The 288,358-nt window shown below is 39.3% G+C and overlaps 1 protein-coding gene and 1 long non-coding RNA gene across 4 annotated transcripts; both read left to right on the top strand.

The window, feature by feature from the left end:
* The first annotated feature begins 68,439 nt into the window (after window positions 1–68,439).
* Window positions 68,440–79,970, top strand: LOC118920628 (uncharacterized). 3 transcript variants are annotated; one of them, XR_008994883.1, is made up of 5 exons: window positions 68,440–68,704; window positions 68,806–69,053; window positions 71,722–71,799; window positions 74,684–74,751; window positions 77,139–79,970. It is a non-coding gene; the product is annotated as an uncharacterized LOC118920628 (long non-coding RNA). The 3 variants fall into 3 exon arrangements; XR_008994882.1 differs by having other exon boundaries at window positions 68,440–69,053; XR_008994889.1 differs by lacking the exon at window positions 74,684–74,751 and having other exon boundaries at window positions 68,440–69,053.
* A 5,989-nt stretch (window positions 79,971–85,959) lies between these two features.
* On the top strand, window positions 85,960–284,192 carry ZSWIM6 (zinc finger SWIM-type containing 6). Its single transcript, XM_057494931.1, has 14 exons — window positions 85,960–86,765; window positions 215,436–215,792; window positions 232,639–232,787; window positions 235,809–235,959; window positions 260,060–260,239; window positions 264,528–264,716; window positions 264,953–265,099; window positions 268,800–268,946; window positions 270,185–270,445; window positions 274,105–274,240; window positions 277,093–277,250; window positions 277,885–278,048; window positions 279,808–279,889; window positions 281,476–284,192. Exons 1-14 carry the CDS (start codon window positions 86,015–86,017, stop codon window positions 282,336–282,338), a joined length of 3,735 nt encoding a protein of 1,244 aa, XP_057350914.1. The 5' UTR covers window positions 85,960–86,014; the 3' UTR covers window positions 282,339–284,192.
* The last annotated feature ends 4,166 nt before the right edge of the window (window positions 284,193–288,358 follow it).

Below are 288,358 nucleotides of genomic sequence, written 5' to 3'. Positions count from 1 at the left end.
CATGTTTGTATTTCTTTCTTCTAGCCACATTTACTGCCCAGGTGCAGGGGTAGGTAGAGGGAGTTCTACCTCTACCTGCAACATGGTTCATCACATTTATGGGGAATAGGACCATCTTCAGAAGAACCCAAAGCAACCTATATACGAGATACTGAGGTTAATAAGAGAGATTTTCAGACTGGTTGGATAATGTATTAAATCAATCAATACAAATATATTAAAGCCAGTTTTATTTGTATACTGTAGCAACAAACAGGTGGAAAACATATTATTTTTAAAAGATTTTCTTTTATAAAAAAACTAGAAATTAACCTAAGAACTTCCCAGGCCAGTATGGAAAAACTTAACAAACTTGTTTGAAATTCTTACCCCGCTTATATTCCCTGGCCACTAACTGTAATCATTAAAAATTATATGCATAGCCTCAACTCCCTTGCATTTTCATTGCCTGCTGGCTTGCCTAACCAAAATCACAGTTATATCTAACACTCCCTCTACCTATACCTGCACCTGTGCAACTGAATGTGGCTAGAAGAAAGAAATACAAACATGCTGGCTGGCTTTCCTTTAAATTCAGGATTGCTAATCTCATCTGGACCCTATTGCTTTCCTGAAATTTATTTCTTTGGTCCATTCCTCCTCCCAATCTCCCAGACCAAGTTCTGTAAATTGGATACATGAACATAGAATTAACATATAATCCAGCACTTCCACTCCTGGTTAGATACTCAAAAAAGTTAAAAATGGACTCAAACAGATATTTTTACACTAGTATTCAGAGCAGCAGTATTCACAGCTGTCAAAAAGTAGAAACGACCTAAATGTCCACTGATGGATGAATAGATAAATAGAATGTGGTATTTACATACAATGAAATGGAATTTTGCTTTAAAAAGGAGTAAAAATTTGACACATGCTACAACATGGATAAACTTGGATACATTATGCTAAGTGAAAAAAGGCAGTCACAAAAGGATAAATGTGAGATTCTACTTGTATGAGGTAACTAAAGTAGTCAAACTGACAGAGACAAAGTAAAATGGTGGTTGCCCGAAGAATAGGACTTGTTTAATAGATACAGAATTTGAGTTTGGGAAGATGAAAATGTTCTGGAGATGGAGAGTAGAGATGGTTGCACAACAATGTAAATATACTTAATGTCACTGATTTTATACTTTAAAATGGTTACAGTGGTATATTTTATGTTATGTATATTTCACCACTGTTTTTTTAAATGGGCAGATGATGACTTCCTAAGAGGTATGTGCTCAAAGGAGTAACTGCATATATACTCTTTACCAAAACTAATTTGCCTGAGAGAATCTGGGATTCAGGAGTCTCCTTTCACATTTGCCCTCCTCTTCTTCATAAAAAAAAAAAAATTAAATCATGCATCTCATCTATTATGAATCTTACTATGGTGAATGGCCCTAGTACATAAGAAATCTGATAAAGAATAATTTGAAATATTGTGTATGTTGACACAATGAGTGGCTCATTGTTGGGTAATATTTATTGTTGTAGCTCAGTTAATTTCCAGCTCTTTGCTTTTTATTAAACTGAACAAGGACTAATTGAGTTGTTAGCTTTAAAAATCATTTTTGATAATCTATATAAAATATTTATGAAAATAATTTTTTATCACAATCTTTGTGATTTTGATAAATAACTTGGAAGTTTCAAAAATTTCATAACTTTAACAAAACTCTCCAAGTAGTTATATATGTGAATTTATATCTTTGGCAATGACTGAAGCATATGATGATAATGTTAGATGTCACCTTAGAATGTACAAAGAGACCATTTTTACAAAATTATTTTAGGAACTCTGCAAGCAAAAAATTGTCATGATTACTAAATTAGTTGAATATTTGATATTTTTCCTTTCTTGTCAAAATGCCAACTTTCTAATTCTATCAGCAGATGACCATATTTCTATTGCACTGAGAAAATGGGAGCAATCAAAAGGAAACCTCCACGAACCATCCTCTGCATCTACACCCATATACTATATACCATCCCCCATTCCTACAGGATTCCCAAACTTTTAACTAAACCCTACCCTCTCTTTATCCACCAGACCCCATCCCTTCAGTTTGCCACTGGCTTGTATCAGCCACTGTTCCCCTCTATATTGGGTCACTCCACTTAGTATACAGATATGCTAATTCCTCTCATCTTACAAGCAGAAGTAAAAACCTAAAAACCTATCTTGATCCACTTTCCCTTCTAGAAACCACCCATTTCCCCTCAACCCTTTTCTATATAATTTTATAATTTATAGCAAACTCCTTAAGACTTATATTTTTCAATTCTTTGATTTCTCTCTGGTTATTCTGTCTTAGATCTTCTTCTATGGAGTTCCCATCTCATTCCCAGTGCTATTGTCAAGGTCACAGTGGCCTCTGCTTTGTCATGTCTAGTGGTTAGTACTCAGGCCTCATCTTACTGGACCTATCAGCATGTAACACTCTCTCCTTGAGGGGTTTCTTCACTTAACTTCTATGACCCCATACTCTCCAAAAGTTCCTTTCTAGTTGCTCTTTTCAGGCCCCCTTGCCAACTGCTCCTTGTCTATGCAACTTCTTGGACTTCCCTTTCCTGTCTGCGTGCATTCCCTAGCCATCTCATTCAATCTCGTAGTTTTAAACACCATCTTATCTGTTTGGTCCAGGTGTCTTCTATTTACCTCCAGATCTGTTCTGCAGTTTCCAGCACCCTGGTCTCTGCCTCAGGAGGTTAGCTTGTGTGTACTTTGTCAACAGGCCTCTGTGCTTTCTGCCTCCTTTTGGTCGTGACCATGAGTTAGTGGTGGCAGGGTATTAAAGGGAGAGAGAATGATGGGGCATTTGACCCCTCCTGCAGCCAACTCTCCCTTCCCAAAGCCCTATCAGCCCTACCTCCTCTTTTCTTTTGGTGTTTGGAACACTGAGGGTGTTCAACTATTCTTTGTGTTTACCTATATGTTCACCTCTAAAAATAGTCCCTTTAGAAATAAATCCTCCTTAAAGATTTCTACTTTGGGTATGCCACTGTTTTCTATTGGAATCCTGACGAGTAAGATGCAGATGACTTCCAAATTTATAACCTCATTCAGGTCTCCCTTCAGAACTTGTCTTCTCTATCTAGCAGGCTACAGAGCACCTCCTTGGAGCAAGCTTAAAGAAATCGCAAACTTCTCGTGTCCATTATTGAGCCCCTGATATTCCCCCTCCAGCCCATCCCTGCCTTCTTTCCCATTTTGGTGCATGGCGACGGCATCCTTCCTGCTGCTCGGGCACCTCGCAGTCTCATCAGTCCTTGCTTCCTTGCCCACCTCACATCTGGCTTGGCAGCAAATCCTCCTGGTGCTCCTTTTCACTGGCCACTTCTCATCACCCCATTGCCACTACTCTAGCCCAAGCCACCATCACATCTCATCTGGATCATTGTAGGAGCCTCATAGATGGCCTCCCTGCTTCCTTCCTTCCTGCTTCATCGGCTCCCAACACAGCAGCCAGGGCAGACCTATTTATTTCCGTGGTCAGATCATGTCCCTCTGTGCTCATCAGCCCAGCCTCACTCTGACATACGTGATGGGTCTCTGTCACCTTTCTGACCTCACCTCCTGTGACTCCTGTCTTTGTTGTCTCCACTCCAGCCATCCTGGACCCCTCAGAGTTCTTCCAACAGGCCAGATAAACCCATCTAAACTGGTCATCTCTCTGCCTGCGATGCTCTTTCTCCCAGATAGGCTGGTTTCCTCACTTCCTTCTAACCTTTCACTTATTCATTACTTATTTATTATTTTACTTATGTATTTTGTTTATCATCTTCTCCCTATCAGAATGTATGTTACATGAAGGCAGGGATCTTTGCACCTTGAAGTAGAGTCTGGTACAGAGAAGTTGAATTTTGAATGAATGAAACATTAAAAAGACCTAAATAAATAAAGATACACTATTTTAGTGAATAAGAAAACTCAATATCATGAAGATGTCAATTCTCCTCAACTTATTTATAAATTCAGGGCAATCACAATGGAGTAGTTCGGGATCAATGACAAATTAATTCTAAACATATATTGATTAGCATGGCCTAAGACAAGCTAAGCATTCTTGAAGAAGAATAAGGTGGGAAATTTGCCCTTTCAGATATCAATCCTTTTTAATAAAATTATGGTAATTCAGACTAGGTGGTATTAGGTCAAGTCTAGACAATAGAAAACCCAGAAACAGATCTATGCATATGGAAACTTCATATATGACAGAGGGAGCATTGCAATCATTGGAGAAAGAAAGGATAATTTAATAAATTGCCCTGGAACAATTGGTTTTTCTTATGCAAAAAAAGTAAAATTGCATCCCTCTCTCACACTATTTACATGATTAATGCCAGGTGAATTACACTTAAGTGTGTATGGCAAAACTTTCACATTTTTAGCAGAAAATAAGAGACTGTAACTTTATGGCTTTGGGGTGGAGGGATTACTTTAAAAAGGTAAAAATAGTACTAACAATGAAGATAATATTGATAAATCTGTCTACAGGAAAACGAGGAGCATTTGTTTATTAAGAGACACTACAAAGAAAGTGAAATTATGCATTATACAATAAAACAAGATATCTGAAACAAGTGTAACTGACATGATTATTATTCAGAATACACACAGAACTAAAAATTCATTAGAGAAATACAATTATCGGAAAATGAAAGTCAGTAAAAGGCTTGAACAAAACAGGAGAAACACAAATGACCAATATTCATAGTGATATGTTAATCTCATTGGTAATCAGAAAAATTCAAATCAAATTTACACTAAAAATCACTGGATTGTTTTTAAATTAAAAAGTATAGAACAAAGTGTGAGTGAGGATATAGAGCAAATGCAACACTTACGCATTGCTTGTGGGAATGTCAGCTGGTGCCATCACAGGGAAAACAATTCACATTAGCCTCTAACAGTGAATATGAACATGTGTACCATGAGACCTGTATAGGAAAGTTTATAACAATGTTGTTTAATAAAAAACAACTCCCCTCAAAGAATCACAATTTTAAGAGACTAGAGACAGCCCAGATGTCTATTAACTGTATGAATAAATAAACTGTAGTATATTCATATGATATTTTAAAACAGTGAAAATGGATGAACCATAACGAAACACTGGCTCTCTTTCCAGTCTTACTGGCCTGTGTTGCTCCTGTGCTGGCAGTCATGCAGCTCAGCTCCAGGATGGGACAGCCAGTCCTTCCAGTAACAGCATGGACTTTCAGTCTGGGCCCTTCTCCCTTCCCCTGAAATTTGGCTTCTGATTCATTCTTTTCCTGGCTTTACAATCCTTGAACCCCACCCGCAAAGCAGGCTGTGTGTGTGTGTGTGTGTGTGTCCACTACAGATCTTCCTCGACTTACAATGGGGTCACATCCCTACAAACTCATCGTAAATAGAAAATAGAAGTTGAAAAGCATTTAATACACCTAACCTATTGAACATTATAGCTTAGCCTTGCCTACCTTAAATGTGCTTGGAACACTTAGAGTGGGGCAAAATTACCTAAAATCAGCTAATTCTAAGCCTATTTTATACTAAAGTGTTACGTATCTCATGTCCTTTATGGACAGTGCAAAGCCAAATGGCCGTGTGGGAGCAGAGCGGCCCGTGTAGGGACTGTTTGCCCTTGTAGTGGTGTGGCCGGCTGGGAGCTGCAGCTGCCACTGCCCAGCATCACGAGAGGGTCCCACTGCATATGGCTAACCCAGGAGAAGAGCCAACTTCAAACTCCAAGTACAGTTTCTGCTGAATGTGTATCACTTTTGCACCATCATAAAGTCAAAAAATGGTTCAGCTGAACCATGTAAGTAGGTTAGTGTCTGTAGTGTGGGTTGGCACCTCTAGCCTCCTAGCAGGCTGCAGTCTCCTGGAGGGGACAGACCATGTTATTACCATCTCAGCATTCCCACTGCCCAGGCCTGCACATCCCTAACCTTCAAGAACACAGAACAAAAGATCAGCCTGAGAGAGACCTAACTGGTCCCACCTAACTGAAACAGAAATCAGGTCAAAAGCTTCTTGCCAGAACCAACACCCTCACTGCAAAAGCTGGTGTCTACAGATAAGGAAATGGACAGATGACAAATTAGGAAGTAGAGGCATTGTAAGGGCTTCCTTTGACTAGCAAAACAAAAGCTTACTAGTTAGAAGCACCAGCCTCCCCTGGGGCAGCCAGGCATTTAGAAGACGGTTGCTTTTTGATGCGAGCATCCTGCGATCTTCAGCAGTAACTCTTACAAGAGGTGGTGCTTCCTGGTCTTGAAGGGAGCATAGCGGAAGCTTTTTCCTCCAGTCACCAGGGAATGGAACGTGGCTTACCCATCAGATGGAACCATATAATTGGCAGTGGTGCCTTAGAGCAACTTTTCTCAGCTTGTCCCCTGCACACGCCAGCCACTTACTGGACAGGCTGGGTGAGCCCCACAGTGCTTCGGCACCTGGCATCCGGGGCCCACCCATGGGCCCCCTTTTTCCCAATCAGCCCAGTGTTCATGTTCTGTATCCCTCTGGTGGTGACTAATTTATCATCCCTGTGACTGAGGAGCTGCAGCGAACACAGAGAAACCAAAAATTTTCCTAACTTACGGTAAAAAACTAAAAAGCCAAAATCTAGCCAGTGTATTCCACCATTCAGAACAAAAGCTGGCTCTCATTCCTGCCTCCACACCAGGGTCACCTCATGTGGTAATGTACTCTATGCTTTGCACCAAGGCTCTGTTGAGGGGCAGGGCAAATCCAGACCGCACTGGGCTCACTCACCATGCCTGGGGGTGGGGACTGCATCTCGTGTGTGCCCGCAGGAAGAAGCCCTTTCTTCTCTTAACCACGTTTACTGCTTGCCAGAGGCTGGTATTCCCTTCCCACCCTGTCGCTAGGACAGATCCACAAGGAAGCCTTGGGCTGATTTGTGATAGTTTCCTGCCCCAGCTTCTGCTGGGAACAAGCCCATCTGTAGAATGGCCCTGCTCCCAGAGATCTGTGCCTTCCTGATGGGTGAGCATCCTCTGGCCCGGGGAGTGTCCTGCACCCTGGGGGCCATGACTGCCCAGCCTGCTCTTGGCCTGCCCTCTGGGTTTTTGCTGGGCTGGTTCCTGGTTTCCATGTGTCCCCGGCCTCTGCCTGGTTGCTGACGTCATCCCTGGATGCTGCTGATCCCAGCTTTCAGTCCTGACTCTGGGCTTCAAAACTTAAAGGCTTAGCACTGACAGCAGCCCTGGAGCTGGGCAAGAAGGGATTGTTTTCCATGGGGTGGGGTGTTTCCGTCCAGCCCAATGAGATCTTTGAGCAGCCAGGCTTGACCCACTAGGGTGCCCTGCACATACCCCTGTTTACAGGTGGCCTCAGGCGCTTCTGTTTCAGCACTCCATTCCTTTGGCCCATGGCTACAGAGTTCATTCCGTGGTTATCTCTCATCCTATGCATCGGATTATAGATGATCTTTCTCAGTATTGTTTTCAGCAATGTACTAAGACTTTCAATAACATCCTTCACAGCCTGACTCAGTTCCCAAGGTCCTACCAACTTTATGCCTCCCCCAGAAGTCACCCCTTTACACAACACGCGTGCGCGCGCGCACACACACACACACACACACACACACACACGGAGCCTGCTTTCGGGCAGGGTCCAGAGACTGGTTGCTGAAGCCCTATGCAAGATGAATCAGAAGCCTGCGCCAAAAGTCTGTGTTGTCACTGGGAGTGCTGTTTGTCCCATCCCGAGGCTGAGCTGCATGGCTTGTGGGGATAGGAGTGACACAGGTAAATAGGACAAAGAGAAAGTCAGGATTGTTGAGGAATAAAAGGTGATGGGAATGATCCTATCAATAGCCTGGGAGAAAAGATCACACTTTGAATAATGGGCTTGGGAGCTGTCATGCCTCTTGTTCCCTTGCTTGGCCCCCGGCCCCATTTCTGGCCAGAAACTGAGCAGTCCAGCTCCCTTTCCCCCATAATTCATTCAGGCTACCTACTCATCCCAACATACCTTTTGGCCTGATTCCTATAGCTCAGCTCCAGGTGCTGCCTCAGTCTCCTGGCTGCTCAGCCCTGCTTTGTGCGCCCCATTCCCCCTACCTGGCCCTCTCCCACAGGTGCATCCTGGCACGCAAGCTCCACTCCCTTGCAGCCTGGTCCCAGTGGCGTGTGAGGGCTTCGGGGCTGGGACCCCTTCTATATGTTGCTTTTTTACACTCCATGACACTGAACATGATTCTGAGCACTTACCACATGATTGATTAGTCAATGTTTGTTCATTGACTGATGAACAAATTGTTTATAAACATACTTTCCATCACATAAAGTGGCTTTTTTCAAGGGGTGCTGTTGAGGATCCTTTACACCATAATTTTATTGAGCATTTTCTAAAATTCATATTCTTGAACACCACCATATATCTACTAAATCAGAATTTCTGGGAGTAGAACTCCTGCATTTACACTATAGTGGATAAAGAATGGCCACAAATTCTTTGACATTTCTCCCACTGAGAAGTGGGGGCTGTTTCTTCTCTTGAAATTGGCCTGCAGCTGCTCTGAACAATGAAATGGTGCTCCGCCAGCTCCAGACCTAGCCTGAGTCTCCGGGAGCCCTGCAGCTCGTGGAGAGACCCTGAGACCCCCTGGAGAAGGAGGAGAGCCCAGCTGACCTGGCTCTGCACCCATCCTCTCCAGGAGCATGGGTGAAGCTGTCCTGGATCCCCCAGATGAGATGGCACAGTGACTGAAAACCAGCCGGCGACCCCAGTCAGTCATGGGGCAGAAGTCACCCAGCTGAGCCTTGCCACAATTCCTGACCCACTAAACTGCAAAAGAGAGTAAGATGGTTGTTGCTTTGAGCCTCTAAGTTTGGGAACAGTTTGGTGTATAGTGATAGATAACAAGATAATGCAGATGTCACAAATTCTCCAGATTATTCTTGTGCGTCCTAGAATTTGAGTCATTATTGTAAAGGGATCTGGCATTTAATGAGTAAAATTTTATATTAAAGGGTGGAAAATATAATTCACTTCATAATATGTTATCTACATATTCTGGGGTAAGGAGAAAATGGTAAAACAAAATCTCATCATCTGTGTTGCTGACATTTGTTTATCCAACAGTAGGCCAGTTCTGTCCAGAGCACCAACAAGAGAGGGCCTCCCAGCTCTCCTGAACTTTTCTAGACAATCCAAGTGCCACAGGCAGTGTTAATAAACATTTTCACCCCCATGGAATAAAATTCAGCTTTGGATTTAAAATGTAGTGAGTCCTAACAACATTTGGTTTGGACATGTTTCCTTAGTCAATGCTTCCAGGCCAAAACTGAGAATATTTTCTTTTTTTCTTTTCATTTTTTAAATTTGATTTGGACTCTTGGGAGTGTATTTTAAGTCTGAAACTTGTGGGTTTCCTTCAGGTCTCATAATGAAAACTTTAGGCTTGTAAATCACATGACTGACCACTGCTTTTGCCATATTTTGGGTGGAAACCACAGGATCTTACAAACCCCACTGGGATTAGTGATTTTTGTTTTGGTTTCCCAACAAAGCAGTTTGGATAAATCTGAGACGTTTTTACAGATTCAGCAGTGATTGGTGTGAAACTCCATGTCTTGCTTGGATGCCTCAGCTTAGCTTCAGTGGGTTTGGACGGGTCCAGGTCTTAAAAATGGAACTCTTAGAGCATAAAACCACACAAGCCAAAAATATTTTCCTAAGTGAGTTTAACTAAGCTGGAGCTGCTGGGATCTGTGCCCTCTCTGTGCAAACAAGCAAATGTGCCCCTTCCAACTCGGTTCCCAACCTGCCATCAAGCTCACTGGGTCTGTGTGTCACATGCCAAGCAGAGCTGTCCCTTTAGAACCAAAGTCTGTCCTCCATAGATGCTCTTCAGAGGAGGCAAAAACTCAGTAATTCAAAGTCTGGGAAGAAATTGATTTCACCATTTATTTTTATTTTGTTCATCTGAAAAACAAAGTGTCCAAATGATGGTATCACTTGAGGACAGCTGACAAATAAATATAATCATCCTTAAAGCCAGTGGTTCCAGACAACAAGTCTGGTCCCTGGCAGGGCCGCATCAAGATTGCTTGAGGTGCTGGTTAAAAATACAGATTTCCAGGCAGCCTCACGATTCAGAATGTCTGTGTGGAAGCCCAGGGATCTGTACTTTTAATGAGTTGTTCAAATGAAGGTATGCGTGCAAGTTTAGGAAATATCGGTGTTTAAAGAATATGACACTTCTGCTTTGGGCCAAGATGGAGTCTTAGGGCTTGGGGTCAGCCTCCTGCCTGAAACAACTGAGAAACTAAAAGTATTGGAAAGAGCAGTTTTCAGAGCCTGAGCATCAGGCAGCACAGGACGGGGATCAGTGAGAACAGAACCATGAATTTCCGATGTCCAGGAAAGGAGCCAGACAGCATTTGGTGCATGACACATACATTTACAAAAAGAAGTTATTAAGAAGTGATTTTATTCAACTCTACAAAGAATTCTTACTTGCTTCACAGAAGAGTCATCATACAGGAGAGGTTTGGCTAAATAACCTGAGGTCCTGCCTTCTAGTGGGATAGTCGGCAGTGTAAGTGTGCATATGCTGGTACAGATTAAGGCCAAATAAGTAACGGGTTTACAACATGCTTTTATTTGTGTTTAAAAATAGAGATGTTTACACATTATAATATGCAGAATATTTCTGTAGGAAGCATAAGAGAGTGTGTGGTATGTTGTTTATCTCTCAGGAATAGGCTTGGCAAACTGAGATGGATGGAAGGGAGATTAGTTTAATTGTACACCTTTGGTACTGTTAAAATATCTTTAAATGTTCATATATTTCATTTTAAATAAAAAAGCAAAATAAATGAGTCATCTTAAGGATGTCTTTAATCAGATTGTATTTGATTTTCACAAACTCACCTATTATATATAACTCCAGGAAAACATCAACCTTGTTAAGCAGTTGTTATAATATGCACCAACACAATAATGTATTCTATATGTCATTCACAATTTACTTCATCTTTTATTCATCTGGCATACACACCAAAAAATAACAACAAATTACATCATTATTGTGTTTAAACTTGTCTGAAAAGCAGGTTGTTGTAATTGCCTGTTTATTTGCAAAATATGAGTTTAAAATGATTTGTTTTTAGGATCTGGCACAGTGCCACACACAATGCCCAGCATCAGTTATTTTGTGACATATGAATTCTTGCGGTTGTTTTTAAAATCTACAAAACTGTCCTATTTTAGATTCCTGCGTGTTAGAAGAATACGATGTTTCTAAGGCCCTCATTTTCTGTATGTATGAGTGTATATAAGATAAAGAAAAGCTTCTGGTTCAGAATAAATGTTCTTCCTTTTGGCCATGGCCGAATTCCCCCTGGATGTCCGTATACAGACCTCAGAGTAGAGGGGAGCCCTTCTTAAGGCAAAAGAATAGAGCTACAATGCATTATCTAAAACTGGTATGCAGACAATAAGAATTTTGGAAGTTTGAAGAATTAAGAGGCCCAAAGGATTGATTTAACCAGAGAACCAAAGTAAAAAAAAAAAGTGATTCTGGGACTCAAAATAACTGAGAAATCATTTCCATACTTACAGGCTTCTGCTATCCCATTGTGCTTTCTGACCACAGGACAAACACGGTGAGTTCCTTCTCAAATTCCTGCTCAAAAACATGGGGAATGGAGTTAACTATGGATATGTTTGTGTTTGCTTTTCTTGGCATAAGCCCCACGGAGATACATGGGAAACCAACAGTGTGCCTAGCTGTAAGGTGGGGGGCTGTGAAGAGGGCCCAGAGTGGATGTGGACAGACCGCACAACACCTACACTGTATGGTTATTTCGTATCAGACCATGTGACTGCATTACCCATTTTTTAAATTAAAAAATATTTCTTAAAGTTGATGTTTTCTGTAAACCTTTATGTAACATGCCTATGCCCAGACTGAAGGGATGGAAGTTGCATAAGCTCAGTAAAAACAACAGGAAGCTGAGGCCTAAACCCCACTCCTTCCTCCACTCGTCAGTTTGGGTAAAGAGAGAGCTCAAGAAATTGTCTAAGTGATTTCCTTCTAGCTGCCATTTTCCATGGCTTATGTCACATGAGTCTATAGGTTCTTAGAACATTTTGAAAAGTAAGAGGCAGAATTCTACTTTGGTAATGTTTCCTTTTGGAAGTATTTTGGGCACCTCACTATAGGATCACCTCACTATACATGTTAGGACAACAGAGAAGAGCAAAACAAAGAGGATCTTGGGAGAAAAAGAGATTGTGTGCATGTGTGTGTGCATGTGCATGCACATGTGTGCAGGGAGCTAGGGGAGATGGCAGAGAAGGACTGGAGGTATTTCCCAATGTAAACATCTGAGGGTTAATTCTTGCAAAGCAGCTTTTCTGGTGAAATGTTGCTGACTGTATTTGCAAGTTGATAATATAATTCAATTCTCCTCTGGGCGTTGTGGGTATACTATGATTTTCTTGGTTAAAATGCCTCCCTTCCCATCCCAGAATAGTAGAGTGAATAATTTCATATTGGATACTTTCCCTTTTGGGGAATAATTTAAGCACTACCATATGTCTTATTTTGTCCTTTTACTGTCTCTGTGAACTGCTGGGCTTTGAAAATGCAAAAAGAAAATAAAACAAACACGGAGGAACGCACTGGAAAAGTGTGTGTGCATGTGTGTGTGTTCAGAATCAGTGGTGATTGCCCAATCACTGGGCCACGGCAATTATCCAGGAAGGTCTGAAGATATGCTCCACTGAAGGAGAGTGATAACAACCTTCAGGAACTGTTTAATCCCCAGGAACTAAGATCAGTCTGACGGCAGCTGCACCAGACGGGAAGGAATAGTGATTGAAATTAGACCCCAGGAAGAGTGTGCGAAGTGTGCTTGCTCTCCGCCCCCAGCATCGGGACAGCTCAGGTCGGGCAGTGTTTGCGGTACCTGAGATGGACTCTGGAGTCTTTTCCCTCCCTCAGAGCTTTCTCCGTGGCCCTCCGGGTGAACTGGCGTCTCTTTCCCTCACATTGTGTGGCATTACTGTCCCATGTTCACAGCAAGCTGTCAAATTCCCTGGAGCAGAGGCCTATTTCTGAAGCATCTAAATCAGCCTAGAAGTAATAGCCTGGTTACTTGATTTTTCACAGCTTCTGGCCTTTCCCTTGCACCGAGGAGTTAGGTAGCTAGCTGTATCCACCTCAGACTGTGGAGGTTAAGTACATTACCTCTAACTGGGAGCCACGGGGTTTACCTGAAAGGCACAATGATTCTGTAAGTACACTCGCTTCCGCAAGCCCGACTGTTCAGGAAGCCTCTTTCTGCAGAAGGCTGATGAAATTGCATAAATTATCAAGACATTTATTTCAGAGGCACTGTGAAAAATCAGAGCATTCTTGTCAGGTACCTGTGGCACTTTCAAAACTTGACATAACACTCATTAACATAATCCTGCCAAGGGCAGGTGTCCCCTTCCCTTCCCTTGAATTGGGATGGGCTGGTGAACTGCTTTGACCAATAAAGTATGTAACAGCTTTGGGGTGTGATTTCTAAGGCCAGACCAGGAAAGGCCCTGGTGCCTCGGCTCTCCTCTCAGGATGCTTGCGCTGGGAGGAGCCGGCCGCCGTGGAAGGAGTCTGCCTTTCCCGAGGGTCATGCTGGACAGGCCTCCTGGTCCAGCCCGGCCAAGCTCCCAGCACCAGCCAGTCTCCGCTGCCTGCCATGTGGACAGGCCCTCGTGCATGGGCAGCCCGGCTGAGCCTTCAGAGGGTTGCTTTATCTGACTGCAATGTCCTGACATGTGACTGACTACAAGGTAGCCAAGCCCTCCTGAATCCATAACCCATGAAATCATTAAAAAAATTTTTAACAAATTGGTTTTTGGTTTACACAGAGTTAGGGGTAATTTGCTATTCAGTGCCCATGGGGAAGAACTTTCTCTTCTTTGGCACACCTCCTCATTGTTCCAGCTGCTTATTTTCACCTTAGAGTTTTATACTGTGATTGCTTTCATCCATTTTCCCTTGGGTTTACTTCTTCATACTCCGCACATACACATGTACACAGCCCCATATGCACGGCTACCCACATGCATGCAAACGCAATCACTTGGCTCAGTTTCACTCCCCTATGTGTCTTGGTTCAAACCTAATTTTTTAGCTGATGAAACTTGGATCTGCAAGGATTAAGTTTCTTGCCCAAGGTCACATGGCTAAGCAATGGCCCAGCCGGAGGTAAACCCAAGTCTTCTAACGCCTAGTCCAAGTCCTTTTTCCTCTAATTACTTAAATTTTTCACTGACCTCATAAAATAAAGTGAGTAAATCCTTTTCTAGTCCAGAGGCCATAAACTCTGAAAGTGGCAAACAGACCCTTGGGCCCAGCGCCTTGATTGGCAGTCTGGGGTGACTGGGGGCACGTGGAAGTGCTGCCCTCAGCCGGACTGCCTGATGGGAGGAGAGGAAGAAGGGGAATGTCCAGAAGGCCTGGCCTAGGCTTGCCTTCATCCTCCTCGGCCTACATTCTGAAGGCCACATGCAAACTGTGGTCAGAGTAGGGGCGGGATTCCCGAATATGCTGGAAAAGTGCCACACTCCCCTCTGAAGCTTCTGTTAGACACTTCCTACAAAATCAAAAGTAGTTTAAAATGGTGTCTTGCTTATTTCTGGATTAGATTTAACAGAGATGAGTGACTGGAACACAAGACTGTTAGACAGGACTGGGGCTGGTTAAACATGGGGAATGTGTATCTGTGTGTTTTATCTGCCACACAAAGGCCAGGGCAGGCTGTCATTAAAGCATTGTTGGCCACCCACTGCCGCAGAGTTGCCCCAATTTTTCTAAGCCCTACAGCCTTGTCATTTCATTTGCCTGGTGAAGGAATTAGAGCCAACGAATAAGAAGGCCACTGTCCTCTTGATAGTGGTATGTTTCCAGCCCCTTCGGCTGTCTTGCCAACAACCAGCTTTCCCTCCTCCACCCACCACTACCGCCATTCTACACCAAAGAGTAAAGGATGATTAGAAGTCTTTGACATGAGGTATGGTTTAGTTCAATATGTACTGTTGGTTCTGCAAATATGCTGGTGGGAGGTTGGCTATGCATGTTATATGCCATATGCCACTCTGTTGGCTGGCCTACAGTGGGGAGCCTGAAAAACAAGGGAGGGGAAATGGATAATCTTTCTGCTTTTGAAGCACAGGCTTTAATTTTTAAAAAAAATTGTAATTACAGATTTGATAATCCTTCTTGAATTCCTTACACTGTACACAATTTACCTCTCAAAAAGCAGCAGCAGATTCTATTCACCTCCTCTAATTCATAAAATCACATTCAAATAAATGTACCTCACTCTGTGTGCTTGACATAGTCTGGAAAAGTTATGTGTAAATCGAATTTTTGCAAATTCAGTCATATTTCAAATATCCCCAAGGTGCTTTCCATTTAAACTGGTACAATTTTGTAAAGCAAATAATAATTTTGTAATGCAAATAGTCACTCCCTAACTTTTTTTTCTAAAACATTTTTTTCTAAAAGCAAGATACATCTATAAATAATGGCAGGTGATTAGACTTTATAAGTAATACAATGCAAAATTTTTTTTTGCTATATAACATTAAAAAAAATTAAGGTATCATTGATATACAGTTTCACATAAGAAATATTGTGGTTTCAATATTCACCCATATCATCAAGTCCCCCCCTACGCCCCATTGCAGTCACTGTCCATCAGCATAGTAAGATTCTATAGAGTCAATACAACACAAAATTTTTAAATGTAGATGAAAGTGTTTAGTTTTAGAAATTTAATATAGAAATTTAAAATTTTTAAAGAAGTTTTATCTAAAGTAAAAACTTGTGCCAATTCCGAAGTAAGGCAGATCTAGCCACATGTAGCAAAATATTGAATTTAACCTAAGGATGTAAGAGGACAATTGTGCAAAAATGTAGTACCAAAAAAGCTGATGGCAGCATTGCTTATAATAACAAATAATTGGAAGGAACTTGAAACACCATCAATAGAGAAGTCATTTAAATACAAGCAGGTCATTTACTTCCATGCAATATTATATTCTGCTGTCCAAAGGGGTACAGGTGAGACACCATTTTCACCTACCATGTAGGTGACAGTTTGAAGGTTTGAAATGCCCCTGTTCCTGAGGCAGGAGTTGGGGGTGGGGGAACCACTTGCCCACTGGGTGGTTTTTGCAGGGAGTGTTGATGGTTTGGGTGTCTTCAGGTCGGCCAGTCCACAAATATTCAGGTGACTGAGATGCTATAATCAGTGTTACATCAACTTGAGTTATTTACTTAAGAAATACTCTAAAGGCATTTTCTTAATATATGGCAGATTTGAAAAGAGAGTTTAAAGAACTATACTATTTAATGAGCAAGCATTAAAGTTTAACTTTCCTAAGTTGCTTTTACTGGAAATATCACTTGCTCTTTTTAGGGGAAAATGTATATCCAGCTTGTTTAGAACAAGTTCTACATAAGGCCATTTTATGTATCTTAAAGTTGAGCAATGGTTTTGCTACATTTAGTAATACTCAGTGTTATCTACTTCTTGGGTCTTTTTCAAGGGGAAGGTATGCTTGCTTTCAAATTTTATGTAAGTAAGATAAATTAAGAATAACGTGGCAATTCAGTTTATGGAAATGGACCGTTATTTAAAATATGGCCCTACAGACTTTCATTTGGTTACCAACTTTAATTTTTGTGTGTGTGCACAGCACAGAAAAGTGGAGGTAGGGAATACTCATCAATAATCTCATCATCCAAACTTAATACTTACTCAACATAAACTTAACACTTCTTTTAGCCTATTTCCTTCCAAGAATTTTTCTTAAATTCTAATTTTCTCAGAATTTCTTAGAATTTAAATACGAAATACTACAAACACTTAGAATGTTACAGGTAATAAAATAGGACTCCTGTTTGCTTCAGTACAGCAAATTAGATACCCTGAATACCCTCCACTGAAAACTACTCAAAATAATATCAAAATTAAAAATTCTTTTTAAATGCATCATATAAATGGTGAGAGAGTAAGAAATATTCAGAGGCAAATAAAGTGAAAGCAGAAATCCTGAAAGGAAAGAGTGCTCCGAATGTAACCATCCATGGAGGTGTCTGTAGAGCCCTGCTGGCATTAACCTTAGGGCTTGATGCTGGCATGGGGTAAGGCAGACAGGAGACTGAGCCCAGAGCCCAGCCAAGGTGAGTCTAACAGGAGACCCCATACACAAAGCTAGGACCCCAGTGGGCAGCACCTTCCGTATACAGGTGAACTAGATATAAAACCACCCCACAGATGGGGATTGCAAGGAAACTTGCTTCTCTTGATCATTGTGCTGGATAGAGGAAGAAAAAATAAATCTCTTGAAAATTCTGCACAGGGTTTGTGGTCCAAAATCCATATTATCTGAGGACCAAAAAAACTTCAAACTGAAAATTTGTATTTTAAAGTGGTTTCAGGTTTTAGTTGCTTCTAGGCACTTGGGCAGAAATAAAAGCAATATTCTCTGGAGGAACCCACCTTCAAATCAGGCCTGAAAAAACTCCCACAATTAAACACCAGAGAATCTGATCTGTTTGTCAAAACTCACAAAACACACAAGCAATCAAGACACCATGGGGAATATCCAAGATAAAATACAAGAATTAGACTCCAAATAACATTGGATATTATATCATCAATCAAACATAAAATAAGTATGTGTATGTTTAATTGACAAAAAGTAATAATAGAGGTGATTAAAATATAAAGGAAGAAACTTTAATGATCTTGCAAATTTGTAAAACAGAGAGTTTCTAAAAATGAAAAATATTTTAATTGAAATAAAAACTACAACAGACTGGTAAAACAGAAGATTAAGCACATTAAAAAATAAGCAAACTGGAAGGAATTATTCACAAGGTAAAGAAGGGTGATAAAGGGATGAAAAGGAAGCCAAGAGACTGGGAGGGCAGGTGAAATCCTCGTAGATCTAATGGGCGTTACAGAGGACAGACTCACCTTCACCAGTAATCAGGGAAATGCTAAGTGAAACCCTAGTAGGATGCCATCTTACCTTTTTCATCTTGGTGAAATTCATGATACCAAGTTCTGGCAAAGATATAGACAAACAGAACTATCATACTACCCTGGTAGTGGGGTGTAAGTGGCTTTAACTGCTTCAGAAAGAAACTCAGTAGTATCTAGAAAAACTGAGGATTAATCTGGATGCCTACCCTAGAAACATTCTCATTCATATGCCCAAGAAAATATGTATAAAGATGTTCATCATCATCATACTGCTTTTACTAGCAAAGTAGGGAGAACAACCTAACCATTACACATTGTTTTTTGCAAATCACTGCATAACCTCATTCTGCAGGAAAGGAACACATAACTAGAATCTAGTCATTCAGAAAGTCCCAGAACAAGTCCTGCCTTGCTCACTTTGCAAGGCTGCAAAGGCACCCAGGAAGAGTGAAAGGTAGGACTGGGGGAGCTCTTCTGGGGATCATTAGTTATTCACTCATTCACTCATTCAGTAATTACTGCAGGTCTTTTCTTTAGCAGGTGCTAATAGTTTAAAGGACTCACCTCCCCAAGCTAGAGTCAGTTCTAACTTTTGGGGTGTGATGATACTCAATCTGTGCATCCTCAAACCTGCTATTTCTCCCTCTGAATCTCAGCATTTTGGTGATTGTACTGCACTTCAGACCTCCCACTACGGAGAGTCCGAGTCAATGCAGGAAGAGCACAGCTCATTCTACTTTTTTGCTGTGAAGGAAAGGTGGAAGCCATTTGAGACCCTCCCTTCCACCCAGAGCAGGCTCCACTCAGCTCTGGTACTGCCTGATGACTCTGGCTAGTCTGTCTGTCTCAGCTCCCAGGTCTCATGTTCAATAGCAGCCGCTTGGTTATTAATAATACACATGTAATGAAATGAAATTCTTTGCAATGGTGTTTAAATTGAGAGAGAAATTCCTCACAGCCCAACCATGAATTTTAGTTGGTTAATGGCCAGAATGACTCTCTACACCTTCTCAGGTACACAGCACCCACACAATGTACTACTAGTTAATAGTAAAGATTTCTTGAAAATGAATAAATATATGTGAATGGATATCTTACAGAAAATTTTGGGAATTACTTTTAAATTTTATTTACCAGTGTGTTCCCTTGTTGTTGTAAGATGCTAATTCTGAGGTCATTTCATGGGACAGATAGCTCTAACTGGAAATCTACAGAGAGGAATTGGGTAGGTGGAACAAAAGATATGCTATACATGGTCGAAGCCTAGGTGGAGATACTGAGAAGCACTTTGTCCTATAGCAATAAAGCTTGGTATTTATCTTTATGATTCTATATAATTAGCCGCCTCTAGCAAAATAAGATACAGTATCTCCTGAATCGATGTATCCATATACTTGAATGTACTCTCAAATAGGCCCATTCAAAGCATTTTTAAAACTTTAATTTTCTGATATTAGATCTCATTTTTAATTAAAGCTTAACTTCCACTCTTCCTTGTATCTCCACAGAAGGATTAGGCCAGGCCACATCACATCTGGCTGGGTTTGTGACATCTCAGGGATCCATGAATGACAAGCTATATTAGAACTGGGGTTGTGTGCAGTCATCCTGAAATTAGAAGCTGAATGTTCCCTTCCCAGTGGCGTGGGGTCAGGGTAAACAGGTCATCAAACACAGCACCATTTCTGCTTTCTTCTTTTCCCAGAATCTGCTTCACAAAAATTCAGAACCAGAATCTAGTGGCATTCTCTAATAAGTAACGTGTAATTGAAGCAAAGCTATTTCTCTTAACATTGGTTATGAAAAGGGCAAGGGAAGAGTCTGGAATGGGTGTGAGGGAGAATCAGAGACAGAGGGCACTGGGAGTTCACCAACGGGAGTAGTGGCCTCATGCCCTGCCGGACAGATCCACGGAAAGGCAAGGTCATGGGCCTTGTCTATTGGAGTTCCACTAATAAGCTGAAAAACATGCACACTAGTGAGTTCACACAGAAGTTCAGACATTCTTGGGGCATTACGGAAATGTATTTTGAAAACATACAATAAGATCATTAAGGAGCTGGTTTGTCAGTAAGCAGCAGCCTAGGCCCTGGGACCGTGGGAGCCTTTCTGGAAACCACAGTTGTGACTGCGGGTCGTGGAGGGATGCTTGCCCCCTGTGAACACGGCTGTCTGTGTCGGATCCGTGAAACCAGCCAGGCATCTCAGGGCTGTCTTCTTTTCCATTGAGACTGCTGCCAAGAGGGCTGTGTCCAGCAAGAACCCCTGGGGTCATATTTGGGCTCCTGGAATCCCTGGGCTTCTGCCTCTTTCAGGGACAAGGTGCTGGAAAATGGTAAGGAGAAAAACAGACATCCCAAAAGATTTAGTTGCAGGAGACAGAGACCTACAGATAGACACTAAATGGCACCATGAGATAATACAAGTGGAAAAGTTTGTAAACATTTGAAGTGCTACAACAGTAAAAGCTAATACAATTGCCATATTATAGCATGGCTTAGTGGACCCACCAACTAGCCGTGGATAAGCTGGTCCTTAAAAAGAGCACTAAGAGTACCATCTTTTCTTAGCATTCCTGATCCATAATTCAGCCTTGGGGAAATTCAGCTAGACTTTGTGATGCACAATGGTTGGTAATGTGCAAATGGAATCAGAGACCTTTATTTCTTGACATTGGTTATGGTCAGATAAGAAACAAGAGAATAGAAAGTGGCACCTAATAATTCACATTAGTACGCATCACTTTATACTTTCCAAAACATTTTCGCCTTGTAGCCTCAGAACTGTGGGAATATGTAGGGATTTTTACTTCCATTTTCAAGGCAAGGAAACCAAGGCTCAGAGAGGTGGCGTGGCTCATCTCCAGGTCTCACAGGTCTGATAAGCCAATGTATCATGGCTGCGAAGTAAGCGGCCTCTAGGAAACTGCAGAAACATGGCAGGATTTAGTTCTAAGCCCAGAAAGTTAAACAGTTGAAATGCAGCAGCATAGAGGCCAAAGTCCTTTCTATATTTGCAGTTCCTGACATCCTGAAAAGTGTGCCTGGGGATTGGGTGGGTTTGATTTTGCCTTGCCCACATTTAAGTCTCACCTGCTGTACCTTCTCTTTCAGAACCACATGCTCTTGAATAATCTGCACAAAGGAGAACTTCCTCCAGTATCAGTGTAGCTGCAACATGTTAATATTTAGCACACTCAGCACTTTCCACCTAGATGTTATCTCATTAACCTTCCATGTTCCAGCCAGGCATGTGCTACATGCAATGTTGCTATAGCCTCCATTGCTCTAGGAAAACAGTCAGTTCTTCTCTGGGCCCCCGGGGATGAGGTCCTTTGGCTCCATAGCTGAGTTGTAGGCCTGAGGCTGGGGGTTCCTTTTAAAGGCAATGACTATAGTACAGGGGCATATACCAGCTACCACTATATCCTGGGTGTGGTATTTAGAAGGTCTCTTATTGCTATAAAAAGGAGTATTTGCTTCTCTATAATAATACTGAGTAATATATAAATACCTGTTACTTATCTTTACAACAATATTGGAAAAAGATATTATTATCCTGTTTTTATAGGAAACGGAGACTCTGAGAGATGAAACAGCTTGCCCAAAGACACGCTGCTGTCAGGTGGCCCAGTTGGCTGCATGCCCATGTCTGGGTGGCTCACAGCCAAGATGCAAGGTGGTGGCATCCCATGTGGGGGCTTGTTCCATGCTTTGAGCTCATGAGCTAAAGGGAAGAGTGGGGACCCAAACAGCACAGTCTTCTAGGCACCACTCCTTCCCTCCATTGACAGCAAGCCCCAGGTGGGAGCAGAGGGAAGGTGTAAAGGGAAGGGGATAAGGCAGCAGCATCCATACAGCTCCTTGCAGCTTGCAGAGCTCACCTGACATCAGGAAGGTCTTGCAAAGACCAGAGGCTGTTTCCAGGGTTCCATGCACTGTCAGAGAGCATGTGGCCCCACACAGCAGAGAATCAGGTGGGGGGTGAAGGAAACCTCAAAAGCCAGATGAAAGGTAGAGAGAGGAGAGGAGTTGGGCATCCATGCAAAGAGGATAGCGGGGCTCGAGAGAACCTGCTTCACTCCTGCTGCCCACGCCTGTCAGCTCATGCTGTTTCAGATCTCAGTAGAAATGCCTCCTATGACCAGAAGAGTACTTGTTTATTTGTGAAAAAATGAGCATTTGAAAATCTTTCCTACCAAATTTATAAGGAAAAGAAGTGCCCCCACACAACTTCAATAAAATGAGGTGGTAATGTGCACATAATCAAGTCAATAAGAACAAACCTTCTGAAACTGATTTTAATATACCTTTATTACATTTACATTAGCTCCTGGGGTTAATGTGAGAGTCTTGCTAATAACAGTTTTTATATAAAATCAGTTGTAAGGGAAGAGGTAGTTATTGTCTCAGGTTAATTATGATTCATGCCATAATTTCAAAGCTAGTAAGTCAACTAGTAATATCATTTGTTTGAATAGTTCCCATAACCCAGGCCTTGGACTCAGGAATGGGAGACTCTAAGTGGAGCTGCTCCACACCCAGCTGCCTGGTGACTTGCATACTTAGTGTTGACATGGTCAGAGGAACTGATCAAATCCAATACTCATTTGTACATTCTTCCATGGAAAAGTGAATTCAGATTAGGATCAGACTTTCTAATAAACACCTTCCCTGGGGCTACATTTCTCATGCAATGTCCTCATTCTGGGCTTGTGAATAATTAGAGAGCTCTGATAAGTATATGTGTTCACTGTAAATTATAAACCGGATGTCACCCTCACATTTTGGCCTGATAGTGCTGGAACAGGTATTTCCAGCCTTGTTGGATCAAACTTACAACCTAATGAATACTTTTGGAGGTCTGGTACTAATTCTTCATCTGCTTAAATTTAGTAGCTTTCCTTCTGTAGATTACCATAAAATTACCAACTTCACATAGTCGTTCGGTTATTCCATTGCCTTAAGGAAGTGAATAATAAACTGCTTAAAGACTCATGTTTTCCATTTTTGTCTCATTCCAAAGGGACAGACTCTCATCCTCAGTAGCTTATGTCAGGGTTTTATCATCCCAAAAGGCAAATTCCTCCTTAAAGCCAGGCCAAAGTTGCTCCTGGTTTAATCCAATTTCCTTTTCCAGTTCGGACTTCAAAAATCATGGGGGATAACTGATATCCCACCCATAAAACCCTCCATAAACTTGAAAACTGCAACCAGGTTTACTCGTAGGGTTCTCTTCCATGAGAAAAAACTTAATTCCTTTTTACTTTCCATTTCAACTCTATTTCCCTCAGCAGAGGGCTTCTAAATCCCCTCTGGCTTCTTGCCATTTTTACTGAGCATGATGATATACTGATAGGATGCATTCAGAGGTGGATTCTCTCTCAGTGAAAGTCTGCAGGCAGGGCTACTCCAGCCCGCCCACACGGTGAAGGTGGCTCTGCGATCTTTTGCATGTTGGGGACATCCCCCTTTTGTTGCAAGATGTCTGTAACAGTCCCAGATATCCCATGTGATACGATAATGCCTGGTGAAAAGAGATGTTTCCTCTCACAGTCTCTACATGCTACAAGAAAAGCCTTCTCCTGAATCTCCCCAGATGACTGACTGTCAGATCTCAGTGGCTAGAATTGGACTACAGGCCAGGGGAACGGGACTCCCAAGATTGCCCAGACAGGCCCCCATTCCTGCCCCAGTCCAGTCCAGCAAGAGGACTTACTTCTTCAGAATGTAGCTTTGCAGAAAATGAAGCTTCAAACAAAATTAAGGCTCCACCAACAAGGATAAATTGGGAAGGTGTATAAAGGATAAAATCTTCTTGGATTCATCACTGGAGCTCTATAGGCATGGTTTTATATGGGAATACAATCCTCCTCTTATAAACCAATAAGAAAAAGATAAATATTCCAATAAACACCCAGGCAAGAGTCATGAATAAGCAATTCAGGGCAATAAATCATATAAAATAGGGTGAGATTCTTTAACAATCAAAGAAAGAATAAAGGCTGTTAGGTGGGTCATCAACTGTTTGCCACAGGTGAGCAAAAATGGGGAGAGAACTATTCTCCACATAGTTCACAAACTTAACAGTAACACCACAAAACAAGTGATTATTCAGAGCTCACTAAATGACAGGTCCCATGAGAACTAGGAAGCTCCCAAAGAGGAACACCACAGGTCTGTGACCTGCAGAACTAGCAAGCAGATGGGGAGAAGACACATGTCATATCATCTCAAAATTGTACGGCAAGTATTTTGGTAAGAGAGAGGCACACAGTTCTGGAAGCACAGAGAAGGATCTCTTAGCTCAACCGAGGGGTACGATTCCTGGGGAGAGGCCAGGAGGGCTGGCTGCAAGTACTCAGAATGAATTAGGCAAAGAAAACGAGACTCGGAAGGAACTATGAGGTCTGTGACTCTTGATTTTCTAATCTTTGTAGAGTATTTTATGTGTTATTATTATGGCTCATCTAAAGTTGATGAAATAGAAAGTCCTTTCAAGACTCGAGGGTGGTGTGCATTTCAAGGGTCATTTCCCATAAGTTCATTTTTTCATATTTTGTATCTAGATGAAATCCATTTTATGATCAGTGAATTCCATTTTTAAACAAGGAAGCCACTCATCCAGTAGGAAAAATGTGTGAGGGAGTGAAAAATGAATGCTGTTCTGATGTCACTGGCTCTGCAAATGTGCTTGTTTTCAAGTATTACAACTTCAGTAATTTGGACTGAGGGAGAATCAGTCAGAATGAGTTGAAGTCTGTCAGAATTTTTTCATTAATTTTACTTACGTGTATCTTAAGATAGCAAAGAGTTGCTTATGAGGAATGTGTGTTCAACAGATGAGAATGATTTTCTTAGCATACTTACTGCCTCCCTAAAAGTGCTCATCAAATGGCAAGAGACAATGCAAAGCAAGCTATTCTTTCCTCCTGTATGTCTTTTTTTTAACATAGTTTACAATTTAGAAAAAGTTTGCTTTAGCAGATGTAAAGTTTAGCCTGGTCTCTGTTGGATTTATTAGAGAATTATGGATCTATAAATAATCATTGCTTTTTAAAATCTTCTTAGATCCATCACTGGAGATCTTTAGGCATGCTTCCATATGAGAATACAATCCTCCTCTTACAAACCCATAATAAAAAACAAATATTCCAATAAACACCCAGGCAAAAGTCATGAGCAGTCAATTCAGGGCAATAAATCATATAAAATAGGATGAGATTATTTAACAATCAGAGAAATTAAAGTTACAGCAAGATATCACCAAATAAGCAAAATTTTATGTAAAAAGATTATCAATAAAGTGCTAATGCCCAGGGCTGCTGAGGGTGTGAAGAAATGAGCATTAATATCTTATTCTCTATACAAAGATGTATGTATAAGGATGTTCATTCTAGCACTGTTTTAGTACAAAATTTCAAAACAGTTTAAATGCCCATCAGTAGAGAATAGAATTAAATAACTATATAGTCATCCAATGAAATATTATACATCTGCTGAAAAGAATGAGGTATATATGTATATACTTATTCTTTAAAATCTGAAGATGTATGACATAAATAAAACAAGATACAGTACAGAATAAAAGTCACCTACATGTACATATATGGAGATATTAGTAATTACATTTTCTAGAAGGACATATGGGAAACTGTTATAGTAGTTAGAATGGTTCCCTTTGGAGAAAAGGACTAGAAGTAAAGGATGGATGACTTTTCACTTTATACCTTTCTGTATGGTTTGAATCTGTGTAAGAATTGACTTATTTTAAAACATGAAATTTTTTTTTTTAAGTAGAGGCTATATCTTCATAGTTTGACATAGAAAAATATCTGCACTATAATAAGAAAAAGAACAGGTATAGAATAATCAGAATGCTATGAGCCTGTTAATGATTCATTTACATACAAATACAGATGTAGACCTATATGGTGTTTGTATTAAAAAGTTTGGAGGGAAAAACCCTTAACTATTTTCATTGTGGTTACCTCCTCAGCAGAATAAAGTGTTGAGATTGCAGAAACCTTCACTTTCTCTGTACTGTTTAATTTTGCACAGTGCTATTGAATTATCAGAGGAAAAACAACAATAAATTTTCCAACTTGGGGGAAAAGTAAAAAAGGAAAGACACCCAGTTGGCCTCCTTTTGCATGAAGTGCCTCCTGTCGGCTCTATGCAAAAAAACAAGCATTTGGCTTGATCTCTCACCTGGCTCTCCTAAGCTTACTCTCACTTATTTGACTTGTAGTCAGAGTGAGATAGGTGAGAAATTTCACCTCTGATCCAACTTATCTACCCAGTCTTACCCAACTAGAAAAACTGGAAAATAAAAATAAAAAACAGAACATTCAAACAAGATGCTGAAAACTAGCCCAACCTACAAATGAAATCGACGTGTTTTAGTGTACCACAGGCTTGTGCAAGGAGCAAGCAGCCCCCTGAAAGGAAGGCTCTGGAAATGAAAGGCAACTAACCATCATGGGTCTGTGATGAATACCGCTTAGAAAATTGGGAGACCCCAAGATGTTTGTTAACTCAAATTTGCTCTGATTTTATTAAGAAAATGCTATGAAAATCCAATCCCAGCCATTGCTCCTTTCAATTACTCATCTCAGGATCTCAAAACACTTAAATGTCACTGTCTTACATCATGACTGTACAATAATGGGTGTGAATTGCTGTGGGAGACCAATAGTACCTGTGTTGACACATTTGTCCAGCACTTCTCCCTACCCCTCCTGGGTCTCTGACAAAGAGGATACGATTCTTGTCACTGGTGAGAATCACTATTAGGACTATTAGGGTAAGGAAAGGCGGCTTAGATGCATCCCAGTGCTGGAGGACAGTTTAGTAAAGAGGAACACCAGTTGAAATCAGAAATCAGGTTCCCACTCCATTCAGGCAAACAGGAAGAGGAGACTGATCAGATCCACACATAGGGAAGGGCCCCAGAAGAGGCTTCCAGAGCCAAGGCAACAATTTAACCTACAGAGCAGCAGTTCTTTGCCATTTGGTTGAATTTCCTTATTACTCTAGTTACAGGCCATTCCATATGCTGGCCCACAAAACAAGAGCAGTTCTCCTTATAAGTGAAGAAAACTGTGTCCTCCCGAAGAGAAATGCTGAGGTGCTCACCCCCAAACCTCAGAACGTGTCCTTATTTGGAAATAAGATCTTCACAGTTTCATCAAGTTAAAATAAGGCCCTTGGGGCCCTAATCCCATAAAAGGGTGTCCTTTATAAAATGAGGAAATTTGGATACAGAGACACACACACACACACAGAGGGGAGAAGACGTGAAGACAGGGAGAACATGTGAGAAGACTGGACGGGGTGAGGTGTCCACAGCCCAGAACCACCCAAGACCACCAGAAGCTAGCAGAGCAGCCGGCACCAGATCCTTCCCCTGTGCCCTCCGAGGGAGCAAGGCCCTGCTAGCACTGTAATTTTGGACTTAGGGCCTCCAAAACTGCAACACAGTAAATTCTTATCTATCATCTAGATATCCACCCAGTTTATATACTTTGTTACGGCCACTTTAGGAAACGAATACATTTACTCAAGTCACATGTCCTTCCTTAACAATGGTCAGGAAAATGAAGGGCGAAACCTCAGCCTCTTTCAGCCTGGGATGTTTGCATGTCAGAGTAGGTACCAGGAGTCCATGGCTTTTCCAGTGTGGTGGGTTTTTCTGGGAACACTCAGCCGGGAGGTAGTTCTTCTCTTGGGGGATGCAGACAGCCAGGAAAGCCCACTGTCTGCGGCAGGGCAGGGGAGGGGCACAGAGCCCCGCCAGGCTGGCAGGGAGCACACCAGCCCAGTGTGGAGCATGGCGGGGCTCTGCGCAGGAGCCAACGCTGTACCCAGCTGTTGCAGTCCCCCCTCTGCCCAAATGGAGGCAGGGACAGTGATCCAGCTCCCAAAAGGGCATAAAGCCCTGAAACCAGGCAGCGACCTTCTAGTGCCAAGCATGGAGATAGGAACCAGGAGCAAGAGGGTTCAGGAGAAAACAGAACCTGAAAATCTCAAGAATACCAGGAACTAAACCCTATCTGGTCAAGGAAGTTTTGTTCTTAACTTTTTGTTTCTTGTTTCTTTTTATTTACTTTTAAGCTTTCTTAGAGGGGAAAAATTAGCACTAAAATGGGAACCTCACTACATAATTTTCGTATGTATTTTTGTGAGAATATAATATGCCTGTCTATGTGTGTCATTCATTCTGTTATATGGATTCAGTTCTCACCTCATCCTTTGGTTGTCTCTTTGAAGCCGAGAAATAGAAACAAAAATCCTCAGATGTCATTAAGGAGACGGCTGGACCAAGCAGCCCCCACGTGCCGGCAGCCCTGAGAGAGCAGACCGGCCTGACGCTGCCTCGGCGAGAAGGGCTCCTGGCCGCCTGGGACTGCCGCTCAGGCCCGCCCCGTGACACAGAGGCCTGGCCCCAGCCTGTGTTTTCATTCATCCTAAAGCCCAGCTCTTCCCCTCTTTGTCTTAATAGCAGGCCAGGGCAGGCAGGGAGGGGGCTGACATCATAGGATCCTAGCGGACAGGGTTACAAAGTTAGGGTAATCCCCCTATTTACCTCACCGTAAAAAAGGCTTCTTTTGTAAAAAAAAAAAAAAAGAAAAGTGAAAAGTGCAGGTTACTTGTTTTGAAGAATTTGAACAGCCGCAGTGTTTTTCTGGGGACTCAGTTTCAAAATCAACACGCTTGACACCTGTCTGAGAAAGGAAGCATGGCGTCAGCTTTGTCATCAGCCTTCCTAGCAGCGCCAAGGTGACGTGGAAAATTCTCCTGGCCCTGCCGTTCCCACAGCCCTGCCTGTCCCCTGCCGTCCCCACCTCGGTCCCTGCCGTCCCCACGCCCTCGCCGCCCCCTGCTCCAGGCCCCACCTGGTCCGGCACCCCAGATGTTGGGAGGGAAGGAAGGAAGGTCACCTTGTTTGTACATTTGGTTGTCTTACTGCTGCCAGGCTGGTAAAATTGTTTTTCTGAGAACTTCTTGTTTATCTGGGTTTTAAATACTTATTATGCTTTTTTTTTTTCTGAGGGGTGAGAGAGAAGCAAACTTTCCACAGTGTTCACTGTCACGGATTTTTCCTTTGCCGTACAATCGCGCGGCACCAAGGCGGTCCTAAAAGGCGTGATTTATTTATAAACATAGCTGGAAATATTTTAAAAATAAAAAATGCCAAGGGTGGGGCTGGGTCCTGGCCAAGCCCTGAGCAGAAGCTGTTGACTCTGGAGGCCGGGGAGCCTGCGAGGGAGCTGGGGCCGCTCGGACCACTCGGAGGACAGGCCCCCGCGCGGCCTCCACCCTGGGCGCGCTGACCCCGGCCGCCGGCGCGGGCGAGGCGCTCCAGGCCCCAACTGCGGGGCCCACCCGGCGGCCGCCCCCACCTCCCCGGGCTTCTCTTGGGCCTCCCGCCGCGCCGCCTCGGCCCGGGGGGCCGCAGAGGGAGACGCGCCGGGCGCCGCCGCACCGGGGAGGCGCTACCCGGACCCCGCGCGCCGCGGCCCGCCGCCCTCCCCTCTCTGCTCGTCCTCGCGCCTGCGTCCCCGTCCGAGCGCTTCGCAGGTGCCTCGGGAGCGGGCAAGGAGAGGGTCCGGGCAAAGGGCACCGACGTGGGAACGGAGAACCGGGGAGACGAAGCGAGGGGCAGAGGGCAAGCGGGAAGAGCTCGGAGAGGCGCTGAGCAGAAGCAAAGGTGATGCCTAGCGCCAGGCACAGCACACACAGCGGGCAAAGTGGGGAGGGTGAGACGCGGGCATGTCCTCCGCAGAGGAGCAATTCAAAACACGGAGAACCGTGAGAAACCTGAAAACAAACAAACTTAGAAGCCCGAACAGGAAAGGAAAGAGCCAAATGGAAGAAATAGAACCCTGAACCGGAAGGACGTCTGAACGAGAAACGCGATTGAGGGAAGGAACAGAGGAGCCTTTGTGGGGTGTCTGTAGACTAAAGGGAAAACGACAGAACGTAGGGAATCCAGGGGTGTTTATTCCATGCACCTGGCAAACAAAAAATTCATTATTTTTTAATCATGGAGGAAATACCACTAAGAACGCTGGGCCTTTCATGCTATCAGCCTGTCTCTCATTTTAATCCCTTTGGACTCTTTCAAAAAAGCATAAGGAAACTAGCATGACGAAAACCACATTTCCACCCAGATGACTGGTATATAAAGTTTTATTTTAGAGAGAGAAGTTCTCATATCCCTTAGAGTTCAAGCTGGGTTACCTGTCCGGGATGATGTATGATCCCACACTTTTTAGTCCTTATAAATGCCAGGGTAAATGACAAAATATTTTGGTCCCTGAAAAATATAGATAAAAAAATGAAATAATTATTTGCATCACTCCCATTTCAGAAGGCTGCCTTACTATTAGTGAGTTAGGGGTTGCCTTGTAAGTTTAAATAATTTAACAGATTGAATAATAAAAAGAATGTAAGTAAAGCATAAACTAATCATCACAACACATCCCCAAGAGGAGTAAAGATAAGTTATTTCATTACTGCAAATTGCTGTTACTAAACATCATGATAAATTACCAAAAAGATGCCTCTCCGCCCTCTTCTATAATTTCAGGTTATTAATTTTATTCACATACAAGTAATTCTTCCTTAATGAGGAAACAGGAAAAAAAAAATGCAGTAGATAAAATGCTCAAATTGAGGCTGAAGTAAATGAAAAAAGATAACAGAAACAAATAACATTCGCAGCTTTTAGCCCCATAATAAGCTCTTATTTATTTAGACCCTATTAATTTGGCATTTATAATAACTTGATTGGGATTTGGACAGAAATGTTCCTTCATTTAGCAAACCCTGTCCTGCTAAGAGGTGCAGAAGAATGATGTAAATAAGATTATAAGTAGACTGAAATACATCTTTGAGCACTTCAGGCAATCTCATATATATTAATAATTAATATAAGAATACATATCATTCCTATCCAATAATTATCTGGTAATTCAGAAGGAATTTGTTAGGTCACCCTGAAGAGTAGGGAGGGATGAGTTTATCACTAAATAGCTCCATGACCATAGGCAAGGCACTTAACATTTTTCCACCCTAATTTTTCTTACCTGTAAAATTAGGTTGATGATATGAACTCTGCCAGTTCTGAGAGGTTGTTATAAGCATGAAATGAGAGAATAGGTTGGAATCCATTCTGAAATTCATAAGGTATCAAGAAAATCCATTTTATTTAAAATGAATTTAAAATTCATCATTTTCACTAATTCAGTCTGGCCTTCTCTTCAGCTGTCTACACCAGTGAGGTTTCTATGCTATATTCAGCTTTAGTGAAAGGAAATTCCCTAATGGATTGGCATGTGTGAGTGTGAGTGTGTGTGTGTGTGTGTGTGTGTGTGTGTGTGTGTGTCTATATGTGAGACACACACACATATATATACATACACATATGGATATAAACATTTGTCTATCTTTCCACTCCTCCTATCCCCAATGATCTTTGGAGCCATTCTTGGTATTCTGAGTACACTAAATATATTTAGCATGACATAACTGAAGAAAGTTATTACGTGTACATGAAAGAGTCTAGGTGTTGGAGACTGACAGGTTTGAGTTCAAATTCACAATCTTCAAAAACAGATGACTTAGCCTAAACAATGATCACTGAGCCCCAGGTTTCTGGTGTGTAAAAACAGATAATAATACCAATTATACTGGACTTTTAACATGCTATTTCAGGAAAGCTAATATACACAGCAGTGCTTAGCACAGAGTAGGCACACCACAGTGATAATGATTAGTAATATGAAAGATAAGTTGTCTTGAAGTGATATTTGCATTGGAGAAATTACTCAAGACTCCTCAATTTAAATCTGACTCCTGTTAAAATTTAGCTCCTAAATATGAAACCAAATAGAGAGTCATAATTACAGTGTCCTGTATGGCTTCTTGTTTTGTTTTGTTTTTTTTACACAAAGACAACCTATATTGCTTTTGGTGAAATGAATGTTGCAAAATATTAAAATAATGCTTTCTCAATTCTAAGACTCCTGCTTTCTCACATTTGAATGTTTCGGAAGTCAGAATGAGCATTACAGTAATTGTCAAAATAAACATGCCAACTGTTAGGTAAAGAAGTTGCTAAGAGGAATTGTCATTTGCTTGTTATGGGTAAATTTAGCCAAATCGTTCAGAGTGAAGAATTTTCAAAGCGAGGAGATACTGGTGTTTATGCTTTAGTCACATGCAAAACATCTGTCTGTCAAGCTCTTTCAAGGGAAGTTGCTGAACTTCCTGCAAGATGTAATCAATTAAAGAAAAAAAATGTAAGATTCTAAATCAGGGGTGTTACAGAGATCAAACTCACAGGCACTTTAATGAAAGTGTCATCTCTGCTTGGAAACAACTTTCAATGTTCTAGTGAAGACAAGGACTCTTTAGAATATGAGTGAAGATAGTGGGGAATTGGGGAATTATATGAATAAAATAGGTGCTATTTGCTGGTAAAAAAAATTGTATATATTTAATGTTGCATTCCTTTTTTCTCTCTCTGAATAAAACTATATTTTAATTAGATTAATCTCCTCCCTTCCATCTGACAGCAGGGAAAGCATCTAGTTTTTAAAATCACTTAAAAACAGGGTTAAATATAATTAAATGTACACTTAAGATGTCTGTACTTTACTGTATGTATGTTATACTTCAATAAGACATTTAAAAATTACAGATATATGTGCCTATGCATTTAGCTTGAATAATTAAAGATTTATCAAAATATAAAGTTGCAGCTTTCGAACTAGTAAGTATAACCATTTATAGAACATGCTTTTCAGCTAAGTGGTGCTTTATAAATGACATATAATAATAATAATAATAGCTAGCATTGATTAAACATTTACTATGTGCCAGATACTTTCAAAGGGTGTACAAACTATCTCATTGACTCTTTTAAAGATCTTAAAAGGTGGGTATTACTATCCTGACGATATGAGGTGGGTGCTATTATCTTTACAAATGAGGAAACTCATATAATAAGGCACATTTAAGTAAGTTACTTTCATGAGGTGACACAGCCAGAAAGTAGTCAGGAAAAAATGACAATCTGATTCCAAAGGCTTGCTGTTATGTACCTCTACAGTATCCCTCAAAAAATGCACACAGTAGGTTCTGTTGTCCTTATTTCCCAGATGGGTACCCTAAAACTCAGAGAGGTCAGGTAGCTTGCTGTAACCTAACCTCACACAGTTGTGGGGGGCAGAGCCGGGGTTCCTACCTGGGCCTGTCTCCAAAGGTCCTGCTGGCTCCTCTACAGCAGACAGTGTGATGCCCGTCTTGGGGAGGCCAGGTTCTTCAGACATGGTGTTCTTAACGCCACATTGCTGTATAGTCTAAGAGTGAGGACAGGGGTGGGGGAAATGGGGCAGAGAAGGAAACCAAAGGAGCAGCTCTTAGAAGTTTAATGGAGTTGCCATCTTCAATCCTAGCACTCCAGAAATTGGAATTTTCCTCCTCAAGTGACTTGTACTTACTCGGACTGAGAGCTGTTTTCAATGAAATTTAGTTCACACCCATTGGGATATTATGCCATCAAGTTTCTCTAAATTGGAAATGCATTTTCCTTTCTCCCCATCACCTTCCTAGCTGCCCATGTACACCTACCCTCCTTGAGAGAAAAGACAACAGAAAAACAACACAGCATTTTAAGAACTACATATATTCTTCAAACATAGGGACTCTACAGGGGCAGTCACTGCTGTCTTATTCAAAGAGGGACTGACTGGGGGTCCCAAGCTGTGCTCCTGGGTGCCAGTCTGGAAGCTTAGGCCTATTTAGCTTCTTCTATGACTTGCCATTCATAAATCAGCCATTTATGCCATTTAGAAATTTTAAATTTCAACTATACCAAATAAAAAAATGTTGGTTTCAACAATAATTTGGGGATTGCCATTTCAGTTGGCTGCCCTTTTTGTTATTAGGAACTTGAAATAATGATTGGGGCCACCTCCACTGCCTGGGAATTAAAACTTCCTTTCCCACCTGAAGACATTCACGATAATGTCCTAGGAACTTACAAGGGAAAGTAAGGTCTCTTTTGGCCTTCTTAGCATTTCAGAAACCATGTACTACTTGTAGCTTGAGATATTTTTAAACAATTCTCTAAGTGTTGGGTTCTAGAGATGAGGTGGAAACATACTGGAACAGATTTACAAAATTGCCGATCTTTCGGAGGGGTAAAGAAACGCCAATTAATGTCCCTGATAATGGTGCATGTTATAAAGACAGGTAGTACTTTCAGGTCAACATTGACCTAAATAATTCAAAACCTTCTTTTTTATTTCAGTGAGACCTTGCATTAATAACCTTTATGAAGAAAAAGATTAAAAAAAAAAAAAGACTTCCACAGTCCACATGTTTAGAATGTTTGTCTTTTTAACTAGTGGGTTAAGGGGTGTGTCATTTTTTTCTTTGTGTTCAATTTCCTTTTCAGCTGAGACAACAAGTGACTTGTTTAGCACCTTCAGCCATCAAGAGGGTTGAAACAGAAAATAATTTACCCCTCTGGATTCTAGTTATGGGTCTGCATCCCACCACCTGTTAACTCAAAGTCCAAGGTCATTGTATGCCAGGATTCCAAGCTTAAACCTCCACTCCTAAGTGAAGGGTTTGGATAGGAGGTGAGGACAAGAAATCAATTTTAATTAAAAAAGTAGCCTCTAAAAGCAATGGTTCTACAAGTTTAGTGGAAAATGCTAGACTGCCCAGTGTAATCAGACGTGAGGGGCTGTAGTGTGAACACCCTTTTCATGACTATTTCAGCAGTGTAAGCAATCATCTGCCCAATGCAAGTCCTTCAACCAGTCACTAGATGGGAGAGGCTCAGGTGGACTGACATAAAGAGTAAGTCGGGTCTGTTGTGATAACCCGTGATGGGTGTACTTACGCTGGGGCAGGCCTGTTAGGCAGGAAAACAGGCATCTGCAGAGCCCTGAGAAACATGAAGTACTTGCCAGTCAGGGCCTCCCTGGCCACAGCTACACTGATGGCGGAGCAGGAGGGAGAGCCCAGAGCAATATTCTAACACTGTGATTACAAATTTCCCATTAGACAGCATTCAGTTCAAATGCCTGCCTTGCCACTTACTAGCCCTGTGATTTAGGGAAAGTTTCTTAACTGCCCTAAGCCTCACTTTGCCATCTGATTGAAATGGGGATATTAATAGTCAGTACCTTATAGAATTGTTGTAAAGGCCATGTCTATATAGCCCTTTCACAGCTTCTGGCACATCACATGTGCTAATAGATGATTGCAATGTGTTTCTGTCTTTTTATTACTTATGTCATTTTTAACTATAATTTGTATATTGTGATAGGACAATTTATAAAACAATGCAGAACACTTTGAGGTTTCATGCGTAGCAGGATGCTCCTAGCTGTGCCTTGGGAAAGCCACTTTCTCGGCTTCCCATTGAGGAGTTTAGGTAGTGTCTTGGCTTGTCACACACTCCAGGCCCTGAGCCCTATCTGTGGTACTCTGAGAATGCAAAAGGGCAAGAGGAAGCAGCTATCTGCTGAGGACAAGGCAGCTCCAGCCCTGCCCTGTATAGCTGGCCTCCTCAGTGCCCTGCCTCTGGCCTTTTGGGCGTAGGACTGGCTGTGGACAAGGAGAGTGGCTGGCAGCCAAGGTGACTGCCTGTGTGTGGGAGCATCCAGCGTGGGGCGGGCTGCATCCAGAAGGTTGGTGTCCAGCAGAGCTGACATGGGGGAGGGTTCCTTCCAGGTCTGGAAAGCTACATCCTTTAGATCAAATACGGGAAACTGGTTCACAGAGTAAACACCAAGACCCAGCAAGGAGGCCCTAGATCCCTTCCCTGGGGCCAACTCAGGGATTCAGCAGCTTCTCCCCCTCCCACTCACTAGCCCACAATAGGAACTCAAAGAATGGGGCCTTCCTTCCTTCCTATTTTGACTGCAGGCCAGTTGGTCAGCAATGGCCTCAGGGAATTGTAAACCTTTGGGAGAAAGAAATCTTGGGCTAGGGCTGCAAACAGACAATTCAATGAAACTCTATTCAATTTAAGGAGCACCTGCTGAGCTGGGTACTTAGCCCCAGAGCAGACAGGGAGGAGCCGGGTTCCTGCCCTGGACCTCAGCCCTCTTCTGTCCTTTCCTCTTGCCCAGGGAGCCTATTTGAAACCTTCTCCATTTTTAAAAATCAACAGGAAAAATACTCAAAAACCAATAGAAAAGTGGGCAAGGACACTGTATTAGTCAGTGTTCTCCAGAGAAACAGAACTCATAGGATATGTATAGATGTATAGAAAGAGATTTATCATGATTCAGAAATGGCTTACAGAATTATGGAAGCTGAGAAGTCCTACCATCTGCTGTCTACAAGCTGGAGACCCAGAAGAGCCAGTGGCGTAATTCAGTCCATATCTGAAGTCCTGAGAACCAGGGGAGCCGATGGTGTAAGTCTCAGTCCTCAGGCAGGAGATGACTGAAGTAGCTAACTACACACTGGTCATGGCCTTTAGGTGCTCTAGAGGCCCCTCAACCCAACACCCGAGACCCCGTCTCCCCTCCGGGGTTCCCTCAGTGGACTGCTGGGTCAGCCATCCAGTTGGCCAAGTCAGAGACTTGAGAGATGCCCTGTCACCTTCCACCCATGCTCTCCTCTAGCCAGCCTCTCAGCCACCTTTTGGGTCTGCTCCTCAGCCACTCTCCCAGGCAGGCCACCATTCCCTCTGTGTCATTACCACAGCGTCTCCTCAATCAGCTCTCCTGGGATTACTTGCTGCTGTAGCCCTTTCAGTGGCTTCCTCTACCCTCAGGATATATTCCAAATTCCTTTACTTGGTTACAAGACCCTTCATGACCTGGTCTCAGTATACAGTCCAGCCCTACTAAACTTCTTGGAGTTTTTTAATGACCTGTGTTCTTGCTCACCTCTGAGTCTTTGAATATGCTTCTTCCTCTGCGTAGAAGTCTCTTTTCTTCTTCTCTTCTCCAGGATAACTTCTATTCTTCCTGAAGGTCTTGGCTCACAGCCTCTTCCTCCAGCAGCTCTGTAAGGCAATTTGTTTCTCTATTTCTGACTCTTCTAACATAAAAGATGGAGCTCATGGCCTCCTGGAACACCTCTGTGCCCCCTGCCACAGCCTCTGGCACCAAGTAAGTGCCAAATAATCATTGCACGGACTGATGAATGCATGACCAACCCCCACTTCACAAGGTGTTTTAACAAAGAAGCGTAAGCAGAGTCTTGCTGCTTTCATAGAATCATTAGGGGGAAATAGCTCAGCCAGAGGTACCCTACAAGTTAGGACTATAATTCCGCCTCATTTGTTAGAGCTCTCCCTCTGGTGATATAGTTTAGAATTTAAAGAAATTTTGCAGTTGTACGTGCCTTCACCTTCCTTTCTAAAACTCGTGTGTATGTGTGTGCGCGCGCACATGTGTGTGTGTGTGTGTGCGTGCGCGCATGCACGCACCTGGTGTGTCATAGAATAGCTCTGCCAGATTGGTTTTTGTAGTCCGATATAGCTTAAACTAGAAATCTGTGATAAGACTTCTTTAGCAAGTTTTCCAAAAAATTATCTTGAGGCAAGAATGTAGTAACTGTGTATTTTAAAATGTATTTTAGTGGCAGCTATAGACAAGTACAGTTTGTATTGCTTAAGAAATGTTAACATGTAGATACCTAAAGTGCATTGTTGAAATAAAAAGATATATACATTCCAAGCTCAAGGCTGGCCAGTGTCAGAATTAAGAATGTCCATTGTTGGTAGCGGACAAAGTGTTTGGAAGCTGGAGATCATGGCTATTTGCTCAAATTAATGCTGAGGACTGGGGTCTAAAATCAGTGAGCATGTGCATCCAAGCAATCTTCAGACAGAAATTCTAGGAATGCAGACAGAGTAAAAGCAAAACTTTTAGAAACTAAAAGAATTAAACATCCAGTTGAATAAATAAATAAAATAGAAAAAGAAATGGCACAGGTCTGGTTTTTAAAAGTAGACTGAAGTAGTTCGTTCTTAGCAAATTGATGGAATTCCCAGGAAGCAGAGACAAAACACCAAGACATGAATGCTCACCCTGGATTTCAAAGCCTGTTTTCTTTTCCTCAGACCCAGAGCTGCAGGGAAGTACCCACAGCCAGACTGCGCTGTCCACCTTCAACCTGGTGGCTCTCAACTCTCTAGGACCCTCTTCTGTAGCCCCTACCACCTTCTTACCACACAGAAACCTGGGCTGTCCCTTGCCCCAGCCACCGCTCTGAGTCTCACCAGTTCCTATCACTTAATAGTTCGGGTCTGTTCCCAGCCACTAGCCTGGCCTCCCGTGCTGTCATGGTTAGGCACTGTGCTCCAGAGGCCCACTGCCTGGGTCAAGGCCGGTTTCAGCACTTACTAGCCACCAACCTTGGCTGAATTATTCTGAATCTCAGTCTCCTTTTCTTTGAGAAGAGGGGATAATAGCATCTGGCCCTTAGGGCTGTGTGAGGAGTGAATGAGGTCAAGTGTATAAAGTTCAAAGAACAATACTTGGTCCATAGTAACATGTTCCATAAACATTAGCTACCAGTGTTCTTTATTATTCTTTGCTTCCTTTCTTACTTGATTTGAATCCATTTTCCTGGAGCAATCATTTCCAAATAACTCTGATCCTTCACCTTCCTGCTGAAGCACTTGCAGGAGTTTCAGGTGGTGTTTAGAAAAACCCTACATCTTTGAAGAGGCCCACAGGGCTGGGTGTAGTCTGGGCCCTAGCTCCTGTCTAGCCCCAGCCTGCACCCTCTCCTCCTGCTCTCAGAGATCCAGACACCCTGACCTTTCAGTTCTTCAAACCCACCAAGCTTCCTCTCACCTCAGGGCTTTACACAAACTGCTTCCTCTGCCGGGAATGCCTACTCATCCTTCCTGTCTTGGCAAGAGCGTCATCACTTCCTTTGGGAGACCTTGTCCGGCCTCCCTAACTAGGTCAAACCTCCCTATGGCACCGTGTATTTCTCCTCCATGGCACTCCTCAAAGTCCTGATCTGACTCTTCTGTGTGGTTACTAGATGACATCTCTCACCGCTATAATGGAAGCTCGACGAAGGCAGAGGACCTCAGAACCTAGCATATTTCCTGATATAATGCAGTAGGTGCTCAATTAATATCTCTGAAATAAGGGAGAGAGGAAGGAGGAAAGAAAAGACATGTTCTTGCCTGTCCCAGACGCCACATTGCCATGAGGATTCGTGGTCACAAGGAACCGTCTCACACCATAAGCCTTGCGTGCTTTTCCCACCTTCCGCTGCCTTTGATTCATTAAGGGACTTAATTCCCAGTTGAATCCCAGTGTTTATTCTTAGGAAAAACAATGGTCCTTATGTTGGTATTATAGAGTAACCTCTGAAGGCAGTTTGTACAGTATTTTTCCTTGTACAGACATTTTGTGGTCCCAAGAAAGGACAAGGTAAGAGGCATGAAGTTGCAGGGGAAAAATTCCACCCAGCCAGATCTAAACAGAATTTCTTGTCCAGAACTTGCTTCTAGTTTTTCTGCCCCAAATTGAGGAGCAATCCACAGAAGAGCCCCAGTACAAGCAAAAGGCAATGGAAAGAAGGAAATGGAGGAGAGAAAAGTCTCCCCACATCCATCATTTTCAGCATAGAGAAAACACTGCAGAAGGACCCATTTCTCTGAACTCAGAGCAGAGGAGGGGGCATTCCTCTTGCTGGATGCGGTGAATGTGGATGAAATCCAGAGGAACCAGAGAAGAACGTATGTCGATGTGGAAGGTGATGTTTTGCCCTAAGTCCAACCCCACTGTTATGACTGAGTGACCGGGGGCCAGAGAGGAGAAGGGGTGTTTGCCTGAGGTTACACAGAGGCCTGGATTCTGGAAGGAGGCTTGGAAGGAAACTGAGGCTGACTAGGTGTCTAGCACTTTGAGCTCCTCTCCAGAGTTCAGGTACTTCACCCTGATTAAATCTTTACATAACCGGACGAAGTGGTTTCATTACAGAGAAAACACTGATGCTCAGGGAGCCCCGGCACAAAGATGAAAGCTGTTCGGTGGAAACATTCTGAGGCCCACACTGCAAAGTCTCCTTGATCTTGACTCTGCACCTGCACTCCCTTTTCTGTAGGGCTGACCGCAGGCTCTGGTTCACCCAAGTCGGTCTTGGTTTACACCTGCTGTACCAGAGGCATTAGTAATAGCAGCTCCTGACTTTCTCAAAAGTGCCCCAGTTGGGATAACAAAGTTATTGTAATGATCACTCTACTATCTACAAAATGCAGATACTAATATTATCTGCTCATGGAGTGGTCGCAAGGAATCAATGGGATTTTCCACATAAAATGCATGACACCTGGCACATAGCACTCAATAGATATTAGCTGTTATTATTATAATTAGGACGACATTTGATGAGGGGCAGCAAGGAGTGAAGCCAAGCTTTTCCACTTGGCATTCCCATCACGGTCTCTGTGAACGTCATTTCTTAGAGTTATGCAGCGCCCGCTTCAGGGTGCTGAGCCCTCAGTGTTGGCTCCAGCCACTCCAGACTAGAGGCCATATGGAGGCACCAAGCATGCCTCTTCCACCTCTGCGCCAATCAGATCCACTGCCTGGGCCTTCTTGGGTCACGTAGTGGAAACCGATTATTATTATTTTTTAATCTAAAGTCTGGAGCCAGATTTCTTAAAGAGGAAGAGTCAAGTGGAGAATCCTATAGCGTATATCCCTTCCCCCAGCCCTGGTCCATGCTAATTAAGTGAGTGGTTTAAGGGACTTGCCTCCTCTTCAAGATTAAGAGGTGGGTGTGAATATTTTCTTCTGGCCCCCTTAAATGTTCTTGATTACAGTAATAAAAATGCTAAGCTCTATTGCCTCTCTGTGGAGTAAAGGCAGCTGAATACTCCTCATTCCCTAAAGAACCTAATTTTTTATTCTAGTGCATCTAAACAGGTGTCCTTTAGATTGCTTTTTCTAATGCTATTCACTGGAAAGATCAATTTAAGTGTTGCTTTGAGATAATTAGTGATTCCTTCTGCGTTATCCAAATTTATATCTTTGATTCTCTGTGCTAGGTGAGACATTCCCTTCCAAGTCTATGAACTTAAAGTCTATGAAATTAAATAAGGTGGGTGATTTTAATTTAGCTTTTCATCTTCTTCTGTCTTCCATATTTTAAGCAAGTTATGCATATACTTCTTTTATAATTTAAGAGCCTAGTTTAAACCTATATTTGAACTTCCAAAGTCATCTTTGGATGTTCTATTACACCAAGAATGGTGTGTCTTACAGAGTGGGTGTTCAATAAATATTTGTGGACAAGATAAATTCATACCTTAACCTAGATTGCAAACAAATTAGGTATGTTGTCTCTACTGGGTTCAGGAATCCTTTAAATATTGTCTGAACTTCCTTGCGTCTGCATCTCTGTTTATTCTGTTCTCTCTGCCTAGAATTACCTCCATTTCATCTCTCTCTTTGGATCTCTTGTGTTCATGTAAGGTTCTCGTTAAATGTCAGTTCCTCCGTGGAACGCTGATCAGTCGCCAACCAGATATCACAGAGTCAGAATCTTAGAACAAAGGACCTGGTTAGGTCACCTGTGGTTTCCCAAACCGACAGTATTCGGGACCTCTGTTCCTTGTCTGGTGGGTATTTGTGCCCTGACTTCATTCACCCATTTTGAGCATTTAACTTCTTAAGATGAGTCAGAGTGTATACTTTGCTGAACCATGTATGTAGATAAAAAGCAGTAACTGCTGAATGGATAGTAAGTGTACAGTGTTAAAGAATGACTGTTTACTGTAATTGTAGATTAATGATACCCCCCCCAAAAAAAAAAGAATGACTGTTTAAGAGTAGGGTGTACCTCAACACGGAAATGATTAATGTGGCTCTTCAAGTCTTCAAGACATGGAGCTGTAGGCCTTAGAAGTCGAAGACTGGGACTGTCTCTTTCACACATGAAGATCCTCCGGTTCACAGAGTGCTGGGTCTTGCTTAAGTTCACCACACCTTGCTGGGAAGACCAGAGTTCAGATTCCTGAGTGTTCTTCCAGACATTTCTTCAGGCGCAATTTAACATGTATCAGTTTATTCTTGAGTGTAAAGTACACTTCATGATTGAATGTGGTGGCTGGCTAACTATTCATAGTTCCCCCTCTGCCTCCCTTTTAGTGCCTGTTTCTAAGCAGCAAAGTTGTGGTTCGGTGACATCTGTCTGGATAATATGAAAACAGGGCTCCTAGCCAATTTTGATGAGCTAACTATTTCCCTAAATTATCATGCCTAAGCAAAGGGCCCTAAACCTGCTGTTCAACACTTATCATCAGATCTGGGGGATGGGCCATACACAGGCAGATCATCAAATAGCTGGAATTTCATATTTCAGATTGTCATGCCGTGAAAATTGTCATCTTTAGAAATGACTGACAGTTCCCTTGCCTCATTTCTACTACATTGAGTTAGGTAAAGGAAAAAAATCTCCTTCAGTCTTTTTAGATTTCTTACTGAAGACACATGTGACAGGACTATAAATTTTCACCAGAAATTGATGGGAGAATGGACACTTCAAAGTGCCTGAAAGACTTTGCAAAAGGTCCCAATTAACAGGCTGTGGCTAACACCTCGGAAAATAAAATAGGATAAATGTTGCAGTGGGAATGAATCTAGCTTGGAGTGTCGGTTGTTGGACGATTGCCTGGGGAAAGTGGTGGCCAGGGCTTGCCAGCTGGCTGATCCACCCTCCTGTAAAGGATGCGGTCAGCTTATACCTTGGCAAACTATGATTTTGATGGAAATCTTAGAGGTCAGGAGAAGGAAACCTTCTCCCCAGGAAAGTACATTAGATCAGGTCACTGCTTTCATTTGAGTGGCCAGGATTAGTAGGACTGTGGGCTCCAAAGGAGGGCTTATTACTGGATCAGAATAGATATATATATCCTAAAGGAGACACAGGCTGTACCTGGAGGTGGCATATTGGGCTAATCAATCCCCAGGTTAAACCAGCTGGCTTACCAAAAGTGCCTATCTTCCCAGAAATTCCACTCAACAACCATTTTTTCAAGCTCTGTACTCCAAAGCTGCTGCTGATCTGTCCTCATGTTCACTCATGTTCAACCACGGGTAGTTGTGTCTTTGTTTTACAAAGATCTGAAGGGGGGGTGTCAGGAGTAAACATCCTAGAACCCCTGCAGTGGCTAGCCTAGTGCTTTTCACAAAGAGAACAGCAAACAGAGCTTCTGTACTGCAGTCCATATTGAAAATTGTAGCCATTTAAATACTATTTTTAAAAAATTGACAAAATCCCCATCATTCTCCCAAGTGGATTTATTTTTTTGAAATTTGTTAAAAATTGATTCTAATTATTTTTTTACAAACCAGCATGCAAAAATATCCAGAAAAAATACTGTGAACTAATTTAAAAGATAAATACAGACTGGAAAACCATTTGTCAGACCTCATATTTAACTAACAAAGGGTCAATATCCTGACTATATAAAAGTGGACAAAGAATGTGATCTGGGAATTTACAAAAAAAGAAATGACTATTTAACATACGAAAGCATTTTCAACCTTACGAGTAACCAAAGAATACAAATGGCTGCCAGATCCCTCTTTTCATTTATCAGATAAAGAAAAGCCGGAGCTGTCCTGGATGTGGGTTATTTGACACTTTCATACACCACCCACAGCAATGCAAAATAAAACCATCTTTCTGGAGGGCAAATTGTCAATATGTATTTAAAAGTTTAGACATATCACCTGCAGAAATTCATCCCAAGGAAACAATCAGATAGGTATGTCAAGATATATGCATAAACAAGCTGGATGGGTCTAAATGTTGAACTACAGGGGATTAGTCAAATGAGGTGACTACATCCATACTATTATGCAGCCATTAAGTTGGTAAAATGGACATCTATTCATTGGACTAGAAAGATATTTACAACATAGTAAGATAAAAAGCAGGCCACAGAAAAGTATGATTAAGTTTTTGAAAAACATATACATATCTTTATATGTATATGAACACAAACATACACACAACTATATACACACATATGTTTCCATCTGCCTGACAGCCATGATTTATGACTTCCTTGGAGTTGTTTTCCTATGAGCAGATTGATTGAGCTTAGCTCTCTGATAATGAATATGAGGGTTTTATTCAAACACACAGTTTAAAAAGGCAAAGATTTAAATGAGATGACAAAGGTTTGGACATACAGAAGAGTAGACCAGAGGAACTTAAAGAGAACTTTTACTGATGCTTCCATGATTCATGGTAAATGTACTGACTGTTTTCTCCTTGCCAGAGATCATACTGGGTTAGGTTTTTAGACTTAAATATTGGTGAATTTGAAATATGGATATACATACATATTCACATAGGAATGGGGAGGTTGGATTAGATAAAATCTAACAAGTCTTCCATGCTTTAGATTTACTTTATTACAAGCATATATGTACAGGTAACCCTTGACTTATACTTAATTGGATACTGGAGGATAATAATAAGTCTACAGTTGATTTTACAGTTTTAGATATATGGAGGAGGGGAACTGATAAGGAAGTGAAGGATAGAAAGAGCAGGTGAGAAAAAAATTTTTTAATTAAAAAAAAGCGAATATTTTAATGCCGTAGAAAATCAGTTGGTAGAGAATAGTTTAAAATGACTGAAGTTCAATATAGTAAATCAAATTAGCACTCATATTTGTGTGTATGAGATTGAAAAGATGGGCTAAATGACTAGCTAACTGTCTTTTTAAGACTATTGGTAATAGAATCAATTATGGTTTATTATTAACTATATTAACAGAAAATTAGCCTTCACTGGCTCCTAAAAATATAAGGCTGCTGTAATAGACTGTGGTCCCTTATCAACATATGTAAAAATTGAATGTTCATAAACCAGCTCCCTTCCCAGAACCAAACTAGACTAGATGATCAATTAATAGCTAGAATGTTATTTTATCTCCTTTTAATATCTCTTGTCAAAAACTTAAATATTCTGGATTCAACTTGTGTTTCTATTTGTGTAATGTAATTTGGTCATAATTGGTTTCATTTCAATTGTCTTTACATTTTGGGTTCTTATTATCTCTTCTCTCATCCACTGGGAATGCCAAGTACCAATTTCTGCCATTTAGCAAGTCAGTGAGGAGCTTCGCACTGAGTGCCTTAATTATTGTTAATTGAATATTGTAAATGGTTTTGCGGGACCACCATCTTGATAATCCACATAGCATTTTTTTTAAGTTAATAAACGTTAAAGCACAAAGAATCCCTTCCATCCCTTTCCATGTAGTCCTCAAATCAAGTAGGAGCAGTAACTTGTTCCTATCAAAACCAGTCTCCTCTTTTCAAATGTCACAGCACATGTATACTTCATAGGGCACTTAGAACATGGTGGCTGCTCACTGACAATTAAAGGACAATTGTCCTTTTAAACTGAATGGTTCACAGTTCCAGTCTGACAGGGAGCATCTCGTTTGACTTTCCAAAGCTCCCATGGGGTGTCTCCTCTAGCACGGTGGTCCTGATGCTCTAGTATAGCTCTTCTATCGCCACACACCAGGCCCAAGCTTTGTAGGGTTTTTTGCCATATGTAATCAAAAGAAAGGGAAAAGGATAAGTAAATAAAGAGCCTCAGAAGAGCTGAGAATGTCAGAAATGGTACAGGCAAAAAAAATGGAGAGTGGAAAAAATCCCTCAGCCAGGCTTCCTATGTATTTGCTATGTATACCTTATAATGCACAATGAAAGAGAAATGAGAAATCTGTAATCTGCCTTTTCAGCTTTCAAACTGTGTGTCTGTATTGGAGGGGGTTGGGGGTGAAGGCTTCAATGGAATGAAGTTGTGTTGGAGGTTGGTTTTAGCTACATAAAATCTTGCCTTCTTAATGGTATTTTTCTTGCTTGGTCAATGAAATCTCAACTATCATAAAATCAGGACAAGAAGAAGCCTTGAGATGTCATCTAGAGTCTCCTTCTCCTTCAAGGTGGCCCATAAGCTATCAAAAAAAATAAAAAGAAGAAGAAGAGAATATGTCTCTTTGGAGGGACAGGCTTCCACAGGCTTGCCTAGTAACCTGTTCAAACAGAAAAATGACATTTTCTGCCAGGACTTTTGCCTTGTATCTAGGCACTTGCTATTAAGTTGGGCAGGTCTCAGGTTTAGAGACAAATTCAAGGCCCACGTCTGGCAATTTTCCAATGTTGAGTGTTATGTACTATGTAGTGATAATTTTGCCTCTGGCTTTTATTTGCCTATTCTTTGAAAAATAAGAATTTGCTTACAATTCTCAACTATTTATTCCTTGTATATTGTATATAGATTTGTAAGTCACCTCAAATATTTTATGATAGGAGACAGGTCAGTATGAATGAATACAATAATAAAAATGCCTTCAAGTTCAAGAGCACTTTTGCTAGTTTTGAAGAGGAGCTGGTTATCATTCCTCTTTAACAGAGACAGCAGTCAGAGCCTGCCCATGCTCCAGCCCTTTCTGATGAGAAACTCCTTGATCACACTCTTTTACCTCCCACTGCTCATTGTCCCAAGGAATTGGAGCAAGGATGAACACCTGACTTGAAGGCGCCATTGCATTGGGAATATAATGTGAGTTGGCACCAACAGGTGAACAAGGCCAACCAGATTCAGTCTCCCAAGAACTTAAAGCGCTTCAAGAATGTGCTAGTTAGTAGGGGGGACCTGAAACTGAAGGGTCTTGATTAGAAAGGGCCTGAGAAGCCATGAGGCCATGTGTAAGTTGGCTATGATGGGCAGAAACTACAAGGAAGCCAAGAAACTGGCCAGGAGAAAGGAGAGGAGGCCCCCCAGTCAGATGGGAGGACAGTGGGATCCCAAATGTCTCTTCCTGGAGGCTCCGCATCTGCCTCTAGTCCAAGACTTTCTCCTGGTAAACCTCCCAGTTTTGCAAGGAAACCTGACAGAGCCTTTGTTGTTTGCAGCCCAAGAGTCTCAACATGTGTCAGAGCATTTTCTTTTCTTCCTGTTTTCACTCAATTGTACTTGATCACTTTGGGCTCTCCATTTTTCCAATAAGACTTAAAAATTATTGTCTCATAGAAAGATATTTGGGAGAAGTTTCATAGAAACCAAACAGAAACGGCTACTTAGTCCCATTTACATGTCTCCAAATAAATGCTATATTTAAAATTTCTGAATATTTTCAGAAGGAGATTCCCTAACTTCCTCCAATGGCTTGCTTAATTTTCTTACAAATAGTAGAACTCACCGGTTGTGAGGCCCCACTCTCTGATATTTGCACATACTGGGGTTTCCCCCTCTTTTTCTAGTTGCTTTGGGTAGAATATCTGGCTTTTTGACTTGACTTGGCTTCTCCTGGAAGCACATCCCTGGCTCCAGCTTGCACAGTTCTTAGGCGAGGTGCTTTTTTCTCTAGGGCTCAGTTCCCTACATTAGAGACCTGCTGATTTTAGGGGGAACAGCCTGTTTCTAAATGTGAGGAAGCTGAACATTTCTAAACTTTAAATATGGCCAAACTGACATCTGTTCTGTAGAGAGATCCAGAACTTCTGCTCATTTCACCTCCTACAAGTGAAGATTGGTGATCAACTTGATGGAAATGTAGATCCCTTAAGGGTTCTGCCACAGTGGACGTGTCTTAGGTCCGCATATTAGCCCTTGTCCTTCATTTATCAGAACCACCTTGGGCTTTTGGATATATGTATACAACTAAACTCTAGATATATCTAATAATCCTCATTTTCATTACTTTCATGTGCTTTGGGCCTAGAATACCTACCACATAGAGTTCATAACTTTAAATAATTCATAAATTTATCAGTGTCTATTTTCTTTGGGGTCATCTTAATGACAACATTGGCATTATAGCAAATCAAGTCAGTTGCGCCTAATCCGATTTGGTCATCAGACAAAAACATCAGGACTTTCAATCTGAATATATGTGGACTCTGAGTCACAGTCTGATACACTTTGACCACAATTGATCCACAGTTAATGTGGCTGGATCAGCCCCATTATCTTTCGTGGTAGGGTCCATATTTATCTTAACTTTAGGAACTGTTGACACATCTTCTGTTGAGAAGCTTGCATTGTAAACATCTCACTTACTCTCCATGGGGGAGCCCTCCTTGCTTAATGGTACTCATGCACAGAAACCCCCAGATATTCGTGCCTCTGTGTGTCCCACAATGCTCTCATTCTTCTTAGCTGGAATGTCCTCCTTAGCTGAACATCACAAGCTTTGAAATGGGACTGGGACCATAGCCTTTACAATGACTCCACATTCATCCTGATACAAAAAGATGTGCATTTTGGTTGATTCACATCAACTCTATCTTCTTTGCATGTGGGAAAGCAATATGAAGCAGTGGTCACCATCACTTCCTCTGTAAGGAAAGCTAGAGGAGGCACAGACCCCTTTCTTGATTTGAGTCATTCTGGAAAAGGACCCTTTATTCTCCCAGGAACTGCCATTGCAGGAGGGCCACCTGGTGTGAGAGGGCAGCTACCTGATTCTTCATAAACTTGCTTCATTAAGTTGTTCTAAGGGAATGCTCAGGTGCTGTGACATGCCCATTTTCAAGCAAAGTATAAAAACCCATTCAAAAATGAAACCTAAAAGGTTTTCAAATCATCCTTCTGAAAATGGACAATTGCATAGAGACCACAGCAGAATTAGCCATTGTCAATACCTGGGTGTCATCATTAAGCCCTCTTCTCTAGCTCACAAGAGAAAATAACAGTTGCAATTAAAAAGTGGTCTACCAATATTTGAGTTGAAATGTTACTAGAAGACCTTCCTATTCTCAATGTCTACCTATTCTAGATGTCAAAGATGCAAAATTACTTTTACCATACAGTTCAACATTTCCATGATTTTTTACAATTAAGGTTACTGTGGCCTTTGCTGTTAACCATTAGGTTTAAGTTTGTAAGGCAAGCTGTATAAAGCCAGGCTAATTTCCTCTAAACCCCAGAACTGGAAATGAGGTTGCTGCCACTAGGGTTTTCACATGATGTACCTTTTTTCCAAGCTGTCCCCACTGAGGCAAAGCATTAGCACAAAATCTAGTCAATGTTTTCAAATGAGATTATGAATGTGAACAGGCTTCGTAGGGGTCCCCCTCACTGTGGGGCTGTGGGTCTGATGGCGGTGGCCAGAGGGGACATGGGCAGTCACCGTTGCTGAGGCAGCCCAACGGAGCCCAGGGCAGAGGATGTCCCAAGGCCCCAGCCGCTCACTCTGGGGAAAGGGAGACAGGACCTCCCTCTGTCACTGTCCCTAGTCCACATGGTGGCCCTGGAGGCAGAGAAGAATGCCTGGACAAGTCACCTGAACCAGTTGCAGGATGAGCAGAAGCAGAACAGGGGAAGAGAGGGCAGGGAAGTAGCCACATCCAAGTGGTCGGCGCGGCAAATGCTGAAGTCCTAGCGAGGTTCTGCTGACGGCAGGCCTGGGTGGAGAGGCTCCAGCGACACAGGGGACAGCCTGGGGTGGCCATTACCGCTGTGCTCTGAGGAAGTGAAGCCTTATAGCACCGCTGGTCATCAGGCACCTCTGCCATTATTAAGAGAGCACAATTCAGAACTGCCTCACACCAAACACCGGAGCAGGAAAATAGGATGAACTCAAGAAATGGAGTCAGAGCCTTGGACTCATGTTCCATACAGTGGGGCTGCTGCACCTGGCTCATGAGAGCCGATGCATCACTTCCAACTCCACATACAGGGGTGTCAGGTTGTTGCTTTGAAATTAGCCATGGTTGGAATATTTACCCCACAGAAATTGATAAATAATACAACTCAGTGTTATGATATCCCGTCCCCCCAATCCACCCCAGAAGTCACCACTGCCTATCTGCCATATCAGCTGTGTGAATGTGGGTATATTTTTAAACTTCTCCCAACTGTGGGCAATACTTATTTTACAGGGGCATTGGTGTGAATAAGGCAATTAACTTGGAGGTTCTCTGTAAATTGTAAAGGTTCTAGAGTGATATATTTTATCATCTGAAGTAAATGTTAAACATAAAGCTTTAACATTTATTAAATTAAAGCACATAATGATGACTTTTAATTGAAAGCTTAAATATGATATAGGACAAGATTTTAGAAAGAACAATATTTTGGAAGCAGCATGTTTATGTCAGTTAAAACTATTATGTGCAAGTCAAAACTCGTAAGTCAAATTGGCTTCAACAATGACTTGGGTTCATTGTCACTAGACTAAAAAGGCCAAAGAGAGTGCCAGCTTAATTCTGCTAGCTTGGTCCAGAGGCCAGGCTCAGTCCAGCAGCTCAGAGGATGCCATCACAGAGTAGGATGACCGTATGCCCTTATTCACCCAGGGTAGTCCTGTTCATGCACCCTATCCGGTCTGGCATTTGTCTGGCCCCTGCATACTCAAAGTTGTCCTAGTTTAGAAGATAAATGGTATGTTTACTTAACAAAGGTTTGCTATCTCTTCTCAGTGTTTTTAGTGTTGCAGGATTAACCCTTGGTTATCACATGATACGTATCCTCCTCCCCACTCCCTGTAGCTCTAGCCTCTCCACATGGGTAGCAAAATAATGGTAGCAGCTATAGCCCTCACACCTAATGCAGTACAACAGAAAATCTCTCCCAACAACAACTGTACACGTGCTGGGATTCACTGTCCCTCTGGTCTGATGTAAGGCACATGGCCATTCGTGATGCATCCATTTGGGAAAATGGATTAACTGATGGACTTAATCATGCTCATGCCTAGCCTAGGCATGAGGTAATTCCACACAAAGCACACAACTGAAAATGAGGAAGGGTGAAATCTCCCAAGGGACAGCAAGTAACTGCTGGCAGCAGAAGAGGTAAGTGGAAACTGGAGAGGTAACAAGACTGATCGGTGGCACTGTAGAGCAGTGAAAGCACTGGGTCAACCAGTTGACCCAGCTTTTAGAATTTCTACTACCTGGCTTTGGGCCCTTGCATGCCGTAGGCCTCGGTTTCCTATTAGGTAAAGCAGAAAGGTAGGGCTAGAGATTTCAAAGTTTCCATTTCACTCAACGTGTTTAATTTATGACCATGTCCTCTCATTAGTCCTCTGGGTTATCAATTCCAGGTTTATTTTCTTACTCACTTTGGCTTTCTTCTTAATGCTAGAAAATGTCCAGCTCTGGTGGAGATTTGAAATGTTCCATTGCTCCTATTAAGTAAGTCATATGCCTTAACTAGCTAACTTTCCCCACAGTTTACAACTTGTGTCAGACTCCAGGAAGATTTGCTTTTAGTTTTCTCCTTGTGAACCAAACAAGTCATAAAAACAAATTTATATCATGGTTTCCTTACAGCTGTATATTATCCTAGGCTTCTTAAATCAAGAAATTGACTAACATAATGGATGAATGAATAAAACACAGCAGTAATGAGTGACTGCCTTTAGCAAACTGAGAAGGAGTCTTATTATTTAAATGTTTCTGGTTATATTAAGTGGAGCAAAAGGCTCAGAATTGAAAGTAAAAGGAATAGGCATCTGAGTCAAAAACACCACCAAGCTTGTAAATAAAATATGAAACTGGCTTAGAAAGGGAGCATTACATTGAAGTCAAACACTGATATATAGTCCCTAATTGTGGGACATTTGTAAAAGGTGACATGACACCTGTCAATTATCCACAGCAGCCAGGAAATGTAGATTACATGAATAATTCACCAACCCAGTGCCTTTTGTTGCTAAGCCAGCTAAGCCCAGTCCATAAAATAACTGCTGATATGAAAGAAGGAAAGATATGTTTAAATTGCAAGAACTTTATGTTACACACGGAAATGTTTTCAAGGTAGTTTCATTATATGACTATGTTCCAGTTAGCACCAGTAGCTAAATAATTAACATATGTGCCTCTGTCGGGTGTAACAAAGGAGGGGGCTTGGCTCTGGAAACTTTATATGTCCCCTAGGGCAGCCTGCATAAGAGAGTCTTCAGTATCAGAAACATATCATCGCATAGCTCATCATTTTCTTACCCTCCTGAGCAACACACAATCCTTTATAAAGCCTAAGTCTGAACTTTTGTTTTGGAATCATGCAATTATAGAATAATAAATTTGGAAGTTCACTTACAGATAGCCCATTCGTCGGTTTTTAGAGCAACAAGAACCTTTTTTCAAAGAAAGTCTTTTGTGAAAATACATAAGACAGACCAAGTGGGATTATTTTAGCTGACCTGGGGGATAGTGGGGAGGGGAGTACAGGAGATGGCCGAGATTTGCCTACTCAGCAGCCCTGCCCCACACAGCCTCCCCACCCTTGCCCAAGCACCTACAGGGATACCACTGCCCCGTTTCACAGATGAGCAAGCTGAGGCTGCTGAGAGGCAGAGGGGCTAGCTGAAGTCCCAGAGCGAGTAGTGGCAGAGCTGGAACTGGACGCCAGGCTGCCGCTTCCTGTACAACACATATACACATGTACAAAACTGTAAGTACAGCTTGTCTACACGCCAGGTGAGCAGCCAGGGTTTGGAGAAATACCAGTTCTGCAGCTCTTAGGACCTCACAAATGAGTATGAGGAATGGAAACAACTGATTCTTTCATCTGTGGTCTGGGCCCCGGCAGCCTGATACCTACACCCCCCACCTCTGCACTCTGGTGTTGGCCACAGGGCCAGGGTCAGAGGTCATGGGCCAGGTGGAGGGGGGGGCCTTGGGATGCCCAGGGGACTGGTCAGGCAACCATAGGTAAGCAGAGCCAGCCATCCAATCCATCTGCTTCTGGGGCTGCTGTCTGCAAAAGCCTCACTGGAGAGAGCCACGGGGGTGGCTGATCCTGGGTGTGAGCCCAGCAGCACCGCGGAGATTTTCTCACCTTGGCAAGGTGGTTCATGCCTTGTAGCTTCCTTCCTTCACAATGAAGATTCTTGCAGACAAAGAAGAACAAAAAAGAGGTCACGTTTCATGAAGTTTATGTAGAAAAGAACACCTTTCTCATGTTGGGCCTATCTGCTGCCATGGTTTGGCTTTGTTTTTGCAGGCTTGTGAAGAGGCTTCGCTGCTGTGTAAACCCACTGACTGTGAGTCCTTCCGCATAGGCTTATGCTAATGTTTGCTCTTTTCCTCTAAATGGTCCCAATTGACAATTCATGTATGTTTTTTAGCTTTTTAAAGAGGTTAACTTTCAAGGGAATGCTGCTGGGAAAGGAAACTAGTTTCTGATGTGGGCTAAAGGCAAGCATACTTTGAAGGCTTTCTGACTTTCTCCCTTAATCAGTCATTACTTTTAGAATAAGCACATTATATTTAGTTATATATAGAAATAATAACGTGCCACTGGTTTTATTGGGAAGAGCTGAGGTTGAAAACTTCATGTTTTAACTTCAATCATTCCAACTAGCATAAAACAGGAGAAACGGCATCTTGATGTTATGGCTGCTTTGAGACCAAATCTTAGTGCATATGTCATTACATCCTTCTGACCATGTGAGGCTGAGAGAGTTTCTTTCAACAAATGGAGGTAATTATTCAATGAGCCAACAACCACTTAAAACGATTAATACCCATTTCAGTGTCTCTCAAGAATAGTCTGGAGGGCTCTCCTCTAGCAAGAGACTGGTGGAGTTAGAGCAGCTGCGTGTGAGTCCCTGCAAATAGGTGGGCTTTCCCGAGTCTCAGTTTCCTAACTTGTAATTTGGGTGCTGTGATGAAGCTCACAATTCTTATCTGCCAGGATGGCTATAGGCATTACAGCTACTGCATCTGACTGGCAAAACCCTTGCCCAGGTGGGGTATAGTCTGGGTTCTCACAAATCTGGGGCTGAGACAAGGGAATTCTGTATTGTGCATGTATCCCAGGGAGCTGTATGAGAGATGGGCAAGCCATGCAGGGAAGGAATCAGGGCCCGTTGAACCTGCACTCTCAAGATGGCTATTGCCTAGGCTGCCATATTGAGCAAATAAAAATACAAAACACCAGTTAACTTTGAATTCCAGAGAAATGACAAAGGATTTTTTTCTGTTAAGTGGGTACCATGGAATATTTGGGACATACTTACAGTAAAATATTATTTGTTGTTTGTCTGAAATTCAAAGTAAACTGGGCATCCTGTATTTTACCTGGCAACCCTGCCAGCGCTACTAGTCACAGGCTGCCTGTTGCCATGGGACTGTCTGAGAAGGTGTATGAACTCTGTCTTGGGATTGAGCCAATCATCCCACCCCCATTGGTCAAAATTAATGTTCCCCAGAGGTTGTAACTTCTTCAAAGGTCCTCCTGTGTTTTCCATAGGGGACAAATGGGGTCCCCATTGTAGTCTGCGGTGAAGTGCTGGCTCACTCCTGTGTGAGGCTGATCTGGTGGCGGTGGCCAGATATGAGACAGAGGAGGGTGTGAACAGGTGTCCATACAGGTGGCAAAGTACAGTGATTGACAGCTCAGATCTTGGAACCATGATGCCTGTGTTCAAATTTCAGCTCTGCCAATGACTAAGGCAGGTTGCCTGAAGTCTCTGTGTTGCAGTTTTCTCATTTTTAAAATAGAGTAATAATAATAATAGTGACATAGTAGGATTGTTTTGAAGGTTAAAAACACATCTTAGAATGGGCTTTGGGACACCCTAAGTGTTTGCCATTGTTATGCTAAGAGTAGAAGATTTCAACAACTCTAGCTTGGCAGCTGGTGTATATTGAACACCTTGCAACTCTGTTGCCAAATTTTGATCAATGTCTAAAATATTTATTTTCTTCATAAATGAGGCTAAATGTTTTGATTATCTTATTCATTTGGTTTTTCTTTACTGCTGAGATGAGTTATTTTCCGCTCTATCTATGGTCTTTTATATAATCAGGAGGGAAATGTTTTTCATGCCAGTTGAGCATCTGATCTTCCTTTGGAACCATCTAGATGCCCTGAGCTTCTCAACCTTGCTACTCAGAGCCACAGGACCTGCTCAGCTTGACACTATCGGCTGACGTTGAGGTAACGGTATGTACCCGCAGTTGCACCAAAAATAAATCTCAAATATTGATCAGAATGCAAAATTGTGTTATATCTCCATATACTGAGATTAATAGCAAGTTTCTTTAAGTCTCTGAAACTCACTTCTTCGGCCCAGTGTTCACTTTGCAATTAATTCCTTAAGTGGCCTGCAGAAATTCTAAAATTTGGAACTGGGCCTTAAACACAAAGTGCTGAAGAATCCTGGCTCAAGAGTCAGACAGTGCTTCCTTCACAAAGCCCTGATGACCCTCAGACCCCTGACAGCACTTTGCCATAGCCCTGACCGCCAGGCATCATAATGGCTTATTTGCAGGTCTGTCTTCCCTGAAACTGTTGAGCTCCTCAGGCAGGCCCAACGTGTAGTCAGCTTTTTGTCTTTAACCCCCAGTGCACATCTGGCACAGGGTGGGGAGCAGGGCCTATTTATCCCATAAGCACAATAGGCACCATGCTGAGGGGCCACAGCACTTTTTAGGACCCATGAAAACATTTAATTTCTCTTAAAATCAAAAGAAAAAAGCTGGTAAAATACAAGAAAATGTATTTTTCCTCTTACCAGAAAAAAATGAATTTTTTAAGCCCATAAAAAAATCTATTAAACTATCTTAATTTTTGTGTGCTTATGTGTGGGGCCAGGGGAGCCCAAGAAGGCAGAAGTGCTTTAGGGCCCACAAAAGTCATAATATGGTCCTGGTGCTAAAAGAATAAGTAAATGAACAAGTAAAATACTAAAGTGCCATGAAAATTAACTTATTATTAAAAGTGGACAATTTTACTGCTGTTGTAGAGTTCTCCTGCCCTTTAGGGCATTCTACTCTAAGGAGTTTAAATTATTTTTCCAAATGGAAACTTCCCTTAGTCATATTTATGTTCTTCCTTCTTATGAAATAACACCTTAAGTGGCTTTATATTTCAGGGTGGCAATATACCAAGGCCCCACCAATCAGAACAGCTACCCCGGTATACTGCACTTCAGGTGGACCTCCTGTGCAAAGATGGGTTCCCAGGAGAAAATCCAAAGTGACGGTACTTTTTACAAAAAAGGAATTCATGAGTGTTCACCTTCATGTATGTATTATCAACACCCCATAACCACGGCTCACTTCTGAGAAAAGATGACTCAAACATTTCTGAGAGGATCTGGTGGTATACTCCAGACTTTGAGTGGGTTGATGACACAGGAATCCTATCAGGTTCTCTCTTTCAAAATACAAATGTAGGGGGACAATGATGTTCAGAATATCTTCTAAGAGCTGCTGAGAGTGTGTTGACCCAGAGATCACTTGAGGAGACAATACTCTGGGCTTCCTTGCATTACCAAAGGGAATCCAGGCACCTCCTTTTCTTGCAATCTTGAAGAGCCTAACTAATATAAGAAAGAATATTTACTGTTCAAAATTATTCCCACCAGATTTCCTTTAAAATGTTGAGTTCTCATTGTGCATTAAAATATGAGAGAACAAAATGACCACAGGTGGTGAACTTATGGAAAGGTTTTTTTTCTCTCCCTTCTCTTTCTCTCCTAAGTTTTCTAGAAGTGGCTAGATTAGTCTTACCAGATAAAACAAATAAGAGATACAATTTATGGAGCCCCAAGCCCTGCTCCAAGCTCTTTATCTACACATTCTCATTTCAGGAGAGGAATTAAGTATACTGTGATTTGCAAAAGTTATTTTGCAGAACTATTGAGGAAGATGTCATTGTTTCACCTATAAAATAGGCACAAAAGCAAACTGTAATAAAAAAACCTGCCCTATAATTCCTTCCCTGTTTTAATTCATTAGTTGCATATTCATAGGCCAGGTCTCTGTGTAGCTTGGTTTTCATTTGGTGCAGAAGGCAAAGGAGAGTTCTTATGGAAACAGACTCTGAGCAAAACACATGGGCAGCCAAAGAGCAAACAGTAAGAGGAGCAAAGATTTCCAGAAAATGGGTATCTACCACTTCTTGAGTGTTGCCACGTCTCCTGGGCAGCCATACTAGGCATCTCACATCTGTGAACAAATGACATGATGGACAGCTTTAGGGAACTTCTGTATGCCAGGCCCTATTCGAGGTGTTTTTTGGTTTACTAATTAATCTCCCCAATACACCAATAGGAGAGGTCCTATTACTATCATTCTCATATTATAAGCAAGGACACTGAGGCGGAGAGAAGCTCAGTATCTTGGCCAAGACTACCCAACTGGTAAGGCAAGGTCTGGAACCCAAACCCCATAGCTCTGGGGCCTAATATAGGATTGACTACAATTCTAAGAAGTAGGGACTTTCATTATCCCCATCGGACTTGCAGAGAAATGAGATTTAGGGAGGCTAGGTGACTTCTTGGGCTTATCTAGTTAGTGAATAGCAGGACCAAGAAGTTTACCCAAGCAGCTAGGCCCATAGACCAACACACTGAATCTCCATGCTCAGGATGGCTCCTCCAGCCTGGATAGAATGGACATAAGAGTGACAAAGAGAGGTTGGTGAGCAGAGAAAGGTGGTGAGAGGATGCATGGGGGTGGCAGCAGGAGCACAGAAGAGGCTCTGGGGAGCATGGAAAAAAGAAAGGAGACTGGCTCTGTGCTTTCTGGAACAACAGTAGGGCTAGTGCAGCTTTCCAGGACACAAGAAGGAGGAACAGATCAGAAATGGGCAAGGCAGAGAGATTTAACAGAAACATGGGGGGTAGACAAAGCAGAGGGACTAAAAGTGGAAAGAAAGAGAAGAAGGCAAGCCAAAGATAAAGAAGGCTGTAATGTAAATGACCAGGAAGCTCTGAACCCTTTGCTTGTAGAGGGCCGGGGTCAGGTGGGTGACGGGGATGGCTCACCGCACACCCCAGGCCTCCCACTGCCCCGTGTGGATGACCATGCTCTGTGGCATCAGGCAGGCCCTTCTCCACGGGGTGACACACACGTGCAGATTGTACGACAGGGCCCTTAGGGCTCTGTTCACAATAAAAACATTGTCTGGGCCTTCTACACACTATGACTCACTGTGTATTGTGTGTCTGATTGAAGAAAAGATCGGCTTTACCTACGAGTGCTAACGTGTTGGCTGAATTGAACCAATTGCACAATTACATAAGAAATAAAAATACCTGGGGACCAGGCAGTTTACCACCTTCGATGGGACATGCAGAATCCCTAGAGGAAAAGTGCCAGGTGACTCCTCTGCCACTGTGAGAATAGCTGCGATTGGCCTGGGTGTTTTGTTTTGCTTTGTTTTTACCCCAGTGTTTGGCACGAACTCCTGAACACCAGTGGGGCCCCTGAGCCCTGCCTGACACCAACTTGCATTCTCCAATGTCATTCCTGGTGTACTTTGTTTGAGAAGGACTGGATAACAACAAACGGGAAAGGGAAAGAGTAATTAAAATTTGTTTTATATGGAAATCTGCTAAGCCTGCAAGAAATAGAGCATCATATTTAAAAGTAGAGACTCTGGGACTAGACATAGACTCAAGCCTTGGCTCTCTCATGTCCTAGCTGTGGGACCTTTGACAAGTTACTCAACCTCTCTGAGCCTTAATTTTTTTCATGTATAAAATGAGAATATTAATAGGACCAAGCTCAGAGAATTCACGCAAGAACTGTATAAGATAATGAGGCCAAGCAGCTTAGCTTGGAACCTGGCCCATAGCGCCTAGCATTAGCCAGAATTATCATCTGTAAAATGAGAGAGACCCCACCCCCATTTCCCTCAAGGAACAGACGCTAAGGTGGAAACAAAAGGTTAGCAAGATGAGAGCTCTTTGAAAAGTACTTATTATCTATTTTATACTACACAGTGTGGGCATTGCAGGAACAATATTGGACATGGAGTTACAAGATTTGGATTTTGGTCTCTGAACCTTCATCTCTTCAGCAGTTAAACTGTAGATTAAGATTCAGTTTCCTTTAACATTCATTTTAGCTCTGATATCCTGGGACTCCAGTGCCCATCATTCCCTGGGACTCCAGTGCCCATCATTCCTCTGACTTTCTGGAGCAGGAAGCCCTCACTCTGGTGGGCTTGTGGCTGTAACTTCTGTACCCTGCTGGCCTGCCAGGGCCCTGGTTGATTGACTTGAAAAAGAAAAAAAGAAAAGCACTCACATATACCTGGCAAGATGTCCCAGATACACTAAGTGAGAAAGGCAAATTGAAGAACTATATATAATTCTATTGCATAAACATCATAGAATAACTTTAAAAACAGATTTATATGCACAGGGATTATCTCTTGGGCAGGATTAAGAGAAATCTTATTTTAGACATTACACATTTCTATACTGTGTGTACCTTATACTGAAAGCATGTTTTATTTGACAATAAAAATTATCATCATCATAATAAAGTTGTAAACATCAAAACATGTTTGTTGTAGACAGTTTAGAGAAAGAGAAAAAATCACTTATAATCCAGCCCAACCTAGAAATACTGCTATTATCATTTTCATTTGTATCCTTTCAGTTTTTTTTCTCTGCATATCACATAGAAATGTACATGTTTATTTACAACATGTAATCATATTGTCCGTGCTGACTTATAATTGGCTTCACTTAACAATACATTGTTTATGTTTCCACGTCATTAAAGTTTCTCCTACAATCTACAGCATGATTTTAATGACTGCTTCTTTTTTCTTCTTGTTTGTGTGCAAATTCCTATTGCTGCACATTTTGGCTGGTCTTAGTTTTCCCCCATTGTAAGTATTGACAGGCTTTTGGAGAACAATGAAACACTGAAATGTTTGGCTTGGTTTCTTTCTTTGGGTAGAGCAGGCTGCTCTGTCTTTTCTTCTTTCTTTTTGTATCCTTTAGCTTTTGGGTGGAGGCCCAGAGGGCTCCACAAGGGGTGGTGTGTGTTTAAGAAACTCAGCTAAAGAAACAAATTGATGGCAAAGAGCTCTGAACCTAGAGTGTTGGGAAAATGCTGAGTATTGTAATTGGCCTAATGTTTCTCCCGCGAGAGATGCCATCTCTTCCTAGGCCTCCAAAGCTCTGGCGGGGATTTTAACTTTTCTCTTCCAGCTGATGACAGACAAATATTCCTCACTTCAACAGTTACGTGCATCCCCCAAAATGTTTCCTCAAGTCTGTCAAACGTTTTTGGCAATGCCTAACAGCTCATCTCTGAAGATGGCAAAGCAGGCACAGTCAGGAATGTGGCTTAGGCTTCTTAGAAAAGACAGCCTCTTGGACAGCGCTGGTCCCTGCTCCCTGAGCCAGGCTGTTGCCCAGTGGTGACTCTGGCAGGAATGGCACTGACCAGCCACAAGCATGCCAGGGAATTACTCAGCACGTGCCAACCAGTAACCTCAGACGATAATCAAATGCGAGCCAATCTGTGAACATTTTGCGTAACAGCATATTTGGATTTGAGGCTTAGCTTTCAAAGCTTGAGTTTCACGTTTGTCTGAGCATATGCCTGGCCTCCCAGAGCACTTCTGTGTGCCCTGCCTCTGCTTGCAAGTGGAGAGAGCAGTTCTTGCAAGAACAAGAGCTTGGCTTGCCCCTTGAGGTAATGCAGAACTCTGCCAGGGATCAGCAGTCTCATCTGTCTGTACCCCTCGTCTGGCCAGCACTGCATCTTCATAGCCCTTTTCTTACCAAGAGGCCAGCAGTCTGGATGACAGATGTCTCCTCTTGAAATTGGACACTTAATAGTCATTCCTGGTATGGTCATGGCTTTCAGTGCACCTTACCAGCAAGAAAGAGGTCTGTTGACTGACAACTGCTGATGTAACAAGATTCTATCCAGTTCTGGCTATAGGCATTGGCAGCCTTATTGCACTGACAGGTATTTGCCCAAGGATAAAGATGCTTATAAATTTTAAGGCCCCTTACTCCTTCCTCTGTAGATTTTGTGAGAACTGAGAGTATGATGGATTTAATTTAGGATCCACATGGGGGTGATACTTTCCCTGCTTTCTGCACAAGTTTGCAACAGTATGGCACCCACAATCTGGGGTCCCCTTGAGCTGGAGTACTGGTGAGAATGACCCGGCCCATCAGTACTTCCTCAATGTATGTCAGAGTTTCCTCAAACCATTGAGTGTTTGTGTGCTCAAGGTGATATTGAACATGAAGTGTTCAAACAGCAATACCTTGTGTGAGAAACAAAGGATAGTTATGGTCTTATTCGTAATTTTTCCAGTGAAGGAACCATGTGCATTCACACTCCAAGCAAGAAGAAATTGTTGTGATGAGATAGGGCTTTCAAAATGCCCCTGCCCTTGCCACAGTGATCTGAGAGACAACTCTGATCTCACCAGGAGAATGTGGTTGTGAATGGAGCAGGCAGCTCAGAACTACCAGAAGCTGCAGCGTCACTCAGCAACAACTATATTAGACACAAAGCTGCCCCGGGAATAAGTTGATATGGACTCAGTTCCCAAAGCAGTATTTTTAAAAAGAAATAAAGAAATGAATCAGTAATTAAAAATCCTGAATAAAGAAGCTGACATTTCAACACAGACCTAACAATAAGATCTCATGGGATGTTCTTAAGTTCTCCAGAGTAGGCATGAACAATCAGATTTCCTTTGCCCCATTAGTTAAAGATTACCACCAGTTCTTTAATAAGGAGAAAATGAAGGTTGATATCTGAACCCATTATATAACAGGCTTGTTAACCAAGTGTGTGGGTTCAGTCATTCTAAAACATCCTTTTTCCTTTCAGAATGAAAGAGAACCCCTCTAACTTTTGTTAACTCTAGATATAATAAGATAAATTTGGCCTGTGTAGAATCCATACCACATCTCTAATTTTAACCACAGATGACAAAAAATCAGAGGATGCCCATGCTAAGCATCTATCAATAATTTTTGTAGCACTGGATATACCTATAAGCCAAGGTCATCATGAAAATGAAATTTCTTTCCAAGTTAAAAATTTACTACTTGTCTTTTACCAGTGCAAGAGTAAAGCACGGTAATTATCAATGCTTTATTGGTAGTTACAGCCTCCAAAAATCTCAATTAGTTGAACCTACGCTACCTATGTGCAAGAACAAAAAATGTGGCATCTAGTGATAATGAAAGGAAAGAATAAATGTGGGAAATTCTCTGCTAAGTTCATCCTAGGAATTAATCAGTCTAAAGCCCCCAGATAATAAAGACAATTTTGAAGGTTTAAGAGTTTTGCTTCAAAGAGCTGTTTCTTTAATATGAACTATGTGAAGATCATCAAAAAGTATTAAACTCACACAGCATGTAGAACACTGGGATACTGTGGAATATAGAGTGAAGCTCACAAGGAAGGTTGTGGAATACAGAGTGAAAACCTAGGTGTTTGGCCTCTGTTGCTGATTTCTGATGTTGGTGGGGAAGGATCCATTCCCAGGAAGGGACCGTCAGAGCTGGGCTGCCCTCCTAAGCAAATCTCTGTGGCCTCCGCCCTGAGAACAGGGCCGTTCCGCGTGGTAGCAGCTGGCTGTAGCGCTGGCTTCCTAAGCAAGGAGGGTTGCTCCTGGAGTTCTCTGTCTGTGGGTGCCCCGTGAGCGGTCCTGTGAGGGTGTCCTCAAAGCAATCCAATTCCCAACCCCATGCCCTTCCATGCAACGAAACCCTACAAAGTGAGTGCCGATCGGGAAAAAGCACGGTGCCATTCCTCTTCTTGCTCTGTTGCTTGCTTGCTGTGTTCTTTTGCTTGGTCTCCTTCTAATTATTAGGCAATCAGATTATAATGTTTATTATATTGTTCCAATCTAAAATTAATAAGGAGACTATCTTCTCTAGTCCGATGCGCAGATGAATTTCTCAACTCATCCTCCTTAAGGAAAAGAAGTTGTTGGATGAGTCCTGTGCGTGTTGAAGTGTATACATACCTTGTCAACAGCCTATACACACACAAATGCAGAGTCCCCTTCTCAGGAAGCCTATATGCTCTATATACGTGTGTCAAGTGGCGTAAGAGTTGCCAGGGTTATCATCTCTGTATCATCGATAGTGTATGTGTGCATCAGGGTTAAAAATGCCCCAAATGGGCATTTTGCAATTTAGAGGAATTCCTGGGTACTTGTAAAGCATTGGACCACAATGAACATTGTTTTAAATGTTGTCAGCCACAGCATATTGGTTGCTATTGCTTGAAAACACTTCCTTGTAGCAGGGCTCATATGGGCCTGGAACACTGTTTCTGCTTACCTAGATGCCTATTTGTTTCCCATATTTAACAGGTGGATTGTCTCAGGTGAATCTTTTGACAAGGGTGGGAGGGAGGTGAAAACCACAGAGTAGATGTGGGAAAGTGATGAGGAAAGCAGGTTTAATTATTTAAAAGTGTCAGTGACTCTTCCTCTTCCTGGGTCTACCACCTTCTGTCTGTGCAACTTTAGGACCCTCTATGTCTCTGTTTCTTCATCTGTAAAGCTGGGCCAAGCTCAGAGAGTTGTGGTCCATACTGAGTTACAGTTGGTTAAATGTTTAGAGTACCGTCTGGCACATAGTAAGTGCTCTTTTAATATCACCCATCCTTACTCATATTCTAGCCCAGACATATGGAATCTGGCTGTGCCTCTGGAAGAAGAATAATTCTTCCTATCAACACTGCCATCACACAGTATTGAAGGGACTTCGGTGTGAATGAGGCCAGCTGACACCCAACTCCCCCTCCCCCACTGTTTTCATGCTATCTCTCCTTTCTCTTTGGCTCAGTATCTCTCCTTTATGTACTCTGAACCTCAGATAATTTACCATGTTACTGCTACCAGAGGAGTCTATGTTTTAGCAAGAATCAAAACTGAAGTGAAAAGATATCACTTGGTAGAATTTCAGTAGGTGGAAGGATATTTCCAAAACCTCTCAAATTGCACCCCAGACTTGGTTGCTTCATTCATCCACTATGTGAGGCTGACGCTGGCAGGAAGTCACTGGCACTTTTCACTCATTGAGGTCCTGTACTCTCTAATCATGCAATCTAAAAGAGAGAACTTTGATCCACAGCAACAATAAAACAAGTAAGTAATTAAAGCCCGGCAATGTGGATTAAGTAACTCCCCTGTCCCAGGTATTGTCATGGAGGTTCAGGCACACTCTGCTGGCACAAGACCTGTTTTGGCTTTGAGAACTTTCACAGTTTATTGGAAGGACAAAACATATCAGATGGTGATAAGGAAATGTGTGTGAGTAAAAGGAAAAGAGAGGTATGTTGACAGAAGAAACCCTGAGGAGTTTAGAAAATAGGAATGTTTCTCAAGAACTTGAAACCATTGGAAGTCTTTCGAAAGGGTTAGTTGTGCATTGCCTGGAGGCTGAGGTATGGACTGGGAAGTGCCTTAGCCCAGCCCTTTCCAGCTGGATGATTAACTGGACGCTCTAGCACTGGGATCTTTGCTGCAGAGAAATGGGAGCCTGAGTACCGATGACTCATTCTCCTCTACTTGACATCATCTTCATATTTTTATTTAATTTTCCCTTCCACATCAGACACCCCTAATTCTCGAGTGGTCTGCCATGCCACTTCCTGCAAAGTCCTAGCTACTTTACTGTAGGTGGTGGGTTGTGGGTACTGGATCTTATTTCAAAAGGAGAGGGGAAATTGAAACCAGAAAAGCTTTGTGATGAATTCTAAGAAATTCTTTTTTTCTTCAACGCAGGTTTCCCAAGGCTGGTGTCTCTAGCTTAGAGCTTGTATTTCTTTTCCTTTCCTTTCTTTTAGATGTGAGTTAACCGTTCCAAACGGAAGTCTTTTCATAATCCCATCTGGTTATGCAAACATAGCCCACTGATATTAACAAATAGAGACTAGATGCAAATAACCCATTCAATCATAACACGGACTAGCTAGCAGGAGCAAAATGTCTTCTCTCCCCCACCCCATTACCTCATCAGAATTCCTTCCATTTGGAAATGAGCAAGAAGAAAAGGGGGAAAAAAGGGGGACTACTAAGATGTTTTGGTCTTAAAAGGACAGCAGCCGTGGTTGCCTGGATCACACCAGATTGCCATGTGAGCACCTGAAGTAATTTCAGAGTTGTGTAGAATAAAGCATGCATCCCTAAGAAAGGCCAGGTGCCCCCACTGCATGAAGCCTAAATTGATTACAGCTGGAGAGCAGATTACCAGGGGAGATCACTGAGTCGGTGTTCCACACCCAGGGCTCACAAGATTTGGTTCTCTGCGATTCGTTGAACAGAGCATCGCTGAGTATGGGAAATTTTATGATGTTCGCTGGGGCACTGAGTGTTTTAACTGCTCTGGGTAGGCAGCAAGGCAGTTGTTGGGGGAGGCCTGATACAGGGAACCCTAGAACGGTAATGGTGCTGCCATTCTGTAGAAAGAGAGTGTCAGCTGAGTCAAAGGAGACGGATAATGTCAACAGGCTCACAGCAAGTCCCCAAGCCTCTGAGCTGATGGCCACTGTTGCCTGCTTTTCTCAGTGCTATTACCTTTCAATGGCTATTCGATTGGTGTAGTGGGTCGGATTTCTGCTTTTAGAATAATTCCTCATTTTTAATAGTTTTTGGGACAGGTTGCAGGACTGTGGGCTCTCTGTGAACCTTCATAGGTGACTGAGAATAAGATAACAATTGGGGGAGAAAAAGAAATAACAATACTTTAAGTAGGAAAACCAGATTCCAGAAAAGCATGTGGGTGAAAGTCTTCCTAATTTAGCTCTGGGACAGAATTAGACACAAGCCAGGAAATCCCCAGAGGGTGCTCAGTAAATGTTCGTGGGATGAATGTAGACCAGACCCCTAAAGCTCTTTCTGTGAGCTCCTCCAGTGCTTTGATGTTATCAATAGGAAGTTCTTCCTAAAGTCAACCTCAAATCCCTTCTCCAGCAACTTTAGCTCATTCTCTTCTCCTTCCTGCTCTGAGGAGAAACAGGAAAGGTGTTGATAATGCTGTTCTTACATCTCCATTAAATTATCACATATTAAACTTGCTGTCAGTATTCCATTTGGTGGAATAAATAACCTCAATTTTGTAAACTTTTCCTTCATAAAAGTGACTTCCCAAACATTTCCATGTGCCAGTTTTAAGAATCACAAACGGTTAGAAGTAACTTACACATTATCATATGGACAGAGGCACACTAAGACGAGTAATGTGCTTAGTTCATAAAGATGCTGCTTCAAGAAATCCCCGCAGCCTGGGTAGTCCATGGCAGCTACGCAGGTTTCTATCTTCTCTTGAGCCTGGAAGGAGGTGATAGCTGATGAGTTAGACTAGTAAGATGCAACCTCGCACTGATGAAACGTCCATTTTCTTGGGGGAAATGGCTGACAGGAGCAGGATAAAGCTGTCAGGAAGCATGCAGCAATTTCCCAAATCTCCCACTACCAGTGAGCTTTATTTGTGTGCTTAGAGCTATTATTAGCAAAACAATGGCTGGAAAATGTACCAGGGAGAAAATTAAGAAATGACAGATTTGTTTTTAGAAAGTAAGATAAAAGCTTCTTTGGTTAAGTTTTGTCAAGTTTTTTGAAGCAGAGAGTTTCACGTTAGCAAAACACACCATCCAACCGTGGCGCCTGGGAAAGAGCAGCGAGCGGCACAGTGTGCGCCGGTAATCTGTGCGCGGGCTCTGGAGCTCAGCGAGCTCAGCGTCCGCCCGGCGCGGGCATGACCCCGTGGCTCTCCAAAAGGTATGAGAAACGGGAATTTCGCAGCACAACACAGTCCTCGCTTGAAAATCCTAAAGCCCCCTGTGGCACGTGGTGGGGGTGCTGACCGGGCACAGGGTGCACAGGCGTGTGGCGGCGAATGGATATAGCTGTTGCTCTCCGTGGGCAACAGAAATGACTCTGGCCTGGGCTGTGCTGTCCAACACAGCGTGGCGACTGAGCACTGGCGATGGGGCCGGACTGACTGAGATGGGCTGTCTCAACGACTCAAGTATGAAAAAATAATACAAAACCATCACTAATCATTTTTAAGATCGACTACATGCTGAAATGATATTTTGGAGAGATTGGTTAAGTAAAGTATCTTATTAAAATAAATGTCACACCACGGATGAGCCTTGAAAACATGCTAAGTGAAAGAAGCCAGACACAAAAAACTACACACTGTGTGATTCCATTTATATGAAATGGCCGATAGGCAAATCCATAGATCCGGAAGGACATGAGTGCTTGCTTACAGCAGGGGGATGGGGGTCTATGGGAAATGGGTGTTGATGGCTATGGGGTCTTTACACAGTGTGAAAATATTCTAAAACTGTGACACTGGTTGCACAACTCTGTGAATATAATTGTACACTTTAAACGGGTGAATTGTATGGTATGTGAATTATATCTCAATAAAGCTGTTTAAACAAATTTGGATGCAAAAGATTAATTTTACCTGTTTATTTTAAATGTTTTAAAACTTTAAATTACATAAGTGGTTGGCATTATATTCTGTGGAACCACAGGGCTAAGGGGACTGAGGGTAAAGAAGCTGGGGAAATCCAGGACTAGTGGGACCCAAAGGGAAAGTCATAAACACAGGGCAGGAGAGCGGCAGAAGTGCTCCCCTTTGGTGCAGGGCAAGAAGGAATGAGGGTGAATGGGAACCTGACCCGGAAGTCTGGGGATTTGGGGCTGTGTGTAAAACTCCAGGACTCGGGTAGGCCCCTTGTGGATAAACTGAAGGTTCCTGTGGCCAGGATTCTCACCTGGCCCTGGTTGGCTAGCTCCCCTACACATGTGTGGGCAATACGTTGTTATTGAGTCTACATAAAGAGCTCCGCCTGGTGCTCTGCGTGATGGATGGTGCGGCTGCTGCACGATTACAGGAGAGCAGAGGCTGGAGGGGTGGCTGCGCCGAGGACAGAGACTGAGACGGCTGTGCGGGCAGAGAGGCCCAGAGGCAGAGACCGGCTTGCTGTATGTAGACTCGCTCTGAGTGGATGGGATTCTAGTAATTGACCTGCCACCGTGGGAATAAAGTTGGGTATAAACCCTTGCACCCCAAGAACATTCCACTGTCATTTCCTTGGTCTCACTGAATCAATAGTGAACTTGTCTGGGGGGGCTGAAATCCATTGGCAAGACACCCCTCACCAAGTGCCAGCACAAGGGACTGACGGCAGACCAGACTTTTTGACCCCTCAGCACCCAGGGCATGCTGTCTTCAGTCAGCTCTCCAGAAGACTCTTATCAACCCAACTGTCCCAGAGCTACCCAGCTGCCTCCTGCGTTGGCCTGCAGCCTCTGGGGCTGAGAGGATCCACATTTTGACCCACATGTAATGCATTTGCATACTCAGAACCCAGCCTTGCTGAGGTGTAGCAAGCAGATCCAGGAGCTCTCCAGACACACATCCTGGAGAATGGAAACTTCTTCAAGGAGTGTTCGCCAAGGGAGCTTGTCTGCTCTCTTTATGGAAAGCCATAAACTAGCCCTAGCATTGGTCAGAGGCCTCCTGAATGCAGCATAAAGAGAATCCTTGGGTGCCTTCTTGCCGTCCCCTTACAACCCTGGTTTCTTTCTGATTCAGTTCTCCTCCAGCTTCCCCAAAAAGCACAACAGTATTTCAAAGGATGCAGCTCAGTGGAAGTTGGATGAGGAAGCTATACTTAGGGCCTCCCCAAAACAAAGGGTCCTATGGCTTTTCTCCAGAGATCAGAAAGGTGATTTTTGTCTGAAGGGTGGATTGGGGCAAATTAGCCAGATGAGCTGTAACCCCAACTGCCTACTTCTGGAGGAGGGGTTTGTAGCCTAGAAAGGGGACAGAAAATCAAATACATTGCACTTGGCAGTGGCTGTTTAAATTTGAGTAGTGAAAAGTGAGTATTTGACCCTATTCTGTGTCTTGTACAAGCTATGTCCTGACATTTGCTCCCACCACAGTAAATATTAGTTTTTCTCATAATTGACTATTTATCAGGTTTCGGTGGACAGGTGAGTAGCAGGCAAATAAAATGGGACACGTGAAGTTCATGAACCGAGGGGCATTGTCTAGGCAAAGCAAGATCTCCTGTTTTCTTGCCCTGAAGAAGTAACAGCAAAAAGGAAACTGTTCAATGAAGATGTAAGAGACACAGGTGAGAGCATCTTCTTCATGACTGTAAGCTCCTGAAGGCCAAGGATTATAATTGTTCATGCCTGCATCTCCACAGTAGGACCTGGCATGTGGTAAGTACTCAAGGAATGTCTGTGGCATAGATAGATAGAGGGGGAGGGATATGGCACAGCAGGTAACTGATGAACATGTTTGTTATGTGAGGGTTTAATGTTCTGGGTGGTGGGTGGGCAGGAGGAGGGACTTGCAAGATTTCATTTATGCCATAGGGAAATACATTCTGAAAGTGTTAAATTAAAACTAATATGATAGCATATTGCATATTTGGTTTTGTCATCTATCTAGCTTTTTCCAAAGAGTGCTTAGATATGTTGAATAAGAGTGAGGGTGGAATGGGAAAAAGATCCCTCAAATTACAGCTCAGGGCCTCTGACTCTCTAGATCATGTAAAATGCAAACTACTTAGGAGTGGACGAATGACTTAATGATGATGTTGTCAGGGCCCTCAGAATAAATATTGCCTTTTCCATTCCCTGCTGGTACTACACTGTGCAGCTGGCATGTTGTCAAGAGGCTGAGATCTCCTCATTCTTATCTTCTGAGTCAGGGAGTACAAGATGGTGAAACACTTGTATTAAAAGCATTTGAATTGTTTATCCCTTGTTCTACAAGGTGAGGTGATCCTTTCTGCCCAAGGACGCTGTTCTATAAGTGAGGTGGGTTTTTGTGTTTGGCAGCTTGCAGCCTGTATTTTGAATCCAGATACTTAAAAGTCAGGATACAGAAAATTTCTATCTCCAGATAGTCCTATAATAGAGCTCGAAAGTCTCATCTGGAATATTAGAAGGCAGAAAACTTCAAAGAAAGCAAAACTGTGTTACTTTAAGATTGAACTTAGATCTCTAAGAATTCTGTGAAATTATCTCAGGTGTGTCTGTGGCATGCTAGCAATCAAGGAGGACATGACCCTGGTAGGGTGAGCTAAGAAAGCTGGATTCTTGTAAGGAAAGTATTGCTGTGGTGTCACGATGGGAGTGCACAGGTGCGGCTGGGTGGGAGCCGCTGGCACCAGGGCTCCCTGTGATGGGTCCTAGGGCCCATGTTCCCTGACTCAAGTCACTTCTGTTCATGAACCTGTGCCATGACTCACAAGCAGCCAGCAGCAGTTGAGAGGAAATGATGTGGCAACTGTGTCTGAAGATGATGGTTAAACATTGGAAACAGAAAAGAAAATCCATTAAAAAATATGCTGTTGTCTTTTACAAAGGCTGTGCAAGATTTCAAAAGCATGTTTGGCATTCCAAGTATTATCCCTTTTGTGTCTTTAAAGACTAGCTCTGAGAGCGATATTTTTTGTTTATTTAACATTTAATCAAAAGAGATTTGGATCCCACTAGCTTTTGAACAACAGCTTCAGTAGCATTGCCTCTTTGCATTTAGTTCTAGGAGAAAAACTTCAACCATATGGAGAATTTGATGTCTGTAATATGTACTAAAAGATCAGCTGGTCTAACTTTACAGGGTAATAAAAGGGAAGAATTTTCCTGTGCTCAGGTCTTTTATGAATTATAAATAACCATTGACTTTGGAAGATAGCACATCATAAAATTTTTTTTCACAAATATGCACAAATCCATTTTAAGATCCAAGGGAAAAGATGTTCAGAAGTCTCAGATGTACTCAGTTTTGATTTTGTGGGGAAACATGTTCCTTTACCATATGGATGCTTTTAAGGGGGCCTTCATCTGGGGCTCAATAATGACACCCCAGTGGCTAAATAAGGGATTTCTTTCCTTCTAACATTATTTCTCTGTTATTAAAGGTGGAAAAACCTTCCACAAATAGCATACGATTAGAGTGCTTTAGGGGGTATCCTGGGAATCAAGGTTATGTATCTGCTCCAGAAATACTGTCTGTAATTATCATTCCTCAGTGGTTCTGAGGATGCAGTCTTGGTGTTTTCATTAATTTCTTGATTCTACATGCCTGGAGTGCATGCCTGCTCTTGATATTCAATATTTTACAGTAGGAGTTTTTTTGTGTTTTTTTTCTTAGGGTCACAGGTCTCTCCCCGTCCCTTCCTCTCATAATAACCATTTCCCGGCTTCTTTTGTCTGCTAAAATAAAAAGGTATGAGAGACAAAATTTGAAAAAAAAAAGAAGTCGGATATGAGATTCTTCCAAAGCCAAGCCATCATCTTGCCTATTTATAATCTCATAGAAATATTAAAAGATGGAGCATTCAGATCTAACAATTAAGAGGGACCATGGGTCAGGCAGCACATTGATTTTCTCCCCAGCATTTTATCATGAATATTTTCAAATATACACAAAGTTGAAAGAATTTTTAGAGTGAAAACTCATATAGCCACCATCTACTTGTAGACTCTACCATTAACATTTTACTGTTGCTTTATTGCATATACACAGATCTAACTCCATTAATCCATCTTATCTTTTTCATGCCTTTGAAAGTAAATTATAGGCATCAACCAATTCCTACCTAAAAACTTCAGCTCAATATTCATTCTCTTTTGATGTAAAATTTATATACAATGAAATGTAAAATCTGAAGTGTACATTTTCTGAATTTTGACAAATGTATCCAGTTTTTGGCTATTGTGAATAAAGCTGTTGGGAACATTCTTATACAAGTCTTTTTTCTCTTGGGAAAAGACCTACTCGTGTAATTGCTAAATCACATGATAGATGTGTGTTTAGTTTTTTAAAAAACTGCAATTCTTTTTCTAAAGTGGATGTATCATTTTATATTCCCACCAGCAATGTATGAAAGTTCCAGTTGCTCCACATCTTTGCTGATATTTAGTGTTGTCAGTCTTTTTACTTTAAACCATCCTGGTGAGTATGTAGCTCATTGTGAGCTCATTTGCAATTTCCTGATGACTAAGGACATTGAACACATTGTCATGTGCTTTTTATTTGCCATTCATATGTTTTCTTTTGTGAAGGGTCTGTTCAGTCTTCTGTCTGTTCAATAGCCTATTTTTTTGGCCTTTATTATTGAGTAAGACTTCTTTATACATCTGGACATCAGTCTTCTATTGAGTTTATGTTTCACAGTTTTTCCAGTCCATAGCTTGCCTATTCATTTTCTTAATGGTCTCTTTTGATTAGAAGTTTTTATTTTAATGAATTCTGATTTATCTTACATTTTTCTTACATGGTTATTGCTTCAATGATCTAAACAAAGCGTAATGCTCTTAATAAATGGTTTCCCCAAAATCTATTGTAATCTCACAAAAACTCAAAGCTTCACTGGATTCATTGTAAGAGATGTGTTTGTCTAAAGCAATATCCATTTGCACACATATTGGAAACAACTGAGGAAAACCTAGTTATCTGTAAATAGTCACTCTCAAGAGCCTTCCAGAGAAGGAAGCAAATTCTAGACCTCTCTTTTCATTTTGCTTATAATCACAAGGATTCTATTTTATTGGTGGAAAGAATAACCCCCAATAAAACCACCTGGCCGTGGTCTTGTTATAATATCAAGTTAGCCCTTCTGCTTATGAGTATCGTGAATGGGTTTTTATAAATTAATCACATGTTACTGAGAAATTATATTTTAAATGGTTTGAATGTGTGGCATAAATGAATGAAAAATTTCCCCAGAAAGGTATTAAAAATAAAACCAAAAGAAAGAAATTTATAGAAAGACCCTGGTGTCAGGGATAGCATGGGGGCAAAATTAAGAGCAGATTGAAAAGGGGAATAATATTGGCAACAAGAAAAGTAGGACTTGGAAAAATAGAGGCCAGCTGAAGAGATGTAGTGATTCTTCCATCCTGTTCTTAGGTAGCACACTGAAACTTTTTCCAAGATTTTACCCCAGACTCTTTGCCAACTGCTCTGTTGTCAGTGCAACTGTTTGATCTCTCCCTTTGTTTCTCATTTGGACCAAAGGGACACTCAATACGACATGACATTTTGAAAACTGAACTCACGTCTTTTTCACCCTAACTTCATTGTTGTCCTGGCCTACTTTCTCCTCGATATTTTCTTTAAAGTGCAGGCTGAATGTAGTCTTTCAAACTTTTATGCAAACTCCTTTGAGGGTCTCTCCCTCTCTGATTCCATCTTTTCCTATGATCATTTATGTTCTGCAATTGCTAATTTAGTTGTGGATAATCTTGAGCCTTTTGCTTCTTCAGTTTACTACTTGTTATCATTAAAAATTTTCTCCTTTATTAGAATCTGTGATTCAGGAAAGCAATGGGGTGAAACTTCCATTGATGATCATTACTGTTTGATTGTGGGTTGAAATTGGCAGTCGAATTTTAGTTTTTCATTGACTCAGTAGGTTTTTATAATCTACTCTAGCCTGCTATTTTGGTATGATTCTCATCAGAAGTTAGTCTGAAATATGACTTATGGAGAGAGTGCACTAATTTGCAAAGCTCTGGGAGTTCTAGCTTCGGGGAATAATCACCAGTGACTATGTGGGTGTGCCTTCCAGGCCAAAGGATGTAGGCTAATGATGAGTCCTTACCTCATTAGGAGTGTGGAGGTTAGACAGGGTGGTAAGCTTTTCTGGCAGATCCTTCTGGATCTGTTTCTGAAGAGAGCAGATACAGTCAGGAGGAGAGAAGGCTAGGTTCTGAGTGAGAAAAATCAAGTAGGACTTCAGGGCCTCTGAAATATTTGCCCTAAATAATTAACACACAAACATGACTGAAGAAATCAGAAGAGAGAAACGAATGGGGTTAAAGTCACAGGGCCACATGATAAATTGTGCCTGGCTAAGCAAGTGGGTTAAGTCACTTCCTAACATGTTGCCAGCAGCACAGATATCTGCATTTAGTGTCACATGCAACTGCAAAATGAACCAAAAATACTCTCCAAGTTTCTTGCCCTTTGGAAGTGTGATTCCTGCTACTATAGCATCTCAATTAAGGCACTCAAGGATCTTGGGCAAAGTCTGAGTTAGGTGGGTGGGTCCCTCTGGCCTGCAACTGGGAGATTAAGGTAGGTCCTTGAATTTGTTGGGTTGTGAAAATTAGGGTGGGTTGTCAAGCTATCCTTTCTGTGCAAGTTTTAAGGCAGTCCTGCGGCCAACTCTCCTCAAGATCATTTACTCCTCATGCAATATTCTTTATACCAATGGAGGTGGGAGGTGAAATTGTCCAAAACTCAGCCTTGGAATCTTTTACTCTTTTTTCTCATTCTGTGCTGCTTCAAAATGTATATAAAAGTAAAATGCAGATCCCTGAAGCACTGTTCCAGCCTGAAAATAAGTTACAGCAACTTGGCTTGGCTGTGTGGTCCTTTATGAGCAGGAGAGTCTGGGTTGGATAGAGAAATGGGTAATAGGGGAGGGAGCCCGTGGGGAACACACACTGAGCGTCTTCTTTCCTCCTCCCTTCCCTCCCTCCCTCCCTCTTTCCTTCCTTTCTTCCTTCCTTCCTTTCCTCCTTCTCTCTCCCTTTCCTTCTTATCTTCCTTCCTCTGTCCCTCCCTCCCTCCTCTTTTCCCTCCCTTTCTTGCACTAGCACTCTTGGTCAGCAGCTCCATCTTTCTAAGGAACAGGTCTAAGAACAAAGGGAGGAGCTTTGCAAGGAAGAAAACCAAAGAAACTTTTCTTGTGACTGAATAAAAACTGACAATAAAAATGCTAACCATTGGTGATTATACTGATAACTCAATGGGAAATCAGAACTGTACAGAAGCTCAACTCAACTCTTCTTATGCAAGATAATTCTGTTTGCTTTTGCTGAATTACCAGAGTTCTGCAGGAACATCTGGCTGACTGGCAGTTACATTTTCTGAAGGGAGGTGATGACTATTGCTACAGTTAAGTATGTTCTAACTTTCCTTAGTACCACAAGGTTTATCTGAATCTCAGAGTATCTATGATCTTGCAAGATCCAAATTTCCCTTCAAGTTAATTAGCATTCAGGTTTCAGCCTGGGAATAATGTCTCCTGTGGTGGTGACCCTTGTTATCATCCTTTTAAGTGAACTCACAGGACTGTTCTGTGATTTTCAACTTTGCTTTGTGGTATGAGGTCTGTGAATGTTTAGTTGACAATACGTGTGTGCCTCTCTCATTTCCTGTTTTTAAGGGCTGTACTTAATTTATTTGAAAGGGTGGAATATTTTAAATTACAATTCAGCAGTTTTGCTAAGGAAGGCTGTAAAACACAATGAGCAAGGAGTTTTACTTCCTCCTTACAATTGCTACTCCCCCATTTTGAAATCTTGATATCCTCCCATCAGTGGGAATGACTTTAACTTAGACTATAACATTCTGAACAGCAACCAGGCCATGGCTGGAGCTGGAGAGGGTCACAGTATTCCTACACACTCTAATTCCATTTTCCCAGACACCTTATGTGTCTGCCTGTGCTTGATACTGTCCTAGTCTCTTGAGTCCCCTCACAGAGGTGCAGCACTTGGATTGGTTACTGAATACAGTTGCTCAGCCAATCAATTGAAACCTTTCTCCTGCAACCTTAGCAACACGTGACAATGGTCATTAACAAAAGTTAAGAGAAAAACCCCTGACAAATCCAACCAGCCATAAAAATGGTGCCCATTGAGGGCAAAAGGCGCTAGTCCTGTCCACAGAGCACTTTGTGTGGCCAGAGAAGGATCTTCTTCTACTACAACTAAATCCCCACACCAACCGAACCTCTACGCCCACCAGAATATTTTCGGTAGTTGGAGAGGGTCCACATAAAACTTTGTCTCTAGGGTCACACTTCTGTCTCTGATGCTAATTTGTTCTTCAGGGCAAGAGAAGCATTTTCTGAGGGAGGCAAGATACCTGGCAGTGTCACCAGTGGCACCTTTCCAAGCTCCACATCTATTACCTCCCAGCCGGACTCTGAAGCCCTGTTGAGGGGCAGTTGGCCTGTATGCCCCATTGGGACATGCTTCTCCAGATGCTGCTAGACTTAATGAGCTCTCTCCTCTGTCTGGGAGGCTTCATCTGGGCATCTGTAGGCAGACTCGGCAGAGGCTGGAGCAGCGAATGGAGAATAAAATAGGGGACCTGCCAGAAACATGCACAGGCAATTCATAGGCAAATACATGTTCCCACAAAGACATAATAGCTGTGTGTATATGATACCCTCCTGAAGTCCCCTTACATGACCATTCCAGTTAGTCTAGCCACCTTGAAGGCATATTTTAAACCCTGGCTGAGTAGTCCATTGTGTGGTGATTAGCTCTTAATGAAGCTGAAAATACCTAATCATCCGACAAGTAATCTGAATTAATTTTTTATGCTATATTGCTAGACAAGTTGGTGTCATGACAAAGAGAGACCTGTGCATATATATATAGAGATCTGCACGCACAGATATAGTGCACACACACTCATAAACCTAGGCATAAGGAGCAATGGTGGGAAGAAAAAAGAAAACAAAAAAGATGGGAAAGAAAAAGAGAAAGAAAACTTCAAAGAGCCATGAACTGGAGAGTGTGAAACCCAAGGTAACATTATGAAATTAGTGAAGGTCGTTCAGCCCCCTCCTGGTGCACCCCAGTGACCCTCTCCCTATTAGCCCTGTAAGGCCTGTCCCGTATTTCATTTTCCATGGTAGTGACAGAGGGGTTAGCACTCAGTTAGTTTACTAACCCCTTGGGATTATAAATTGATAATGACTTCAAGTTTAGCACTTCAGGGGATATTGATAAGTTTACAAAGGGGGTGCATGAAGGTCCAAAATAACTAAGTCTCTAATGGTTGAATTGTAAACTGAGAGGAACATCTTTAGTCTGGAGACATGGCCTTGCTCACACACATTTTTTAAGGTAGAAGCCTCCTCTGGATATTCTTAAATATTACAGACAATTACAGACAAGAAAAAATAGTTGGGGTGGGGTGGGGAAGTGCAGTGGGGAGTTATCCATCAAATGGTAGCTCTTTGGGAAGATGATGCCTTAGATGGAGAGGTGAGGCAGCAGGCTGGACTTTTACACAGAAATAAACTAGGAGTTGACATCAGAATCTTTCATATCTGTCCTTCTGGGAACATGGAAACTTTCTGGTGACAGGAGGTGTTGAAAATTACAATATAGGATATTATGTAATATGTTAAAAACCAAGTCTTACATAACCATATGTATGCACATAGGTTTAAAGATCCTGAGAGAAATTAAGCCACTCTGAGAGGATATAAAACTGTGGACATCTTCCTATTGAAGAGACAAACCATTTTCTTCCTTTTTCAGATTTTTTCAAGTTCTGCAGTTATTATTAGTCAAGTTTTCTATGGGTATGAGCAACTATCAACTATCAAGACTATGGAACAACAACAACAAAAAAGGAAGCAATATCAAATGTTTATTTCTTGCTCAGGAAGTTAAGAAATTTTTATCTATCTGTGAAAGAGAAAAAGAAAAAATAAAATTTGACAACGTATGTAGTATGGTTTTTGCAAGCCAAATTGCCAGTGTGTCAGGAAGGGTTGTATAAAATATCTGAAGCATTATGCTGGTGCCTAGAGGGAAGAGGTAAAGATTCTCAGTTAATAGTTCATGATCAACCACTTGAACTTGACTTCAGGATAAACCTGTGAGTCCCCAGCTGGGAGAGGGCATGTTTAACTTTAGTGCAGTTTGGAGATAGAGCATTCCTGGGGAGAACAATACTTGGCACGTTATAGGTATAAAATAAATATTTGTTGATGACACAGCCGCACTGCCTCCAAATCAACATTCTCTCAGTTCACAAATACTTTCAAAGGAAGAAAATTTTAGAACACCAATGAATGGCTATTTTCCCCTCTTAATCTCTGAGAGATCATTGTTTCCTGTTTCCATGGTAACTAGAAGACTAGAAATTGCCAAAACTTCAGAGACACTTGAAATGAAAGTCAGGGGGAAAAAAAAGGCAAATGTTACAGGCAGCATGTATGACAATGGGGCAAAGTTTTTGAAATTTGGGAAGACTTTATTTCTTTGCTTGAAATAATGCAATAATTTCCAGAACCTAGAGGTAATACTTGATGCCACACTACTGAATGTTCATTGAGGAAGTTTTATTCTTTTCTTGAAAGGAGAGACCCATGGGCCTTAGAAGCAATCAAGTGAAGGTAAGCTGTTGGAAATTGCTCTCCTGGCAAGCCTTAATGTTAACCACAATGAGGAGGCCAGTCTGTCTGAAGTGTCCTTGCTTCCTCCCTTGCATGGCGTGAACAAATATTTATTGAGCACCTACTTTCTGGGTAACCTAGCCTACACACAACTAAGTGAAAAATTACAACTCTGATAAGGGCTTCTAAAAGTACATGTAACTATTAGAACATGTAATAGGCAGAGCTGACCTGTCAATAAGGCCAGGCCTTCCTAAGGAAGTATGATTAAGCTGAGTAGGAGGAAACTAGGCAGTGGTTGCCGGGCGTGGGGAGGAAGAACATTCCAGGCAGTGGGAACTCTTGGGCAGAGGCCCTCTGGGGGAAGTAAGCCTCGAGAGTTCAAGGAACTGAAAACAGTCCTGAGCAGCCTGTGCTGGCAGAACCCCAGAGAGTAAGGGGAATGAACTTGTGGCATGGCCAGCTGGAGAAGTGAGCAGGAGCCAGGTCATTGCCAAAACACAGCCTTGACTCTTGCAAGGTGGGTTTGTTAAAGACTTTGGTCTTTATCCCTCCTCATTCCAGGGTGAGCTTGGGCTGGTAACAGGAAGGCATGACAGGCCCTTGTGTGTATCTGGGAATGACAGCTTCTGGTTCATCTGAAGTCCATCAGAATATTGCCATAAATTCCAGATGTGAACCATCATGTTTCAAAGGATTATAATTCATTAAATACTTTAAACCCAAATCATTTTCAAGATATATTATTTTGTGTATAACAATTCAGTGGACACCTCAGAGCAATCATTATGACTTTCAATTATCATCCTATATTAACCCCTCAGAAGCCAGCGTTTGCTCTCATAACCTTCCCTTTGTTTGTGACCTAGCTGGAATCCAGGAAAAGTCTGCAAGAAGCCAGAATAAATGTGACAAAGACCACATATATTTTAACCAGAGGGTAGGTTCTCATTAAGAACTACTTGATCTTTCTTTTACATATTCTGAGTTCCAAGGCCACAGCAGATGGGGAACAATGATTCAGAAAGGGAGAAGGTATGGGGTGGTATATGACAATAACTGAAACTAACAGGGACCGGAACAACTGTAGAGGAAGAGACAAAAAAAAAAATGAGAAAGAAAAACACTAAATAAAAAATGAAGGAAGGAAGAAAGAAAGAAAGAAAAGGAAAGAAGGCAAGTAATCTGGGGCTTTTAGTTATGGACAAACTGTCTTGCATGCCTTAGATCTTGAGGGCATCACTGTTTTTATAATGAGACCTTTTACTTAAGTAGTCAAGGAGGTGTTTTAGAAAGATTTCTAGCCTACAGGGTAAGGGTTTTTAAAAGGATTTTGGTACTTGAAGAGTGGATCTTCAGTGATTTGGGAAAATTGTCTGTTCAGAATGGTTCTTACAAAGGTTGTGTATAATTATGGTTTTATTGTAGTCCAGTGGAGGTGTTAGTTAATAAAGGTTTCAGGCTGAAAAGTATCCCACACACCAGCTTTTGCTGAGACTGCTTCGTTTTCACAAGTCATCTAATTCTGGGTTTGAACGAAGTCATTGGAAGTGACACTTTTCATATCTAAATTGTCATGATGCTATTCTTGACAAGGAATGAGTTCTTGAATATTTAAAAATACTGTAGGTGATAAAATGCTCTTAATAAAAACATTTCAAAGTTTGCCTTTCACAGTTTTAACTTTAATTTTCATGCTTAACTCTTAAATGCAAATAATCTTTCTCTAGGCATAAGGTGCTCCCTAAAGTTACATGGTTGTCTGAATTGTATGTCATTACTGCCTCCAGATGAGAGTGAGAATGAACAAAATATAGTTTGATCACCTTGGAAAATGCTCATGCTATATGTTTATGAAATGATTTGGGGGATTGACATTGTTTTCTTCAAATATATCCTCCATACATGTCAGAGCATCTTTTTTCTCCCTAGAGAACATGTTCATACTGCAGTACCTAATGTCCTAATTGTGTTTTTCTTGTGTCATCTCATCTATTAAAGGTATCTGCAGAGTGATGCAATTTTGAAAAAATCATTAATTTTCTAAATGATCCTTCTATAGTGCTACTTTTTCAGTGTTTTTTCCCAGTTGCCATAGGTAAATAGAGAAGTAAATATTTTCACATTATCCAATTCAGTAGTATTCTGTGTCTATTCTGTGACAAGCTTGACAAAATACTCAGTAAAAAGTTAGAGTTAATAAGAAGGGGGAAGACTAAAAGCTACAAGGAAGGGTGGCATTTCCTATTTCTTTTGATTATCACTGAGATTGGTTGGAGGCTAAACATTCCAGTTCTGAGATTATTTTCATTTGACAAGACCTTCACCACTGTATTTGAATTGGAATGAACAGAAGAATGATAATAGTCTGGTCAGTTTTCACAATGCTGAAATTATACACAGACCAATATTTACACTAAAATATCTTTGCTAAAAGTTAACAAGAACAGATTATCTAATAGTTAACAAAAGCAAATACCTTTTGCCTTTTGAGGGAGGAATTATTATTCAAATCACAATATTTGAAGCAAATTTATTTGTAAGCAAATTGCCAACCTATTTTTTTTTGTATATGTTGAGCTATGATTTATTTTTCAAAATTCCAGATTTTAACATTTAAGGCTTCCATCTTAACAGAATACACTGGTCTTAGAAGTAGGATGGAAAAGATTGGCTGGTTGAGTATACTTTCTTATAATTACAGAAAATTCTAGGAGGATACATCTTAAGGAATGAAACAGTGAGTTTGTAAGTGGTAAAGTGGCATTACATTATGGTGTTTTGCAATTTTGCTTATTCTGAAGAATTATCCAGGGCATTGGTTAAAAAGATTCCCAGTCCCACTTTGGCCTTCTCCAGAAGAAAAGTAAAGGAAATCTGTATTTTTAACAAGAACTCAGGGTGATAGTTCTGATTGGGCAAGTTTGGGAAATACTGGATAATGGAGAAATCCCTGGCTTTATCATCAGACAGAATGAACTTGAATTCCTGCTTGGCCAGATTAGAGCTAAATAACTTTTGACAAATTTCTCTGAGCCTCAGTTTCATTATTTGTTTCTTGTGTGTGGGGACTGGGACATCAAATGAATTATGGGTTGTATAAATCCTAGCATTGTGTCTGTACCCACTCTCTAAAAAATATTAATAGCAACATAGTAGTGGTTTGTTTCTCTGGAATTTAACAAAGTTCAAATGGTTCAAACTTTTCCCTTCTTCAAAGATGGAACAGTTGTTTTAAACTGATCAATTCTGGGTCGATCATTCCCTGCCCACCTCTTATTTTGTTCAAGAATCTATTTGGTGTGAATGACTGACCAGGAAGATTCTTCCAGTACTTTTCTGTTTTTGGACATTTTGCCCTAATGAAGTGTCATCTCTAATATTTCATTCTTTACTCTTTTTTAGCCACACAGAATATAATTCTTTGTCCTTCCACTGGAGGGGAGAATAATGCCTGGTTCATAGCCTAACTATGCTGTTATAGGCTTTTCATCCTCTCTAAACAATTTAATTATATTCCAGGGAATATAATTGGCTTTGGTTATAATATAAAAAGTATATCCCAGTATGAGGAAGAACAGAAAATGGGTATAATTTTGTATCTAGCTTCAGACGACTTGAAGTTCTAATCCCATTTTCATGGCCTGGAATCTTCCTACTTACAGTAGATATTTTCTTAATTAGCTAAGATGATTAGCAGTAATGATGAGGCAATGCCATTTTTTCTTTCCACAGGTCTCCTAGCACTGCCACATTCTTGCCAACAAAGGGTAGTTTTCAAACTTGAGTGTAAATTAGACACACGGGGAGTGAGTGTCAATTTTTGGTTCTCAGCACCCATACTGTGTATTCTTTGCTTTGGGGGTCACTCTAAGGGTCTCTCTTTGAAAACCACTGCTCCAGGAATTTGATAAATATTGAATTCAAATTTTTTCATTTTTAAATGAAACATGGGTAGAGGAGCCATGATAGTTCTCTGGATAGGAACTCCACTGACCCTTTCAAATAAATTCCTTTCCCATCCATCCATCCACACATAGAACTGCAACAGGCCAGGTGCTCCATACCAGGCGGGGGGCAGGATGTATCTCTGTTCCCTCAGGCTATCAGTGTAGCTACTGGGAGTTTTGTTTATGAAATCTGCCTGACAGCCTAGCTCCTGGCCACATTGGCCAACATAGTACAGTGTGATTTGATGAGTCACTGCATTTGGGAAGCTGAAGACCTTCTGTACTTTGGTTTCTTACCATTGCCTAATGGTAAACATTGGAGCAGAACCAGAGGCTTCTAGCCCTGATTTGGTCTCTGGGGTAGGGCCCTGTTTGAAAAGGTCAATTACAAGTAATTTAGTAATGATTCTATGAACACCAGAAAAAAAACCCAAAAAACTGTAAATACCCCCAAAATGAGAGATGGCACAGTATCAGCCAATGATGACATACTGTTACTTACTTCTCCCTTGGCTCAGGGGTGTAGCTAACCTCTGGGGAAAGAGAAGCCTTGCAGTGCAGTACTGGGTACTTGACACTACAGAGATGGCAGAGGAATAGACCCAACCCTCAGAGAATTTCTAACCAGGGAAGAGAGAGAAGATGAATGGCTTAGGCAAGTGTAAACATAACTGTGATGTTAGGCAAAATGGTATAAATGTCACATGAGATATCCAAAGAGTTAGAGGGGCTTGGGGAGAAAGATCACACATCCAGGTGGGTTTTCCCAGAGGAAGTGTCATTTGAGTAAATCTTTGAAGGAAGGGTAGGAATTTGACAAGTTGCGAAGGTAGAGAGAGACACTACAGGCAGCAGGAACATTTTGAGCAAATGTGCAGAGTGAGAAAGTAGGAATCACTTCTGAACTGGGAGAAGTCCTGTTGGGACATAACAAAATTCCTGTTGGGGAACTGAAAGGTCTGTTGGGTTTTGGTGGGGGATGAGGCTGGAAAGTTGGGTTTGGGCTCAAGAACATATCTGAGTTTGGGCTTTTTCTAGTAGGCAGCACAGAGCCATTTAAAGGGACTTCAGCAGGACGGTGTCACCATCACAATTGTACTTGAGGAAGCACAGCAGCTGGGTGGAGGAGGATTTGAAGGAGGAAAGGTTATACAGACATACCAGTGAGGAGAATCTGCAGAGTGAAGAGGAATAATGGACTGGGCAGCAAGAGGGGCTGGGATAGACAACACAGTGAGTAAACCCATATGGGAGTTGCAGGCAAACACAAAGAGGAATAAAGCTTGGGAACCTATGAACAGGTAGCAAGAGAGGTAACCTAGGGAAAGGAAGAGAACCTGTTTTTCAGGGAAAGGCAGTACTTTGGGTTTCAGGTGGGCATGGGCACTCTTCATGACAGTGGAAAACGGAGCTGACCAGTAGGAAGAGATCAGTGAGCTGAAGCAGAGGCCATGGCTGGAAATTGGTAATGGTGGAGACTCCAAGGGGTAGGTCACCAAACGTGGAGAAGAGGAACATGATAGGTTATACAGCGGGGTGGTACGTTAAACAGTTTGGAGGAAGAGACAATCAAGAACAAGGCAGAGAGGAATCAGGTGGAGAGGTTGGAGGGACAGGAAAGAGGGAGGGAGAGAGTGGTCTCAGTGTAAGGGGCTGCAGAAGGAAAACTGGGTCAGGCTGAGCTGGTGGTTCTGGATTCTTCCTTGAATTTGAGAGTTAAACTAGATTCCCTTCAATATAGGATGATGCCTTAAATCCAGTCTCTGGTTCATTACATTTAACATCTCCGAATGTTAGGCACCTCCAAAGGTGTTTATTTTCCTTTTCAATAATAATTAATTTCTTCCACTAACACCTCCTATGACACTGAATGAGTGAGTCACTGTGTCTGGGGGCACCTGTTTTGTCATCTTTAACTTTCCAGTTTAGCAATCCTGTGTGTATTTTCCAGTGCCTGTATGTATGAAATGCTTGGTAATCTACACGCTATTATACAAGCCTAAGTCCTATCATGAGTGTACTTGAGTACAGAATAAAGCCCATATTGTATTTTACTTTTCTTTCTTTTATTACTATGTTTAAAAAAATATAAACATTATTATTTTTTAAGAGGTTCAGAAATGGAACTGGAGGAAAGAGCTGTCCCATCCCATTTGCCCACATATTCTTCCAGTTTTCTCCTCAGGCCTTTTCCTAAGCATTGAGGAGATGCCCAGAAAAACACCAGACGGATATACAAAAACATAATGTCACCAAAATTTTCCTAACAAGCAAGGCAGCTATGGAAAGTGTGCCAGCGTCTCTTCCCCTAGGACCTACCTACAGTCTGGGGCTTGGTAAGGTCTGACGAGGGAAAGAGCCAAGACCTGGAGCTCGAGGTTTCCCGCTCCTCAGTCCTGAGTGGGCTATTTTAAACCTGGGAAGCGTTCTATCCCTTTAAGTTAAATCCAGGCAACGATTGCAGGCAGGTGGGCACCAGCCAATAACCTTAAGAGATGCGAAAGTGTCAAAGCAGATACAGCTAGGGCTTATCTTTCACAATAGCGACAGTATCAGTAACACGTTTTACAGTAAAAACAGTAGGTGGGGTAAAGAGTAAGGACAACTCTCACGTAGTAATTAAGTCCGAGGCTTGAACCCAGATTTGACCAAGCTCTGTGTAGTGCGAAGAACCATGTCCACAGGGCTGCCTGTTCATTTAGCATGGGACTCGCTTTACCTTCGCCGACGCCTTCGCACCAGCGAGCTGCACTCTTCGTTCACTCAGGCTTGCCTGCCCCCCCGCGCTGCCTTTCTGCCGGACGATGGGCCGTTCGGGAGCTGCCGAGGCTGCAGAGAACGCTCGCAGTGGCTCCCCGCAGCAGGGCGTCCGGGGCCAAGCCGGGTCGCAGACCTAAGTGGGCACCGGGCGCGCTCAGCCGCCGTCCGCCGCCGGCTGGGCTGTGCGCGCGCTCCCGTGGCGTGAGTACTCACAAAGGTGTGTTTGTAAAATGCACTGCCCAGGTGGACCCTCCGCCCCGATCAATCGCACCCCGGGCCTGGACTGGGGTATCGGCGGCGCGGCCGTGACGAGAGCCGGTTCAAGTTCCCTAGCTCCGCGTCAACGAGTGGGCCGGCTTCCTCGCCCGCGGGGCTCAGGGACCGCGAGGGCGGAAAGGCTGTGGCCAGCTCCGGACGCGTGTCCCACAGCTGCGGGCCAGGTTCGGAGCGCTCTACGCGTTTGCGGACACTTTGGTTGTCTCGGCCCCCGGCCCGGCCGCCGGGAGAGAGCGTACGCGGGATTCAGGGCTGGGTGCGCCGCAGCCACGAGGGGCAGTGGAGCAGACGCTCGCCTCCCTCACCCGGGTCTGCATAAGTGAACTGGAAAACAGCCTCCGAGCCCAGCCTCCTCCCTCTCCTCGCCGCCGCAGCCCCAGCTGGGGGTGGAGAGAGTTCCCCCGGGCTGGCTGGAGGGGAAGCCGGAGGCCGGGCGGCTTCGGCCGCACCTCCTCCGCCTTCCTCTCCACCACCGTCCCCCGGGTTCCACGCCGCATTTCTTTGTTTTGAAAGCGCCTCCTTCGCCCAAAGGCTTTTCCCCGGCGGGCAGGCTCTGACGGGGGGTGGGGCATAGGCCCGCGGGCCCCGCCCCCTACTTAGCCCGGACCCCTCCCTTGGCTCTTCTCCCATTTCCCCTTCCCTCGCGCTACGACCCGAAAGGCGCGTCCTCACTTGCAGGACATCAAAAGGAGAACGGGAATTGGAGAGGGAAGTCGAGGAGGCAGGGGGGCGCAGAGACCCACCCACCTTCGGCCCGGCCCGGCGGCCCCCCTCCCGCGGGAACCCCGCCTGAGCCCCGCCTCCCCGCGTCACAGCAGCCTGACATTCTCACAACCCTTCGGGCATCCAAACCCACCGCCTCCGCCTACCCCTGTGTCCGCCGAGTGCTCTATTTATGTTACAGCCCAGCGATTTGCATAGACTCCGCCTCTGGCCCTAGGTTTCCCCTATCGGTGCCCCGCCTTAGCTTTTGCGTCACGGAAAAGGCCCCACCTTTTGTGCCCGTAAAAGGAGCGGCGGGCCCTAGATGGCAGCGTGGCGTCGCGGCAGCGTGTACGTGTCGCGCTTCCTTGTGCCGTTTATAGGGTCCTGGCACTTCCGCTGTCGGGTTAGAAGCGGCGCGGTCATGGCGGAGCGCGGACAGCAGCCTCCTCCCGCGAAACGACTCTGCTGCCGGCCGGGCGGCGGCGGCGGCGGCGGCGGCGGCGGCAGCGGCGGCGCAGGAGCGGGTGGTGGCTATAGCTCTATCTGTCGGCCGGGCCCGCGAGCTGGAGGTGCAGCTGCGGCGGCGTGCGGGGGCGGCGCGGCGCTGGGGCTGCTGCCGCCGGGTAAGACCCAGAGCCCCGAGTCGCTGCTGGACATCGCGGCGCGCAAGGTGGCCGAGAAGTGGCCGTTCCAGCGCGTGGAGGAGCGCTTCGAGCGCATCCCGGAGCCGGTGCAGCGCCGCATCGTCTATTGGTCCTTCCCCCGCAGCGAGCGGGAGATCTGCATGTACTCTTCCTTCAACACCGGCGGCGGCGCCGCGGGCGGCCCCGGAGACGACAGCGGCGGCCCCGGCGGCGCGGGCGGCGGAGGCGGCGGCGGCGGCGGCGGCTCCTCGTCCTCGCCGGCCGCCACCTCGGCCGCCGCCGCCGCTGCTGCCGCCGCCGCCGCAGGGGCCGGGACCCCGTCGGTGGGGGCTGCCGGGGCGGCGGACGGCGGCGACGAGACACGGCTGCCCTTCCGCCGGGGTATCGCGCTGCTGGAGAGCGGCTGCGTCGACAACGTTCTGCAAGTCGGTGAGTCACCGGCAACTGCGGGGTGGTCCGTCCGTCAGTCCCTCGGGGGCTCGGGGGTGTCCTCCTCCATTCCTCCGGGGAGCCCCTCAGCTCGGCGCGCGTCCACACCGGCCAGGACGGTGCTCCGGAGAGCCCATTTCCCTCCCGCCCGTCCCCGCCCCCCTTCTCCCCGGACGGGCCAGCGCGAGTGGGAAATGAATCAGCAGGACGCGCCCCGCCGTGGGGTCGGCAGGGTCGGAGTCGGGCTCCCCACCCTCCTCCAGGGGGCACGTCCTGGAGGGCAGCTCGCCGCCTCGGAGGAGTGGATGTGGACAAAGGCACGGGCGGCCGGCCGGCTCCGGCGGAGGGTGTGTGTGGCGGGGCCGTGCCGTGCGGGGCGGGGGAGGGGGCGCGGGCCGCACAGACAATGCCGGCCGGGGCCGAGCCGGCGGCCGGGCCGCGCTCGGCGCTCTGCCTTTTCTCTCCTCTCGTCTCTTGCTCGCTCCTCTTTCTTTCTCCTCTTCTCCGCTCCCGCCCCCTCGATTTGAGGGTAGGGGAATACATTTTAATGGCCCTCGGCGGCCGCTTTTTGGGCTTCGACGACGGGCTGGCGGCCGCGGCGCTCCGGGGTCGCTGCGGCGTCTGGTCTGGTCTGGCCCAGGCGAGCTCCGCCAGCCGCCCCGGCATTTAAGTGTGTTTCCCCCGCGTCTGCCTCCTCTCGGAGCAGCGCGTCGGGCTGGGCCCCTTCTCCTGATTGACCTCAACCCCCGAGGATGTCCCCGAATTAAAGGGCGTGAGTCCGGGAAGCAGCGGCTCGCGCTTCCCTTTCCTGTTGGGCGCGGCGGTGCCGGGGGCTCCTTGCTGCCTGAATTAGGCTTGCGTCGGGCGGATCGGTGGTCCTGCCCGGTGCGAGCCGCGGTGAGCAGTCGCGGGCTTTGCGCTCACAGCCGGCGGCCGCCTGGCAGCCGGGCACGACCCGCACTTTGTTCTCATTTTCAGGTTTATTTGTGCCCTTTCAGTTTTCTGTCACCCTCCGAAAAGGGGAAACCAAACAAAAGAGTGTCTTTATTTCTTTTCAGGGCTTGTAAAGTAGAAGGTATTTGACAAAGGCGAGCGAAGGACTTTTGATTTAAAGCTGCACAGCCCTGCTTCCTCTGACAGACCAGGGGAGTTTTCTTAAATGCCGAGTTTCAAAGCTTTCCCTGTCTTCCCTCCACCCCCATCCCCCAATGTTTTTTTCGGCCAGGTATCTTTTTCAGCCGTAGTGATGAGGATGTTTGAGCTGGACTGAAAAGGACAATGCTATAGGGAAACTCTCCTCTCCCCATATTTTACTCCTGATTGCAAATACCATGTTTTCAGCTCCCCTCCCATATTGCTGTCTGTTTAAAATTCTGGTGGTGAACATGGTACCTAATGAATGGGGAGAGGTTTGGAAGCATCACTGTCTGATTTTTAATCTTTTCTTTGCGTAGTTCCTTTTGTCCTTCTTTTTGGGAGTCCAGTGGGAATCTGGATAGGACCCCAAAAGAGAATTAAGATTTGTTTTAATCATGTCTGGTTAATCTGAATTCGAATTTAGTCTGGAAGTGTGATTTTTCTGCATGGTCATTTATTTCCAAAGGCAGCCCTCAGTGTTGTCTTTTATAGGTTGGGTACCCTTTTTGTATGTCTAGAGGGGGTTTAACTTTTGAGGCTCTGTCCAGTCTTTTTAAAAAATGACTTTCTTTAAAGTCATACCTTTTATTATTATTTTTTTTGTTTACTGCTGGGTTGAAACGGACTGAAACACATCTATGGTTTCTCTGTATAACAAACTAGAGTTTGTGAATTTTTATGGCTTGGCTGGCAATGTTGAGTTTTTTTTTCCTTCTGTGCTTGACTCTGCTTGCAAGCAATGAGGAATGACAGGAGAGCACATAGGGAGGGTTTCTTGGCTGATTGCATTCAAGCCAGGAATTCACTGTGAAAATAAAGCCAAGGGGCGATAAATAAAAGATGCAATCTTCTCTAGGAGACAGACACACAGCGTGGGCTTTGCCTGCTTTCATCAGTGAAGAGGCCTGGGTGAGTTGTAAAAGAAAATAGTAACTTTCTGAATAGTCCCCATAAGGGAAGGAGGCCACTGAATGGAGTTGGCAGTCGTTGAAGTGAAGTAGTGTGATGCTTCTCTCATAGTTTGCGGAGTTGACCACCCCATCGGAAACACTTACATACGTGCTAGACGAGTGCTGTACAAATTGTGGAAAATTTTCTTTTTTCCCCTCTGAGTTCTGCCAGTTTCCTTAACTTCCAAGTTGTATTACTTGTTGTGCCAGTCAGCTTAGAGATGGAAGGCTGTTAAATGCTTGGCAGCTGTCACTGTGAGATAGAAACTTTAGGACGTTTTTTTTTTTCTTGATGAGAGAACTGAGAGAGTGGCTAGATAAACCACCCAATTGAGCCTCCAGTGGTGCTTCGAATTGGTATACTAATGCCACGGGGCTTATTTTATAGTTTTTTGATATGAGGTAGAACTCTTTCACTTCAGAGCCTGAAATGGAAAAGAACAGAATATTGTGTTGATAGCACCATAAGTAATTTTCTGGTATTGCAAAATTGTAAGTTTGTTTGTACAGGAAGTATTCATTGACTTTGGTAGAGATGACTAAATTATAACTACAATAGGGAAAATCTAGTTGTTGGATTTCATTTTACATTTACACTGTTGAAGATTATTTAAGGATTGAGGGACTGAGATTAGGATTTACCAGAAATTAAACATACTTGCCAGTTTTCATCTCCTAGATTATAAGAAGAAATTTAGAGGGAAAAAAAATTAAACCTTTGGTGTAGTAGTTTAAGCAATATTTCATCAGTACAGAGCTGCCCATCAGTTGATTGTAGGACATTTTAAAGAAAGTACAGTTGGTTTATTAATGATACATTGTAAGGGAGCTAGTGCTGAACATGCTTGTATGTAAATATCATGGATATCTAAGTAATGATTTGGAAGTCATGTCAAAAAATTTCCCCAAAATTTTGTCTGGGAAAGAGCTTTCTTACCATGACCTGAAACTCTACTTGTAAAAGTAAAGACAGATAAATTCAGTTGCTTAAAGGACTTAAAAATTCGGTGGGACTGAAAATATGATAAACCAAGTTAGGCAGTTGACCAGTGCAAGTATTTGCAGCATGTCTGGCCAAAGGCTAACACAGAATTCCTCTAAGAATTGGCTTAAGGTAAGAGAGATATGAATAGGCCTGTAGAAAAATGGGCTACACGTTTCACAAAGAAATGCAAATGACTAATAAACATATTCATCTTCACCCTTACATAAAGAGACAGAAGGGGAAATGACATGTTGTTTTCATCTACTGTGGCAAAGACTAAAAATATGGGCAAACTGCACAGAATTGGTTGAGAAGGGGGGAGAGGATGCTGTCTCCCTTGTTGCTTTGCACAGTCTTTCTGTATCATTTCTAGAAATTTATTCTCTAAATATTTTGGTACTAGTGCACAAAAATGTTCTATACAGTGAGTGATAGTCGTTACAGTATGATTTGAATTCATCAGAAGATGAAACCAACCTAAATTTCTATCAGAAGGGAACTGGTTAAGAAATCTGCTGTGGAATACTATGCAACCATAAAAAGAGGTTGATTTATATGTACTGCCAAGAAAAGATGATCAGAGTATTTTATTTAAAAACAGTCAACTGCACATATAGTATCCTGCAATTTCTCTTAAAAAAAAAGATAGACTTGCATGTAGATGCATAAAAATGGAAGGCTACACAAGCAACCACTGAATTGTGGATATCTTTGGAGAAGGGCGGTCAAATGAATGGGCAAGGTTTGGGGGGAAATGTTACTTTTCATTTTATGCATATCTTATGGCTGGTATTTTCCTAAAACTAGAAGCATATATTTTTGTAGTAAAAAACTTAGAAATATTATCCTTGCATCTTCAATTAATTTATATTTTTTGTTTTGGGGTATGTGTATGTATGTGTTTGTGTTCCCTAACTGAAGACCTGTTTTTTTGAAACACAGTTTGCTTATTTGTGACTAAATAGTTATATTCAGAGTAGGATATGTCTAAATGAAACTAGGGTCTTGCATGTAAGAATGAAGAAGGTAAGTTTTCAAAGGAGCCGCTCTATTGTTGTTGTGGTTGGTTATTTCTGGGAGAAAAGAATATTGCCCAGAAATCTGTTAATACTTTGGTAAACACATTCTTAAGGTCTTTTAGATCCATAACTCAAAATTTCATGTTTTAGTGAGTGGCAAGGTAGTAAAAAGGGATCATTATTAGGATTAAGGTGGATACAGATTTTAATCAGCTAATTTATTTGCTCTTGAGTAGTTTGATTTTCTGTGCAGGCCAGAGATTATTATATAAAGATGTGATTTTAAAGGTGCTCTCAGAATTGGGTTTGTTGATGATAGTGTATTTCACTGAATGCTTTTTCAAGATTAATAATATTGAACAATTTTGAATCAGCTCCTACACCTTTTTTTATGCTGGTCAGTGAAAAAGTACAAAAGAAGAAAAGTTTGAAACTAGTTGCATGTGTATTTTTTATTGTTGTTTGTAAGTTCTTCGATTTTCTAATGATTCAGTTTTGAAAGTGAGTACCTTGTATGATCTCAGCATCGTTCTGAGGAAAGTTAAATTTTCAATTTTTGGTGAGGATATCTTGGAATTTGTTATTGATGCTTAGTTATTTGATGGTTAGAATTGGTCCATTGAGGAAATCTGAAGTGTTCAGGGGACAGAATACTACTTGCAGCCAGAAGAGTTCAACAATACTGGAAGGTGGAATTGCATATTTGGGTTAAGCAAATATTTCTGCTTTTGCTTTAGTCTTTAATTTTTTGCCACATAGTTGTATTCTGAGTACATCCTTGGATTGAAGAGAAGGCCATCCCATTATTTTATTTCAGCTGTGTGTTGATTGAGATTAATCCTTTTTGCAGATGCGAAAGTTTGATGCTTTTTCTTTTAAAAATATCAGGATGCCTGTGGAACATGTCCATTATTAAAAGAATTATAGCAATTAATTGAACAATTCAAGTCATTGTCTTAAGTCTGTCCTGGCTAATTTTAAGATGTTTTTCCTGGACCTCTTTTCTTTGCACAATGGGTAATCAATTGCTGTCAATTCTAACTAAATATTTCATCTTGAAAGATGCAGGCCAGCATATCCTTTGTGCTCACAGTCATATTAAGAGTTTAGTTAAGAATATGTGATTTCAGCTAGTAGTTCATTCAGTGAACAGAATGGCAGTGGAGGAATGACTGATATTTTAAGAGATAAGTTTTATCCTTTTCAAAAAAAATTACATGATTGGATCTATACTAATTTCACATGCTTACATGCTTTATGCTTTTGTGTTAGAAAGTTGGTTTTCTTCAATAATGCAAAATGCCTTTAGTACTTTTAAGAAGTTTACTCACATATTCACATGATAAAACAAACTCATGTCTTAGAAGTTTTTGTAGGGGCAGACATTAAACTTGAACTGCTGTTGACCTTCAACTTATATCTACGAGGACAAATTATCTTAGAAAAGAAAGCAGATTATGGGTAAGTATAAACATCTTAAAAACAAAGCTGATTATAGGTAACTGATTTTTAAATGGTAAAATTTAAATTACATGGAACCTATAAAACCATGTTTAGCCACCTTTCAAATTACAATGAAATAATTTCAAGAATAATTCTTTCTCACAGCAGGAGAGTCCAATTTAATTTTCTTGGTCTATTAATTTTTTGACATATGTAAATGGAGATTATTGTACATTAGAAAACATAAGCTGTTTCCTCTTGTAAATGGATGGGAAGACTCTCTATCTCCTTCTGAGAAAAATGTTACATAGTCTTGTCCCCTGAAAAGAGACACTAGTTCCTCAATCTTAGCTAGGAGCCATAAAAATAAGGTATGTTGGTTATATTTGCTGAAAAAACCTCCACATCTTCCCAGGTTTTGCCTTCAGTGCCCTGTGTTCTCCGAAGAATATGCTTTGTACATGGTTTTCAGTTCTTTAATAATAGGATGTTTCCTTTATTTTTTCTCATCTAGAAAAGGTAGCTAAGGCCAGCTTTAGAGAGAACACAGTATAAAATCTGATTTTAATTTTGAACTTGCAGCTATTAATAAGTGACCTCTGTTGCCAAGGATATGCTAAGTGTTTTATGTTTGTGGAATTCTTAAGTGATGACTAATTTTGTGTGAAGTAATTTATAATATATATTTACATATAGTTATTTATGTATTTGTGACTGATTTGACGTTCACAAGTGAGCAGAAAAAGAAATGAACCCAGGTGTCATTTGAGTATCATTACCCCAAGCAAATTCAGTGACCCCTGGATGCACTTTTTCTTCTTAAAATATGCTAACAGATGAGAAGCTATTTTTATAAAATACTGTTGCATGATAACTCTTATAAGAGGTTTAGAGATGAAAAGGTAACATATCAATTCCAACTTCTCCCATTTTGCTCATGAGAAAACAGGCCCAGAATATGTTGAGTAATTTGTCAGAGAGGCATAGTAAATTGCAAAGTTAAATGTTGGATCTGTTTTTCCACTACTTAGGCTTTCTCTTAATTTGCTGGCAATGTATGGCAAGTCTCAGAAGATCTCGGAAATCAGAACAGGCATATTCTTGAGCATAAATCGGGCTGTTCAGAGAGATTTTTGGCTAACATTTCATTGAGTGTTATATAATGTTTCTAGATAGCATTTTAATTCCTTGGCCAGCTTCTAATGGCTTCAATTAAGTAATGATTCTAACATGCTAAACACATGGTAGTACAAAATAGCTGTCAACATTTGGGAATTGTAGAGATGTTCTAAGGTGAGATTAAAGTTCAGGAAAAGTTAATGATTGCTAACTGTATGAAAATACATTACTGCTGTGTGAATATATACAAACATACACCCATGGAACAAAAAATTTATTGAAGATTTAAAGTCCTGATTCAGAACAACAGAAATTAATTCCCAGTAAGAAATTTGACTGCTCTGAATTTACTATGTTTATGAAAACTTATCCAGTAGTGTCTGTGTTTGACCTGTTTTTATATGTTTTTGTCAGTGTCCCCTCATTGCCAATAAATAGCGTATGTATAATCCCTAGATAAAATTGCCTCGTGTAATTGATGTGGCCTCAAAACTTTAGTAACCTCTAACTTCTAAAGAATTTGTATGATTTGGGGCTTTTCACGAACTGAACATGATTTAAGGTGAGCCTCTTAATACTACTTCTGCAGCAACATTTAGTAATAGTAATAGCATAGGATTGTCATAGGACTTAACCAAGTGCCAAATACTGCTTTGGGCTCTTCATATTTCTTAATAGCCCTGTGAGGTAGGTATTTTATTATTCTCATTTTACAGATGTGGAAACTGAAGCATTGGAAAAAAGTGCAAGTACCTCTAGCCCAAGGTCACACAGGCTGGTAAATTATGGAGCCAGGCACAGCCTCTCTGGCTGGTTCTCTTACTTATTTATCCTCTAAGTATATACCTGCTGGCAATAAGTCACATTAACTAGAAGGTTCATCTTTAGATTTATAGTCTCTTGCTCCTCTCTAGAGTGACTTTCACAGTAGCCAGAATTTTAAATTGTGATTACTGGTATGATTTTTGACATGTATTTTTCAAATTTGACTTGCAAAACTGCATTTCAAAAATGCCTCTTGTTAACGAGTTTCAATTTTGGAGGACAGTTGTGTGGGGTGGTTTTGATCATCTTCCATGAGATGTTTTTAACTTTTGAGAGAGAAGTAACATGCAGTCTAGATCTAGTTGTGGTATATATGCAGCAGAGGTAATCTCTCAAAGGTTATTTAAGAAATTATACGTTTTTCTCATTTTAAGGTCCTTTTTAAGTGTTAGCATTAAAATTTTTACTATTTCTTGTTGGTAAAAAAGATTTAATATTCTTTGAAAGAGATAGCTTATTGGAAGGATGTTAATTGGAAGGATGCAGTAGAACCTGTCAGTACATTTAAATTCCTACTAACTGAATAAGCTGACCAGATAAATTGGAAGCTCATTTAGTGAATTAATGTGCTTAAAATTCAGGTGACTCACTGCCTGGCCCTGCCTTATTTAACAGTCTGTCTGTTTACTTAAAGCATTTTTCTTTGATAATTGGTGTCAGATCTTTAATGTTGGAAGGTATAATACAGAAAATATGCAAAGGAAGATAGCATGTAGAGTGAATCCACAGAAGTGAGATTGAAATTCTTATTTAATTACATCAGTACAATTTAGAATGCTGTGTCTGCCACATTGTACCTGTTAAATATCTGCTGATAGTGACCAGCATTTTTATAAGCGAAGTACAGGTATTTTATAAGTTCAGTGTAAAGGGCAGAGCCTGGAGCCTCTTCCAGTGCTGCTATTGGTCTGTCTTGGTAAAGGAAGACAGTGCTGTGTTTGGTTGTGCTGGACCTTTGCCCCTGCTACTTCATGTTAAGTCATTTCTACAAAGAAAATGGTCATGATTTTTGTAAATATTTGTCATAAAATAAACCCTTAAAACTTAGATACCAGAAATCTGTAATCTGTTGCATGCGAGTGAGGGTTTTTCTAGTATATTTGCCCTATGTCTTTAGGACTTCGTTTAGCAGTCTTCAAGCTTCCTTTAGCCCTTAGAATTTTGTACTCTTGATGCCGTCTTCTAATTCTCTTCTCCTTCCACCATTCTCCAGTTGCCACCTGTGTCATCTTGTCTTACACTTCTCTAGATTATGGAAAAGATGAGGACTGAAATGACCAGTGGCTGCCTTGTGGTGATAGTAGAATCAAGTGAGACTTGAGGGTGGGAGATGGGGGAGCCTCCAAACGCAACTTGCTTCAGAGCTCCAGTGTTTGTTTGCTCACTCGTTTGGTTTGTCCCTTCCTTTCCTCCTGCCCTCCTTGCCCTTCCTCTCTCCCTTTCTTTCTTGACCATGGGGGAATGGAGAGGGGAGAGTGAGGAGCAGGAGGGAGTGGTAGGGAAAAAGGCAAGAAAGTGAAGAGTAGGCAGTACCAACCAAGAGAGTGTATTTCATTCCTTCTTTCCCTGCAGTTGTCTCCTCCCCTCCAGCCTCACTTTATTTAGGAAAGTAAAGCTGAGGTCATAAAGACCTGTGTGTTGGAGCTGCTGCTTGGCTGCTATTTTTAGCTTAGCCCTACATCAGGCTGGCACCAGGCCGTGATGGCACAGGGCCAGCATGTCGTGGGACTGCTGGCAAATGTCAAAAACCTAACTTTTCAGTTATCAAACTGAACTAATTTGCAGACATATTCTGTGTTGTAATATTCTACTTACCTCTACCTTTTTGAAATGTGTTTTTTTTTTTTTTTTAGGAAAGGATTGAATTTTGAAAGTCATTGTACTACTATAACTGTCTTAGATAGGGGAAATATTTAAGAATGCCTTTGTCAAGTCAGATTTAACATCCAGCTCAATAATTTTGGTTTTATGGTGTCACCAAGAAGTGTGAGGTTTACTTGATTTATTTAATATGCTGTGGGCATCTTAAAAATTGCCACTGCTGTTAAAGTTGGGGAGTCTGAATTGGTTTATATAATGATAGGTGTCATCAGACATTTCAAAAAACACATTCTGTTTTTCCTACAGTTGTCAGTGTGCTCTTTGCTAACACAGCTGTGTGTTTAGGTTTGGTTAATGCTGTAGGAATATATTTAACAAATCTTACTGTTACTCTTTTGGGAGCAGTTAGGTTTTGGTTGGAATATAAGTATCTGGGTCTAGATTTGGTACACCCTAGAGCCAGTATTATGTGGATTTTATTTGTAAACTGAGTTTTAAACTTTTCAGATATATGTGTGAATTAAAAAACTTTGTTGATCACCAGTTGCACTCAAAATAAGAAATATATTGTATTCATACTTGAGTAATTTTGGAATGAAGTGAAGAGAATGTCGCAGTGTTAATCTGTGTCTTTCTTTGGAAGGGACTTTGGTAAGAAGAATAGTATTTATATTCTTTCCATAGTGATACATAGAAAAGCTTAGGGTGTGTTAGGGATGGTTTTCAGTGTACCATGGACTACAGTGAATATGGATAGAAATGGGTGATATTACCCCACTTATTTAATGAATAGTGGTATAATGTACTTAGCTCTGTTGAATGGCAGGATAACATTTAGCTTGTGCATTGATCTGATGCCCTTCTTAAGGTAGTACAAAATAATTGGCCAAAATAACTAGAAATACAATCAAATTGTTGTTTTTTCCTTTCCCTTTGTCTTTAGATACTGGATGAATTCTGCTGAATTCACTTTTATGAAATAAGAAAGCTTAAGATGAGGGTTTAATGGAACTGCTATATAGCTTAGAGAAGGCAGGTGAGTTTATTTAAATTTTTATATCTTAAAACAAGATGCTTACATTGTGGATAAAAAAGCAAGTTAGGCAGCTTGATGTTGGTGATCCCAGAATATTTTCTTTCTTTAACTTAGGGTGAAAATGAAAATTTCATTAGGAAATATAATCAGAATGTCTTGGGGATAGAGTATCAAGTATATTCATCTATTGTCAGAATGTAGTGATTATACCATATGGTGTCTTTTTGTAGTTGGAAGTTATGGTTGGTGTTCCAAAAGTGGATTGGAGAAAGAGCCATTCATCTATGTATGTATTTCTGTAGATGAACATTGTAATCTACTGGATGGTAGTAAGAAAGTAGCTATCTTATAGATCTTTAATGTAATTTAGATTTTATTTAGGTGAGTCATATAAATAATGTCAGCTCCAGCTTAGTAAGTTTGATTAATATCAAAGCCCAGAAGGTAGGTTGACTAGTGCTATTTAGATTCCCTAAGAGCAAAGTGCCCAAATGATGTTCCTTATTGGGACTTGTCTGAACAGTTTCTTTGCAGTTTTCATGGATCTCTCTTAGCAACTTACTAAAAAGGCATTTTGTCTAAGCTGTTTCATGAATAGCAGGAAATTCCAAAGTACTGGATAATATTGCATTTTTGCTTTCAATAGGAACTGCCCCAGTGGGGGAAAAGGTTTTTTAGAACTTCATTCATTTTAACAATGTGGCAAAGTACTTTTATTTTTAAATGGACAGATTTTTAGAAAAATTATTGCAACAGTAATTTACAGTTTCATCCATGATTTTTCATGTTTATGTATTTCTCGTAATTTGTTTTCATAGTTTATAATTTTAGATGTGTTAGAAAAAAATGGATAATACATGAGCCAGTGACTGAGTTTATTCAGAATTAAGTCTATTAGGTCTGAGTTTATATTAAGTAGCTCATAGTTCAGCAGTGGCTTGTCTTTCAGTTTTGGTAAATCATGAGACTTCTGAGTTCTTGTGCTCTTCTGTGGAATTTATGTTTTGACACATCAGGATAATGGTTTGTACTTTTAAAATGTGTGTGTGTGTGTGTGTGTGTGTTGGGTCTTGGGAAGGGATGGTGGCAGCAGTGGGCTAAACACTGGTGGGTTAAAGTCATAAAAACACAAAAAATTCAAGTAGCCATGTTAAAATACAGAGGGTTGCTTCCCTCCCCCCTTTCAGGAATTTATATTGCATTGGGCTGCTTATTTAATGTTACATAAAAATTGTTTTTTACTTGTTCGCCCTACCCCCATTCTGCCATTTAATTCAAAATGTAATCTGTGAAAGTTCAGTATATAATGAATTTCTCCTATGGTAGTTTTTAGATAATCAACTATTGCATCTCTAAAAGGCTAGTTTTAAGAAATGAACTACTCAAGTTGCTGTTTCCCTGTTTGATCCTTTACAGTTGTGGAACAACTAGTTTTCTCCTTTAAAGTTTGCTTTCTTAAAATCATTTAAAATTGAGCTTTGAACCTGACTCAAGAAACCTTATTTAAGAAATCTAGAAAATTCTATGTCTTGACTCTTTCAAGAAGCTTTACCTCAGAAATCTAGAACTGTCATACTGTTTTTTTTAAAAAAATAATATAACTGAGGCACATTTAGATAATCTGGTTTTCCTCCAATGAAAGTAGTTTGACCTTCTGAAATTCTATAAGGGCTTGTCACAGAGACCGACACTGGCTTGTCTGATTCATGGTCTTTCCAAACTTGGGAACACAACTGTGGAACTCATCTTTGATGTAAAAATTGGAGGAAAATGAGGAACAGTTTCTTAAGAGAATTCAGAAAACCAAATCCATTGTTAGGATTGCAGATTTCTAAGCATCTTTGATGGAGGGAGCAATAGGGCTATCAAATGACTCAAAGTATGAAGTGCTAACAAATAAATGTAAAAGTATTCTGCCAAACCCTGTCAATACAGAGTCATTTTGAGTTTCCCATTGTTGAGTGGATACTTCTAGGGATGAGAATCACAGGGTATTTAAATACAAAGTTCCTTTTTGGAGTGAAGGATGAATCTGCTGGATTGAAAAAAAAATGCCGGCAAAATTTTAAAACCAGGACAACCCTAATAGTGCTTGTGTAGTGTGTACATAGTAGACATTGAAATATCACTTGAATGAATGATAGGTTTAGATTATGTGCCACCCTCTGTGGGTGCCTGTATGAAATTCTTAGTTGTAAAAAACAGCTTCAAGTTCTAGTTTCTCTTTGGCTGTCTGAATCTCAGTGCTGTTAGTCTCTTAATAAGTATTGGGGATAGGAGTATGACTCTTCTGAAAGTGGAAAGGAATATGGCTAAGATCAAGTCAGTGATCTTCATGAATAGAATGGTTTTTTAGAACTGGTTTTATTATCATCAGTACATTTTTGCAGATACCATGTAAGGTTTCTTTCTACTTTTTCTTATTTGGGGGGACTTTCTCTTCAAGCTTTTAAACTTGTTCACAGTATCAGCCAGAAAAATTGTTCCGAAAGCAATTTATTTATTAGATGACTAACTTCTAAACAAAATAACTTGGGCTTTCCTGTATAGAACACTACTTTTAGATTACCCAAGAAGATAACTTTGAATTATAAATGTCTTTGAGGGATTAAAAGATTGCTTTTTCCTTTTGTTTGATACTTTATTTTAAAAAAAACTGGCAAAAATAAATTTAATCAGTTCTTTTTAAACTTTTTGTCCCCGATGACTTGCAAAGCACATGTATCTTCAAAACAGCCCAGAAGATCTTATACATTGTTAAAAGACATTGACTAATTAATAGGAATGGTTTATTAAAACTGATCTACAGAATGCTGATGACTTTCCCTTGAAGTATAATTTGCTTAAGAGCTAGTTTTGTCTATAATGGGATACATTAAGCAGTTTTTATAATAATCTAACAAGTAAGGGTATACACCCAGTGGTGGCTCATTAGAGGGATGGGTTATCCAGATATTGGGTGACCTGTGTTCCCATTCAGTCTTAGTTTATGCCTCTTTTTCTGGCATAATTAATAAGTTACCTCTTCTACTCTTACAAGTGTTCCAGTTCAGATGATAAAATATATGGTTTTACTGTAGCCATATGTGTATCCTGTTTTTCAGAAAGAAGGAGTTTAACAATAAATCAGTTTAAGAATTATACTGTGTGTGCACATGTGTGTGTAGAGGTAGTAAGGTAAGGAAGAGTATCCTTTTAGTCCAAACAACTCTTCATCGACCTTCTCTTTCACATTGGAAATAGATGATTTCTGTCTAGATTATCTACACCAAAAGGAAGCAGTTAATTAAGAGATTCCCAATCTCTGTGGGTTTGATGTGTTCCCCCCCTTTTTTGCAGTTTAAAGATATGTAAATTTTCCTATCCATATTTGATGTTACAGTGTTTTAGCATGTTTTTATTAATGATACAGTTCTGTTTGCACATTTTTTTTTCTTTTAAACCTTAGATTGCTGTTCACAGGTACTGCTTATTTTAGGTGCTTCCAGTTGGTTAGCCAAATCTGTGAGTGTATCATTTGCTAATCACAGAGCCCAATGGGCTTAGTTTAGAGAAGATGCCTGAGCCATTGTGAGAGCAGAGTCCTCTTTGCTGGGTCTTGTCTTACTACCTGTGTTCCCTTAGGCAGATCACTTATTGGCTATGGACTTACTCGTGTCTTATAAAATGGGAATAATTATACCTGTCACCTCTGTGAGGCTGTTAAGAGATCTGCATGGGTGTATATCAAAGTACTGGAGTTCTAAATAGTTACACAAAAACAAAATATATTATTGTTATGCAGTGTTCCAGTTTTCCTAATTCTCTTTGTTTATTATTTTCTTCTAGTTTTCTATATTCTACCAAAACTGTGCATTCATCAGGTACTGATTTTGTAGTCAGAGAAGGGAAACATTGTTTCAAAAACTCATTACCATTAAAATGTAATTTCACTATCTACAGATTGATCTGTTAATATTTTATTACGATTACAATTGTTTCCTGATCTAGTGCAACTAAACAGAACATACATTATTTAACAAAATATGCTGTGGCCTTAAAGTCTTAATGCCTCTTCTGTTTTTGACCCTAATGATTGATGAATTTTGTCTTCACTTGGAACTTTAGAATTACTCTTCTGAAAGTGGAAAGGGACATGGCTAAGGTCAAGTCAATGATATTCATGAATAGAATGGACAGTTTATGGATTAATCTAGTAACTTGTGGTTTAGTTTCTAGGCTTCCCTGAGTATTTCCCGTGGGCAAGCCAGGGGATGGAAGAAGATACAGAACATTCAGTTTCAGATGTGTTTCTGAATTTCTCAAGACATGACTGTTTACTAAAACTTACATTCTTTTTTGGGAACTTGAATCAGCAAAAGAGGTTGATAAATCATTTTCTCCTGATTTAAAGATCTGTAAGTAAAGTGTTCAAAAAAATAGTTTCAAGTGAAATGTTAAGAGTTTGCTGTGTACTGATATATTGGTTGTGTCTTTTTTTAAAATTCCGTTTCGGGTGATCTCATAAATCTTTGTCCCTGAAAGCTGTGCTGATGTGGGTAGTCAGCCTACCTACACTGAAGGTCCCAGCAACGCTTAGAAAAAGGAAGGCGATACAGGGAAAAGTTGCACCTACCCCATACTCTTTTTTCCCTAGTCAGTGAAAGGCTTGTTAATGGCCTTTGTGTACTTCTAATATGTACCATAGAGGTTTCCTTTTTATTTTATAAAATACTCTATGTGTGTACACATGTGTTTGTAAGAGTGTTATAATCAGCTCCTCATAAACTTTGGACAGCCACGGGTCAGCTCTTGCGATCTGTATTGTAGCCAAGGTGGTGGTGCTCTTATTCTGCTTGTGCAGAACCTTGAGTGGCTTCCCTTTGCTCAGAGGACTAATGTCACTCTTGTGTGTGCAGGGCCTAGTAACATGGTAAAGCCTGGCCCCTCAGCTGCCTCTTGCACGTTGTTCCCCCTTGCCCTTCACCTGCTTCCAAGCTGCCCTGCTAGCTGCCTTTGCCCATGTTCTTTTATCTGCTTGAAATGCTTTTCTTTGCCTTGTTCATATCTAAATTGTCAACTTGGCTCAGAGGAATCTCCTGGCAGGGAGTTCTCTCCTTTGTAACCCTAATCATAGCTTCTGGTGTGATGTGTTTGATTGTCTCCCCCATTGTATTGTGTGTGTCTGTCTGTCTGTATGTATGTATGTGCATTTTTGTATCCACAGCTCCTAGTACAACCCTTTGCACATACTCGTTTCTTTAAAAAGTTTGTTGAATCAGTGGAAGAAGGAAGCAGTGTTTTACTTTGGAAGTATTTTCCTGATTCTCCAGGAAGAGGCACCACTTTTACTCAGTGGTTCCATCTATACCTTGTCCATACCTGTCCCACAGAGAATGTTCCAGTTTGAAAAACAGCCCAGTATTGTGTTTGTGGCTGCTTTGGGCCACACCCAGGTTCCCCAAAGGTACATTTTCATGCATGTCTGCTGTTAGAGGGACTTTCTTAGAGGAGTTTGAGAGGCTCCCTTATCAAAGTCAATTGCATTGGTATGTGAATTTATATGACATGGACTGAGCAGGCCTAGTTCGTCCTGTATTACTTGGGAAAAACTAAACAACCAAAGGTTTCGAGAGGATGGTAGGTAGGGCATGTAGTTAGAGCAGGAGACATGTGCCCATGCGTGTAGGTCAGTTCTCCTTGTTCCTCTTTTTCTCGCTTCTCGTGGCTGAGCAGCTGCATTCCGTCACTGTGGGCTGGGCACTGGCCTTAGGCTGAGCTTGTGTACTGGGATAGTGTGGGCCACACAGCTGGCTGGGTGCAGCATTTTTTTTTTGTTACTTAAGTAAATTCTTGCTTACGCTTGAACTTTTCTTTCTCCATCTTTTTTTTTGTCATATTAATCTTTGATTCTTTATGTTAATTGAACTAAAAAGTTTAGCAGGCCAGAATGATCATGTAAGAAATGTTGGTCAAGTATCTGCCACATAAAGTTATTTCTATGCCATGTTTTAATCATAGTATCTTGTTGGGAGTGGGGGTGGGGGTGGTAATGAACTTTTGAAACTTGTATTTATTATTTTATATAGTTGCAGTGCATAGTCTACCACTTTTTGAGCACCAGTTCTGTACTTTATAAGCTTGATCTGTAGCCCTCATCACAACTTTGGAAAGAAGGTATTTTCTTCATTCTGTGGCTAAGAAAACGGAGACATGAGATGCTAAGTCATTTGTCCAACAGCACCCAGCCAAGACTGTGTTAGACCTGGACACCAGGCCTCCTAGCTTTCCAGTGGGATCTTTGCCCTTTACCGTCCTTTTTTCCAAGCATTGCTGGACAGCACGTGCATGAAACCATTCAAAGACCTCCTCGGTCTGTGACACCACACAAATTCCTCTCCTTGACCTTTGAGTTCAGTGTTTCACGATTTCTGGAATATGCTACTTTTTTTTCTTTTCTCTTAATAGTAGTAATGGATGTGTGGCCCTTAGTACCTTCTAGCTTTTTGGAGCTGTTAACTGTATTCAGTTGAATATGACTTTTTCCTTTGCTGAGCTTTTTTAAAAAAATAGAATTTCAGTCATAGCATTTGATGACAATAATTTGGCTTGAAATAATTACCATTTTCTCTTTCATCAGTTCCTTGATTTTACTGGGAGACTTGGGGACAATATGTATAGGAGATACTTCAAAGAGGATTAGTATCATAGAAGCTGTTGTGAGGCAACTGAGATGCATACAACACTGTTACAGGAAGGCAGCTCTGGTACTGGTGGGTTGTGTTGTATTATAAGCTCTGTGGCTGAAGAGATGTAGCAGTTTGCCAAAGTGCTATGAGCATAGTCTTCTTACTACTAAATTATAGCCTAAAGACCTGTCTAACTCTTAAAGCAAGCCTTAAAATTTCCTTTCTTTGTTTTTAGGGAACTCCTGTTTTCAGGCAAGGAAAGATTAGATATGTCTTTCCAGGCAACACCAAGGTCTTCCCCTTCTCTTTATTCACTTCTGTTTGTAACCATGAGACTATAATATATAAAGGAGCAGTTTGCAGGCTGTTTAGTCCACTAGTCTGAGATACCAAGAGCTTTATTTTTTTTGCGGGGAAATAGGTAACGTAAGGGTATGAAACTTGACTGGCTAATAGAAGATTGTAATAAGGTCAGGGCACTATCCTTCCTTATAAGGTGAATTATTAGATTTGCCTCCTTATGAGCTCATTCCTGCTGCCACCACACTCTCTTGAATTGGTGAACCTACCGATGGGTTCAACTTGTATTCCACAGCTGAGTCTGTCTGCATCAGTTGCAACCTAACCATATAGACTTGTAACAAGTTAAAAGCTTAGGAAGTCTATATAACTTGTCATAATTTTAGCACTTCAGCTTATTAAGATACATGTTTTGGTTATCTGATTTTCAGAAGTACCATATAAAAAGCCACCTATGCTGTGTAATTGCTGAAATACTGAGTAAGCTCTGCTTTTATGACCAAGTTATGGGATGAGTAATTATTCTTTAGAGTGAATGGTTCAAAATGAAATAACTATATGCCTAAAGTGTGATGTGACACCAGATGTATTTAAGCCCCAAAGGTATGTAATTATCTCACTACTTTTGCACATACACACAAGTACATTTATGCTTATGGCAAGAGTTTTAGAGTGCAAAAGAAAACGCATTTTCTGATAAGTGAAGGAACAGTGCATTATTTTTGAGGAGCTCAAGAGGTGTTTGGTGTTAGACGTACTATTTCAATCCCTCTGCATTTCTTTATGATATAGTTTAAATTCATACATAACTGGATTCTAGAGTAAGTAAGTATCAAACTCTGGATTTCAAACAATAAGGATAATTTGAAGAGTTTCTCAAAGCACCATGTTTATGATTTATAGTCTGCTTCTGTACTCAGTAATTTCTCATATACCCCATTGTTGAACTCTGTTTTGATAATCACTTGCATTAATTAAAGGCAATAAATGTACTCTCGCTTCATACTGAAAAGAAAAACCCTTTTGTAGTCTACTTAAATTTTTAATTTTTTGCTCAGGTTGTGTCTGCTCTTATTCTATAGATCATGAAGAATTATAGTACCTCAAGCTTTTATGTATCCATTTACTTTAAATTTAGTATTTAATAATACTTGAATCACATAAAACTGTGACTGATTTGTTTATCACAATTCTACGAGTCCACCTGTACTAGTCCTAAATAGTGGAAAGTGACTAGGTTACACCAGTTTCGCCGGTCTAAGGACCAGACACTTCAGTTTGGGGGTTTAGTTGGGAGTTATGACTTAGCTCCCTATTCACCAGCACAGGAGAGGAGAATTCCTTAGCCTGGGGACCAGTGGGGGTCCATAGTGGCTGCTAGGCCTTGGGGTAGAGAAAAGCGAGTTGAGAAAAGCCAGTCCCTCTGGCTTTGGGACTCCCAAGTAAAATAGCAGATGTGGTAGCTTACCTGTTTACACTGTGATTCTCTTGAGAGGCTTTTTTTCCCTTTATATACAGTATTAGGTGGCAGAAGCCAAATGTTAACTTAGTTTTATAACTAAGTGTCTGAGAATAGTATAAACATTCGAAGCTTTTAATTCTTAAAAATATAATTCAGAAGTAATTTATGAAAATGGTCTGATAGGACATTACCACTATGCTAAGTCAGGTCAATGTATTAGGACACTGCCACTTTACTGAGTATCAGTATGTTCAATAAAGATTCATGAATTTCTCTTCCAGTGTATTTCTCTTTGTCTCTATTTGTGTTGTCTAATGTGGTAGCTACTAGCCACAGTGACTACTGAGCACTTGAAATGTGGCTGGCCTGAACTGAGATGTGCTGGAGGTATAACACATGTACCAGCTTTTGATGATTTAATGCAGTAGAAATAAAGTAAAATATATCATTAAGAATTTGTTGAAATAGTATTTTGGATATTTAGGTTAAATGAAACATTAGTTAAAATTAATTTCACTGTTTCTTTTTACATTTTTAATGTGGCTACTAGAAAACTTAAAAATTACTTATGTGGCTCACATTTTTCTATTAGTGCTGTTCTCTATACCTTTTGGTCTCATAATAAGTTCTTTTTGTTTATGTGCACAGTTCAGCTATGATTTGGTTACCTATTTGATTTTAACTTTTTGCTAACATAAATTTAGATACCCTAGAGTGATTCTTAAATCTTCGTTCATAGACACTTCTTTAATTTTCCTTCAAGTTATTTAGGACTGTGCTTCAATGTTAAGTTTCTAAGGTGGAAGGACCATCTGCCAACTGATTATTTTCTTGGTTTGAGACTTCATTGGCTAAGTTACTTACAACAACTCAGTCAAAATCCATTGTATCTTTATAGAAAAAAGTTCAGTGGATTGGTTATGAGATTTAAAATTCAGATTTTATTTGTAGGTAAGGTATACAGTGAATGCTAAAATTACATTTACTTTAAAAAACCATTCCTTAGAAATGCATTGGCTTCTGTTGTAGTGTAAGAAAACTGTCCTAAAGATATGATGATTATAATTGTTTTTATATGAAGGCAGAAGAGTGGTGTTTTGAAGTATTTTTTGAATTTTATTGTCTGATGAAAAAAGCAGGGGCCAGGCCAACATAAGATGACTAAGTGTTTTGTCTATGTAGTAGTTTTCAAAGTGTGGCCCCTGGTTCAGTAGCAGCATTGCCTTGGAATTCTTTAGAAATGCATATTCTTGCGTCCACTCCAGAGAGGCCATTGGGAATCCCTGGAGGGGGTGGGCAGCACTGGGGTTTAATAAGTTCCTCAGTGATTTTGCTACATGTAGAACCACTGACTCAATATGCTAGTTAGGGCCCACCCAGGAGAAGGGAAAGCACTCTTAATTTAAAATAGGAATTTAGGGCAGGGTGTTGGCTGGTTACATGGGTTATGGAGTAGCTGAGAGGAGGGCAAAATAGAATGGTGAGGCAGCCTGGAGATTAACAACAGCAAGAAGAGGGGAATACCATTGGTGGTAGGGTTACAAGGCTCAGGAGCCAGGGTTCCTTTGAGGAGATTGGACTCTGCTCCTGGTAGGGAGGCCCTGGAAGAAAGGCAGCCATTGCTGGGAACGCAGAGGGAGGAATATCCTGGCTCCTCCCTTCCTCCCACCTGCCGGTTCTCCACCAGTGCTTCCCATGGACTTAACCCAGAGAAAAGCCAGCTGACCCAGAAGCCTCAGAAATTATGTCTGCAGTGATTAACTTTTCCATGGAAAAATAGTTCTCAAAGAATAGATATGTTAAAATAGGCCCAGGACTGGCACGTCTAGTATTTACACTTTAAAAAAAACAGTATTTTGATGAAATTAAAAATTTTTAAAGGCATTTTAGTATCCAAAATTAATATCAGAATAGAGGACAATCTTAATGGAACAAATTCAGCTTTATAGAAACTAAACTTATTTTCTAATTTCACTGTTGGCTAGGAAATCTTTTTAGGGACCAGCATCTGTGGGTTTGGGAAATATTACCTTACACATTTGAAAGACTTCTTATTTCCTTTCTACACAAGGACCAGTTTTAACCCTCTTTCTTTTTGAGGGGTTAAAAGCTGTCCTTGGTTGTTAGCGCCACCATGTGGCAGATATGCGAAATTAGTTTCCTCAGTTTCCCTGACGACTTTGCTGGAACATTCTGGATGTTTTCCTTTTCATATTTTTCCTCTTTCGTTTGTTACTTAAAGCTTAGCTCTACCTTTTTGTATATCCTCTTTGCCTCCAATATTTGTATTTTTTCTCCTTAATTTTCTGGTGTTCTCTGTTCTCCCTTTCTCTTTTGTTGTTTAAATTGTGATTAAACTATGGTTGTCTGACAAGGAAAATGCAAGCTCTAGATTTTCAAAGTAAACTTAGAAATAGTGTCTTGAACTTTTTTAGACCTTTGAAAGGATCCAGAACACACCCTCGGAATCTCTGCAACAAATGATGGTATTTCCTTATCCTTTTAAATTAACTTCTGTTTTTTTTTCCTCCCAGACTCCAGTATTTATCTGCAATTATTTGAAATAGTATTGTTTTTTTATAATACTTGTAACAAATGGAAGCTAAGAAGCTAACCACATTATTCCCCCTTGAGAGGGGGTACTGTGTTCTGAATTACAGTCGACTGTTTTAGAATCCAATTATGTGTTTAGTCATCCAAAATAAAATCTAATATTTATGAATGCAAATGAATCTGGATTCATATTCTTATATTTTAAAGATCTGTGCTTTCATTCACTAACTTTCTTGTATTCACATTCCAGAAATTAAGAAAAAGTTGTAGGTAAGTGAGGAACTGAAATAGTTTTGACTTTACTAATAAGTTTTTATAATAGTGAATGCTGCCAGGAAAAACTTGGAAATGGAGGAGGAGTTGCATTTCATGCAGTCCAGTGGAAGACCAGGCTACTGTTTTGTGTGAAAGGTGCTGAGCTGGATGCTAGAGAGTCATGCTTCCAACCTCTTTGTAACACCCAGAAAATAATTGGGGTGGGAGATTTCTAACTACAGAAAAACTGCCACTGGGGCGGTGGGTGAGACTGGCCAGTATTAGTATCTTAAAACTTTCATTTCTCATATGGGGAATTCTTGCTGCATGGAGGACATTCAAGGGGTAATGGGTCCAAGGCTCTTGAGGAGCACAGTACTCAGAACTGAGAACACAAGCATGTAGTGCTAAGTTGTAATAGCTTTGGTGTGGTGAAATGCTAGGAGAGAATAGGAGAGGTTAGTTGTGTTTGAGGTGGAAGGGAGTAGCAAAGGCTCTGTAGAGGGCATGGGGCACAGAATGGGGGGTTTTGTGCAACTTTTCTATCCAGGGGGATTATTTTGTATAAAGGTATAGGAGGATCAAATGGTAGAGAGAATTTGGGGAATGTCAAGGATTTCTGATGTGATTGGGATGTAAGATTTGGGGATGCAAATAGGAAGCTGTGTTGTGGGTGCTACTGTTAGAAAGTAGGCAGGGGTTTACTTCAGGAAGGCCTTTGTGTGAATGAATGGGTTCATAAGGGTGGGCACCTTTACTAGTGACAGAACGTGACACCTCCCCTCTTTCTGTAGAAAAAGACAAGGGAAGACATTGATCCGAGTTAGAGAAAGAATAGTAAAGGCTTGCCCCTGGCAAATGGAGATGGGGCCGGTTCCCTGAAGTGGGAACACACAGATTACTGATGTGAAGAAAGGTAACACAGATTTAGAGCCTGGGTGAAGGAAAGGATGATGGCACCATTTTCAGGATTAGAGTTGTATGGGGGACAGTGAGCTTGATTTTAGAAGTGGATTTTAAGGTGTTTGCAGAGTAAAACTTTTTAACATTTATGAAGTACCTTCTAGGGGCCAGGTGCTGATGTAAGTAAGCCCTTTGCTTTTCTTAACTCTGATGTAACAATCATAAGAAGTTGGTGTTATCAGTCAGTTAGTGAAAATAAAAAAGCACTAGATGTTTTAAACACAGAGGATTCAATGCAGGACATTGGTTAGAGTGGTATTGGGAGGGCTGGAAGAACAAAAAGGTATGTGTTGGGGGGTTGAGTGGATGTTGAAGCAAAAAGGGGGGAGAGAGAGAGAGAGAGAGAGAGAGAGTGAGTGTGTGTGTGTCTGTGTGAATGTTGAAAGAACAAAGAGAAGGGGATGTTACTCAGATACCAGACAGTGTTGCATAAACTGCATGCTCTGAGATTTGCTGAAGATTTTGTTGGTTCTTCTGCTGCCAGAAACAGGAACAAAGATGTTTTTCTTTCTCTCATCTTGCAGTCTCCTGCCATTGTTTGTTTCCCATGTGCAGTACCCAATGGAAATGCAGTTCATAGACTTCCAGCTCCTTGTAATACAGAGAAGAGATGAGAAGCAGCAGAAAAATGACCAGCACTGTGGGCCACTACTGTCAGTCTTACTTTACAGGTGTGGAATCCCTGAGGCACAGAGAGGGTAACTAATTCTTCTAAGGTCACACAGTTAAGTTTTCCTGTGTGAGATAGGTTGAATTTATAGTTGAAGCAGTTGACTCTTTGTGATGAACTCGTAAGAGAACTGGGGTTGAAACTGACTGGCTCTGATAGCCAGGTTCTTTCTTCTGGATTACCTGGGAAGAGCCCTCACTTTCTTATGTGTTAAATGAAGCAACTGGGCAAGATACTTTGAGGCCTGTTTCCATACTATCATTTGATTCTGTCACATACTGGTTGTTTTGAGCAATAGTTGCTTCTAATATGGAAAAGGTTATTGCCTTGCCACTCTGGGAAACAACCTGTTTTATTAAGACGAAGAGTATTAATATGTTACCTGTAGAAGTTATGAAGTAGGGCAAAGGCGTTTGAAGTAGTCATGATAGATCTTCATATATATTTCAAGAGATCCCTATTGCTCCCAAATGAGGCGGCTGCCCAGAACATTCGATGCTGTGACTTTTACTGACAGGCCTCCAGGGTAATAGCTTTAGAACAACTCTGTTCTATACTTACTCCACTATACTTTCTGTTGGGAGCATTTGCTTCCAGATTATTAAGAATCCCTTCTTTTCTTGCAAGGAATTTTGTGTGAGATTGCAGGAAGATAGTGAAAAATAGATTTTAAGGACCAGGTTCACTATAATGTGGTTTAACATCTTTGGAAAGCAAACAGCCAGCCCTAAAATGATGAACTGTCATGTGGTTTGCTCACATATTGTGTTCAAACATGCAAATAGATGGTTTAGATGGTTAACAACATACTGTTTTGGTATATGGTACCCACCATAAAATATCAATCAAGTATTCCTGGATGTGTATATATCAGCAGAGGAAATACATTTCTAGGCCCTGGAGTGTCTATTTTACCTTCTTTATGCATAAACATTTCCAGCCCTTCCTTACTCACATCTTACTTTTTAAAAATGGGAAATTGAAAAGGATGTATCCCTTTTTAAACATCTAGTTTTACTGGCTTTCCCTGCATTTGGAGAAAGTCTGCAGGGGGAGCCTCAGCTCCCTGGTTTTCCGCCTACCTCTGGGGCTACTCTTCACGTGGTGTGGGTGGTTCTTCCTGTACACAACCTCTACATCTACATGTTGGTGTCCCTGGGGTCTGTTGTTGACTCTGTGCCCCTGTCTGGGATGATGCCAACCACCCCCAGAACTTCTTGTGCTACCAAGGATAGAGCCACAGTTTTTGTTTACAGGTCTGACAGCTCTCCTGATTGCTTAATTATCTCTTATCTCTACTTAGATCTGGTAGGTATTGCAGGCCACTTTCAGACTGCCAGCCCCCCTTCAAAGTAAGAAACTTCACAATACAACCCAGTACACCTGTACATTACTATAAAATTACAGAAACAAAAGTTTCATGAGACAATAATGACCCTTAAAACATGCCACTCTTGTTAATGTTTTCAAAGATACTGTTTTCATTGCATTAAGAAATAAATGTTCCCTGTGACCTGCAACATTGGTCTTTGCCCTGTTAGTGGATTAAGACCCATGTTGGACAACCACTGTTCTTGAGTCACTGTAGATGTTTTAGAGCTATATCAGATTATGGGGAGCTTGCCCTTACATTTAGAGACCATAAATATTTAGACTGCAATAAATACAAAGTGCAAGAAGGCGTTAACAGGTTCTATGCAAAATTTCATGGATTGAGTCGGCTCTTACCTTGGTCACTGATAATCCAACCACTAGCTGGATGTCCCTCCTAAGAAACTGCATTTTTGGCCTCTTTCTGTCTGAGCAAGATCTAGATAAATAGAATTACTAACGATTTAAAAAGTACAACCTGAAACCAGTCAGAATTACCAGGACCAAAACAAATGTCTGGCCCATATTTTTTTTTCCTTCTGTGGATAAAGTGAAGGTTCCTGTGGCCAGGATTCTCACCTGGCCCTGGTTGGCTAGCTCACTACACGTGTGGGCAATACGTCATTATTGACTTTATATAAAGGGCTCTGCCCAGTGGTCTGGTTGACACAGTGGCACGGCTGCAGGAGAGCAGAGGCTGGAGTGGTGGCAGTGCTGAGGACAGAGACAGAAGGCTGTGTGGGTAGAGAGGCCCAGAGGACTGCTGTGGGGCTAGAGAGGCCCAGAGGAAGAGAGCTGCTTGCTGCATACAGACTTGCTCTGAGTGGATGGGATTCTAGTGACTGACCTACCACCGTGGAAATAAAGTTGAGTATAACCCCTTCACCCCAAGAACATTCTACTGTCATTTCTTTGGTCACGTTGAATCCATAGTGAACTTGTCTGGGGCTGAAAACCCATTGGCAAGACACCTTCAAATGCTGACTTCAGAGATGTTGGTGTTCTAAAACAAAGTGTGTATATTCCAAGTGAATCACTGATTTTTAAACACCTGAGATAAGTCAGTCTGGTTTCAATCTGTCTCTTTTCCCCTAAGGTTCCAAATGAAAAACTTTGTTTTCTTTACCACCTGTCCATTTAGCAAGATTTCTGACACCTGCTTGAGCAAAATTAACTAAAATGAGGAAACTCTTTGAGTTCATTTTCTACTGCATTGTTCTCTCCCCACCCCACAAGGGGCACTGCACACAGGGCCAGATGAGAATCCTGCCCACAGGAACTTTCACTTTATTCACAAACAGTGACCATGTAAACTTATTTTATTTTGGTATCATTAATGTACAATTACATGAGCAATATTATGGTTACTACAATCACCCCATTATCAACTCCCCACCACATACCCCATTACAGTCATTGTCCATCAGCATAATAAGATGTTATAGAATCACTACTTGTCTTCTCTATATTGTACTGCCTTCTCCGTGCCCCCCCCCCACATTATGTGTGCTAATCATAATGCCCCTTTTTTGCTCTTATCCCTCCCTTCCCACCCATCCTCCCCAGTCCCTTTCCCTGTTAGTCCATTCTTGGGTTCTGTGACTCTGCTGCTGTTTTGTTCCTTCAGTTTTTGCTTTGTTCTTATACTCCAACAGATGAGTGAAATCATTTAATACTTCTCTTTCTCTGCCTGGCTTATTTCACTGAGCATAATACCCACTAGCTCCATCCATGTCGTTGTAAATGGTAGGATTTGTTTTCTTCTTATGGCTGAATAATATTCCATTGTGTATATGTACCACATCTTCTTTATCCATTCATCTACTGATGGACACTTAGGTTGCTTCCATTTCTTGGCTATTGTAAATAGTGCTGTGTTAAACATAGGGGTGCATATGTCTTTTTCAAACTGGGCTGCTGCATTCTTAGGGTAAATTCCTAGGGGTGGATTTTCTGGGTCAAATGATATTTCTATTTTTAGTTTTTTGAGGAACCTCCATACTGCTTTCCACAATGGTTGAACTAATTTACATTCCCACGAGCGTTGTAAGAGGGTTCCCCTTTCTCCACATCCTCGCCAACATTTGTTGTTTGTCTTTTGGATGTTGGCCATCCTAACTGGTGTGAGGTGATATCTCATTGTGGTTTTAATTTGCATTTCTCTGATGATTAGCGATGTGGAGCATCTTTTCATGTGCCCGTTGGCCATCTGAATTTCTTCTTTGGAGAACTGTCTGTTTAGCAACTCTTCCTGTTTTTTAATTTTTAATTGGATTGTTTGCTTTTTGTTTGTTGAGGTGTGTAAGTTCTTTATATATTTTGGATGTCACCCCTTTATTGGATCTGTCATTTATGATTATATTCTCCCATACTGTAGGATGCCTTTTTGTTCTATTGATGGTGTCCTTTGCTGTACAGAGGCTTTTCAGCTTGATATAGTCCCACTTGTTCATTTTTGCTTTTGTTTCTCTTGTCCGGGGAGATATGTACGTGAAGATGTTGCTCATGTTTATGTCCAAGAGATTTTTGCCTGTTTTTTTCTAAGAGTTTTATGGTTTCATGACTTACATTCAGATCTTTGATCCATTTCAAGTTTACTTTTGTGTATGGGGTTAGACAGTGATCCAGTTTCATTCTCTTACATGTAGCTGTTCAGTTTTGCCAACACCAGCTGTTGATGAGGCTGTCATTTCCCCGTTGTATATCCATAGCTCCTTTATTGTATATTAATTGACTGTATATGTTTGGGTTAATATCTGTACTTGCTATTCTGTTCCACTGGTCTGTGGGTCAGTTCTTGTGCCAGTACCAAATTGTCTTGATTACTGTGGCTTTGTAGTAGAGGTTGAAGTTGGGAAACGAGTTCCCCCCCCACTTTATTCTTCCTTCTCCGGTTTGCTTTGGCTATTCGGGTCTTTTGTGGTTCCATATGAATTTTAGAACTATTTGTTCTAGTTTGTTGAAGAATGCTATTGGTATTTTGATAGGGAGTCCATTGAATCTATATTGCTGTAGGCAGGATGGCCATTTTGATGATATAATTCTTCCTAGCCAGGAGCATGGGATGAATTTCCATTTATTAGTGTCCTCTTTAATTTCTCTTAAGAGTGTCCCATAGTTTTCAGGGTATAGGTCTTTCACTTCCTTGGTTAGGTTTATTCCTAGGTATTTTATTCTTTCTGATGCAATTGTGAATGGAACTGTTTTTCTGATTTCTCTTTCTGCTAGTTCATCATTAGTCCATGGGAATGCAACAGATTTCTGTGTGTTAATTTTGTATCCTGCAACTTTGCTGAATTCAGATATTAGTTCTAGTAGTTTTGGAGTGGATTCTTTAGGGTTTTTTATGTACAATATCATGTTATCTGCAAATAGTGACAGTTTGACTTCTTCCTTGCCAATCTGGATACCTTTTATTTCTTTGTGTTGTCTGATTGCTGTAGCTAGAACCTCCAGTACTATGTTGAATAAAAACGGGGAGAGTGGGCATTCCTGTCTTGTTGCCAATCTTAGGTGAAAAGCTTTCTCAGCTTCTTCTTGTTAAGTATGATGTTGGCTGTGGGTTTCTCATATATGGACTTTATTATGTTGAGGTACTTGCCCTCTACACCCATTTTGTTGAGAGTTTTTATCATGAATGGATGTTGAATTTTGTCGAATGCTTTTTCAGCATCTATGGAGATGATCATGTGGTTTTTGTCCTTCTTTTTGTTGATTTGGTGGATGATGTTGATGGATTTTTGAATGTACCATTCTTGCATCCCTGGGATGAATCCCACTTGGTCATGGTGTATGATCCTTTTAATATATTATTGAATTTGGTTTGCTAATATTTTGTTGAGTATTTTTGCATCTATGTTCATCAGGGATATTGGTCTGTAGTTTTCTTTTTTGGTGGTGTCTTTGCCTGGTTTTGGTATTAGGATGATGTTGGCTTCATAGAATGAGTTTGGGAGTATTCCCTCCTCTTCTATCTTTTGGAAAACTTTAAGGAGAATGGGTATTATGTCTTCTCTATATGTCGTATAAAATTTAGCAGTGAATCCATCTGCCCTGGGGGTTTTGTTCTTGGGTTGTTTTTTGATTACTGATTCAATTTCATTGCTGGTAATTGGTCTGTTTAGATTTTCTGTTTCTTCCTTGGTCAGTCTTGGAAGGTTGTATTTTTCTATGAAGTTGTTCATTTCTACTAGGTTTTCCAGCTTTTATTAGCATTTAGATTTTCATAGTATTCTCTAATAATTCTTTGTATTTCTGTGGGGTCCGTCATGATTTTTTCTATCTCATTTCTGATTGTGTTTATGTGTGTTGATTCTCTTTTTCTCATAAATAAGTCTGCCTAGGGGTTTATCTATTTTGTTTGTTTTCTCAAAGAACCAGCTCTTGGTTTCATTGATTTTTTTTCTATTTTATTCTTCTCAATTTTATTTATTCTCTGATCTTTATTATGTCCCTCCTTCTGCTGACTTTGGGCCTCATTTGTTCTTCTTTTTCCAGTTTCAATAATTGTGACTTTAGACTATTCATTTGGAATTGTTCTTCCTTCTTTAAATATTCCTGGATTGCTATACACTTTCCTCTTAGAACTGCCTTCACTGCATCCCTCAGAAGTTGGGGCTTTGTGCTGTTGTTGTCATTTGTCTCCATATATTGCTTGATCTCTATTTTAATTTGGTCATTGAGCCATTGATTATTTAGGAGCATGTTGTTAAGCCTCCATGTGTTTGTGAGCCTTTTTGTTTTCTTTGCACAATTTATTTCTAGCTTTATACCTTGTGATCTGAGAAGTTGGTTGGTACAATTTCAATGTTTTTGAATTTACTGAGGTTCTTTTTGTGGCCTAGTATGTGGTCTTTTCTAGAAAATGTTCCATGTGCACTTGAGAAATATGTGTATCTTTCTACTTATGGGTGTAGAGTTCTGTAGATGTTTGTTATGTCAGTCTGTTCTGGTATGTTGTTCAGTGCCTCTGTGTCTTTACTTATTTTCTGATTGATTTGTCCTTTGGAGTGAGTGGTGTGTTGAAATCTCCTAAAATGAATGCATTGCATTCTGTTTCCTCCTTTAATTCTGTTAGTATTTGTTTACATATGTCGGTGCTCCTCTGTTGGGTGCATATATATTTTTTTTATTTTTTTATTTTTATTTTATTGAAGGGTAGTTGACAACAGTATTACATTACATTAGTTTCAGGTGTACAACACAGTGATTCAACATTTATATACATGATAATTCTAGGTACCACCTATCACCATACCAAGTTGTTACAATATTTTGACTATATTCCTTATGCTATACATTACATCCCGGTTACTTATTTATTTTACAATTGGAGGTGTGTTTATATATATATATATATATATATATATATATATATATATATTTGTGTGTGTGTGTGAGGGCATCTCTCATATTTATTGATCAAATAGTTGTTAACAACAATAAATTTCTGTATAGGGGGGGTCAATACTCAATGCACATTCATTAATCCACCCCAAGCCTAATTTTCGTCAGTCTCCAATCTTCTGATGCATAACGAACAAATTCTTACATGGAGTACAAATTCTTACATAGTGAATAAGTTACATGGTGAACAGTGCAAGGGCAGTCATCACAGAAGTTTTCGGTTTTGTTCATGCATTATGAACTATACACAGTCAGTTCAAATATGAATATTCATTTGATTTTTTTTTTTTTTTTTATTGAAGGGTAGTTGACAACAGTATTGCATTACATTAGTTTCAGGTGTACAACACAGTGATTCAACATTTATATACATGATAATTCTAGGTATCAGGTATCACCATACCGAGTTGTTATAATATTTTGACTATATTCCTTATGCTATACATTACATCCCAGTTACTTATTGATTTTACAATTGGAAGTGTGTTTAAATATATATATATATATTTTGTGAGGGCATCTCTCATATTTATTGATCAAATAGTTGTTAACCACAATAAATTTCTGTATAGGGGGGTCAATACTCAATGCACAATCATTAATCCACCCCAAGCCTAATTTTCGTCAGTCTCCAATCTTCTGATGCATAACGAACAAATTCTTACATGGAGTACAAATTCTTACATAGTGAATAAGTTACATGGTGAACAGTGCAAGGGCAGTCATCACAGAAGCTTTCGGTTTTGTTCATGCATTATGAACTATACACAGTCAGTTCAAATATGACTATTCATTTGATTTTTAAACTTGATTTATATGTGGATACCACATTTCTCTATTATTATTATTTTTAATAAAATGCTGAAGTGGTAGGTAGATACGAGATAAAGGTAGAAAACAGAGTTTAGTGTTGTAAGAGAGCAAATGTAGATGATCAGGTGTGTGCCTGTAGACTATGTGTTAATCCGAGCTAGACAAGGGCAATAAACATCCATGTATGCAGAAGATTTCTCTCAGAACATGAGGGGGGAGGTTCTAAGCCTCACCTCTGCTGCTCCCCATTTTCTCACCAGATGGCCCCCTGCGACTGTGCCTGTCTTAGGTTGTTCCTCCCTTGAGGAATCTTACCCGTCTCTGGCTAACCAGTCATCTTCCGGGGCCATACAGGGAAATGTTAAGTTGGTAAGTGAGAGAGAAGCCTTATTGTTTGAAAAGGTTAGCTTTTTACTTCTTTGCATATTTATGCCCTGTGGCTTCTATGCCCAGCATTTGTCTTGAGGTGTCTTTACCACTTGGAAGAATTATGATACTCGGTAAATTCGACATGTGGCACGAGTTCTATTTAAAGGTTGTGATTAGGTAGGAAGAAGAAAAGCTATAGAAGTAGCAGGCAGAAGAAAACCTGGGAAGATTGATTATTTCTTTGACATATCTTCTTGTAGAGTAACTTCAGCATGGATAGGTTTTAAACTACTAATTAAATTGTGCACACACATTAACATAATAGGAATATAGTTACCTAACCAAAGCATACCTGTAATTACCAGCCATCTCCAGTGAAACCAAGAAAACCAGTTAGGCACCTTAGGCATTTGTGAAAACTTATCTATGATATGGTGGATATTGTCCAACTGAACTTAAACAGTCTGAGAGAATTCAGATAAACTAGAACAACCCATTCCTGGGAACTGTTCATATCCCTTATGTTCTTTTAACGATAAATAGTCTGTGGTTGTAAGATTTTGGAGTGCTACAATTTGCACTTCTCCTAATTCTTGGTTGAGTTCCAACAGTATAGATCCAGTCCAATTTTTGTTTTACTGTATGCACAGGCCAGCTTAGATACCTCCTTCATCATTCCCGTGGCAAGTCCAGGAACTGGTGGGGTGAGTGCATCTACACCTGTGGCAGTGCGTGGATCTTTGTTGGAGTTTTTTTTTTTTTTGCTGATCATCTTCTGTCATGAGTCTTCCTGAGAGTGCTGATGTTGGAAGTTTTTTTTCATATCGTATCTTAGTTCATTTTCGGGGTAGCCCAATTAGGCTTTGATCCTCTGTATAAACACAAACAGACCCTTTGCCTACACTTTTATATGCCCTTTATATCATTGTGTAGAACTCATTAGAGGTCACCACATAGGAAGTGCTTTTTTTTTTTTTTTAATCATTAATCTACACTTACATGACAAATACTTTGTTTACTAGGCACTCCCCTATACCAGGTCCCCCCTATACCAGGTCCCCCCTATATACTCCTTTACAGTCACTGTTCCTCAGCGTAGCAAACTGTTGTAGAATCACTACTTGTCTTCTCTGTGTTGTACAGCCCTCCCCTTTCTACCACCCCGCTATGGATGCTAATCTTAATACCCCTCTTTTTCTGCCCCCCCTTATCCCTCCCTACCCACCCATCCTCCCCAGTCCCTTTCCCTTTGGTACCTGTTAGTCCATTCTTGAGTTCTGTGATTCTGTTGCTGTTTTGTTCCTTCAGTTTTTCCTTTGTTCTTATATTCCACAGATGAGTGAAATCATTTGGTATTTCGCTTTCTCTGCTTGGCTTGGTTCACTGAGCATAATACCCTCCAGCTCCATCCATGTTGCTGCAAATGGTTGGATTTGCCCTTTTCTTATGGCTGAGTAGTATTCCATTGTGTATATGTACCACATCTTCTTTATCCATTCATCTATCAATGGACATTTAGGTTGCTTCCAATTCTTGGCTATTGTAAATAGTGCTGCGATAAACATAGGGGTGCTCTGATCTTTCTCATACTTGATTGCTGCATTCTTAGGGTAAATTCCTAGGAGTGGAATTCCTGGGTCAAATGGTATGTCTGTTTTGAGCATTTTGATGTACCTCCATACTGCTTTCCACAATGGTTGAACAAGTTTACATTCCCACCAGCAGTGTAGGAGGGTTCCCCTTTCTCCACAGCCTCGCCAACATTTGTTGTTGTTTGTCTTTTGGATGGTAGCCATCCTTACTGGTGTGAGGTGATACCTCATTGTAGTTTTAATTTGCATTTCTCTGATAATTAGCGATGTGGAGCATCTTTTCATGTGTCTGTTGGCCATCTGTATTTCTTTTTTGGAGAACTGTCTGTTCAGTTCCTTTGCCCATTTTTTAATTGGGTTATTTGTTTTTTGTTTGTTGAGGCGTGTGAGCTCTTTATATATTCTGGACGTCAAGCCTTTATCGGATCTGTCATTTACAAATATATTCTCCCATACTGTAGGGTTCCTTTTTGTTCTATTGATGGTGTCTTTTGCTGTACAGAAGCTTTTCAGCTTAATATAGTCCCACTTGTTCATTTTTGCTGTTGTTCTCCTTGCCCGGGGAGATATGTTCAAGAAGAGGTCACTCATGTTTATGTCTAAGAGGTTTGTGCCTATGTTTTTTTCCAAGAGTTTAATGGTTTCGTGACTTACATTCAGGTCTTTGATCCATTTTGAGTTTACTTTTGTATATGGGGTTAGATAATGGTCCAGTTTCATTCTCCTACATGTAGCTGTCCAGTTTTGCCAGCACCATCTGTTGAAGAGACTGTCATTTCGCCATTGTATGTCCATGGCTCCTTTATCAAATATTAATTGAACATATATGTCTGGGTTAATGTCTGGATTCTCTAGTCTGTTCCATTGGTCTGTGGCTCTGTTCTTGTGCCAGTACCAAACTGTCTTGATTACTATGGCTTTATAGTAGAGCTTGAAGTTGGGGAGTGAGATCCCCCCTACTTTATTCTTCTTTCTCAGGATTGCTTTGGCTATTCGGGGTCTTTGGTGGTTCCATATGAATTTTTGAATTATTTGTTCCAGTTCATTGAAGAATGTTGCTGGTAGTTTCATAGGGATTGCATCAAATCTGTATATTGCTTTGGGCAGGATGGCCATTTTGATGATATTAATTCTTCCTAGCCATGAGCATGGGATGCGTTTCCATCTGTTAGTTTCCCCTTTGATTTCTTTTAAGAGAGTCTTGTAGTTTTCAGAATATAAGTCTTTCACTTCTTTGGTTAGGTTTATTCCTAGGTATTTTATTTTTTTTGATGCAATTGTGAATGGAGTTGTTTTCCTGATTTCTCTTTCTGTTGGTTCATAGTTAGTATATAGGAAAGCCACAGATTTCTGTGTGTTGATTTTGTATCCTCCAACTTTGCTGTATTCCGATATCAGTTGTAGTAGTTCTGGGGTGGAGTCTTCAGGGTTTTTTATGTACAGTATCATGTCATCTGCATATAGTGACAGTTTAACTTCTTCTTTGCCAATCTGGATTCCTTGTATTTTTTTGTTTTGTCTGATTGCCGTGGCTAGGACCTCCAGTACTATGTTAAATAACAGTGGGGAGAGTGGGCATCCCTGTCTAGTTCCCGATCTCAGCGGAAATGCTTTCAGCTTCTCGCTATTCAATATAATGTTGGCTGTGGGTTTTTCATAGATGGCCTTTATTATGTTGAGGTACTTGCCCTCTATTCCCATTTTGCTGAGAGTTTTTATCATGAATGGATGTTGAACTTTGTCAAATGCTTTTTCAGCATCTATGGAGATGATCATGTGGTTTTTGTCTTTCTTTTTGTTGATGTGGTGGATGATATTGATGGACTTTCGAATGTTGTGCAATCCTTGCATCCCTGGGATGAATCCCACTTGGTCATGGTGTATGATCCTTTTGATGTATTTTTGAATTCGGTTTGCTAAAATTTTGTTGAGTATTTTTGCGTCTACGTTCATCAGGGATATTGGTCTGTAGTTTTCTTTTTTGGTGGTGTCTTTGCCTGGTTTTGGTATTAGGATGATGTTAGCTTCATAGAATGAGTTTGGGAGTATCCCCTCCTCTTCTATTTTTTGGAAAACTTTAAGGAGAATGGGTATTATGTCTTCCCTGTATGTCTGATAAAATTCCGAGGTAAATCCATCTGGCCCGGGGGTTTTGTTCTTTGGTAGTTTTTTGATTACCACTTCAATTTCGTTGCTGGTAATTGGTCTGTTTAGATTTTCTGTTTCTTTTTGGGTCAGTCTTGGAAGGTTGTATTTTTCTAGGAAGTTGTCCATTTCTCCTAGGTTTCCCAGCTTGTTAGCATATAGGTTTTCATAGTAGTCTCTAATAATTCTTTGTATTTCTGCGGGGTCCATCGTCATTTTTCCTTTCTCGTTTCTGATACTGTTGATTTGTGTTGACTCTCTTTTCCTCTTAATAAGTCTGGCTAGAGGCTTATCTATTTTGTTTATTTTCTCGAAGAACCAGCTCTTGGTTTCATTGATTTTTGCTATTGTTTTATTCTTCTCAATTTTATTTATTTCTTCTCTGATCTTTATTATGTCCCTCCTTCTGCTGACCTTAGGCCTCATTTGTTCTTCTTTTTCCAATTTCGATAGTTGTGAGATTAGACCGTTCATTTGGGATTGCTCTTCCTTTTTTAAATATGCTTGGATTGCTATATACTTTCCTCTTAAGACTGCTTTTGCTGTGTCCCACAGAAGTTGGGGCTTAGTGTTGTTGTTGTCATTTGTTTCCATATATTGCTGGATCTCCATTTTGATTTGGTCATTGATCCATTGATTATTTAGGAGCGTGTTGTTTAGCCTCCATGTGTTTGTGAGCCTTTTTGCTTTCTTTGAACAGTTTATTTCTAGTTTAATGCCTTTGTGGTCTGAAAAGTTGGTTGGTAGGGTTTCAATCTTTTGGAATTTACTGAGGCTCTTTTTGTGTCCTAGTATGTGGTCTATTCTGGAGAATGTTCCATGTGCACTTGAGAAGAATGTGTATCCTGTTGCTTTTGGATGTAGAGTTCTGTAGATGTCTATTAGGTCCATCTGTTCTAGTGTGTTGTTCAGTGCCTCTGTGTCCTTACTTATTTTCTTTCTTGTGGATCTGTCCTTTGGAGTGTGTGGTATGTTGAAGTCTCCTAGAATGAATGCATTGCATTCTATTTCCTCCTTTAGTTCTATTAATATTTGTTTCAGGTATGTTGGTGCTCCTGTATTGTGTGCATATATATTTATAATGGTTATATCCTCTTGATGGACTGAGCCCATTATCATTATGTAATGTCCTTCTTTGTCTTTTGTTACTTTCTTTATTTTGAAGTCTGTTTTGTCTGATACCAGAATTGCAACACCTGCTTTCTTCTCTCTGTTGTTTGCATGAAATATCTTTTTCCATCCCTTGACTTTAAGTCTGTGCGCGTCTTTCGGTTTGAGGTGAGTCTCTTGTAAGCAGCATATGGATGGATCTTGCTTTTTTATCCATTCTATTACTCTGTGTCTTTTGATTGGTGCATTCAGTCCATTTACATTTAGGGTGATTATTGAAAGGTGTGAATTTATTGCCATTGCAGGCTTTAAGTTTGTGGTTACCAAAGGTTTAGGGTTAGCTTCTTTACTGTCTTACTGTCTAACTTAACTCGCTTGTTGAGCTATTATAAACACAATCTGATGATTCTTTATTTCTCTCCCTTCTTATTCCTCCTCCTCCCTTCTTCATATGTTGGGTGTTTTGTTGTGTGCTCTTTTTAGGAGTGCTCCCATCTAGAGCAGTCCCTGTAGGATGCCCTGTAGAGGTGGTTTGTGGGAGGCAAATTCTCTCAACTTTTGCTTGTCTGGGAATTGTTTAATCCCTCCTTCATATTTAAATGATATTCGTGCTGGATAGAGTAGTCTTGGTTCGAGGCCCTTCTGTTTCATTACATTAAGTATATCATGCCATTCTCTTCTGGCCTGTAGGGTTTCTGTTGAGAAGTCTGATGATAGCCTGATGGGTTTTCCTTTGTAGGTAACCTTTTTTTTCTCTCTGGCTGCCTGTAATACTTTGTCCTTCTCTTTGATCTTTGCCATTTTAATTATTATGTGTCTTGGGGTTGCCCTCCTTGGATCCCTTGTCATGGGAGTTCTGTGTATCTCTGTGGTCTGAGAGGCCATTTCTTCCCCTAGTTTGGGGAAGTTTTTGGCAATTATTTCTTCAAAGACACTTTCTTTCCCTTTTTCTCTCTCTTCTTCTGGTATCCCTATAATGCGTATATTGTTCCTTTTCAGTTGGTCACTCAGTTCTCTTAAAATTCTTTTATTCCTGGAGATCCTTTTATCTCTCTCTGCATCAGCTTCTCTGCATTCCTGTTCTCTGTTCTCTAGTCCATTAATGGTCTCTTGCATCTCGTCCATTCTGTTTTGAAGTCCTTCCAGAGCTTGTTTTATTTCTGTATTCTCCTTCCTTAGTTCTTGCATATTTCTCTGCAAGTCCATCAGCATGGTTATGACTTTTGTTTTGAATTCTTTTTCAGGAAGACTGGCTAAATCTATCTCCCCAGATTCCTTCTCAGGGGAAGATGTAGCAGATGCCGAAGCTGTCTGGGTTAGTCTTGTCTGGATCATATTTTTTTGCCTTTTCATGTTGACAGGTGCTATTGACTGTCAGCTGGGAGGGCCAAAATTTTCACTTGCTTCTGGCCTTTCTTTACTGGGACAACTGCGACCCCTAGTGGCTTGTGTTGGGTAATTGCGTGTAGACTGGGTCTTTGTGTCTTGCCTGGCCGGAAGGGAGAAATTTCCCTTTCTGTGGGCGGAATTTGTCTCAGGCTGCTTCTCTGCTTTCGCAGCGCCTGGTGGGGTAATGGATGGGGGGGCTGCTTGACTGTTTACCTCCGTGAGGGGTCTCAGAGCTGTTGCCCAGGGGGTTAGTGCACCCGGTTTTCCCTGTAATTTCCAGCTGCTGTACTGTGACCTGGGTTGTTTCCGTCAAGCTGTTAAGTCCCTGTCCCTTTAAGACTTTCAAAAAGCCCCCGCTTTTCTTTGTCACAGGGGCATCAGCTTCGGCACCCGCTCAGAGGTCTTATTCCCTGTTCCCCCAGTATCCAGGGCCCCCTGGGCACGTACTGTGTCTGCGCTCTGACCCGGATGGCTGGGGCTGGGTGTTCAGCAGTCCTGGGCTCCGTCTCCCTCCCGCTCTGCCTATTGTTCTCCCGCCGGGAGCTGGGGGGAGGGGCGCTCGGGTCCCGCAGGGCCGGGGCTTGTATCTTACCCCTTTCACCAGTCGCTGGGTTCTCGCTGGTGTAGCTGCAGTCTGGCCACTGTCCTGCGTCTTCTGGTCTCTCTTTTAGGGCTAGTTGTGTTTGTTGTATTTTCAAAAGTATATATGTTTTTGGGAGGAGATTCCCACTGTCCTACTCACGCCGCCATGTTGGCTCCGCCTCTGTGCATATATTTTTATAATGGTTATATTCTCTTGTTCGACTGCCCCCTTTATCATTATGTAATGTCCTTCTTTATCTCTTGTTACTTTCTTTGTTTTGAATTGTATTTTGCCTGATGCAGGTACCGCAATACCTTTTTTCTCCCTATTGTTTGTACGAAATATCTTTTTCCATTACTTCACTTTTAGTCTGTGTGTATCTTTGGGTTTGAGGTGAGTCTCTTGTAAGCAGTATATAGATGGGTCTTGCTTTTTTATCCATTGTATTCCTCTGTGTCTTTTGATTGGTGCATTCAGATTGGTGCATTTACATTTAGGGTGATTTTTGATGGGTATGTACTTATTGCCATTGCAGGCTTTGGATTCGTGGTTGCCAAAGGTTCAAGGGTAGCTTCCTTACTATATAACTGTCTAACTTAACTCTCTTATTAAGCTATTGTAAACACAGTCTGATGATTCTTTATTTCTCTCCCTTCTCATTCTTCTTCCTCTGTTCTTTATATGTTAGTGTTTTATTCTGTACTCTTTTGTGTTTCTTTTGACTGCTTTTGTGGATAGTTGATTTTATTTTTTGCCTTTAGTTAGCATTTGTTTGGTCTGCTTTCTTTGCTGTGATTTTATTTTCTCTGGTGACATCTGTTTAGCCTTAGGAGTGCTCCCATCTAGAGCAGTCTCTTTAAAATATTCTGTAGAGGTGGTTTGTGGGAGGCAGATTCCCTCAACTTATGCTTGTCTGGAAATTGTTTAATCCCTCCTTCAAATTTAAATGATAATCGTGCTGGATACAGTCTTCTTGGTTCAAGGCCCTACTGTTTCATTGAATTAAATATATCATGCCATTGTCTTCTGGCCTGTAAGGTTTCTGTTGTGAAGTCTGATGATAGCTTGATGGGTTTTCCTTTGTAGGTGATCTTTTTTCTCTCTCTGGCTGCCTTTAATACTCTGTCCTTTTCTTTCATCTTTGCCATTTTAATTATTATGTGTCTTGGTGTTGTCCTCATTGTGTCCCTGTGTTGGGAGATCTGTGGGCTTCCAAGGTCTGAGAGACTATTTCCTTCCCCAGCTTGAGGAAGTTCTCAGTAATTATTTCTTCAAAGACACTTTTTATTCCTTTTTCTCTGTCTCTTCTTCTTCTGGTACCCCTATAATGTGAGTATTGTTCCGTTTGAATTGGTTACACAGTTCTCTTAATATTCTTTCATTCCTAGAGATCGTTTTATCTCTCTGTCTCAGCTTCTCTGTATTCCTGTTATCTGATTTCTATTCCATTAACTGTCTCTTGCACCTCGTTCGGTCTGCTCTTAAGACCTTCTATCGATTGTTTTATTTCTGTTGTCTCTCTCTGGACTTTATCCCTTAGCTCTTGCATATTTCTCTGCAGGTTCATCAGCATGGTTATGACTTTGTTTTGAATTATTTTTAATTTTTTTTTTTGAATTACTTTCCACAGGAAGATTGGTTATATCTATCTCACCAGGCCCTCTGTCTGGGGTTGTCTGAGTGATTTTTGACTGGACCAGATTCTTCTGCCTTTTCATGATGATAGAAGTGGTCGCAGGTAGGTATTGCGTGTCTGCTGGTAGACCAAAGTCCCTTCCTACTTCTTGGTCTCCTTGCCCTTCTCTGCTGCCTGTGCTGTCTGCCCGCACACCAGGAACAGTCTCTGGGATAGTCTACTGAGCTGCCGTGGGCAGGGCGGCCCTTGGGATAGCCTAACGCACTGTGGTGGGGTTTTAGCCACGCCGGGTGTATTCTCCTGCGAGAACGGCTTCCCTTCATGCGTATGGACCTTGCTCCAGCTCCCGCTGCCTTTGCTGGTTACCCACACACTGTGAGGCACTCTCTGGGATAATCTCCTGAGCTGCTGTGGGCGGGGCCACCCTCAGGGTTGCCTAGAGCACTGCAGGGGGTTGCAGCCATGTTAGGTGTGTTCTCCTGGGAGAACAGCACCCCTTCGTGCCTTCCAGACCTTGCTCTGGCTTCTGCTGCTTGTGCCGGTTACCTGCACACTGGGAGCAGTCTCTGGGGTGATCTCCTGAGCTGCTGTGGGTGGGGCGGCTCTCGGGATAGCCTAGTGCACTACGGGGGATGGCAGACATGCCGGGTGTGTTCTCCTGTGAGAACGGTGCCCCTTTGTGCCTTCTGGACCTCGCTCTGGCTTTGTCTGTCCTGGTTAGCTGTGTGCTAGGAGGAGGCTCTGTGTGGTTGCTGTGTGGGTGGGGTACCTCTCTGGCTCCTCCACAGCTGTGGTGGGTCAGCCGTTTTGCTTACAGCACTGGCCGGGGGAACTGAATGGCAGGCTGCTTATCGCTGTGAGGGTCTTTGGGGCTGCCTTACCCCCCCCAGGGGGTTTGGGAGCCTGAAGTTCCTCAAGATACCCAGCCTGCTGGGCTGAGTGTGCTCGGACGATTTTGTCCAGCTGTTGAGCCCCTGTCCCTTTAAGACTTTAAAAAAGCGCCTGCTTTTCTTTTGTCCCAGGGGAACCGGCTGTGGGGACCCACTCATAGTCTCCATCTTAGATTTTACTTTTCCATTTCTCTAATATCCAGTACACCATGCAATGTGTGTCTATGCTCCCAGTGCAGATTACCAGGGCTAGTTGTTTAGTAGTCCTGTGCTTCCACTCCCTCCCCACTCTGATTCTTTTCCTCCCACCAGTGAGCTGGGGTGGGGGGAGTGCTTGGGTCCTGCCGGGTCATGGCTTTGTACCTTACCCTTTTCGTGAGATGCTGAGTTCTCGCAGATGTAGACGTAGCCTGGCTGTTGTACTGTATCTTCTGGTCTCTATTTTAGCAATAGTTGTATTTGTTGTATTTTCAAAAATATGTATGGTTTTGGGAGGAGATTTCCGCCACCCTTCTCACGCCACCATCCTGTGCCCTCTCTGAAAAGACACTCTCTTATTTAACATTTTTGTATTAACTTTAGAAGCCAGGATTTTTAAATAGTCTGCATAGCATATTTTCTATTTCAGAAGCACAATAGCACATTGTCTACCCTACGGACTATTTCACAATTGCCTCCAGATTAAAAGGGAACCTAATCTCAGAATTGTAGTTGGTGGGTTTTTCGGCATAACCATTTTTGTATACAGGGTAACCTATATCAGGGGTCAGAAAATTATGGTCCATCAGCCAAGTCTGACCTTCTGCATTTTTCTAAAGGCTGCAAACTAAGTATGGTCTTAAACATTATTTTAATAGTTGGAAAAAATAACAGTGTTTTTTGACATGTGTAAATTACATAAAATTCAAATCTCAAAGAACATAAATAAAATTTTATTGGAAAGCATCCATTCTCATTACTTTATATACTGTGTATGGCTGCTTTTGTGGTACAGTGGCAGAGTTGAATATTGTGACGAAGACTTTATGGCCTGCAAAGCCTAAAATAAGAAAAGCCCTTTATAGAAAAAGTTTGCTTACTTCTGGTCTGTATGTTTATAGCCTTTTGGAATGTAACATATTTCATTAATTATATCAGTGAACTTGATTATTTTTAAAAGTTCCAGGGTGGAATATTGTGTTCATAAACATAGGTGACAGGAAGGTTTTGGAGGTTGAAAACATGAATTTGTTCCTAGATATAGATTTCATAGACCAGTTTCTTGAATAGGGAATAAATGATTTGCTGAATTTTGAAAATGTTTGAAAATGGCAGTTATTGTGGCATGACACAGAATACAGTAGTGCTTGCTAGAGTTGCTATAATAAGAGTAGAGCTTTCTAAACTTTGTTCAGATTTGACTTTTGTTTGTGGTATCTCTAATACATTTTGTGTGATCATCTCTCTTTTTTTTTCCTCCCTTGTGTGCTTTTATTTTAATCCAGTGAAGAGTTTGTCTACCAGTAAACAATGTGATTACATTCTCATCTAACACTTAACGGTTTTAGGTAATTAAGTTTATCTAATGGGCTCATCACTGGAAGTTGGACTCAATTCTCTGTGCCATCTTGCTGAAGAGCAGGAGAGTATGTGCAGACAGCATTGGGTTGGCATAATGTGGAGAAAATTGTTCTGTCAAACCACAATATTTGACATTAAGTTGGGCAGACATGTCCAAAACAAGAATGTCTACATGGTACCTTAGTTCCTCTTCCACACAGTGACTCAAATCCCCCACACCTTGCCTTGTAATAACTGCCAACTTATAACCTTCACTAGCCCTCAGCGAGCCAGAGGAAAAGGGTTGATTGTATGCCTTTCCGGACTGTTTGAGCCGTCAGTGTGCTAGCCTGCAGCTGCCTTCTCTCACTTTGTCTTTGTGTGTCTGATTTGAAGAGTAGTTGTATGCCACATTCTACGTACGGTGCTCCAGCAAGGCCGTAGGTCTATGCCTACCTGTAGGTCTACAACACTACATGTTACCAAGTCTGTGCACTGAAGTTTTTCTCTTAACGAATTAGGGAGATCCTGAATCCTCCTTGAGAACCCTGATACTCTTACTTAGAAATCATTTTAGAAAGTCTGGCTCTTTAGCTTCCTAGTTGACTGCATACTGGAAAGAGAGGGAAGGGTGAGGGGATGCCCCATTCCGGCACTTCTACACCCAAGCATGCCAGCTGGAGAACGTGATGGCTTGAAAAGAGAAAAACCTTAAAAAGAAGAAAAAGATTCAAGAACTCAACAAGAGCAGTTTGGGGCCATTTGATGTAGGACCAAAGCCCCAAACACCTTGAAGGCTCACTGTGTTAGTGCTTACTGACATTTTGAGTGTGCAGCATGAGCCAGTTACTGTTTATTAAGCATTACATTTTCTCTGCATAAAAGTTCCATGATGTAGTAACTAGTATATCAACTCATGTTTATTTTATAGTTGAGAAAGATGAGAGCTTTCCAACATTCATCAGTAAGCACAAGAGCTAGGATTTGAAACCAGATACTCAGATTCCAGAGTACATGCCTTTCTGTTATCTCCAGCACCCTAGAGAACATGCAGAGCAGAGGGAGGCAATATAACATAATGGTTAGGCTTTGTAGATTCAGATCTCCCAGTTCTGTTACTTTCTGATTTGTTAACTAATGTTCAGTGTTTCCATATTTATAAAACAGATGTTAAGTTGTTTGAACTTACAGAGTTGTTGTGAGGGTTCAGTGACACTTTGTAAATAGCCCAGTGCACAGCGCATGCTTAAGCTAAAAAACACATTAGCTACCATATTTTATATAAAATAAAATTAGTGGTTCATATAGACACCCAATAAATCTGTGCATTTAAGAAAACATGTTTAATATATTCTAGAAATATTTCACTCAGTTGAAATATTTAGAAAGTATTGATGCTTAAAAGGGGTCATTTATTAAAAAAGCATAGTTGGCATTGGCATTTTAGATAGTGAGATGTTGTCTTGCTTGATGTAAACAGTAGAAAAGGAGGAGAAAGAAGACTCTTGAGAGGTCTGCCTTTGATTTTCTTTTATGATGTTTGCCCCTGAACTTTTCTGTTTTGTTTTGTTTTTAGCTTCAAATGTTTTAATTATTTTTAATGTGCTGTGTTATAAATCACATTTGGTGAATATTCTGGAAATACTATTCCTTAAAGACACTTTTGTGATATTTCTTTTTTTTTCTTTTTTCTTTTGGTATCATTAATACACAATTACATGAGCAACATTGTGGTTACTAGATTCCCCCATTATCAAGTCCCCACCACATACCCCATTATAGTCACTGTCCATCAGCGTAGTAAGATGCTATAGAGTCACTACTTCTCTTCTCTGTGCTATACTGCCTTCCCTGTGCTGCCCCCACTACATTATGTGTGCTAATCGTAATGTCCCTTATTCCTCTTATCCCTCCCTTCCCACCCTCCTCCCCAGTCCCTTTCCCTTTGGTAACTGTTAGTCCATTCTTGGTTTCTGTGAATCTGCTGCTGTTTTATTCCTTCAGTTTTTTTCTTTGTTCTTATACTCCACAGATGAGTGAAGTCATTTGGTAGTTGTCTTTCTCTGCCATGCCCCTGAACTTTTAAATAAATTCTTAAAGTCTGGGCTTTGACTCAGTAGGAGGTTTACCTTTTTAGTTATCAGTTTGCTTTTTGGATAAAGAACTGTGGGTTTTCTGTTACAAGTGTCAGTAGATGAAACAACTCTTACTGCTGGCTGGCTGTCAAGAAAGGACGTATGTCTGGGATGTTACCGTATAATTTGCCTCTGTCACGTTGCCTATGCGAGATGCAAGTCTGTTAGTTCTCTGATGGTGACGTGGCATGGGGAGGAGAGGCAGGTGAGAGTGCCCTTCACCCCATTTGGCTTTGCCTCTTAACAGATGTGTGAACTTCAGCAAATCACATAAGCTTTCTGAGCCTTAGTTTCGTCACCTATGATGGTGTTATACCTACCTTGGTTAACTTAAAAGGGTGGTTTGGATGTGAGGTGGCATATGATGTGTGAAGGAAGCATCTTGACAACTATAAAGAAAGGTCCTAGATACATTTTAGTTATTAAATATTTTACATATGATGCCCTTTTCAAACTCTTAACCTGCCACACAGATGTTTGATGGTGGTTTTAATGACGTAAAACCACATTGTTGGATACTGGATATAGATTCCTGTATATTCTAAGACTTGAATACTCAGTGGTTTTAGTAATAAATGTAGTGGCTGACCCTTGGTGAGCTAATCTCTCACTCCTATTGTAGAATTTAACGTATGACAATAAGAAAGCTTCCGTGGAAAAGGTCTTTGGGCATAAATAAGTAAAACCCAAGTTCCTATTGTAGAATGAAATAATTTTATCGTTGAGTTAAACGCAAGTACATTCTTTTAACATGGACTAAAAAAATGAGCTTTTGTGTTAACCACTCATATAATAACTAAAAGAAAAAATTCTCAAAGTCTGCTGTCATAGATGTGAGCCTCCTGGTCCGCTGGTGGAGTCTGCCTGGCAGCAGGCTGAGGGGACTTGCTCTTTTGCCGGGGCTCTTCTGGGTTTGTCCTTTGGGTAGCCCACCCAATCTTTTGGAAATACTTTAATATCTTACAAAGGTATTTTTGGACTGGGAGAGCCTGATGTGTGTCTGCTTATTTGAGTGGTGATTTGTGAGTTTCCTGACCTAGGGGTATTGGTTTCCCCCTCGTAGGCCTCCTGAGACACTGCTCTGCGTGCCTGGGCAGGAACCGGCCGCCGTGTTCAAGAGGAGCCACCTCCTGGCTTCCCTCAGGGACAGTCAGTCTAGTAGGAGGACATTAGGACTAAGGGTACTATTAAATAGGATTTGTATTTAGTGAAGTTAGTTTTTTCTTGGTGATTCTTCTCATTCCAGCAGAGATTTTGCTAAGCATTTAGGATGCCAGATTCTACCAAAAAAAAAGAAAAAGAGCTAGAAAATGGATGCTGTGGCATAAATCAGATAATAAAACACCCCAGTGTAAAACTCATGGCTTTCCAGTTGCATTTCAAATAAAGTAACTAGTGAGATAACCTCTCACAATCAGTTAAAAAAAATTTTTTTTTGCAACCTCTGTGTGGTGGAACTTGGATTATATAGAACAAATTATCTTAGTACAAAGCTTGTCATTGTAGTATTTCCAGTTTTGGAAAAAATGTAAAAGAACACTCAAATTTGTTCTTATATTTTAAATTTGTAAATGCTCTGTGAACTTTCCATTTCTTAAAGCTTCATTAGAGAGTAGTAACTAAACCACATTATGAAAAATTTGTTAGATAGTGGGGAAAAAGTTCTGTACCATCACATTAGCTAACTGTAGTAACACATTTTAGTGTTTTTCCTTTTTATATTTTTCCTGTGCTTTAAAAAAGGGTTTCCATCATCTGCACATTTTTTTTTTTGAGAGGGCATCTCTCATATTTATTGATAAAATGGTTGTTAACAACAATAAAATTCTGTATGGGGGACTCAATGCACAATCATTAATCAACCCCAAGCCTAATTCTCAACAGTCTCCAATCTTCTGAAGCATAACAAACAAGTTCTTACATGGTGAACAAGTTCTTACATAGTGAATAAGTTCTTATCTGCACATTTTTATATCCAACTCTTTTTTTAAGCATTGTATAAGCATTGAAAAGCATTTTCATGTTACATTTTATAATTATTTTGAATAACCATGTATACCAAGCCAGTGGACTTACATTTTATATTATCATTCTCTTAGTTTGGACATGAGGTTGTTTGCAAATTTTCATTGTATGAATAATTACCAGACAAGCATCTTTGCACATGTACGATAAGCACTGCCCTCTACTCAGCCCATATTTTAATTTTTTTTGCCTTAGTGTGGACTTAACGGAAGGGGAAACTGGGCCAAAGCCTGCATGGCACTTTATACAGATTACAAAATTGCCTACCAGTTTCTTACACCAGTTACCAGCTCTCTAGATATTACCATGATTTTCTGTTTTTTGTCAATTTAACAAGTTACCATAAATTTGTCAAAAACAAGGTACCTGTTGTTTTAAACTGCCAAAAAATTGGGTCACTCAGGAAGTTAAATATTTTCTTGTATGTTTGCATATTTGCACATGTCCTATTTAATGAATTATATTCCTGTTCTCCTCTTCACCTATTGGTAAAAGGCAGAGGAGTGCAGTGGTAGATAGCTGAGCTCTTGGGGACAAATGGCTCAGACCACACCTCCTGTCTGCCCCCAGGATTGGGGAATGTGGGCAGGTGCCATCACCTAGCTGAGATTTTTAGTTGCCGTTTTGGAACAGTTGGAAGATTATTTTATTTTTAGGAATTCAAACTTTTTTTCCCATTGTGAATTCTTTTCTAAATTTAGAGGAACTTTCTTCACTGTTCTAGAAGTTTAATGCTCACTTTTATTTTCATTGCATTAAAATTTTTTCTTTTATCTCCTTACTTTGCCTACATTTTATTTTATATTTTAAGCTCTTTTAAAATGGATGACTTTGCCAAGTGACTGTGCTTATTAAAAAGGCATAGCAGATATTCCTCAGGAGTGAAATTTTTCACAAAGTTTTAAAATTGGCACTGTATTTGTAGTATAACTAAATGTTTAGGAGTTTATTGGGATAATAATTTGCTTAAATAATTTGCTAATGTCTTTATCTAAATTATTCTCATTTTAGAGAGAACCAGAAATCCAGAAGTTATTATATATATTAACTGATGCTTGGCATGGTGATTTATTAGGTTTTGGGTATTATAAACAATTTTATTTGTTCAGATAGTTGGGTGAGATATTTGTCTCTATGACTTTTCTTTTTTCCCCCAGAGGTGAGTTTTATATAGGAATCTGTACCTCAGGATCACATGACCTTATATACAGTGTCCAGGGAGCAATTAGCAGGGCAATCTGTTAAATCTCTTGCCTCAAGCAAAACCGTTAGGTGTGCTGTGTATGAGCCTCAAGGGGTGTAAATAACCAAACCATTTGTGTAATGATCACTTTCATTTCAAGGCATTTGTAAAATCTTTAATCTGTGGGAGAATCAGAGGAAGTTAGCCTATTGGAGCCACAGGTTTTTCTTCTTTACCTGATTATTTTGAGAAAGTATATTTCAGAATTTACAAATTACTCACTGAACATTAGGCATAGGAACTTTGAATTCCATTTTTCATTTTGATGTGAGCATTATAAAGTTCTCATGACTTAAGATTGTGAGATCTCTTTTATGAGCTTTTTTATGTCTACATGGAAGATTTTTTTGATTTTCTTTTTCAGAGATTTGTTACTGATTTTGTTGTTGATTGATTAATGATTAGAAGCAAATAAATTTCATTTATGGTTGGCTGAGGTTTCTCACTACCAAAATAAGACCATCCTCAGAAATAAGCAGCGTTCCAGTTTGCTTCCTACACTAATTTGGGGGCATTATTGAGAGGAGAGAATTCTATTTCCTTACTACTATTGCACACAAATACCATTTAAACATGGAGAAGTCTTTCCCACCTTAAATAATTATCCATTAACACTGAGCCTTCCTACTTTGTTCCTTCCTTCAGAGAGTTTTCTTTTTCATATCCAAATTTCTTGAAAGAGGGATTACACTCTATTTCTTCACCTCACACTTCACTCTTCAACCATCTGTGCTCTGGTCTCTGCCCTTTCACTCCACCAAAACTGTACTGCTTGGGATGCCAAAGTTATTAATGCAGTAGGCTCTTTCACTCTTGATGATATTATATATTTTACAGCTCAACACTCAACAAAACCAACTACTCTTTCTTGAAACATCAACTTTACTTAACTATCAAAGAGCAAGTCCTTGTTCTTCTCTGGTAACTCCAGTCTTCCTTGCAGGGCCATCTTCTACCCACTTTTCTGGGTCCCTTTCTTCTGCTCTCAGAGCTCCACGTACCAGCTTCCAATCTTCACTTCTCCTGACTCCTGCAGTCTAACTGTTAACACTGGCTGTCTTTACTTGCCTGTCACACTTGTGCTTCAAACTTATTATTTGCCTTCCAAACCTGCCTTTCCCTATATGTCCCCTAGTTCTGTAAATGGCACCACCACCCACTGAGTTGTTCAAGTGAGAAAATCATCAAGTGTTACCATTCCTACCTCCTCAGTATCTCCCAAACAAACCCTTTATTATTCATCACTATTGCTACTACCTGAAGTCCACCGATCATTGGTCTAGTTCATTGTAATAACTTTTTCCCTACCAACCCTTGCCACATTACAAATAACCCATCCTCTATACTGTACACAAAAGATTTTTGGAAAGCAGTTATGATTATGTTCTTTCCTTATTTAAAAATCTATTTAAGGCCAAAGTCTAACATTCTTTCTGTTATCTGCAAGGCCTGCCTATACGTGTGATCTCATATGTTGCTCCCCTACTCTTCAACAGAGAGAGCATGTTTCTCTTTCTAAGATTTGTAGCATTAAAAAATTACAGGATATAGTAGAAGTGAATGTTTTAGTTTAAAAATATTATAAAAATGACTCTTCTTCAGGGGGTATTATGATTAGCATGTATAATGTGGGGAGTGGGGGAAAGGGGAGGGCTGTGCAACACAGAGAAGACAAGTAGTGATTCTACAACATCTTGCTACGCTGATGGACAGTGACTGTAATGGGGTTTGTGGGGGGGACTTGGTGAAGGGGAGAGCCTAGTAAACATATTGTTCTTCATGTAATTGTAGATTAATGATAACAAAATAAAAAATAATAATAAGTAAATGGCTGTTCTTCATTTTTATGTATTCTTTATTCATATTTAGGCAGCTCAGTTTATGTATATATATCAAATATGAGAGTGTATGTTAAGGTGTTTCTAAATCGTAAGTATTAATGTGAAATACTGTTTCTACTTTTTGCTCTCATCCATCATTCCTTTTGCTTCCATCTACATGGTGATAAAAGATACTATACATGTGGTAATGATTCTATAGGAATGTTAGGGTGGAATGGGCATGATTTTCCAATTTGGAGTATTCTTTGAATGGGAAATTAGCAAACAGTCCATCAAATAAACCATTATGATAGGTGTGGTATGTTCAGAAGAAAAGGTTGCTTAGAACCTGACCTGGATCATCTGTAGAGGTCTTTTTCAATTGTTTACTCCTCTGTCTTTAGCTCCCATTTTAAGAAAACATGGTGACCATGGAATTGTGATCTATTTATATTTAATTTATGGATAAGTTCAGTGAATATGCTGTTTTAACAGTACTTCTAGCATTCATGAATTTTTCATATAACTCTTTTGTCTGTAGGAGAAAGGTTAATGCCCAATACCACTATTAACCTGTGAGGAAGACCATAATCTTGTGATTGGAGATATATTACTAATATAAAATAGGGATGCTTAGTTCAGTCATCAATCACACCATTTATACCCAGTGGAACAAAATTGCCAGCCATTAGGGTTGTTCCTTTTTTTTTTTATTAAAGTATCATTGATATACAATCTTATGATGGTTTCACATAGACAACACTGTGGTTTCAACATTCCACCCATATTATCAAGTCCTCTCCTCCTCAGCTGAGGTCACTATCTATCAGTGTAGTAAGATGTTAGAGTCATAACTTGTCTTCTCCATGCTGTCCTGCCTTCCCTGTGACCTATGTATATTGTGATTACGAATTATAGTTAGGATTGTTTCTTAAAACTAAATATCCTCCCTAAGTTTGTCTGTAAATTAGAAGTGACCCCAAAAAATGCTAACAGCTTTTTTGGTGATGGGAGGGGAAATTGACAAACTAATGCTAAGTTTAATATGAAACAGGCATACAATATTGGTCAGAAATATTCTGAAAAACAAAAGTAATGAGAGGTGGGACCAGCCCTACAGGATATTAAAAGATATGAAGGTGCATATATAGGTCTACAGATCAATGAAATAAAACGTGAAGCCTGGAAAGAGATCCCACAACACACAGGGTATGATAAAATTGACATCCAGATCAGTGATGAAATTTACTCAGTAAATGGTATTGAGATAACTGGGGAGCCAACTGAAAAAAAAAATTAAGTTGAATCTATAATTCATATTTCTGCCAGAAATGAATTTTAAGTGGATTAGGCTTTAAATTTAAAAAGCAAAGTCACAAAAGAAGTAGAACTAAAATAGGGGAGAAATATTTTGTAGTTTAAGATGGAGGTTTTTCTAACTTTGATATAAAACTCTGAAGCAATAAAAGAAAAAGTTTCATAAATTGGACTTTATAAAAAATAAAGTTTCTGCATGTCAAAACTAACACAAAGTCTAAATACAAGTTGAAAAAACATTTACAATTCATCAAAGGTAAATGGGTGATTTCCTTAATGTGTAAACAGTTTCTACAAATCAGTAAGAAACAGACCAACAGTTCAGTAGAAAAATGGGCAAAGGATATATATGGAGATTTCACAGAAATGATAGAAATGACTCTACATCTAGAGGTGCTCACTTTATGAGAAGTGCCATTAAAAAAAAACATATTGATAAAAATTAAGTAAAAATTTTACACACTGCTAGCCTGAATGTCGTGATATAGGTACTCATACATTGCTGATGGGACTATAATTAGGACAGTCTGTGGAGGACAGTTTGAGAGCATCCATTAGAATAATATATGCACAGACCTCTGAGCCAACAAACAATTCCACATCCAGAAATTAATCTTACGATAAATTGAAGTGAAGTAGTTTATTGAAGCCTTATTTATAGTAGCAAAACACTGGAAACAACCTAAATGTTCAGTATAGAACACTGGTTAAATAAATTATGGTTTATCACATAATGGAATACTAAAAAAAAGAATGAGGAAACTGTACTGTTACAAAATGAGGTGGGGAATTGTTAAATGAAGAAAAGATGTAAAATAGTGTGTCATATTGCCATTTAAGTATAAAGGAGAATAAATAAGCATTTACATATTGCTTATATATTGCATGTAACATCTTTGGAAGGATTCACAAGAAAATGATAAACCTTGTGTTTTCTTGAGAAAGGCTGGGGGCAATAGTATACCCTTTCAAATTTTTTCAGTTTTAAGCCACAATAAAAACTAAATAAAAATTAGAAAGGCAAATAAAGAACAGTTTGAAAGTTAACATAAAGTATATCTTCCGTTTATCAATTCAGAAATGTTTTTATTTCCTATGCAACTTTTTGGGCTAGAGCTGTGAAGGGAATTTTTTTTCCTATCTTGGGAACAATCTTTTGGATTTGTGAAGTATGTTTTATTGCTTCTCTTTTCTTTTAAATCTCTATTGTCTAAGTGACTGCACAGAAATAGACTGTCATCTTAAAATTGTAGGAATTTATTTGTGGTTGAAAAATCCATTGCCTTTTACAGCTGCATTTTCCAGAGGGTCCTTCGACTAGTTTTGAGTTGGTAACCATATGAAGACGAACAATTTGATACCACAAAAAACTGAAGGCCTTTTTTTTCTACTGTATATCAGAAAAACAGCTCTTTTAGGAATTTCTCAATTCTCTTGGTTTTTATGTTATGAGGGATGTCTTTCATGAGGGATTAATTATATTTGGACAGACCCTTTATAGAATTATCAAGTGAAAACTAGATCAAGGCAGGATGAACCTTCCTATATACAATGCCTTACCAAGAAAATAAACACCCCTCTCCAAAAAGTCTTATACTTTGGTTATACATGAAACATGAAAATGTTCTTACCTGCAGCTTGACATTGTTAGCATGTCCAAGTCCTAGGGTAGGTAGGAAACCCAAATATTCCTATTCAGAAGGAACTGAAAGTATGAGCCACTTTGATAAAGGACTGTTAGCAATGGGAAGGCCAAGTCACATCTGATAGCAAACAAAAAGCCTGTTTGTGGGGTATTTAAGATGAGCAAATGGTTTGCCTGTTCTGTATGACTTTGAATAGCCTTGGAGCTGCTTTGTTCTGTATATTGTTTGTGTGTATATCCTCACACTAGATGTTGTGTAGCTTTCAATTATTTTCAGAATTTGGACAGTCAGTAGTATTCTCTTGTAGTAGAGCTCCAGAAGATGTTTCTAACAATTACCATCTGTAGGATGGTGGTTTTCTCACCATAATTAAATATGTTTTTTGAAAATACTAATACTGACATATCCACTCACAGTTCTTAGGAGTTCAAATCTTGACAAAACTGAGGATTTTGAGTGTATTGCATCAGGGTCACCATACTCTGGATAGCCTGAGAGTCCTTTCTGGGCATCAAGACAGGAGGTGGAGGTGCAGGAAATGCTGAGCTGGCCAGGATTGTCTGGCACAAGGTGGTGACTCAAGAAATATTTATTAATTGGAAAATGTTGCCGGGAGCCCAGGGAGATTATGTTCTTATGCTGATCCATGAAGTCTTCTGCGATGACTTTGGCTCTCACTGGTCTTTGTACCAGCATTTACCAACCCCTAGTTTAGAACTAGTTATTGCAAGCATAAACTTCATGTGTTCATAAACCATTATTGCTCCTTACAGTATGTAATAGATATATTTGTTGAATAAATCATTCTAGGACTTATATTAAAGGATACCATTGCAAAAATTTTTCTTAAAGTGAAAATCTTCACATTTTCTTTTGTGTGTGATGATACTGAATTTACTTAAAAGTATGGTATGCACATGCTGGAAAAAGAGCTCAAAGTAACTCACATTGTGATGCATGTCATGGTTTCATCTTCAGGAATGAAGACAGGCACATTCATGCCTCATTGGTGAACAGTTGCCTGTAGTTTATTTTGTTCTAGTCTATAGCACGTGGCCTCGTGGCTATGGAAAACTAACATACTGTACATTACCTCTGATTATTGGAGTGATACATTTTTCTTGTTGTTCAGCAGGAACTCAATATAGTCAACTTTTTGAGTGGCACAAAAAAGACTTTTTCCTCTTTAGTAATTGAGCATTCCTGCAGTGTGGAGTGAATATGAATAGCTCCATCTATTACAGTGCATTATGCAGTTTACTGTGTGGATAAATATAATACAGTTGATTCAAAACAAACGTAAAATTTATTTGGGTTTTTGTGTAGAAGTGGAATGCTACAGATAACTGTTTTGATAGAACAGATGCAGTTGGTTGCATCTAACATGAGTTACACTAGTAAAAGTCCCACTTGCTAAAACTTTTTGTTCTTTGTTGAGGGGATAGAAAGTAGAGTGGTACAGCCATGCTAGGAAAATGAGAACTAGAATTCAGGCCAAAAGTTGGTCTGTTCAGATAAATGCAACCAAAACTAAGCAGCTTCGCCTTTATCTGATAGGTGTCGCTGGTGATGGTTAGTCCTGCTTGCTCCCTGAGGAGCCTGCTCCCTCTTCCTACGTAGAGCTGTCAGTCATTTGTTGATAAGAGAGCCAGAATACGCATGCTTTATATTTTGGAGCAGAAAGAGGTAATCCTTTCCGTCTCAGCTTTTCTCTGATGTTGCAAAGGAATTATGTGAGGATCCTGCTGCCTTTTGCCTTTGCCACTCTTAATCTATGCTCATAATCTCAAGATGTGCACTTTTATTCATGATTAGCTACTCACCTATTGTTATGCAGCAGTCACTGACAAAATTAATCTGACTCTAAATGGGGCCAGCAGTTCTATCTTTAGCCATTTTTTCAGTTTCCCAGAAGTGCTGCACCATAAGCAGTAAAGTCATGGTGCTTTCTGTATAGAAATTTGGGGTGTGAGGGAAGATAGGTAGGAAATTAAGGAGCTAATTTGCAATGAATTGAAATGCAACGTATCCATAAACTCAGGAGTATATTTCTTATATAGATAGATTTATTTTTAAGCAACATGTTAGTTTTACTTTCAAATAAAATTTTCTTTAACCTTCAAATACTTTTCTAGGTGAAGTTTCTCTAAATTCAAAGCACTGGATCCAGTTCTTAATCTAGAAGAAGTACAGTAAATACAGTATATCCAAAAAGTCTAGACACATGGAGAAAATAGTGTGCTTTATTGATAGAGCATATTTTTTGAACACATAACTTACATATTGTTTAAAAATATGTTTACGCTATATTTTTAGGTTTCAGATACCCCATATTTTGTTTCTATTTAGGATTTCTTTTCCTTTCAAGTTTCAGGCATAGTGCTAAAATAAGTGTACAGTCAACAAAGAGACAAGGCCGCTGACAAGCAGTCTCCTCCCCATTAGGTTAAAGATCTTCTGGGCAGCTTTGAGCTGCATCTTCAACTGAGGGAGGTGGCTTGGCAGATGATGGGCTTGGAAGATGGTGTGGCTGGCTGGCTTTATTTTCACTCAAGCAGCTGGCCGTGGTCATAATTGAAATCTTGATCTTGTTTTGAATGAACGAAGACCTGGAATGGTTGATGAGGCTAGCATAAACATATTATTTTAACATTTCTTATTTTAACCTGGTACCTAATGGTGTATAAGAACTTTTGCTAATCTTCTTGAAATTGGTCTAAGTTAATAAGTCATCTTATTCAGAAAAATGGAAAAAATGATGCTGAAGTCAGTAATATTTCTAAGGAAAACTACAACTTTAATGACACTTTAAAAATTTTGCCAGGTAAGGATCCAGTCTAGTGTTAAAGTATTGCTCTCTTTGCTAAGACAGAGAATCTCTGATCTTTATTGATAAGAAGTCTTGCAAACTGATGAAAAGTTTTTAGAACAAATATGATAGTGGAAAATAGAGCTCTGTGAGTCTGGGCAGGGAGGGACAGAAGATTGACAAGGGATAAAAGAATTCCACCGCTCTCACAAAACCTAAAAAGCACTTGCTTTATTGTATAAATGAATCTGTTATCACAAGATTATAGGGTTTAGGAAATGTTAAGAAAGATAGGTGACCAATTTGGCTATGGCAGGCATTGTTGGCTGTTGGCTGGGATGAAACTCAAATGTTTGTGGAGTGAGTTTTAATTTAGATGGAATGTTGGAAACTGTCTCAAAAGCTGCTTAAACAAATTTTAGATAGATTGAGCCACATGTAAATGGCTTTCTTTTTTATATTCTTAACCTTTTAACTCTACCTTGGGCAAATCTTCGGAGGAAGATTCTGCGGTCGTGGAGTTTGATTAGGTGGTCTGTGTGTCCACTCCATCTTGAAGATGAGTGCAGTCTCTCATTCCAAATGGCAGAACATGAACATGTCACAACACATTTATTGTATGGTGGTGTTTAGTATATTCTTTTTAAGAAGGCAGGTATATATTTCGAGAAATACTTTAATCAAAAGCATAACATTTTTGTGTTGAAGGAGTTCTCCCAAGCCAGTTGTACTGTTGGGCTGTCAGGAAAATGCTCAGTTCTCTTTTGAGTATTAAATCACCTTTGTGGATGCCCACAGTGGAAACTCAACTATTTAAGAGCAGTGGGATGATGAGAAAAATAATAAAGGGCATCATGATTTGATAGAAAGAGCACTTGCTTTGTGTTTTTCTGTTAGGCAGACCCAGGTTTGGATTCTGGTTCTAGCACTTACTACTTCCTTTGTGGCTTGGGCAAGTGACTTCACTTCTCTGGGCCTCAGTTGCATTAATTGAGCCAGTCTGGGCCAGTGCAAAGGCACTTGATCAGTATTAATGCTCTTTTTCTCCACCATTTCATGATGGAATGCATGTATTCTGTACAGCACATAATGTCTCACATAACCAATTTACTCAGCCCTGCCACTGACAGTAGACCTACATCTCTACCCTGGCAGAGCGGTGTGCCTAACCCTGCCAGCCATGCTGATCATGCCCACTTACCTGGGGTTTTATAGAGCAGTTAACTTAGCTCTCTGTTTTTTGAATAGCAGCAAATATCCTAGCTTGTCTGGTGCCTGATTGAGGAGAACTTTTGACAGCTTCAGATATGGCGGTTTGCACTTGCGTCCAAGAGAGAGCCTTCCTCATAGCCCTGTGACTTGGAGGGTGGGCACCGGTAGGCATAAGAGATAATGGGAACAGTATAACTGTTGCCCAGCAATTGAGCACTGCCAAAGATGGGAAAATCTCAAACTGAAGATGGGAACTCTTTGAGGCCTGATTTGCATTCAGTTTTTATAGATTACATACTAATTGAGAACACATTTTTATGCTTTGAAGTTGTGAAAAGCTCTCCTGCCTGCATTCCAGATTGATGTCTATCTGCCCTGAGCTTGCCATTTGTTTAAAGTACTACATCAGGGAGATGCAGACCCCTGAGAGACCTTTGGTTTATCACCAGTACATCAGCAGACATTTCTCTTCCTGCTTCTGAGTGATTTTGCCTTTGCCTTTGTGCCTTAACAGTTTTTTTTTCCCTTTCTGTTTAAACAGGAATTAATACTTCCTTTAGTTGAGCTGTGGCTATTTTACATGGATTGGAGGTAATTGTAAAGCTTTTTCTGAGCAGGTGTGGAGCAGTGAATAGTCTTTTTAATTTCATTTTTTTGGACTTACATTTTTTATAACCTCTTCAGCAACAAATGGTGAAACTTCATGTCCACACTCTTTTTCAGTCAATAGTTAATGTTTTTTCCATACTTCCCAGCTGCTTATCATGGGGCACAGCTGACAAAACCAGAAGAGCCTTTCCAGTAAGGTGAGCTGAGCTGGCATTTGAGTAGGACAAAGGGCTTTGGTATAGAATTAGGGCTTTGACAAAGTGAACAAATGTAAAGGCAGCTGGAAAGTTGAGTGGTGCTAATCAGGAATACATTTTGAAATTCAGAAGTTTCCAGAACATGGGTGTACTTAAGCAAAGTAATCCAACAATCTGTGCGTTAACAGATATTTCTCTCTTAAAATCCTGTTGTGTGGATTTAAAAAATGTTTTTCATACCTTTGTACATGTTACTTTCTCAAAGAACATTACTAGCTCTCATTTTTAAATGTTTTTGTATGCCAACAAAATTATGATTTGGTTTGAGGCTATTTACCCGTTTATTTACTCTTGTTAAATGCCCTCTACCCAACTCAGTTAAGGCAGATCCCTTCATCTTTAGTTGCTAAGACTCTTTTTCAAGGGAGCATTTGCTTTTATTGTTTTATTTACGATATTGATAACAAGTACTACACAGAGTTCAGAGGGGCTTGTTCTGACTATTGATAATTTACTTCTCTGTTGGTAGTTGTTTGTATCTGAAAATAGCTTTCTACAATAGATTGGCCATCTGCTTTTGGGAGAAATCTGTACTTTCCCCATATCACCAAATGGGTAATACCAGTAATAAGATATAGTAAATGTGCTACCTGTCCCCCCCTCCCCCTCACCAAAACAGCATGTCTTTATATAAGTTGCCCTCAAACCAAGATTATGCCCATTCCATGTTCTTTCATGCCTTATGCTGGAGAAACTTAGAATTATTTTGATTAATATGCCTTCCCTATTAAAAATAATGGAATATAGGTAGGAAATAGAAAAAAGTAGAAAAACACTTGTGAGATTCAAATGTAATTACAAAGCAGGAGAGTGCTTTTTTGATTAATTGGGTGCTTGTTACTGTCTGTGCTTGTTACTGTCTGTACTCTAGAACTGTAAGGCAGAAGTACTTCACACGTTGACTACTCTACAGATGTGTTTAAGATTAGTTTGAATTAATGGCCTGTCAAAGCTACTCTTTGAAAACAAACAAAACAAAACAAAAATATCTCCCAAACTATCTCTTTCTTATCTTTTTCCTCTGAAAGATGGAAGAGGGAACAGTTCACTTTTCAGAAGTTTGCTTGATGAGTATAACTCCTGGAAAAACCACTATTAGCTGAAGTAGCTCCCCACAGAATATTGTTTTTTTTTTAAGGTGTAAGAAACGTTTTAGATGGACATTGTTTTTTCAAACTGGGAAATATTTGGAATGCTTTAGAGGTGACACTGTTGTTCTGGGAGAGGTTCAGTTGAAGGTGCTCATGGCAAACCTGCTGGAGGAGGAGGAGGATGGTAGTCATGATAGTAATAGTAATTTCTGTTACAGTAAGTGCTGCATACTGTTCTAAGAGCCATATATATATATATATATATATATATATATATATATATTTTAGTTAATTTAAATTAAGAGATACATAAAGAAACTGAGGTGCAAAAAGCTGGTAAATGGCAGAGCTGGCATTTGAGCCCACAGAGTAGCTCCAAAAAAGAAATCTATGCTGTTAACTACTTGGATGTGTAGTGACTGAGAGGCTTTTAAGTTTTCTGGGTTTAGAATTGTGACTTTGGGCATTTTGCTACTAGGAAAGCTTGAAGTAGAAATCTGTACTGTTTACACAAATGTAGTAATAATTGTGAAATTGACAATTTCACAATTGAAACTGGAAAGCTCTGAATTTGATTCTGCAGTCAGCAAAAAGACTGCCTTTAACTTGTCTTTTGAATCACTCTAGATTGAAGTTTCTTTTTTCTTTATTACTTAAAGATCTGTAAATGCATTTAGGCATACTGGGACACTTGTCTCCAACTCATTTGGGGAAAAGAAGAGAGACAAGAGACACAAAACAATGGAAGTCACCATCTGTCAGTGAAACCCTGGTCTGTTCTGCTGCCATTCAGGTGCTCGGTACGGTTTCTGTTCTGGAGAGATCCCTCCTCCTAGTTAGGCACATCCTTTTCGGAAGCTGCTCCTCCTCACATGAGCTTCCTCATGGTACCACACTTGTATACTTTGTATACCGAAGTTTTAAGCTTTAAGAACTCTACAGCTTATTGGAGAAGATTGGAAAATGAAAAAAGTGTGTGGTGACTCAAAGACCAAATACACTATTTAAACACTATCTTGTGGAGGGAAAAAATGTAGTTTCAGTCCCAGAATACAATTTTGACTGATTTAAATCAATCCTGTGTCTGTCTGCCCTGTGTCTGTATTGATCTGTGCAACTGTCAGTGTTGTCATTAGAGGTTACAGCAGGCCATAGATGCATCTTGAGGAGGACATGATGGATCAAGAAAAATTTCTTTAACCATGTGCCGTATATTATATGCATTAGTCTTGATATATGAGGGGAGCATGTAGTTTTTGATCTGGAAACCAAAAAAGCATGTCTTTTGGCTGATCTGGTGAATTTCTAATTTAATGTGTCATTAGTGGCCTTTTGTGAGGGCATCTGCAGTATGAAGTAGAAGTGAATGTTTATTTTCTTTCATTTGTCTTACTTGCCACAGAGCTTCCTTTGTTCTTCATTTCCTGTCTGCTTTCCTTGGCTAGCTTGCCTATCTACCTGTAGTATGTCCTGCTTTCTCAAATGAATTCATGGGCAGCAGATCTGCTGTAATGAAGAAAGTATGACATTTCAGAATTCTTTACCTTATTTATCTTTAGAAGTTCTTTTTTTCCCATCTCTAGGGCTATTCATTTTGACTAAGAAGGTTACTATAAGTAACATACATTTTTTTATCCTCTTGCATTTTTGTAAGGAGGAAAATTACTGGAATTCGGAAATAATGTGACTAACTTGTACCCAAATCACAAATACATTTTAGCTCAAATACCTTCAGATACCATATTCCTCCCCCCTTATCAAACTTGAGCTAATGACAAAGTAATATTTTGTGTGTTTAAAAATTTTTTTCTATGTGAAAATGTAAATTCCTATTCCTTTATGCTTCTTCCCCTGCCACCACCCCATTATGCAGATGAAACATACTTAAATAAATAATATAATTTTTCATGCCCCTTGCTTTGGACATCGTACATGTTGTAAAATTTTTGTGAATGAGTGTTGTCATTTGGGTAGCAATCTCAAAACCAGTACGGTATTTTCAGAACTACTGGGACCAAGGCTATTTTTGCCATCCAGTGGGCTTTAATGGGACTACCTCCAATTTGCATATGTATTCCTTCAAGATTGTATTTTCCCCATTGATTGACAAGACGGTGTGTTTTAACATTGAAAATTTAATGAATTACTTCTTCCAGATTGAACTAAGAAACTATTTGAAATAGGTAGGATGATTGGCACTGTATGTGAGATATCTTTGCTTGTAAATATTCTAGCTTTCAAAATTGTGTTTCCTAGTAGTACTGATGAATTTACAGTGATGAGTCTATAGCTTTTTGCTGATTTCTCTATTGTGATAGGTAAGTTGGAAAGCAGCATGTGGTGGTTGCATCCAGGCTAGATACATACATGCACCTACTTGCTTTTTTCTTCCTTCTCTTTTATTCTTTAACATGGTGTTTGAGATGTATGTGTCTATGCTGGAGTGTGCACTTTTCAAAAATAATTTTTTCTATTTATATAAAAGATCTTTGTTTCTGTAGAGAATTCAGACTAGAAAATAGTGAAGAAGCAAAAATCAGTTAATTGTTTAACAGGAAAGATTGCTGTCAAGTTTGGTAATATGCATGCTTGTAAGTCCATATGCACATATGTGAGCATATTCTCATGCAATGTGAGTGAAGTTAATTAACATGCCATTTAGCAACCTGTATTTTTTCACTTAATACCTTTTTGTGGCTACTTCCCGTGTTACTGAATATGATTCTTTAAAATGGCTGAATTGTGTTCCATTTTATGTAAATAATCTTTCTCAATACCTTTTTAATAGGCATTTAGCTTTCAGTTTTTCACTGTTGTGAACAATGGTACATCGAGCATATTGGCATATTCTCCTTGCCCACTAATATTCTGGGGGCAAATTTGTGTAAGTGGAATTATTAATGCAATTTTATTTAAAATATAACTATGCTTTGGTTATGGCAATATATTCACAAATGTATAATTTTTTAGTCAGCATTCCCAGAAAGCAGATTATTTTCCCCATCATCAGTAAGTTGCAGGTCTCAACTGTGCACTTATAGATTGAATGTACTGAGCATCCAAGTACATAGGGCCCAAATCGTCCAGATTGCTGGACTTTTAGGTTCTTGATAAAAAATAGCTTTTTCATAGCTATTTTTCTTCTTACTTGTAATACTCAAACATGCTGCTTTTAATTTGTAGGGAGCTTAGAAACAAAGTAACTGACCTTAAATGTGTATGATGTATAAAGCAAAAGCAAGCAGCCCCAGAGTTAAAATCTGTAGAGTGTTCCATTTAGAGGGAAAGGATAGAGAAGATGTTGACTGGTTGAGAATTTAGGACAGGTAAGGATTTTTTTTTTAGTTTGGGGACAATTTTATGTCTGTATTCTGCTGAATTAAATTATTTCTACTACAAAGCAGCAAATTACTGCTGAATGTAGGAGACAAGGCTATATAAATTGAGATAAAAGGCAAGCTTTCATGATAGAAAATTCCCCTCCTTTAGATTGGTGGAAGTGTCAGTAGCATCTGCCTCCTTACTCTCTCTCTGCCTGTCACTGCCCACTTGTAGTGCTTTCCTTGGGGAAGTGTGTCCTTGTCTTTGGGTTGCCAGCCCATTCAGTGTCTCCTCTCAGTCTGCACGTGAGGGAGGCATTCAGGACCTGACTGCTTGGCCCTGGCAGCTCCTGCATAGGAAGAGTTCCCTGGGATAGCTGAGCCCTGGGCTGCTGAGCCATACTGCTCCTCCGTCCGTTATTGAGGATTTGATTGGTGCCAGCATTTAGCTAGGTACTAGAAATGCAACTGAGTCAGACCCCTTCCTCATCTGCTAGCTCACAGTGGAAAGTGAGGTGGTCTCAAGGCATGTAACTTGGTTGACAGTGCACTAAATACCCTCTGAGTGGTGTGTAGAAGGGAGAGGTGTCAGGTCTTCCTGGGGATCTGTGAAAGCTTCCAGAAGAGAAGGGAAATTTTGGACCCAGTGGTGGGAAGTGAGAGGAGCTGACCAGGCAGATAATATTGAGAGGGGGAAAGATGGTGGTTGGTCAGAGGAACTAAGTCGGAGGTGGGGATTGGAAATACATTGAAAGAAGCAGATGAAACATACTTAAATAAAAGTGTAGAGGTGAGACACAGTTACCTCCCTTTTGTGATTCAGGTTCTGCACAGCTTCTCAGCTATATACTGAGAACAGAAGGTTCAGGTTGGGATCTGGAGGCAGACGTGATCTTGGCCGGATGAACCAGAAGGCTAGGCTTCTACTTGCACCTCCACCACCACTTTGACCAGTGTGCCCTAAGTGTCTTATTTATCTCTGTCACTTTCATCTTCTTTTGCAAAATTATCCCAATAATATTTCACCCTCCTGACTTAACAGGTTTATTGTGAGAATTAAATGTTTTCATGTAGTTGAGAATGAAACATTTTATTTGGCTTGCAAAATGCTGTACGAATGTAAGATGGCAGTGTTAAGTATCAGAATTTTAACTTTTTTAGTGGCATAACATTTTAACTTCAAATTAGCCTGATTTAAAATAGTTTAAAGAAAAAGGGAGAAAATCTACATTCACAAATAAACTAGTCATTTTTAAAATCTCAGTTTCTGGTTAAAGTTTTACTTCCTGAATAAAAATATTCAGAAAACACAGGGTTTTTTTGGATGGGGTGTTTAAATATTTATGTACCACAAAAGTGATCCTTATAAAGTCTTCCAAATATTCCTTATTACATTTTTAAGCTTGATAATCTCTTGGGAGCAATATAAATACAATAATTCAGTAAAGTTGCAGGATTCAAAATCAATATATAAAAATCTTGCATTTCTGTATACTAATAATGAACCATCAGAAAGAGAAATTAAGAAAATCTCACTTAAAATTGCATCAAAAAGAATAAAATATCTGAGAATAAATTTAACCAAGGAGGTAAAAAACCCATACTCTGAAAACCTTGATGGAAGAAGTTGAAGAAGACACAAATAAATGCAAAGAAAGATGTTCCATGCTCATTGATTGAAAGAGTTAATATTGTGAAAATATCTGTACTACCCACAGCAGTTTACAGATTCAGTGCAGACTCTATCAAAATTCTAATGGCATTTTTCTCAGAAATAGAACAAATAAACCTAAAATATTTATGTACCACAAAAGACCTCAAATTGTCAAAGCAGTCTTGAGAAAGAAGAACAAATCTGGAGCCATCATGCTCCCTGATTTTAGCTATAGTAATCAAACCAGTATGGTGGTGACATAAGAACAGATACATGGATCAATGAATAGATCAGAGAGCCTAGAAATAAACCCACACATATATGGTCAATTAATTTATGATAGAGGAGCCAAGAATGTACAATGGAGAAAGGAGAGTCTCTTCAATAAACGATGTTGGGAAAACTGGACAGCCACATGCGAATGAGTGAAGCTGGACCATTCATTGTCTTACATCATACACGAAAATTAATGGAGAATGGATTAGAGACTTGAATGTAAGATCCAATATTATAGTATTTCTAGAAGAAAACATAGGTGGTTAAGTTCCTTAACATCAGTCTCAGCAGTGACTTTTTTAGATGTAAGTGGGACTACATCAAACAAAAAAAGCTTCTGCACAGCAAAGGAAACAATCAGCAGAATGAAACGGCAGCCTCTGTAGGAGAAAATATTTGCAAATCATGTATCTGATAAGGGGTTAATATCCAAATTACATAAAAGTTCATACAACTCAATAGCAAAAAGACAGTCCAATTAAAAAATGGATAGAGGATCTGAGTACACATTTTTTTCCAAAGAAGACCTACAGATGGCCAACAGGTACATGAGTAAATGCTTAACATCACTATCATCAGGGAAATACAAGTCAACCACAAAGAAGATACTATCTCACACCTGTTAGACTCACTATCATCAAAGGACCAGCAATAACAAGTGTTGGCGAGAATATGAAGAAAAGGGACCACTTGTGCACTGTTGGTGGGAATGTAAAGTGGTTGTAGTCACTATGCAAAATAGTATGGAGTTTTCCTTTAAAAAATTAGAACTACCATGTGATCTAGCAATTCTACTTCTGGATATTTATTTGAAGAAAACAAAAACACAAATTCTGAAAGATACCTGCACCCCCCTGTTCACTGCAACATTATTTACAATAGCCAAAATGTAGAAGCAACCTAAGTGTTGATCAATAGATGAATAAATAAAGAAAATCAGGTATTAGTCACAAAGAATGAAGCCTTGCCAATTGCAACAACATGGGTGGGCCTTGAGGGTATTATGCTAAGTGAAATAAGTCAGAAAAAGATAAATACTGTATGATGTCATATTTATATCTGGAAACTAAAAACAAAACAAAAGAGCTCATGGGTATGGAGAACAAATTGGTGGTTGCCTGAAAGTGAGGGAGGATGCCAAATAGGTTAAGAGGGTCAAAAAGTACAAATTTCCAGTTATAAAGTGAGTAAGTCATGGTGATGTAGTGTACAGCATGGTGACTATAGTTAATAATACTGTATTGCATATTTGAAAATAGCTAGTGTGGATCTCAAATGTGTCATTAGAAGAAAAAAAATTTTTGTAACTATGTATAGTAACAGACATTAACCCATATGTATTATGGTTATTTTGCAATACAAATATGGAATCATTATATTGTACACTTCAAACTATTATAATGTTATATCAATTATACTTCAATAAAATAGATATAAATTAAAAATAATGCCCAATATATTTGTCTTTTAGAGTTTAAAAAATTATTGTTTATAGTAAGGTTAGGCAACTGCTTTTCAGAGAGATCAGTGACTTACTCATGATTGTCCCAGTAGGAAGTAGTAAGAGGAGACCTGGAATTAAAACCCAAGCCTTTTACTTGTTCCTTATTGTCAGTATTTGCCTGAGTTTGTTTGTGGTACAGGTAAGCAGGTTATTCAGTTTTGGACATTGATTTGGACTCAATGTAAAAACATTAAATTAGTTCAGAATACACACTTTCCCTTCCAAAAACATCTCAGTTGTATGTAATACATGTATTAGAATGTCCCACAAAAATGTTTGTATGGAGCTATAATCAAAATGAGTTTTCTTAAAAGAATTTAAATGCATTGGGTTTACTACTAACAAAGTTGATCTCACTCACATTCACCTTGAATGTGATGCTAGGGAATCAGTGAAGTGCTCTGGGGGTGGCTGTTGTGACTAACTCCACATTTCAGGAGAAAAGTGGTGGTTTATTTTGTTGGCCTGCTTGTGCTGTGAATCTGCAGCCCTGCAGCAGGCCTCCAGGGCCTATGGCACATGCAGCCAGCCCATCAGTGACAGCCAAACTGTTCTGAGGTGACTTTGGGAGGGGATGGAGTCCTTGCTGCCTGTTTAGCTCACCAACTCCACATGTTGAGAATAACCTCTGAGGTTCAAATCCCTTGATGCACACCAAGAGGGGACAGGGGAGTTTGATTCCATTACATACCACTGAAAGCAGCAGCAATGTAACCATGATTAATGCAGGGATTAGAGAGGCTGTCCAGTTTACCTTTAAAACGAAGGAAGTTTGTTTTCATGTCTACACTTAATCCTTCCTGCTGCCACTGAAGTTTCTGGTTACAAAAATCTCAACTGTATTTTAAAGGATGGCACTTAGTGGCATCTGGTCCCTGTGAAATTCTTGAATAAACTTGGATTCCATTCCCTTGCTGTGATTCCAGTTGTTGCCTGTAGCCTACCCAGTCACTCTTGAGCAAGCAGACAGGCAGCATATAGTGGTTAAAGATTGTGGAGACCTGAGTTCTGAGTTTAAAGCCTGCTATTAACACTTAGTAGCTCTTGAACCTGGGCAAGTAACTTACTCTTTTGGAGCCTTGGGTTCTTCATTTATAATATTGGGATTTTACCTTAATCAACATGCTATAAAGTAATGAGCACAACATTTGGTGCCTGGTCAGCCCCAGAAGAGGTTCATTAAGGTTGTAATTTTAATGATTAAACTAAGCATTGTATGACTGCAATTCTGAGAATAATTTTCTCTGAGTTAGGGAGCAAACTGAATTTGTGGACTGGTGCTGTTAGGGTGCTTATTAGTGAGAAAAGGAAGGATGACCTTGGGTTATGTGGTTAAATAGCAGTTCAGGAAGCTGAAGGAGAGTGGGTTGTGTGGCTTTCTAAAAAGACAATCAACTTCTATTATTTGAAAATTTATTTTGATTGAAAACATTGAGCTTGTCTGATTGTGGATTAAATCCTTATGTGTGACTGGATTGAGAAAGTTACTGACACTGGCATTCCAGTTTTTCTTACACTCTGAAATCTACTCTTTCTTTGCCAGCACAGATTCCTTCTCTGTCTTTTTGACTGAGGGGAGAATATAAAACCTTCTATTGCCTTTTCCAGAATCTGTCAACACTTACTGAATGGGGTGAAAGGGTTGAGCAGTGGGGTATTCCTCTTTGTGGGACTGACGGGCCAGAATCTTCTGTTTGCAAAGCCCTCAGAGTTGAATTTTTAGTGGGGAAATATGTACAGTACCTATGTACATTAAAGATTGGTGTTTTATGGGCTGTTTGAGTAATTTTGAACATGACAGAAAGACGTGAACAATAAAGTCATTTGTCCTGAACAAGTCATTGCTTCTTCCAACCCCTGCTGCCCCAAACTGGAGGAACTCTTGGGAAGACTCTTAGAAACTGCTTCCTCTGAGTGAGGATCAAAGTGGCCTGATAAATTGGAGTGAAAACATGGAACAGAATGAAGAGTATGGATGTGGGAGTCTAGAAAGCTGGCCTCTGGTTTTAGCTGCTGTTTTATGATTACTATAGCTGAACAGGTCAGTTCTCTGGTCTGGCTTGAGTTTCTTACCTGGGTAGTTCAGGGGCTTTAGATGATCTCCAGGTCATGTGTTGGCAGTAGCTTTGTGAAGCCTTCCTAAAGAGCACAGATTGACACCCTTGAAGCATTGTCAGCATTTCCTTATTCCATTTCTGTCTGGCTATTTCATTCAGCCTTGGTATGATAGGGAGAACCTTCTAGATAGGGAGAACCCTTGGCTTTCAAGGCAGTTTTTGAACAACCTAATACTAGGCAGCTTTCATGTGTGGATTCCTAGCCCTCCACTAGTCCTGACTCTATTCCATCTTTCATGTGACAAATCTTTAAATACTGAATGAACAAGAGTTACATTGATTTTTTTTCCAGGTTTATACTGCCAAAGCTCTGTCTAACCATCCCTTTTTGATGTAATTTCAGACCCTTCATAATCAAGCTAGTTTTCCTGAAGTGTTCCAGTGTTCATTGCCATTTTTACCTCAGAAAAACATACAGTACTTCAATAAGGTTTGACACAGTACAGGGCATGCTAAGGCTTAAAAAACTAAACTTTCATGAGTAGCCCAAGTTGATGTTTTTATTGGTTTATTAACAGACAAACATGTGCTATGTTGGACTTGGAACTGTCATCCTTGATGTTGTCTTTCACATGACCTGCTCATAAGTAAGGCTTTACATTGTAGAGAGCAGCTTATGTTTTTAAAAAGCTCCAGGGAAGTGCTTTTTTTAATCATTCTTTTAGTGAGTTGTTTTATATCAGTTTCTTGTTCTGGACCGCCAAATCCTTCTGAGCCTTCCGTCTGCCCTGGGAACTAGGAAGTCCTCCAAGTTGTCTCTTTGTTCTTACTGGTCCTGCCCCTGAGTCCTTCCCAAGTGGTCAATGAAAATGTTAACCAGGGCAAAGCCAAGCAGAGGCTCTTGGGGCAGACTGCCAGGGTCTTTCTGCTGTCTTTACATGTGACTTGTGGGGAACCCTGATAGTGGTTCCAGGTTCTTTTGGACAGTATATTTTTAATCATGGTTGGATATAGTTTGTCCTGGTTTGAAGCCTTGAGCTCAAATAGGTTTCTCATTAGTTTATCATCTTCTATCTCTAAAATTCCATATTTATGAACACATTTCGACTATTGGTGCTAGCTTTTTTCCACAATTTTTGTATTTTAGGTTGCTTTTGTTACAGTGATCTTCAATAATGTTGCCCCCAGTCCCCATCTTTTCTTTTCCTTGCATTCACAGTCTTTGTCCATTGTTTCCTGACCTCTGGAGGAGTGTCCTGTACTGAGTGCTAAACAGGGGGGCTGGTGGACCAATCAAAAGAGGAAATCTCTTGCATTAAGAAGGTTTGCAGTCTTTTCCCAAAGGTACCTCTACAAGTTACACACCAAGATTTTTCAAACCTTGGATAGTTTAAATATGGTCTGTGGGGAGATCAAGTTTAAAATGCAGTTCACAAGGAGAATATACTCAAATCTAATTCCAGATATTGTGAATAATGCTATCTGTTGAAGTAGTATGTTTTAGAAAATAAAGGATATATACATAATAATGAGATAGGTTAAAATATGAATGAAGTTTACCTGGCAAAAAGCTGGTAAGAACATTAGTATGAGTATGTAAACAGATTGTTGTTACATCGAAAATACTGTCAGTTCTCTCTTGATCTATCTGAAGAGAATGTCAGAATTTGACATGAAGGTAGTTCCATAGAGTAGACCACATCTGCATGTTATATATTTTGTAACTGGTACATTGTAATAGAATTTCCTTAATTGCATCAATTTTTATGACCTTCTCTTTGATATACTATAAAAGAAGCTTTAGCATAAACGTTACCACCATAATATCACTGCCTTAATGTCCCATTAAGCCAAACATTTTATGAATTCGCAGGACCAATTCCCTGTCTCCCTGCTGTCAGTTCTTTTGTTCTTCTCCCTTCTCCCCCCTCCCCCAATTAAGTGCATATTTGTGTGCTTAAGTATGTACACATAGTGATACCAGCTCTCCTTTTTCTCGCCCCAGCTGCAGGGATATTGGACAAGATATTCCAGAAGTCTTTTAGAGATGGGACAAAATGCAACTATTACCTACCATTTTGTCCCTCTCAGAATAGCCTTCATGGAACATGTACATGCTTAGTTACAATAGCAGTTAGTAGATATTTCTGTTTGAGATGCTCAAACAAGAACAATTAAGCAATAATAGAGCACACACTTTGTAGAATTAAAGGACCTTATTTGTAAGGAGTAGAAAAGATGGCTTGTAGTTATAACAATTATTAACTACATTTGGGGGAATGGAGGATTCACTAGTGAGAATTATTTCAAAGATGCACCCATATATACTTGAAATTTTAATGTAATATTAGTTACAATTGAACTTTTAAAACTGCAGTGGAGTTTTGCCATTATATCACTCATTTTGCTTTAGTTAGATTTAGCTCCCAATCTCTATAAAGCCTTATCACTTGAAGTACTATACACTCAATTTTTGCAGCATGGATTGCAGGAACAATATATACATGAATCTCCAGTGATTCTACTTCTTAATATAGGAAATACTGTGTCCAAAAGCTCTCCAAATGAAGGTATTTTTAATGATTAACTTTCTGCATAGAACAAGGTACTGTACAGTTTCTAGATAACAGTGCTCTAGGGGTATATGTGGAAATTAGAACTCTAATGGGATTCAGTTTTATTAAATACGTAAGGTTTTGTATCTTAAAGGTTAACTATCCAATTGTACCCAGCTCAGGAAATTCAGTTATTGTTCTCACAATAACTGTTAACTTTGTCTCCATGTGCAGATTTAGAATTTGCATTGTTTAGCATAAGGTCTAATTTATATTTCTATATATATAGAGTGAATCTTCTAGGTAAAAGAATGGGAAAAATTAACTTCATTTTGTATATATATTTTAGTTGGGAGGCATTCATTAATCTGTAATGATTGGAACATATACTATATGATAGGGTTGGTGATAATAGAAATGAATAAAACAAAATCCCTGCTTATATGTTGTACACTTAGGCAGTATGGGGAAAGTGCATGTATCTAACTCTGGTCCCATGATAAAATTAAGGGAGTAATTGTGCATTGCCCTAGGAATAATGTGCTGGTTTACAGATGATGTCACTTGCCAAGTTCGCACATATTATTTAGAAGAAACAGATTTCAGACTTAATTTAGGACACATGCTTTTGGTATCTTTTTTAAGGTAACTCCAGTCCTTCCAGAGACTATCTGATATCATCAGCAGGACTTACTTAAAAAACCAACAATTTAGGCAGTAATTTAAGATTGATTATTCACCAGGGCATGGTTTTCAGATTACTGACACTGCAGAGTCTTCAGGTTTCAGAACTCTTTTTAGGCTGTTAACGCCATGTTATTGTTTAGAAAAATAAAACAAAAATGTAAGGTAGGGCCTGGGGTTTCTAAACCATGTGACATTTGGTCAGTCCCATTTGTGTTGATACAGAGCAGGGGAATTATTGTAAACAGGCCCTTTCTAATACATATGCAGCTTGCAGCTTCAGTCTTTCACAGACTAACAAGTAAGACCACTACGAGCCCTATAGCTGCTTTAGTTCTCGCATGGGTGCTTCACCACATGGAGGAGGCAGGGAAAAGAAAGACTTTGTCTCCAGACTTAGAAAGTACACTGAATAAAATTAGAAGGGAAAACACACATGCAAACAAGATTCTGGAGTCATATAAAAAATAATGCACACTGGACTCCTTGCATGAGAGTTGAAAACTTTTTTGGCCAGTATAGATTTTTGTCATCAAAGGACACAGTTTTTAATGCTCAGCTCTTAGTTTTCAATTTTATGAGCTTCCTGGTATTTAAGTAATATTTTTGACAGTAAGAATAATTAAATTATGTGGAAATTTAGCTCCTGAAGTGTATTTCCCATTTTCTTTCCCTGGATAGTATATTATCTGTAAACTTGTCTGGCTAAGAGATGAATTAGGTGACCTCATAAAGTCTCTTTAATAGCCATCCTGGGAGGTTAAAAAACTTTTTTTTATACCACAGAACTACCTCCCCCATCTACTTTCCTTATTTATCAGTTGAATTCTTAAAATGATTGCAGTTTTTCCTTGTTCCTATTACTAGATTTTATTAATTGATCTTTAGCAGAGGTGGTATAAATTGAGGCAGATGGTAAACCTCAAGTGGCTTCCAACACCTTCTTGAATCTTATATTGTTGTCAGCTTCTCTAAGGCCTGGCTACCACCATGCAAGGGAAACTCCCATCTTGTTTGCTCTCTTTGGTTCAGATTTGTTGTTGAGCAGTGGACCTTAAGGTACACAAGGGCAGATGGGAAATTGCTATCACCACTATTCCTGCAACTTTTGCTTTTGTCCTTTTTTCCTCCTAGTAGCTGCCACCTCTTTTTTGGGGTTGAGACATGGGAGAGGGAAGGGAAATCCAAGAGAAGAGAAGGATTCTCACTGCTTACTCCAGTCCCCTTGCTGCCATCATGACCCTGCCCCATCTTCTCATTTTCCAGACTGCTTGTTTTCAAATCAGATAACTACCTAGGGAGGTTTTTTTTTTTTTACAACATAAATTCCTGGGTCTCACCATCAGCTATTATATACTTTAGGAAGTCTGGGGCTGAAGTCCTGAGAATCTGTGTATTCCTTGAGTTCAGGTGCTTTTGATGCCCAGTTAGATTTGAAAACTGTTGGGTGCCCGTCTCATCCTAACCTTGGCAGTTCTGAGGCCCAGGTTATAGGATAGGAGTCAGTGCCAGTGGGACTTACAGCATGACCGATACAGCCACAGGTACCATGGGTCCATGAACTGACCATCAGGGCTCCAAGAAATGAAAGAGCAGTTGAATTTTTCTGCAGTCGTCCAGTTGTGGGGGTGTTTTTATACAGTACCATATTTAAAGTATATTAACTTTGTCCTCTTTTATATTCCTTTTAATTTGTAAGTTGATGGAAAGCTGCATTTGAAGTTGTGGTGGGTAAGCTGAGATCCCCCTCCTCTAAAGATGGGACTAAAAAATGTATACTTTGTTTACATAAATGAGATACCTGAGTAGATCTGTTTATAAGTAGGATCTACATTGTTTTTCTTTATAATGGTTCATCTTTTTCCACTAGTATAGTATTTCCTTAGTTTCTTTATCTTCATGTATTAATATGAGAATTTTACATATATATTTTAATGACATTTCTCTTTAACATTCATCATCATCATCATCATTGGAGAGGCCAAAGGAGTTTATGAGGTGCTGGTTCCTCAGATGGGGATAAAAATCATGGCAGAGGCAGCATGTGATCCAAGCCTCTGAAGATGGGAGAAGATAGGAGTTCACTGATTGGTACTTGCTGTTGTTGGGAGGATATTCCAGATAGAGGAAAATGTGAGTAAAGTCAACGTGCATGTTTGAGAAACAGCAGGCCCTGCTCCTATGGGGCCAAAGTATAGGTTGCTTGAAAGAAAAGAGCCGAAGACTAGATTAGGGGTAGAATGTTGGGAGCTTTAAAGTAATTTCTCTTTGGACTTTATTCTATGTGTTACAATTCTTATGGGGAAATGAGCTTAGAGTTTAAAATTGTAGCACCACATCTTAGAAAGATAAAGTCTTTTATTTGAGTAAATACTTCAGAACTTAAAAAACTGCACGCATGCAGGTAGGTGTCTATCACACAAAGAAAATACTTTTAAAGGTTTTCTCTGGACATGCAGTTTGTGGCCTATGACTTTGTGGCAGGCCTGTCCTGAGAGGACTGGGACTTTGGACTGCAGTGAAATAAATGATAGTGTCATCATACAGAGGCCAGCCTGAGCTGTCTTGGATCTTCTGCCTCTCAGGGTCTGGAGCATCTCCTTGCTTAGCAGTCATGTGGTCTCTGCTCCCCTGCCCCTGCCTCTCCCCCACCCACAGCCAGCAGATAGGTACTTTGAACTGTATTACTGAAGGTCTGTGTAATCTTGATATCCCTTCAGGGAATCACTTGCCTAACACAGGTCCTGTTCAACAGTGGATTCTGCTGTGTTTTCAGCAACTGATGAATGCTGCATATTGCTGTCTTTCAACATCTCCTTAAAGTTGAAACCATTTGAATACTCAATAAACTGTATACTTAAATGAGTAAGTATTTATCAATTTGATGGTTTCATAATGTAAACCTAGGGATTTCATAGAGACCTTGTGTACTTGTCTCTTAAAGGTATGGGAAGAAGGGCGAAAACTAGTTGAAAGGACTAGTTCATCCTCATTTTTCATTCATCATTTTTCTTTAAAGAATATTCTTGAAAGGACATATTAAAAGGCAATTTGTCTATAGTCAGTACCAAAATTTTGCTTTAACAGTATTTTAAAATCTGGTAATTATCTGAAGTCTTTATGAAAAATAAAAGTATTTGCCATAATTGGTCAGGAGTAATGGATATTTATCAGTAAAAAGCTAGTTAATTTGAAATCACAGTAGATACTATTTTAATATGTTTTTAAGTGTAGCCTCATGATACTGTGCTTTAATTTATCCCAGAATTCCTGAAAAGAATTTAAAAAATAAAACTTTTCAAATCTGAAATGTATTTATTGAAATCAATCTTCTCTATGGAAAGTATATATTAACTTTCTACTAGATTTTACAATGATCACTGATGATAAATGCAGCATCAACATCCCATGACCATCCCACTTAATGTAAAAGAATTTAGTAAACATAATAAAGATAGTACTTAAAGTCAATGAGAAAACAGATTATTCAGTAAACAATGTTGGGACTAGTGGGTATCCATTTAAAAAACTAAGACTGAAAACATAGTAAGTATTAGAAGAAATAGAGCAGAATTCTTTTATAAATGGCATGGAGAATGGGAGTCTATGTCTGATAAAATAACGAGAAGCCATAAAAAGAACAGATAACAATCCAGCTATACACAATCCTTAAATTTCTGTATAACAGAAACCACCAAAATAATTCGCAAACCTGGGGAAAAAAAATTTGCAACTCATATCACAGAGAAAAAACTAATTTCCTTAATATATGAAAAGCTCCTTCATACTTCCCATCACAAAGGTTACTTTCCTTAAAAATGTCAAGAGTTCCTATAGAGTAGTAACAAAATGGCAAACAATCCACTAAAAATGGGCAAAAGTTATGATTTAACAGTTCACTGAGAACTATGGTGACCCTAAAATGTATAAAAAGATGCTCAACTTCATTCCTAAGAGAAATGTAAATGAAAACTACACTGAGATACTTACTTTTCACAGATCTGTTTTCCAAAAATAGCAAAAAGCATGGTAACAATGGCCTAGCAAAGAATCTGGAATCTGGGACCATAAAGGAGAGCCACTTAATTCAGGAGACAGTCTTGGCTGCAGGAGGCCTATAAAATCCTCATTCATGGATGGTGGGAGGTAAGAAGAGGGGCAACATCAGTGGAGTGTGGTTTGAAGGCACCTCTCAAAATTACAGATGTGTGTTTGCTTTTAAGCCAGCAGTTCTCCATTAAGGAATTTAGAGAGAGAGTCATATCAGATTTTCACTGCAGCATTATTTGTAATAGCAAAAAGATAGGAAATTACCTAAGTGAGCAGATACAGGGGAGCAGTAAAAAATTGTGGTGGAATTCCATGCAGTTCTAAAAAGAAGGGAGTAAAGGGAGAATAGCATGTGTGGTGTTTACAATTTGTGTAAAAAAGGGAGAAAGTGGAATATATTAGTATTTCCTTATATGTAAACTACTCCTGGGTGAATACAAGGGAAATAAACCAGTTTTCATGGAGGTGGAACTGGATGACTGGGGCACAGGGTTGGCAGGAGAATTTTGCCGCTGTATATACCCTTTTGTTTTTGTGTTTAGACCGTTTAAAGGTATGATGTCTTGAAAAAAATCACTTCTAAGGATAAATTATAAAGGGCCTTGAAAAAAAATGAACATTAAAATATATTGCTTCAATAAATGTTTTAAAAAGTGGGCCTTTTAGGGGGAGCATGTGTTTTTTATTAAGTTACTTCTTAAGCAATATTAAAATCAGTCATTTATGAATTGGTGCAGAATATATTAAAATCCTGTGGAGACTAAATTGCGAAGTTTGCTTTGAAGTTCGAGCAGGAAAAGAAGGGGTTAAAGGTGTGATGCAAGTAAAGGAAGGGTTAAGGGCATTATGCAAGCTGTTAAGTAAAAAGGAAATGCATTACAAAATGCTGAGCTCAGGAATTTGGCTGCTTGCCAAGCCTTTGCTTTCTTCACTACAGCTGAGGGCTTTCGAAGCTTCCCACCAGTGGGTTTGTCTGAACTGTTTAGGAATGCGGCCGCGGTCGCCAGCTGACGTCGGCGCCGCCGGTTCAGCCGCGGGCCAGAGCCGCGGACTGACAGCGCGGAGGGCGGAGAGGGGCGGGGCCTGCGTGTGACTGACCGCGCGGGGGACGGGGGTGCCGCGCGATTTGCAGTTACTAAATAATTCTAAATTCTGATGATAGATTTTCCGTGTAGTAGGGTGAAAGATTTTTTGTTTTTTGTTTTTTAAGAAAGCCAAGGTTCTGTATTGTTTCAGTTTGTAGCATAAAATTAAATATTTAACTTAAATCTCAAATCTACCACTTTCATGAGCCTTTTTAACTTGTTTTGGTAGGGAGAGAGAAACGATAAAAACTATGGTGATTTTGATGGTGGGGGAGCCAGAGGGATGTTTTTTGCTGTATAATAAGGTTCGTGTTTCTTACCTAAGGTCCCATTTCATTTCAGAATCGGTACCAAAAAGGAATTGCAAAGGTCTCAAATATAATTCTGTAAAACAGAATATCAAAAAGAAGAAATACTCTGAAAAACTGACAAAATTGAGTATAGTTTTATTTTTATTAGAAACATCTTTTAGCATGATAGCTTTAGGTTGTTGCTGCTAATTCTTTATTCAGTCCTTAAAAATGTGGGCTTTTTGCTCGTGAAATATTACAAAGATCATGTGTTTAGTGCTACGTTTTCTCCCCTTATATATATATAGTATTTTCATGTGGCTGATTTTACTTTTAAAAACTTGACAATTAATCATTTTGCTTAGTTATATTGAAGAGTTTTGTTAATCTTGTGGTTCTTATTTAATGTGAGTCAGCATCGTGGATGCAGGTTTATTAGCTTTTTGTGGAGGGGGATGAGAGTTGTCGGTGTGAGCATGGAGTGCAATACAACTTGCTAAAGATCTAAAGGGGGCCATTAAACTCCATGGAAAACTTTGTGTAATTTGGCTAGGCACTGTTTCAGGGACCCCAAATTTATAAATGTGTGTTATGATGACTTGGTAGAGGAGGTTTTAGGCTTTCATGAAATGAAGCCTTATGCTTATTTATCCTTCATGTTAAGAAGCTGCTTTTGCATAATCTTGATAATTTCCTAGGCATCGATGGCATTCACCTTTTGGAGGCAGTAACTCTTATTTTCACCTATGTGTATGTAGCAGCCTAACAAAAGTGAAGTCAGCCTAAAGACCAGGAAGAAACAAAGCCACAAAATACCAGGACCTTCTTTGTCAAAAGACAGCATGCTGAGTCCTATATTACTCAAACGCTCAGCCCTAAGTGGACGATCTCACAGAATTTCAGAAAGTTTTGAGTTTGTGAGTAGTATTGATGCCGGGGTTCTTGTTTGTGGAGTCGAAGAATGAACTTCGCGAACACCTAAGGTAGGAGAGTAAGGCACAGGCTTTTATTTAGAGAGAAAGCAAAAAGGACAGAGCTCCTGGCTCAGGCTAGGAGGGGACAAGAGAACCCCGGGGAGGTGCATTGTCTAGGGGTTTTATAGGAGGTTGAGAGATAAAGGGCTAGGGATGTGCACCTGCTAAGTGGTCCCAAAATGTTTCTTTTTGAAGAGACATTAAGTTTCTTATTAGTCTTCCTGGTTATTTACAAGAAATTTACTGCTCTGATTTCCTCCCAGGATAGCAGCTTCCTGGTCTGGGAGCATGTCACTCAAGACTGCCTGCTTTGCTCCCAATGTGGGCTGAGTTATTGCCTGCTTGTTAAGAAATCTACATTTTAACTAATTGGGTTTTAACATGGAATCCTGTTTTCATGGAATCCTGTTTTTACTACGTTGTTTTGGGCTTGCTTGCTACATTGCCCAGGTGGCAAATCACTTGACTAGGACTGGAGGAAGAAAAGCAGCACCTGGGTAAAGTCAGAAAAATAAGCTGGGCCCCCAAGCAGGCCAAAGCAAATTTCACAATGGATTATTTTGCTTTGTTTTCCCTAGAGGCCCTCACCCTACTCTGTCTAAGCCCATGGTCCTTGTCTCAGTATCATAATAATTGATTTAATTTCTTTTTAAAACATCAGGCTGGACTTTTAAGGTCTTATGTTTTTTTACTTGGCTACCTTCTAGTGGTAATGCTCTTCATGCAAAATAATATTAATTGTATAAAGAACTATAAACTATTATGTTATATTGGATCCAGTTCATATCATTTATATTGGATTATGGTCATTATCATTTAATGTGGAATATTCAACCAGAATATTTGGTGTATTGAACATTGAATTAGAAAAAGTTATGAACAATGATACAGTATTGTTGGGCTCCCTGGGGTTAAGGAGCAGAAGAAATGAAGACATTGTGAATGCTTAGTGGTCTTTCCATCTCTCTGCTCCTCTAGAGCCCCTCAGCACCACTGTTGTGAAGTTCTCAGTAGAATGCTCTGTGTTGTGGAAGTGGAACTTCAAATGCTGTGAGTGTGGATTTAGAATTAAGAGTTTTCTTTCTTCTTTGTTTTAAACATAATAAACAGCTAATAAACAGCTCCTTCAAGATAGGGAGTAAATGCTTATGTCTTGTAGGATGAGTGTATATTTAGGCTTGGTAGCAGAAAAGTATGACCTAGTTACTTACATACTTTTGAAGCTCTATTTACCAACTGAGGTAGCACATTTTGGGTTATAAAGGATGGGACCATGGCAAACATTATTCTCCAAGAGTCTTGATTGAAGAAGGAACTTCTTAATTGGAAGATTTTGCTCAGAACTACAGTGTGTTTTTGCTGCCCACCAAATACTATGATATAGTTCAGGGAGTTTCAACCTTGTATTTGAAATTTTTTTTTTCTAGTTAACCCATGTTTTAAAAGATATCTACAAATACATTTCCATTTGTAATTATTGTATATTCAATTGAAAAATCAAAGGTATTATAGCAGGAAATAACAAAAAGCCTCAAATAATCAATTTGACCACACAGGGTTGATTAAATTCTCATCCACAAGAAAAAAAAAAATCTGACATTTGCTAGTTTTGTAACTTGCCTGTAGTAAATTTTTAATTTCCACTACATGATTTGAAATTTTGAGTAGAGCATGTAGATCCTTTATTACCATCTCCAAAGAACCTTGGATTGAGACTGGAACCTCTATGCTAAGACCTCATGATTGAAAGAAAAATGTCACAAGAAAAAGTTGAGCTACTTTTCATGCAAGGATAGAACTCTTGGATAGGTCAGAACTGCAACTCTCATGCTTCAGATCTGGCATCTTGTTTATTTGGGATGGGGTGGGAGGAAAAGCAGCATCCTTGGTTTAGCCCTGGGAAGGCTTACAGCTCTCAGATTCAGTATGTTTCAGGACTTGACTTTAGAATTGTCCCCTCTGAATCTTTGCATATTACGGATTAGTGATGTGAAGGCATTTATTGTTTATGGTATTTGGAGCAGCTGGCTGTGCATTTGTGTCTTAGTTCTGTTAGTGTCTTAACATTTGCATATTCCTTTTATGGTCTACATCTTGTTTTCTATTGAAATGGATTTGAGAGCAAGTTCAGCAGTGAAAACAGATTGTCAAAACCAGAGAAGAGGCACATTGTGCTCAGTTTTCAAAAACTCTTCTGTTAGTCTTGGTTTTGGTTCTTAAGAGCATTGCTGAAGAATCTGTTTTCTTAGGAGTGCCCATCTTTTATTTATTTATTTACTTATTTATTTATTTATTTATATTTTTTTATTGAAGGGTAGTTGACACACAGTATTACATTAGTTTCAGTTGTACAACACAGTGATTCAACATTTATATACATGATAATTCTAGGTACCAGCTATCACCATACCAAGTTGTTACAGTATTTTGACTATATTCCTTATGCTATACATTACATCCCGGTTACTTACTTATTTTACAATTGGAAGTGTGTGTGTATATATATATATATATATATTTTGTGTGTGTGTGTGTGTGAGGGCATCTCTCATATTTATTGATCAAATGGTTGTTGACAACAATAAAATTCTGTATAGGGGGGTCAATGCTCAATGCACAATTATTAATCCACCCCAAGCCTAATTTTCGTCAGTCTCCAATCTTTTGAAGCTTAACGAACAAGTTCTTACATGGAGTACAAATTCTTACATAGTGAATAAGTTACATAGTGAACAGTACAAGGGCAGTCATAACAGAAGCTTTCAGTTTTGCTCTTGCATTATGAACTATAAATAGTCAGTTCAAATATGAATATTCATTTGATTTTTATACTTGATTTATATGTGGATACCACATTTCTCTCTTTATTATTATTATTTTTAATAAAATGCTGAAGTGGTAGGTAGATACAAGATAAAGGTAGAAAACAGAGTTTAGTGTTGTAAGAGAGCAAATGTAGATGATCAGGTGTGTGCCTGTAGACTATGTGTTAATCCACGCTAGACACGGGCAATAAAACATCCACGTATGTGGAAGATTTCTCTCAGAACGGGGGGGTGAGGTTCTAAGCCTCACCTCTGTTGATCCCCATTTTCTCACCTGATGGCCCCCCTGTGACTGTGCCTGTCTTAGGTTGTTCCTCCCTTGAGGAATCTTACCCGTCTCTGGCTAACCAGTCATCTTCCGGGGCCATACAGGGAAATGTAAAGTTGGTAAGTGAGAGAGAAGCCTTATTGTTTGAAAAGGTTAGCTTTTTACTTCTTTGCATATTTATGCCCTGTGAGGAGTGCCCATCTTGAATGTTAAATTTAAAATGGTTTATTGTGAATTTCCTCTCATTGAGGCTGGCCTCCTGTATTGCTTTCCAGTTTACTGTTGGAGGTGTTTGTCATTAAAATTTATTTTCTGTTCCCATTCATTTCTTTCTGATATTTTTGAACACCTGCTATGTCAAACTTTATGCCAGATGCTGGGTACATATTGCTGAATAAAACAGTTTTTATAATAAAGTTAGAGATAATTAAGTATGTGTGAAGGAAGTTCCTGAGGCGGCAAGGACCTGAGGTATACAAGGAACTGAAAGGAACCCCACATGGGTGGTGAAGTAGGGGAGAGTGATGCCAGATGGGTTAGGAGAAATGGGCAAGGCAAGAGTCTATAAGGCCTTTGTGGATAAAATGAGAGTTCCTGTGGCCAGGATTCTCACCTGGCCCTGGTTGACTAGCTCACTGCACACCTGTGGGCAGTACATGGCCGTTGACTCTATATAAAGAGCTCCGCCCAGTGCTCTGGATGCCACACACTGGCAGGGCTGTAAGGCTGCAGGAGAGCAGAGCAGAGGCTGGAGTGGTGGCAGTACTGAAGACAGAGGCCCAGAGGATGGATGTGTGAGACGACTGTACAGAGAGGCCTGGAGGATGGCTATGCAGGACGACTGTGCAGAGAGACCCGGAGAACGGCCGTGTGGGGCGGCTGTGCAGACAGAGGGTCCCAGAGGATGGCTGTGAGGACAGAGGGGCCCAGAGGATGGCTGTGCAGACAGACGGGCCCAGAGGCAGAGACCAGCTTGCTGCATACAGACTTGCTCTGATTGAGTGGGATTCCAGTACTGACCTGCCACCTGGAATAAAGTTGGGTATAACCCTTTCACCCCAAAGAGCGTTCTGCTGTCAGTCTTCTTTGGTCACATTGAATCCATAGCAAACTTGCCTGGGGCTGAAACCCATTGGCAAGACAGCCTTTTTTAAGGTGGCATGGTAAGGAATTGGCTTTTATTCTGAGTGTAGTGGCAAGCCACCCTCCAGCTGCTGTGTGGCAAGGCATCCAGTAAAGAAGGTGGTTGCAGCTGTTCAGGCAGTATTAGCCAGGGCTGGTGTGAGGCAGTGGAGATGGAGAGAAGTGGACAGATCAGTAGGGTTTAGTGATAGGATTGGATGGTGCAGGTGAAGAGGGTGAAAGAATCAAAAGTGGTGTTAGCTTTCGACTGAAAAGTTAAGTGATTGATGACCACATATTGGGGGGTGGGGTGTTTGTGGAGTGTGAAAAATCAAGAGTTTGGTTTTGTATGGAAGTTTGAGCTAGACAACAGAGAGGTCAGATAGGTAGTGGCTGAATCTTTTTTTTCTTCTAGAATTTTAGCTCTCTAAAATTAATTAATGCTTCTAAAATGTGAAGAATAGGACTTTAACTCCTTGTTCCATGTTCTAGTAACTCAGGCTGAATTACTTTCTAACAGGGTATGTCTGTCTACTTTATGGAAAGTTGATGATTTATGAAGTTCTTTTTCATTTTTGCAGATGATGCCATTGACCTATTCATTAGTGGGACCTGACCTTGACTTGATATTCTGCTGTTGATATGTTCATTCTCATGTGATTCTCCTTAAAAATACTTACCCATTTATGATAGTGCCACTTAATACATTTGTGACTGTGGAACAGGACAGATATGCTTCATTTGGCACTTTTCTCCATGTAGCTGAGATACCTGATTATATAGACTAATTCAGATTGGAAATGCTGAATTTAGTCCAAGATAGGACTTTTTGAAGCTGGGTATATGGGCATGCAATAATAGAACCAAAGACCTGTAGTAACCAAGATGGAAGTGACCCAAATAACAGAAACTACAAGAAGAGTTGAACATTGTTTTTATGCCAATTCCTTTCTCTGCCTTATTTAAACCATAGTACTCACAAGAAGGCTGTGAAGTAGATGGCGTTTGAGTCTTCACTTTATAGATGAGGAAACTGGTCTGCAGGGAGGTTATTTCTTGCTCAAGAACATAGAGTTATTAGCAGGTGCTAGGGTTGGGACCTGAACTCAGGTTTGCCTGGCTCCAAAACCCTGTGCTTCTCAGTCAAGTTCTCTATGACTGGAACAAAGAACCAACAGTTCTGTTTCTGCACACTTTTCTGGAGTAATGTGGTACACAGAGAAGTTAGGTAGTAGAACTCAAATAAGCTTTTGCTTGTTTAGAAGCAGAAATGTATGGAGTATACAAGTTAATTTAGAGGTACCTCATCAGTTATGAAGGGAGTATTACTTAATGTATGGGACAGAAATATTGGGGATAGAATGCTTGCTGATTCTTAGAAGAGCATGTTTGTGTGTTAGGATGGGTATGAAATGAAAACTGGAATTGGCCACATAAGGGTCCTGGGCCTCATTTCTCTGCAACTGACAAAAGTCGTGGTTAGGAGATAGCATCGTCTGTCACCTAAAGCCATCTTTCAGTATATATTGCTCAATGAGCCCGAATCAGTTACTGTACATGATACTTTCTGCCTTAGAAGGAATAATTAGGTCTTTAGGACTTTTATTTCTGTTCTTTTTTTTTTTTTGCTTATTTTGGACAGCTGAGAACTTTAAGGGCAAAAACCTTCATAAAAAATTTACCAATGAAGGGTAATGGGAGCTTAAGTTATTCGAGATAAGCTTATCTGGGCTTGGGATACCAGCAGTTTGATTTTACTGTAAAACCGAAAGCACAGATTATAATCTTACGTCTAACCTTCTTACATGTGGTTTGGGTAGAGAAGTATACAGATCCTAGGAATCACTGGGGACAAAAAGGGCAGGTGAAAGTAGGCTAGCTCTACACAGGAGCTTGTAGAACAAAAGGCATTCTTTGTTGCTCAGTGAGCCCAAATGCTGGAAAGGAATAGTGAGAAAGGAAGCAGAAAGGCTGAGTTCTCACAGTGCTAGCAGTTCAACTTGCTGATACCTCATGGAGGTCTTCTTGAGATGACATAATTCTGGTTACACTTGGAATTTCCCCACTAGTGAAACTTCTCTTCATGGAGCTTTATTTACCGCCACCCCCAAACAAACTATGAGATTTTTTGAAAAATTTAATAGGAATTCAAGTTACTCCGTCAGTAATTTCCAGGAAACAAAACTTTTAATATATCTGATATAATCCAGCTGATTATGTATCAGAGTTTATATACCTCTGATTTCCTCCTGGGTGTGTGATAGCATCCTTTTTCTTGGTTTTTTTCAGAAGTAATGAATGACCAGAAAGTAGGCCTTTTAGCCCAGTGATGAGGACCTCATGCCGATAAAATTAAATCAAGGGCTTGATCTCTGTAGTTCTATCCCTATGAGAGTGACTTAGTTTAATTGTGCCACGTCTTTTGGCCTTAAATAGCCCACCAGCCCTAGTCTGCTACCTTGCCAGCTACCACTCGTGGCTTATAAGACAGAATTAATTGAAAAGATAGCTCATCAAAAGTAATTAAGACTAGAAAAACATGAAGCACATGAAGTTGAGGAAGGTGAACAAGTGTGAAGACAATCAATGAGAAGGATTGACAGAGTCAAAGAGATAGCACATACCTTTGGTAGTGCCTGTCTTTGTGGATTAACGGAAATGAGGTCAGAGTGGCAGTGGTAGAAATGAAAAGGACTCAGCTCACAAGGAGCGGACCACCTATCTCAGGTAGAGGGTTCTGCCTCAGTATGTATTATCTACAGTGAACAAGTTGGCAAGATTACTAAACTAAAATTATTCAACTATGCCAGCTAAGTGCTGACTAAAATTATTAGGTTCAGTTTCAAAAGTATATTTTTTTAGTATTAATAGGCCCAGTTTCCCAAAGAAGCCTTCATGTAGGTAGAAAAGCTATTCTTATGAATATTTTTTTCAGATGTTCTTAGAGGATGCACGTTCAGAATTACAGAACACAGGAGCTTGGAAAGGCTGTCCAAGAGGTTGTGACAGCAGTGTGTGAGCAGAGTTTGAAAGAGAAAAGTAAAAACTAACCAGAAAAGGTTTATGTGATTACATGCTTCTTCTAATGCTCCAGGTTGTGAACAGTGTAATTAAATCCTTACCTCTTAAGAGTGTACATTTTAATTAGCACATTTATGAAGGATTGGTCTTTTGAAATACTAGAAATGAATGTTTTTTTTCTCTATAAAAAAGTATACTCAGAGTTTTGGAGAATGAGTGATTGTTGATCTGTGAACTTTGGAAGCAGATTTTACATACTACAGTTTTTGCTACATAAGCAAAATAAGTGATTTTTCTTAATAGGAAGCTCTAAGAAAGACCTTGAGCCCAACTGAAAACCAGTGAGGATATCACATAATGATAGAGTTTTACTTTAGAAGTGATAAAGAATGGTAGAGAGGTTACTTTATATCTAACACCATAAATCTACAAATGAGAAAACAGGCAGTGAGAAATTAAGTGGTTTGCAGAGGGCTAAAATACCAGTAGTCGAAGAATCAGAACCAAGATCCCAAGCTCTGGAGTGGCAGTTCAGTTCTGTTCCCTGCATCAGTCAGGTACTTTGAACATGGATAAAGCTAAAGTAATAAGAAATGACAACTACTTTTGTTCTTAGGACTCATAAAACCTATCTAGGGGTTTTGAAAGCCTCAGTAATTTTTACAAAGAAGCATTTGATGCCAGACTAGCTCGTTACTTTTATTTAAATGAAACATCTTAGTGCCCAGCTAAGTGAGTGATGGGGGAAGACACAGAAATACATTTCAAAGGGAAGTGGTGTGGTAGTGGTAGAGAGAGGTTTGGATGTGATACTGTGAGGACACAGACAAGGGGATGGCTTTTAAAATGCCACTTTAAATTCTTCAAAGCATGGGTATAGTATTAATGCCTGATTTACTAAGACACCTTGCTGTTCACATCCATCACCTACTGTGTTTGCTTCCTTGGAGAGTGATAAGCTTTTTCTCTGGGAAGGCCACTGTTGCCAGTAGAGTTTTTGCCCTTCGTAGTTGATACTGTCAACAGGCCTGGATTTCTAAAGTCTCTCATTAGATTTGGCTGATCAGAGAATTTACAAAGATTAAAAGATTATTCTGTGATTATCTTTTGTTTGTATTACTTTTGATGATACCACATCCACTCCAGGTCCCATGAACCAGTGCTGTGCTCTGGTTTCACTATTTAGTTGATCTTTATTTGTGCTTAAGGCTGCAACCTTAAGACATTAACAATAAGTTTTGTTTCCAGTCATCAAGGTCAGGAATTGAGCTGCCCAGTAAGTAGCCACTAGCCATACATGTTTATTTAAATTAAAATTAATTAAAATTACAAAACATTAGAAGTTCAGTTCCTCAGCTACACATTTCAAGTGCTCAATAACCACATGTAGCTAGTGGCTACTGCATTGAAAAGCTCAGGTGTAGAACATTTCCATCATTGAAGAAAGCTTTATGAGACTGTGCCAGCCTGTGGTAGTATTCTGCATCCACACAACACAGGCCTTAATGAAATTCTGTCAGGACAATGCTAGTATATGGCCTTTACTATCTGGTTGCATTCACTACAGAAGAGGTTGTGCAGCAGATAATGATGAGTTGATTTGGGCTGGAGTTAGGTGTACAACTGGGTTAGAAGTAGCTATGGTTTTTTTAATGGAATGATCCTGGAAGTTAAATCAGAAGATCGGGGTTAAGATCCAGCTCTGCTGCTTACTAGCAATAGGGACTTGAGCTAATCGTTCGATGTCTTTGAACTTCAGTTTCTTCAGTTGTAAAATGGAGATATCTCATAAGGGTGTTGTGACTGTCAAATGAAATGCAAAGTACAAGTTTTAAAGTCTATACAGATATTTTTATGGTATATAGGAGCTACATGCACCAATAATGTTAATTTGCAATAGTAATCTTTAAATTCTGTCGTTTTTGCTTAGAAGGCTTTACACTAAACTGATTGATAAAGAAACAGAGTAATCATACAAAGAAACCAAATTGTGCCTTAGAGATCAATAAATTGTGTAATGACAATATAGGATTAAGTTATGGACTTTGTTAAAGACAAAATTATACTGGTGTTTCAGCTTCTTATGGTATAGCTAAAAGTTGTAAAAATACATATATTTTCACTTGTTTCTGGACCAGGAAATGACTCATTTATTAGCACCAGGTGGAAAGAAAGATCACTTACAATTAAGTTTTAAAATGTCCTGTATTAGAAGTCTCTAGTATTTTTAACAAAAAAACATAATATTTCTGTTCCCACAGTGAGTTGGGGCACGGCACCAAGCAGTGTCCTTATTACATAGTTGGTCACTAAGTTGCCCTGGAACCAAGGCTGCTGGGGAGTGGGGTGGGTAGTGTGTGGGGAGGTCTGCATTGGGCCAGCCTGACTTGTTCACTGATTATTAAGAAGCAGTTACAGAGGTTGCATTTGTGTTAGTTTCTTGCCTTACATGAATAGAAATGTAGTATCTGAGGCAACCTTTTGTTACTGAAGAACACAACTAAAATCTTCACCAAATGATATTTCTGCAAATCAGATGGCACCACCCAGATGGTAAGTTTCACTTTATTCCACTGTCAGTTGGATGGTTATCTATGCACTCAGCTCTGCACAAATTGTATAAGCCAATGAGCCTTCTGCCCAGAATCATAACAAAAGCAAGAATGTTAGAAACTAAGATAATTTCATATTTTTAAAAGTTCAGCCTTTTCTTTTTATAAAAATTTTCCCCTAATGTAATCTTGGATTTTGACCCTGGCTAACAACATTTTATTCCTTAAAAGCCACCTCCTTAGTGATCCTTTTCAACCTCCCCACCCCCACAAATGAGCTGTTCTTCCTCTGTGCTTCCTTAGTGCTTTGCTTATGTTATGCCCCTCTTACTGTTAGCCCTGTCTTCCTCTTCAGGTGATAGCAAGTTTTTGAAGTAGGCAGTGTTGAAGGCTACAGTTTTCAAAGATCAGGGAGAGGAATTAAAGTTGGTTGTATAGGCTCCAAAGGCAGACATAGGACTGGGGGTGGAAATCGGAAGGAGATGAACATTTATATAAGGAGTATCTTTTTCCATCTTTCTAAAAATAAAAAGAACTGCTAAGTGTTTGAGCTGGGGCTAGGTTACTACTTACCAGAGATGATGTTGCAGGGATTAACATATAAGGCATAAGGCTTGATTAGGTCATTTTGAAGTAGTGATTGTAGAGAGAATTATGATTACATTTATTGGAAACTTCAGGGCAAACTTAAGGGAGAAAATAAAAATGTGGAGAATGCCTCCTGAGGTGGGGAATGGGAAGAGAGCCAGGCAGGACTCAGACCCGGGCCACATTCATGAGAGAGCAGATGCTGATAGGGGCCCTTGAGACTTTCTCCTCTGTACTTCAAGATCCATTTTAATTCACTGCCTCTAATGTTGAGCTTCATCTCAGTCATTTCCCAGGGTCCTCACAACCTCACAAGCCTCACTTTTGGATCTGTCCTACCTCTGGTACCAATAGCTCAGCCATGCTTTGGGATCACTCTTCTTGGGGAGATAGTGTAACATCATTGTTTGAGAGTGTGGATTCTGGGGTCAGTCTTTTGGGATTGAATCTTGACTCCTTTGTGCAACTTGCAGCAAGCGATTTAAATTCTCTTTTGTGCCTAGGTTTCCTCATCATTCAGTCAAAGTGGTTTCCAAATCCTTCACTATATGGTCACTATTTTTTTCCCTTGGAACCAATAGGCAATCTATGGGGAGATACTTAAAGACCATGAAAATATCCTGTTCCTCATCAAAGTTTCCCCCTCACTTCGTATCTGTTGATGATTCATACTTGAACTTCCTTTGCAAAAAGGAGTATGACACAGGCATGGATGCTAGTGTGAATTAAATTAATTAGCTTGCTTTAATTTTCTTAACTGAAATTAAGTGTTCTAGTCATTTTCCTGAGTTTTAAAAGTCATTTTGATGGTTCTTCAGGCTATTTTATTTTTCAAAATCACAGGGATGCCAAAAATATTTGAAGGGAACATGATTGTATTTCATTAGATATCGTCATATTGTTGTCACCTCTGTTGCTCCAGTTTTTCTTTTTTTTTTTTTCTCATTTCTTTCCAATGTGCTCTCAGCAATGGTCTTCACATATTTGTTCCTTAGGTAGTGTTGTGCTTTCTAATGACTGTGGTCTGTCTCTGCATCCCTTCGGCTGACTGTGTTACTCTTAGTCATGAGGAAGGGATGAGGAAACACAGATACTACAAGTGCATTGCTACCATTAGAAAAACAATTCTAGGTAATTTACAGAAAGTTACTTCATTTCTTGGGTTTGTTATATCTTTATCATTTTATGTTCAGAAGTGGTATGGAAACAAACCTCAATTTAAACAATCCGTTTGTGTGTAAGAGGGACAGTTAGGTGTTGGCACTCATTTGAGGTTCAAATTCTGAGACATTTATTGAGTTATCCACTTTGCGTGAAACACTGCTCATACCAGTGAGTAGGGTTTGTTACAGACAGATTGGTGATGTGCTTCTTGCCATGATCAGGTGGCGTGATTATCTTGCATTTTTATTGAAACTTATTTAAAAAAAACAAATCTAGCAATAAATAGTTGAACTAATCAGCTGAATTTTATTGAAAATGTATATATTAACATGGTTAATTAGTAATATACATTACAGTTGACCTGTTTCACATGACCATGTTATGGTAATTCTTTATATGAGGATTTAATGGTCGAAAATGTGAGTCTTCCAGATTTATTACAGACATTCACAATGTTTATAAAATGTGGGGAGTAGAGCTTGAGGTGGAAAATGTACAGAAGAAGGAAAATAGAAGGGAGGTTAGGGCCACAGTCCTGAGGCTCCCAATTTTCCTACAGAATATAGGAACAATTCTGGTGTAGCATATGATGTTCATCTCAGCATAGGGGGATGCAGATGCTCTACTCATTCTGTAGTGGCAGCCTAGATTAGAGTGGAGGCAGAGGTCTCATCTGCTAAGGTGAGAGGTGAAGCCACATTTAGAGAAGGGCATTGGGAATGAAGGTGAGGCAGTAGATGCTAGGGAGAATGTAGGCCTTGGCAAGATCCACTGTGGCTAAGATGAGTGAAATGGAGTCTGCCATGGCCTATAGGTTGAGTGAAGTACTGGTGGATGTAAATCAGTATTGTCTGTTTCGAGAGAGCTTAGCAAACCCTGGGACACAGAGAGCAAGTCATCTGAAGAAAACAGAGAGGAAGGTGTAGATACAGGAGCCAGGTGTGTGTGTGTGTGTGTGTGTGTGTGTGTGTGTGTGTGTGTGTGTGTGTGTGTGTGTGTGTGTGTGTGTGTGTGTGTGTGTGTGTGTACAGGAGCCAGCTGTGTGTGTGTGTGTGTGTGTACAGGAGCCAGCTGTGTGTGTGTGTGTGTGTGTGTGTGTGTGTGTGTGTGTGTGTGTGTGTGTGTGTGTGTACAGGAGCCAGCTGTGTGTGTGTGTGTGTGTGTACAGGAGCCAGCTGTGTGTGTGTGTGTGTGTGTGTGTGTGTGTGTGTACAGGAGCCAGCTGTGTGTGTGTGTGTGTGTGTGTGTGTGTGTGTGTGTGTGTGTACAGGAGCCAGCTGTGTGTGGTGTGGGTGTGTGTGTGTGTGTGTGTGTGTGTGTGTGTGTGTGTGTGTGTGTGTACAGGAGCCAGCTGTGTGTGTGTGTGTGTGTGTACAGGAGCCAGCTGTGTGTGTGTGTGTGTGTGTGTGTGTGTGTGTGTACAGGAGCCAGCTGTGTGTGTGTGTGTGTGTGTGTGTGTGTGTGTGTGTGTGTGTACAGGAGCCAGCTGTGTGTGGTGTGGGTGTGTGTGTGTACAGGAGCCAGCTGTGTGTGTGTGTGTGTGTGTCTTTTGTGGTAGAAGGTATGGGAATGAATGTTGTTGTCTAGGAAGAGGAGGTTAGGCCTGTGTGTGTCTTTTGTGGTAGAAGGTATGGGAATGAATGTTGTTGTCTAGGAAGAGGAGGTTAGGCCTGTGTGTGTGTGTGTGTGTGTGTGTCTTTTGTGGTAGAAGGTAGGGAATGAATGTTGTTGTCTAGAAAGAGGAGTTTAGGCCTGAGGACATCCAAGGACAGGGCCACCCCATTGCTCAGCTCCAGTGGAGATGAATCATGTTGTCATTTCTGTGAATGGTGACCCCAGGATTTGTGCAATTGGGGCAGATCTACACAAAGTGCACTCAAATTTAGGATCATTTAGATCATAAGTGAAAGGTACTGAGAAGAAGTGTTTTGAAGGGTAGAGAATCCTGCCAGTGCAGTGTTGGAGAAGCCACATCAAAGGGTTTATGGAACAGTGTCAGACGTAGAGAGGTCATGGAGAATGAGGCCTGAGAGAAGGCTTTTGTGCTTTGCATTTATGAGATCATCTAAAGGAGCCCTGACATGGGAACTTCTGGAATGACAGCCAGATTGCAGGGGTTGAACAGTGAGGAGAGGTAACAAATGGCTTGAGGAAGCAGCATCATTGTGACAAGTTTTATGAACAAATTTTGTAACATAGAATATTTCAAGATGAGATAATTATTTAAAAATAATTTTGTACCTTAGAGATTATTTTGAATTGTTATAGTGATGTCTTGTAATTTTCCTCATTTAAAAAATTTTCTCAAATATTTCTGCAGTATTTTGGGAAGTCAGTAAGATTCTGAATTATTTTATTTTCCATAATGGTTATATTAAATCATATTAACTTTAAATATGTATTTCCCATAATATTACAGAAGTTAGTTTTTGGTATTCCTACTACACATTCATAGAAAATGAGCTATAATGAAAATTAATCACTTTCTAAGACTTGTACAGTGAATTTCAGACTTCACATCCCTTGATCTTTCCAATGAAGCCAAAGTATTTTCTGGTCTTTAATTAATATTTATATAGTTGAAGGTTGTAGTTAGTAACAATGGTTTACATTTCAAATGTAAGTAGGAATATATATAGAACATAGATTTGTGCTGGGAAAATAATACAGGAACTTAAGGTAAAAGGCATGTGTTTGAACCAAGACAGTACTAAATAACTTGAGAGTTATTCTGTACATTCATTCCTGGTGTTAGGACAGAAGGGTTTTGGATGAAAGGAGAGAACTTCATGATTTGCCAAAAAAGTCATTTTATGATAATTAAATAGTGAACCTCCACCCCTTTTGCTTACCCCCTGTATCAGATACCTTCTTAATTATTCTGTTAATGAATGAGGCTAAATTAAGACATAGCATGTGTTGACATGGACATAAAATCAATGCTCAGTTTGAGGAAAGTTTGGGTTTTCCTTTTTCTGTTACTGTTTTTTAGTCTTTTTTGTGATTTCGCTAAGACTGTAGCAGGCTTTTCTCCTTTCTGTTTTTTTTCTGAACTACATTAGCCATTCACAGAACAGAAGCAAATAGCCATTTTTAAAATTCATGTCTTCAAATGTTAATTTGATGCTTTGAGGCATAAATGACCTTTCTAGCCAGCCCAGACTTGTCAAACAAAGGAATGATAGGAACAAGCTGCTGTTTGTTCTAATACAACAGGCTGTTTTTCACAGAAAATTTCAAAACATTTTTGCTTCCCTCTTCTTCAAAACATTAAACTTCAGCTTGTGCTAAGTTTGAATTTAGAAAGAATTGTGTACACACAACTGGTTAAATGGAATCCTGACCACCTGTGCAAAATGAACCATAGGCTTCAGTTTGGAGAATCTTCAGATGGGTGTAGGAAGTGCTTTGCCTGCCTGCATAGCCCAATGCTGGGCTCAAACAGAGCCAGCCATGTTATTGATGGTGTTGGAACAGAAAGGAGAACCAAAAACAGTAGGTGAGCAGAGCGGGGCATTGCACCTAACTTTGTATTATTTTTGTTGCAAATTAATTGAAACTAATGAAATGAACTGAGGCAATGTCCTGGGATGACTGCTTGACTTGGCACCAAATACTTGGGTTTTCTTCACAGCTTCACAGTGGGCTTACTATTACTAGCCTTGGGCCCTGATGCATTTTCTACCCTCCAGTGAGTTGCTTTATCTGTCAAATGAGAATAAGATTGCTTGTCCTATTCCAGTAACAACTCTATACAAGGATGTTAGTTGAAAGGCACCTATGATACAGATATAGAAGTGTAGACCTGTTGTACATTTGTCTCAATAATTGGGATGTTAGTTTATCCTCAATTTGTTCTAGGTGTTCTTCCACTGACAGCAACTCTTCTTTTCCTGGATATGATATAAAGAAGAAAATAAAAGTTTTGAGTTTGTTTTTTTCATGGGGTTCTCGTGTTCTAAAATAAATGACCAGGAATCAGGAAGCCAACACAACAAAAAATAATCCACCTCCAAATACAAACTACTCCTTCTCTACCCTTATCCCCGAATGATTTAATGTCCAGTTATTTCCTTTGGAAGTTTACTGTTCCACACAGAGGAAGAGTGGAGCACATGCTTTGTTTTGATGATTTGTTGGTGTATTTTTCTTCTTAGGTATCATGAAAAAGGCAGAAAGAAGGAAAACAACTCATTTTTGTCAAAGCAAGGATAGTGGCTTGGTATAACCCAAATTAGCTTAAAATAGTCCCCATTGTGTTCTAAAAATTTGTCGTTGTTAAGTTTTATTAGAGAAATTGCTAGTACTATAACAAGAAAAGATTTATATAGACTACACCTGGTTTTTGCCTTCCATTTCCCCCCTCAGCAAGGCATAGAAAATTTCTGTATTAATTTTTATCTGGGGATTAGGTTTGATTCTTAGGGTAAGTGATCATTTGGAAATTTGATAGTTCTAATTAGGAAAAAGACTTGCTGTGTACATGAAAGCATGCAGTGTGCCACATAGTTTTATTATAGTAGAATGGGGAACATTAGGATGTGTGTGGGAGCTACAAAATTACCTTTGGATTTAAGCTATTAGCTTAGGGTAATAGGATTGGTTTGTAGACTTAGTTTTTATGGGAGAGGTTTGGAGGAGGATGTGAAAGAAAAAGGGAAAGGTTTGTGAAATAATTTTTACAAATTTCACAGGATACTTCAAGTTCTTAACCACTGTTATGAAACATACAAGTCAGGTTTTATAATCTATGATGAACTGTTAACTTTATGAAAATGCTATGCTCTTAAAATAATTTAAAACTGCATTTATTAAATTATATATTCCCTTGATACTGCTCTATTCCTAGGACCCCAGTAATTGGTTGGAACAATTTTGTGAAAGGACCTTTGTCCAAGACACTAGGAGATACCTATCTTGTGGACAGAGTCCAGCTACTAATTAGCTGTTTGACCTTGGGCAATTCACTTGACTTCTGTGGACCTTCTGTCATTTGATAAATGATTGAAAATATAAATTATTAAGATTGCCCAAATACAGCTTAAAATCTTACTATTTTTGTCCTTGGGTAATGTTATTAAACCCAGTAATGGAACTTATTTTAAGCATATATTCAAAATACTTTATTTGTTTTTTCCTTGAACAGTTTTCTTTTAGCCAAAAGGACTGATTTAAAGTTTTTGACCACAGCTGCTGTAGAAATGTGTGCACAGCTACTGTTTTGGTAAACATACTAGTAACCAGATGGCAGTAATACTTTAAAATAAGTTGGGCTGTATGGGCTGGGAACCATCCAAATGGAATTCTTAGTGTTTTGCCTAGGTACATTGGATTTAGTACACACTAAATGAGTTTCAGTGTGTTTTATTACTGCAGTGGCTAGAAAGAACAAATAGAGTATTATGTGGAATACAAATAATGCTTATTAAGCTTGCAGTTGATTCCTTCTGATAGATGTTCCAAATTGCTGTCAGACTATATTTACTTACTCATAAACAGATGTGCTTTTGCTTTAAATCAGGATAACTATTGCAAACCTAGTTATGCATATTTTAAACAACTGTTAAGGATTACATTTTTTAATCATTGTTGATTAAATAAGAAGCTGATTTATTTTTTCTAAGGTTGTTGGTTTGTGTTGGTGGTTTTAGATGACAAAGAAATTTTGGTTTTTGAAATGCTGATTAAAGATGGGATATCAGATAAAAATTATTTTTTTGTCTGTAGACCAGAATGTATGAGCAATTATTGTTATATTAAAATAATTTTGGTCACTATTATCACCAAATGAGATGTTGGTTGCAATTTGGACATTAACTGACCTGTGTTTTAACTAAACAATGTAGTAGTAGTAATCTCAGCCTTAAATTTTACAGGATGATGGTATTGGAGAATATCTCCTCCAGTTTTAGTTTTTCTTCCTACATGTGTGCTCTTGTTACAGTTTATTTGTTAAAATATTTGAAGGTAGGTGCCATACTATTCATTAACTATCTAAGGCTTCTATAGCCTTATGTCTGATATTATTCAGGCAATGACCTCGCTTATTCAAGGAAGCCCTGCCTACTATCAACTCTTTTCTGGTTTAATGATAGGTTCTGTCTACTTAGGGGGTTTGTATGATAGTTCCTACTAATTCTCAGATTACTTATTTCTAGCATTCAAAATAAATATTTATTGAGCCATCATTATCAAGTATTAGGCTGTATTCTAGGACAGATAGGTGACCCTAGTTCTCTAGATCATGTCTCCTAGTTGAAAGATAAATGTTAAATATGTAACAAATGTAAAATTGTAGTTGTGATAAAGTGCCATAAAGTAGAGGTACCTTAATGGTTCTTTCTTCTCAGAGATAGAGCTAGTTCTGTTCATCAGTACAGAAGCAGTGTAACTGGCTTTGCCTGTCTTCTAGGTTATGATGATTCCCAATTTGAAATATTCTTGATGGTTTTAATTGTATCAGTCTGCACTCATTTCTACTGCCCAGCGTCTTAACATGTGTTTTGCCTCATGACCAATAATCGCTCTTAGATCTTGCCTTGCCTGCCTCCTCCAGGTGAGAGAAAGTGAAGTCTAAGAGTATGAACATCTGCTTCAAAATGCACACACTCCCAATTACATTAGCTGTTATAAAGCCCCACTAAAACCAAGCAAAAGATACTTGTATGGGTGGGGAAGTGGAGGCTGACTAGAGCTGTGTTCTCTGACAGGCCTGCTTGGGCACTTGCTGCTTGCACACTTGTAGGAGAGAGAGTGGGATGGGCAGTGATGGGCATGCTCTCGTAGATTAATTTTCTTGGAGTACTGGAATCTAAACTTTTGCATCTGAAAGAAAAATAGATTAATATTTTAAAGTCTACTGTCAAATTTTTAGGTCTCGTGTTGTGGACTTGTAAGTAAAAGCCAAATGGAACAATACCAGTCATTGGGGGCACCTCACATGGCCATTGTATCTACATCACACCAACTAGACTGTATAACTGGAATCCAACTACATACAAAACCATAATCCACTAGTTGCCTTCTGTAACCAAGGGGAGTATTCACTAACAAATATGAATGATTTATAAAGCTAGAATAACCTTATTTATTACTCTGAGAAAGTCATTAATCACAGCAATACTAATGATAAAGAGAACCAGATCATTGTGCCAATGTCACACTTTTAGTTCTATTACTACATTCATTAGTTCTTTATTGTACATCTAGTATCACTTAGGTCTGACTAGTATAACACCACTGTTTGCATGGTTCTTAGATACTGAGCATTCTCTAGCTTCCTGCTGAGTATGAGGCTTAATGAAGTATGAGGACTACATAGCTTAAAGCTTCCCCTTCTCCCCCACCAGGGCTCTGTTCAGAGGCTTATTCAGTGACATGTATCACCAGTTTTACTGTTTGTGTGTTGTGTGTATTATGTATGTGTATATATATGTATCTTTATATATCTTTAATATGGAATTAATTGCTGATAAGAGGGAGACATGTTAGAAATATGACTTTTAACATAAGTGTACAGATTTCCCAGGTAAAGAACAATGTTAATATTCTGGATTTGTCAACAGATTTTAAAAATTTAACCTCCCGACCCCATATAAAATTATATCCAGGAATAAAGGGCCTATGATAAAAAGTGAATATTAGTAATTGCAGTCCAGAAACTTGTGTATTTGGTTATTTTACACCGAGTTGAGATTTTTTGGTCTCTAGAATTCAGTATGCTGTTCATTTAAGCCCTCCTTTACAGACAATACCAGGGAAGAGACCTGATAAAAAGTCCCATGTTTTTCAAAGAGAATAATTTACAGTAATGCTACTAAAGATTACCTAATATCAGAACAAACAGGCAATGAACAGCATATAATTCTGCACATTATGCAGAGACATTAAATATACATATTAGTAAGATAGCAGATGCTCTGGTTCTGAAATTGACATGTAAAATAGTAGTCTTTCTCTGCAGGGCTCCGCTCCAGCCAGCGCTCCTCAGCACTCCTTCACATGTAATGAATAGCTAATTTCAGTCCTATGGTCCATAGGAGACTGACTGGGAACTGGGAGGAGGAAGCATTCCAGCTTTAAGAACAGCAGGATGTGCTGAGATGTGCTTTTTAATGGAGAAACATTTTAGAACTCTTGGGGGTAAATTCATAAAGAGGGTTGGGGATGTGTTTTTGTATTTAAATTAAGGAATTGTTAATACAGTTAGACAACCAGGAGTCTGGCAGCAGTATTGCAAAGAAAAATGAGAATTTGGCAACTAAACTAAGCTCAGAAATACCTTGCACATTTGGTAAAATACATGCTATAAACTGTGTCCAAACAGCCATTTTTTAGAAGGAGGCATTTAAGATTGTATTTAACTAGTTGAAATTTGGGGTTGACTTTTAAAAATGGGTCTTTACCTATGTACAGGAAAAGGGAAGTGACTTTTATTCATCTGCCTCATGGAGATTTCCTTGCCACATGAGATTTCCCTGTGTCTGTAATTCATTCATCCATCTATCCAACAGAGCATCTTGTGTACCATGGTGTTCTGGGAGCCTGAAAATGAATAAAATCAATCTCCACCCTCAGGAAGTTTATAGTCTGGTGGAAAGACAGACTTAAACCTGCTATAATTGAAATGAAAATAAGGATTTTATGTGTGGCAAGTTTTTTTAAAGGACTGCTTTCTAATTGTAAAGTGTTAAAATACATCCTGAACAAGTAGATAAAACATATGCCTACAGTTGAACAGATAGGTAAGGAATTGCATTTTATGTATTCTTTGTGCTTGCTTCTTTCATTTAACATTAAGTGATTCATCTGTGTGGTTTGCAGCATTTCATTGCTGTTTGGTAATCCATTTTACATCTCTACCGTACTTTGTTTATCCATTCTTCTATTAGTGGACATTTGGGTTGCTTGCAGTTTTAAGGTATCATTAACAATGGTCCTAAGAGTGTGTTTGATTATGCATCTTGCTATATGAATACACACATTCTTTAGTATATACATACCTAGCAATGGAAATGTTGGGCCATAGATTGTGCATAGTTTCAGCTTTACTAGGTAAGGACAAACTGATTTCTAACTGGTTTGTTCCAATGTAAAAAGACATTTAAAAGATTTTTGACATTGCTGGTTTTTTAAAAGTCAAGTATTTTCTCAGAGAATTTGACTTCCTAACGAGAATATGGTGGTTATAGTTTTATATAGCTAACATATAGTTCAGATGCATTTTCTCCCTAACCTGGATTGCAGGAATATGCTTGAAATGCAAAATCGTGACTTACTATTTTAATTCTGGTAATTGAAATAGTCTTTGACAAATTAGGAAATACTAGAAAGATCTTTGAGAATGGATATCCTGCCACAGTTTTGTTTAATGCTATGAAAAAAAAATCTGGAATATTTTAAGGATACAAAAAGTTTAGTGGTTTTAAAATGTTGAGCTCACATTTTGAATTGTAATTTTAATCTCTTTCCTAATGGCAAATGAAAGATGACTGATCTGGTTTGAAAAATCGACAAATCTTTGGCATGAGGCCCAGATCTCAGATTTTGTGTGAAAAAGAAAAATGGCAGTCTCTTAGGTGCTATTCAGTGTGTGTGTGAGGAGGGATGGTAGCCGGTGGAGAAAGGGCTGACTCTTCACATGGTAGGAGAGTATATAACAGGAGATAGTGGTTATTTCACATAATCAATCCTTCTTACCTTCCCAGACAGGAGAAAGAATGTGATGAATATTAGAACATTTAACAGAACATGAAAGATCCTGGGACTTACAACTTACTTTTTATTTGCCTCCAAATCTGTAAGAAATAATGAAATGATTTTTTAAAATCATGAGGCCCCCACTTTCACTATTTGTACTGAATATCAAGATCAAGCCTGCTCTTTCCCTTCTGCTCCATGGGTATGAAGATTTTTAAAAACTGCTTTTTAAAAATGCCTTTTGCCCACAGGTCTCCTTGAGAATTGAATTTACAGGGTGCTTGGAGTTTCCTTTTGCCATGCAGTACAGAAAAAATGTGTCTGAGCATGGCTGTTTGGGATGTTCAGGCCCAAAGTAGTGTTGGTTGAGTGAATGGGAAGTTTTCTATTCAGTTCAATTCAGAGAACATTTTATGCATGCCAGCCATGTGCCTGGTCCTGGTAGGTACTGGTGACACAAAGATGAATAAAACAGCTTACAGTCCACTGGGATAGACAGACATATAAACAATTCACCACAGTGCTGTGTGCTAAAGGGCTATAATAACAATCTGCAGAAAGTGTTTTCGTGCACAGAAAGAGAGAACACTTTTGTGTGTGTGATGGGTGGCTAGGTTCTAGCAAGTCAGGGATCTTCCACTGTGTGGATGGATGGATTTGAAATAGGTCATACAGGTGACTAGGACTTGTAGAGAGAGAGGAGAGGGGCATATTTAGTAGAGAAAGTTGCATGAGCTAATGGGTTTATATTGTTAAAATCTGGATAGTGGATAATCTACATGTGATTCTATTATGTGAAAAAGTTATAATTTCATAGCAATTTAGACAGCAATTCCCACCTTTCCTATTTTTTAATCACTAAAAAATGTACTCATAATGTTCTTTCTTTTAGCCAGAATTTAGTAATTGGGCAGACTCAGCTTGGACCCTTCCTTGATATAAAGATAGCTTCTTGGGTAGACTGGTCAGTTCACCTTCCATCATTCACAGCTACTTACTCAGTGCTTCAATACGAATCATCGCGTTCTGGGGAGCATATGAAAAAAGCTTAATAAACTCAGTCCTTGCTTTATAAGGGTGGTGATTTTTATCCCCCCCCTACATGTTTCACACACTTGGAAAAAAAAATCCATCAGTTGAATGTTACTATCAGAGAGAAATAAAATAGTGGTGGACATAACCTTAAAAATTATCCAGTCTATCCTCCCACATTTTATATGTGGGAAGAAACTAAGGCCTGTATGGTCAATGAGTTGTCCAGGGCCACACAGTCCATCTGTGGGCATGGGTGGATGAGGAGAGAGGGCTGTGTAAGGATCAGATTCTCAATGCTTCCCAGGCCCAGGCTTTTTCACGTGGTATGGCTCAGTTTCTGGATGTCCAGAGTTTGAATATGGCACAGATCAGTCTTTTCATATTTACTGCAATTCTGTTTAAAAAAACTTACCCAGATTAAGCTAGATTTGAGACAACATGGTATAGCAGAGGCCAGATGAACTGCCATTTAGTAAGCACAGTAACATCATAGATTCCTTCTCCAAGTTTCCTTTTCCTTACCTGTGAAAGGGAAAGATGATATGTACTTCACTGAGGGGTAACAGTTTTAAATACAAAAGCTCCTAACAATGTTTCACTCTCAGTTGTCACGGGTGTCTTTTCTTCTTTGTGGCTGTGTGAATCAAATGACCTCATATAACAGAAATCACTTTGAAAGTATCACATTCTATATAAATGAACCCAGGCCTATTACTTAGTTCTCATTCATTATTTCATTCTCTCTTCCACAACTAGTTTGTTGAATGACAGTATTAGTTCGTCTAAGTGGTTAGATAACTTAATGTTTATTTTTACTAAATCCCGTGGTTCTCTGGTAAATGAGATATAGTATATGTGAACATAAAAAGGATCTGTTTGTGGGAAAAGAGATGGTATAGGTGTTGGTAGGCATTCTGAAATAAACTGTTGAAGGAATTCACAATCTCAAAGAGACATAGTGGCCCTGATCTGATGCACCTAGAGACAGTAGAATAAAAACATTGAACCAAGAAGTATATGGGTGTATGGTGAGAAGATTTGTCATGTGGAGGTGAAAAGTAAGCATATTTTAGGAATGAAGAGAAAGGATAAGGCCCATAGTTGGCAGTGAAAGTGAGACTAGACTAGAGGTACTGAAGTAGTCTGAAAATCACACTGCTAGGAATAGAGAGCATACAGGATACTTTGAGATTATCTTCTTGAAGTGCCACCTTCAAGGAGAACATGCTAGGAAGCTCCTGAAATGGTAATGCTGTTGCTTTGGCCATCCTCGGATCCAGAGAGCATCCTTTCTCCCTTTGGATCCTCTCTGCCGTCCTGTAAGATGGCTTTCTTACACGACATCCAAGAATGTTGATTCCTCATGTTTGTGTAGTTCTGGGTTCATCCCTAATAATACAATAGAGCAATAATTTAAAAAATAGCACCAATACCTGTAGGATATGCCCACTGTTTTCAGTCACATTGGTTTCTCCTTCTAGTTCACTCAAGCTAAGTCTTATGAGGGAAAACAATTTGTTTGCATTCTAGGTCCAATGTTTAGCTTAAATAGGTCACACATGGAGTTTTCTTCATGTTTAATATTATCAAAAGATGTGTAATAATGCACTCTTTATTAGAATTATACAACTTTTTAAGTAATTGTTATTTTTAATTGAATTTCTTGAATGTCCAGAGTTTTAATACTTCTATTTGATCATTTTTAATAGCCTAGGTTTGACTAGTTATCTCATAACTCTCCTGTGGTTAAATCATGCCAGGCTGCACCTCAAAAGGTGTTCAGTAGTTTGGTTTGTAGTTGCAGTAGTAGATTGTACTGGGATTTTGTTGTCCCAGTTCCAAGAGTCACATTCCCAGCAGAGCTGGAATGGATGGTAATGCTAACTGTACAGAACATTGTGGGGGACCTGCTGCAGCCCTTTCATAATCTTTCCCTCTCTGTTTGTAAGTGTGGCTATTTTGGGGCAGGAACAGATGTAAAGTAGATGGAAGGGCAGTAGGAGTGAAACACCTGTCCCGGATTGGTCTCCAGGTGTGATTCAGGCGGTAACTAAAAAGGAAGGTTGACGGGAAGTATGAATAATCAGTCACCTCACTGCCAGCTTAGCCGGAAAGGCACATGGAGATGGGCTGGGGTGCTGAAGAATTGGGATTGATTCTGCTAAATACTTGAGGGAATGAAAAAACAGCGTCCTTTTCAGAAACATCATGTGTTCCAAACTGACATACCCCTACTGCTTCTTAGAAACTCTGAACCTAGTAGCAACTCACAAATCTCTTGTCTTCTGACATCCTCAGCCCCTTCTCTCTCTCCCTCCTTTCTTTCTGCCTCTCTTCTTAGATTCTTTTCCACTTACTTTCCCCCTCCAACAATCTGACAGTAGCAGAAAAGTGGGGAGGAAGAATGATGATTTATTCAAATTCTTCTTTGCCCTGCATATGAAATGGGTATTGCTGAAGGCAGTGAAGAGAAGTGACTTGCTCTGGGTGGTTTAATTTTTGACCCATCAGCCTTCCCATTCTGCTGGGAAGGGGCTGTAGTGGGACCAAATGGGAATGTATCCCAGGGGCTCATGTACTTCTGCTTTATATGATTTCTCATTTGTATGATTTATTAAAAAATATATTGATACCCCAACTAAGGGCAACTAAAAGATGCCCATTACTGAATTGCCATCTTAACACATTTTCCCTAAAGAGGGTTAATAAAGTCCTCTGACAGTTAACAGGCTAGTGTTAAAATATTTTTATCACTTCCTGGTGCGCTAATGGTTACACTTCTCTGAACTATGAATGCTTGACCTGCACACTCAGTTTGTTATTACTACTGTTGTTACTAAATATTTACAGGACTCCACAGTAGTAAATAGTATACAGAGCAGATACTACCCTTACCCCCATGAACTAAGCAAAATGATTCATGAAGGTGAAGCTTGGGGTAGGGTTAAGCCTGCACTCAAGGGAGAAATAAATGAGGGCAGTGAGGAGAAACCCCAGGAACATTTGCCATTGGTTATTTTGGGAACACTTAAGTAGTCAAGTATATTTCTTACAGCTATCTATAATTTTACTTCATTTGGTTGAGGTTTATTTATTTAAGGATAATGTGGTTCCAAGAAGTCTGTTTCCAGGGACTATAGTTTGAAGCTCCTGTTACCTTAAAAGTATGTCCTGACTCCTGAATACTGACTGACTGGCTAGTGTGGTTGTTGTCATTGTGATCAATAAAGGCTGCTTTGATTTAGGAGTGATTTATCCTGAGTGTTAATGGCTTACAACTGCACAGAAGAGGCGGTGGTTCATGTTTTGGCCTCCTGTTCAGCTGGGGGAACTTGAGCTTCCTTAGTTCTTTCAGAAAGCCTGATAAGAAAGCTGGCATCATGGCAGGAATGCTTTAGTTAAGATTCAGGAAGTCAAGGTACAAATGTCAGAGTAATTCAGATTGACAGACTAATTAGATTATTTTTAAAAATCCAAATTGGGCTTTAAATTACCCTATAAATTTTGTTATTTAAAGTTTGTTTTTCGTATTTCAAGAGACCTGCAGGAAGTAATAAAACACTCTATAAGTTTTTATTTTCTTTTGATTTTTCCAGTGACTTTAATTTCTCAACTTTATAGTTTTAAAAAAACAAAATTTCACAATGCAATAAAATCCTTCCATGAAAATAAATACAGCTTTTAAGCTTTATCCTGGTTACTTTTGTACCCTCTATGTGTTTGGAGAGTTTTTTCTTTGAAATCAGAACTTGAGTGGAAAGCATCATTAAGTAAATGATTATTTTCATGTGGAATCGAATATTAATCACTGAGTAAAGATAGAGTAAACTTAGGGCGAGTTAACTTTAATTAAAACAAAAAACAAAATGAGGTCAGTGCTGACCAGGGTCAGCACAGTATGGTCATACTTCTGATATCCTGCAGTGCAGTTTTGTTGTAATGATGAGTTTTGGCTAGTCCTCTCTTTTGGGAATTCTGTATTTAGGTGTGAGTATTGAGTGAGCCTAGGGCCACTTTAGTGTTTTCTATTTAGAACAAACCTACTGTTTTTATTACTATTGATCATGGAGATAATTAAAGTTAGAACAAGTATCTTTACCTTTGCTTTTTTATAGTGTATTTTATACCCGTGTGTGATAGGTAATCTGTGGCAGTTACTGTAGGAATATTAAGAAAAGACACCTAATATTTAATGTTAAGGTTGTTTTAACTTGTAGCTTTTGGTAAATGAGATGCATAAAATACTTCAAAATAGGAAGATATGTAAATCAGAGTACCGAGTTAGCTTGGGTCTAGCCATAAGGAAAATGAGAGTATTCAGAATTATGTGACGACAGCTCTTTATTATCTTTCCCAGCATATACAATCTTGTTTCTGTGGAGGGAAAATACTTTATCCCAGGATGGCAATACAGGTATAGTAAAAAGTTACTTCCTTTTAAAGGAAAGAAGGTAGATTTTTCAGTGTTACATTGGACTTAATTAACTAAACTTGCTTTACATTGTAGGCCCTGAGTGGGTGACATACTTCCTGTTTTTAGAAAATAGTAGAAAAAAACCCAAATAGCAAAAGCAATATGGAGAAAGAAAAAGCTGGAGGCACCATGCTCCGTGTATTCAAATTATATTACAAAATGATAGCAGTCAAAACAGTATGGCTATTTTCTAGATTCAAAAAAGATTAATGTAACCATTTAAGTTTAGAATTTATAGAGATTGAAAATTTTAACACCTTAATGAACTATGTTTAGTTGGCAGGATGTGGTATCTGTTAAAGGTGAAACTTAAAAGACATGTCCTCCTCACCCTTTTATAATTAAACATATAATAAGATATGGTAGAATACTTACAACATATGTGTGAGTCATGAAGCAAAACAATACATCTGTGTACCCACTATTCACCTTAAGAATAAACAATACTGGTACCTCTGGTGCCCTTTGTGTGCCCTTCTGGACACCATTACTTCACTTCCCACCCCCTGCAGAAGTTACTAGCACCCTGAGGTTTGTATTAGTTGCTTCCTTGCTTTTATTTATGAAAATAGTTTCCCATTTAATATCCTGCCTGTGCCTTTATATTACTGTAACTTGCTCTTTTTCAAGTTATAGTTTTAGTTCAGTTTTTTCCCTCTAAAGTATTATATTTTGAGACACATCAAAGCAGATGTGATTGCATTTTTCCTAGAAATAAAGCAAGCAGTCCTAAAATATGAACCACAAAATAACCCAAAGCAACTTGGAGAAACAAAAATAAAGCTGGAAGCATCACGTGCCCTGTTTTCAAACTATAATACAAAGATATAATAATCAAAACAGTATGGAATTGACATAAAAACAGACACACAGATCAGTGGAACAGAATAGATAGCCCACAAATAAACCCACACGTATGTGCTCGATTAATTTGCTACAGAGGAGCCAAGAATACACAATGGGGAAAGGTTAGTCTCTTCAGTAAATGGTATTGGGAAAACTGGACAGCCATGTGCAGAAGAATGAAATGGCCCCTATTTTACACACCATACACAAAAATTAACTCAGAATAGGCTAACAGTTTTAATATTTAGACCTGAAACCATAAAACTCCTAGAAGAAAACATAGGCAGTAATCTCCTTAACATAGGTCTGGATGATGACTCCAAAAGCAAAGGTAACTAGTGTAAAAGTAAGCAAGTGGAACCACATCAAACTAAAAAGCTTCTGTACAGTAAAGGAGGACAGCATCAACAAAATAAAAAGGCAGCCTACTGATGGTAGAAAGTACTTGCAAGTCATGTATCTGGTAATGGTTAATATCAAACTGTATAAATAACTCATGCAACTCAGTAACAATAAACAATCCAACTAGAAAATGGGCAGAAGATCTAGGTAGGCATTTTCCTGAAGAAGACCTATAGATGGTCGCCTGGTACATGAAAAGATGTTCCACATCACTAATCACCAGGGAAATGCTAATCAAAACCACAAAGATGAGAAACAAGTTGTCAAGGATGTGGAGAAAAAAGGAAACCTGGTGCATGTTGGGTGGGAAGGAAAATTGGTGTAGCTGTTATGGAAAGAATATGGAAGTGTCTCAAAAAACTAAAAATAGAACGGCCACATGATCCAGCAATTCCTTCCAGAGATTTATCCAAAGGAAATGAAAACACTAACTTGAAAAGACATATACATGCCTTTGTTCATTGTAGCACTATCTCAATGATCGAGGTATGGAAACAACCCAAGTGTCTGTCAGTGTGTAAATGGATAAAGGAACAGTGGTGTATATGTATGCAATGGAGTATTATTCAGGCATAAAAATGAATGAAATCTTGTCATTTATGACAACATGGATTGACCTTGAGGGTATTATGCTAAGTGATGTAAGTCAGGCAGAGAACGACAAAGACCATAAGATCTCGCATGTATCCACATACATCTAAAAACATACATCTAAAAAACAACCAACCAATCAAGCTCATAAATACAGGTTGTAATTCATTCATTTTCACATAATATTCTGTATTGAGTATGTCACAACGTATTCAATCTGCTGACACTATTTGGACTGCCAATTTTCCAATTTTATATTTCAATGCTGCTTTTAACATTATTTCACATGTCTCCTGGTGTGTATGTGCAAATACGTCTCCAGGGTCCTACCCTTTCCCTTGACACAAAAAATTCTTTAAATCCTTTTAATCTTCAAATTAGGAATTTACCTTAAAGAGGTCTAAAGGATCTTTATGGTTTAGATATTTGTGACGTGTTTCCTGAGGTCATATGGTGATAGGTACAAAAGTTCACTTTTCCTTGTTAATATGGGTAATGGTGATTAAAGTAATTAGACATATTACTACATTACGTATTTCTAATAGAAGTAATTTTAGAATTTATCTTTCGAATTCATGGCATTTTTGTGGCAAACTTGAAAAGTTGTATGTTCATTTTCTCTACTGTTTTCTTTCTGAGATATAGGACGGTGCAGCAAGGACAGAAGAAGGGCCCCTGAAGCTGCTGAGCTAAATCCACCTTTATCCCCAGACTCATGCTTAAGCAATGACCTCATAGAAGAAAACCGCACGCTGTGCTGAGACCTCATTTCCTCTTATTTATACACAGTCTCATGAATTCCTAGAAGATATAAATCAGCATTTTAAAAGAATTAGAGGGGATGCAACTATTAAGCAAAATGTCAGTATGAGAAGAGGTATTGTACTTCTGCAAGGAAGGATAGAGGAAAAAGAGCCCACCTGGTGGACAGGCCAGTTAGGGCAGTGGAAAGCTCTGAGCTAAAGGGCCACTAACCTGGCTGATAGAGGCCATGAAGGCCTTACTGGGAGGTCATAGTACAGTAAATGTTCATAATGATGACCGTGGGCCATCAAGCAGTGTTAAATTAGATTTCTTGATACTGTTCAGCAACTTAGGAAAGTGTTGATGCATTTTTGAAAGATTTGCATCTTTGAAAGATTTTGAAACCCATCAACCTGCTAAAATGAATAAGCTGGTTTCAGGAATAAACCCTCTCAGCTTTTCAGGTTGAACCTTTTGTTAAGAATGATTAAGAGTGAAAGTTTTTGAGCTTACAGTACTACTGTTTTAGTGAGGTCATGAACATGCTAGAAAACCAGATCCTCCATTAATCTGATACTGCTAGCTTAGTTATGTTATTGACCTTTCATTTCTGATTTTCTCCCTTAAACATTAAGTACTATGACTGTTATACCAGGAGAACAGTTTCTCTGAAAGATTTAATGAATCAGCATTTAAAAAAAGAATGTGTAAATACAATTTTTATATACTTCCATAGTGGAAAAAACAAAATTTGAGAGAAAATCATCAAAAAGAATGAAGTGGGATTCCTTCGTTTTCTAGAAAATATTTTAAGGCTAGTATTTCTCTGGCATGCCTAAATATTTCATTTTCCTGTTTACCAAAATGCTGTATTTTGATAAGTAAAAAAAATTTGCAAGCTAGACTTGTGCTGATAGACTTGCACAGCTGCCCCCAAAGGAAAAAACCTTATTCTTGGCTCAGAGTAAATGCAGACATCCCCAGTTAGTTTATAAATGGTAGAGTTTGGAGTTGCTGAGGAATATAGCTGCCACAGAAAAGATTCTCTTACCTTTTCAGAGTGGAGCGAAGAATGAGGGAATGAGGCAAGGTACAATGTGTTCAAAGGTTTAAAGTGTGCAAGTCATTTGCAAAAACAGATGTTAGTAAAGGGACAGAAATGAAAGAGAAGGACCAGTTGGATTAGTAAAAGATGCTGCTGTAGCTGTCATTTATCATGTCTTCACTCTCTTCTATTTTACAGTCCTAACATTTGTATGTTTCTGAAGCAGGAAAACAGATTCCTTTAGAGATGAAATCTTTTCCAATTTCTAACTACCTTTCCATGTAAAAGATGCAATTTTTTTTCAGTTTCAAGTAGCAGTCGTTCATATTCTGCCAGAGAAATTAGTTTGAACTATGATGAAACATTTGCTAAGCTAATGTGTGTCATTTACAAATGTATGGCCATTTGTCTTTTCCTCAAAATTCCAGAGCCTGTGAAAAGTAGCTACATACCTCATTTCTCAGGGTTTTTTGTTTTTATTTTAAACAATTTTCCTGGCAGTATATCCAATATAATTTACATTTTAAGCAATTAAGCAGCTTTTATAAGTCTAACAACTCTGATTAAAGAAGTAGACCCCGTATCTTCTGATTTATCTCTTCTGTTGTTGAAGTACTGTATTTTTGTCTGCATTTAATTTATGTGTGATTTTAGTTTTATTAAGCAGTTGTAATCAGTCATTGGATCATATATGGGGTACCAGTTATTTCTCATTATTTTTCCTCTTTTAATTCCCATTAAAACCTATTCTAGAATTATTCTTGTTTCATCATTTGATGCTCAGTATTATGTGGGCAATATGTAAATAAGTTCCCTTTTCTCAAGAATGGATAATGTACTCTCTTGAACGTGGGTAGGTATGGTTGCCTCCAAATGTGTAGATACTTGGGTAGCTATTCCAGTTGCCTGTAAACATCTTAGAAATAAACTGAAGAAAATTTATATACAATTAAGTTAACTCTTAAGTACAGTCTTGAAAGTCCATTATAAACCAAAGAAGAAGCATTTGAGACAAAAGTCTAGGTTTTCATCACATATTTTAAATATTAGTATATATATTTTGGTTGCTTTTGACTTGCTTAGAATCTAAAAGTTTAGAGTTTGAGGATCTATGGGGAGATCTACAGGAATGCCCTTAACCTGAGTATGAATAGAATAACAGATCCAGAGCTCTGAAATACTCTGCGTGATGATATAAACATTTAGGGAGAGCATCTATTGCCCTTTTTCAGGTTCTCAAGGGATCTATGACCACCCCTTCCCCCCAACCTCCCACCTCAAAAATAGAAAGAAGGTAAGGGACCACTGATCTAGTCCTTTAGCCTCCTTTTGCATGTATGAAAATGAGGCCAAAGACTCAAGGTCAAACAGTTAGTTAAAGTAGCAGAGCTGGGATTAAAACTCAAATCTTTTTCCTGGGTCAGTTCTCATTCCATTGTACTGACAGTCAGTCCTCAGACACATTATTTTGATTCTAAAATATATTAAGCCACTGTGTACATAATTGCTTAATTAGCACTTTTGCACATTTGAAGCCATTTAGGTTTATATTTCTTGTTTAAAATGAACAGTAGGGGAGGGGCGGAAGATGGCGGCGTGAGTAGAGCAGCGGAAATCTCCTCCCAAAACAACATATATCTATGAAAATATAACAAAGACAACCCTTCCTAGAATAAAGACCAGAGGACACAGGACAATATCCAGACCACATCCACACCTGAGAGAACCCAGCGCCTCGCGAAGGGGGTAAGATACAAGCCCCGGCCCCGCAGGAGCCGAGCGCCCTCCCCCCAGCTCCCGGCGGGAGAAGAGCAGGCAGAGCGGGAGGGAGACGGAGCCCAGGGCTGCCGAACACCCAGCCCCAGCCATCCGGGCCAGAGTGCAGGGCCCTCGATACTGGGAAAACAGGGCAGCAAGAACAGTGAGCAGGCACTGGAAGCTGGGCGACAGAGGACATAAGAAAAGCGCGCGACCATTTTTTTTTTTTTTTTTTTGCTTTTTTGCTGCTTTGTTTTGGCGAGCGCTTTTTGGAAGTCTTAAAGGGACAGGGACCCCAATACTAGGGTAACAGGGCAGAAAGACCGGTGAGCAGAGGCCTGAGGCTAGCACCGGAGAATAAAGAAAAACGAATGACCACCTTTTTTTTTAATTAAAAAAAATTTTTTTTTTTAAATTAAAAAAATTTTTTTTCTTGTTTTTTTTTTTTTTGTGGTCATTGTTTTGTTTTGGCGGGTGCTTTTTGGAAGTCTTAAAGGGGCAGGGCGGATCACTTAATCCAGAGGTAGGGAATCCGGGATCTCTGGGCACCCTAACCCCTGGGCTGCAGGGAGCAGGGAGGCCCCTTACGGAGATAAATAGCCTCCCAGCAGCTCCTGCTCCAACGCGACTCCACCATTTTGGAGTAGCTGCCCGAGCCAGGCCACGCCCACAGCAACAGCGGAGATTAACTCCACAGCAGCCGGGCAGGAAGCAGAAACCCTGTCTGCGCGCAGCTGCGCAGCACAAGCCACTAGAGGCCGCTGTTCTCCCAGGAGAGGAGGGCCACAAACCAACAAGAAAGGAAGTCCTTCCAGCCGTCACTCGTCCCAGTTCTGCAGACTATTCCTATCACCATGAAAAGGCAAAGCTACAGGCAGACAAAGATCACAGAGACAACACCAGAGAAGGAGACAGACCTAACCAGTCTTCCTGACAAAGAATTCAAAATAAGAATCATAAACATGCTGACAGAGATGCAGAGAAATACGCAAGAAAAATGGGATGAAGTCCGGAAAGAGATCACAGATGCCAGAAAGGAGATCGCAGAAATGAAACAAACTCTGGAAGGGTTTATAAGCAGAATGGATAGAATGCAAGAGGCCATTGATGGAATTGAAATCAGAGAACAGGAACGCATAGAAGCTGACATAGAGAGAGACAAAAGGATCTCCAGGAATGAAACAATATTAAGAGAACTGTGTGACCAATCTAAAAGGAACAATATCCGTATTATAGGGGTCCCAGAAGAAGAAGAGAGAGGCAAAGAGATGGAAAGTATCTTAGAAGAAATAATTGCTGAAAACTTCCCCACACTGGGGGAGGAAGTAATCAAACAGACCACGGAAATACACAGAACCCCCAACAGAAAGGATCCAAGAAGGGCAACACCAAGACACATAATAATTAAAATGGCAAAGATCAAGGACAAGGAAAGAGTGTTAAAGGCAGCTAGAGAGAAAAAGGTCACCTATAAAGGGAAACCCATCAGGCTAACATCAGATTTCTCAACAGAAACCCTACAGGCCAGAAGAGAATGGCATGATATATTTAATACAATGAAACAGAAGGGCCTTGAACCAAGGATACTGTATCCAGCACGACTATCATTCAAATATGACGGTGGGATTAAACAATTCCCAGACAAACAAAAGCTGAGGGAATTTGCTTTCCACAAACCACCTCTACAGAACATCTTACATGGACTGCTCTAGATGGGAGCACTCCTAGAAGGAGCACAGCACAAAACACCCAACATATGAAGAATCGAGGAGGAGGAGGAACAAGAAGGGAGAGAAGAAAAGAATCTCCAGACAGTGTATATAACAGCTCAATAAGCGAGCTAAGTTAGGCAGTAAGATACTAAAGAGGCTAACCTTGAACCTTTGGTAACCACGAATTTAAAGCCTGCAATGGCAATAAGTACATATCTTTCAATAGTCACCCTAAATGTTAATGGGTTGAATGCACCAATCAAAAGACACAGAGTAACAGAATGGATAAAAAAGCAAGACCCATCTATATGCTGCTTACAAGAAACTCACCTCAAACCCAAAGACATGTACAGACTAAAAGTCAAGGGATGGAAAAACATATTTCAAGCAAACAACAGTGAGAAGAAATCAGGGGTTGCAGTACTAATATCAGACAAAATAGACTTCAAAACAAAGAAAGTAACAAGAGATAAAGAAGGACACTACATAATGATAAAGGGCTCAGTCAAACAAGAGGATATAACCATTCTAAATATATATGCACCCAACACAGGAGCACCAGCATATGTGAAACAAATACTAACAGAACTAAAGGGGGATATAGACTGCAATGCATTCATTCTAGGAGACTTCAACACACCACTCACCCCAAAGGATAGATCCACTGGGCAGAAAATAAGTAAGGACACGGAAGCACTGAACAATACAGTAGAGCAGATGGACTTAATAGACATCTATAGAACTCTACATCCAAAAGCAGCGGGATATACATTCTTCTCAAGTGCACATGGAACATTCTCCAGAATAGACCACATACTAGGCCACAAAAAGAGCCTCAGAAAATTCCAAAAGATTGAAATCCTACCAACCAACTTTTCAGACCACAAAGGCATAAAACTAGAAATAAACTGTACAAAGAAAGCAAAGAGGCTCACAAACACATGGAGGCTTAACAACACGCTCCTAAATAATCAATGGATCAATGACCAAATCAAAATGGAGATCCAGCAATATATGGAAACAAATGACAACAACAACACTAAGCCCCAACTTCTGTGGGACACAGCAAAAGCAGTCTTAAGAGGAAAGTATATAGCAATCCAAGCATATTTAAAAAAGGAAGAGCAATCCCAAATGAATGGTCTAATGTCACAATTATCGAAAATGGAAAAAGAAGAACAGAGGAGGCCTAAGGTCAGCAGAAGGAGGGACATAATAAAGATCAGAGAAGAAATAAATAAAATTGAGAAGAATAAAACAATAGCAAAAATCAATGAAACCAAGAGCTGGTTCTTCGAGAAAATAAACAAAATAGATAAGCCTCTAGCCAGACTTATTAAGAAGAAAAGAGAGTCAACACAAATCAACAGTATCAGAAACGAGAAAGGAAAAATCACGACGGACCCCACGGAAATGCAAAGAATTATTGGAGAATACTATGAAAACCTATATGCTAACAAGCTGGGAAACCTAGGAGAAATGGACAACTTCCTAGAAAAATATAACCTTCCAAGATTGACTCAGGAAGAAACAGAAAATCTAAACAGACCAATTACCAGCAACGAAATTGAAGAGGTAATCAAAAAACTACCAAAGAACAAAACCCCCGGGCCAGATGGATTTACCTCGGAATTTTATCAGACATACAGGGAAGACATAATACCCATTCTCTTTAAAGTTTTCCAAAAAATAGAGGAGGAGGGGATACTCCCAAACTCATTCTATGAAGCTAACATCACCCTAATACCAAAACCAGGCAAAGACACCACCAAAAAAGAAAACTACAGACCAATATCCCTGATGAACGTAGATGCAAAAATACTCAACAAAATATTAGCAAACCGAATTCAAAAATACATCAAAAGGATCATACACTATGACCAAGTGGGATTCATTCCAGGGATGCAAGGATGGTACAACATTCGAAAGTCCATCAACATCATCCACCACATCAACAAAAAGAAAGACAAAAACCACATGATCATCTCCATAGATGCTGAAAAAGCATTTGACAAAGTTCAACATCCATTCATGTTAAAAACTCTCAGCAAAATGGGAATAGAGGGCAAGTACCTCAACATAATAAAGGCCATCTATGATAAACCCACAGCCAACATTATATTGAACAGCGAGAAGCTGAAAGCATTTCCTCTGAGATCGGGAACTAGACAGGGATGCCCACTCTCTCCACTGTTATTTAACATAGTACTGGAGGTCCTAGCCACGGCGATCAGACAAAATAAAGAAATACAAGGAATCCAGATTGGTAAAGAAGAAGTTAAACTGTCACTATTTGCAGATGACATGATACTGTACATAAAAAACCCTAAAGACTCCACCCCAAAACTACTAGAACTGATATCGGAATACAGCAAAGTTGCAGGATACAAAATCAACACACAGAAATCTGTGGCTTTCCTATATACTAACAATGAACCAACAGAAAGAGAAATCAGGAAAACAACTCCATTCACAATTGCATCAAAAAAAATAAAATACCTAGGAATAAACCTAACCAAAGAAGTGAAAGACTTATACTCTGAAAACTACAAGTCACTCTTAAGAGAAATTAAAGGGGACACTAACAGATGGAAACTCATCCCATGCTCATGGCTAGGAAGAATTAATATCATCAAAATGGCCATCCTGCCCAAAGCAATATACAGATTTGATGCAATCCCTATGAAACTACCAGCAACATTCTTCAATGAACTGGAACAAATAATTCAAAAATTCATATGGAAACACCAAAGACCCCGAATAGCCAAAGCAATCCTGAGAAAGAAGAATAAAGTAGGGGGGATCTCACTCCCCAACTTCAAGCTCTACTATAAAGCCATAGTAATCAAGACAATTTGGTACTGGCACAAGAGCAGAGCCACAGACCAATGGAACAGACTAGAGAATCCAGACATTAACCCAGACATATATGTTCAATTAATATTTGATATAGGAGCCATGGACATACAATGGCGAAATGACAGTCTCTTCAACAGGTGGTGCTGGCAAAACTGGACAGCTACATGTAGGAGAATGAAACTGGACCATTGTCTAACCCCATATACAAAAGTAAACTCAAAATGGATCAAAGACCTGAATGTAAGCCATGAAACCATTAAACTCTTGGAAGAAAACATAGGCACAAACCTCTTAGACATAAACATGAGTGACCTCTTCTTGAACATATCTCCCCGGGCAAGGAAAACAACAGCAAAAATGAGTAAGTGGGACTATATTAAGCTGAAAAGCTTCTGTACAGCAAAAGACACCATCAATAGAACAAGAAGGATCCCTACAGTATGGGAGAATATATTTGAAAATGACACATCCGATAAAGGCTTGACGTCTAGAATATATAAGGAGCTCTCACGCCTCAACAAACAAAAAACAAATAACCCAATTAAAAAATGGGCAGAGGAACTGAACAGACAGTTCTCCAAAAAAGAAATACAGATGGCCAACAGACACATGAAAAGATGCTCCACATCGCTAATTATCAGAGAAATGCAAATTAAAACTACAATGAGGTATCACCTCACACCAGTAAGGATGGCTGCCATCCAAAAGACAAACAACAACAAATGTTGGCGAGGCTGTGGAGAAAGGGGAACCCTCCTACACTGCTGGTGGGAATGTAAACTTGTTCAACCATTGTGGAAAGCAGTATGGAGGTACATCAAAATGCTCAAAACAGACTTACCATTTGACCCAGGAATTCCACTCCTAGGAATTTACCCTAAGAACGCAGCAATCAAGTTTGAGAAAGACAGATGCACCCCTATGTTTATTGCAGCACTATTTACAATAGCCAAGAATTGGAAGCAACCTAAATGTCCATCAATAGATGAATGGATAAAGAAGATGTGGTACATATACACAATGGAATACTACTCAGCTATAAGAAAAGGGCAAATCCAATCATTTGCAGCAACATGGATGGAGCTGGAGGGTATTATGCTCAGTGAAACAAGCCAAGCGGAGAAAGAGAAATACCAAATGATTTCACTTATCTGTGGAATATAAGAACAAAGGAAAAACTGAAGGAACAAAACAGCAGCAGAATCACAGAACTCAAGAATGGACTAACAGGTACCAAAGGGAAAGGGACTGGGGAGGATGGGTGGGTAGGGAGGGATAAGGGGGGGAGAAGTAGAGGGGTATTAAGATTAACATGCATGGGGGGGTAGGAGAAAAGGGAGGGCTGTACAACACAGAGAAGGCAAGTAGTGATTCTACAACATTTTGCTATGCTGATGGACAGTGACTGTAAAGGGGTTTATAGGGGAGACCTGGTATAGGGGAGAGCCTAGTAAACATAATATTCGTCATGTAAGTGTAGATTAGTGATAGCAAAAAAAAAAAGGGCAGTTCCTGTGTGGTAACCTCCAACGAGTTCTACACAAGGGTATAAAGGGCATATTAAAGTGTAGGCAAAGGGTCGGTTTGTGTTTATACAGAGGATCAAAGCCTAATTGGGCTACCCCGAAAATGAACTAAGATATGATATGAAAAAGAACTTCCAACATCTGCACTCTCTGGAAGACTCATGCCAGAAGATGATCATCAAAAAACCCCAACAAAGATCCACGCACTGCTACAGCTGTAGATGCACTCATCCCACCATTTCCTGGACTTGCCATGGGAATGAGGAAGGAGATATCTAAGCTGGCCTGTGCATACAGTAAAACAACAAAATTGGACTGGATCTATACTGTTGGAACTCAACCAAGAATTTGGAGAAGTGCAAATTGTAGCGCTCCAAAGTCTTACAACTACAAACTATTTACTGTTAAAAGAACATATGGCATGTGAACATTCCCCAGGAATGGGTTGTTTTAATTTGTCTGATTTCTCTCAGACTGTTCAAGTTCAGTTGGACAATATCCACCATATCATAGATAAGTTTTCACAAATGCCTAAGGTGCCTAACTGGTTTTCTTGGTTTCACTGGAGATGGCTGGTAATTACAGATATGCTTTGGTTATGTAAGTATACTCCTATTATGTTAATGTGTGTGCGCAATTTAAGTAGTAGCTTAAAACCTATACATGCTGAAGTTACTCTACAAGAAGATATATCAAAGATATAATCAATCTTCCCATGTTTTCTTCCGCCTGCTACTTCTATAGCTTTTCTTCTTCCTTCCTAATTACAACCCTTAAATAGAATTCGTGCCTCATATCAAATTTACCGAGTATCATAATTCTTCCAAGTGGTAAAGATACCTCAAGACAAATGCTGGGCATAGAAGCCACAGGGCATAAATATGCAAAGAAGTAAAAAGCTAACTTTTTCAAACAATAAGGCTTCTCTCTCACTTACCAACTTCACATTTCCCTGTATGGCCCCGGAAGATGACTGGTTAGCCAGAGACGGGTAAGATTCCTCAAGGGAGGAACAACCTAAGACAGGCACAGTCGCAGGGGGGCCATCAGGTGAGAAATTGGGGATCAACAGAGGTGAGGCTTAGAACCTCACCCCCCCGTTCTGAGAGAAATCTTCTGCATACGTGGATGTTTTATTGCCCTGGTCTAGCTTGGATTAACACATAGTCTACAGGCACACACCTGATCATCTACATGTGCTCTCTTACAACACTAAACTATGTTTTCTACCTTTATCTTGTATCTACCTACCACTTCAGCATTTTATTAAAAATAATAATAATAAAGAGAGAAATGTGGTATCCACATATAAATCAAGTATAAAAACCAAATGAGTATTCATATTTGAACTGACTGTTTATAGTTCATAATGCATGAGCAAAACCGAAAGTTTCTGTGATGACTGCCCTTGTACTGTTCACTATGTAACTTATTCATTATGTAAGAATTTGTTCTACATGTAAAAACTTGTTTGTTATGCCTCAGAAGATTGGAGACTGACAAAAATTAGGCTTGGGGTGGAATAATGATTGTGCATTGAGCATTGACTCCCCTATACAGAATTTTATTGTCGTTAACAACCATTTGATCAATAAATATGAGAGATGCCCTCACAAAAAAAAAAAAAGAAGGACAGACTTCCAATGGTAAAATAAATTAGTAACCGGGATGTAATGTATAGCATAAGGAATATAGTCAATATTGTAACAGCCTGGTAGGGTGATAGCTGGAACCTAGAATTATGTATATAAATGTTCTACCACTGTGTTGTACACTTGAAACTCATGTAATGTAATACTGTGTGTCAACTACCCTTCAATAAAAAATAATTATTAAAAAAAAAAATTTGCATAAAAAAAAATGAACAGTAGTAAAAAATTTGGCATAGGGTTTCTCTTATCTATTTTAAATCATTCTTAAAAATTTACTTTAAATTCTAAAGTTTGGTTAACATCAGATCATCATTATTCATAAGCAGCTTTATTTGACAACTATTTAATACTGGAAAGAAAATTGTGATTAGAGCCTTGGGCCAATACCTGCATTTTCCTGACTCTTCATATAATGTTAACCATCACCACACCCAACAGAAATGCTCTCCTAGGCAAAAGTGGAATATATCTCTTCATTTACATTATAAAGACTTTTCTTTCAGAAGAAATAAAATCAAATTGTTATTTAAAGTAGCATATATGTATTACTAGTGGCACTTTAGTGAAATTTTGAGAAAGTCACACTTAACAGGGTTATATTTACAATAAGAGTTTAATTCTCACTGATTACTACTTCACATGTGCTTCCTGGGTAAGGCACTTAGATAATTTGTTTTCAAATTTCACCATCTTGCTTCTCACACTAGAGCAATTTGGTAGAATCTTCAGATTTCATTTAAACTGCCTACTAAAAAAAGTTTACTTTTTCATTCATTCATTTATTTGGTCACCCAATAAATACTGAGCATTTGTCATGTGCCAAGTACTGTTGTATGTACTTCTGAGTGCCACTGGGATCTTAACAGTCACTCTTTTATAGGACACCACATAACTGTTTCTTTGCATTATGGAATAAACTCTAATGCAGGATTTGCATGTTAGATTCTGTCAGGTCCTCTCTCAGAGAGATATTTGAGCTATGCTGCTCATGTTTTGAGGGTTTGGTAGGTAAAATATTGTAACCACTTTTCTTGACCACTGTTGGTAAACTGTGTGAAACTCTGGTTAATTAAATACTTATGGATATTTCTAGTTGAGAGAATGTCGGATGAACTTTTAACTATATTGTGGTGTACATACAACATTGGTGGGCTTCCTTTTGTATCGCATTATAAGAAGATTGATTTCCAGCAACAGGCATCCTTTTCCCAATAAATACTTGTTTCTTTAATGGTAGGTGGGAATATTGATGATGGGTCATCCCCAGCCTTTAAGCCATACATGTTAAGGTTGGCTTAAACTCCTGGAAGAAGTCGTAAAAATCTGTCAACTGGTTCATGCTGATTTATGATTTCTAAACTCTCCATCGATCCTTCTGTTCTATCAACTCTACTGTTCATCTTGAGCCATGTTTTCTTTTTCATTTCCTTAGCTGTTCTAGACCTTTTACTACCATTCTTCTTTAAAGTGCTAGTAAGTAAAGTTCAACAGGAGTCCCTTTGTAGTATGAGTTTAGAGCTCTTGCCATTCTGAGGTGCATTCTGAATATCCAGAAGGTTGGTGCTGGATGAAACTTAATCTAAATCTATATGACTTTAGGGAACTCTTTCCCCCCTTTTGATAAATACCTGTTAACATAAATAGAGCACAGTTTGGGAAATGGGGATCTATACTCTGTTTTCTTATTTCTGAATTCAGCTCTGATCTGACTTCTTAGTTATCCTTTGTTCAATCCCAGTGCCTTTTCAGAACTGGAATCCTTGTGGTGTTGATGGCTGAAGCCTTGGAGACAAGTACATCAACTGTTAGCAAGTTAAGAGGGGTCAGGGGAAGGAGTACAGCCTTTAGGTGGTGGAGGCAGACAAGATGATCTGATTCATTCATTTTATTTCATTTCATTTTTAATGGCATTTATTTTTTATGTTTCTATAGTATTCTATATTTTGTACATTTTGCATAAAGTTCAGCTCTATATGAGATTGTTGTAGATTTAGATTTAGATTTTAAATAACATAGCAAAAAGATATGCCTTAAGAATCTCAGTTATAGGCAGATGGCTAAAATTATGTTATGTAGATAAAAATTATGTTTACTTGCTTTTATATTGAATTTTAAAGCTAAGAAATTCTCCTCATATACCAGTGACATATATGTGACTGCAGCTGTAGCAGTATTTATCCTTTTTCTTACTTCTACCCTAAGCCAAAGCTTCCAAGTTCTTTGAGATGACCATTGTTTCAACTCTGTGGCAGCCCGGGCAGGTCAAAGGTCCTGTGTGAGCATGGCAACTACCATCCTTCGTCTTGTCACAGCTCTCTCCATTATTGCTGCCTACCTCCATACTTTTTTAGAAATCATATAATATAATCTGTCTCTCTTATTAATACATGAGAAAAGAAGAGGGACAAGAAATATTAAGCAACTTGCCCACTGGGCTAACATTAGATAATTGTTGAAATAGAACCAGAAACCCAGGTCTCTTTGCCTTGAATGCTGTATCCATCTTTTCCTCTGGAGTGTGGCTGAGCCATAGGAAAGTTGAACATCCATGGGTTAAGGAGAGCTTGGGGGCCGATTAGTGGGCAAAGCAGCGGTGACGACCTTCAGTGTGCACTTGGTGTGGGGTCAGTGCCAGGTTCCCAGAACATGAGCTGGACCTCATTTATGTGGCAGATTTTTTACTCAGGAAGACCTTGAGGAATTTTTCGATTTTAGTGAAAGCACTGTTTTTTCGTATATTATATGTTCATTGTAGAAATTTTAGAAAAAACACTTCCCCCACACCAACCAAAACAAGGAAAATGAAAAAATCATCTTAATCACACACTGCTCCCAGATATGGGTGGGAATGTCTTAGTTTCATCCACATTGTGAACAGATGAACTGTCTCTTTGATTCTGTCTCTTTGTACTGAAGAAAAAAGCATACCACGTAGACAAGGTGTAACTACATCCACTCACTGTTCTTAAAGACATACAGACAGAGCAAAGACGATGTCTTCGCAGCTGGTTCTTCTCAGACAGGAAAATGATGGTACAGCCCTAGCAGGGCTGGTGTTCCTTGGAATTCTTTGAGAGTGGGGGAGCTCTGACTTCACTCTGCTTGTCAGGCCATAAATTACCAAAAGTGAAAAGCTGTGGTCACTTCTTCCACAGTAAGACCTGCAAGTTTCTTTATTGTTGTATAACTTTCAGTAGATCAATTGAGAGACAGGATGAACTTGAACTATAAAACAACTTCATATAACTTGACATGAAGGCAAACATTAGGGATAATACAGCTGTTACACATTTTAGTAGAGATCTCCAAAGGTGGGAGTGAAAAATGGCTTACTTCTTGAAACAAAGTTATTTTGAGGCAAAATGAAGTCTTAAAAGTCTTCGAAGTCCCTTTCTTCTCTATTTGGAATCAAACCATATTTTAAGAATGTGCTACGTAAAATAGGAACAAATAAAAAAATGACAGTTCTGTTAATTTGGGCATATGAATATAGAATAGAATTACTGCAATAACAAGAAACCCCTGTCCATTACTGTAATGAAATGCCACATGCTTTTGGGAGCTGGGCATCCAACAGCCTGTACACTCGCAGTAGGGTTTTAGTGCACATGTTGCAAATGCCAAGCTTCCAAGATCATGTGACATTTCTATTACAATAATGGTGATAGCCAGCATTCCATAATAGGAGCATTCCTTGTGGTGGTTTACATACATTGTGAGGTTTACTCCTTACAGCAGTCCTGCAAGATAGGTATTATTAATTTCATTTTCTAGATGGGAATATCAAAGCTAAGTTACTTCCCAAGGTCATTTAGATGAGAAGTATCGGAGTTGGAAGGAAAACTGATCTTGTTTTTAGAAGGTTCTAATTCTCTCTCAGTCCTCCCTCATCTTGTGTTACCCTGCATATTCTGTTGCCTCTGACCTTATATAGGGTACACTTTGCCTTAGGAAAAAATATGGTACTAAAATAGTTACCAATATATTTTTTCATTAATTGGATTGTTTTCAATACACAAAGAACCTTCCAATTATGAGGAATCCCATGGGACATTGTAAAACAATCTCTTTGTAAAAGTAAATACTCTCTGATTAATCATTTTTTAATTTTTAATTTAGATTTTTAATGAAGGTCTTAGGGTGGTATATCTATAAGTATTAACAATTATAGTAATACATTTTTGTTATAAAAATTTTTTTTCATTTTTCTTAATGCTCAAACTAATTTCATATTGAATTTCTTGGACTGGGGAGCATTTAGGTTACTTAATAAGCTATAAGTTATATACATTCTTTATCACAAGGCATATGTTCTTCACTGTTCTATTTACTATGTTTGTTTAAGTATGTCTGACTAGAAAAGCCTTGTTTAGGCTGTAATTCTAATCACCTAAGTCCGTGGTTCCCTGGACCAGCAGCAGTGGCACCTGGGTGATGCCGCAAGTCCCAGCAATCTGTGGTATAACAAGCCCTCTAGGTGATGCTGAAGGATGTTCCAGTCAGACAAGCACCAATCTGTATGTTCCACAAACCAAGAATATGAGAGAGTTTGTGCATTCTTTCATCACACAACTGCTTCTTGAGTGTTTCCTCCAGGACAATCCTTTGCAGTGGAGAAGCCACAGACCTCTGCTGTCTCAGATGTAGACCTTTGCTTCTTACACTTACAGTGTAAGAGAGGAGTGGACTCGAGAAGTAGTCATAAGTTTAAAGTATTCTGGGCTTGAGGCCAAAGCATTTAGTTATTTGTGACTTCTACAGTACAGGGTGAGCATCCCTTGGAAGAGTCCCATGAGTTCCTTCATTTAACATGTTACAAGGGCTTGGCCTAGTCTAAGATGAACAGTGCCCTGCCTCCAAGGGTCCTAAACCTTAGCAGTGTTAACTGTCTGGATCTGTTGATTTGCCTCTTTTCATCCTCTCAATCATTTATGTGTTGCTGTGGAAAGATGATTTGTGCAAGTTTATCATTTGGATTGTAGAAAACCCATGTTCCTATCAGTTCCTTATCCATTGTGTTCTGTTGCTCCCTCTCTGAAAGAACCTCCCCCTCTTTGCCTGTAAGAAGGGGAATATGATGCCTATGTGAGATTCAAGAGTGTCAGAGCCTGGACATGGGGTAAGGCATTAGGAATCGGTTAGGGCCAAAATGTGGGAGCTCATGTGGGCACTGAGGATTCCAGCTGGAGCTTTGGGATGTGGATGGAGGAATCTGATTCCTGAGGCCTGCATTCTCCCCTTCTGGGTCTGAGCACACTTTTCTCCTTACCTCTTGGCTTTGGTAAACAGAAACTCCATCACCTCTGGCCCTAAAGCAAACAGCTGGGCATTTCTGAAGGTTCTTTGGCTGTAAACAACAGGAAATAGGTAAAAAGATTTTCTGCCCCCTCCCCCATTCAGACCTGGGTGCTGGGAAGTAAGACAAAGGTGTGTAAAGGTGCAAAGAGTTGGTCTTTGGGCACTAAAATGCTCTATAAACTGAATCTGCATTTCAGAAGTTGGGGACCCAGGTGAGAGACCAAGTGAGCACTGCTACAGGGGTGGCGGTGGGGGCCGTGTGGACAGGTGGGGGAGCCTGGTTATCTGGCTTTGCAAAAGGGAGAAGGCTGAAGAAACTGCTTTGCTTGTATTAGACAAGGGCAGCATCAGAAAAAGTGGAATTTAAAAGATTGGGGCAAATTATTTAAATTCCTAAGCACCTTGTGACTTTACACTTGTACAGATAACTCAGACGCTACCTAATGTGTTTATCACCTGCCTTGGCCACCCACCCAGAATCTGAGTCTAGGCAATGGTTGCCCCCCTCAAATATTCATGTTCAAATACAGAAATACACTCTGGAAAACTACTCATGGTAATGGTGGTAGTGGGGAACCCTTATGCACTTCAATATTCAGGATGACACAGAGTGATGTGATTTTTTTTTAATTAAGGGCATTCATTCCCCTTAAACTAATGCTCCTTCTAGGTGATGATTGCAGAGAACTAAATTAGTGAATAAGTGTCTTAAGAAATAATTGTAAATAGCTAATGCCATTCATATGTAATATGGTTATTCTGATCATATGGATCCTTGTATGAAATGGTGCAAGAATATACATTAACGAGAAAAAAATGATACTAAGCAAGAATGCCTCTGGGAACTCTTGGTTGGGCCCATCCAATGCATGCTCCGTAAATTTTTATGTTGTTTATATGGTGTACCGTGGTTTACAGTCTGCTCTTTGCATTAATTTGCCATTGTCTTTCTTTCAAATATTAATGAAGTGTAGGAGTGCTTCTATTCCAAATAGGCATTTTTAAGGTGGACTTAAAAATAAAGCTTTTCCTTTTAAAAATAATTTTTTGAAAGAAGGAAACAATTTCATTAGTGATTGCCAGCAAAACCTAATGTTTTTCTATAAGCTGTTTAAGCTTAGTATTAGGAATTAGGGCTAGAGGATTTAATTAGCCAGCTCAGAGAATGCAGTCTCTTTAATTTAGGATTTCCCTTTGAGAAAATTATGTAGCTGAAGAAGGAATACCATATTTTAGACAAGTTGATTTTTGAGTTGAGTTTATTGCCTCCACGAGAGGCCCTTATTGTATTCATACTGCTGACTTGGAAATTGTGCTTCATTTGAATTAAAACTTTTGTTTTTAAAATTGATAATTGTGATATGACATATTGGATTGTGTGCAGTAGCTCTCTGAGTTAGGAAGGTGAAAGTTAGTTTTTTGGGGGTAATGATTGACTTATTTATTTTACCAGGGACATATATAATCAGGTATTGGTTATTATACATTTAGCCAATGTAGTGGGTTTAGTTAACCAATGAATATTTTGTTACAAGAGTGTTAAATATTAACACTTTTGCATTTTTTAGACTTAGATTTATAAAAATACGAAAAAGTCTCACAACCCTTGCCACCCTTTCATCCATAACATTACATTGCCTTGGTTTCTGCCTTTAATTTCCCTAGGGGTTCTTTTTATTTAGGAAAAGGGTGAAAGATGTATTTGTGTAAGTACTACACCAGTGCTTCTGTTAAATTCTTTTTCAGCAAAGAATATGTTACTTGAGTGCCTCATGGCATGGGGTGCATATTTTTCTGAAAAGTATGTGCCCTGAAAGAAGTAGTTTTTAGTGTGTATTTTATGCCTACCAGTTTATTTTAGCTTAGAGATTTTCTAATGCTTTGAGTTTGTAACCATTTTTCAATTAATGGAATACACGTATATACATATATATGCACAAAATAGCCACTCTAGAAAATCCTTTATGTATGTTAAAACAGTTGTCTTTTCAGTTTGCTGTCATGGGTCTCCTTGTGCTCTTTAAAAATGCAACTAAACTTAACTTTAGGTATGGAAAATAAGCTTTCAAAGTTATTTTAGAGTATCAGGAACTAAATACTTTCTAGAAACCTGAATTAATCCTCATTAATATGAAATTAATATAGACTGTGTGAATGTGTATGTGCTGATGTATGAGAAACTTGCCCCTTCAGTGTTTGTCTGCTGATTCTTAGTAACTACTGACCTCCTGAAAGATCCTAGTGCAAATTACGCCACAGCAGAGATGATTTGGAGGAGTTATTTCTTCCATTCCTCAGCAGTACATTAAATAGCAGTTCTTCATCTTTATGATCTCACTCTGAAGTATTGAGGACCCCACCATCCTTTGCCTATGAGGGTTATACCTATTGACACTTACTGTGCTTGAAATTAAAGCAGAGAAAAATTGAAATATGTATTTATTAAATGAGGGTAATAAATAATAAAGTCATTAACATAAATAACATACCCTTATCATAAATAGCTGTAGTTCCCCAAACACTAAATATTTTCATGGAAAAGATGGCATTGTTTAACATTTTTGAAAACCTATGTAAATGTTTGTCTTTACATAAGAGAGTTGTTTTTTCTGTCTTCTTCATGTTCAGTCTGTTGTGACATATCCTGTATCCTCTGGAAAATGAAATGTATGCTCAGGAGAGAAAATTTAAAAGGTCGATGATGTCTAGGTATAATTATGAAAACGTTTTGACCTTGTGGATCCCCGAAAGGGTCTTGGGGACCTGTGTGTGTCTCTAGACCACACTTGGAGAATCAGTGCATTGTAACATTTTAGAAGTATGTATGGTTACTAAAACAAAAACAGAAACCTCTCCCATAATATTTTTTTGGTTTGTGTATGAAGGTGACATATTCACCAAATTAAACTGCTTGTGTATTGGCAGAACTTGGAGGGATCTGAAGAGGAAAATAGGGAGAGAAAGCTGGATTGAGCAAAGATATAAGTGACTGAAGTTTTTGGTTTTGTTTTCAAACAGCTGTGATCCTTCTAGTGTTGCCTGACCCACTGACCTCGAACATTCTCAGTGGCCATGCTTATTTTCCAAGTCACTTCACGAGTGAAACCCCTCTCCCCACAAGATTCCAGTAGCATAGGAAAAAAAATGTTGTGGACAAAGGTAATATATCCAACACCTCTCTCCTGTTTCTCCAGCTGGGAAGGGAAGGAAAAGGAAATAAAATTTAATGAGCACTTTTACTATGTGCCAGATGCTTTACATATGTTATTTCATTTTAATTCCCAGAACAATCCTAGGACATACCCCTAGCAACATTTTGCATGAGTAGAGCAAGACTCAGAGAGGTTAAATAACATGTCCTGAGCACACAGCATTTAGGTGACAGATCCTGATGGTAATCAAAGTCTATTACCACAGCATGTACAACAACGGTGCCTTGGTTTTTGCTTTTTCTTCAGCTCCTGAAGCTTGAGAATGTGAATACTAATGTTTTATAGGGCTCTGTGGTAGCACAATGATAAAATAGTTTGCCCTGTGAAGTTTGCTCTTATGGGATTAACTATTTTAGACAGGTTATACTTTTTAAAGTCAAGTAAGCATATTTACAAGAAAAAGTTTATATAACTTCTTCAGCATTAGTCCTTTGGAAATAAAAATTAATTATTCATCTTTTACATAGAGTGCTGCTGGATTGCCCCTTTTGTACCCTCAGTTCTGTCATAGAGAATAGCTAACTCTCCCAGAAGGAGATTTTTGCATCTACAACCCTAAAACAGCTGGTCATGAGGGTTTGTAAGAGCTCCAAAAAAGCAAAATTCTATTCTCAAGAATCTTACTTTACTCTCAGTCATCCAGTACCTAAGAGAGAAGACCAGCTGGGAATGGAGAGGAGGGGTGGGGGGAAGGGTGTCATATCCTCTAGAGACTGTTGAGGGAAGAATATTATCCTTGCTTCTCCTGTGTATGCTCTGGTTTGATTTAGAACCCACAGAGAGAGAGCTGGTGACATTTCAAAGGTTTCCCAAATTGGAGAGGCCAGAATACATGACTGCACAATCCTGAAGTGAGGCTTAATGGAATTCCTATATATTGACCCTCAGTATTGCTTAGTCTGAAAAAGTAATGTACCAGCTGTCCTTTGTGTGAGTGTATGTAATTTTTCTGTATTTGAAGTAAAGCCATTCACCTCTAGCACCATCAGCCAACCTAAAAGTAAAGGGAAGGGAACCACCCAAAACAAATAGGCCTCTGAGTATTAAATAACTGCTGCAAAACTAGCCAAATTAGACGTGCAGCTGACCTGAGAGCAAAGAATTTTCTATGGAAAGAGCCGTCAGTATAGGAGAGGATTCTTCGTGATAGCGGGTAGTGGAGAAAAGTAACAGAAGAGCCCACTTAAAAAACACTGTCACCTGTAGTTGCCTATTCTAAGGAAGAGCTGCCCCACTTGATTGGTAGCACCATGAATGGTTAACCGATTCAGAACTTAACAGCATTTAGAAATATTTCCAACAAAAAGTCATTTTTGCAAAACTGTTTGAGGACTTCATCACTTTTCCTAAGTGCCTCTTTGATAGTTAGGTTTGTCTCCTTCAAAGCACCTGTTATGCTGTATTAGCCTTACAGGCTAAATACTAGCTAGTCTGAACTCACTTCGGATCCTAATTGTCTCGCTTTGCCTGTGATTGGAGTTCTCCAATAATCACTTCCATGGAGAAACAAAGATGTTGACTTGGTGGATAAGGAGAAATGTGATAGTGTTAAGTTGGGAGAGATTGATTTCAAAAACTGTCAGTTCATCATGACTATTTTCCTATCAGTGATAACTGCTTCCTTTTTACATATGTGTATGTGATGGGTGGAAAACATTGAGATCCCTTGCACTAAATGTACAGAATATACTAGGCAACTTTCTGGACTCTCTTAGGATCCATTGATTTTTTTTTTTTTTTTTTTTGTCTTTCTCTGTGCCTGTCCCATGGATTTTAATTATTGTAAGCTTATAATGCATCTGGTATATAGGAAGATAAAACTGCCCTTGTTATTGTTCATTTTTGAAATTTTCTTGAGTGTTTACTTGTTATGTGACTTTCTACATGGGAATACACATTTAAATTTTTTAAAAAATATGATCACATTTACTATATCTTTTATTCAATTGTGGCTTTCCAAAAGACTTCTTAACCAAAAGAGAAAAAGGAGACTGGAATATCCATTCTGAAACAGGGATAATCTCTGAGGAGATTATGGTAACTTGTTTTTACAAAATGCTATTTTAAATTGATTAAATTAGGTAAAAATTATAACAACACTTTTCTCTTTGTGTTCCTGATATAAATTATTAAGATGAAGTTATATTACTCTGAAGGATTTTTTTATAAGGCAAATACAGTTTCTTCCACCTCTCTGGCCTGATTCTCCTCCCTTGGAGGAGATCCTAAGTAGTGAGACAGACAGGTACCCCACATGTGAACACTAGGCCTCATCTGGCTGCCATTCTGTGTCACACCTCTGCAGCTCCATGTGCAGCACCCCCACCCAGAGTTCCCACCTGGTAAAGATCCTTTCCCTTGTGGATGAAGGGGAGCCCGAGGAAATAGTGGCCTGCTCAATGAATTTTATTCAAGTAGCATAGATAGTGGAAGGCTGAGATACTATAAAAGGCTTCATTTTATAGTATTCAAATTTCTGTCAGACACTAAATCCTGAGGTAAATCTGTGTCCTGGAGACTACCAGAAGGATCCCCTTAAGGTTTATCCCTTGCCTCTGAATGTGGCTTCCAGAGAGGGAAGGTAGAACTGAATGGGTGTGCCAGAAAAAATTCAGGATAACCTTCCTACGTATTTAGGGGAAAAGAGCGAGGAGGATTTGTCTTTTGGCCAAACAGGCCAGGAATGACTGGTGGCAGTGGGGGTGGGATGCATTTCTCAGCTGGTTACAAGCTGTAGCTAGAGTTATCTGAGAGGAATTGTTGCCTGTGTGGGGTGAGTCTCATCTCTGGATTTTTATAAGCAGTAGCCAAATGGCTCTTGGTCTGGGGGATTCCTGTGTGGTCCTGAGTGTAAGCTGCCAGGCTTCTAAGGCCCCTTGCCACTTGGTGATTTTGTGTGCTCCTGTGTGTGTGTGTTCAACAGCCTTACATCTGTGTCAGCTTTACTCCGAATGATATGAAAGAAAATAGTCATTGTGAGTTAATTAAACTGTGGTGTGTGTGAGATTCGGTGGACTTAGCAGTTCCACCAGCAGACACTGTTCACAGACATTGTTGTATGGCACATATCTTACGTGTGTTATGGAAAGAATTACTAAATAAAAACACTCCTCTGGCCAGTGCTCATGAAAGGGGCCCCTCAGAGTTGCAGTGTTGGTTGGTTGGTTGTAGTAGTGGCTACGTGGAATAAAGGTGGATGGAAGGGGGGAATTTGTTGAGAAGAAAGCTTAGCTAGTTTACTGTACTTGAAGAAGTTAAAAGAAGGAAGACAACCACTGATTTGATTTTTTTTTTTGTCAGGTGTACCAGACAGAGAGTATGGACAGTGATGATGGCTTATCAGTGCTGGGTTCAAACAACTTCCTGTAGGTGTGAAGGTGGCATGCTGCAGTTAGGGTTTTATATGGCTGTGCAAAACACTTCAGCAAATCACATTTATTTTTACCTGTAAGAGGAGGGAGCAAGTTTGAGTGGCCTGAATGTTTTTACTTGAAAATAAAAGCTGTCATCTTTTTTTCTTGATGCTATCACGTACTATATGTTTCAAAGAATTAAGAGTATTTCATAGCATCTCAGTGCAGAAGCTAAACTCTCTTCTCCTTTTCTTTTACATAGGCTTCCACTTGAGTGGCACAGTGACAGAACCTGCAATACAGTCGGAGCCAGAAACTGTTTGCAACGTGGCCATCAGCTTTGATCGTTGCAAGATTACCTCAGTGACCTGCAGCTGTGGAAACAAGGACATATTTTATTGTGCCCATGTTGTGGCACTGTCTTTATACCGCATCCGCAAGCCAGATCAGGTCAAACTGCATCTTCCCATTTCAGAGACTCTCTTTCAAATGAATAGAGACCAACTACAAAAGTTTGTACAGTATTTGATCACAGTGCACCACACAGAAGTTTTGCCAACTGCTCAAAAATTAGCAGACGAAATTCTTTCCCAAAATTCAGAAATCAACCAAGTTCACGGTGAGTACAGACATTCATTCTATAGATTTCTTCTCTGGATTCCTTTTCATTTATAAATTAATTTCTTTTCATAAAAATGAATTAAATGTGAACTAGGTCATTAGTACAGTTCTTAGGTAGCTGAGATAGAAAGTTTAATTTTGCATCCTAAAACATTATATCCTGAAATGTTTTTGAAGTATTTTGTACATTCTGCCAGATACCAAGCCTTCCATGCTAAGAAAAAGCTCTCATTTAGTTTGGCTTTCATACTTTTACATTTGGTGAAATTTCATGAAGTACTAGGTATGAGTTATAGAAAGTACTTCTTTAATTCGCCCTTGTCAGCCGTTGTACGTAAACTGACTTGTGCATACTCAGAATTTTATTTCATTTTCTTTTAAAATTTATTTTCCAAGGCAGGAAGCTTCTGACAGGATGTCTCATATTGAGAAAACAAATTATTCTTAGAAAAATATTAGAACTTGTTTAGAGAGAGTTGGAGATATGACTGTCATGTATAAGATATCTCAAAATAGGTTTCTTTTAAATATTTTATATATTAAACATGTCTCATTTATTTGTAAACACATTTATCAACTTTATTTTTGTGCATTGCAGATATGTTAACTCATAAGAATTTGCAGCTTTTCAGAAATACACCCACCACCTATTTCATATAGTACTTAATAGCAAATAAATAATACTGTTACATTATAGTTTGCTGTGCTTTTAAAACATTTAGACATAAATTTTAAGTATTTAAAATATGTTGAAGACTGAAGCACAGTCTTGACTAAGCAGCTCAGGGCCTAACCTTTTTTCATTTCTTTAGTTATATTGATTTGCGATAAAGGACCAGTCAGCTGTTCAACCCTCTTTTAGGTTTTCTTCAAAGTCATTACTTGATATAGCAAATACAAATGTTGAAAGAAAGCAAGTTTGAGATCATTTCTTAAAAACTTGTGGAACTGTGAGATAATAGCATCCAGAGAAGTGCATAAAATTTGAATGTGCAGATTAACTAAGAGACCCAGTAAGGCAGAAAGTTGACAACACTCAGCACTTGAGAGAGTTCCCCATCCCTCCTCCCTGTGACAGGCGTCTTTCTCCTCCCCATAGTAACTATTGCTTGACTTTTATAGTAATCACTTCCTTGGTGGTTTGTGTTTTGTTGTCATCATTAAACATTGGTTTAGTTTTATCTGATTTTAAACTTTATGTATCTGACTTCTTTCATTCAAAATCATGTTTATAAGATGTAGCCGTATTGTCTCGGGTACCTATAGTTTGTTTCATTGCTGTAGAGCAGCACTGTCTATTAGAAGTGCAATGTGAGCCACTTATGTAATTTAAAATATTCTAGTAGCCTCATTGAAAAAGAACTAAGTAAAATTAATTTTATTTTATCTCAATATATTAAAAATATCGATCAAAACTTCCTATTAATATCACAATATTCATAAATGCCAATTCAACAAAAATATTGGTATGTTTTTCCTTTTTTTTCTTATTAGGTCTTTGGAATCTGGTGTCTGTTTTACACTTAACACACACCTCTCAAGCCACACTACAGCCACACCGCAAGTGCTCAGTAGCCACATGTGGTTAGTGTTACCTTATTGGACAGCACAACTTAAGAGTACTCATGGTATGAGAACACCAGTATTTGTCCGTTCCACTGTTGGATGGGCCTTGTTTTGAAAACAGTTGTTGTGAACATTCTTTTACAAGTTTCCTGGTGCCATAAGATACTTCTAACATGGTTATGTCAGAGGATAATCTGCATAACCATAATTCTCCTAGTGCTCCCCATATCAGGCTCAGCTTTATTAAAATAGCTATCATAAGGTGTATAAAGCATTTACTTGGTAGAGTCTGCCAGTGTAAAATAACAGCCTTGTAAACAACTTTCTGCCACAGAAGTACATGCACTCAAGGACCTTTTCAAGTAGGCTTCTGCTCTGTCATATTATCTGTCTCAGTCTTGTTGCCTTGTGGAAATTCAGGCCTGCAAACAGTCATCGTAGAGATTTCTCAGGAGCCTATTTGCGGCTTCTTTACTCAATTGTTAAGTGGAGGCAGAAGAATAAGATATATAATTTCTTCAAACTTTCATGCATTCTCTTTTTTTCTTTCACTTTTCTAAATTTATGTAATCCATTAGGGTCACTTCGTTCTTTGAGTTTTAGTTTAAGCACAGGTCCACACCAACAATCAGTTGTTTGTTCTGCATTTGTCTTCCCTGTTTTGAAGGATAACAGCCCCCATATTTCTTACCTAAAAGCTTTTTTCACATCCATTTCTGTGTTGAAATAGACTAGTGAATCAATGTAAACTAAAGTTGAATGCAAGAATATGTTCACATGGCATTGCATTTCTTCCAGAGTTTCTAAAATTAGAAGAAAACACTATCTGAGGAAATATCAAGGATGGAATACAGGATAGCTTTAGACTCAATGTAATTTTCAAATAACTTTTGTCTGAGAACAGCTTCACGAGAGCTGTGAACTTCAGCAGTTTATCCTGCCAGCTTTCTCTCCACTTAATTTATCATCAGATTTGCTCCCAGCCTGGAAATGGGCCAATTACATGAGCTGCCTTCCTGCCTTGCATTCTACAGTGACAAGTGGTAAGAAAGAAGAGAGGTAGGAAGCAGGCCATGACCTTAAGTGATGAAATGGGAAATCTGCTCCCTGCTGGGTCTTATTTTAACTGTTAGGTTGATGGTTTAGTAGGAGTGGGATTAAAAATATTTTTCAGTTACTTGATCTAAACATGGGCCCACCTGCCTCTAAACATCTGTATGTAAAGCATTCTCTAATCTGTTTTTAAAGCAGGACTCTTTTGGCATGTTTTGTGTGTGGATATTTTTCCTTGAGAAAGATGTTTTGAACATGAATATTGGGAAGAGTTAATTTTTCTCTAAGGAAAAGCACTTTTACGTGGCTAGATAAATAGGGATAATACAGGATTTAGATTCAGTTATCTTAGTGTAGGTATCTTAGAGACAGTGAAGTTTAGCTTATCCAAATCCTTTTTAGAAAAAAGTCATAGTTTACAAGTAAATACAAACTATGTTGGTAACAATAGGTTTTTGTTCTTTCTTGTGAGCTTATCCTAAAGCTTCTTAAAATTCTATTAGTTGCTTTTTTTTATTTTGAAATGCTTTATTTTTAAAAAACATTCTTTTATTTTTAAAACAATTTTGTCCTGAGGAATTAAAAGCTTTTTCAAGTCTGTTTCGGGCACATTATTCCTCACAATTTCTTGTAAGGTAAGTATTGCAAATTGATAATTGCAGTAGTTTAAATATGAAGAAACCAAGGAGAATAGGTTAGTGATGTGTCTGCGGTCACAAATTGAGTGAAGGTAGTGGGAATGTAGACTACCTTAGTAATCACAATAGTTTGGTCCTTGTTGGTAGACTTTTTTTGCATTTCATTGTGTTTACATAAAATTTCCCATACAATTTTTTTTTTTTTTTTTTTTACAAATAACAGCTTTTAATATTTTGTCAGTCTTCTGTCTATATATTTGAAAACAACACAAATAATGTGTGCACACACTCTCCTTTATAAGTGTATAGGTATGGATGGGAGACATCACAGACAAAGCTCAAATCCTGTCTGGGATCACTTCTAGTCTTGCTCCCTGTCCACTTCTTTGAAGGCAGCTGACACAGTTTTGCTGTGCATCCTTTGTAAACCAGACAGTTTTGGGTTTCACGTATTGTATTAGTACCTGATACAACCAGCTACCTGAGAGTACCTGGTAAAAGACCTGGTAGCAAGCCGCCCCAAATTAGTGGCTTAAAAGAACAACGGTCGTCTGCTTTGCTAAGACATCTGAAATACAAGCAGTGCTCAGCAGGGATGGTTCATCTGTGCTCCACATGGGATCAGCTTGTCTGGGACCTGGAGGGTCCACTTCAAGGTGGCTGGATCAGATGGCTAGGAAGTTGGTGCTCACTGTCAGCTGGGAGTTCAGTTGAGGCTATGGGCTGGAGATCTCTGTTCCTCTCCATCAGAATCCCTCTGTAGGTTGCTGAGCTTCCTCATGGCACGGTGGCTAGGTTCTGAGAATAAATGTCCAAAGCCATATAATTTTGATTAACCACTGTATGCTCAGTATGGCTGTAAGATAGTTAATGTTAATGGTCCTCCAAGGAGACTGCTGTTTGTAGTTGTGCATTTTTTAAGCAAAAATTGTTTGCTCTTGGTTTTATATTCTAATAAAACTCTCCAGCTTCTATATTTTTTAAAAAAGAGGCTGGTGTCTTTCCTGACTACTTACTTATCTTGAAATATACTGATTTCTAAATGGTTAACTCCCTCTCTTAGTTTGTTCAACTTAGACTTTTCTGGTCTTTATACTTCCTGCTAAAGGAGATTTATTGTATAGATTGATTTGTGTGGAGTCAGAGCATTGAAATCTGGGAGGCCTAGAATCCAGTACTGTCTCTGCCACTAGTACCTGTGTGACCTTGGGGAGACTCATTTTTTTCTCATATTTAAAATGGTTATAATCTCTGACAGTGTTGGAAGAATTTTAATAATATGTATACATGTGTAATAATGCTAGTAGTAAGGTAGTTGAGTACCTCATGTTGGGTATTCATAAGTCCTCATAGTTAAGAAGAAGAGTGAAGAAACCAGTTGGAGGATGGATGATATTAGGGGCCCATCAGACATTTCCATTTGTTTGAGCGTGGTTCTTATGAAACGAACACAGTAAATTCCATTTATGCCTGCATATCCTGCTTAACTTGGCCTCCAAGTGCCTCTGTGTCCCAGCCGTCTTACATACCAGTCCATTCAGGCTCCCCCAGATGATACCAAACAAGCAGGCAGGTCTGCTCAGCAATCCCATGTTCATTGTGTAGCTTATTGTTACTTGGTTGAAAGCTCCATCAGGGCTGAAACCATGACCTGGGTATCTTGACAGGCTCCCTAAGGACAGTAGTAATAGGTACTCCCAATTTGTTAAACAAAAAGTAACCCCATCATTTTTCTTTCCATTTTGTTCTTTTTTTTTTTTTTTTTTTTAATAATTATTTTTTAATGAAGGGTAGTTGATGCACAGTATTACATTACATTAGTTTCAAGTGTACAACACAGTGGTAGAACATTTATATACATAATTCTAGGTTCCAGCTATCACCCTACCAAGCTGTTACAATATCTTGACTATATTCCTTATGCTATACATTACATCCCGGTTACTTATTTATTTTACAATTGGAAGTCTGTCCTTTTTTTTTTTTTTTGTGAGGGCATCTCTCATATTTATTGATCAAATGGTTGTTAACGACAATAAAATTCTGTATAGGGGAGTCAGTGCTCAATGCACAATCATTAATCCACCCCAAGCCTAATTTTCGTCAGTCTCCAATCTTCTGAAGCATAACAAAGAAGTTCTTACATGTAGAACAAATTCTTACATAATGAATAAGTTACATAGTGAACAGTACAAGGGCAGTCATCACAGAAACTTTCGGTTTTGCTCATGCATTATGAACTCTAAACAGTCAGTTCAAATATGAATACTCATTTGGTTTTTATACTTGATTTATATGTGGATACCACATTTCTCTCTTTATTCCATTTTGTTCTTAATAGCAACTTAGAGATTTATTCTTGTATACGTACATGTTCTAAATCTAGCAGTAAGTGACAGTTGGAGTCATTTGATGGAGGCCTCACGTTACATCTCTCTTTTGTTTCTCTGCGGATGGTCATCTTCACTGTAATTAGGCGTATATTAGCAACTGGTTTTTTTTGCAAGTATCCTAGGAAGATAATTTGATTATTACAAACATATCCTTTCTATTATTGTGAAACATTTTTGGCATTGACAGTTGATAGTTGATGAAACAAAGATGTGATCTACTTGTGATCAATATAATTAGCAAATACATTCTATAGGGAGAATTATTAAGTTCCTTTAAATGTACTATCTTCCAAGTGGCAGTAGTGTGAAATTTAAACAAAAAAATTTTTTAAATGACACTGCCTGTTAGAAAAATTTATCACTAGTATAAAGACAAGTCCTCTGAGGGTGGAGACAAGATGGCAGCATGAGTAGAGCAGCAGAAATCTCCCAAAACCATACATATTTTTGAAAATACAACAAATACAACTCTTCCTAGAAGAGAGACCAGAAGACACAGGACAACAGCCAGACCACATCCACACCTGTGAGAACCCAGCGCCTCGCGAAGGGGGTCAACTCTGAGGTGGGAGAAGTGTCGAAGGATCTCCAGGGAGAGATACTTACTTCCTACTTGGAGTCACATGTGAAACCACATTTCCCGTCTGCGCGCAGCTGCCCAGCACAAGCTGCTAGGGGTCGCTGTTCTCCCAGGAGAGGAAGGCCATAAACCAGCAAGAAGGGACATTCTCCCAGCTGACACACGTGCCAGCTCCCCACAAATACCTTAACCGCCATGAAAAGGCAGAAGAATTTGATACAGATCAAAATCACAGAGTCAACCCCTGAGAAGGTGATAGACCTAACCAATCTTCCTGAAAAAGAATTCAAAATAAAGGTCATAACCATGCTGACGGAGCTGCAGAGAAATATGCAAGAGCTAAGGGATGTTGTCCAGAGGGAGATTACAGAAATGAAACAATCTCTGGAAGGATTTATAAGCAGAATGGATAAGATACAAGAGGCCATTGATGGAATAGAAACCAGAGAAAAGGAATGCATAGAAGCTGATGCAGAGAGAGATAAAAGGATCTCCAGGAATGAAACAATATTAAGAGAACTGTGTGACCAATCCAAAAGGAACAATATCTGCATTATAGGGGTACCATAAGAAGAAGAGAGAGAAAAAGGGATAGAAAGTGTCTTTGAAGAAATAATGGCTGAAAACTTCCCCAAACTGGGGGAGGAAATAATCGATCAGACCATCAAAGTACACAGAACTCCCAACACAGGGACACAAGGAGGACAACACCAAGACACATAATAATTAAAATGGCAAAGATCAAGGACAAGGACAGAGTTTTAAAGGCAGCTAGAGAGAGGAAAAAGGTCACCTACAAAGGAAAACCCATCAGGCTATCATCAGACTTCTCATCAGAAACCTTACAGGCCAGAAGAGAATGGCATGATATAGTTAATGCAATGAAACAGAAGGGTCTTGAACCAAGAATACTGTGTCCAGCACGATTATAATTTAAATATGAAGGAGGGATTAAACAATTCCCAGACAAGCAAAAGTTGAGGGAATTTGCCTCCCACAAACCACCTCTACAGGGTATTTTAGAGGGACTGCTCTAGATGGGAGCACTCCTAAGACTAAATAGATGTCATCAGAGAAAATAAAATCACAGCAAAGAAAACAGACACTCTTAAGAGATTTTAAAGAGGACACTAACAAATGGAAACTCATCCCGTGCTCTTGGCTAGGAAGAATTAATATAGTCAAAATGGCCATCCTGCCCAAAGCAATATACAGATTTGATGCAATCCCTATCAAATTACCAACAACATTCTTCAATGAACAGGAACAGATAGTTCAAAAATTCATATGGAAACACCAAAGACCCTGAATAGCCAAAGCAATCCTGAGAAGGAAGAATACAGTGGGGGGGATCTCGCTCCCCAACTTCAAGCTCTACTACAAAACCACAGTAATCAAGACAATTTGGTACTGGCACAAGAACAGAACCACAGACCAGTGGAACAGAATAGAGACCCCAGATATTAACCCAAACATTTATGGTCAATTAATATATGATAAAGGAGCCATGGACATACAATGGGTAAATGACAGTCTCTTTAACAGATGGTGCTGGCAAAACTGGACAGCTACATGTAAGAGAATGAAACTGGATCACTGTCTAACCCCAAACACAAAAGTAAATTCAAAATGGATCAAAGACCTGAATGTAAGTCATGAAACCATAAAACTCTTAGGAAAAAACACAGGCAAAAATCTCTTGGACATAAACATGAGCAACTTCTTCATGAACATATCTCCCCGGGCAAGGGAAACAAAAGCAAAAATGAACAAGTGGGACTACATCAAGCTGAAAAGCTTCTGTACAGCAAAGGACACCATCAATAGAACAAAAAGGTACCCTACACATCAGTGAGGATGGCCACCATCCAAAAGACAAACAACAACAAATGTTGGTGAGGTTGTGGAGAAAGGGGAACCCTCCTACACTGCTGGTGGGAACGTAAATTAGTTCAACCATTGTGGAAAGCAGTATGGAGGTTCCTCAAAATGCTCAAAATAGACATACCATTTGACCCAGGAATTCCACTTCTAGGAATGTACCCTGAGAATGCAGCAGCCCAGTTTGAAAAAGACAGGTGCACCCCTATGTTTATTGCAGCACTGTTTACAATAGGCAAGAAATGGAAGCAACCTAAATGTCCATCAGTAGATGAATGGATAAAGAAGATGTGGTACATATGCACAATGGAATATTATTCAGCCATAGAAGAAAACAAATACTACCATTTGCAACAACATGGACAGAGCTAGAGGGTATTATGCTCAGTGAAATAAGCCAAGCGGAGAAGGACAAGTACCAAATGATTTCACTCATATGTGGAGAATAAGAACAAAGAAAAACTGAAGGAACAAAACAGCAGTAGAATCACAGAACCCAAGAGTGGACTAACAGTCACCAAAGGGAGAGGGACTGGGGAGAATGGGAGGGAAGGGAAGGATAAGGACAGGGAAGAAGAAAGGGGGTATTATGAGTAGCATGTACAATGTGGGTGGGGGAGGAATGGGGAGGGCTGTGCAACACAGAGAAGACAAGTAGTGATTCTACAACATCCTACTACGCTGATGGACAGTGACTGTAATGGGGTTTGTGGGGGAGACTTGGTGAAGGGGTGACCCTAGTAAACATAATGTTCTTCATGTAATTGTAGATTAATGATAACAACAACAAAAAAAGACAAGTCTTTTTGGGCTCCCCATTCCCAGCAGCTCCCTGCCTTAGACTCCAACAGCTCCCTTATCCCTGCAAGGCAACCACTGCTGATGGTGTGGTTTGTAATCTTTGACACAGCTTCCTTCGTGCATACACACATGTGTAATTAAAAATAAATAACATTTTTCTGTAGTTTGCTTTTTTTATCTTAATATTCTTGAATATCTTATGTTAGTACAAATAGGTCTGTTACCGTTTTAAATGTTGTGTCGCGTTCCATAGTAGGGGTATATTTAACCATTAACTTACTGAATGATTCTGAAGTTGTTTTCGTTTTCCACCTACTATATGCAGTACTGCTGTGACCATCCTTTGTGTGCGTATGTGCATATGTGCATTTGTGCCAGTACTTTTGCATAATAGGTTTTTAGTAGTAGAAATCCAGTACAAGTGGTATATGCATTTTGAATTTTGTAATTACTGCTAAACACCCTCCTGAAGTTATTTGTTTAACCCTTTAGTTTTAACCAAAACTTGATGTTTCCATATTATTTAAATGTTTTTTTTAATTGGTAGAATATGTGATCATGTACAACATAGTTATCCTCACATGAAAAAACACTTCACTTTAGCAAAAGAGAAGTTATCTTTGAACTTAAGGCTCTTAATTTGGAAGAATTGCCTCTCTAACCCATGAAGAATTTGCTAAGGGGTAACACAGAGACACCCAAGTTACTTTCAGCCCAATACCCGTCATCCTCTCTATTTTCACCTCCATGTCTGCTTTCCCTCACATGCTTAGTCACCTCTGACACTGTCCTGGCTTTCAGAACTCTCCGCGGATTGCAGCCAGCTGTCATCAGTTTCCTTGTCATCCCTCTCTCTCTGAACTCGCCCTATGTCTGTCCCTGTTGACTAGATGAGCTTATTTCCATCTCCCTTCAAATGGGTTTCTATACCTCCCACTTTAAGTATGTATAAGAGCTTAGAAGTTAGCCTAAGTTAAAATACTGGTTTATGTTGCTTTCCAGCTCTGCTAGGGGCAAGTAACTGAGTCTCTTCAGGCCTTTTTTTGTCTTCTTAGAACATGGGCAATAAAGAGTGCTTATTTCATAAGGTCAGGAGAGTTAAAGGAGTGAATCTGAGGTCCTCGTACCACCATCATTGTGATGTGGCAGTTGACCTGAGTCTTTATGGCCAGTATAAAGAGTTGAAGAAAATCTTTGTGAGCTAGTTTTTAAAAAACAGCTTTTAAAATAATCGAGCCTAAGTGACCATGGGTAGACGAATGGATAAAGAAAATATGGTACATATATACAATGGAATAATATTACTCAGCCATAAAAAAGAATGAAATTTTGCCATTTGCAACAACTTGAATGGAAGTAGAGGATATTATGCTAATTGAAAGCAAGTCAGACAGAAAAAGACATACCGTATGATCTCACTTATATATGGAATCTTAAAAAAAAACAAATGAACAAACAAAACAGATAGACTCATAAAGAAAACAGACTGGTAGTTGCTGTAGAGGAGGGAGTCGAGGGATGGTTGAAGGGGCTTGAAGAGGCACAAACATTCAATTATAAAATAGTCATGGGGATGAAAGTACAGGACAGGGAATACAGTCAGTAATATTATAATATCTTTACATGTAGACAGCAAGTACACTTATCATGGTGGACATTTAGTAATGTCTATAATTGTTAAATCACTGTGATGTATACCTGACACCAATATAATAATGTATTTCAGTGAAAAATAAAAAATAATCTGAGCGAGCAAGCCCTTCTAGAAGCTAACAAACATAGTAGATCTCAATAAATCTGAAGAGTTAGGACATGTAAAAATGAGACTTGAGAACTTTGAATTTAAATATTTGTAATTGTGTACCAAGTAATAACATTTGTTAGTTACATTATGGAAAACGACTTACCTGTTATGTACACAGTATTTATACCAGCATTTTTTTTTGAGAGATCATCTCTCATATTTATTGATCAAATGGTTGTTAACAACAATAAAATTCTGTATAGGGGACTCAATGCACAATCATTAATCAACCCCAAGCCTAATTCTCAACAGTCTCCAATCTTCTGAAGCATAACGAACAAGTTCTTACATAGTGAGTAAGTTCTTACGTGTATACCAGCATTTTTAAATGAGCACTGAAGACTAGATAAATACTTTCTGCCTCTTATCCATATAAATACATGATTACTTCTGTACATGATTAGTATATTATTGAACTTCTAAAGAAAATTGATTATAAGAAATGAATAATAAAGTCAGATGAAAGGAACATAGTTGAGGAGGGGCTGGAATCCTTGATAGGCCTGTTTGAGTTCTTTGAGATACATGCTAGTTACAGTGTGACTTATTTCCTTGGCATTTAGCTGGAACAAGGTGGCTTGTTGAGGGAACAGACCCTGGCACATGCCAGGGCTCCCTCTGTCATTAGCTTCCATGAAAAAGAAAACAGACTGCCTTCTAACAGTTCCTGGAGAGGACACCACAGTCTCTCATGGCAGTGGAATTACATGGACTGACCATTGAACATAGATGGTGAAGAAGTATCTAGCTGTTTTTAGCTACCACAAAACTGTAAATTGAGTGAAGTTATTAGTCACTAACTTGAACTGAGAATTTAAGTAGGAAGAAAATTTAAATCCTTTTCAAGTGTGTTTATTCAGTGCATATGTTATTTTTTAGCAGTCTTCTAGTTTTTTATCCTTTCCTAAAAACCTTTTTGAGTCTGAATCACTGCACTTTGCTGCCTTGCCTTTTCCCTCTCGGTGCCAATTTTTGATGTCAGGATTTTGCCTTCAGCTTGTAGGACAGGTGCACTAGTGCGTTTGTAAGACAAGACTTCATGTTTCCTAGCTCCAACAGCAGACACTGAAACTAGGAGATGGCATTCTTCTATGGGTTCCCCAGATGAGACTGAAGAAATCACCTCTGCAGTGTAGACATCTGCTGCCTGCATTCTGCCTATATAGACCGAATTAGATAATCTTAACAAAAAGAGCACTCTACGTAATGTAAATGGCATTACCTGGGCAACAGTGTTACTAAAGCAATTAGGTCACAGTTAAGATGAAGATGTAAGCCAAAGCCTTTTTCACTTCTTCCATGTCTGAATCTGTTTTCCAACAGAATTAGAGGAGAAAAGAAAGCATTAAGTTCCTCAGTGAACCCAAAGCTGTGGCTAATTCCACATACCAAGCACAGCATAAGCCGGCTATGAAGGTGTCTTAGTATCTCAGTTTAAAATTTGCAGAGTGATGTGGTGTTGCCTGCCTAATGCTTCAAAGTGCCTGTTTCTATGACATGAAACAGATAATCTCATTCAGTATGTCTTAAATGTGCTGCCTTCAGTATACTGGAAGGCATCTCTTTGGTGCCTCAGGGTCCTCTGTGCTTTCAGTAAGAAAATCCAGAATGTGACACCATGTTTAACATTCTACCCAAATACAGAATTTCCTCCCCCCCAATTTTATCTCTGGCACAGATTCTGATTCAGTAGGTCTGAAGTGGTGGCATTAAGCATCTGTTGTTCACGGTGTGCATCAGGAATTTTGATAGACTAACAGAACCATTGGGTAAGGGAGTTTTGGTATTGGGTTAAATCAAAACTAAATGAGAACCAAATCAAGTAGCAGACTGGGGAAGCCAAAAAGTTGGACATTGATCCTTTGTGTCAATGAATTCTCCTTTGCTCTCTTCCTGTGGTATTACCTAACCAGGGTAGGAGAGTAAATCAGACTCACACATCACTAGCTGGGAATGAGAGACAATTAAGGTGTTTATTTCACTTTTTTCAGTAGATAATTTCACTTTCTCTGACAGCTTAAAACTTTGAAGAATTAAGCTTTGCTAGTAAAATGTTGACAAAGATTAACTATACAGTTGTAAAAGTTACAGCATTTGTCATTCTAAATATAAAAGAGGATAAAAAGTATGATAGGCTTTAAAACACTTTAATGGACCATTTAAGTTACTTACATACACAAATTCTGGTTCCTGCCCAATTGGAGGAATATTGAATAGCAAAGGTGTAAATACATGAATTATGTTTCTCTTTGCATACCCTTCTTAAAGCTAAATGGTGAGAGGTTTGTCTTGGTAATAGACAGCCATTAACAAGTAGAAATAAAATGTGCAAGTCTTCATTTTATACAAAGCTTAGGCAATGCTTTTATTCATGTAATGAAGACAGATTAAGATTCAAATAGTTAAACTTTAGTGTCGAAGTTTAGTAAGTGAATTTGCCGTTCTGGGGTGTTACTGATGTAGGTAATTAATTTCCTGGCCTGTAGTGTATAGTATACACATCTTACTCCTAAGTGTTGAGTTGTGTTTAGAGTAAATTTTACATTTTACACAGCAGCCAGTTATCTTTGCTTGCATTCTTATGACTAAATGCAGATATTTTCTACAGAGTCACATGAGAAGATTTTTAATTTTTATTACTTAGTTAATTTTTTACTCCTACATTATAGAATTTTAGGGTTGAGAAAGTGGAGGACTGAGGTGGTTAAGTGATCTGCCAGAGGACACATAGTTTCTCCAATCTACCCAGAACTGAAGTCTTCTGAATTGGCATCAAGGATTAGGGACCCCACACATCCTTTCCACTCATGTGTAGACTTTATTAGATAGTTTGCAGGTGCATTTCACCTGTGGACCTTTTCCCCCTCTGCAGTGCCTCCTCCCTCCCCCATACTCTCAAGAAATAAGTTAGTTCTAAATACTAGCTTACCAAGAAAACAAAAACACAACTTGATTTTCTTAAGAACTTGAGAAACATAATTCATATATATTTTTTATACATTTGCTATTAGATAACTACCCAGCTAGGGAAGAACAAAAATCTCTACATGTGTAAATTAAATAATCCATTAAGCAAATTAAAAAATTTGTCATATTTTAAAAAATATGATAGTGTTTTAAAACCTATTATATTTTAAAGAAATAATGCATTGTGTAATTCAGGTCAAATAAAAGTGATTCCTGTATTATTTTTTCTTGGTATGAGAAAAATGAGAGTTGAGTGTATCCAGAAGTTAATGGAAAATGTCTGAATGTTGATCACTTTTTCACTTCAGGCCAAGGAAAAGACTGGGATTTTTCTCCAAGCCAAATTCACATCTGCTTAAAATACTTGGATATTTACATGGCAAACAGAAACTCCAAGTTTCAAGAGGGCTCTGACCCAAGCAGCAAAGGGTACTATGCCTCCTACCTGGCACAGGACAGCCTGCCTCCATGCCAGTCTTTCTGGGGCAGGACTCCTTCTTAGTGGTGGTCCTCAATACCCAACAGAAATTGACTAAAACGTCACAAAAATTAGAGGAAACAACCACTCTAAGGATAGTTCATCAGGATGAACAGTGAGAGTGGATAATCAGTGGCTTGTCAAGAGTTTTCCCTAAGAAGATAGTAAGGAGGGACATGTTAGATTTCCCAGGAGGATTTTAGCAAGATACTGGAAAGAATTTAAGTATAAAAGTTGAGACCCTGTAGTTTAGTTGTTTGGAAAGACTCTTCTGATGCATTTAGGTGAAGAATCTGTTGCTGTCCTTGTGTAGGGTCGTGTGTGTGTGTCTGTGTGTGTGTGTCTGTGTGTGTTTGTCTAGTGACAGAATTAAGGAGATGGATTGGATTAGGGGCTCTGAATCCCTGTGGGATTCAGATGGAGCCCCACTAGTTAATTCAACATTGTGTGTCCTTAAATCTTCCTGTAAAAGAGAAACATGCTATTACCCTTCAAACATCTCATTGTACTTCCTTAAAACTCTTTGATTCAGGTCTGACAGTCCCTGCCTTGATGCCTCCAGGGTCCCACCTCAGTTCCAGGTTCCAGGATATATACCTTAGCAGGGGAGGGAGCCAGAACACTGGACTTGGCAGTATGTCTCTGAACCTGTTTCTCCTGTAGAAAAGGGATCATGATCTATAAACTGCATTGTTTATATAAAAGGTGGCACATTGTGTATACTTTTCTTCACCTTGATTTATTTTTTCAATCAGTAGTATATCCCAGATATCTTTCCATTGTAGTACAGAGAGAATCTCCACATTCATATTAATGGCTGCATGAGATTCCATGGTAGGAATATTAAAATTGATGCACATCAGGACAAACATCTTTTACTATCTAGAGTACCATTCTTCCACTTTGGATAACATTGTCATGAATTCCCATTCATCAGTCTTGGGGAAAAACTAAGTTCCTCACTTGCCAGGGCCTCAGAGTCCAGCCTTTTCTTTTCTCCAGGTTGTTGCCTTTACATTGTTCTTCTCCACATCCTCTACTTTTGGGTTGCGTGGACATAGACTGTCTATTTTATTTCATGTGTGCCATGTCTCTTCCTGCCTGAGATCTCTGCCCAAGCTCACATGCAGACCTATTCCTCCCTCTTCCTGCCTATAGTTAACATCTAATCTTCTTAGGGTCGATGTCAGCTCAAATTCCATTTCTTTAAGATATGCTCACCCTAGCAATCCTAGGCCAAGTCAGAGCTCTCTGATACAAAGTCTCCTCGCACCTTGTCCTCTTGTCTTTGAGCAGTTGTTACCATTCATTATTATATATGTATACACATAGTTATTAGATTGATAATTACCTCATACACTTAGACCATTGTTTTTCATATAGTGGGTTGCAATCCATTATGGATTACTAAATCACTTAAAAAATTATGACAAGGCTTTTTTAAAAAATGAAATAGAATCAGAAATATCAGACCTCTCCACTTACAGTAAGGGTATTTTTTCATCATACTTTTCCTTCAGATTAATAGATGATAGATGTGATCTTAACGCAGATACATTGAGCATGATATAAATTGTATTTTTTTATGGTGGGTCTTAGTCAAAAAAGTTTGAAAGCCATAACTAGATGGTAAATTCTGTGAGGACAGGAATTCTTTTTGTACACCATTCCATCCCCATGTTTAGCAGAGAGCATTCAGTAAATATGTTGGCTGCATGAATGAATGCACACCTTTTCAGGGAGGTTCATAGACCCAGTGGTTTCTTCCTTGGGTCTAATGGACCCTGGTTCTAAGCAGATGTTAGTGATTACTTCCTCAGCCAGTTGAGTCTTCATTAGATCATTAGCAGAAAAGAAATGTAAAACCACAACTACAAATGTATTTTTTTAAGAGCTGATAAAGAGATAAAATACTATTGCTAAGAGCTTTTTAGATTTAATTTTTTTATTGCATATGAATCTTAGGCCTTAAATAAAATTCTATTTTACATTCTTAATAAATAAGGAAACGTAAACTTCACCTGCCTAAATATCTAGGTAATTTTTGAATTTTTAAGGTAGTCTACACACAGGGCTAATACATAGCTGTTATCTTTTGTGTTAACTTCAGCAATAAAATATTTACACAGTTTGGCAAAGTGATACTACAACCTGGTTTAGTACAACAGCTGCATTGCCTATCCCCATGTGGCTTGATTTCCCTTTTTAATCTTCGGTTTTCTGCAACTAAAGACTTATGTCAGCATGTAGTTTATATAGCAGCAGATAATGGCAAAGGCTTCTTGAATTAACATAGTTAAGAGAGAGAACTCTGCTCAGTTTACTTCTCTAATGTCTCTGAAAAACATTTTCCTGACGTCCTACACAATAGTTGTATAAACATATTTACAGTGAGATATTCTGTGACTAGAGAATTTTTATTCTCTAGAAAACCTGTAAACTAATCTCCAAAGGTACAGTTTCTGATATTAAAAAAAAGAAATCAGGAAAGTCCTGGAAATAAAAAAATGGTTCTTGTATTTATTTTCAGCTGTAGATTTGTATGTATAATTGAAACTGGGATTAGAATAAAAAGTATTCAGGCAGAAAGTACAGAATCTTAGATTTTTTTTTCACATTATCAGAGCCCTTTTAGCACAGTTTTTATCTAGCATATGTGTTATTTTTTTCTTTTTGTTTCTAGGTGCTCCTGATCCAACAGCAGGTGCTAGTATAGATGATGAAAACTGCTGGCACTTAGATGAAGAGCAGGTTCAAGAACAGGTTAAACTGTTCCTTTCCCAGGGCGGGTACCACGGATCAGGGAAGCAGCTTAATTTGCTCTTTGCAAAGGTATGATTGTTTGTTTTTAAAGAAATATTCTAAATATATACGTAATACAAAGTATCTACATATATGATCATGTTTATAATAAGATATACTTTTTTTATTTTCACTTTTTTTAAAGAATGGGGTCTAAGTCAACCAATTTGGAACTTCTATGTTATATGCAAGCATTAATTTACTTTAGATGTCCTTAGACAAGATGTGGAACATTTCTGTCTCAGTTCCTATTAATAAAATGGTGACAATTTATGTAATTTTTAAAAACCTCTTCATACTAAACACTAAATAGCTTAATGTTATTTAAAATGCCATCTTTTGATGTTTTTTTCTTATGATTTTCCCAAGTAGAACATAACTTTTAATGTAGTCCTTAAAATGTACTTTATATATTTAGTTTAATAATGTCAGTATCTTTAAATCAGTATCGAAAACAGATACTTTGGAGTCATACAGACCTGGTTGAAATCTAAGTTCTAAATCTTATTGAATGTATGAACATTGGCAAGTCATTTAAGTCAGTTTCCTCATCTATAAAATTAGCTAATAATAGCATATCTCCTCAAGTTGTGATTATGGTGTTAAATGATAATGGTTTCTAACAGATAGTAGGGCCTTGGTGAATGTTATTTTTCATCACCAAAATTTGATAGCCTAAGAAACAAACTTAGCTTCATTGTAAGTTCTATGTGAATAGAAGTTGTGTCTCTTGCTTTATACAGAACTTTTAATAGCATGAACACAATCCTAAATACTGGATAAATGCTTTTTTAATAATATTAGATCAATATCTTTTCATTGAGGGCATAACCACCTTTGTGGATAATGTATTCAGATTGGTTTTAAGGGAACATAACTGTGTTCATTGATACTTTTGTTAAACAGCTTCTCTAATATTATTCATAATTAAAAGATTTTTAGTTCAGAAGAATTAAAGTAAACTCTATTACTGGTTATAGCCAGAAAAATACTATATTCTGAATAATCGATACATTCTTACTAAAGGTTTATCCCATATAGCATGCATAGTTTGCCAATTTTCCGAGAATTAGATTACAATAAAAGATGAATTCAAATCCAAAACGACTTCACAGATGATTTAATGATTCTTTGTTAATTCACAGACACTTCAAACAAACTCTTGTACTGTCTCAGAGTCAACAGTCTGAAAATTAATTACCATTAAGCTATAGATGTTCTTGAGTGTTGGCTAATAGTTCTGGTTTATATGCTTAATAGTAAAGTATTTTCTTTTATTGCTATTGCTAACTGAGTAATAGATTAGAAATTTATCAGTAAAATGAACATTAAATCAGATCTGTGATATAGTGGTAATATTAAAGGTTTGGTGTATTTAGTTAGACACATAGGCAGTATTTCATATATTCTCATTTCAACAAAGAGTACACTGTGGCCTAGTGGAAGCAGTGTAAAAGGTACTGGGCTGGCTGGCAATTGCTGTTTTTACCCCCATATATGATGCTCACATTATATATGCCATATAAAGTTAATGGCAATATCAAATTTTGGAAATGGCATAACTTTCAGAGTTAAGACAGGTCTGGGTTCTCATCCCAACTGTACCTTCTGTCCTTTCGGCAATTCACTTCTCTGAGGCATGGTTTTATAATTCACAAAATGAGGATTATAATTTGACCTACTTTATTTATATGGTTGTTGTGAAGATTAAATGGTATTATAAATGTAAGACTCTTTGGCATGGTGTCCAATAAGTGGCTGCTCCCTTTCTTCCACCCAGTCTTCATCTGTTCCTGACTTTTTGTGCTCCCATATTGGAAATAAATTCCTTTTTAAGACTATTGGAATAGTCTTGCTGAAAGTAATCCATGTGATTCAGTGTAGAAGTGCTTCTGAGTTGTTTATAAGGCTCAAATTCTGAAGCCTGTGAGGGGATTATGTTGCATGTCAGGCCTGAGAGCAGGATCTGTTGATCTTTAATAGAAGTAGTGGGCTTCTTTATTGACGGTCTGCCAATTCCTCCTTCATTTGCCTTTCGCATAGAGAGCACCTTGAGTAACAGGATCCTCCCTTTCTACTACTTACGACTTTGATCTCAGGTAGTTTCCTACAGGGAGAGCTGGGATTTTTATTTGTTGAACACATAGCGTGTGCTTTTGGAATGGATGGATTCATTTAAGGTTTCCTGAAGAGAGATGTAGCCTTGTATTTCTTTTCTTCCTTTATTTTATTGGAAATACAGCACAAGAGTAATGGACAGAGCTTGAGGTTCCAACTTGTAAGGCTGAGTTAACGTACTAGGTCAGTGGTTATAATTCTGCTTCATGGATCATTTGTTTATAGCAAGAGAAGTCTTGAACCTACAGCCCTGGCCATTTCCTCTTAGCATTGCAGAATCAGTCCCATCAGAGTGAACAGAAGGATGATGCTGCTCTTTATGTCAAAAAAACTTTGGTGACAGAGAACTTATTGAAATTACTAATTTACCTAAAAACCTGAAGGACTTGCTTAACTCTGAATATACTAAAAAACCACTGAATTGTACAGTTTAAATTTGTCAATTGTATAGTATGTGAATTATATCTCAGTAAAGGTGTTTGTTAAAACCTGAAGGACAGATGTTACTGTTAACATCAGGTCAGTGTGGAGCTCCCTAAGGAGTTCTCAGGAGGCGCGTTAGGCGCTGCTGCTCTGGTGGTGAAGTGCGATGGCTTGGAGAGCTGGGCGATGCCAAATGATTTGTCTTGTTTGTTTTGGAATTGTTTTCCTGTAGGCTGGCAAAAAATTCTTTTTAACATTAGGAAGTTACCCCAATTTTTTTTTACCTCACATGGATTTCAAAACATAATTTTAAGAAATTAATAGTCAATTCTCTGGTTAAATTGCCATTTAGGATAGAAACCAGTTTTTAACAACTTTTGTTTGCTTAAGAGGGCTGGTGTCAACACTTAACTCCCCACCCCAAAAGGAAGAAATAAATTAACTGGTCGGTCTCTGTATTGCTCTTTGTTTTTGAACATTTTTCTAAAGGTCTGTTTTTTCCCTCACTAGGTGCGGGAGATGTTGAAGATGAGGGACTCTAATGGGGCCCGCATGTTGACGTTGATAACAGAGCAGTTCATGGCTGACCCTCGTCTGTCACTTTGGAGGCAACAAGGCACTGCGATGACTGACAAATATAGGCAGCTCTGGGATGAGCTGGGTAAATAAATATGAGTTTCCTGACAAGTTGCCATTGAGTTGTATATGGGTAAAGACCACGGTTGAATGTTTAAAGAGCATGGTCAGAGTATTGCTGAAGAGAAAGCTCATATATGAACTTGTTGCCATTATGTACTGGTTAGAAGAACAGGAAAAATGACTTGGGCTCTCATTTGCAGGAAACAGTCGTGGTAGGGTTTTGGGGGAATTGTCTGATCTTGAGGAAAGCAAGCATAGAAATCTACCTTTAACTATTTGGGGAAAAAAAGCTCTATTATTTTGAAATAGGTATATTGTATAATAGAGCTGGTTACTAAGAGTAATATTATAATCCATTCAGCTAAAGTTTAGCTGTTTCGCCCCTTTTGATTACATTATAAATATCAAAAGTAGTTTGAACATTTGTTTTTTGGGTTTTGTAGACATATGTGAATTGTTGATTGTTAGAATGGAAAAGATAATGCAAACTCTAATTTTTATTGCTTCCCAAATCCCTGGTGTTAAAGTAAAAATACAGCAGATGGTTGAAAACAATGAGAAATCCACTGGTCATATTCACTGGGAAATTTGGGAGAATGACTGTTATTGTGCAGTGCTCATGGCTAGAGGATTAATGGATAATGTGTTTGTTTTCTTGTCTTCCTATTAAAAAATCTGTATGTGACAAATGGAATTTTGATAAATACTATGTCAGTGCCTGTATTAAATTAATGTTCTGGATATTTTTACTAGAAGATTCTAGTTTCAGTTGAATTTGACTAATAGAAATCTTCATACCTTCACCTTCTCTCTTGCTCTTGGCTAATGTTGGACCACGTCATGTTGATTGATCTCATGTCAAGTCTAGACCAAGAGAAACTGTTACCCGTGAAAATACCACATGATTACAATAATTGTAAGAGACCTCAGAGATGAACTGCTTTGCAGATAAGGAAACTGAAGTCTGGGGAGGTTAGGAGACTTCCACAAGATGACGTTGTGTGGCCTAGGCTTGTGCAGCAAGTTGGTAAAGAATTGGATATCAATGTTTACTTTTTCTTGTTAATAGGATGTGTTCAGGAACTTGTCTGTGAATGACAACTCGTGGTGTTTTGTTCTTTTTCTTAATATATATATGTCTGCTACCTGCCAACTATTAAATATGTTTTGGCCTTTTCCCCTGGTATTTTTATTAAGTATCTTGTAATAACTTAACCTTGGTACTTTCCTTGGGTCACCTGCAATAATGGTTAGTGGTCTTTCCCCCAGTCAAAATTTAAATCAGTCTGTAACTACAGTAGATCATTTCAGTGTATTGGAAAGATGTTTGGGGGATGGTGTGGTGGTTGGACAACACAAGTATAATGCATGGTTTAAACAAATATTTTTATAGAATACTTAGTGATTTACTTTTCCAAGTTAGCCCTTCTCAATTTACTCTACCGTAGTGTTGAGTTGAGTAGGTAGTTTATGACAGTATAAAGGACTAGCATTAAGAAAACTGTAATGAAGGGAATCATTTAAGGAGAAATTATTAGATTAATACTAAATGAACAAAATTTAAAGAGCTTTGGTACTTAAGCTTAAAATTACAAATAATCAGGTAGGAAGAAAATACCAACTATGTTTTTTGGTTACCAAAAAAAAGTACAGGTGATATATAGCTAAATAAAAGTTGACATGTTCACATTTAATCCATTTAGTCACATCTCAGTTTTCCAAGTTGATTTTGAAAATTATATTCCTCAACCCTCAATCAAAAGTGTAAGTTCTCCTTAGGCAGATGTTTCCACCAGCTGATTCTAGTAATACCCTCTGATGGACTACCTTCTAGTTATGGATCAGACTTTATATTATACAGGTTCTTTGATTTCTGTCCAGGATGAAGACTAAATCTTATTGCCCTGTGTTTTCTTCTTTCATAAATCACCCCTCTACCCATCCGCGTCCCCCCCATCATTACTAGACTACTATAAATTCTCCTGTGTATGCTGATGGCTAGCACAGGTCACTTGCCATTTTAATGGGATGTAAGTTCTGTGAAGAACCCATATAGAAATAACAATAGCTAACACATCTTAATATACATTTACCAAAAAATTAACTGAAACTTGGTTCTGGACTACAAAAGGAAAGGATTTTGCTTCTTAATAAAATGGGGGAATTTGACTTTGTGCCCCTGCATAGGGCTCACATTGCTTCAAGGCTCCACTTTGGAATTAAATGCTGAGCACTGCCAGATGCCAGACATTGAGAAGAGGCTGAGTTTTGTCGGCAAATGGGATCTGCAAGTTAATTGGTGTTTTCTGCAGGCTTCTGGCTGTGAAATGAAATTGGAAGCCCTTTAGCCACATGGATAATACAGGACCTGAATACAAATGTCACATGTCACCATCAGGACCCACTGTGAGACAATAGTGTTCCCACTCCAACACTGCGCCATTACAGATCATTTAAATATGGGGATTACATTTAAACTAAAAGCCCCATTTGCCTTTTACTGCAATTTAAATGTCCTCTTAGCAAAAGCTAAGTGACAAATTAAATGAAAAAAGTGCCCACATTTTTAAAGCTGCAATGCAAAACAACCTTTTATTGCTTCTCATGTGCCACGAATGAATCATTATACTTGTCAACCCTAAACCAAGCCATAATTGGAGCAGCTACTGTTATCAAAGTGGGGCTGCTCTGTGACAGCTTAATAAAGCTGAAACTGTTAAATTAAATCTCAGATGCTTAACTCCTTAGCACTGGTGGATTCGATGGGTCCATTTCTGGCAATGGCCAATACACCAGGAAAAGTAAAAGATTCCTGGCATGAAAGCTTTAATCTGATGAAAGTGTACAAGTAAGAATATCTTAGCCAAGTAACTGCTTCTTGGCAGAGGGATTCGGAAGCATCAGATTGTCAGCCAGATTACAAAATTTTATTTTGTTCATAGGATCTGATACCTCCTTCCCTGAGATTTACAATTTTCTGAGTATGTATTACTTTAAAAAATTTTAAGTGTTGATGTTTCAAAATTAGTTTTAAAAGTAACATACTCATTTAACTTTTTCTCCCTTTCAAATATGTGCAACCTGTTTGAGGTGGCAACAGGCCCAATTTCTTTTTCCCATTCTCTGGTTATCAAAAGGACTGATTATGCTCAGTTCTTCTTTTCTAAAATAAGTGCCTATGATATTCATCTTGTCTGAGTTAATTTTTGTCATTTACTCCCTGATTTTCATAATGCAGTATAAAGTAGATATAGATACATAGTATTAAGACCCTGTTTAGTACATCTCATCTGCAGATATATTTATCTTGTATGTGAATCAGTTTTTCATATATTAATTTTACTTCTCTACATGATGTTCATTTTCCCAAACATACAGCAGTCTTCTCAAGTGGAGTGTTGTCGTACCATTGATCAGCTGTAAGAAAACATACATTTTAAAATCTTAAGACAGAAAGCCCACTGCAGTGGTTGAGGGTACACATTTAGTAGAGCTATAGAAGAGAACACACACCTCTTCTGTTGTGTTCTTTATTCCATGACATGGAAATTTTCTGGAAAACAGATCACCGAAATGCGCCTTGGATTTGAAAGAACAGCTCGGTGCTGATTGGTGGTGAGCACGCCTGCTGTTAGCCCTGATGGCTGGCTGTTCGGCACACTAATTGTGTAGGGGTCTTCCAGGATGAGAGATTTACTGTAACCTCTCATCTGTGTTGATGGGTCTCTTTCCTTAAATGTCTTCCCAGACTATAATTGTACTTTGCTTCATAAAACTACAGGTTGTGGCTCCCAGTCTATTAAAACCTGATTAAAATGGATGTCATTAGAGGAAACAGTTAAATAAGATTTAATTACAGTTTTATTCAGGGAAAGTTTCTTTAAATTTTATATTCAGATATTACATAATATATTTTTTCTCCAAAATGGAAGCACTTTCTCTCTGAGCTGAGTCATGTGTTTGCTTTCTAGCACATTAACCCTGTTTCTTAGGGAGAGAGACTGGGCTGCCACTGCAAGAGTCTTACAGCTCTGAACTGTGATTACTCAGTTCAAAAGGAGATGGTGTGTCTCTCAGAGTTCTTTTCAAAGCTTTGATCTGGGTAACTAATTCTGTGTGAACAGAAGTAGCCATAGTTAGATGTTCCTTTCTAGTTTGAGTTCATTGTACCGTTAGTTTACTGATACTAAGCAATGGTTATAATACTCCTTGAAAGGGTACTGGATTGAGTAGGGCTCTTGGAGTCAGACTATGTCTGTTTTCAGCAGTAGAGAACTTAGTCAACCCATTGAGACCACTTTTATTGCAAAATACTAAAAACTATCTACTCTATATGTAGATAGACCCAGAATAGTGGGTCCCACCCACATTATTCTTGAGTAAGGAAGAAAACATAACGTGTAAGTCACACATTCAAAATGATACTCTAAATATAGGAGGGCCTTTGTACCCAGCCAGAAATAAGATTCTAAAGGCTCTGCTTTGGAGGTATTGTGGAGAAATTTCTGGGAAATGCCATCTTACATCTCTAAGCAATAGGCTTAGTAATCCTTTTCCTCCCCACTGTTTTGAGCTCCTTAGTTTTATAGTAAATTCATAGTCAAGCTTTCCACATTTTGAAGTTGATGGTAGTGAATGCCTAAGGAATAACTGCTGCTCTTCTGAGCACTAGAAAGCATTCCAGTGTGGTTTGTCATATAACCAGTTGTCTTTTAGCTAATGCCATAGAGAAAACAGCAAGAGCTCAGAGCCCCCTTGCAGCAAAAAATGTCACTACAGACTTGGAGACTTCAGTGTAGCTGTACATGCAGGATGTAATCCTGATGAACCGTACACCAGAGATTGCTTGTCACCTGCCAGTTTGCCTTTCCCAGCACAAGGAGAACACAGGTTTACCACTGACTCTGCTTTGGTACTTTGTTAACCCCACCTTCCAGAAGTCTTCTTGTGGTTCCTCTAAATGTATTAAGCACTTCCTGTGTCCAGAGGAACAGATGTATTAAATATTTGATTTTATTATTGATAGAACTGGGGAGTAGAGATATGTAACCATCGGAACACGTGAGATATTAGAACAGGCATGAATGAACTGAGGAACACTTTTATAGACTAATTTTTTCACATATTAGTATAAATATTTGTACAGACTGAACATGGTTTTGCAAGATGTTCATAGAAGTGAGTTGTGGGGAAGAAGTAGTAAGGACACTCTAGAAAGAAGGAATTACATGAACAAAAACCAGGGATGAGCTCAATAGGGGAGGGCATAAAGGGTTCAGATTCATTATTCATTATCAGAAATGTCTTCAAAATTTCAATCCAGCCTTGGTCTTCACTGTTACTTCAAAGGGAAGAGGGGGAGAGAGTAGACATCCTAGTAGATTTTTGCTGTATTTCCCATTTGGTCCAGCTACTGAAGATAATACAGATGCCAACACTTACTTATCAGGCATTATGCTAAGCACTTCATGCATGCATTATTTTATTTAATTCTTAAAACAACCCAGTGAGATGGGTACAGTTATTAACTCTAATTTTACCACTGAGAAAACTGAGTTTTACAGAGACTGGATAACTTGCCTGAGGTCACAGCAATAGAGCAAAATTGGATCACAGGTGTCAGTGACTTCAAAGGATTAACCACCAAACTAGAAATCATCCTCAGCTTGATATGCTTCTCTACCACTGAGTCCCTGTGCTGGGAACAGAGCAGAGCAGGGGCAAAGTGAACCTCATCTAATGGCAGGAAACCCTGTGAAAGCTGCCCAGCCTGGTCTGCCTGCCCACAGTCCCACAATCCCAACTGCAGTAGTCAGCAGAGCTCACCTAGTCTAGTTGCCCGACTGTTGCTAAGGACTCTAACTTAAGACTGAAAAAACCAAACACATTAATGTACAATAGCCAACTACATGCTGTTGACTGAGAACTGTATTATATAATAAGCTTATCACAAAATATGTATACTACAGATAGGATACAGTGAAGTTGTGATGTCATTCTCCAGACCCCTTTGCTGTATCACCAGTGCAGTCCCTTAGGTCACTGTCTTTGTCCTGGCCTGTAGGAGGCCCTAGGAATAAGACGGTGTCAGCACTTGTTCATGTCTTGGGGCCTGTAGGCTCTGCAGACCCCTCCTGCACTTGGGCTGGGCTGCCCTGCTCCAGATGGGATTACATGTTCCTGTCTCAATCTCTGCTTTTCTTACTATGTCAGAGCTCCCACAAGATACAGAGGCTGTGTTTGTTGTATTGCTCCGGAGGTTTGCTTCTCTCCAGCACTGCTGTCAGAATGCCTGTCAGCTGCTGAGGGCTCACTGCCGGGGCCTGGTTTCTGCCACTGTTGTGTGGTCTTACTGCTTTCTGTCTCTTAAAACAAGAAGCCTCTGTGTTCTTGGCTCAGAGGCCTGCGGATTCTGTTCTGCTGTGATGGAAGAGCGGCTTGTTCTCTGTTTCTTTAAAGTAGGCAGAGTTAATTTTTAGTCTGGTCAGAAGTTAACTGAAAGAAGAGTACATATTTCTGGACTGTGAGCAAACCTGTGATAAATACTTCCTATGTAATACTATCAACCAACGTTGTTTTGACCCCAGAAGCGACAGTTTAATTATCCATTCAGTAGCCTGTATGGGAAAGAGTGAAATAAAGATAAAAATTTTAAATACATATTAATAGGACGTAGTAGATTTTCAGGATTAAAAGAGGTGTTTACACATCATTTGATCTCATTGTCTAACCAACTGGAGATTCCTAATGATACTCATTGCATAAGTTTATTTAGGTATACAATTAGATACTGTGTGACACCTGAGGATCACCCTATGTGTATTTTTATAAAACTTCTAAATATAGACTGTGGAGATTTGATCAGGAGTTAAGATGCCTTATGATTCATTGTAGTACACTTTGGTGTTCTCTGTCTTCTAGGTGGTGTGCTGGCAGCATTATTTGCACCAAAAATGGGTCCTATATACTTTATACTTTCTGTTTATTATATGAGTCCATTAGTAGTAGACACTGTTCTCACATTAGTGCTACTAGGAATGTCAGAGCTTTGAATATAATGTGTCTTTTTCTTCTTCATAACAATTTTAGAAAAGTTATCTCCTTACTTTTCCCAATTCCTAAGAGTTTGTTTTGCACTCGACCTGAAGAAACAGCCACCAAAGGGAGGTCCAGCTGGAGGAGTGCCCTCGGGTGGCGGATTTGAGCGAGAGCCACCGGGTCAAACACAGGAGCAGTGAGAGAGTGAGAATGAAGAAAGACAGGGTGGGGATAATACCCTTCCACCCCTTCTTACCCTGAAGTGGCAACATAGAAAAATTAACGGGGTTTGAGAAGCCTCATTTTAAGCCATCTGAGACTCCCAGGGGCTTCATGGGGAATCAGGTGAGGAGCTAAAGTGAAGGAAGGAAGCCGAGGGAGGCTGAAGCAGCCACCTAGGCTGTGGTCTGTGTGTGCCGCACTGAGCGAGGCGCTTTACAAATGTGATCACGGCTGATTTAAGCTGAGGTGGACTGACGAGCAGGGAGGAGAACCCACGGACATGGTTAAAGATCGCCTCTTAAACGGGTGTTCAGCACTGCCTTGTAGAGCCCCCTGGGGGACAGGGGAAGGAGGAGAGTGCAAATGGGAGGTGCCAGGTCCTCCTCAATCCCAAGAGTGACTTTCACCACTTCGCCCCTAGGCTTTCCATTAAGATTTCTCTAGAACCAAGGATTCTGAGATTAAAAATCTGTCCTTGATGGGCACTATCATAAATAGCCTTTTAAATAGCCACTCTTCTTAGAGATGTATCTAAGAATGACTTTTTTATTTATATAAATAACTCATATATTTTAGTGGGAAGGCAGGCTGGAAAATAATTTGCAGCAGGTGAATTTTTGTGAGCCTGCTGTAAGCTTGCCTGATAATTGCATAATATTGTTTTAGTGTTTACTTAAAAATTCCAAATTGGACTCTGTATAGGAAAATACAGGTGCTTTTTGACAAAACTCTTTGGAGGAGTAGTGACTGGTCTTAGGGCTATTTTCTCCAGCTCTGATGCAGAGATGAATGGCTAGGAGTAGCGATAGCAGCTACCCAAAATGTGGCTAACTCATTCAACTCTATGCCCTCTGTTGTAAAGTTAACATTTGAAACAGAAATCCACATATCTGATTGTGAGTTACGGACCTTGCTAACCCAAAGTCGTGCTTCCCAGCCCCTTTCATTTGGGGTACTAAAGTAAATTTCAAAATTTGCTTCAGCAAACCTGGAGGTTAGAATAAGAATCATTCATAATTAGGACTCAGGTAGACTTAAGGTTTCAGCAGCTTTGAAATGGCTTAGATTGCAAACCAGTCTTCCTTTGTGGATGAGCAAGGGCTGAAGGGGTTGGATAAAAGAACCGAACAGGGCACTCGGGTCTAACATAAGCTTGGAACTTGGAGAAAATCCTGTTAGGGATGTTTTCAAAATGCTGCCAAGACCACAAAAGTCTTGTCTCTACCTGTCTACTCCCCAACACACATTTAAAGATGAGATTGCTGTGTCAAGACACCTGCTCACCACACACTGGTCATACATAGAAGATGCTTTTTGCTAACTGTTAGGGTCCTGTGTAGATGAGGTACATTATCTGAGAGATTTTTTTGTTTAATTTGAAGCCCATAAATGACTCACTGATTTAATAATCTTGTTATTTGCTGTCTTTATTGGGGCATTTAAACTAATTGAATAGCCATTTTTTTCATCCTATTAGTGTCCATGTGATAATCTCACCCTCTTTCCCCTTCTGGCCCACTGAACACTGAAAATGACACATTTAAGTTAGTTTTCCTGCAAAGGTGAAAAAATAATGTATTTGGCATATATAGTTGTTGCTCAATAAATATTTGTGAATAAAAAAGTGAATGAATAATCGAAGTGTAGTGCTAGACATCTATTTGGAAGCCTTCTGGTCTGTCCCACCTTCTCTGCCCATGTATAGGTGGATCTCCACAGGTGCCTGTGTATGCATGAATATATACACACTGAAATACAAACAGTTTAGAGTACAGAAGGGCAGTGATTCCCCCTTGCCATCAGTGCTGCAGGTAATCTATTGCATTAATCAGCCAGCCAGTGGGAAATGCCCTGGGAGTGATTATACTATCATACACAATACAATCAGCATGAAGCACTTGTCAAGACCAATACATCAAAGTTTAATTCAGTAATAGAATGAATTAGAGCAAAATGAAACATTCTGTTCTCCAAGAAACTCAGCACCCATCACAGGTTCTTTCTAAACTCCATAGAAGTCAGTGCATTAAGAAATTGTTTTATGAATAAAATTACAGTTCGAATATGACAAAATACTACAAGCCCTTTTCTTGGGATTCTTGTACAACTATAGTGCTAATGTGTTTACCTGATCATCAGTATTCCATAATCATAACCAGTGAGAAGTTCAGTTCCTTTTTGGTAGGGCTCTTGATCATCTTTTGTCCTACGTGGTTCTCCATGGTTAAGTGAAAGGGAGGTTGCTGTAGCAGTGGCTCAGGAAGCACTCACCCATACTGCTGGCGGATGGTGGAGTGCCTTACCAGAACAGCAGGTACATTAGCAGGAGCCTGTTCAGAGTGCACTGCTGCTGGGGAGATTACAGTCTAGTTGGGAAGAACAGAATGAGTAAGTGAAAAATAAAAAGTTGTTCAAGACCTCCTAAGACAATTATGTAGTGCAGGACATATTTCAGAAAATTTTGAGGATAGACCTAATATATTTCAAATTATAAATCACTATTCTGTATCAATTTGTAATATAAATTCAAATGTAATCTTAAAATTAATGACTATAACATCTTACTATGTTGATAGACAGTGACCACATGGAGGGGGTCAGGATTTGATAATACGGGTAAATGTTGAACCACTGTGTTGTGTATGTGAAACCATCATAAGATTGTATATCATCGATAATTTAAAAAAAAGGAGGGTTGTAAGCAAAAAAAAAAAAAATCCAAATGTACTCTTATACCACAGTTATGGAAACGTTTTTCAAAGAGGCATGTGGGTACAAGCTCACCAAGACTGTTTCAGTTTTCAGAGCCTACTATTGGAATAAGAAAAAGGGTTTTTGGAACCAGGTACACTTTAAGCATGGATTCTTATCCTCATATTTTCAAACTGTGTAGCCCTGGACAGCTCTCTTATCTGTGATAGATCCTCAGTTTCCTTATCTGTAAAATGAGCACAATGTGGATTCTTGAGGCCTAAAATAAGATAATGTAGGTAATGGACAACACTGTCTTTCTCATTCCAAGGGTCTTTTGTCTATGTTGGGAAAGTAGGCTCACTGGGAATCTTCTAAGAGAGTGGTTAGAGTGTTTTCAGAAATAGATTTATATAAACTTGGAGTCAGGACTGTTGGACAAAGTCGTGGAGACTGCTGTTTAAGCAGCCTATGCAGAGCTCCTGGGGAATGTTCTTGTGTGTCACCCCTGTTCACGTCCCTTCTCTTCTCTGTTGACTGCACTTTTTGCATCTCAAGACATTGTCATCATGCCTTTTTCTCATTTTTCTGATGTTTTCTGTCTTTTCTTCCCCCCCTCCCTGGAAAAGAAGGGTGGTGAGTGGTGGAGGAGCTGGCTCTGGTCTTCTCATATAGAACCAGGTTCCTAATGAGGAACTGTTTCTGATGAGTCTTGCAGGTTGACCTGACAGCATTGACAAATAGGATGGGAAGACTGCGTGTTAGGTGAGGACCACAGGTTTGCTAAAAAGGAACATTATCCAGGATACCAGTTAACTGTTCTGGAGTATCTATGGTTTCTTTCCTTTCTTGACAATAAAAGTTGGTTATTTTACTTCAGTCTTTTCAGTGTCCTTAAGGTTTTTATTTTGAAGTGTTTTAATTAGAAACTAGCATGCTAAATTTAAAGTAAGGAGGATGTTTTTACCAGTTAAACTCTTTTTCCAAACATGGGTGACTAACATTTTAAGACTGAATTATACTGAGAACAATACTATAATTAGGGTCACAGTTTTGTGTGGTCTGACCCAAGGTATTTTGTGACTGTAGTTTTGCTAACAACTAATTATGCCAGTGATCTCCTATTTGTGACTGCAATTAGGCATTTCATGGCCTCTAAACAAGTATAATTAGTTAATAGGATCATGCATGAAATTTTAGCCTCTTATAATAGCCTCTGAGAACAAAAATAAATATGATAAATATTATGAATTGCTTTAGAACTGTGAATCCCTGGGAAATATTATGTGATTGTTTTACTTTGCCCACTATTTCATAAGAGTAAAGGTGATATCAAAAAGTAGAAATGAAACTTTCCATATAACAATCTTCATTTTCTATCTTTGAGACAGAGGAAAAGGGAATCACTAAATTTCCTTATTCTCTCTTTTAGAGTTGTACATACAGTTGCAAAAATTATTGGTTGCCCCACTCCTCTGCCTCACATTCCCCACTGCCCTTCTTCTCCATGCTCTTTCCAGTAGTGTTATACACATTGTATATTCTGGAAAATAGGGATAAGAGAAACATTTATAAAAAATTCCAAAGTCTTGTATGGAAAACGTGTAGCTTTTATTTTGATTGCCAAATTGATTTGTATATTAACAAAAATCCATGAAGTAGCAGGAACTTCAAAAACAAGTTTTATTGACTTGGTGGGGAATAGCAGTAGAGAATGGCTAGCTGATTTTTTCAGTCACAAATCATAATGCTCCACCCAGCAATTCACCCTGCAGGCAAAGAGCACATGCAGTCACACACAAGTGCCTTATCCCAGAAATGCTGACACAACTCCACTGAGACCTCATAGTATCTCATCATATTTCAGAGAAAAACAGTTTTCTTCTGACTTGAATAATCAATCGATCTTGAATTGTAAGCTGAGCTTTTGATCATTTATCTGCTGTTTTAATCTACACTGAAATTACTCATTTGCTATGCCTGTCAGTCCTGAAATCTAGGGGTTTTTTTTTTTTTGTCTGATTAGGCTCTTTTAAGATGAACCTGTGTTAGTTTTAGTTGGATTTGTTTTCTATACATGCAGGAGACATGTTCTAAGTACAGATGAATACCTGGTTAAATGAAGTATGGGGTTTATTGGCTGTACATTTAAGGCTTCTTCATAATTTTAGACAATAATATAGTCTTTGATTATACTGCTAAAATGTGAGAAATGGAAAGATGATTCTGTCAAAAGATGAAAATCATTCATTGTGGAATTTATATATGCATAGCTACATGTACAAATCCTAATTTACAGAAGTACTTTCTGCCCACATAGCTAGGCAGAAGGCTGAGCACCAGAGTGTTTAAGAATATTGGTTTGGAATCTCAGTTGTACTATAAGTTGGTCACGGGGATGAGAGTGCAGCATGTAAAATACAGTCAGTGGTTCTTTAATGTCTTTCTATGTTAACAGATAGTAACTGGACTAGTTGGGGTGAGGATGTAATAATGTGTGTAACTGTTGAGCCACTATGTTGGTATACTTGAAACCAATATAATACTGTGTATCAACTATACTTCAATTAAAAATAAATACTGGTTTTGGGGAAACATGGTCCTGATAACAAACCCTGGCTCCCATCTTTAATAGCACAACCTTTCCATTTCTCTCTGAACCTCAGTTTTCTTATACTTAGTCTAAAGTGAGTTTTTTTGTGAGGGTGAAATGTGACAATGTATGTAAAATACTTAACACAGGGTTAGTGTGAAGTAAATATTCAATGAGTGGCAGCAGTGACTGTCAGGTGAATAAGTAAAGACACCATTCAATTTTAGAAATTTGTCAGTTGAACTAGATGGTATGATTCTTGTACCCTAAAGACAGGCAATGTAAAACTTTAAATGTAGACTCAAACTGGAAACCTAATATGTGTAACCTGATAGTCTTAGTATTTTTCTTGAAGGGATAAACAATTAGCATACACACCAGCGCTTCACATTACAGAGTATGTTGGGATACTTTTTATGCTGTTAAGTTTTCATGATGACTTTCTTGTTTTTTGCTTGAGTTGCAGCTCTCCTCATTTGGCAAGTGGTTTATTTGGGTTTGACTTTTTTAACTGATTGCATTCTCATACTCATTGGTAAACACCTTAGTTTTCCATTTTGAAACCTAGCAGATGTATAATCTTCTCCACTAATTGTGATAAATTACAGATGGCCACAGGTTCTTTGCTGCTCTCTCATTGAGATGTGGAGTATGTGCTCTCTCCTCTTGTACCTGGGTAATTTTTATAAATGTTTAACCAACAGAATATGGCAGAGTAGATGCTCAGTCAGTTTCTGGGCTCAAGCCTTCAGTGACCAGCAGCCTCTCCTTCGGATCTTTAGAAGGTTCCTTCCTGGGGCTGTGAGTTCCACGTACGTAGGATGTACAGCTATCCTGAGGCTGCTATGTCATGAGAAAGCTCATGCTTGGAGGGCCGTGTTAGCGCAGGGAGAAAGTGAGGAGGGCAGAGGGAGTTTCTGACCTATGGAATCATGAGATACAATGATACATTGTTGGATTAAACCAGTAAGTTCAGAGCAGTGTTTTTTTACATAGTAATAGATAACCAGAACAGTAATTATGAATTTGACAGTACTCCATGCATCTTCAAGTGGTTATTTTCCAAATGCCAAATATTTCTGGCAGTGTAGAATGCAATGTGTGAAAATCAAGTTCTGTTATTTCAGTTAACTTTATCTCATATGTTGGACTAAATCAGGTGTTTGTCAAAATTGAATCTGTATTATTAGGACATAGTGTAACACAGGCCTAGAATATTCTACGTGTCCATTTTTAATAATTTTTTTAAAGTAATTCTTCACCTTCATATTCTTATACCAAATTTTACCTAGTTTGACTTCTGGAGTTTTCCCCTTCAGTAGAAAGAAGTTGGGCTCTGATCTTTTAATTTTGAGTTCCTGTAGAAGAGTGTGGGACCCTGGGCGTTGGAACTAAAAAGGAAGCCAGAGCGGATGACAGACAAGAAGCTTCAGCAGAGATGCTGAGGGGAACGGAGTAGGGAGGCTGCAGGAAGGGACTGCACACAGGCTTCGGCCCTGCACTCCAGGTCCATCCTTTGGCGTGCAGTTACGCAGGGAGAGGGAGAGTGTTACATAACCCTGTAGCTTTAGAGATGAGTTTAAGAAATGCCTCCTCCATGCAAGTAGGTGAGGATAAAATTACCCAAAGCTTCTCAGACCTCTGAATGACTATGGACCCTGGTGGGACCTGGAGTTCTAGAGGACAGTGCTTACTGGAAAACAAAACATATTTAAAAACCTATCTTTGAAACAGAGGGAAAAGGAGAAACTGAAGGATGTTTTTTGCTAAAAACATATGGTAAGTGGAAATTGTACAGAACCCATTATACTACGCTAAGTGTTTAATGTCACTGATATTTTGTTTATTTACTATGCCCTCTTTATAGATTTACAGGAATATTTGGGGAATCACTTGTAGACTGAGCCCTTCGATCCTGTTTTAACCTTTGAGTCTGTTTCCTCAACATTGAATTCTTCTACACAGGGGTTTGCAGGAATGCACCTTTTGTAGCTGGATGAACTCTAGAGTTTTCAAAACACTTTCTGGATATATTACCTTACTTAAGTTTCAACAGCCCCTATGAGGAATTACTATCCCTATTGTTTACTGGGGACCTGCTGCCACAGAGAGACTTTGCCTGAGGTCTTGTGGCTGGTAAACCACATTTTACCCTATCCAGATCAGAACTTGCTGATCAAACATTTCTTCTAGTTGGAAATGTAAAACAATGGGTATGTGAGGTGGGGCAAAATACAGGTAGTTTGTACACCTGTATGTTTGATGGGAAAGACTGACCTTCAGGGCATGTAGGATTCATTAATTAGTTACCCACATTTGCTGGGTCTGTGGGTGCTTGTCCACTGGCACTGTTGCTGGTGGAATGCAGAAGGAACCAAAAAGGCCTTTGTGTTGGTTTGTCTTCTGTCTCAGTGTGATTCTGCTCACATTCTCTGACTGGTCAGGTATAGGAATGAGCAGGTTTAAGGCTACTGAGTGGATTGGAACCATTCACCTTGTGCAAAGAATGCTTTTCTTTTCCTGCCCAGGGGAGGTGCCTTCCTAATTTTGGTTTACTTTGGCTTTTGCTGGTCATTTTTTGCTGAAATCGCTGAGTTCAGATAACGTGGAGTAGTGAAAAGGAGAGTAGAGCCTGCTGGGTGATGGAGAAAAGCTAGACTAGAGCTGAAATGTGCCATGGATAATTCAGAAACAGAATGATGCACACACCAGTGATTTGATAATTGCCTTTATATACTTTGAGGCATTGAAGCCAGGAAAGCAATTTAAAAGTATTGAATTTGTTTTCATTATAATTCATAGCAAATAATTAAGTGTCCTTTGTGAAAGACCCAGTAATACCTTTCTAGATGCCAGGTCCTCTGCTTAGTGCTGGAAATGCTAAGTTCTTCTCACTGAGTCTCTCTCTGTTTTTTGTTGAGTCTTTAAAAGGGTTACTATTGCCAAGGGATGGTAGAATGAAGTGTCTGATCATCAGAGAACTTTATTTTATTTTATTTATTTATTTTATTAAAGTATCATTGATACACAATCTTATGATGGTTTCACATAAAAAACAGGATGGTTTCAACATTCACCCATATTATCAAGTCCCCCGCACCCCACTGCAGTCACTGTCTATTAGCGTAGTAAGATGCTGTAGTCATTACTTGTCTTCTCCGTGCTATACTGCCTTCCCCGTGACCTACCTATATTGTAATTGTGAATTATAGTGCCCCTTACTCCCTTTCTCCCTTCCCACCCACTCTTTCCAACCCCTCCTATTTGGTAACCACTAGTCCCTTCTTAGTGTCTATGAGTCTTCTGCTCTTTCGTTCCTTCAGTTTTGCTTTGTTTTTATACTCCACAAATGAGTGAGGTTATTTGGTATTTGTTTTTCTCCACCTGGCTTATTTCACTGAGAGTAATAGCCTCTAGCTCTATCCAAGTTGTTGCAAGTTGGAGGATTTCTTTTCTTTTTATGGCTGAATAATATACTATTGTGTATATGTACCACATCTTCTTTATCCGTTCATCTATTTATAGAGACTTAGGTTGCTTCCATATCTTTGCTATTGTAAATAGTGCTGTGATAAACATAGGGGTGCATATGTATTTTCAAATCAGGGATCTTGTTTTTTCAGGTAAATTCCTAGAAGTGAAATAGCTGGGTCAAATGGTAGTTCTATTTTTAGTTTTTTAAGGAACCTCCATATTGCTTTCCACAGTCGTTGAAGCAGTTTACGTTCACACTAACAGTGTAGGAGGATTCCCCTTTCTCTGCATCCTCACCAGCATTTGTTGTTTCTTATCTTTTCGATGTTGTCCATCCTAGCTGGTGTGAGGTGATACCTCATTGTGGTTTTAATTTTCATTTCCCTGATGATAAGCAATGTGGAGCATCTTTTCATGTTCTGTGTGTTGGCCATTCGAATTTCTTCTTTGGAGAAGTGTCTGTTCAGATCCTCTGCCCATTTTTTAATCGAGTTATTTGTTTTTTGGGTGTTGAGGGGTGTGAGTTGTTTTTATAATTTTGGATGTTAACCCCTTATCAGATAAATCATTTACAAATATATTTTCCCATGCTGTAGGATGCCAAAGAGCTTTATTTTTAAAGCTACAAATGTTTCAGGTGTGTGTTGGAGAGAAAGGAGGTAAATGCCCAGAGTGGGACTCTAAATTAATAAAATTTGGAGAATGACTTACTCAATTTGGTTAACTTGGCTATTAAGGCAAATTACAGCTTTTGTAGTGGAGACTGTTAAGATAAAAGACCATATCTATTATCTCTCTGAACTTGAATCTAACATTAAGAACATTCTTTCAGGGTGAAACCTCTTTGTAGGGAGGTAAGCAATAAAAGAATGTTACAGGCAAATTAATAAAGGCTTGGTTTTTTAGGATTTTCTCATTCTTCAAAGTGGCAATTTTCTAATTAGAGAAATATAAGCATGAAAATCTAAGATGATTTCTGTGGATTTCTTTTTTCCTCAAGTCATAGAAAATCATCATTTAAAGTTTCCAAGAATATTTAGGATCTTGCTTTTAAGAACCATAATCTCTTTGAGTTTTAGTTTTCTCATCTTTATAGTGAAAGTACTCATTCTGACCACAGAGGATTATTGTAAAGAGTTAGTGAGAAATGTTTGTAAAGCCCTAAGTGTAGTGCTTATGGCATATAGTAGGCACCCAAAAAAATGATGACTATTAGTATTATAATAATTGTTTATGGTGATCTTTGGTGTTAATTTATTTTCCTCAAACTTTTTTAAGAAGTAAAATTATATTCTCTTGTCAAAATCATGTTATTCTTCTTATGGACTCTTGAGTTTTCCCCAGGTGAAGGTGAAACTCATTGGTTCATTATTACATTATCAAATCCTTCATATACAAATTAGTCAGCCCTTCAGCACTATAGATACATTGATTAGTATTTTCCAAATTTTATCTTTGAATTAAAAGAACTAGTGCTTAATATAAATTTGGTTATTAATTCTATTTTTAAAACCTTATATCATGCTTACGTCTTTAAGAAGAAGAGATTGGATGTGAAAACAATGGATTTGAGATATGTATCTCAGGATATGTATTTTTTATACTTAAGGTCAGCTCTCAGCATTTAGTTGGCATGGTGCTGCTGTCAAGCTGGTTTTTCTAATTTTTATGATAGGTGTGTAGTAGTATCTTGTGTGGTTTTCATTTACATTTTCCTGATGATTAATGATGTACAACATATTTTCATCTGCTGTTTGCCGTCTGTATATCTTCTTCTGTGAACTGTCTTTCCAATTTTTTTTGCCCATTTTCTGTAGGGTTCATCTTCTTGATGAGTTTTGAGAGGGCTTTCCATATTCTGGATCCAAGTCCTTATTACATCAAATGTATGATTTGCATATAATTTTCGCCATTCCACAAGACAGTGGCTTATCTTTTATTCTCTTAACAGTATCCTTTGTAGAGCAATTTTGATTAAGTCCACTTTATCAGTTTTATCTTTTATGAGTCATGTTTTGATATTATATCTAACATTTTTGCCTAACCCAAGGTCACAAAGATTTTTTTACTAGCAGTTTTAGGTTTTATATTTAGGCCTGTGATCCATTTTTTAGTTAGTTTTTGGTAAGTTAGTTGAGATTTTTTTTAATAGCACTGTTTGGTATGAATTTAAGATCATTTTTTTCACATGAATATCAAATTATTCTAGCATCAGTTGTTGAAAAAATTTCTTTCCTCCATTGTATTGACTTTTGAACCTTGAATTGACTGTGTATGTATAGGCTTATTTCTCATCTCTATCTATACCATTGATCTCTGTGCCTAGTCACTCACTAATCATGGACTATCTTCATGATTTTAACTTTGTATATCTCAGTCAGGAGCTGTGACTCTTCCAGCTTTGTCCTTCTTTAAAATTGTTTTGGTTGTTCTGTATCTATTGTCAGTATACAAACATGCCTGCTTAAGGTTTTGAGTGGAGTTGTATTGACTGTATAGATCAATTTGAGGAGAATTGACATCATAACAATATTGAGGTTTCGAATCTATGAAAATACTGACTTTCTACTTTTTAAGACTGTCTTTGCTTTCTTTTGTCAGTGTTTTATAGTTTTTAGCATAGATACTGCATATGTTTTGTTAGATTTGTAACTAAGTATTTCATGAGTATTTTTTTCCTTTGGTACTAATGTAAATGGTGCACTTTTTAGAGGGTAAATTTTTATTTCCAGTTGTTCAATTTTAGCATGTAGATATACAGTTGATGTTTTCCTTTGAACTTTTATCTTTTGACCGTGCTAAGCTGACTTAATTCTAGGAGCTTTTTTGTAGGTTAGTTGTCTTCCAATAGAGACTAAATTATTATTCTTTCTCTTCCAGTTTATGCCATTTAACCTCCTTTCTTTGCTTTATTGTCCTGGGTAGAATTTTCAACGTGATGTTGAGTAGGAATGGTAAGAGCAGACATCTTTGCCTTGTTTGAGCTTAGGGGAAAAACATTCACTCTTTTACCATTATGAGACTAACTGTAGGGCTTTTCCTTTTTACAGATGTCCTTTATCAGGTTGAGTAAATTATCATGTGTTCCTGGTTTTCTGAGAATTTTATTTATTGTGAAGGGATGTTGAATTTTGTCAGATGGCTTTTCCTGCATCTGTTTATACGGTCATACATGGTTTTTCTTCCTTGGTCTGTTAATATAGGGAGTTATACTGATTGATTTTTATTATTGAACCAGTCTTGCATTCCTGGGATAAATCCTACATGGTTGTGGTATTTAGTTCTTAATTCGATTTTCTCATATTTTGTTGAGGTGTTTTACTTCGTGTTCATGAGAGATATTGGTCTGTAATTGTATTTACTTGTAATGTCTTAGTCTTGTTTTGGTATCAGGGTAATGCTGGCCCCATAAAATAAGATAGAAAACATTCCCCTCTCTTCTGTTATCTGGAAGATATTGTAGAGAAGTAGTAGTTTTTCTTTCATAATTTTTAGTAGAATTTTACAGGGAAGTATACAAACTCCATAGTATCAGGGACTTTTTAATTTCTTTAATAAACTTAATGACTATTCAGGTTATGATTTCTTCTTGAGGGAACTTTGGTAGTTTGTGATTTTCAAGGAATTAGTTCACTTCATCTAAGTTGTAGAATTTATGGGCATAAAGGTGTTCATAGTATTCCCTTATGAATCATGCTTCTAGGACCTGTAATACAGTACCCTCTTTTATTCCTGATACTATTAGTCAGATCTTATCTATTTTTTTAAGTCAGTCTGATTATAGCTTTATTGATTTCATTAATCTTTTTAAAGAACCGAGTTTGGGTTTCTTTGATTTTATTTTTTGCTAGTTTTCAGTATAATTGATCTCTCTTCTATTACTTCCTTATGCTTGCTTTGGCTTTGATTTCTCATTCCTTTCTAGTTTCTTAAGGTGTCTATTTAGAATAATTACTGATTTGAATTTTTCTTATCATCCAGTATAAGCATTTAATACTATAAATTTCCCTCAAAACTCTGTGTAACTGTAGACCACAAATTTTGATACATTTTATTTGCCTTTTCATCTAGTACAAAATAGTTTATTTCTCCTATGACTTTCTCTTTTCCTCATAGTTATTTAGCAGTACATTGCTTAATTCCCAGGTACTTGGTAATTTTCCAAATATCTTCCTGTTACTGATTTCTACTCTTTTATATCAGAGAATGTACTTTGTATGATTTCAATTCTTTCAAATTTGTTCAGTTTGTTTTATGGCCCAGAATATAGACAATCTGTGTAAATGTTCTTTGTGTAATTATTTTTAAATAGGAATTTGTTTTGTCTTGTTTCTTCTACTAATGTTAGGTGGAGTGTTCTATAAATGTCCCAGGAAGTTGGTGAGTAGTTTTAAGTCTACTCGTTCTATCAGTTAGTGAGAGAGAGTACTAAAGTTGCCAAATATAATTGTGGATTTCTCCTTTTAGCTCTGTCATTTGCTTCATGTGTCTTGAAGTCCTGATGTTAGGTGCAGCATACTCATGTAAGATTGTTATGTCTTTTTGGAGAACTGACCCTTTTATCATGTTATGTCTCACTTCATCTCTGGTGTAGTATTCTTTGTTTTGAAGTGTTCTTTGTCTGATATTAATATTGCCAACCCAGCTTTATTTTGAAAGTATTTGCATGAGGAACATATTTTTCCATCCCTTTTCATTTAATCAGTGTCATTATATTGAAAGTAGATTTCTTGTATATAGCGTAGATTTGGGTCTCATTTTTTAATCTGATTTTACCATCTCTTTTAACTGGTATGCTTAGGCCATTTACATTTAATATAATTACTGATGTGGTTGAATTATGTCAATCATTTAACCATTTGTTTTATGTTTGTCCTCTTTTTTTATTCTTCTATTACCTTTCTCCTGCTTTCTCTTTTCCTTCTTTGGATTATTTAAAACCTTTTTTTTTTTTTTTGTATTTCATTTACATTTATCTCTTCTTTTTTGTATCACTGAATTTTTTAAATGATTTTAGCATTATTATTTTAATAAACATACCTAACCTTAAATAGTCTACTTAGACTTAATATTTTGCTACTTTGAGTAGAATGTAGACTCTTAAAACCATAGAGGGCCCTTTAATCTCCCTTCTTTATGATAGTTTGCAAGTGTATTACGTCTAATACATTGAAAACACTACAAGATAATGTTCAAGTTTTTGCTTTCAATAATCATACTCCTTTTAAGACCTAACAGGACAAAATAGTCTATTATATTTACTCAGGTATTTATCATTTCTACTGCTTTTCCTGTATTCCTGTAGTTCCAGTTTTCCCTCTGGTGTTATTTCTCTTCAGCCTGAAGAACTTTCTTTAGCATTTCTTCTAGAATAGGTCTCTTGGCAACAAATGCTATTAGTTCTTGCTGATCTGAGAATGCCTTTACTTCACCATCACTCCTGAGCAGTATTTTTGCTGGATATATAATTCTGGGTTGGCACTTGTTTCTTTTAACACTATAAAGATACTGTTCACTTCCTTCTGTCCTCTCTGATACCTGATTAAAAATCTCTAATTATTCCATGGTATTTCATTTTTCTCTGAGTGACTGCTTTTAAGATTTTTGTCTTTTATCTTTGGTTTTCATTGTTAGGTCTGGGCATGGTTTTCTTTGAGTTTACCTTTTTGTGGTTAGCTGAGTTTCTTAGATCTGTAAATTCATATCTTTCTCCATATTTGGGAAATTCCCAGTCATTATTTGTTCCAAATTTTTTCTGTAGCTATGTGTTACATTCTTTGGGACTCCACTGACAACAAATGTTAGACATTTTGTTATTTTCCCTCCTGATTTTAAGGCTATTTCATTTCCTTTCTTCAGATAATTTCTGTCTTCAGGTTCATGGACTTTTTCTTCTGTCTTATCCATTTTCCTGTGATTCCATCCAGTGTATTTTTTAAATTTCAGATACTGATTTTTTTCCTCCAGTTCAAAAATTCCCATTTAGTTCTATTATAATTTGTATTTCTCTTCTCAGCAGTTTTTACCTTCATCTCATGAAACATAATAGTTGCTATAAAGTCTCTGATAATTCTAACATCTGGTTCATCTTAGTTGACATCTGTCGATTGTTTTTTCCCTTGAGAATTGATCATATTTTCCTGTGTCTTTGTCAGCCAAGTAGTTTTGGATCCTGTATGTTTTGATTCCTGTTTTGTGAGAATCTGGATCCTATTAAAACCCTTTGGAGAATTTTTTTTTTTAAGTGTACTGTTAACCAGGGTAGATTCAGGCCATGAGGTCTTTTTCACCTTCTTTGGGTGATACGATGTCAGTAAAATTTTCATAGCCTTGGCTATGCTGCCTGGGGTCTGTCTCATGCACATGAGATGTGACCAGAACTTGTGCTTGTTCATACACAGTATCTAGGGATCCCCCCTGTCCAGCTCCTGAGGGGCTGGGTCATCTCCTTTCCCAGCCCTTTCACCAACTAGATGAGGTTTCTCTTAAGTTTCTGTTGCATGTGCTCTCTACAAAGTTTCCCCAAATGGAGCTAATCTTATGTCTCAGCCAGGAGAGGAAAGAGGAGAGAAAAGTAACAAGACATTACCCCCATATGGCTTGCTTCTTTAAGTTTTATTTTCCCAGACTCCTTGCTGTTGCTTACTTTCCAGAGTCCTCTGGTTGCTGCATTTTTGTACTTTGTCCAGAGTTTTTAGTTGTAATCATGGGGAGAGATGAGCTATGCTGGGTTTATCGCTCCATCATGTCTGATCATATTTTGCTTTTAATTGGCATTGAAAAACATAGAAATGTAAATTGTGAATATCTGTGGCTTAGATAAGTTGTGGTCATTCTGATTTTCTATTGGTAAAAGCTATTTGATATTTAAAATACCAGATCTCTAATTGAAGAAGCTTGCTAATTTTAAGTATAGAAGAAATTAAAGCATCTCTTTTAGACAAATAAAATATAAACAATGACCGTTCCTTTACTATTCACTTGACTAACAGCTGATAAAAAGACACATAGACACATGACACATACTTTTTCGAAGAAACAGTATTGTGAATGGTTATGAAGTACTGGCATCTGTCTTGTTTTGAAATAAGAAAGTAAAACTTGAACTTCTAAAACTTACGAAATACTTGTTTGAATTAGCTACCTCTCTGAAGAATGTAGAAAGGAAAAATAATTGTTTTATTAGTACTTCATTCAAATTTTGAGTTATGCTCCTAAATTCATTATGGTTTTTTCCTTTGAAAAACAAGTGAGATGTTTAATGTTTAGTGATTTTGTTTACATAAATATAAACATTTAGTGATTTCATTTATTAAAAAATTGGTCCCTTATATTTAGTATTTGAAATTCAATATTTGAATTCAGAATCTGAATTTAATATTTGAAATCTGCTATATCCTTATTGCCCATTATTTTATTTAATAACTTCAAAGAAAATGAATATACCCCTTTTTTCCAGAAGCTCAGAATTTTCTAGGTTAAATCAATTAGGGATGTATATTTAAGTGAATGTTATTTTTAAAAGAGTTCTTCATACATAAATGTGCATATAATTGATATATAACTGGGCATACTAATTAATAAACATAGTAAAGTTAGAATTTCTTCTAAGAAGACTAGGAAATTGATTGTGTCCTTTGTATGCCTTTATGATTTTATCGTAGAATGATAATCCTAGAAGTAAATTTAATTTTTGTACAGAAGAACCACTTAGAGTTATCTTTTAGAGTTTATGTAGAATTGCAGCATCCATGTATAAAATCTGTTTGTAAATTAAAGTGACAAATTGGATCTTAGGGTTGTATTCTTTATTGACTTTTTTTGTCCCAAATGTCACATAAGTAGGAAAGTGATTTCAATTAGCATTTGAAATGTCTTTCATCTTTATGTGTAGCAGTGTTTGGACCTTCGGTTCAAATTCAGGCTCTGTTGTGTCCTCCTTCCATTCAACTCTATGAAATTTATGGCTTGGAATTAGAAGAGAATTGAGTTATAAAAATGGCAGATGTGGGTCCATTTTGAAATGGTTAAAATTTATCATTAGTTATTAGAATTGAGATTTGTATAATTTTTTTAAAAATTTACTTCTCTACCTTTAAATTAGGTGCTCTATGGATGTGTATAGTTTTAAATCCTCACTGCAAGTTGGAGCAGAAGACCAGTTGGCTGAAACAGCTAAAAAAGTGGAACAGTGTTGATGTATGCCCATGGGAAGACGGAAATTATAGCAGTGAATTACCCAACTTAACCAATGCTCTGCCTCAGGGTGCAAATGCCAACCAAGGTGAGCCCACAGGAGTATGTTGCTCCCTTCGTGTCTGCTTGATTGTGCAGATATGTTTATAACAGTAACTTAACAATATATGTGGGAAAGTTATTTTACCCACTTAGGAACTTACTGTAACTCAAGGGCTTAATATTTCAGCTGTGAATACATGTGTATATGTTTTAATCTTTACTTGAGACCTTTATATACTCCTTTTTTCTATTAGAATACAGATGGATGTTATATCTGTTAGTGTTTGTTAAAATCATCTTATTATTTATTTTGAGTTTGTTCTAATTTTAAAAATCATGGGATAGGGTGGTAATACATTATTTTGTAAAACAAAATACTGGGGCTTGAGAGAGCTGTGTGTTTTTATCTCTATTTGACAGTTCATATTTGGGGTACTGTATAATTTAATCAGTTAAAAATTCTTTGTTTTAGAATGTAGCAAGTAACATTTATGACTGGGCTTGGAGGGGCATGGGATGCTTTTTTGTAGGTGGACTAGGAAAAGTCTTTATTGTGAAGGATTATCTAGCATACTTATTGCAACCTACTGTAGGCTAATAGTACCCTCCAATCTTTGGGACAGCTGAGAAATGCTCCCAGACATTTCCAGATGTTCTCTTAAGAACACCTGCCTGTCATTTCTATCCTGTTTTTTCAGCTTCTCCCTCTCTATTGGATCCACCTATTTAGCTCAAGTCCCCACCATCTTGGAAAAAAAGTTTTCCCTTGGCCCCATTTTCCCCTCCAGCTACTGCAGAATTTGCTCCTTTCTTTCAGAACTGAATCCTTAAAGTAGTTAGCTCTTGCAAATAAAATTTGCACTCACTAATTCCTGTCACTATTTTGTGCTGCTGCCTTTTTTTTTCTCTTGAGAAAACTCGAAAGACTTCAAAGTTATGATAGATGCAAGGTGTGAGTTAAATGATATCAGAAAGATCCAGAATCAGGACTGTCATTCTGTATATGCTGGCTCCATATGGATTTGATACTACTAGAAAGAGCAGGACAATGTGCTGAGTGTGATGTTTGTTAGCATAGTGTTTTCATTCTCTGCAATGAAAGAAGATGATATGTATTATTCTGCAGGGACTTGTCCAATCAAAAAGAACTTTTAGGACATGGGAAGGATGATTGTCTGGCTCTCCTTTGTCTAGAAAGATTTGCCTTGGGAACTCAGTATTTGAAATCTGTCATATCTTTATTGCCCATGATGATTTTATTTAATAACGTCTTCAAAGAAAATAAGTATACCCCCAATTTTTTGCCAGAAGCTCAGAATTTTCAAGTTTAGCAATTCAACATTTATTCTCTTCCATTGCTAGGAAAGGATATGCCTGCATCTACAAAGGCAATGTCTTTCATCTCCTTCTACTTAATTATATTGGCGGTTTCTCTAAGTTACACTCCCTACCTGCTTTTTGGGACCACCATCCTAACATTTTACTTTATTCTTTACTTTTTCCCCTTTCGTTAAACATGAATATTCCATAGGCATTAGAAAGCCCTGAAGAAGTGGTCCAGCCTCCAGATAAAACAGTTCATTTCATTTATGATTTGGCCCAGGGTTATGAAGTCAAGGCCTAGAGTCTGAGGGCAATATTTATAGCTCTTGTGCCTAAAGGCACCAGGGCTCCTGCTTTTAGCAGAACACCCACATCCCTCAGAGGGCTGTCAGAGAGACATCTGTACAAGGGTCTGTGGTGCTACACCTAAAGAGCTCCTGCTGGTGGGCTGAGCAGACTTGCTAGGGAAGAGCTTGAGGTGGCCAGCAGAGTTCAACCAACTATGCTATTGCAGCTGGGCAAAATTGCATGTAGGCACATTGGAGAGAACGCAAAGGGCAAATCAGGCCATGTCTTACGTGAGATTAGTTGTTAGAATTAATTAATTAATAACAACATGAGAATTCACACCCTTTGAAAGTGTAGGTTTTTTTTTAACATACCAGAATGATAGCCAATTCTTTTATTTAAATTTTTAATAAAAGACCTAGTAATTTCCCCCTTTCACTTTTCTGAATTTCCCATTTTCTTTAATCAGCATCTGTTATTACATACAGTTTATTAAGTTATTTTCAAATTTGTGTATTTATCATTTTAAAAATTGGTTGATAGTCTATTTCTTTTTCAATATTGTAAAAATTAAATAACCAGAGACATCTAAGATAAAAATTGACCATAATTTTGACACTTAATCAAATTAACTCTTTGTTTATCTTCTTTGTCATTGTCTAGTACATAATCTTTTTTTCATGTTTCCTTTGTTATTGTAGAACTTTATATTTTACATTTTTATTTAAATACTATTTCATTAGTATTTAGCCTTTTTTTGTTTCAGTTGGATTTTATTAGTCTCTTAGAGCTAACCACTGTTAAAAGCCTGGGGTGTGTCCTATACTTTCTTTATGCTCAATCACATACAAACATATGAAAAGTTAAGGTTTTAATTTTGTTAATAGAATTAATCCTTTCTATATAGGTTGCTTCTATTATTGATAACACAGTGAGCTAAATCAGCAGGTAGAACTTTCGTTCTTTTAACAAATGCATAATACTAAATCGCTCTTTTAAAGTCTTCTTTTAGTTTTAAATTCTGTTTCTATAATTTGAGCCAACACAAATTAATGAAATGCCAAAGCTCCTTAAAAATTTGTGGGATTTGGACTTTGGAATATTTGATCAATTGTCTATGAGAAGTCATAGAACCAGTTTCTTGTTGTGTAGGGGTATATTTATTCTGCTCAGCAAAAAGCACTGATAGGTTCAGAAGGCCTTGAAATGTAGGGCCTACTCATCCCATTTTGCAGTGTGTCTATTGCAAACCATCTGCTGCTAGGAAGGTGTCTGAGCAGGGGCTGTAAGAGATACATCAGTATTTAGGCCTCTCCAGATTATCTGTCACCTATGCATTTTGGTATGTCTTCCATTTAAATACACTTATATAAACTGACCTGAAACCAGACTGAAATAATACCTCTTTCTGTTAAAGATCTGTGTGTTGAAAATCTTTGAGAATGCTGTGAAATAGCAGGATTTGGCGTGAGGATGTCTCTGTTTGACCTTTACTGTCGTTGCTTGGCTGTGTGACCTTTGCAGGTCTTTTTCCTTCTTTCCATTTTCAGTTCCATCAGCAGAATTGGAGGATTAGACTACCTGAGTCCTCAAAGAGCTGCTGCTTGATATAGCTGTGTGTGTGTGTGTGTGTGTGTGTGTGTGTGTGTGTGTGTGTGTGTGTGTGTGTGTGTGATTTCCTTTATACCTGTGCTTAGTCAAAGTTCCGTTTGCTTCTCATTTAGTAAGGCTCAGAATAGTGAGGGGCGATACTTGAGCTCAGTATAATACACGTAAATAAAAAGTTTGTTAGCCTGATTTTCAGTTGAGATTCCCTAAGGTTTGTGCTGCAGTTGAAGGTAAGTCTGGAGAGGGGCCCCCAGGGGCAGGAGTGCAGGTAGAATTTGAGCCATGGTTTCCAGAGGCACTGAATAATCCCAGGAGTTGGGGTGAGAATATCCTTTATTCCCCAAACATTTCTTTTCTCTGTCAGGTCCTGAAACTTGATCCCTCTTTGGAGTGTATGCTTCTGCTCATTTGTGGTGCTTCAGCATACACTATGCTGGGGACTCCACACCAGCCATGGAACCTGCACAGGAGTCGGGAAACAGCTGTAGGGGCCAGGTAAGTGCGCTGGTTTGTTTTGTAGCTATGTTGTGTGGCTTTGTGAAATGTTAAACATATGCATTTATGCCCTTTGGGATATAAAGTGGCATTTAATCATTATATCCCAAGAAGCATAATAGTTTTAATTGTGCAAAACCGCACAATATAGTTAAAAAATACAACCAAAAGCACGACCCTTACGCATATCTTGAAAGGCTGATTGCCTTCCTGAAAGGTTCCATGGCTGGTGTCGTATCTCTTGCATAGTGTTTGTGAGAGCTGTTGATCCCATCGGGGCAGCCCGCCACAGCACCTCTAGGTGCGGAGCAGTGAGTTTTCACGTGATTCTTGTGCCCAGTCTTCTTTGAGTGTATTTGGCATGGAAACGAGACTTGGCAATGTGCCCTTTAACCTTGGCTTTGGTGGCTGTCGAATGTCTGTGTTTGACAAAGTGAGTGAGTGAGTGGCAGTTCTTCAGACTGACTTAACCTTCTCGTACTTAGGACGTGGGCTGCTCACCCTTGATGCTTCTGCATAGGGGTGTGTGGGTGCACTCATGAGTGTCGGGCCACAGGGCCGCGGCCTGATTATTCCCACTTGAGTAGTGGCTGACGCAGCTTTCTGCATTGTGGGCACAGATCTGTCGAGCAGGCCGCAGCGGACAGTGTTCACACGGGCCATTGAGGCATGCGACCTGCACTGGCAGGACCGCCACCTGCAGCGCATCGTCAGCAGCACCCGCTATGCCGACTGCTGCCCCCACGGCGGTGCGGATGCCGATGCTGATGGCTCCCTGTTCGACGCCCGCGGGTGGCCCCTCTGGCATGGTGAGTGGCACACCGACCGCTGCACTTTCTTTGCATAGCGTTTCCTGGAGGGAGGTGGAGAGTTGGGGGACTCAGCAGGAGATGAGTGAATGCTTGGCAATAGGAGGTCAGATCCAAGTGCACAAATGGTTTCTTGGGTCTTTTAGTAGTATTTTGGTAAAACGTCTTACTGTTAAACCCTGCTTTGTAGACATATCTGACAATGGCAACCTTTCCCGCCTAACTTTGTGTTGCAGAACATGTCCCAACAGCTTGTGCAAGAGTGGATGCCTTACGTTCTCACGGGTACCCCAGAGAAGCACTGAGACTAGCAATAGCTATTGTTAACACGTTAAGACGACAACAACAGAAACAGTTGGAAATGTTTCGAACTCAAAAAAAAGGTGAATGTGAAGGAGTTTATTTCCATTGGAATGAGATTCATGGTGGCATAACTTGGTTTTGTGCTCTTCGGGGGAGTGGCTTTTAAAATTACAGTGATGGGGATGACTTTCCTCACCACTCACTTGAAATACTTAACAGCTGATCTGTGAGAAATTTAGACATTTTTTTTTCCTGGTTGATTATTGTAAAAAATAAGGTTCTTAAAAAATGTCTTAGGTTAGTTAATTTTTCATTGTTTGAGTAACTATTTAGTATGTCTGAATTATCTAAAATGCAAGTTAGCCAAGTATCTTATTTTGTGAAAGTGCAATTTAGTTTTAACATGAAAGGCCCTGGGCATGGACTGCCTCTGATTGAATCCTAGCAGCAATTCCCTGCTCGGAGACTTCTGTGATTTACTCCCCTCATCTGTAGAGTAGAGCTGAGTAGAGGACCTATCTCTCAGTTGTTTGATGATATTAAACTACTTTATTCCTGTAAAGCACTTAAAACAGGTCTGGCATAGTGCATAAGCACTCTGAAACTTAAGTCTGCATAAGCAGTAATAATTTGGACATCAGGACGTGTTATTTGTTTATAGTGATCAGAACACAACTCCTGGATTTTTCAAATTCTGTTAATAAACATTTGATGGGCAGTCAGCTGACAGGACACATTAAACTTCTCTTTATGTCAGTGTACTAGCAGTCTTTTAAGTTTTAAGTAAACATTACAGAATAATAATAATTACAGAGAGTTGTATTACATGCATAAAGAAAAGGAAATACATATGCTTTTTCTGATTAATCAATACACTTATTCCTTCTATTGGTATATAATCTTTTTATGTTTCTTCAGTTAGGTTTGTTTTGTGTTCTCTCTGGAATTTTATTTCTTATTTAGAGAGATAGTTTTAGTTGCTGGGGGTTTTTTGGCCTATGTTTTTGTTTTTAATTCTTGTATGATTATACACACACCTAGGGTATAGCTAAAAATTCTCAAAAGTTGTTGAAATAGGCTGGAGTTTGGAGCACGTATGTTTGTTGTAACTTTATCCTCTATATTGGAAGTGTAAATACTAATTAATATTATCATTTATATGATGAAAGAAAATTCCAAAGTTACAATCTGAACCAAAGAAAAGACAGAGCTCAGATGGTACTGGAGTGTAGTAGCCCTGATGATCATTGCTTTCTGTTATGTATATGAAAGCCAAGACCTTTCCAAGGAGTGTTTGCAAAATATGTTGTTGGCCCTTTGGAAACTTTTTCTGAAATCTCCCTTCCCCCAAACATGAACAATCTATGGCCAAAAGATATTTACTTCTGAAAAGTGTAAAGGATAATCGTACTCAGGCTAATCAAGAGAGTGAATCACTTTTAAAAATCATATTATAAGCTTTACTAAGAAATGCTTTTAAAATGAGTATAATAAAAATGTTGCAGTAGTATCTAAGAAATGCATAGTGTAAAAAATAGTTTGTGTAGGTAAGTTAGACTACATGTTAAGTTCAATTCCTTTAATCTTTGAGACTATGACTTCTCTCAGACCATTTCCCTTTTATCTTGTGAGCAGTGAAAACTTTTATTTCAGTTATTCTTAAGTAATACTGGAATTACATATCTATACCTGTGTATTAGCCTACTTTGTTTTGTTTGTCCTTATTTAAAGGATAAGTTTTTCATAGCTGTTAAAATTCCAAATTGCTGTAAGTTATTTTTTCATGTGGTCAAGTTTAGTAAATGAGATATCTTGTACATTTTCAATACTCTTTAGCATGGTACGTCAGCTTTTATTGTTAATTGAGATATAATTGACATATAACATCATATTAGTTTCAGGTATACAACATAATGATTCAATATTTATATATTTTGAAATGATCACCCCAATAAGTCTAGTTATTATCTATTACCATACATACTTAAAAAAAATTTTTTTTCTTGTGATGAGAACTTTTAAGATTTACTCTCTTATTTGGGAGCTTTCAAATATGCAATGCAGGTTGTATGATACATTCTCATGACTTCTTTTGCAACTACAAGTTTTACCTTTTCACCCTTTCACCCATTACCACCTCCCTACCACCCATCTCTGGCCACCACCAGTTTGCTCTCTGTATCTGGGAGCTCAGATTTTGTTTTTAGATTCCACATACAGGTATGGTCATATGGTATTTGTCTTTCTCTGTCTTACCTAAATAGTTTCAAAGACAATTAAAGGAATTGAACTTAGCATGTAGTCTAACTTACCTACACAAACTATTTTTTACACTATTCATTTCTTAGGTAAGCTTTGCTCAGCTTCTTAATTCTGATAAAAGCTGTATATACCTTTTTAAATTAATTTCTCCCATTTCTGTGGGGTTTTTTCCCACTAATTTTGTGTGATAAGAAAGAAGAAATAATTTGTAAAATTTTATTCTCAGTTTCCATCACTTAACAATAGATTCATTTGTATAAGCACAACACTTTCTTCCCTACACCATATATATTTTTTCATATATATATGTGTGTATATAGATAGATATAGGTATGTGTATCTAGAATATATATATGTACACACACACATGTATATACATACAAACTAGTCCCCCATCAAACATATGTATTGGGTTGTTCCCAAGAGTGTACGGGCCCATGTCTCCTTTGTCACACTGGTTATGTATATAAAAGCCAGTGACAGAAACCACAGGGAAAGACCTTTCCAAGAAATCTAGAACCTGACTTGTATAAACTATAATGCATAGTGCCAAGCCATGCTTCATATTTATGTAGTGATAGTTGGTAGTCCAAAGCCAGAAGACTTCTCTAAGAATATTGGATTCATAGAATGACTCTTTAGCTATTTATAAGACACATTTTTTCCTATATATTTTATATTGTATATTAGATTTTATTGTATTGTCTTTTAAGAAGATGCTACCATTATTTATTACTTTAGCAAACACTTAGATGGAAAATACTGCGTTATTTATGACAATAGAATATATCTTTAAATATCTGCATCTTTTTTCTCAGCACTCTAATTTAGGAGCTTGAAAGTGCTAACATTCTGTGGAGAAAATGAAAAGGATATGTGTGTCATCCAAATTATGTTTTCATCTGCTGTAGTTTCCCTTTGTGGCAAAGGTCCTCTCTTAAATGGCTTACATATCTTCTGTAAGGAAGACTTTCATAAGATGATAGGGGAGTAATTTAATAATATTCATAGGGGAGTCTGTGTCTGACCCAGCCTACAGCTGCCCTCCAGTCTCCAATTTAGATGGTCCAGTAAACTCTAATTCTGAGGATATCCTCTTAGTCTGGTTGTGGAGTTATCCAGTGATACTTCCAAGGAGACCTCCTAGTCCTGACCCTGGGGGAAGTGAGGGTGGTTGTCCCTAGCTTCTCAGGTGGGGATTTGGGACTCATTTTTCCTCACACAACACAATTTAATAGTGTAAAGTAGTAATGGTTGCCCATGATCCTGGATACCTGACTTAAATAGATGTCTGTGAGCTGTCCTGGAAAGTTACTACCATTTATATTAATTTGCAGGTGAACTTTTAGAACTCAAAATGATTCACAAGTTGGGGCTTAAATGTGTACCTTTGTTTTTTAATTAAAGAGGAATTTCCAACTGAATTTCAGTACTGATTTGTCAGGATGTCACCATTAAATGGTAAAGCCTCTCTTCTCTCTGTGCCTCTCCATCTCCCAATCTTCATTTCTTACACAGAGCTACCCCATAAAAGCATGACCTCGATAACCAATCTGGAAGGCTGGGTTGGACATCCCCTGGACCCTGTGGGCACTCTTTTCAGCAGCCTTATGGAAGCCTGCCGCATTGATGAGGAAGGTTTTTCTGGGTTCTCAGATTTTACAGGTAAAACTATTGGTATTTGTCTTGTGCTTTTCCCCCCCTTAATCCTGAATGGCATTGGTCATTGTTTTTCTTCAGTTTGTTTTTATGATACAGTTGATACATGGTTAGCAGGAGAGCAAGGAAAGGGGTGCTCTCTTGCTTTTCAGGAAGGCTTCTTAAAAACAGAAATTTGGGGCTGACAGTTGGCAGTATGTGTCAAGAACCTTAGAAATATTTATTCTCCTCTAGTCAGTGATTCAGTATCTAAGAGTTTATCTACATTTGTAACTTTTTCAGCATGAAGATATAAAATAAGAATGTGTATCGTAGCATTTACAACTAGAAATTTAGCTGCTTTTTAAATTTATCTTTGCATTAAAAGTGACTTGTCACTTAATTATTTGGCTCTACTTTAAGAGAGTATTAAATGCATTAGAACTGTTTTAGAGCAGTGTTTTGAGGTTTCACATTGGCCTTTTGAGACTTAAGAAACAATCCCTAAAATAACCGCCCAAGGGCAGTAGGCAGAGGTGTGGGGGGCAGAGGGCTGTACCTTTACTGCTCCCATGGGTGGGGAAGGGAGCTCAGCAGGTCAGTTATCGTGCCCATGCACAGTGGTTCCTGTAGTGAGGGGTTGCCTGTATGGATTGTGGGTGACCCAAGCTATTAGAAGGGTGAAATCTATGATTCTGAATTCACTCTGCTTGGAAGTTTGATGGTTGAATTTAAGATTTCTAATAGAAACACCTTAACAGAGATAAGAGAATGTTCAAATAATCATTCCTTTTAACTGATGATCATAACTGATGACTTTTGATAACAGAAAGGACCTTGAAATTGGGTTACATATGTTCTTTGCTGTTTTCACTATAAATTCCCACATGATAAAAGTATGAAACTATTTTTCTGCCACACTTTTAAAATTTGGTACTATTGCAGTCGTTGTGTAAATTTACTCTTGTCTAATTAAAATTTTCTTTCACTCTTAAGTATTAAGTATTCCTTCTTAGATTTATAGTTTTCTTTGCTGATTCATTTTCAGTGGGAGATCTACCCCTAAAACATACATGGTCATTCATGGCCATTTAAAAATGATATTGGAAAACTATGCACTTTAACCTAAGAAACATGTTTTCTGGCCTTCTTGGAGTTAAGTCAATAATTCATTTAACAGAACTGGATAAAATAAATATTTGTACCTATCAGAGTACCTGCAAAAGTGGTTTCTGAACTCTGATTTCATTTGTGACATTTTACAGAGAATATGGGACAGTGCAAGTCGACGGAATACCAGCATCTACCTGCACACAAATTCTTAGAAGAAGGGGAATCCTATTTAACACTAGCTGTGGAAGTGGCCCTGATAGGGCTGGGACAGCAGCGTATCATGCCTGATGGGCTATATACTCAAGAGAAGGTTTGCCGGAATGAGGAGCAGCTCATTTCCAAGCTTCAGGAAATTGAATTGGATGACACACTGGTGAAAATTTTTCGCAAGCAAGCAGTCTTCCTATTAGAAGGTAATTGGACAAAGAAGTTTTCCAACTTGCTTAGCCAGTTTTGTTTAGGCATTAAGTTTTCTTATGTTGGGAATACTTTTTGAATGCACATTCCTGGTGTGTATGGTCACTGAGTGTTGGCATGTTTTCACTATCCAAAAAATAGTATCACTTAATAAAAAGTGTAGATGTTCAGATTTGTGTCATTGATTCAGGTGGTTATGTAGGACAGCCTGTTAGAAATAGTCCCATTTAATGCCACAACTTTGAAAAGGACCTTTTGTACTTAGGCTGTATTGTTCCTGAGATAAATGCAAGTTTGATATTTAGTGGGTTATTGCTGGTAGCCATGTTCCTATTTGCTTGATCAGTTAAGTACTAAAATGGAAATTGATTGGCATTCCTCAGAATTATTGGCTGTTACATGATGTGTGGGTTTTGAATATGCTATTCACATGCTCTAACAAAGGACTGAAGACTGCAGGAATGAATTTCCCCACCAATTTAGGCATAGACCCACCAATTTAAAACTTGCATAGACTGTAAAGCAAAGTCTAATCTTGTTTTATAAGGTCAAGAGCTAAAGGGTCGCACAACTTTTGGCTGGCATTATTTAAAAAAATTTTTTTTATTCCTCAAAAAGCATGAGTGTAATGGTATAGTAGCCTAATCTTTTGCACAAGTTTAGATGCTGTCTAATTTATAAAATTGCTTCTCTCTCTCAAGTGCATGTATATTGTTATCATGGGATTCTGTATGATTGATAGGTTCATGAAATATGGTATCTTCATCTTATATTCAGAACTGTCACAAAAGAGGAAGGGATTTAGAGAAAATAATATTTCAAACCTCTTTAATTTGTGCCAAGCTAAAGATCTATTTGAAAGAAAATTTTTTCTTCAAATACATTATACATTTATGTGTTTTCGAAATGCATTTTGAAGAGAAAATGTTTTTCTTAATGACATTCTTCAATTTGGTGAGAATTCCTAATATTAATTTTTTGAAGAGCTCTCCTGAATTTGTTTTTTCTTCTAAAGATGAAAACCTCTCTTGGCAAGTTTCAAGTGATTTTGATCTTAACTGTTTGTTTAGTTTCCTCCCATATAATTCCTTTTAATGTAAGCAGTATCATTCACCACAAACTTTTTTTATGCTCTCACTGGCTCTTAGTAACTGACTTTAGTTTTCCATTATACTGAAGGGTAGGAAGGAATTAAGCATGTTATCAGCTTCTCAGAGTTGATAGTGTCTGATACCTGTTTATCAGTTACCTTTCCAAATGTCCCCATGTTCATTACTCATGAATGTTTTTTTAACTGACTTAACCTTTGATGAGTGCATCCCTCTCCATTAAGTATTTTTCTGAGAGCTGTGCCTGGTAAGGAGTGCTGACTCACCCCAGCCTCCTCTCCTTTTCCCAGCCTGCTGGGCTCCCAGAGTGGGTGGTGCAAACAGGAAGCAATCCAGGGGGAAGCCAAAACCATTTCTATAAATCCAGAAGATAAGCACTCCATAATTGAGTTAACTGCACTGGGGCCCAAGTTCTTCATGTGTTTATTTACACTCTGAATTTCAGGAGCAAATTAGTTAGACAGACGCAGGTCTCTGAAAAAGAGGAAGCGGTAACCTTGTATTGTTGCTGAGTGTTTATCACTTCTGGGCATAATAATGGCATATTGGATCCCTTGGCATATTGGTAAAGCACTTCTTGGAAACTTAGTACCAAATTTCAGTTTCTCATTACTTGGTACCCTGGAGTTCAGGGGTTACACTGATTATTAATCCACAGATAATTTTGTGACACCTGAATGAATGCTTTGCTTGTTGAGAAATGTCATAAAGTGTTGATTATGCATATTGGCTTTCTCTGCATAGTACAAGAAGGTAACTTGATGGTTTAAGGGAAATATTAGAAGGAAATTGAGAAATGAAGAAGATGAATAATCCACAAGTTTGCTATAATTAGTCCTTAAGTAAGTAGAGTCACTTAGTGTCTAGCTCAGGCTGCCATAACAGAATACAACAGACTGGGTGGCTTAAACAACAGAAATTTATTTCTCACAGTTCTGGAGGCTGGAAAGTCCAAGGTCAAAGCTGGCCTGTGGGGTTTCTGGTGAGGGCTCTTCTTGGCTTATAGGTAGCTTCTCCCTGGGCCCTCACAAGGCAGAGAGAGAAAGAGCTCTCTGATGTTTCTTCTTACAGGGACACTAATCCTGTTGGATCTTTCCCACCCTGTGACCTCATTAAACTTCATTACCTCCGTAAAGGGCTTATCTCCAAGTATGTCACACGGGAAGTTGGGGATCCAGCATATGCATTCGAGTGGGCAATACATTCCATCCATCATCATCATGTAAATAATTTGGCCTCATTTTATGAACTAAAGGTGGAACTATACTGCTAGTTTTGAAGATTATAAGATAACTAAAACATTTTTAAATGTCTCAAACACAAGAAAAAAATTAATAGATTTGGTAAAATTGGAAATACAAAATGAATTTTTAGTTTACCTAGATTTAAAAAAAACTGTTAGTATAAGATTTTCAAAGTAATGAACAATTCAAAAATGCTGACCAAAAAATGAAACAATGAAATTTTAAAATACTTTATGTTAAAATCTAGAATGTATCACGCTCCTGCCCAGAGTCCAAATCAGTAACTCTTCTTGCTTTCTTCTGACCTGCATTTCTTGCATTCTAAACTCTTGCCAGACCGAGTTTTCTTGTGGAAAACAAGTGAGTTCTGTCCTTTGAGCAGTGGTGTCATAGTTCATAATTCTAGAAATCATGAGACAGATGTTACCCAAAGGTGACATGGAAACTAATATATTAAACACTTTACAGTAACTAAAACAAAGTACTTACGTGGAAAGTAGTTTAACCACTGTGGTTTCCTTTCAAAATTTATTTTAAAATTCTGTATCGCCCTTCTTAGGGCAACATTCAGAGAGCACACAGGAGAAATCAATTCTGCCACCATGCCTGTCATAACTTACCTAAGAAATGAATTTTGACAGCTTAAATGTAATTTAGCCTTTAAAACTTGTCTTTTGGAGCCCAGAAAGGGGAAGATTTCCAATTTATTTTTTTTCTTTTGCCTATGGGAAGTATCAAATGGGTTCCTAACTTTTATTATTAATCACTTCCTGAGAATTAATATCTATCCTTATTAGAAAACAATGTCTGAAGTCTTTGTATTGGGATTTATAGTTCAGAGTCCTTCCCTGAGACAGAGCACTCTTTACTGGAAAACTGGCTTGTCTGTGCCCCTAAGACTGAATGGTCTAGCGGCAGCTTCTAAATCCAAGCTGCAGTGTCATTTGTACATTTGAAAATTGGATGCTTAGATGTCATATATTGAATTTAGTGAAGTTTTATGTGTTAGAGGATTTCTCTGAAGCGGTTACAATGTGAAAAAGCTCTGCCCCTTAGTTGTGTGACTTATTTTAGCTGTGGTACAGTTGGGGTATCGTTTGTAAAGAGAATTTGACATTGAGTACTATACCTGTAGAATCATTTTTGACTAAGAATTGTATTCCTTTCTACTATGTCACTTAGGTGACATTCTTAACTAGATTATCTTGTATATAACTTTACATAAAAAATTTAAAATACACTTTACAAGAAGTCTTAGTTCCTTTCTTAGGAATGTAAATTGTTCATGCTCTCTTCCCACAGCCGGCCCATATAGTGGTTTAGGTGAAATAATCCATCGGGAGAGTGTTCCAATGCACACATTTGCCAAGTATCTCTTCACCTGTCTCCTACCTCACGATGCTGAGCTGGCATACAAGATTGCACTGAGAGCGATGCGGTACGTACTCATGGCCCGCCGGGCAGACGCCAACAACTCCCCCCTGGGAAACAGCTCTTCACCGGCTTCTCGTCGCTCGTGTTCCTGTAGCCGGCAGAAAAGCTGAGGAAGCTCTCTTGATGCTTCTTGGGGTGCTGTGGTGGGTGGGTGTCGGCTAGTTGGGCTTCATCGTAAAGCAGGGGAAGAAGCAGATGCTTGGTGGCTGTCATGCTCATGCTCGTGGTGGCTTCTTCCTACTTCGTCTTGAAGCTAGATTTTGAGGGTAGTGAACTATTTCAGGCCACATTAAATCACAAGGCAACAACAGTTGAAACCTTCCTAGAGCTTTGTTTTGAAAGAACTAGATTTTGAAAAAGTGGTGGTAAATAATAAGTATACTAGACTGAACGTGACCACTCATTCCCTTTGCACCTGCACTGTCAGAGTGCAGAAGGGCTGGCATGTCATGGGAACACCAGAGAAGGCGGTGTTAGGTGGTGTTAGGGGCATCAGTGTCCCTCTTCGGGGCCTTCCAGGATGTGCTTGCCTCAGCTCGACTTCTTTCATTTCCCGCTTGGTCCCTCTTTTCAGTAATAACAATTAGAATATGTTGTTGTCTTCTACTGACCTTTCTGTTTTCACTTTTTTAAAGTCAATTCACCAAATTATTTTTATCTCAAATTTGTTCTACATGAATATTTTTTAATGAATTGAAGATTGTATTTTCAATCTTATATGTTGTCTGTTGAACTTCAAGGACCTGAAAGGAATAGCCACCTTTCTTAAAACATGAACTTTCTCCTTTTTCCTTTTATTAAAAATTAAAACACTCCTACATCAAAGTATAAATTAGACCCATTACAGTCACCTAAAGACGTATACACCAAAAACCTTGAGGTGCTGGTGAATAGTTTAATCCGACAGAAGCTTTTCATCAAAGATTCTGTGTCTGCAACCAGTCTAGTGGATTCAAAAACAAATCCTTGCCTTTATGAGTGCAGCTTTTATCTCTGGAGTCCTCTGTGTTATGCAGTGGTAGGGTATCTGTGTGTGTGTGTGTGTACGTCGGTGTGTACTGAGGCTGACATCCTTTAATTTGACATGTTTTCCTTGGCAACATGAAATCTCATTAATTTGTCAGAGAAACCTTATAAGTTCTCTCTTGTCTATTTTTAAAATACCAAAAAAAATAAATTAATAACTAAACATAAGCAAAAGTCCTCCACCAAATTATTTCATACCACTTGGTTTGTATTTTAAAGCACAGTTTTATAAATTCCTTTTCCCATTTTTGGAAGCTAAAATGGAAGTTGTCAGACGAAGACAGATGCTCAGCTCTATACTTAACCCAAATCCTAAGAATTCTGCTCCTGTTGTAAAGGGAAGGGTGCTAATGTTACGATGCCACCAGATGCTGTTGCCTCAACCACTGTAAAGCCTAGGGATAAGATAGCAAAGGCTTCTCTGGGGTTCCAGCTTATGTGAAGGTATTTGTCAAGTGGAAAGGCTTGCTTTTCTAACACTCAGAAACTCACTTATGTTCCCCTTGGTTGCTGCCAAGCAGTTTGTTCCTGGGAGATACTAGCAGGACATGTGGGGAATTGTTTTCCACCTCGTCTTCCTGCCACGCAGCCAAAGGACTGCTGTGGGAGGGAGGCAGCATGGTCTGCAGGAGCGTCTCAAGGCAGCTAGAGGAGCAGGAAGGAAAAGAGGCATGTAGCTTACTTCTTGGTCCTCCTGGAAGGTCCTCTTCAGCTTGCATTTCCTCATCTTCCCAAAGAAGTTGACTAGTTTGCACTACAGCAGTTCTGGAAAGATCTGCTTGTGAATACAGGGACATTCTGGGCTTTTAAGAAAGCTAAATTAGCAACCCACCAAAATTCTTATTACTTCATTACCTGCCTCACCACTCTCTAATGCTAACTCTCTTTGTCCCTAGATGAAAGGAAAAGAGTGAGGCATGTGGCTTACCAGAGCGCTGACTGCTCATGAGTGGGGCCCCGAGGCTGGTGTCACCTCCTGACCCTGCTCTCCTCTTAGTCCCCAGCTCTTACTCCACAGCCCCTGACACTGGTGTACACGAGTGAAAGTCTGCTTTGATGATTGTAAAGGAATTACTGCAGTTGGAGCTGCTCTGCTATCTCTTTGTTTCTTATATTTAAAGAGATCACTAAGCGTGTGTGCTTTGTTTTCAATAATTGTTCCTTATTTGTCAACATGTTCTTAATCAAAGATAGATTGATTGAAATTGGAAGTCACACTGCATTTATGCAAGACTGCCAAGGGACAACAAATACATGGATTATTTGCATTCATCATCTCTGGTATGATAGATAGAACATAGTCTGACTACAAATGCCTGGAGTAATAAGGGACCAATTCTGCAGAAAGGATGAATTTATGGAAAGGAAGTCATTTTATTATACTTCCCAACTCATTTTATGTTTTAATAAGTTAAGCTTATTCGTCTTAGCTATTGACTGATCCCTGACTGTCAGTCTTAAATATTCACTTCATTGTCAGTTTCTGTTGAATTTTATTTTTTAATAAGTGGTAATGTTAAAAAATTTTAAAGTAGGCAAAGACCAGGACTTGTGTTTTAAACCTCTTCATTGTTACATATCTTAATTTCCTTAAATACTACAATTTTCTGAATGATGCTTAAGAAAAGAAATCTCTTAGGTTTGGGTGACAAGCAGTAATGAGCTGACTTTGGTGTCTAGACAGCAGAGTGTAGCTGTACCAGCTCTTCCTGTACCAAGGACCTGAATGGTTTCTCCCAGCATCTACCCATCCCTCTGGCTTCTGGCCAGTCCCATGGCCAAGGCGATGGGCGAGTAATAGGAGCCAACTGCCCTGTCTTCTCATTACAGGTTACTGGTATTGGAATCTACTGCTCCAGCGGGAGACCTTACCCGCCCACACCACATTGCAGCAGTTGTTCCCAACCGATACCCTCGCTGGTTCACTCTGAGTCACATAGAATCCCAGCAGTGCGAGTTGGCTTCCACCATGCTGACTGCAGCCAAAGGTATTCGGTTGTCCTGAGGCCTCATGATTTTGTTAAATTGCCTTTATTTTTTTAAGGGTCATGTTTTCTATTGAATTCTCAATAGTGGTGCTATGTCACATTGTAAGGGATCCTTTTTTTTTCACGTATTAGCTTATGAGGCAAAACAGGCGCTACTCATTTGAGCCTGGCATTTCCTTCATTTAACTGCATCATTAAACTTGCTGCTGGCAGAGTCCAGATTCCATTACCATGCCATGTAAACAGTGGTGAGATTGAGAAGCAGATTAAAAAGTTTGGTTACATTTTTTTTCTCTCTCAAACATTCACCAAAAATATGTTAACTAGGAACTAGGATTGCTCTTTGCTACCTCATGCTGGTTCTGCTTGATACACACTTTGAGTCCCTGAGTGAATATGTCTCAGTGGATGTTCTTTGTGAAGCTGAGATTCATAGGCGTTTGGAGTTACTCTGGGACACTTAGCTGTAACATCTGTGCCATCTGTGAACATTTCAGGTAAACTAACTTGTGCTTTATGTTTTGTTTGTTTTCTTTTTTCCTTCTCTTTGTGTGTGTGTGTGTGTGATTTTTTGTTTGTTTTTTTTTGTTTTGTTTTGCTTTGCTTTGCTTTGGTTTTCCCTTGTTCATTGCAGGCGATGTTCGGAGGCTGGAAACAGTACTAGAATCCATCCAGAAAAACATTCACTCCTCATCCCACATCTTCAAGCTTGCCCAAGATGCATTTAAAATAGCAACTCTCATGGACAGTTTGCCAGACATCACTCTTTTGAAAGTGTCTCTGGAGCTGGGCCTGCAGGTACATGACTCGTGGTCTTTCCTGGTGCACCAAGGTCTGCTAAATAAAGGTGCCATCATAGGGTTGTTACTGTTCATTTGTTTGGATGTTTTCAGTGCAACTGAATGACTCTTTGGTGCACAAAAACTTCAAAAGAGCACGTGCTTCAGAGCTGTGGTCCTTCCCAGCCAGCCAGGCTGTCATACAGGTAGAGGGCTGGATGTTTAGAAGCCCTGTTTGTGTGTCCTTCAGTAAAATCATTTTCTGAATCATAGCCTTAACAGCACTATTTCTCCTTTTAATGAATGGAGAATTATTATTTCTAGTAAGAGACTTAAATAAAGCTATCGTGTATAATAAAGATTCAGTTGTTAGGGTTACATTTTTAGAGGAAGTATGAATTTTTATTCGTGTTTGCATTTTTTAATAGATGAGAAGTTCTAACTCCTTTTTCATACCCTGAGAAAAACGAGGTAAGGGAGGAGTGATTGGCCCAGGGTCCAGTTTCAGCTCTCAGCAAGCCTGCTTGGAAGTAATACTAAGGACTTTGTGAGTTAGTTGTGCAGATAGATGTTTGCTTCTCTAGGTCTCTGAAAAGTTTACTGTATAAACCAGGAACTGAAAAGTTGGTATTTCTGTTTTTCAGGGATTCTCTATTAACATTTGTTTTCCCCATAAAAAGCAGTGAATTAATTATTGTCTTCTAATTACCTGAAGTATGGCGAATAGAATGCCTTGATTAGATGATTAATCTTTTGTAAGGAGAATGGATTCTCCTTACAGTTATTAATAAAGTTTCAAGAATTGGGTTACAGGAAAATACACTTAAACCGTTTTATGTATAGTATTGTATAAGCAGAGGGTATAGGAGATTGCATTTAAACTGTACAATGGCATTTTAAAAGTCTCTCTTTAAAATTAAATTCTTGATACTTGGCTTATTTCTGTTACCACTTGCCTCTTAAAGGTGTGATGCAGAAAGACCCATTGACATGAGCTTTTATTTGGAATTCCAGCAGATTTTTTTGGATAAATGGCAGATTACTTTCTGCCTCATTCTTTTTAGGACCCAGTTGGGAATCTCACAGGGTCTTTCCAGGGCTTTAGGAGTTTGATGTCCCTAGATGTTCTGAATCTTAAAGAATGGGGAAAGCAGGAAGAGATGGATAATTTTATCTTAGGAGCTCTTACTAGAAAGTGAAAAACAAAATCAGATCACTAATGACGCCAAACATGATTTCTTTCCATGACCCTGCGGGTATCTTTATAATCGCCAGGAAGAACAGCCAGAGATTGAAAGAATAACTAAAGTTATTACTTTAAATACCTTTTGGCAACTGAAGGATTCTAGTTGGAATTAGTTCACAAGGAGCCTCAGGAATCTAGAACCATAGTCAAAGCTGAGGAGGAGGAGAGAGTGTGGACTGTGTCTAGGGCTCCAGTCCAGCCCTCTGATCTCACGGATGAGAAAAGCAGCTGGTTGATTGACTTGTCTAGGATGCCGCATCTGGTCAGTTGGCCCACCACAAGTAGAACATGGACTTCCTGCCTCCCAGATGGCGGGGGGCAAGGCCAGCTCAGGGAGCCATGGGCAAATCCAAATTCATTGGATTTATAAATGAATTTGGCTCTCCATCCTCTAAATATGGCTAAATACAGCTCTCCATCTTCCTGGTCAGTAGGGGATATGCCTAGTAGTTCATACCTTGGGAAATATTTTTTTCTTTTTCCATTGACTTAGGATAATCTTCTGAAACATTTTGTTATCCTGTCTTTATAGGTTATGCGAATGACACTGTCAACCTTAAATTGGCGACGGCGAGAGATGGTGAGGTGGCTGGTAACATGTGCTACTGAAGTGGGTGAGTAAACCCTGGAGGAGGAGCTTTCCCACATGCCTCATGGCTGGACTTCACCCATCATTTACAAACACAAGAACATGTTCCCTCTTTGACCTTGACTTCTCCAAGGCTCCTGCCCCTAGCTCCCTCCCACAACCGCCACCTCCAACCCTCAGTTATACACACTTGAATTGTTCTTCTTCCAAACGATCACGTGTGGGACTCCAAACTCTTGTTTCTACTGAGTACATACTTTTTATTCAGTTGTTCTGCCACTCTTAAGGTGCTCATAAAAAGTTTTTGTGATAATCAGATTTACAGTTTATATTAAAGAGTTCCAGAGTAAATCCTTGGTAGGATGGAAACAATGTTTGAAATGAACATAAGACGGGGTTGTGGCTCAGTCCATTTTAGTGAAAATCATGTAAAGTTATCTAGTTGTACTAGGGTTTTTCTTTATTATCTGTGGGCATATGTCATGGTATCCAGCAGAGAAATGACCACTGGGTATGAAGGTGAGCTTTCAGGTGTGTGAGAAATTGAACAAGTCTTAAGATCCCCTGGTTGCCCATAAGCTACAGTTCGTGATACCATCAGCCCACTATTTCCCTTCTGCAGCCTTAAATCAGTACTAAAGAGAACTGTACATTCCCGGCAGGACTGCCAACACAAGACAAAATGGTGGCTGTTTAAGGTAAATGTTGGTTAAACTATCTTTGTTTCTTCCTGTTTGCATCAAAAAAGAATATACACCTCTTGCTCAGCAGACATTGCCACCTCAGTGTTTAGATAACTGGCATAGCAGATACTACAAAATCATTCTTCTTGTTATTTTTCTTTTATTCATCTCTAATGGTTTGCTATTTTGGACAAAAGTAAATTGGTTCCCATATAACAATTTTATTATTAGATTATTGAAGCCTTAATGAGCAATCAAAGGTAATGCCAGTTGAAGAACTACCACACAACTCCCCTACTCCTCCAAGTGTTCACCTAATTTCTCTGAGATTTAGTACCTGTCCTTTAAGTCACTCACAGTTAGGATTTTCTTACAGCTGAGGCTCCTTGTGTATTTAAATGGTTGTCTTAAAGGCCTGGTAGGCCATTTCCAGCAGCTGAGTCATCTATCAGTCTGCTTTTTGTTGACTTTTTTTCTCCTGATTATGGGTCACATTTTCATGCTGGTTTGTGTGTCTTTTAATCAGTTTGTATTTTATGTACTTTAAACTTACACACATACACATACACTACATAAAAACTCCCTTTTTTGCTGAGGGTTGTAATTTTTCTAACTCAAGTTCTGTAGTGGGTAACTGACAGGAGGCCCTGGTGAACCAGAACTCATTAGCAAAAAGCCATTTTCGGAAATGGCAAGCAGCACAGTGCAGATACCAGCTACTGAGGATGCTCATGCTGCTCTCAGGCAGTTTACTGAATAACAGTCTATCATGATCTTATTCTAAAAGGTCACTCCCAGGCACATTACCTGACAGGACTTTGTGGCCTAGCTTCTGTCCTGTGATGTGAGCATTGGTTGTAAAGTGGTAACGGGCAAGACTCCAGGCAGCCTCCTCGTCAGTAATGGAGCTGCTCTGTGTTCCTTGCAGGTGTTTATGCCCTGGACAGCATCATGCAGAGCTGGTTTACACTCTTTACTCCCACTGAGGCCACAAGTATAGTTGCAACTACTGTGATGTCTAACAGCACCATTGTCCGTCTCCACCTGGACTGCCACCAGCAGGAAAAGCTGGCCAGCAGTGCCCGGACACTCGCATTGCAGTGTGCCATGAAGGACCCTCAGAACTGTGCCCTCTCTGCGCTGACCCTGTGTGAAAAGGATCACATAGCTTTTGAGACGGCATACCAAATTGTCCTTGATGCTGCTACAACCGGCATGAGCTACACCCAGCTCTTTACAATAGCACGGTACATGGAGCACCGCGGGTACCCCATGAGGGCCTACAAGCTGGCCACCCTGGCCATGACCCATCTCAACCTGAGCTACAATCAGGACACACACCCTGCCATTAACGACGTTTTGTGGGCCTGTGCGCTCAGCCACTCCCTTGGTAAAAATGAGCTTGCAGCTATAATACCTCTGGTGGTCAAAAGTGTCAAGTGTGCAACGGTACTGTCAGACATTTTGCGCAGATGCACTCTGACCACCCCTGGCATGGTGGGACTTCATGGAAGGAGGAACTCTGGTAAGCTCATGTCACTGGACAAAGCCCCCTTGAGGCAACTCTTGGATGCCACGATTGGGGCCTACATTAACACCACGCACTCACGACTCACGCACATCAGTCCTCGGCACTACAGCGAATTTATTGAGTTCCTCAGCAAGGCCCGAGAGACCTTCTTAATGGCGCATGATGGACACATTCAGTTTACACAGTTTATTGACAACCTGAAACAAATTTACAAAGGCAAAAAGAAACTGATGATGTTGGTTCGGGAGAGGTTTGGCTGATAGGACTTGGATGAGTGGGGTGGGGGGTGGGGGTGGGCGGGGTGGTTTGTTTTTACTTGAGCCTGCCTTTGTACCCTTTTTAACTTAAAGAACAGAGCCACACCGGTATTATATGTGTATAGTTATATTGCGTTCGCAGACTAAATTGTCATGTTGTGAAAGTTTGTGTGTTTTTAATTTTTTTCCCTTTTCTTTCTTTCCTTTTATTTTATTGCCTTTTTTTATTTTGATTTTTTGGTTTTGTATGAGAGAGAGGTTAAAAGGGTTTGGTTTACACTGAGTATATGTTGTCTAGTGGCAAAAGTCCACATAGCTCTCCTGTTTTCTGTATACGTTCACAGCCTCAAAAAAAATAATTGAAATGGCTTTAAAAACCAAACAAAACACCTCCATCCTGTGATAAGTACCTCGAATGGATTCAGCTTTACTCCTTTGTAACTCATCTTTACATTTTCAGCATATTTAAACAGACCAACAAAATGAAGTACTAATAGTTAAAAGGCTGACCCACGTGGCTTTGCAGTGCTGTTCGTCCAGAAGCATGGCACACGACGCTTGTGCATGTGGAAACTTAGCGACTGTCAACATACATTCTCAGGGATTTATCCAAAAAAATTAAAAAAAGAATGAGAGCATTTATTGTACTGTATATATATTATAGTATATGTCTGAATATTGAAAATATAACATTAACTAATTTATAAAAAATATTCTATGTAATGCAAAATACTTGAAGCTGCAGTAGCTTGGTTTTAAAGAAAAACAAAAAAACTGAGAGAAAACCTATTAGAAGGACTAAAAGTGCGCCTTGCTTCAGGGTTGGCTCAGGCGGTGAACTTCATGCTGGGCGTCTGTGCAGAGCCACCTTATGGATTGCACGGCTGGACTGAGATCTACTGGGAGAAGTTATATATGTGTATATATGTATACACCTCATGTGTACATATATATATGTATACACACAGACACACACACACACCACCAACAACAACCACTACACCACACATGCTTGAAACAGGCACTAGAAAAAGAGGGACAACAAGATACACAGCCAGAGCAACAAGCCTTAGCATTAGGAATATACAGTATGCCGGAATTGGGGTTCGTGCCTCCTAGCCTAGGAAACTTAAAAGAATATCCTTTTGACACACAACGCAAAATGTTTTCCAAAACAATTGACATATGATACATTACGCCTTTGCAGTGAGCTAATAATAAGCTAACCTTTGTGCACAAATAACATATATATATTATATATCTATTCTGCATAGGTATTTGACTTTGTGCAGGACAGAAAGTTGTGTAGGTATGACTGTTCTACTTTTCAGTTTCCTTTCTTTTTTTAAAAAATATATTTTATTTTCTCTAGAATTACTCAAAACAAAAGCAGCCTTCTATCTTGCCTTGTCTTAATGCTTTAAAATAACCAAACTGGAGATCTAACTACCAAACTGTTCATTATATTAATAAATACCAACTTTGGTTACAGTATAGTGTCTTTACTTTAGCTGATGGTTCTGTAACCTTGTGCTTTTTAAAGCAGTTTTTATGTTTTGGTGCAAAAGTTGTCCAGTGTCTCTTGTTCCCTTCATTAGAGAACATGCTAGAGGTATGTTTGTAGGTATTTTTGTTTAGAGGAACTATTTCATGCGCTCCATTTTATTTATTATAATAGGTAAAAAGAAAAAAAAAAGGTTGTACTTCATCACCCATGTAAACATGCTCATGAAGTTGAAAGTAATTAAGATTTGATACACTGATATCAATTTATTTATGTAACTAAATCACTGTTTTATAAACTTGTTAATGATCAACAATTTTTGTTTTAATTAAAATTAGTTTTTTGAAAGTTGATTCTGCCTCCTTTATGGTATATGTCTTGTTACACTTGAATTTGGTGATTATAGATCTAAGTTATACCATATCTCCAAGAGTTTAATACTACATTCATTCATCCAGTAAATACTTATGTACTGTTATCTAGACCCTGGAGATAGAATGAACAAAACCAGATACTGGGTCTCACTGTCTAGTGAAGAAGACAGACAGAAATCAGATCATGACAAAAATAAAATATGGGACAGAATAGCTAGTTTTTCCTCAGTCTGTATACTTGGTCATTCCTCCCTATTTAATAAGCTATAATCTAAGATGCTCAATATATTTAATAAATGCTAAGTTTTTGAGAGGTTTTCTGTGTGTGTGGTTTAAAAGGAAATTGCATTATAAAGGGGTAAATGTTACATACACATAGACATCAGTCCCACCCCATCTCCATCAAAGATCTATATGCAAATATGTTTGTGATGTGTATGTGATAAAAAACATCATACAGGTTACTGTCTTTGCTGTGTTTAAGTGTCCAGCTCAGTAGCATTGAGTATACTTACATGTTTACCAGAACTGTCTCATCCTGCAGAACTGAACTAGACCCATTAAACAGCCTCCATTTGCCCCCATCCCCCAAACCTTGGGCACCACTGCTCTACTTCCTATTTCCATGAATTTGAGTATCTTGGAGACCACATACAAATGAAATGATAGAGCGTTTGTCCCTCAGCGATTGGCTTATTTCACTTAGCATAGTGTCTTCAAGGTACATCCATGTTATGGCATGTGACAGGCTTTCATTTTTAAAGCTGCATAGGATCCCGTTGTATGTATCTACACGCTGTGTTTATTCAGCCATCGATGGACATTTGGGTTGCTTCCACCTCTTGGCTAATGTGAACATGGATGTACAAATACCTCTGACACTCTGCTTTCAATTCTTGTGGCTATATGTACCCAGAAGTGAGATTGACAAATGTTTTTAAAGATACAATTTTCAGAATATTTAGAATATTTTAAAATTATTCTTTGACATCCTGTCTTGGCAGTAGATTCCAAATGCTAAGAGGTTAAGTCAATAGGTAGAAGTTAAGAGTCCATGGTGACATTTTAAAATCCCATTAATAGCTAGAAATAAAAATTAAAACTATGAAATGGCATGAGGGTTGGTTCTTTTTTGCAAGTTTATTTTTAGTGTTTTGAAAGTCGATGCTCCCTAATAGTAAATATAAATTCATGTGGGTCTTAAAACTCTGGGACGTCTCATAATGAAGTGGACTTATTAAACATCAGGAGGAGTAGCAGCAAAGAAGAACAAAAGTGATGGGGTAGCCAAGAGTTTGCGATGTTCCCTGACAGAAAATTGCTCTGTGTTCATGGACCGTCTTTGCAGAGAGATCTTGCAGTTATCATGGGCCTTTGGAAAAGAGCTGGAGACCAAGGGTGCCAGCCAGCTGGGCTCACATTCTCAGCTTCATCATCGCCAACACTCTTGAACCACCATGACTTCATCCTCTTGGTGAGGACAGTGGCCAGGCAGACAAACTGATTTGATGTGGACATGTTTTCTGACCTTCCACGGGGCCAGTGCTAGAAACAGTCCTGTGATTGTTAAAAGTTGAATAGCAGGAAGAAATGACCAAGATTGAATTTAAAGTCGAGAGAATTTGTTCCTAACTGAGGCCCAGACTATAGAATTCTGCATTTTACTGCTCTTGATTTGTGATTTCATTTGAGAACAGAGGCTGTAGTTTCAGGGGGGTAATGAATGTCTCATTACTTTCAAATATTAAGTCAGTTAAATAAAAATAAGTCACTCTAGATAGGAATATGAGGGGTTGTACATGTCTGGATCTTATGTATTTGTAAAATAAAAAACTGCTATCAATGAAAAAAAACAAGTCACTCTAGTCACAATTTTATAGTACAATAAAGTAGCAAAGGAAAATGGAACCTTTTCCAAGTTGCTGAAAAAAATTGTTAAATGGCAGCTGTTTCAGGAATTAAGGTCAGAAGACAGGGAGAAGTGGTGTTGGGGGGGTTTGCATAATCTGATAACATTTTAGTGAAAAATGTAACTGGGGTACAATTTAAGATGAACTGTTTTACACCAGTATGAGGGCCCATTCAAGCTAGCTTGGGTGAAAGAAATTGTGAGATGTATCGGAAGACTTCTGAGAGGTTTGATCAAACATCTTTTGTGTGCCTACCATGTGATAGGCATGGTTCTAGGTGCTCAGAAGACAAGTAATGAACAAAAATGCCTTTCTCAAGGAGCATATCTTCTAGGTGGGAGAAGGCATAAATAATGTATTCACTGGTGATAGGTGTTGTCAGGAAGAGCAGGAGAAAGGGTGGGTGCTACTTTAGACTGATGGGCAGAGAGACTCCTCTGATGGGAAGTACGCCAGAGGAGGTCGGGGAGGGCTGATCATGCTCATGTCTGGCAGATGTATGTTTGAGGCAGAAGGAACAGCAAGTGGAGAGAGCCTGAGGTAGATGTGTGGGCATGTGCTTGCCTTGTCTGAGATAAGCAAAGGAACAGGACTGGCTGGGGCAGATTGGGGTGGAGGGATGGTGAGGTGGGCAGACGGAGGAGATAAAGCTGAAGAGTGGGAGAGTTAGAAGGAATAAAAATTTTATTTCCATTTCTATTCCCATAGGGGCATGAAGGACATGGTGAAGATTTTTACTCTGTATTTGAAGGTGCCAAAGTAGAGGAATCATATGCTCTTGACTTGTGAGATGAGAAGCGCTTCATGGCTACCGTATGGTTAGGAGACTGTTAGAATAATCCAGGCAAAAAGAAATGATGGAGCTTGGACCTGGTGGGGTCAGGGGGGATGGCGACAAGTAGTTTGAGCCTGCATATCCGACAAGGTTGAGGCATTCCTGATATTAGATGTGGCATGTGAAAGAGGCATCAAAAATGGCTCCAAATTTTTTAATTTGAGCGACTGGAAGGAAGAAGTTGCCCAACTGAAGTGGAGAAGACGCAGGGGAGCAAGCTTTGGGAGGAAGGTCAGAAGTTCAGCTTTGAACACATTAAATTTGAGATAACTTAAGATATCCAAGTGGGGCTTTCAAGTAGGAATTCATTCAGGAGAAAGAGGGAGTGAATGAATATAATTTGATCCAAAATAGAGTCGTAAGGATGTTCATTTCCCTGACTGGATATGAGAGTGACCTGCCTGTCCTCATCTTCCTGACCTAAACGGTGGCTTCTTCCAGAATTCTCAGTGCTTGTTGACTGCATTCTCTTGAATAGTTTCTCCACAGATAGGAAACCAGCTTCTGGTCCTCATATCTCAACAGTTCTACCCTGGAGAAGGACTGTATTCTCTTAGTCCCGGTTTAGAAAATCCCAAGGGAGACCCCATCATGGTTCGGCCCCTGACACAAGGGAAGGAGTGTCGGAGGGCACTGACACCACTGAGCAGGGATTCCTGTTTACTGGGATGGGAGATTCCAGAGAAAATAGATTTATTTTCAATTATTCAAACATCATTTTGGGTGTCTTCTATGCCAGGAACAATAATATCTTAACTGATGGGCAGCTTTTAAATACACAGCCTTACGAGAATAACTGCCTTATGAATATTTTGACTTCTACCCTGTGCTATCTTTTGGCAAAAATTGTATACTTTCTGCCTTTTGGAGAATCTTAGATTGCTGAAAAGTCAGGTAAGGGTATAAGGGCCCCTATTCCACCTTACTGTTATTTTTATTTTTCTTGTTTTCCTTTTCCCAACTCTTATCTTGAAATTTTCAAACATAACAAAATTGGAAAGAGTAGAAATGTGACTTCCTAAATGCTCACATATGCCATAAAATATGAGGTGTGTTTTGGTAATTAATGTTCACAGGTCTCATAACCCTGTGTGGTATGATAGAAATCATATCCCTCTACAGAGGCCCCATCTGAAAATGAGAAAACGGCCTCTTTTCTTCTCTGCATCAGAGTCAAACAAGATATCTTTCTACTCCAAGTAGGGAGAAGTATGAAAGAAAGTGCCTTTTTCACTGAGTGTCTTAACAATCAGAAAAAACCTTCAGTTCCACTGATAAACCCTAACTTGAAGGGTGTGGGACCTTCTAACATAAGCACATAGAAAGGAATTTTGCTTTTCCTCCATGGATGGTTTTTAAATGGGCTGCTGCCTTGTAACTATGTTCCCTTAAGGGATACA

This window comes from Manis pentadactyla, chromosome 2 (genome assembly GCF_030020395.1).
Source record: "Manis pentadactyla isolate mManPen7 chromosome 2, mManPen7.hap1, whole genome shotgun sequence".
NCBI lineage: Eukaryota > Metazoa > Chordata > Mammalia > Pholidota > Manidae > Manis > Manis pentadactyla.
This window is presented reverse-complemented; position numbering and strand designations above follow the sequence as displayed.

Excerpts from the sequence above, each read along its gene's own strand:
- ZSWIM6 (XM_057494931.1), top strand. The coding sequence starts at position 86,015 with ATGGCAGCGTGGCGTCGCGGCAGCGTGTACGTGTCGCGCTTCCTTGTG. Across the intron at positions 235,960-260,059 it reads GCAGCTCTGGGATGAGCTGG|GTGCTCTATGGATGTGTATA; the intron begins GTAAATAAATAT and ends CCTTTAAATTAG. Across the intron at positions 278,049-279,807 it reads CTCTGGAGCTGGGCCTGCAG|GTTATGCGAATGACACTGTC; the intron begins GTACATGACTCG and ends CTGTCTTTATAG.